The following is a 288,358-nucleotide window of genomic DNA, read 5'->3' as shown; positions in this document are numbered from 1 at the left end:
AAAGTTCTTAGAGGTGGGGGAAGAGCGTTAAATAGTCTCACTACTCTAACAACGAAAGACCCATTCATGAAGGCCTGAACCCTTGGGATTACTAGTTGGTTAGCTCGCACAGAGCGGCAAAACACAAAAGAATTAACGATAAAAGTCGGAATACGACTGCGGAATATCTTGTAAAATAATATTATAAGCCGAAAATCTATAAAGTCAGAAAAATTACAGTTGAGAAAACGTTTTACATCTGAACTTACATGATCAAATAATCTGCGAGAATATACATACCTAACTACTCTATTTAGTCAAAATTTTATTTCTATAGATAATTTTGTCAATTTTTTTCTATGGAAAATTTTGTCAAAATTTCATTTTTTATAGAAAATTTTATTTCTATAGAAAATTTTGTCAAAATTTTATTTCTATAGAAAATTTTGTCAAAATTTTATTTCTGTTGAAAATGTTATCAACATTTTATTTCTATAGAAAATTTTGTCAAAATTTTATTTCTATAGAAAATTTTATCAAAATTTTATTTCTATTGAAAATTTTATCAAAATTTTATTTCTAAGATAATTTTATCAAAATGTTATTTTTATAGAACATATTGTCAAAATTTTATTTTTATAGAAAATTTTATCAAAGATGTATTTTTTAGAAAATTTTGTCAAAATTTTATTTCTATAGAATATGTTGTTGCTCTTAGAACATGTTTGGGATGATCGTATTCCTTCTCTGTGTGCAGATTCTTAGGTAGGAATGGGGATAAACTTAGCGGTCCTTTGAAAGTCTTTGAAACTGAATAATTTTACTTTTTCGGAAAATATTTATATCCTTGACTTCTTTCATTTCCAACGGATTATCTCCTCGAGATCAGAATATTCAAGGGTTCTTAAAGCTACTTTAGGACTACATTATTTTGGATCCTGATAATTTTCAAGTGTTAAATAGTAGTTGAGATTGGTTATTATTTTTATTATATTTAAGTTATTTACCAGCTTTACTGAATCTGTTATTAGTTAGGTTATATTGCATTTCACCTTCCAATATGTGATTTGTAAGAGTTTAGTCTTACGTCCATGAATATCTGTAAGTGAATGAAAATCTGTTTGTCCCTTCCAGAGGACAGTTTTGTTTTGTTGACAAAGAATGTTCTCTGCTTGTCCTCAATGTTGTTAAGGTTATAGATGTTGTAAGCTATTTTTCCAATAATTTAAAGGTGATGTTTAACGAAGAAATAAATTCTGTTTGGAATACGAAATTACAATCGTTGCTTACTTTTCGCAACAAAGTATCATGAAATTATGTCAAGTGTTTGTGTTTGTTTATGCGAACAGAGTGTGGGATCTGTAATGAGAAATTAATCACAGTTTTTAATTCAGTAGAAATAATGAATTTTTAATCAAATCCATTTCCGGTCAGAATGATATGTTGACAATGCACTAAGGTAGGAGTTTACTTTCGCTTTAAAATTAAAGTTGAACAGTACGCAGGTGTAAGGTATAAAATACATTGATGTCATTGAGTTATCCATAAGGTTAAATTCGATCATGTTTGAATGATACAACAATATTTAAATTCTTTCTGATATCTTTTTTCAAACTATATATCATTTGCCCTTCTATCAAAAACATTCCCTCTGAAAATGAGCGCAATGTTTAATTTTTTTATGATTTTTTAAAAATTAATATCATTTCTCCTAAACACAAAAACATATAACCAAAATTTTTTCAATTACATTTTTAATTGAATTCTAAAAAAAAACCCAATTAAAAATTGATTTTTTTTAATTATAAATTAAGGTTTTAAATGGATCAAATATTTTTTTGTGATTGAAGAACTTCAAAATTAATTGCATCAGTTAATTTCGTGATTGAAGACAAAATATATTTTTCTGTAAAAAGTATTTTCTTTTGTGAGGAATGAAAATATATATGGAAATATAGACAAAATTTTCATTTGGCGCTAACAAATTTTCTTTAAGAGGAAACAAAAAGTTTACACACTGAATAAACAGTGAACCCTCCAAGAAAAAAACTTGTGGTTAATTTTAGAAAATTTTAACACTACAGTATTACAAACGCTGACATCACGCCAATGTCACAAAAATACGTAAATTTTTTTCGACAAATTGAAGAAAATTTATTAGATATAATTAATTTTTTTGCATTTGTTAAAGAAAATTTTGTATTTTGAAGGAAAAACTTGAAGTTCAAAATTGCAAGAATGTCTTTAGTGTTATACGAAATTCACGAAGGACTCATTTGTAGTAAAATTTACAAATTTAAAAAAATAAATAATGAAATATTTTGTGAGAATTACGAATTTAGTAGATATTTATGTTTCATTTGTGCAATGTTTTTTTCCCCGTTTTTTAGTTCATTTAAGTAACGTACGCAAAAAATTATTAGAATAAAGAAAACGTTCTCCAAACATAATAATTCCAGGAACTAAAATAAAGTTAAGTTGGCTTTAGTGAAATAGAGGGTTCAATTTTTTTTGAGTGCAGCAATCGTTGTATCATTATTATCAAAAAATCCAGTTCATTGTTTTTAAGGAAAATACTTTGTAATAAAGAGGAATTCGGTTTGTCTGAACCTAACGGGATATTGTTATTGAGCTTAACATGGAATCGGGCAGCACTCAGTGATAAGAGAGAAGTTCACCACTGTGGTATCACAATGGACTGAATAGTCTAAGTGAGCCTGATACATCGGGCTGCCACATAACCTAACCTAACCTAACGGGATATGGATCAACCACAGGAACTAGTCCCTGGTGTTTATGGACCAGTCCTAGTTTTGGTCAAGACGTATGGAAGGGACCGGTCACATTTAACATGGGTTTCTCATTGATAGGGTAAATTTACACTTTAAGACGCGTCTTGGACTTATTCCAAAGACAATTTAATAGTAGACCCCATAGACAGGTCCTCATTAACCAGGCTCGGACAAACTCTTAGGAATCGGTCTTATTTTGTTTATCCGAATCGCACCAGGAATGAAAATTTTTTGAAGTATGTTGAACAATAGGTTATTCTGGTAATTCTATTTCGTTAATTTTGTAGATCAAATAAGATTTTTATATCAAGAATGGAAATCAATAAATTATGACTATTTACAAACGGTGACAAACTGGATCACCGGTACCAATCTTGTGATAGGTCCGTGATGGTGGCAATTTGCACCAATTTCTCGTAGGGAAATTTCCTTCCGGAGGTAAGTAGTTTATTGGGTCCAAAGATTTTGACCTTCACTTACGGATTTTGGTATTGATTCGAGCCAAGATGCAGCATCTTTAAAATAAAGGAATTTTTTAGCGACCTATCTGGCTTTAATTTAATTATAAACAATAAAATTAAAATTAAGATACAGATACAGATCTCATTTATAAAATTTTCATTCTCTTTTCGCGGTTTATTAATAAAGGTACTCACGTACAAACAAATGCCAGTTTAAAAATCCAAATTATAACAGATACTTCAAAGTAAACGAATCTTATGTACCCTCCACCATGGATTGCGTAGAAATTTCTACGAAAGACTGTCATCCACAATCGAATTAATTGGGTTGTGGTATCTTAACACTTCTTAACATAGTTTTCTAAATTGTTAGTTAGCCCATTCGCGGTATATATTAGACAAAAAAGGTATGTATAGGTAAGTCTACAAATAATTACGAATCGATATGGACTTTTGCACGGTACGTAGAAAGCCAGAATTGAAATATGGGGGTCGCTTATATGTGGGCTATATACAATTATGAAATTGATATGGACCAATTTTTGTGTGATTGGGGATCGATTTATCTGAGGGCTATATATAACTATAGACCGATATGGACCTAGTTAGGCCTGATTGTTAGCGGCCATATACTAGCACAATGTACCAAATTTCAACTGACTCGGATGAAATTTACTCCTCCAAGTGGCTCCAAAACCAACTCTCGGGATCGGTTTATATGGGGGCTACATATGATTATGGCCTGATATGGACCAGTTCTGGCATGGTTATTAAATATCATATACTACCACCACGTACCAAATTTAAACCAGATCGGATGCATTTTGCTTCTCCGAAAGGCACCCGGGTCAAATCTGGGGATCGGTTTATATGGTGGCTATAAATAATTATGGACCGATTTCGACCAATTTTTGCATTGGTGTTTGAGGCCATATATTAACACCACGTACCACATTGCTGTGAAAACACTTAGAGAAGCTTTTAAACCCTCAGAAATGTCACCAGCATTACTGAGGTGGGATAATCCACGGCTGAAAAATTTTTTGTTGTACGGTCGAAGCAGGAATGGACCGATGTGGACCAATTTTTGCATGGTTGTTAGGGACCATATACCAACACCATGTACTAAATTTCAGCCGGATCGAATGAAAGTTGCTTCTCTTAGAAGCTTCGCAAGCCAACTCGGGGGATCGGTTTATATGGGGGCTATATATATTTATAGGTTGGGTTAGGTTGCAGCACAATGTATCATGCTCACATTGACTATTCAGTCCATTGTGATACCACATTGGTGAACTTCTCTCTTATCACTGAGTGCTGCCCGATTCCATGTTAAGCTCAATGACAAGGAACCTCCTTTTTAGAGCCGAGTCCGAACGGCGTTCCACATTGCAGTGAAACCACTTAGAGAAGCTTTGAAACACTCAGAAATGTCACCAGCATTACTGAGGTGGGATAATCCACCGCTGAAAAACTTTTTGGTGTTCGGTCGAAGCAGGAATCGAACCCACGACCTTGTGTATGCACGGCGGGCATACTAACCATTGCACCACGGTGGCTCCCTATATAATTATGGACGGATGGGTACCAATTTTTGCATGGTTGTTAAATACCATATACCAACAACATGTACCAAATTTCAGCAGGATCGTATAAAATTTGCTTCTCTTTGAGGCTCCGCAAGCCAAATCTGAGGGTCCGTTTATATGGGGGCTATACGTAAAAGTGGACCGATATGGCCCATTTGCAATACCATCCCATCTACATCAATAACAACTACTTGTGCCAAGTTTCAAGTCGATAGCTTGTTTTGTTCGGAAGTTAGAGTGATTTCATCAGATGGACGGACGGACATGTAAATTTCGCATCCTAAAATTTAGTTTGAGTAATCTTTAATATCACGTAAATATTTTTTCATTGTATGTTTTCTTTGGGTTTAGTACCAAAAAACCTTGACATGATGTTCTAAGATATAGAAATGAAGCATATATATTTTCAGTTACATATTTCTTGCTTTGTAAATCGGTCCTTGACATTACAAATGACGCAGTTTCTCTATAACACTGCATGTGGTGCAAAATAGTTTTATGGCAAATTCGGTTGCATGATTTCAAACTGGACAATTGAATGGTTTCTTTATGTTGGGAATATCGTTTTTATTCAAGATTGTTTACGGTCTTTGTTTTGCTGGCAATCATCATTTGTAATCATTGCGGCAAAAGCAATTAAATTTTGAACGATGTAACCCAGTTGGGGGCCAGGAAACTTTCATTGGCAATCTATACTGCTTGTGTATGCTTATAAAAATAGTGCGCATTATAAAATGTTTAAATCAAACGGATTTGGCGATAGAGATTGAGTCTAGACTGTGTTGCGATACTTGAAGTAAGTGGAATTAAGATATTACACCTGCTTGGAGATATTGCCGCCAAAGGACGAAATTTTTGAACCTTTTGATACCAAAATTTAAGCAAATTCAAAATAATATCATGCGCCACACTGTGGAACAGGGTATTATAATTTAGTGCATTTGCCACACCCAGAAAGAGTCGATATAGACACAGGGTGTTTTTGACAATAATGCGCAGGATGGGCCCCTGAGTCGATCTAGCCATGTCCGTCTGTTTGTGAGCTCATTTTTGTGATCACAGTCTAGGTCGCAGTTTTAGTCCAATCAACTTAAAATTTTGTACAAGTACGTATTTTAGGTCAGAGTAGAATCCTTATAAAAAAATCGGTTCAGATTTAGATATAGCTACCGTATATATCTTTTGCCCGATTTACAGTCATATGACCACATGGTCAATAGTTTCACTCCGATTTATCTGAATTTTTTTCACAGAGAGTAAAATTAACATTCTTACTACGTTGAAATCGGTTCAGGTTTAGATATAGCTCCAATATATATCTTTCGCCCGATATGCACTTATATGGTCCAAGAAGCCAGTGTTTTACTTCGATGTACATACGTGAAATTATCCACAGGATGCCAAATGTGGTTGAAATGAGTTCAGATTTAGATATAGCTTCCGTAGCTGCCGTGAGTGTAGGTCGGGCGAAAGCCACCGTAGTTTAAAATTTCACTACCATTTACTGGAAAATTTGCACAGAGAATACAATTGGAATTTTAGCAATGTGTGCAAATTTTGTCAAAATCGGCTCAAATTTAGCCATATTTATAATTTTTCGATTTGGTTCAAAATGGCCAAAATACATAGATTTTCCTCGTAAAATCGCCACTGCTAAATCGAAAACTTATAAAAATGACTCAAATTGTTCAAAAACTCCAATATATATATATATATATATATATATATATATATATATATATATATATATATATATATATATATATATATATATATATATATATATATATATATATATATATATATATATATATATATATATATATATATATATATATATATATATATATATATATATATATATATATATCTACACCCAAAGAAAAAATACTTTCCTCCGGAACGAAATTTTACACAAACGAAATTCCCTTTTCGTATAAAGTATTTTCGTCTAGAGCAAATTAATTAATTTATTATAAGCGATTCAACAATTGTCTCTAAAATTTTTAATTTAGTTTGAAAGAAATTTTTTAGAAAACTTTATTTGTCTAAAATTTCATTCCTCAGAAAAGAAAACTCTTCTTTCAGTGTATTGACCGATAAAACATAAATGTACTTTTGCAATTTTTTTTTGTGCTCCACCCCAAGACATAAGAAATAAACATAAGATTTAAATTGTAAGTCTAGATATTTTCTAGAAGTCTAACAAAAAAACAATGAAGATCTACAAAATGGTGCAGGGTATAATATAGTCGGTCCCGCCCAACTTAAGACTTTCCTTACTTGTTAATTTAATATTAGAGTGTCCTCGGGAAAGTGGTACGAATTACCACTGATGGACCAATCTCAGGGCTTGTACCGGTGCCCCAGATAGCACCAGATTCGAGTGCTCAAAATGAAACAGATTCCTAATAGTTTGTCTCAGACTCGCTTTAGATCTCAGACAAGTACCCTCCTATGGGTGGTCCTACTAAATTGTCCTTTGAATTGAGTACAATCCATGTCCTAAAGTGAACAATTACCCCGTAAATGGCAAACCTGTGTTAAAGAGAACGGTCTATACGCACCAGGGACTAGTCCCGTCCTGGTCCTGGGATTGATCCACTTCCCATTAGGGTTTTATAAGGGAGCCACCGTGGTGCAATGGTTAGCATGCTCGCCTTGCATACACAAGGTCGTGGGTTCGATTCCTGCTTCGACCGAACACCAAAAAGTTTTTCTGCGGTGGTTTATCCCACCTCAGTAATGCTGGCGACATTTCTGAGGGTTTCAAAGCCTCTCTAAGTGGTTTCACTGCAATGTGGAACGCCGTTCGGACTCGGCTATAAAAAGCAGGTCCCTTGTCATTGAGCTTAACTTGGAATCGGGCAGCACTCAGTGATAAGAGAGAAGTTCACCAATATGGTATCACAATGGACTGAATAGTCTAAGTGAGCCTGATACATCGGGCTGCCACCTAACCTAACCTAACCTAACATAGGGTTTTATAAAGATTTCTGAGTAATATACGTAAGTTGTCCGATAAGTAATTTTTCTAAAGTAAAGTAAAAAACGACGATTTATTTCTTCATATAGTCTCGTAACATGTGACCTAGTAGTGCTCTAAATTTTTTGGAATTCCATTTCAAAAATTCGCCATCTGCAAAATAGGGGTAGCGACTTCCCCCGATTTTAATGTTCAACGAGTAAAGTAAGTTCTCAAGCAAAGAGAAGTGGGGATACATTATTAAGATACATTAGATGGACCAACATTTCGTGTTTCAATCTGATCGTGGGGAGAAATGAGGTGTGAGACCGTGTGTTATCATAGAAAGACATCTTTTTTATTCACAGAGTGGGTCAGAGCAATTTATCATATTAAAACCCAGCGATTGGTTTACCCTTTCCACTTAGTCGATGTGGCTCACAGCATGTACGCAGAGAAGGAATATGATCACCTCAAATATGTTTCAAGAGCAAAATGTTATTTTTGTATAGTGACCATGTAACATGTTTGTCACTAAAATGTTATTTTCTCGTCAAATATAACCTGCTTGCCGAAATCAGATACATGATTTCCGAGAAAATAACATGGTTGCGAAAACCATGTTACATGGTCACCACCCAAAAATAACATTTTGCTCTTGAAACATGTTTGAGGTGATCATATTCCTTCTCTGGGTGTGTGCGTCCCCGAAAATATTGACCACCATCCAGCCGTTCCATCGGCTAGTCTTTGCATTCTTCAGACCACGAATGTTGCACCAACTGACGCTACCCCTTTTTTTCTTCGCACAGTGTATTCTTTGTTCTGGCATTCAACATCGAATTTTCCCAAAACTAAGCCCAGTGGTCGTTATAGTCTCATCCATATATTCGATATAGATCACACTTTGTATAAGCAAGAAAACGGTGCCCATTAGCCATTCGGTGGATGAGACAGTCCTGGCTTCATTCGCAGAACCACGAGAAGTCCATAGTTCAGACAGTTCCTTCCCAGCAAAAAAATTTGGAAGTTCTTCTAAAGGCACAACTTTAAAAGCACTTCCAAAAATGTCCTCCCAAAGAAGTTCTTTATTTTAGCTGCACAGAAAGTTAATTTCAGTAATTTTTTTTATAACATGCATTTTCCATATTTTTAATGGAAAATTTAAAATTTTTTGTTTCAAATAGGTTAAAAATAGATTAAGAATTAATAAAATGTAAAAATTATTTAAATTTTGTCGAAAAAAATGCTAAATCCATTCTAGAAAAATTGCAACTTTTTGAAAATATTTGATGTCGAACGTTCCATACAAGCGCAAGAATTCATTAAAACTCATAATTTTTGTTTAAGCTATTTATTTGTAAAAGTATCACAAAATTTCTTAATTCACACTTAAAACACTGCATTCGCATCACACCTTACGAAGTGATGCATATTCAGTGCCACGGCTGTTTAAATGGTGGATATCCGTCCTATGACAAGTCCATGTAAAATTCATCGCTTCTGCGTCAATTTTGCATCACTTCCGGATCCAAAAAGAACATTTTCACTACTTTTTTGGCGACGCTTATTTTGCTGGGTTGGTCTCCGGTTTGTACCAAACGATCAATCCAGCACAAATATATTTTATGTGCTATGAGACTATTATTTCCAATGTCTTAGAAATCTAGTGAAATGATTAATTTTAGTATAACCCCCATTTACATTCGAATATTTTCTAGACCACCTATAGTGAAAGCAAATTCAAGTGAACAACAAAATCTTGTTGATCTTGAAGTACCCTAATTAAATAAAATTTGCAAATAGAACACAAATATCCATCCTCTCTCAAAGAATAGTGACATTCGTATGACATCGAATAGCCACCTCTGTGACAGGTCCATCCGTCATCCATACACTTTGGACAAGTCCAGTAAAGATGCTTGAAGCAATTAAATTAGTTACGATGACTACGATCATGTCATGTCACATTTTTAGCAGTTTGAGCAGTTATGACTTTCGTGGTTCTCAAGATCGTTTTTGTTTTACAACAATTTCGTTGTTGTTTTGCAAAAGTGATTCTCTTTCAAAAAATAGTATCACATAAATTTATCTTTATGTAGTCCGACTCTGTTGTCTTCTCTTCTACTTAGAGTAGAAGAATTTTATTTTTTTGAAAGCGTAATAAATCAAGCACTTGTCCAAATTATCCATCCAGCTGTCTATCTTTTGCTCTAAACTTATTTAAGTAAATTGTCATGTCCCCACCATCTGCTGATCCCCCGAACTAGGGCTATGGTATCTATGAAAATGTCTTCAAAATTTAGTCTTTCTCTCTCGGGCTTTGTTGGATGCGATGTGATAGTCTTGGAAGTGATTGCATTCCCATAACCTGGATGACATGCTGTTCAGTGGACTTTAGTGAATTTTAGTCATTTTGCTCACGTGTAACCTATTTTTTTATGCTTGTGGGTCACTACAGCAACAATGTCTACGATGGATGGGGTACTCCAATTTAGATGCGGTCAAAGCTAATTAGTTTTTAGGTTCAGTTTATTGCATTTTGTGGAATGTCGTAGAATTTTCATTGTGGATTTTTTTTTTAATTTTTCATTCATGAGAATGGAACTATAAATATATTTTGTTCTCAATTTTAGTGAGAATATATGGGTCAGGGCAGGAGTAGTGTAACATAATGAGTTAGGTATTTTGTCTTCTTGTCGATTTATCGAAAGGTTATGCCAATAGATCAAATCATGCCATAAAAGTAATATTACCACGCCCACCAAAAAATAGCTTCCAAAAAAGTAGTTTGGATTCCCAATCTGTGATCCGGAAGTAGTGCATCATCTCCAATGAATTTTACATGGGATTGTCATAGGACGGAAGTACTCCCTCTTATCTTCTGGAAGTTAATTTGAATGAAGAAATTTAAAAAGCGAAAAAAAATTTTTCAACCAATTTCATTTTTTTTCAACCATATTTTTTATTACACTATTATTTTCCTATTATCTAATTTTTTACAATTTGAAAAACTTTTTCGCTCCGACCAGGGGTTGACCCTGGGTTTGATGTCACCATGACATAAAGCAAATAAAAAACAAGTAAGGAAAGCCTAAAGTCGGGCGGGTGGACTATATTATACCCACTTTGTAGATCCACATTTTCGATACCATATCATATCCGTCCAATATGTTGGATGCTATATATAAAGTTTTTTTCCAAATACATACATTCAAAACTGACTCGATCTGAAAATTTTGTTAGACTTCTACCAAATCTATAGATGTAAAATTTAAGTCGGCTAATGTCCAGGGGTGAAACACTATGTTACTAAAAAATATAGAAAAGATTTAAATATGAAGCAATTTTTAATCTGAACCGATTTCAACCAAATTTTGCATGGATACACTGAAAAAACAGTGAACCCACCAGGAAGAAAACTTTTTGTTAATTTTAGAAAATTTTGAATAACTGTAGAAAATTTTAACTAAACAGTATTGCAAACGTTGGCATCACGCCGATGTCATAAAAATAAGTAAATATTTTTCAACAAATTCAAGAAAATTTATTAGACATAACTAAGTTTTTTTCACTTGTTAAAGAAAATGTTGTAGTTTGAAGGAAAAACTTGGAGTTCAAAATTGCAAGAATGTCATTAGTGACATACGAAGTTCATGATGGACGCATTTTTGGTAAAATTTACAAATTTAAATAAATTCTGAACTATTTTGTGGAAGGCACGAATTTAGTTAATCTTTATGCTTCATTTAAGTATATTTTGTCCTCGGTTTTGGTTAATTTAACTAACTTACACAAAAAATTATTAGAGTAAAGGAAACTTTCTCCAAACATAATAATTCCATGTACTAAAATAAAGTTAATTTTGACTTTTTTGAGTGTAGCTATAATATTAATTCTACTCCCTTTGCAAAATTTCACTTAAATAGAATTACAAATTTGACTTCTGGTTGTAATTCATATGAGTGTAAATCGGACGAAAGATATATATAGGAGCTATATCTAAAACTGAACCGATTTCTTCCAAAATCAATAGGGCTCTAATCTGACCCAAATTGGACTAAAATTGCGACCTAGACTTTGATCACAAAAATGTGTTCAGAGACAGACGGGCCGGCTCTGGGCAAAGTTGCCAAAGACATCCTACGTCTATCTCGTCTTCTTCTGTGTATGGCAAACATATGCACTAGCTCTGTTCCACAGTGTGGTGCAGGGTATGAAAAGAAATAAATTCGAAACAAACATATCTCCAAATAAACCCAGCCAACTGAATTCAAATCGATGATTTGACAGTGATATAGGAAAAGAGATATGTTTGTTTCGAATTTATTTCGGCATAAGCCGGCTATCAATGTAAAACCTTTTTTCGGAGGGTTCAAATGTGTTTTTTGTTGGGTTTAATAAACTGCCTGAATTTATTCTGATAATTGGTTGATAGTTTTGCTGCAAGTAGAGGATGTTGATGAGGAATGTGGTAATTCCGAAACGTGCGTCCATCCAACCATCTTGCAGTCTATAGGGCTTTGCCCAAATAAATTTGACAAACATTCTTTTCCTCTGTTGGTTAAGCTACACTTGTAGTTTAGTCAATGTATGGTTTTAAGCTGCAATAAAAAACAACAACAATGAAATAAAATTTTGACAAAATTTTCTATAGAAATTAAATTTTAACAAAATTTTCTATAGAAATAAAATTTTAACAAAATTTTCTATAGAAATAAAATTTTAACAAAATTTTCTATAGTAATAAAATTTTTACCAAATTTTCTGTAGAAATAAAAATTTGACAGAATTTTCTATAGAAATAAAATTTTGGTAGATTATTTTTGGCTTGAGTGACAACCATGATTATGAACCGATATGGACCAATTTTTGTGTGATTGGGGATCGGCTATATATAACAATGGACTGAATAGTCTAAGTGACATTGAAACTTAATAATGCTGCCACTTTAACCTAACATAACCTAACTATATACCGATGTGGACCAATTTTGGTATGGTTGTTAGCGGCCATATACTAACACCACGTTCCCAATTTGAACCGGATCGGATGACTTTTGCTCCTCCAAGAGGTTCCGCAGGTCAAATCTGGAGAACGGTTTATATGGGGGCTATACATAAAAGTGGACCGATATGGCCCATTTGCAATACCATTCGACCTACATCAATAACAACTACTTGTGCCAAGTTTCAATTCGATAGCTTATTTCGTTCGGAAGTTCGCGTGATTTCAACAGACGGACGGACGGACATCCCAGCAAAAAAAGAGCTTCCAAAAAAGTAGTTTGGATCCCCAATCTGTGATCCGGAAGTAGTGCAAACTTGGATCATCTCCAATGAATTTTACATGGGCTTGTCATAGGACGGAAGTACTCCCTTTTTGGATCCTTTGCATTGCTTTAGAAGTTATGCCCTGGAAGTTAATTTGAATGAAGAAATTTAAAAAGCGAAAAAAATTTTTTTCAACCAATTTCATTTTTTTTTTTCATCCATATGTTTTATTACACAATTATTTTTCTATTATCTAATTTTTACAGTTTGAAAAATTTGGTCGCTCCGACCAGGGGTTGAACCTGGGTTTGCTGGCACCATAACAGAACTCCTTAGCACACTCAGCCACCAACGCCATTGAACATAAAGCGTCGAAAGATCAATTCAAATGTTTGTGATATGATCGTAATACGACACCAAGGAATAACATTATAATTGCTTCTCGAGATGTTCTTTATTAGTATGAACGAAAAAATAAGAAACGCAGGTTCAAATCTCACCAGCGGCAATTTTTTTTATAAAATATTTTTCTACAAAAATATTTTTTTATGTCATGCATCGTTTTTATTTTTTACTAGCGTAACCCGGCCCGCTTCGCTGCGCCTTCCGAAGCATATTTGGAGGAATATTTTGCGTTAACTTAGTCAACTATATCCTTCGTGCTGAAAACAAATTCGAAAAGATTTGAATTCTTTTAAACAAATCGGACTACTTGATTTTTCGTTTATAGGTGCACATACGGCGGGAGAGGGTGTACCTTCTTCTATATTTTTGTGAATTTTAAGTGTGGTTTGTCAAGGAAAGGTATCCTTCTCCTCAACATATCTGAAAATTATGCTCTATATTATAATAACATACAAAGAATTACTGTTTCCCATCCAATAAATCGGAAAAAGCAAAAATAGTAAAAAAATTTACCACATTAACATTTGCTAAAATATTGGAAAATTTTTTGCACCCTCTACGTTGGCTGCCAATTTCATGTAAATTTAAGTTCTTTACTAAAAAGAAGTCTGGCAGAAGCCTGTGCAAAAATCATAAAATTATGTACCGAGTTCCCATTTACGGACAACCCTCTACTTTCAATTTAAGAAAAAAAAACGGACAAAAGGGAACCCTCCCCCCACATTCGCTCCACTCCGACCTGATATCGGACTACCACGTACCCTATATTAATTTCGCAACTACTCAATGGTCCCTATAAATTCTATCGAAGTAAATCGACAAAGTTTATTTCAATTTTCCCCTTCCCCAACCAGATATCGAAAAATCATATACTAATTTAAAAATCATGTATAAATTTAATCACCTCCTCCCACGTTCCCTGTAAATTTCAAGTAGATCGGCGATGTTTAAATTTTGCTCTATTGTTTTAATGGGACGTCACTTTCCCCGATACAATATCGACAAACACCGTAGTGAAGAGCACCCCTAACCTTCCCTGAAAATTCTTGAAACTTTCCTTCAAGTGTGGGGCAAGGAAGGTTGCCTCTTCGTTCATAACCTTCCCCCACTGCCTATGTAAATTTCAAGGAAACTTAAGAATTGTTGTTTTTTTTGCAGTTATAGAGGAGGACCTCCTCCCCGACTAAATATCGAAAAGTGATGTAGCGTATATTTTGTAAACGTCCCAGAAAATGTCAAGCAAATTATAAGCCTAAAGGGGCGGCCTCTCTTCCGTCCAAATATCACAAAATCTGGTATCAACTATTAATATCGTAACCTCTCCCCAGTCCTCTGTAAATTTCAAGTAACTCGGTAAAAGTTTAATTGTTTCTCTGTATGTACTTAAGAGAAGCGGATGTCTCCCTATGCCCTTTTATTTTTATTAACCCATTTTTTCCGTAAAATTTCAGTCGGGGGAGTTTAGTTTTGTTTGTACTTTCAAACAAAAAAAATCGGGCAAAGGGGTGGTCCCCCTCCCCGACCAAATATCGAAAAATAATGTAGCGGATTTTTGTCTAGATGCCAACCCCAACATTCAATGAAAATTTAAAGCAAATCGCATAATTTTGTTCCAAGTTTCAAAAAGTAGGGCAACGGGGAGGTCCCCCTCCCCATCCTCATATGAAATCATCGGGTACCCCATATTAATTCCATAACCTCACCACATGTTCTCTGTAAATGTCTGATAATTTAGAGAATTTTAGTTTTTTCACTGTACTTAAAAAAAAAGTCGAACAAAGGGGAGGCCCCCCTCCGCCAACAAATATCGAAATAAAAAGTAGCGGATCTTTGTCTAGATGCCAACCCCAATCTTCAATGAAAATTTCAAGCAAATCGGCCAACTTTGGTCTAATTTTCAAAAAGTCGGACATAGGGGAGGTTCCTCTCCGCGACCATATGTCAAAAAATTAGGTACCCTATTTTCAGCACATGAGTGCCCCCCACGATCTCTGAAAGTTTCAAGTAAATCGGTTCAGCCGTTTTCGCGCCAACCTGGAACATACAAATAAACAAACAAACAAATAAACAAACATAATTTGAATTTTATATATATAGATTTTCGACATATATTTTCGTATAAATATATTTTTTCCATTAAAAATCAACAAAAAAAATTAAAAATTCTCGTAATTTGCAAAACCTTCTCAAAAGAACTTCCATGGAAGCGAAAAAGTCAAACGGCACAGGTTCAAATCCCAGCGGGGATGAAATTTATTTTTTTTTATTATTGTTTTATTTATTTCTATTTTTTTTAAGTTTTTTCATTAGTTTTCTATTTTTTTTTTTTTGTAAAATTTAATTGTACAAAATCTGCACTTAAAATAACCTGATTGCTATCTTTCTAAAACTTTTCCACAAGGACTGCATCGGAAGTAGAAAAAAATCATTGGGGGATCCCAAGATGTGCTTTAGAAGAAATGTTTGTAAAGTTGTCCAAAAGGACTGCGTCGGAAGTGTAAAAAAATTATTGGGGGATCCCACGATGCGCTTTAGAAGAAATGTTTGTGAAGTTGTCCAAAAGGACTGCATCGGAAGTTGAAAAAACTCGATGGGGGATTCTGGGATGGGCTTTAAAAGAAATATTTGTGGAACAACTTCCAATTTTTTTTTTGCTGGGATGCTTAGATCTACTAAGAATTTCACCACGACCCAGATTATATATACTTTGTGGGGTCTTAGAGCAATATTTCGATGTGTTACAAACGGAATGACAAAGTTAATATACCCCCCATCCTATGGTGGAGGGTATAAAAACTTTAAACAAAAAATTCTAAATCCTCAAAATAAGTCTTAGCATATATTTGAAATGTTTTATATCTTAAATGTAAAGTGTCAATATTTCAGTTAACTTAAGGAAGATTTCTCTAAATCATAAATGGGTGTCTTTACTTTAAGAAAAATTTCCCTTAGTTCAAAGACATACGACTTTTACGGGGGACACAAATTTCCCAAATTTATTTCTTAAATTAAATCAACTTTATATTAATTAAAATTTCATTATTAAAAACAAGTATATACGGCCGTAAGTTCGGCCAGGCCGAAGCTTATGTACCCTCCATCATAGATTGCGTAGAAACTTCATGTAAACACTGCCATTCACAATCGAATTACTTAAGTTGCGGTAACGCTTGCCGATGGCAAGGTATCTTAAAACCTCCTAACACTATCTTCTACATTGTATGTAAGTCCATACGTGGTATATATTAAATCAAAAAAGATCGATCCAATACGTATATAATTCAGTTTGACAAAGTAGACATACAATTTTGACAAAATTTTCTACAGAAATAAAATTTTCTATAGAAATAATGTTTTCACAAAATTTTCTATAGAAATAAAAATTTTGACAACATTTTCTATAGAAAGCAATTTTGACAAAAATTTCTACAGAAATAAAATTTTAACAAAATTTTCTATAGAAATAAACTTTTGACAAAATTTTCTATAGAAATAAAATCTTGGTAGATTATTTTTGGCTCGAGTGGCAACCATGATTATGAACCGAATAAAATTTGAACAAAATTTTCTATAGAAATAAAATTTTGACAAAATTTTCTATAGAAATAAAATTTTGACAAAATTTTCTATAGAAATAAAATTTTGACAATGATGAAAATTTTATTATGAACCGAAGAAAATCTTAACAAAATTTTCTATAGAAATAAAATTTTGACAAAATTTTCTATAGAAATAAAATTTTGACAAAATTTTCTATAGAAATAAAATTTTGGTAGATTATTTTTGGCTCTAGTGGCAACCATGATTATGAACTGATATGGACCCATTTTTGTGTGATTGGACCAATTTTGGTATGGTTGTTAGCGACCATATACTAACACCACGCGCCTAATTTGAACCGGATCGGATAAATTTTGCTCCTCCAAGAGGCTCAGGAGGTCAAATCTGGAGAATGTTTTATATGGGGGCTATATATAATTATGGACCGATATGGACCAATTCTGGCACGGTTGGCACGATGTGGACCAATTTTTGCATGGTTTTTAGAGACCATATACCAATATCATGTACCGAATTTCAGGCGGATCGGATGAAATATGCTTCTATTAGAGGCTCCACAAGCCAAATCTGGGGATCGGTTTATATGGGGTCTATATATAATTATGGACCGATGTTAACCAATTTTTGCATGGTTGTTAGAGACCATATACCAACATCATGTACCAAATTTCAGCCGGATCGGATGAAATTTTTTTCTCTTTGAGGCTCCGCAAGCCAAATCTGGGGATCGGTTTATATGGGGGCTATATATAATTATGGACCGATGTGGACCATTTTTTGCATTGTTGTTAGAGACCATATACCAACACCATATACCAAATTTCAGCCGGATCGGATGAAATATGCTTCTATTAGAGGCTCCACAAGCCAAATCTGGGGATCGGTTTATATGGGGGCTATATATAATTATGGACCGATGTGGACCAATTTTTGCATGGTTTTTAGAGACCATATACCAACACTATATACCAAATTTTAGCCGGATCGGATGAAATATGCTTCTGTTAGAGGGTCTGCAAGCCAAATTTGGGGGGTCCGTTTATATGGGGGCTATACGTAAACGTGGACCGATATGGCCCATTTGCAATACCATCCGACCTACATCAATAAAAACTACTTGTGCCAAGTTTCAACGCGATAGCTTGTTTCATTCGGAAGAAGCGTGATTTCAACAGACGGACGGACGGACGGACATGCTTAGATCGACTCAGAATTTCACCACGACCCAGAATATATATACTTTATTGGGTCTTATTTCGATGTGTTACAAACGGAATGACAAAGTTAATATACCCCCATCCTATGATGGAGGGTATAAAAATGTTTTTAATATTGTGTAAATTGCGTATCCTAAAATTTTGGTTGCGTAATATTTAATATCTCGTAAAGATTTTTTTTCAATGCAGCTGTTCTAACAGAAAACTATAATCGTTCGAGAAATCTTGATATTCACCACTTAATATTGATTTACTTATTTCTCCAGATCTTATTTCGAACCGAATTTCTTTCACATTTAAATTTTCCGTTATGACCCATAGAAGGTTGAACACAAACTTTGTTTTCAATTTAGAAAAACAACGAATTTCTTGTTTTCGATCTTGTAGCTAACCGTTGCAATGTTTTTGTAATTTGAACAAATCTACATTTCTGTATACATTTGCCACCATGATCGTTTCGAAAGCCAACTAAAAATCTATTTTATACAAAAGAAAACAAAACAAAAAACGCCCATACTCTTCATTTGGATGTAACCATCAATGATGGTTGTGTTTTTCCAATAGGTCTGGGGGATTACATTGAAGACCCAAAGAAAAAAAAACTTAAACATCAAATTCGAATGAGGAAACAAACCAAACAGAGAATGAAATTTGGTAGTTAAAATAGCTTCCATTTTCTTACAAAAAAAACACAAAAACAAAACACAATGCCAATGATGCTGATGACAAAAACTACACCTCCCATTTTGTGTTGTGCTGAAGAAAAACTCTTTTTTTTTTAATAGGAAAATTTATACAAAACCAACTACCAAATCCATCCCATCATGGTTTGGCCACACATCATAGTCCTTTGGAAATCTAATGTAGTCAAAGCCAATGGAAGAGGTTAATTGAAGAAACATCAAAAAACCAAAAAGCCTAGGCAGCGAGCGATCAGGGTTCTGTTTTAGGAAACCAGTTAAAAAGTACAACGAAGTGGACGTCATGTTCCAAATGGGAACAAAGTCAAAGGTCACTACCAAACTTCCTGGCTTACAATGAATTAAAACTGACAAAAATTTCATTGAATAGATTTTGTAATTCTGAAGTAAGTAAGAAATGTTTTTTTAGTAGAAGTGAGTTCTTCGAAAAATTGTATTAAAAATATGTGTAGTCTTTTTTTATGGTCTACTTCCTATGGTCAAATTTAACAATCTGGTCGGAAATATAGGCAAGAAGGAGATAAGATCATTCCCTATACTTAAAAGAAAATTTACTCGGATCCAAAGATTTCGACCTTTCAGGAAGGATTTTGGTTTCGACCTTTCAGGAAGGATTTTGGCCAAAGATTTGACTTCCTTAAAATAAAGACATTTTCTAGGCAGCTATCTACACTCAAAAAAAAAGTTTATTTGGATCCAAAGATTTTGACCTTCCCTTAAGGATTGTGGTATTGATTCCGAGTCAAAGATGCGCGTTCTTTAAAATAAAGAAATTTTTTAGCGACCTATCTGGCTTTAAATTTAGGACCAATAAAATTAAAATTTATTAAATATTCATTCGCTTTTCGCGGTTTATTAATAAAGGTACTCACGTATAAGGAAATGCCAGTTTAAAAATCCAAATTATAACGGATACTTCAAAGTAAAAAATGTTTTCTTAAATCCAAAAATACTTTAAACCAAAGACGCTAAATCCTCAAAATAAGTTTTAGCCTATATTTGAAGCGTTTTTATCTTAAATCTAAAGTTTCAATATTTCAGTTAATTTAAGGACAATTTCTTTAAATCAAAAATGTGTTTCTTTACTTTAAGGAAAATTAGCCTTAGTTCAAAAGACATGCGACTTAAACCGAGGGATGCAAATTTACATAATTTGTGTCTTAAATTTAATGGAAACAATTTTTGATGCAAAGATTATAAACTTTATTTTAATTAAAATTTCATTATGTTAAAGAAATTTCTCCTTAATATTTTGTAAACTTCGCATATCACGTAAATATTTTGTTCAGTGTAGCTCTAAATCTACACTCAAAAAAAGGATCCAAAGATTTTGACTTTCCATTAAGGATTTTGGTATTCATTCCGAGGCAAAAATGCTGCTTCTTCAAAATCTAGGATCAATAAAATTAAAATTCGTATATAGATCTAATTGATCAAATTATCATTCTTTTTTCGCGGTATATTAATAAATATATTCTCGTACAAACAAATGTCAGTTTAAAACTCCAAATTATTACGGATATTTCAAATTAAAACATGTTTTCCTGATTCCAAAAAAAAAGCTTTAAACCAAAGATGCAATCCCCCATATTCATAAAATTTAACGTAAACTTTAAACCTACTATTACCATACAAATTCCTTCCATAAATTTTCAATAAATTATTATGTATACAGGCATAAGTCTTAGCCAATATTTTAAGCTCTTTTATCCTAAATCTAATGATTCAATATTTCAGTTAATTTAAGGATAATTTCTTTAAATCGAAAATGTGTTTCTTTACTTTAAGGGAAAGTTGCCTTAAATCTTTGGATCCAAGTAAACTTTTTTTTGAGTGTAACTATAAGAATGCTAAGCAAACTTGGCATTCGTATTTTAAAGACATGAAATCTTTGATGTCACGACAATAATTTTTTCTTTTAGTGTAGTACCAACATTAATCATTTTCCTTTCCATTCAATTTCGCATATATTTTTCACTCCAGTTTCTACTGCATATTAATCGAATGAGGTTCCTTGCCATAGCTGCCAGTATTTCATCAATTAAAAACTATTGAATTTAAGATTGGTTTTCCGCAAGCAATTAAGAAAAACTAACATTTTTTAATGATAAATATTTCGAATATATCCTCCGTATCGTTAAGTGGCATTTGTCCAAAGCATTTTTTACCAGTAAATCTATTAAAGACGTCATTATTTTCGATCGTTGAGAAAACAAGCAAATCGGGCATACATATGCGTGTGGCCGTCATTGATGAAATGATTAGTGGTGATTTAAAGAGGCAATCAAGCAGGAAAAAATGAGAAGATGACTTTTTTTGTTGCAGTTTGTAATCCACGGAAATATCCATCGAAAGAAGAGTTATATGTGAAAAGCTACAAGTTTTCCAAGTTAATTTGACTCTCACTCTTTCTTTCTCTCTCTCTCTTTTACTCCCCGTAGAGGATGAAGTGTATCTAAGTAATTGATACAAATAAAAGGTTTTGTTTTTTATAGAAATAGTCGACTTTCTGATACTCTATATCTGAGGAGTACTCTGTAAAAATTCGCAGACCTTTTAACTACATTTTTTGTGTAATTTCTTTATATGATTATTGGTTTTGAAAATTTGTTTTTTTTTTCTTCTCTATAGATTAATTATTATAGCCTTCTCTATAACCCACATGAATGGTAGGTATGTAGCGCATTTTATTTTTGCTGTTGTTTTTAATATTTGTAAAAGTTTTTGATGGAATTACATGGCTGGTGTACATTCACATCACCATGCTTTTCTTTCATTCAGATTAAATAAAAACCCATTTTTCGTGATCTCCTAGTTTTTGCTCAATTCGACTGCCTGCCTCAATATGCTTTGCTCTCTGCGTCATAAGAAAACACGCAGCATTCATTTAGATGATGCTCCATTTTATGGGGGTAGGTTTATGAATTTGGGAAATTGGTAGCATTGACTCTACACAGAAAAAAATATCACCAACATATTCTCAATTAAAAAGTTGATTGAAGTTGAAATTTTGCAATTCATAAATTAATTGAAACAATTATTTTTTAATCAAGATAGAAACATTAACGTAATTAAGCCAATGATTGAAAATTTTAAAATATTTCACTAAGAAATTAATTGATACAGTTAACTTTTTAATCAAACTCGGAAGACAAAGTCAATTAAAAAATTGTGTTCAATCACCAAATTAATTGATCCAATCAATCAATTTTTAATTGAAATGTTTTCAATCACAGAAATGATAGTATAAATTAAAAAATTAATTGATCCAATTAAAAAATTAATTGATACTATTAGTTATACCCTAAACCACATAGTGGTCAGGGTATAATAAGTTTGATCTGCCCAAAAATGTGCCTACCAGAAATATTGATTTTAGACCCCATAAAATATATACCGATCGACTCAGAATCACCTCCTGAGTCGATCTAGCGCTTGGTGTCCGTCCGTCCGTCTGTCCATGTATTTGTTGTTCACAGGATTCCGGTCGCAATTATTAACCGATTTGGATGAAATTTGGTACAGGGTGTTTTTTTTTGGGCACAAGGACGAACGCTATTGAATTTGGAAGAAATCGGATCAAATTTAGATATAGCTCCCATATATATGTATCGCCCGATTTCGACAAATGGAGTCACGTTGCGCTTTTTTACAAACCGATCGTCATCAAATTTTGCACATCGTAAACTTTTTTATCACTCTTTAAGTCTGCAAAATTTCATCGAAATCGGTTCAGATTTAGATATAGCTCCCATATATATGTATCGTCCGATTTTCCCAAATTTGGCCATAAAAATCTTATTTATTAAGCGATCTTACTCAAACTTGGCTTACTCTAACCTTTTATGGTACTGACAATATGTGTAAAAAATAATCGAAATCGGTTCAGATTTAGATATAGCTCCCATATATATGTATCGCCAGATTTTCCAAATTTGGCCGTAAACCCCTTATTTATCAGCCGATAGTGCTCAAAGTTGACTAAATATAATCTTCTATACCTCTAACTGTATGTGCGAAATTTCATCGAAATCGGTTCAGATTTAAATATAGCTCCCATATATATGTATCGCCCGATTTGGTAAAATTTGGCCGTAAAACCCTTATTTATCAACCGATCGTACTCAAATTTGGCTAAATGCAATCTTTTATAGCTCTAACTGTATGTGCAAAATTTCATCGAAATCGGTTTAGATAGATATAGCTCCCATATAAAATTTTTTTCTGTGTACAAATGTATTTCAAAAAATCATTTTTATGCCCTCCACCAAAAGAATTTGAAATTTTGCAATTCATAAATTAATTGAAACAATTATTTTTTAATCAAGATAGAAACATTAACGTAATTAAGCCAATGATTGAAAATTTTAAAATATTTCACTAAGAAATTAATTGATACAGTTAACTTTTTAATCAAACTCGGAAGACAAAGTCAATTAAAAAATTGTGTTCAATCACCAAATTAATTGATCCAATCAATCAATTTTTAATTGAAATGTTTTCAATCACAGAAATGATAGTATAAATTAAAAAATTAATTGATCCAATTAAAAAATTAATTGATACTATTAGTTATACCCTAAACCACATAGTGGTCAGGGTATAATAAGTTTGATCTGCCCAAAAATGTGCCTACCAGAAATATTGATTTTAGACCCCATAAAATATATACCGATCGACTCAGAATCACCTCCTGAGTCGATCTAGCGCTTGGTGTCCGTCCGTCCGTCTGTCCATGTATTTGTTGTTCACAGGATTCCGGTCGCAATTATTAACCGATTTGGATGAAATTTGGTACAGGGTGTTTTTTTTTGGGCACAAGGACGAACGCTATTGAATTTGGAAGAAATCGGATCAAATTTAGATATAGCTCCCATATATATGTATCGCCCGATTTCGACAAATGGAGTCACGTTGCGCTTTTTTACAAACCGATCGTCATCAAATTTTGCACATCGTAAACTTTTTTATCACTCTTTAAGTCTGCAAAATTTCATCGAAATCGGTTCAGATTTAGATATAGCTCCCATATATATGTATCGTCCGATTTTCCCAAATTTGGCCATAAAAATCTTATTTATTAAGCGATCTTACTCAAACTTGGCTTACTCTAACCTTTTATGGTACTGACAATATGTGTAAAAAATAATCGAAATCGGTTCAGATTTAGATATAGCTCCCATATATATGTATCGCCAGATTTTCCAAATTTGGCCGTAAACCCCTTATTTATCAGCCGATAGTGCTCAAAGTTGACTAAATATAATCTTCTATACCTCTAACTGTATGTGCGAAATTTCATCGAAATCGGTTCAGATTTAAATATAGCTCCCATATATATGTATCGCCCGATTTGGTAAAATTTGGCCGTAAAACCCTTATTTATCAACCGATCGTACTCAAATTTGGCTAAATGCAATCTTTTATAGCTCTAACTGTATGTGCAAAATTTCATCGAAATCGGTTTAGATAGATATAGCTCCCATATAAAATTTTTTTCTGTGTACAAATGTATTTCAAAAAATCATTTTTATGCCCTCCACCAAAAGAATTGAGTATATTAACTTTGCCATTCTGTTTGTAACACATCGAAATATTGCTCTAAGACCCCATAAAGTATATATATATTCTGGGTCGTGGTGAAATTCTGAGTCGATGTCCGTCCGTCCGTCTGTTAAAATCACGCTAACTTCCGAAAGAAACAAGCTATCGACTTGAAACTTGGCACAAATAGTTGCTATTGATGCAGGTCGGATGGTATTGCAAATGGGCCATATCGGTCCACTTTTACGTATAGCCCCCATAGACACGGACCCCAAAATTTGGCTTGCGATTGCTCTAAGAGAAGCAAATTTTATCCGATCCGGCTGAAATTTGGTACATGGTGTTAGTATATGGTCTTTAACAACCATGCAAAAATTAGTCCACATCGGTTCATAATTACATATAGCCCCCATATAAACCGATCCCCCGATTTTGCTTGCGGATCCTCTAAGAGAAGCAAATTTCATTCGATCCGGCTGAAATTTAGTATATGGTCTCTAACAACCGTGCAAAAATTGGTCCACATCGGTCCATAATTATATATAGCCCCTATATAAACCGATCCCCCGATTTTGCTTGCGGAGCCTCTAAGAAAAGCAAATTTCATCCGATCCGGCTGAAATTTGGTATATGGTGTTAGCATAGGGTCTCCACTGACCATGTAAAAATTGGTCCTTATCGGTCCAAAATTATATATAGCCCCCATATATTCCGATCAGCAGATTTGGCCTCCGGAGCTTCTTGGAAGACCAAAATTCATCTGATTCAGTTAATATTTGGTACGTTGTGTTAATATATGGCCTCAAACACCCATGCAAAAATTGGTCTAAATCGGTCAATAATTATATATAGGCCTCATATAAACCGATCCCCAGATTTGACCTCCGAAGCCCCTTGGAAGCACAAAATTCATCCGATACGGTTGAAATTTGGTACGTGATGTTAATATATGGTATCATGGTATCCTCCAACCATGCAGGAATTGGTTCATATCAGTCCATAATTATATACAGCCCCCATATAAACCGATCCCCATGTTTGACCTCCTGTGCCTTTTGGAGAACCAAAATTTATCCGATCTGTTTGAAATTTGGTACGTGGTGGTAGTATATGATATTTAACAACCATGCCCAAAGTGGTCCATATCAGTCCATAATCATATATGGCCCCCATGTAAACCCATCCCGAGATTTGGTTTTGCAGCATCTTGGAGGAGCAAATTTCATCCGAGTTGAAATTTGGTACATTGTGCTAGTATATGGCCGTTAACAACCATGCCTAACTAGGTCCATATCGGTCTATAGTTATATATGTTATAGCCCTCAGATAAATCGATCCCCAATCACACAAAAATTTGTCCATATCAAGTTCATAATTCTATATAGCCCCCATATAAGCGACCCCGTATTTCAATTTCCATATCGATTCGTAATTATTTGTAGACTTACCTATACATAACTTTTTTGTCTAATATATACCACGTATGGACTAACTCACAATTTAGAAAACGATGTTAAGAAGTTTTAAGATACCACAACCCAAGTAATTCGATTGTGGATGACAGTCTTTCGTAGAAGTTTCTACGCAATCCATGGTGGAGGGTACATAAGATTCGACCTGGCCGAACGTACGGCCGTATATACACGCAAAAAAATAATTCTTTCCTCCCAAACGAAATTTTAGACAAACAAAGTTCGTTTCTCATTTGCTTTTCGCTGTAAGGAAGTGTATTTGGAAGAACAGTATATACTTTTTGTGATAAACGTTTATTCTTTTCCAGGATGTAAAAACAATTTCATAAAGACTAATTCAAAAAAAAAAAAACATTGTTTTCTTGCTTTTTCCCTCACATCTTTCTCACATCCACGAGGTTTTTTAGTTCTTAACACCTTTTCCTGTAACACCAACAATGTAGAAGAAATTATACAATTTTATAAATTTTTGAAATTTTTTTTACCTTTCGCCTGGACGGAGAATCGAACCGCGGACCATGCACTTTGTAAGCCAACACACTAACCACTGAGCTATGTACCTGTTATGGTCATTAATAGATAAATAACCATATAAGTTATATTTATATAGCATAGCTTGCGGCGCCCACGAACGGAATAAACAAAGTTTATTTAACAGAAACAAACATGTAGTTTGTCACCGTGGAGCAGTGGTTGCTACGTCCGACTTGCATACCAAGGGTCGTGGGTTCGATCCCTGTTCATCCAAAGTTTTTTTTTATTTTACATATATTCCAGATATGTTCTGATTCCGAATAAATGTTCAACATTACATTGTAAAGTGTGATACGGTCAAAATTTAGTCAATATAAACTTGAAGTATTTCTTTCAATTTTGCATTTAAAAAACACCCTTAATTTTGAAGGTGTGTGTGTGTAGAATGTTGCTCCTATTTTGAGTTTGGAATTCACTCTTCAGTTGTCAAAATGCCGTCCAAGCAAGAAGAGCAGCGTATCATAATTTTGCTCGCGCATCGTGAAAATCCGAGCTACTTGCACGCAAAGCTGGCAAAATCGCTAAAAGTTGCAAAATCAACCGTTACAAATGTAATTAAAGTGTTTGGGGAACGGTTGTCGACAGCCAGGAAGTCTGGATCAGGGGGAAATCGAAAACCGGAAGCCGCTGAGACGACAAAGAGAGTTGCCGGTAGTTTCAAGCGAACCCCTAACTTCTCTCTCCGAGATGCCGCAAATAAGCTTGGTGTATCGTCTACAACCGTGCATCGAGCCAAAAAAACAAGCCGGACTATCGAATTACAAGAAGGTAGTGACTCCAAATCGCGATGATAAACAAAATACGACGGCCAAAGCGCGATCCCGGAGGCTGTACACGACGAAGTTTGACTGCGTGGTAATGGACGCCGAAACCTACGTCAAAGCCGACTACAAGTAGCTTCCGGGACAGGAGTTTTATACGGCAAAAGGAAGGGGAAAGTGGCAGATATTTTCAAGCACATAAAACTGTCAAAGTTCGCAAAGAAATATCTGGTTTGGCAAGCCATATGTACCTGTGGCTTGAAAAGCAGCATTTTCATAGCTTCCGGGACTGTAAACCAAGAAATTTACGTGAAAGAATGTTTGAATAAACGTCTGCTGCCTCTCCTGAAGAAACACGGTTGTTCCGTACTGTTTTGGCCGGATTTGGCATCTTGCCATTACGGTAAAAAGGCCATGGAGTGGTACGCCGCCAACAACGTGCAGGTGGTTCCGAAGGACAAGAACCCTCCCAACACGCCAGAGCTCCGCCCAATTGAGAAATACTGGGCTATTGTCAAGCGGAACCTAAAGAAGACCAAACAAACTGCTAAGGACGAGCTGCAGTTCAAGGCAAACTGGCTTTTTGCGGCGAAGAAGGTGGACAAGGTGGCTGTACAAAATCTGATGGCAGGTGTCAAGCGTGAGGCCCGGCAATTCGGATTTGGAAAAGCGAAAGCCTAACTGAATATTTTTCCTGAATTTTATACTAATTGAACTTAAAAAAGAAATTTAATTTGATTTTTTAAATAAACGATTTCACCGATTTACACGCGTTTTCCCTTGACCAAGTTTTGACCGTATCACCCTTTACTATATTAAATTTTGAACTGTAAAATGTGTCTTATTAAGACCTAAAGTCAGAAAAGAACAGCGTTTGATATAAACGAAATGGACTGTGTTGTTGTTTCAAAAATAACTTTTTTTATTGAAAAAATAAAAATTTTGTAACAAACGAATCTTTTTGGTGATAAAAGTTTAAAATTTTCGAAGCAATTCAAAAAACTGTAACAAAAGAAAAACGTTTTCGGTACACGTTTTCCAAACGTTTTTTTTCTTTGCGTGTACTTGCTTTTTAATTGAAATTTCTTCAATCACAGAAAAAATTAAGTCAATTAAAAAATTAATTGATACTTGTGAATCAATTAGATTTAATTAAGACTTTAATCGGATAAATTTTCGTGAAGTTTTTTTCTGCATATGAAAAAATAATTAAAATAAGAAATCTGTTCTCACATTTGGTAAAATTTAATCAAAATAAACCAATTTTCATGAACCAAAATAAAGTTAAATCGGTTATAAAAAATTCCGTTGACTTTTTTCTGTGTGCTGAAATTTAATGGAATCGATTTACAGTGATACATCTCAAACCTCACAGAAAAAAAATTTCACAAAAAATTTTCCAATTAAAGTCTTGATTGAGTTTCAAAAAATATTCAATTAAAAATTGAATCAAGAAATTTTTTAATTGAAACAAAAATCAATCACAAAAATTAATAGTATGCATTAATTTTTTAATTGACTTTCAAGTAATTTTTTAATTGACATTATCATTTTTGTGATTGAAGACAAAAAATTTTTTGACACTCTGAAAACTGAAGAGCTCCCAAAAGTGAACAATTTACCTAAGACCTTTGTTATATTGACACATCAAAATTAACTTCCCATAATTGGAGACCTCTCAAATGTGGAAAAAATTTAGGCTACCATATGTGTCCACGTCTGGGAGGTTTCACTGTACTTGAGAAATACAGAAATCTGATTAAATGTATTCGAGTGACCACATTTGTGAGGAGAGCGTACGTCCCTTTTTAAGCAATTTCAAATGCTGTTGTTTCTTCAATCAACAATTGATTTATATTTTCTGTGATGGTGGTCCTTGGTAAAAGTATTTGATTTCAAAATGTGACACTTCATTTCTAGATAACTCAATGATGAAGGATTACCAAAACAGTTCCGATTTATTTAAAAAATATTCAGTACTGGGATCATTACTTCTCCTGATGCCCTGCATATATTTTATATGCGACCATTAGAGATGACTAACATTTGCACTACTTACAGATCTCAAGATGGAGACCCAAACTCTTTTTCTGGAAGATCATAATACTGCCTAGAATTGGTTATTTCATTATAGTCTAAAAAATTTTGAATTCTAACAACACGCAATATGTTAAATGCTCCTAATCTGGAATCAAATGGGTTCTTATACCTGACTCCACTCTACCCTCGTTTATACGCACTGTACTACTGCAATTTCATAGATTTAACAACATGGCATGCCACTGATTTTGTCTGCCGATAAACATTTTCGGTTTTAATGAAATCATAAATTATACTCTGGCGGTTTAACTATCCTCATTCTGCTCTTTTTTTTCTATCCATGGTTATATTTTTTTTCTCCGCCGGGATGAGATGTACCGCATCAAAGACGTACTACTTTCAAACATCATTGAACACTCTGGCTGGCTAACTGGTCATAGATTCAACAAAACTAACAACAGCTGAAGAAGATGAAGGTGTATTTTGGATGAAATAAAGAAGCAAAACAAAAAAGCCAACGCAGGAAAATCTTGGATGGATTCGCTATTATAATAGCTACAGTTTTTTTTTTGTTACACTCCTCATTGGACGTGCAACTGAACAAGCGGCGGACAACATGGATTTGGCACTCAATGTCAATGTGCACTATCAGCCACAACAGCATGAGAGCATCATACTTAAAATGTGAAGCTAAAATAATACTCCTGAAGACTGATGTCTTGCTATGCCATCTATCCCGATGGGTTCTATCAGAAAAACGTCAACGGACATTTCAATAGAGCTCAAATGACGTTAAGAGAATAGGCTTGTGTGAGGACATAAAAAGCGAAATGGACTAAGTATATAGAATAAAAATTATAAGATTGGGTACATATTTATCGACATTTTTATTTATGTTACATCTAAGATTTCGTTTCCGTGAAAAATTCTTGCCTTGCTGTTGCACTAGTTTTTCTCTCATGGACCTTTCGCCCAAATGATAGTGTCGTTCTAAAGCTATTGCTAATTCACGATATTGTAATGGATACTAAATTCAAAAAGCTTTTATATTTATACCCTTCACCACTACTGTGGTACAGGGTATAATAAGTTTGTGCATTTGTATGTAACGCAAAGAAGGAAAAGTCTGAGACCCATCGTTTAGTATACCGATCGTCTTAGAATTAAATTCTGAGTCGAATTAGCGATTTCCGTCTGTCTGTCTGTCTGTCCGTCCGTCTGTCTGTTCATGTATTTTTGTGCGCAAAGTACAGGTCGCAGTTTAAGTCCGATCGTCCTCAAAGCGGGCACAGGGTCGTTTTGGGGAACAAAGACGATCGCTATTGATTTTGGAAAAAAACGGTTCAGATTTAGATATAGCTGTCATATATATTTATCCCCGATCTGGTTATAATTGGCGTGTTTATCACCCGATGTTCTTCAAATTCCGTGCATCCGAATATTTTATGAGTCTCGAAAAACGTGCAAAATATTATCCAAATCGGTTCAGATTTAGATATAGTTCCCATATATATCTTTCGTCCGATTTGGACTTATATGGCCACAAAAGCCAGAGTTTTGCCCTGAATTGCTTAAAATTTTGCACAAGGAGTACGTTTAATAGTATCGGTAAATGTGCCAAATTTGGTTGAAATCGGTTCATATTTAGATATAGCTCCCATATATATCTTTCGTCCGATATGGACATATATGGCCTCAAAAGCCATAGTTTTGCCCTGAATTGCTTCAAATTTTGAACAAGGAGTACGTTTAATAGTATCGGTAAATGTGCCAAATTTGGTTGAAATCGGTTCAGATTTAGATATAGCTTCCATATATAGCTTTCGCCCGATTTACACTCAAATGACCACAGAGGCCAATTGTTTACTCCGATTTAATTGAAATTTTGCACAGGGAGTAGAATTGGCATTGTAGCTATGCGTGCCAAATTTGGTTGAAATCGGTTCAGATTAAGATATATCTCCCATATATAGCTTTCACCCGATTTACACTCATATGACCACAGAGGCCAATTTTTAACTCCGATTTAGTTGAAATTTTGCACAGAGAGTAGAATTAGCATTGTTGTTATGCGTGCCAAATTTGGTTGAAATCGGTTCAAATTTAGATATAGCTCCCATATATATGTTTTTCTGATTTCGACAAAAATGGTCAAAATACCAACAATTTCCTTGTAAAATCGCCACTGCTTAGTCGCAAAGTTGTAAAAATGACTCTAATTTTCCTAAACTTCTAATACATATATCGAGCGATAAATCATAAATAAACTTTTGCAAAGTATCCTTAAAATTGCTTCAGATTTAAATGTTTCCCATATTTTTTTACTAATATTTTGTTCCACCCTAGTGCATTAGCCGACTTAAATTTTGAGTCTATAGATTTCTATCAAATTCTATAGAAGTCTATCAAATTCTTCCAGATCGAGTGATATTTAAATGTATGTATTTGGGACAAACCTTTATATATAGCCCCAAACACATTTGACGGATGTGATATGGTATCGAAAATTTAGATCTACAAAGTGGTGCAGGGTATAATATAGTCGGCCCCGCCCGACTTTAGACTTTCCTTACTGGTTTTTTACTAACATTGTGTTCCACCCTAGTGCATTAGACGACTTAAATTTTGAGTCTATAGATTTTGTAGAAGTCTATCAAATCTTTTGTCCAGATCGAGTGCTATTTAAATGTATGTAATTGGGACAAACCTTTATATATAGCCCCCAACACATTGGATGTGCTATTGTATCGAAAATTTAGATCTACAAAGTGGTGCAGGTTATAACATAGTCGGCCCCGCCCGACTTTAGACTTTCCTTACTTGTTTTCAAATAATTTCGGAAATGTTACACTTTTTATTGGGATCGAAGTAGTCAATAAAATAGTCAAAATTACAATCTACAAATAAGTATATACGGCCGTAAGTTCGGCCAGGCCGCAGCTTATGTACCCTTCACCATGGATTGCGTAGAAACTTCTACTAAAGACTGCCATCAACAATCGAATTACTTGGGTTACGGTAACATTTGCCGATGGCAAAGTATCTTGAAACATCATAACACCGTCTACTAAATTGTAAGTTAGTTCATACGTGGTATATATTCAAATTTAAAAAATGGCCGATTAAATACGTATGTGATTAAGTTTGACAAAATTTTCTATAGAAATAAAATTTTGACTAAATTTTCTATAGAATTAAAATTTTGACAAAATTTTCTATAGAAATAAAATTTTGACAAAATTTTCTATAACAATAAAATCGGGACAAAATTTTCTATAGCAATAAAATTTTGACAAAATTTTCTATAGAAATAAAATTTTGACAAAATTTTCTATAGAATAAAATATTGACAAAATTTTCTATAGAAATAAAATTTTGACAAAATTTTCTATAGAAATAAAATTGTGACAAAATTTTCTATAGAAATAAAATTTTGGTAGATTATTTTTGGCTCGAGTGGCAAACATGAATATGAACCGATTTGGACCAATTTTTGTGTGATTGGGGATCGGCTATATATAACTATAGACCGATATGGACCAATTATGCATGATTGTTAGATACCATATACTAATAGCACGTACCAAATATCAACTGAATCGGATGAAATTTGCTCCTCCAAGAGGTTCCGAAGGTCAAATCTGGGGATCGATGTATATGTGGGCTTTATATAATTATCGACCAATTTTTGCATGGTTGTTAGAGACTATATACTAACAACACGTACCAAATTTCAACCGAATCGGTTGAAATTTTCTTCTCTTAGAGGCTCCGCAAGCCAAATCTGGGATCCGTTTATATGAGGGCTATATATAATTATGGACCGATGTCGATCACGTTTGGCACCGTTGGTAGAGACCATATATCAACACATGTACCAAATTTCAATTGGATCGGATGAAATTTGCTTCTCTTTGAGACTCCGCAAGCCAAATCTGGGGATCGGTTTATATGGGGGCTATATATAATTATGAACCGATGTGGACCAATTTTTGCATGGTTGTCAGAGACCAAATGCCAACACTATGTACCAAATTTCAGGCAGATCGGATGAAATATGCTTCTCTTAGAGGGTCCGCAAGGCAAACCTGGGGGTCCGTTTATATGGGGGCTATACATAAAAGTGATCCGCTATGGCCCATTTGCAATGCCATCCGACCTACATCAATAACAACTACTTGTGCCAAGTTTCAAGTCGATAGCTTGTTTCCTTCGGAAGTTATCGTGATTTCAACAGACGGACGGACGGACATGCTTAGATCGACTCAGAATTTCACCATGACACAGAATATATATACTTTATGGGGTCTGAGAGCAATATTTCGATGTTACAAACGGAATGGCAAAGTTAATATTTATATAATATATATAAAAAAGCCTAAGGGTTTCAATCAGCATTCCATACAAGTCAACCATGAGTTAATTGTTTTATAGTTTTCCCTCTTATGTGACTTGTGTTCTTTTCCATTTTACTTATTTCTCTTCTTGTTTTATACATTAATCACTCAGTATTTGTATTAGTTTTTGGGCCACTTTTTGCTTGACTAAGAATATTTTATAAATTTTCCTTTTTTTGTCTACAGTATTTGGTGTGGTTTTCATTAGGATTTTCACAGATGGTTTTCTTGATGCAACTGTCAGAGTAGAGTGAACGACTAATGTGAAAATAGATATAAATAACATACAAGTTCTTACACGTCAGTTTAAATTTTAAAAATATAAGATGCTTTCAAGAACCAAGAGAATCAAATCTGACGATCGGGTTTAAATTAAGAAATAATTCCATATCAAATACTGGATTTAGAGTACAAACGATTCTCTAACATATGTCCCAATCATATTTTCCAGGAAGCATATATATTTTTGGATATTGCCGAAATATTGTGATGTTTGTTTTATGTGAACATATAATATGTTTGGAAGTACATAGACCCAAAGAAATACTATATGTTTGATATGATTGCTATGGAAAATTGTTTTAGCGTGAGCTGGGTTTTTAATCTAAATTGACACCACTGCTCAGAATTTGTTGAATTTGATCAGTCACTAGCCGTATTCTTTCAAGTGTTGCTTTTTAAAATCGCCATGACCTTTGGCAACACTACCAGTATCATTATAACGATTTGTGATGCTACACCCAGAAAAAAGTGCCTTCGAAACTAAAGGAAAAAATGTTTATCAATTTAGTTTAGCAATTTTATTTCCATTAAATTAAATGTTTGTGTGAAATAATAAAAATTACTTGTTTCAGTAAAAAAAAATCCTAAACTGAAAGCAGTTAGGAATAGTTCATTAACTAGAATTTTACTAATACTGTTTTCTTCGCTCGGTATAAGAATTTACTACTGAACAAGAAAATTTTATTCACTGATAACAAAGCATTCGTAAAAATAAACAAAAACCGAACTAAAACCCATATTCCTCAAATTTAGTAAAATTTCTTATAAAACGTTAACACTGAATTCCTTTATTGTAGGAAGCTTATCATACATACGAATAACACTTGGCATAGAGAAATACTTTAGTTCATTCGTACTCAGAAGTATTCAATCCTTTCAAAACTTAAGGAAACACACTTGTTAGAATATAGGAAATTTTCCTATATTTCTGTTAAATACCTGTAATTGATACCTGTCATCGATGTAATCGATATGTTTGCGCATGGGTTGTTTGTTTAGTTGGATTCGTGTTGTTAGAGATAGTTAAACAAGTATATACGGCCGTAAGTTCGGCCAGACCGAATCTTATGTACCCTCCACCATGGATTGCGTAGAAACTTCTACGAAAGAATGTCATCCACAATCGAATTACTTGGGTTGTGGTATTTTAAAACTTCTTAACATCGTTTTCTAAATTGTGAGTTAGGCCATATGATTATGGACTGATATGGACCACTATTGGCATGGTTCTTAAATATTATATACTACCACCACGTACAAAATTTCAACCAGATCGGATGAATGTTGCTTCTCCAAAAGGCACCGGAGGTCAAATCTGGGGATCGGTTTATATGGGGCTATACATAATTATGGACTGATATGAACCAATTCCTGCATGGTTGTTGGATACCATAAACTAACATCACGTACCAAATTTCAAGCGAATAGGATTAATTTTGCTCTTCCAAGGGCTATGGACCGATTTCGACCTATTTTTGCATGGGTGTTTGAGGCCATATATTAACACCACGTTCCAAATTTCAACTGAATCAGATGAATTTTGGTCTTCCAAGAGGCTCCGGAGGTCAAATCTGGTGATCGGTTTGTATGCACGCTCACAAAAAATCGCTTCTGTAACATATACTCCCAAACATATTTTGCTTCAAGCATATACATTTTTGGGTATTGCCCAAACATTTATATGTTTGATCTCTTCCAATATATAATATGTTTGAAAGCATATTGGTCTAAACAATATATGTTTGGGTAGTCGAAGTTCCAAACATTTTGTATTTTTGCATCCAAATTCAATAATGTTGTCTTCCAAAAAACAATATGTTATTATGTGAACATATAATATGTTTGGAAGCATTTTGCACCCAAAAATATTATATGCTTAGAAAAAATTCTCCCAAACAATATTGTGCTCAAAATTTTATTTATTTATTTATATATTTACAATCATAATGAATTATGAAAATAAACAGGTAATATAGGTGCTAACAACATAGGTTTTCGACCTGAATGCTCAAAATTTTGTTTCTGCCCAATTGTATATTCCCCCACATCTTTCTCACTTCCACGAGATTTTTTAGTTCTTAGCACCTTTTTCTGTAATACAAACATTGTAGAAGAAATTATTCAATTGTATGATTTTTTTATTTATTTTAATTTTACCTTTTGCCGGACGGGGATTCGAAAAGCGGACCACACAGTTTGTAAGGATCAAAGAAGTAGCTGATCAATTGCCCAAGGAAAAATAAAATGTTAATTTTGTAATAACAAGAAACAACCACCAACTTAATTCAATATCGCTCCCTGTTAAATAGCGCTCCAAGCTACTAAACACATATATGTTTATAGGCTATTTCTAAATTAATATATGTTTGCATCCAAGCATATTATATTTACAAACATTTTATGTCCCAAACATAATATGTTCTAACATATTAACATATATGTCCCAAACATGTTATGCTAGTTTATGAACATTATATGCTTGCACTCAAAAATATTGTGTTTAAAAATTTGTGTTCCAAACATATAATGTTTATAGCCAAACATATGAAAAACAGTCTTTTTCATCCGTGTGGGTGCTATATATAATTATGGACTGATGTTGATTTTTGCATTGTCATTAGAGACCATATACTAACACCATGTACCAAATTTCAGCCGGATCGGATGAAATTTGCTTCTCTTAGAGGCTCTGCACGCCAAATAGGGGGATGGATTTATATGGGGACTATATATAATTATGGACCGTTGTGGGCCAATTTTTGCATTGTTGTTAGAGATCATATGCTGACACCATGTAACAAATTTCAGCCGGATCGGATGAAATTTGTGCTTAAAATAAAAAAAACTTTGGGCTTTCTTGACTCGATCTAATTCTGTATTTTTCATTATCAACTTTTAGGTCAATTGTCATAAGACTTGAAATTTTAGCATAGTTAGTTTTTGTATATCATGGATGATCGTCTGAGATTAACATGTAGCCCCAAAATATATATCTTTCTTCCAATATAAACTCGGTTGAAGTTGTTTTAGATTTTTAGCTAAATCTAACAAACTTACGAACGAATTTCACATACCTACATTTGCGGTTTTGAAACATTCCTTCTCGATATGGGCTTGTAAAGGGACAGATTACATCACGACACTATAATATAAGACATATTTTATAGCTAAAAAAAATTCTCATTTACAAATTATCCAATCAGATGCTTCATTAGTTCTTCAAATGTATTGCAATGTGTATTTACATAGGGGAAACTTATGATGGCCATAAATGGCCCAACCAAAAAAAAAGGAATCTCAGGAAACATTGTTTCCATTGATGAGGCATTACTAAAAAGCACGTGCAGACAATGTCTATACAACTCCTCGTCTGTTTTGTGACGTGGTGTGAATTCTTAAATTGTTTTTCAATATTTTTTGTGTAAATATTGATCTAAATCTTGGGTGATTGCTTATTCCCAACCTCAATTTCTTTGTTTGGTTCCATTTCTGTTTTGAGGGGGGTCTGTGTCTTTATGCGGCTTTTGTGGAGCTTTTTTACTTTGTTTCAATTGCTGTGTGTTGGCATCTTCATCTGGCAAACACTAACCGTCCATCCATGAAACCAACATAAATGAGTTTTGTTTAGCAGTTGTGCGTTAAAAGAGTGTTTACACTTCGCAAACAACTGCAACACTAAAAATCCCAACTAAACATCCAACGTGTGAGAATGTGATTGAATAGGGACAGCAAAAAAAAAGAGCTTTTAATATCATATTCCAATATTTATTTGTTGGCTAGAAGCTAATAGAATCATAGGAAAAATAAGTAAAAGGCTCACAAAATAACAAAAGAGCCCATAATGACCTGAACCACCCTAATGAATTATGAAGAACGTATGAGTTTACCATTGATTATAGATTTTAATCACTGGACTCTGTGTCGAAAATTTTCAATAATAGGAAAATCGGATTATACACATTTCCTCACCGTATGATCTCTCTAAGAAATGTTCCCAATTGGCCACCGGGATTTTGTGTTTTAATTTTTCCCTTGGGCCAGAATTTTATTCAATCAGAATCTCCTGTTGACGAACTCTTATAGCCTTACGTTTACGAAAGCGTTTAAATGAATACGAATTTCACAAGTCCTTTATGTATGACTTTCGCGGTTCGTTAGTGTCCGTGGTAGCCACCGTAGTGCAATGGTTAGCATGCCCGTCTTGAATGCACAAGGTCGTGGGTTCGATTCCTGCTTCGAACAAACACCAACCCACCTCAGTAATGCTCGTGACATTTCTGAGGGTTTCAAAGCTTCTCTAAGTGGTTTTACTGCAATGTAGAACGCCGTTCGGACTCGGTTATAAAGAGCAGGTCCCTTATCATTGAGCTTAACATGGAATCGGGCAGCACTCAGAGAAGTTCACCAATGTTGTATCACAATGGACTGAATAGTCCAATTGAGCCTGATACATCGGGCTACCACCTAACCTAACCTACACGGACGAAAAATACTATTTTTCATATGTTTGGATGTAAAAATTATGGAACTCAAATTTTTTAACACAACATTTTTAAGTGCACGTATACACGCTCACAAAAAATCGCTTCTGTAACATATACTCCCAAGCATATTTTGCTTGAAGCATATATATTTTTGGGTATTGCCCAAACATTTATATGTTTGATCTCTTCCAATATATAATATGTTTGAAAGCATATTGGTCTAAACAATATATGTTTGGGTAGTCTAAGTTCCAAACATTTTGTATTTTTGCATCCAAATTCAATAATGTTGTTTTCCAAAAAACAATATGTTATTATGTGAACATATAATATGTTTGGAAGCATTTTGCACCCAAAAATATTATATGCTTAAAACAAATTCTCCCAAACAATATTGTTCTCAAAATTTTATTTATTTATTTATATATTTACAATCATAATGAATTATGAAAATAAACAGGTAATATAGGTGCTAAAAACATAGGTTTTCGACCTGAATGCTCAAAATTTTGTTTCTGCCCAATTGTATATTCCCCCACATCTTTCTCACTTCCACGAGATTTTTTAGTTCTTAGCACCTTTTTCTGTAATACAAACATTGTAGAAGAAATTATTCAATTGTATGATTTTTTTTATTTTAATTTTACCTTTTGCCGGACGGGGATTCGAACAGCGGACTACACAGTTTTTAAGGATCATAGAAGTAGCTGATCAATTGCCCAAGGAAAAATAAAATGTTAATTTTGTAATAACAAGCAACAACCACCAACTTAATTCAATATCGCTCCCTGTTAAATAGCGCTCCAAGCTACTAAACACATGTATGTTTATAGGCTATTTCTAAATTAATATATGTTTGCATCCAAGCATATTATATTTACAAACATTTTATGTCCCAAACATAATATGTTCTAACATATTAACATATATGTCCCAAACATGTTATGCTAGTTTATGAACATTATATGCTTGCACTCAAAAATATTGTGTTTAAAAATTTGTGTTCCAAACATATAATGTTTATAGCCAAACATATGAAAAACAGTCTTTTTCATCCGTGTATAATGTTCATAAAGTAGCATAACATGTTTGGGACATATATGTTAATATGTAAGAACATATTATGGTTGGGACATACACTGTTTGTAAATATAATATGCTTAAATGCAAACATATATTAATTTAGAAATAGCCTATAAACGTATATGTGTTTGGAAAGAGAGACCTAGACAATATCCTGCAAGTAAAATAATGGAAGTAACCAATTGGCGCCTTAAAAATATATCGAAAGAAAATTTCATTAAAATTTTTTTCTTCCAGTGTATGCCCTAAGATGAAGCATAATACGTTTGAACAATACAACCAATATTTTGTTTTGACCAATCCTGAAAATATATATGCTTGAAGCAAAATATATTTGGGGCATATGTTACAGAAGCGATTTTTTTTTTGTAGTGTCCGTGAATACAATTTGTTTGGGGTTCTATGTTAATACGAATCATTCAGTTTCTAGCAAATCAAAATTGGATCAGTCGATTAAGAATACAAAAATCGGACTTCATCTTTCCAACATTAGGAAGAATTAGAATCTTTAAACTAAAACTGGATAAATTTTTTTTTGGATTTTACTCTAAAAAAACAGTGAACCCAGCAAGAAAAATTTTGCTTAATTTTAGAAAATTGAGATAACTTTTCGAAAACTTTACCAAAAAATAATTAAATTTATCACAAAATAAGTAAATATTTTTCGACAAATTCTAAGAAATTTATTACACATAATGAAGTTTTTTCACTTGTAGCTTGAAGGAAAAAAATTGTACTTCAAAATTGCAAGAATGTCTTTAGTGCCATACGAAGTTCAACATGGGAGCATTTTTAATAAAATTTACAAATTTAAAGAAATAATAAACTAGTTTGTAAGAAGTACGAATTTAGTAAACCATTTGTGTATAATTTTTTTCACTTCACTTTTTAATGTAGAATTAAGAAAAAAATCGTTTGTCTATTATTTTCGAAGAAAATTTAACTATTCTCTCAATCTATAAACTTGATATTTCAGACAAATATTACAGCTTCTAGCGACCCATTTTCCATTGGACCTACTATACAAAACATGTTTCAATTGAAATGTATTGTAAATAGCTATTATATTACGGACAAAGGAGAATTGGACGGACAGATCAAGGCACAGTAACTTAAAATTTCATTTGGATCTTAGACCAATATTTGCATACAAACCGAAAGACAAAACTATGCCTTCTTGTTGTGGTTACGTAAAAAAATTAAAATTTTAATAAAATAAATTAATAGAATTAGAATACCTTAAATTTGCATGTGCAGATTTCCTAAAATGAGTACCACACCTTCCAAGATTACATTCACTTGTGGTTTTGTTTCTTCATTTTTTGTCAGTTCGGTAATAATGCAAACATCTCTAACATAGTTTTTTTTCGAAATTATTAATCGTTATCGTTTTTTTTTTTTTTTGCTAACATACTTAAACTAGTTTAATATTTTAAAATCGGCACAAAAAAGTGCTTTGGCATTTTGTTGGCGTGTGAATATTTCAAAATAGCTTTGATTTGGAGGTGAGTTGGTCAACAGAGTTATTTTTAACAGACATGCAATGTCTAATCTAATAAGAGAAACGTAAATAAATGAGCAAATAACAAGATAATCAAAAATTGGAAATTATCGCAATATTTATCCAATCCCAGCAAAAAAAGAGCTTCCAAAAACATTGTAAGGATCCCGAATTTGTGATCTGGAAGTAGTGCAAACTTGGATCATCTCCAATGAATTTTGCATGGGCTTGTCATAGGACGGAAGCACTCCATTTTTGGATCTTTTGCATTGCTTTAGAAGTTATGCCTTGGAAGTTCATTTGTTTGAAATTTCTTCAAAAAACACAAAAATGGTTTCCAATTTCACTTTTTATTTTTATCAGTATTTATACCCTTCACTACTACTGTGGTACAGGGTATAATAAATTTGTGAATTTGTATGTAACGCCAAGAAGGAAAAGTCTGAGACCCATCGTTTAGTAGAATTAAATTCTGAGTCGATTTAGCGATGTTCATCTGTCTGTATGTCCGTCTGTCTGTATATGTAATTTTGTGTGCAAAGTACAGGTCGCAGTTTAAGTCCGATCGTCCTCAAATTTGGCACAGAGTTGTACTTTGGCTCAAAGACAATCGCTATTGATTTTGAAAAAATCGGTTCAGATTTAGACATAGCCATATATATTTATCACCGATCTGGTCATAATTGACGTATTTATGAAAGTGTCTTTTAACATTTCTTACAGCCAAATGGTTTGCGACTCTCGTAAAATATGCAAAATATAAGCCAAATCGGTTCCGATTTAGATATAGCTCCCATATTTATCTTTCGTCCGATTTGCACTTATATATATATATATATATATATATATATATATATATATATATATATATATATATATATATATATATATATATATATATATATATGGGAGCTATATCTAAATCTGAACTGATTTCAACTAAATTTGCACAATTAACTATACTATTAAACGTACTCCTTATTCAAAATTTGAAACAATTCCAAGTGCAACATTTCAAGCAAATTAGTGTAAAACTCTGGCTCCTGGGGCCATATAAGTCCATATCGGGGGAAATATATATATATATATATATATATATATATATATATATATATATATATATATATATATATATATATATATATATATATATATATATATATATATATATATATATATATATATATATATATATATATATATTTATATATATATATATTTATATATATATATATATATATATATATATATAATATATATATATATAATATATATATATATATATATATATATATATATATATATGTATATATATATATATATATATATATATATATATATATATATATATATATATATATATATATATATATATATATATATATATATATATATATATATATATATATATATATATATATATTTCCCCCGATATGGACTTATATGGCCCCAGGAGCCAGAGTTTTACACTAATTTGCTTGAAATGTTGCACTTGGAATACAATTAGTAGTGTAGTCAAGTGTGGTAAATTTTATTGAAATCGGTTCAGATATCATTCGGCCGATTTGGACTAATATGACCACAGAGGCAAAAGTTTTACTCTGATTTACGTGAAATTTTGCAGACGGAGTAGAATTAACATTCTAACTGTGCTTGCTACATTTTGTTTAAATCGGTTCAGATTTAGATATAGCTCCCAAATATATCTTTCGACCGATTTAAACTCATATACCCACAGATATCTTTCACCCGATTTTCCGTCATAACATATGACCACAGAGGTCAAAGTTGTAATCCGATTTATGTAAAATTCTGCACAGGGAGAAGAATTAACATAGCAACTATGCATTTAATTGAAATCGGTTCAGATTTCGATATAGCTTCCATATATATGTTTTTCCGATTTAAACCAAAATGGCCAAAATACCCATATTTTCCTTATCAAATCGCCACTGCTAAGTCGAAAACTTGTAAAAATGACACAAATTTTCGTATTACTCTAATACACATACATCTACCGATAAATCATAAATACGCTTTTGCGAAGTTGCCTCAAAATTGGTTCAGATTTAAATGTTTCCCATATTTTTTAGTAACATTGTGCTTCATCCCAGGGCATCAGCCGATTTAAATTTTAGTTCTAGAGATTTTGCAGAAGTACGAAAAATTGTTCCCAAATCGGTTATGATATAAATACTTGTATATGGTAATATAAACCTTCATGAAGTAGTTGAGATGGTAACACAAATATATTCGACCCCGTCCGACTTTATACTTTACTTACTTGTTTTTATACCCTCCACCATGGGATGGGGGTATATTAACTTTGTCATTCCGTTTGCAACACAACGAAATATTGCTCTAAGACCCCATAAAGTATATATATTGTGGGTCGTGGTGAAATTCAGAGTCGATCTGAGCATATCCGTCCGTCCGTCTGTTGAAACCATGCTAACTTCCGAACGACTTGAATCTTGGCACAAGTAGTTGTTATTGATGTAGGTCGGATGGTATTGCAAATGGGTCATATCGGTCCACTTTTACGTATAGCCCCCATATAAACGGACCCCCAAATTTGGCTTGCCGATCCTCTAAGAGAAGCAAATTTCATCCGATCCGGCTGAAATTTTGTACATGGTGATATTATATCTCTCTAACAACCATGCAAAAATTGGTCCACATCGGTCTATAATTATATATAGACCCCATATAAACCGATCCCCAGATTTGGCTTGAGGAGCCTATAAGAGAAGCAAATTTCATCCGATCCGGTTGAAATTAGATACGTGGTGTCAGCATATGATCTCTAACAACCATGCAAAAATTGGTCCACATCGGTCCATAATTATATATAGCCCCCATATAAACCGATCCCCCGATTTGGCATGCGGAGCTTCTAAGAGGAGCAAATTTCATTCGATCCTGCTGAAATTTGGTACATGGTGTTGGTATATGGTCCCTAACAACTATGCAAAAATTGATCCACATCGGTCAATAATTATATATAGCCCCCATATAAACCGATCACCAGATTTGACCTCCGGAGCCTCTTGGAAGACCAAAATTCATCTGATTCAGTTGAAATTTGATACGTGGTGATAATGTATAGCCTCAAACACCAATGCAAAAATTGGTCGAAATCGGTTCATAATTATATATAGCCCCCATATAAACCAATCCCCAGATTTGACCTCCGGAGCCCCTTGGTAGAGCAAAATTCAAAAAATTTGGTACGTGATGTTAGTATATGTTATCCAACAACCACGCAGGAATTGGTTCATATCAGTCCTTAATTATATATAGCCCCCCATATAAACCGATCCCCAGATTTGACCCCCGGTGCCTTTCGGAGAAGCAAAATTCATCCGATCTGGTTGAAATTTGGTACGTGGTGGTAGTATATGATATTTAACAATCATGCCAAAAGTGGTCCATATCAGTCCATAGTCATATATAGCCCTCATATAAAGCGATCCCGAGATTTGGTTTTGGAGCCACTTGGAGGAGCAAATTTCATCCGAGTCAGTTGAAATTTGGTACATTGTGCTAGTATATGGCCGTTAACAACCATGCCTAACTAGGTCCATATCGGTCTATAGCTATCACACAAAAATTGGATAATTGAATAATGGGGGGCTACATATTTCAATTCTGACTCTCTACGTACCGCGCAGAAGTCCATATCGATTCGTAATTATTTGTAGACTTACTTAAACATACCTTTTTTGTACAGTATGGACCAACTCACAATTTAGAAAACGATGTTAAGAAGTTTTAAGATACCACAACCCAATTAATTCGATTATGGATGACAGTCTTTCGAAGAAGTTTCTACGCAATCCATGGTGGAAGGTACATAAGATTCGGCCTGGCCGTATATACTTGTTTTTATTATGTTTTACTTTTTTATTGATTTTCAATATTTTTTTTTGTGAAATTTAATTGTCCGAAACTTGAATTTTCACTTAAAATAGCATAATTGTGTACTTTCAATATTTGTCCAAAAGGACTGCATCGGAAATAGAAAAAATCGATGGAGAATCCTGGGATGCGCTTTAAAAGAAATTTTTGTGGACTTCTCCAAAAGGACTCCATCGGAAGTGGAAAAATAGATGGGGATTCTGGGATGCGCTTAAAAGAAATGTTTGTGGAAAAACTTCAAATTTTTTTGCTGTGATAATTTATACTGGAACACGAGTTTGAATTTGGATATTTCAGTTGTGGTTAAACAGTGAAACCTCTGAAAATTGGATACTCACTCACTGTCTAAATTTGGTTTACATTTGGGAGGTATCCACAAATGAAAGTTCAATTCTAATTTGATGAAATTGCAAATGTCTAAAGAAAATTGTCCTCTTTTGGGACTGGGTGTCTAGTTGTTAGAGTGTTCAAGTTTGAGAGATTTCACTATAAATTTAAATTTTATTTTCAGTATCAAGTGAGCAAAACTAACATTTAAAATAATGTGCATGCTTAGTGAAATTATCCGGTTCAATACCAAAATCATTAGTGTAAATACAAAAATCATTGGAATTGAAAATGTTTGGCTTTTTAGTATTTTCTTGTGCCTGGAATCCATGATCCATATTTAAATTAATTAATTCTCACAAACAACTCAAACATCTAGAGTTTTAGCTTGGATTAATAGTACTCACCCACGCATAGTATCTTTTCTACTGAGTACTCATCTATTGAGTCCCTTCTACCATTCAGATTCGATTTGTCACTGTGATATTCTCGAATTTAGCTTTTCCTGTTGGAAATGCGTTTCACTTGATCTACATAGCAGCCAAGATATGAATACACTCTATGGTTATTCAAAGCTTTTTATTTTTTTTTTTTTTTTTTGGAAAAAAAATTTGAAGGCACCACTTTGCGTGTGCCTTTTAAACATCTCAAATTGAATAAAAAACCGACTGCAACTACAGCTTCTTTTGTTATCCTCTAACATTTCTCCAATGCCCCTTTTATGCACGGCTGTCTTTTGTTGGTTTTTAATGTGATCATGAAAATGCTCCTGCTGCTACAGGTATTTTTTATTTCTATGGGAGTTTGATTTGGTTGCATGCATGTTTATTTTTTTTTTTTTTGGCATATCATATGCAACATGGTGTGGCATAGTATGTTGCATTGCATGTCTCTAGAAATGTGTTGGCAGATTTTATTTTGCCGTTTGTTTGTTCCTATCGCCGCTTTAGTTCACTTTAATCTATGGCCCATATTGTCTGGATCAAAGGTTAAAGTGAATGGTTTATTTAGAAAGTGGAAACTCATTTCTCTCGCATCGCATTATTGGATTTCAATCGAATTTTAAAGGATCACCCGTTGATGCAGAAGCTGTGATATGGAAATTATGACGGTACAAGAATTTAAGAGGTTTTGTTTTCTGTGTTTGTATAGATATTGAGAATTATATGGAAAATATTTCTTCTTCTTAACTTCCGTGCACTTTTTAAGTGGTGCTTTAAAAACCATGTTGTATTTCACCATAGTATGAAATTTTGATTTTGAAAAATATTCCAACCACGCTTGTTGCTTAAGTCTTTTGTTTGTGTGTCTTATGTGAATATTTGAGTTTAAATATTATCTCATTGAGTCATCTGCTTTCGAACCAAAATATTTATCTGATTCATCGCTTTTGAGTGTTAGCTATTGAAAAGAAGTTATTTTAGGCAGTTATTAAGCCAGAGTTTATTTTATAGAAAATAAAAAAACCATTTGGGCGGTGTTGTACTTAAAAAACCGATTATTTTTCACTGGATATTTTCTATTTCACAGAAACATTTACGCCACTCCAATATTTTAAATGTTTATTTTGATTATTGTAGGCATGCTATTTCCTACCGAAACAGGGTATCAGCCCAGCAAAAATATTTTGTAGTTGTTCTAAAGGAACAACATTAAACGCACTTCCAAAAACGTCTTCCCAAAGGTGTTCTTTACTTTAACTACACAGGAGGACTTTATAATTAAATTTTTTATTACTCGCTTTTTTCATATTTTTACAGTATAATTTTAATTTTTTTTTGTTTAATTATTAACAAAAATTAATAATGTGGAATTTTTTTTTTTTTAAATGTTGCCGAAAAAAATTCTAATTCCATTCTAAAAACAAGTAAGGAAAGTATAAAGTCGGGCAGGGCCGACTATATTATACCCTGCGCCACTTGTAGATCCACATTTTCGATAACGTATCAAATCCGTCAAATGTGTAGGGTGCTATATATAAACTTTATGTTCCCATATACATACATTTAAATCTGACTCGATCTGGACAACATTGGTTAGACTTATATATACATAAAATTTAAGTCGGGGTGGAACAAAATGGATATAGGAAAATTGGAGCATTTTTACAAGTTTTCGACTGAGCAGTGTTGTTTTTACAAGGAAAATGTGGGTATTTTGGCTAATTTTGCCGAAATCACAAAAAAGCATATATATGGGAGTTATATCTTAATCTGAACCGATTTCTCCCAAAATCAATAGGGTTCTATTCTGATCCAAAATACATACTTGTGGCAAATTTGAAGTCAATTGGACTTAAATTGCGACCTAGACTTTGATTACAAAAATGTGTTCACGGACAGACGGACATGGCTAGATCGACTCAGGGGCCGACCCTGAACAATATTGCCAAAGACACCACATGTCTATCTCGTATCCTTCTGGATGTTGCAAACATATGCACTAACTTATAATACCCTGTTCCACAGTGTGGCGCAGACCATATACTACCACCACGTTCCACATTTGAACCGGATCGGATGAATTTTGCTCCTCCAAGAGGCTCCCGAGGTCAAATCTGGAGAACGGTTTATATGGGGGCTATATATAATTATGGACCGATATGGACCAATTCTGGCACGGTTGTTAGAGACCGTATACTAACACCATGTTCCACGTTTCAACCGGATCGGATGAAATATGCTTCTCTTAGAGGGTCCACAAGCCAAATCTGGAGAACGATTTATATGGGGGCTATATATAATTATGGACCGATGTAGACCAATTTTTGCATGATTGTTAGAGAACATATACTAAAACCACATACGAAATTTCAAACGGATCGGATGAAATGTTCTGCTCTTAGAGGATCCGCAAGCCAACCGGACCGATGTGAAGCAATTTTAGCATGGTTTTTAGAGACCATATACCAATACCATGTAGCAAATTTCAGCCGGATCGGATGAAATTTGCTTCCCTTTGAGGCTCCGCAAGCCAAATTTGGGGATCGGTTTATATGGGGGCTATATATAATTATGGACCGATGTGGACCAATTTTTGCATGATTATTATAGACCATATACTAACACCATGTACCAAATTTCAGCCGGATCGAATGAAATTTGCTTCTCTTTGAGGCTCCGTAAGCCAAATCTGGGGATCGGTGTATATGGGGGCTATATATAATTATGGACCGATGTAGACCAATTTTGGCATGGTGGTAAGAGACCATATAACAACTCCATGTATCAAATTTCAGTCGGATCAGATGTAATATGCTTCTGTTAGAGGCTCCGCAAGCCAAATCTTAGGGTCCGTCTATATAGGGGCTATACGTAAAAGTGGACCGATATGGCCCATTTACAATACCATCCGACCTACATCAATAACAACTACTTGTGCCAAGTTTCAAGTCGATAGCTTGTTTCGTTCGGAAGTTAGCGTGATTTCAACAGACGGACGGACGGACATGCTTAGATCGACTCAGAATTTCACCACGACCCAGAATATATACTTTATGGGGTCTTAGAGCAATATCTCGATGTATTACAAATGGAATGACAAAGTTAATATACCCCGCATCCTATGGTGGAGGGTATACAAATAACATAAATTAATTTAATACATTTTATTTAGTTTTTCAAGTGTTTCAATTGTTTGTAATTGACGTAATTTGCAATTTCAATTAAAAAATAAGTAGATCAATAAAAAAAAATAATTGTTTTATGTCAGTTCCTATTGGATCATTCTTCTGGGGATACAGAATGTAGGAATGGTGAAGAACCGCATAAAAACGATTCCGTTCGTTTTCCCATTTTTTCTATTTTAAAGCATTTTTTGAAAAATTCTATATCGCCCATGATATGATTTCATCTGAACAACACGCCAAGGTAACATATGAAATACAAATCCAAGATTTAAGCTTAAAACCGATGACTAAAATTGACTCACTTATGTTATCGACTAAACTTTTAGTTCCATACGCACATGTAAACACGGATGGCCAAAAGAATGCGTATGGCTGTGTGAGTTTAAAGACCTTAAGGAATTTTAATTAGAAACCAAACATTGAAAATGTGAATTTGGACCAAGAATCAAAAGCGATTTTTATAAAAAAAAAAACAATGAGCAACAGAACAGCAACGAGAAGCTAATCAAAGTGAATTGCAATTCCCGTAGAAACCCTTTTCAGCAAATATTTCACAACAAAAACCAAACAAGAAACCCGGCAAAAAGGAAACACCGACATCAGAGGGAACATCACAGATACTTAAGCCGCTAGAGTTCTCTCGCGTATCACACCACACTACTCCAACACACTCTCGTTACCACTAGGCTTCCAAAGACAACCAGCCAAGTGGTGACCAGCCAGCGATTCAATGCAGCGTTAATAAATTGAAAATTCCTTTGATTTATTTTCTGAATTCGATTGGGGAAAGATATTTTTGTTTAATTAGGAAACAAAACTGAACAGAAAACATCCAAAATAACTTCAAAAGCAAAAATGTTGATTAGTTAAGAAAGAAACACATCATCGGCTACAGCCATCATGGTCATAGCCAACCTCGGCATACGCCCTTTGTTCCCCGTTCTGTTTTATTGCTTTATCATGCTTCCAGATAACCAGTGGCCATGGGAGCAACATGACATATACGCACACACACACACACATACACAGCATTGGCAGGTTAATTGGGGAATCGTTTTGGGAAAAACGTATATTTTCCTTCAATATCTCAAGTATTTTCCACAGAACTTCGTTGGTGATCCTGTTTGATTTGTGTTAATGTCATCGTTGCTGGTAGCCGCCCAAGAATTAAAACCTTAATAAATTTAATTATAGAAGAGATTTTGAGATTTTAAATGATTTCATTAAAATATCATTGATGACAATTTTAATCTTTCTTTAAATTTAATTAGCTACTGTTAATAACAACAGAAAGCGGTTCAAAATTAAATTTAATATGAGGTAATTTTCTACATATTTTATTTTTAATAACTCATTATTTTGAAAATTCCTCGTACTCGATAGTTTAAATATAATTTATCATTTTAATCATTTTTGCTCTAAGCTAGAGCAATCAGCTGTGCATAGTAAAAATGTGCAAATGAATAAAAATTTACTTTTGGTTGAAAAATTCTAATCGCGAAGGAATTCCTTCCTTACCCTTACATCAGCCCACAAACCAAATTGCTAGAATTTCTGGTGTTTTGGTAGATTCTGCAAAATCTTCCTCTCAACTCAGAGGTATTTCAATTCTCTATATAAAGAAATGAAATTTACCGAAATTCTCTCTAGATATAAAAATTTGACAAAATTTTCTACAGAAATTCGATTTTGACAAAATTTTATATGGAAATAACATTTTGACAACATTTTCTATTAAAACAAAATATTAACAAAATTTTCCATAGAAATAAAATTTTGACAAAATTTTCTATAGAAATAAAATTTTGACAAAATTTTCTATAGAAATAAAATTTTGACAAAATTTTCTATCGACATAAAATTTTGACAAATTTTTCTACAGACATAAAATTTTGACAAAATTTTCTACAGACATAAAATTTTGACAAAATTCTCTATAGATATAAATTTTGACAAAATGTTCTTTAACAAAATTTTGACAAAATTTTGTATAAAAATAAAATTTTGACAAAATTTTCTATAGAAATAAAATATTGACAAAATTTTCTATAGAAATAAAATTTTGACAAACCTTTTTGTAAAAATAAAATTTTGACAAAATTAAATTTTAACAAAGTTTTTTTGGCAATAAAGTTTTGACAAAATTTTCTATAGAAATACATTTTAAACAAAATTTTCTATAGAAATATAATTTTGACAACATTTTCTATAGAAATAAAATTTTAACAAAATTTTCCATAGAAATAAAATTTTGACAAAATTTTCTATAGAAATAAAATTTTAACAAAATTTTCTATAGAAATAAAATGTTGACCAAATATACTATAGAATTAAAATTTTGACAAAATTTTCTATAAATTTAAAATTTTGACAAAATTTTCTATAAATTTAAAATTTTGACAAAATTTTCTACAGACATAACATTTTAACAAAATTTTCTATAGAAATAAAATTTTGACCAAATTCTGTATAGATATAAATTTTGACAAAATGTTCTTTTACAAAATTTTGACAAAAATTTTTATAAAAATAAAACGTTGACAAAATTTTCTATAGAAATAAAATGTTGACAAACTTTTTTATAAATTTAAAATTTTGACAAAATTTCCTATAGACATAAAATTTTCTACAGACATAAAATTTCGAAAAAACTTTCTACAGACATAAAATTTTGACAAAATGTTCTATAACAAAATTTTGACAAAATTTTCCATAGAAATAAAATTTTGACAAAATTCTGTATAGATATAAATTTTGACAAAATGTTCTTTAACAAAATTTTGAGAAAATTTTTTATAAAAATAAAATGTTGACAAAATTTTCTATAGAAATAAAATGTTGACAAAATTTTCTATACATTTAAAATTTTGATAACATTTCCTATAGACATAAAATTGTGACAAAATTTTTCTACAGACATAAAATTTTGACAAAATTTTCTACAGGCATAAATTTTCGACAAAACTTTTTACAGACATAAAATTTCGACAAAATTTTCTATAGATATAAATTTTGGCAAAATGTTCTATAACAAAATTTTGACAAAATTTTTTATAAAAATAAAATTTTGACAAAATTCTCTATTGATTTTGATTTTGACAAAATTTTTTATAAAAATAAAATGTTGACACAATTCTCAATAGATATAAATTTTGACAAAATGTTCTATAACAAAATTTTGACAAATTTTTTTTATAAAAATAATATATTGACAAAATTCTCTATAGATATAAATTTTGACAAAATGTTCTATAACAAAATTTTGACAAATTTTTTTATAAAAATAAAATGTTGACAAAATTTTCTATAGAAATCAAATGTTGAAAAAATTTACTATAGGAATACAATTTTGACAAAATTTTCTATGGAAATAAAATTTTGACAAAATTTTCTATAGAAATAAAATATTGATGAAATTCTCTATAGATATAAATTTTGGAAAAATTTTCTATAACAAAATTTTTTTATAGAAATGAACTTTTGACAAAACTTTTTATAGAAATAAAATTTTGATAAAATTTTTTATAAAAATAAAATTTTGACAAAATTTTCCACAGATATAAACTGTTGACAAAATTTTCTATAGAAATGAAATATTGATAAAATTCTCTATAGATATAAATTTTCACAGATATAAAGCCACCGTGGTGCAATGGTTAGCATGCCCGACTTGCATACACAAGGTCGTGGGTTCGATTCCTGCTTCGACCGAACACCAAAAATTTTTCAGCGGTGGATTATCCCACCTCAGTAATACTGGTGACATTTCTGAGGGTTTCAAAGCTTCTCTAAGTGGTTTCACTGTAATGTGGAACGCCGTTCGGACTCGGCTATAAAATGGAGGTCCCTTGTCATTGAGCTTAACATGGAATCGGGCAGCACTCAGTGATAAGAGAGAAGTTCACCAATGTGGTATCACAATGGACTGAATAATCTAAGTGAGCCTCATACATCGGGCTGCCACCTAACCTAACCCAACCTGACAAATATAAAAATAACAAACTTTTTTATAGAAACTAAATTTTGACAAAATTTTTTATAAAAAAAAATTTTTGACAAAATTTTCTATAGAAATAAAATTTTGACAAAATTTTCTATTGAAATAAAATTTTCTATAGAAATATTTGACACAATTTTCTATAGACATAAAATGTTGACAAAATTTTCTATAGAAATAAAATTTTGACAAAATTTTCTAAAGAAATAAAATTTTGAAAAAACTTGTGGTTATTGAAACTTATACCCATGTTCAGTTCAAACAATTTTTGAGAACAAAAAATTTTCAAATTCAATTACTAATTAATGATTAATTGGTCAAATTAAATTTTTAATTAAAAGTCTTCAATTACGAAAATGAAAGTATCAATCACAGTTTTAATTGGGCGTAAAAAATATATTTGATTAAGAAAATTAATTGATTTGATTTAAAAATGTTAAAAAAATTAAGTGTTTCAATTAAAAATATAATTGATTTTTATTCATGAATCAATCAATTTTCTAATTGATTAATTTTTAATTGATTTGATCAAAAATTTTATTGATGTCAATTGGAAAACTTAATCAGTTTTTTAATAGATCAAATTAATTATTTATTTAAACTGTTTAATCATTTTAATAACTAATTGAGTTTTACAATCGACATCGATTAAATTTGTTAATTAAACTTTTAGTTGGAACAATTTATTGTTTAATAAAACTGCGAAAATGTTCATTCATTTTGTTATCTAACTGTGTGTTCTTAGTTTGATTAAAAAATTATTGTATCAATTATAAATTTTTAAATAAAGACGAAGAATCGACTTTTGATATCTAGTCGATTCAAATCGTCTATTCGACTTTTAAAGAAAAATTTAAAACTTCTACTATATAAATTTAAACGCTGTTAAAAAATTTTAGAATTTTAGAAAATCTGAAAGTTGATTTTTTCAATATTTGAATGAAAATTTAAATTTTCCAAATTTTAATAAAGCAAAAAAAAAATCGAAATTATAAACATTTATAAAATTATCTGATAAGAAAATTTTATTTTTTATTAAACTTCTAAGATTGAGAAATATGTACAGAATGAATATTTTATTTTTTGTTGTCACAATTATTATTTCGAAGCCTCGATTTAAAACAAGTAGTATGTGGGTGCCCTACACATTTATTTATTTATCGAAAGTCCAAAACTCGGAAACCTTGAAATCGACTTTGCAATTGCAATCTTAACCTTCAACTAAATATAGGAAAAAAATCATGACATATTAAATATTGCTCCACTCTTCTTAATTTCAGCTAAAATTCTTTAAATTTGTTTACAGATATTTTCCAATTTGTATTTTCTCCAATGCCAAAAATTCCTTTTACTGTTTTACATAGACAATCGCAGACAATGCAGTATGAAGTGTAGAGAAATGGTTTATTTTCCATTGAACGACAACCAATGAATAAACAAACAAATATCACTTTATTAAAAGAGGATCATCAGATCATTCCCATTATAAAAGAGAATTGTGGTTGTTGCGTTGTTGTAATGCATTGTAATCGTATTTTTTCTAGTTTTTACTCGCAATGTGTTACACTTAGAGAAAATAATATAGCGAAAGCTGATCTTTTATAAGACAGCTTCATATTTCCGGTTTCACCAAACAACCAACTTTCTTTTAGTGTAAAAATCGAATTCAAACCTCTGTTGTTATGTCGGAGATTCTGAGAGTACCCGCGCACATGCGCAAATTTAAATTTCAATAGTTAGCTTATGTTTCAGTTGCTCTTGTCCCAATCGCTGGAGTACTCTGGAACTAGGAATTGTCTTTGTTGTTATGGCGACAGCGGCAACAGCTAGCTGTTGTCGCCGTATCTTGAAGGTTGTCATAAGTTAAGAAATATGATGCTTTTGTTAAACTATTCCATGGTTTTCAAAAAAAAAATATCGTTTTTTGGTCGTTGCGGCTCTTCTCATTTCGAATTTAGTTAAGTTGTAGGAGTTTAGAGGTTTTTTCCTTCTAACCTTTTTTGTGCTGGTTGCAACTGGCAATACAAATTGTTAATGTTAGACTATATAAGTGGGTCGTTTATTCTTCAAAAAAAAGGGATTTTCCAAAAGTAGATTTTTTGTTTGTGATTATCGTTCATATGTGGACAGGTTGCCATGTAAGCTTGTTCATTGTTTGGAATAAAAATCATGTTTTTTTCCCAAAGGAAGTACATCATTAATTCTCTTAAAACGAAATAAATATATTGATATTTTTAACACTTAATTGGTTGCCAATGCAAATATCGTATCATTTTATATGGCGGCAAAAAGCAAATGCCATAATGGTAAATCCGTTATAGGCTTTGTAAAAAATAAGACATTCTATAACATTTTACTGGGAATATTAAAAACCATTCACATCAAACAATTGTGGTGAAACTATAGTCCCTGAAGAAAGTTTTCATTGTTTATTCAATTAAAGTTTCAATTGAACTAAACAAAAATCACTAACAAACTTAACTGATTCAATTAATTTGTTAATCAAAAGAAATTTCAATCACAGAAATTACTTGAATCTATTAAATATTAAATTTGATAAATAATAATTTGATTGAAGCAACTTTATTAAAGTTAATTGGGTATTGAGTTATTATTTTTAGTAAATTTTTTAGTAAATTTTTAGTAAATTTGAAAAACAAACTTATATGTAATAGGTTTTATGTTTTATATATCCACGGTTTTTGCACCAAGGCAATGCCGATTTTTGGCCTAAGTAAATGGACCGGCCATGAGCAAACTTCTCCTCGCGTCGGTTGGAGGGTCCATTTTCTGAATCATCCAATCATCCGCGCTGAAAAGAAAGCATGCCCGATTACAAAGATTTTGTCTTTACTTTAACAATTTTGGTATTGATTCCGACCCAAAGAAACTGAGAATTCAGGTAAGGACATTCATAAGACACAATTCTCTTTAAAATTTGGGTTTTGTGGACTTGGAAGCAAATTCTAATTTTTCGATTTTTAAATTTTTTTTTATACCCTCCACCATAGGATGGGGGTATATTAACGTTATCATTCCGTTTGTAACACATCGAAATATTGCTCTAAGACCCCATAAAGTATATATATACATATATATATATTCTGGGTCGTGGTAAAATTCTGTGTCGATCTGAGCATGTCCGTCCGTTCGTCCGTCTGTTGAAAGCACGCTAACTTCCGAACGAAACAAGCTATCGACTTGAAACTTGGCACAAGTAGTTGTTATTAATGTAGGTCGGATGGTATTGAAAATGGGTCATATCGGTCCACTTTTACGTATAGCCCCGATATAAACGTACCACCTAATTTGGCTTGCAGGCCCTCTAAGAGAAGCAAATTTCGTCCGATCTGGCTGAAATTTGGTACATGGTGTTACTATATGGTCTCTAACAACTATGCAAAAATTGGTCTACATCGGTCAATAATTATACATAGCCCCCATATAAACCGATCCCCCGATTTGGCTTGCGGAGCCTCTAAGAGATGCAAATTTCATCTGATCCAGCTGAAATTTGGTACATAGTGTTAGTATAAGTTCTCTAATGACCATGCAAAAATTGGTCGAAATCGTTCCATAATTATATATAGCCCTCATATAAACCGATCCCCAGATTTGACCTCAGGAGCCCCTTGGAAGAGCAAAATTCATCCGATTCGGTTGAAATTTGGTACGTGGTGTTAATATATGGCCTCAAACACCCATGCAAAAATTGGTCGAAATCGGTCCATTATTATATATAGCCCCCATATAAACCGATCCCCAGATTTGAACTTCGGAGCCCCTTGGAAGAGCAAAATTCATCTGATTCGGTTGAAATTTGGTACGTGATGTTAGTATATGGTATCCAACAACCATGCATGAATTGGTTCATACCAGTCCATAATTATATATAGCCCCCATTTAAACCGATCCCCAGAGTTGACCTCCGGTGCCTTTTGGAAAAGCAAAATTCATCCGATCTGATTGAAATTTGGTACGTGGTTTACTATACGATATTTAACAACTATTCCAAAAGTGGTTTTGAAACCTCTTGGAGTAGCAAATTTCATCCGTGTCAGTTGAAATTTGGTACATTGTGCTAGTATATGGGCATTAACAACCGTGCCTAACTAGGTCCATATCGGTCTATAGTTATATATAGCCCTCAGATAAATCGATCCCCAATCACACAAAAATTGGTCCATATCAAATTCATAATTGAATATAGTCCCCATATAAGCGACCCCCATATTTCAATTCTGGCTCCCTACGTACCGTGTAAAAGTCCATATCGATTTGTAATTATTTGTAGACTTACCTATACATGCCTTTTTTGTCTAATATATACCACATGTGGACTAACTAACAATAAGAGAAAACATTGTTAAGAAGTTTTAAGATACCACAACCCAATTAATTCGATTGTGGATGATAGTCTTTCGTAGAAGTTTCTACACAATCCATGGTGGAGGGTACATAAGATTCGGCCTGGACGAACTTACGGCCATATACGCTTGTTTCTTCATATCCTATTCAAGGTCCATTTTCAGAATCAACCCATCATCTGTGGGGTAATTCCTTCTATTTTGCGCTTTTAGCATCACGAGTAAGCGATCTTGGGGCAGGATGTGGGGCGTAATGAAGACCTGCACGGGGAGCCACCGTGGGGCAATGTTTAGCATGCCCGCCTTGCATACACAATATTGTGGGTTAGATTGCTGCTTCGACCTAACACCAAAGCGGTGGATTATCCCACCTCAGTAATGCTGGTGACATTTCTGAGTGTTTCGAAGCTTCTCTAAGTGGTTTCACTGCAATGAGGAACGCCGTTCGGACTCGGCTGTAAAAAGTAGGTCCCTTGTCATTGAGCTTAACATGAAATCGAGCAGCACTCAGTGATAAGAGAGAAATTCACCAATGTGGTTTCACAATGGACTGAATAGTCTAAGTGAGCCTGATACATCGGGCTGCCACCTAACCTAACCGAAGACCCGCACTCTGGGCTGCCTCTTAACCTCCCCTTTAGGAACAACCATCAATGTGGCTCCTTCCCATAGTTCTAGGCCCTCTAAGGTGTTTCTGCTGAGTTAAAATGCACAATATTGTGTCCCTGCTTAGGCTGAATGTTCACAAAGGGTGCATCATCTGCCTCCTGTCGTATCTGTTCCGAGACCACGAACAGTAATCATAAGCGTAGTGAGGCCTCTGGGGTGAGGGCTTAGCCCCCTCTAGAAAAAAAATTAGCCCCCCCTAGAATGTGAAAACCTATATATGATTTTCCATTATAAATTGTTACTGTAGTATATATAAAGGGGGCTATAGCCCCTCCAGTTAAAAATGTCTAGATACGGCAATGACAGTAATCTACTCTCGAGTATTTTCCAATTTTCTTCGCTTATTCTTTTATCCGCACTTGAGTCGTCCACAATAGCCACCTTTATCCATCCCTCGTTGTATAGGTTTTTGCACTGATCGTTTCGGGGCTTCTTTACCATAAATACTTCAGTAGAAATGGTATCTTTTGTCATATTCCTCTTGTGGCGTCCATATTCCTCGGAATCAGGGCTAAGCGACACATCATCTGCCGGAATTTTTGCACCACTTGACTGCTCGGCGGGATTTTGTGCTAGGCTTCTTTACCACAGTTACTTCAATAGAAGTGGTTTCTTTTGTTTTATTCCTCTTGTGGCGTCCATATTCTTCAGAATCAAGCTTAGGTGACACATTATCTGCGCAGTGTTTGCACTACTTGACTGCTCGGCATGATTTTGAGCTAGGCTCGGCATTCCTTTCGAAATCGATAGTGGACTGGACGCACACAATATCTCCATGCTGCCCATATTTCCCCTGACCTAGGAGTGAGAAGGCGTCCCGCCCATATTGCAGCCATCTTCAGCTATAGCTAAATCAGCGCAAAAGGTAGGGCGAAAGGAGCCACCGTGGTGCAATGGTTAGCATGTCCGCCTTGCATACACAAGGTCGTGGGTTCGATTCGTGCTTCGACCAAACAACAAAAAGTTTTTCAGCGGTGGATTATCCCACCTCAGTAATGCTGGTGACATTTTCTGAGGGTTTCAAGCTTCTCTAAGTGGTTTCACTGCAATGTGGAACGCCGTTCGGACTCGGCTATAAAAAGGAGGTCCCTTGTCATTGAGCTTAACATGGAATCGGGCAGCACTCAGTGATAAGAGAGAAGTTCACCAATGTGGTATCACAATGGCCTGAATAGACTAAGTGAGCCTGGTACATCGGGCTGCCACCTAACCTAACCTAACCTAACCTAGGGCTAAAGTTCAATTTCAAATAGCTATCCACTTTAGAAATTACATTACCTTCCAGAATTTCCTTGTTTATGACTACCCATTTTTTTTTATGGTCTCCTTCGCCTTGAATAAACGTCTTCTGTCATCTTAACACATATCCATCTTCCCCTCTAGCTTCTGCCTCACCCTAAAAGAATTGTTGGCCCTTAGGAAAAAGAAGGATTCAGTGGAAGATATACCATCTGATTGGTCCTCGGATACTGCTACTTCCCGCATGGCTTTCACAAGCAATCCATTGTCGCTGGTCGGTACTATAGAGATCCCTTTGCGTCTCTCGTGTTCATCTGCCAACCACCTAGCGTTAATAAGGCGCAAAGTCTCCGTGTCGGAGAGTTTGTCTGTTTTCGTCAACCTGCGAATGCATACCATAATCTTGCAATATTCCTTTGATGATGTCGATGAGGATGCATCATCACCCAGGTGTGTCTGATTATGATCTAACTTTACAAAGTTTCCCTTAGAAAAAACTGTTAAAGAAAAAAAAGCAAGCCGTAAGTTCGGCCAGGCCGAATTTTATGTATCCTTCACCATGGATTGCTTAGAAACTTCTACTAAAGCCAGTCATCCAAAATCGAATTATTTGCGTTGTGGTAATACTTACCGATGGCAAGGTATCTTAAAACTTCTTAACATCGTTTTCTAAATTGTGAGTTAGTCCATACGTGGTATATATTAGACAAACAAGTTATGTATAGTTAAGTCTAGAAATAATTACAACCAGATCAGATGAATTTTGCTTCTTCAAGAGTCTCCAAAACCAAATCTCGGGAGGGGTTTATATGGGGCTATATATAATTATGGACTGATATGAACCAATTCCTGCATGGTTGTTGGATACCATATACTAACATCACGTACCAAATTTCAACAGAATCGGATGAATTTTGCTCTTCCAAGGGGCTCCGGAGGTCAAATCTGGGGATCGGTTTATATTGGGGCTATACATAATTATGGACAGATTTCGAACAATTTTTGCATGGGTGTTTGAGGTCATATATTAACACCACGCACCAAATATCAACTGAATCAGATGAATTTTGGTCTTCCAAGAGGCTCCGGAGGTCAAATCTGGGGTTCGGTTTATATGGGGGCTATATATAATTATGGATCTATGTGGACCAATTTTTGCATGATTGTTAGAGATCATATGCTAACACCATGTACCAAATTTCAGCCGAATCTGATGAAATTTGCTTCTCTTAGAGGCTCCGCAAGCCAAATCTGGGGATCGGCTTATCTGGGGGCTATATATAATTATGGACCGATGTGGACCAATTTTTGTATAGTTGTTAGAGACCATGTACCAAATTTCAGCCGGATCGGAAAAAATTTGCTTCTCTTAGAGGCTCCGCAAGCCAAATCTGGGGATCGGTTTATATGGGGCTATATATAATTGTGGACCGGTGTGAACCAATTTTTGTATGATTGTTAGAGATCATATGCTAACACCATGTACCAAGTTTCAGCCGGATCGGATGGAATTTGCTTCTCTTAGAGGCTCCGTAAGCCAAATTGGGGTATCGGTTTATATGGGGGCTATATATAATTATGGACCCGTTTGGACCAATGTTTGTATAGTTTTTAGAGACCATACACTTACACCATGTAGCAAATTTCAGCCGGATCGGATGAAATTTGCTTCTCTTAGAGGCTCCGCAAGCCAAATTGGGGTATCGGGTTATATGGGGGCTATATATAATTATGGACCGGTTTGGACCAATTTTTGTATAGTTGTTAGAGACCATATACTTACACCATGTACCAAATTTCAGCCGGATCGGATGAAATTTGCTTCTCTTAGAGGCTCCGCAAGCCAAATCTGGGGATCGGTTTATATGGGGGTTATATATAATTATGAACCGGTCTTAACCAATTTTTGCATGATTGTTACCATGTACCAAGTTTCAGCCGAATCGGATGAAATTTGCTTCTCTTAGAGGCTCCGCAAGCAAAATTGGGGGTCTGCTTATATGGGGCTATACGTAAAAGTGGACCGAAATGGCCCATTTGCAATCCCATCTGACCTACATCAATAACAACTACTTGTGCCAAGTTTCAAGTCGATAGCTTGTTTCGTTCGGAAGTTAGCGTGATTTCAACATACGGACGGACATGCTCAGATTGACTCAGAATTTCACCACGACCCAGAATATATATACTTTATGGGGTCTTAGAGCAATATTTCGATGTGTTACAAACGGAATGACAAAGTTATGGTGGAGGGTATAAAAACAATCATAAGATATTGTTTTTGATATAAGGATTTTATTGTAGGGACCAGAATTCTTGTGCTTAGGACAACATTTATTTCAGTGTAAATTAAATCAATATAACACTTATGTGTATTTTCAAATCAAATCGTATTTTAAATAAATTATCATTGGTGATCAATCTATAATTTCAACCCCTTAGTACATCATAGTTCTCTAGCTGTATGTTGTTGATAATATCATACATAAGTCAGCCTAAGCATCTATCTCTTTGGATATTTTTAGGGGTTGGTTTTGATACCCATACAATAAATTAAACAATTTGAACAAATTAAGCGTATCCATAATGAAAATGTGCAAGATTCTACAGATAATATGCAATTATTGTATGGTATGTAACCTTAGTGATAAATGTAGAAGGCGGGGTTGCGTTCTGATTGTTAATATGTTATGAATATAATTCGATACATATTGATTATTGGTAATACTTAACAGTGGACGTATATTTGAGAAACGTATTTAAAAAACTGGACCGATCTCTTCCATTCCGGAACTTGAACTGTCTAGATATCAATTTAAAAAAAATAAAATCTTCCTTATGTTCTCGAAAATTTAAATTCTTTTTATCAAGTAATCATTCAAAATTTGTAGTATTTCTTTCCATTATTTCACCTCAATTTGAGAATATTCCACCAAATTTAACCAGTCACCGTGTAATTCGATAGAGGAGATTTTAACTATAATTATTCTTATGTTTGATAAAAATAAATGAAAATACTAACTAGCTTTGAAGCCATAAATCTAATGGCCGCAATCTTCAACCAAACATGACTAAAGTTAAACTTCAGACAGGCTGATCCTACTACTGCCACGAATTACTGTCTGTATTTTGGTTTTTATTGATCTTTTATTCGTGATGTAATTTAATGAAATGAAATCTGATGCCATCGATGATACCTATTTCTCATGTTTTTTTTTTCTTCTTTTGAACTTTGCTAGTGAATGTTGTAGCCAAAATTATCCAGCACAACAACAGCAACAAAAACAAACAACATACTAATTGGTTACTAATAATACAGCAAACTTGTAATGTCAGGAAAGGTCTATGTGGAGTGTCTAGATGAAAAGGTTTTGCTGAAGTTTCTTTGTTATGATAATGACTTAAGAAATTGTATAGCAAAAAAAAAAGAGTAGAATTTTGTAGGAAAAAAAATGAATAACTGATTTTTTTGAAAAGTCAAGAATGAGCTACAAGTATTAGATGGAATGAAATTGAAGCTCAAAAATGTATGAGAGAAAAACTTTGATTTCGCCTCAACTCCGTATTAGTTAGATCAAAAAATTGATTTTATTTTGCGAGGAAGTTTATCTTTATCTTTGTCTTTTTTTTTTTTTTTTAAGTAAGAAATAAAAAATCGAATTCGGGAAATAATTTTAAAAATGTTTACATTAAAATTAAAGCATTAAAATTTTTCAAAAATTCCAAATTGGAAATCGGTTGGTACCCAAGGTCTACTAAATTTACATCAACCATAATGTACATTAAATGTGCCCAAATGTACTTACTTAGTATCACCTTCTGATGCAAGGCAGTCACAAGAACAATTTACTGTCAATCTGACAACCATAAAATGACACCATGCGTTATTAAAACAACAAACAACATGTGTGGTCTGAAAACGTAATGGTACGAATTTATTTAAAAAATTGTATTCTCCTTAGCACATTGTACCACCGACGGAGTTGCCATAAGAACGACTAACGAATATTTCAAAGCTTTTCATGGCCATAGAAAAACGAAAGCCGTTCATGCAATCGGGGACAAAACCGTTTGATTTTTTGTTTCGATTTTTCGTGAACGTTTCCGTTTCATTTTGTTACCGACCGTTCACAATTTTGAAACGTAATTTTCCTATTAATGTATATAGCCACCATATAAACCGCAGATTTATATTGAAATTTGGTACGCGATGTCAGTATATGATTTGAACTAATCGTATATAGGTTGGTCCATATCGGTTCATAACCACTTATAGAAACTGAGAAATGACGCCAACATTACTGAGAGGGGATAATCTATCACTGAAAAACTTATTGGTGCTCGGTAGAAACTGGGATTGAACTTACGACCATTTGTATGCAAGGCGTGCATGCTAACCAATGCACCACTCTTGCACCCATTCCTCCATATAAATCGATCAAGAGTTCATTTGTCGGAGAAGAAGAAAACTCAAATTGATCGAATTGAACTATAAACTGCTGCCCTATACACCTAACTCTCCTTGGGACTTCTTTGTCGCCAAAAACCAATCGGAAACAAACATCATAATGAAGACGAAGCACCTAGCGTTTTTTCTCTCCCTCCCATCATGCGCAAGTGGAATATTATTCTAGAGCAGTGTTTGATGCTATTTAAAGCAATTAAAGGGTGTTTCTGAGTAGTGTCGTGAAAGTCGATGAAAGGGGACAAATAGCAACGGACGATCACGCTCCCCGATTTCACATCGACTACTTGATGCAGCAAAAGTGATTTTGCACTAGCTCTTAGTGAAGGTCTGGCCATATTCAAACTGATCTTCTTGATCTTCTGGCGCCCAATACAGTGCTTTTCCACCATTGGCGCTGTGCTACTTGTTTTTGTTTCCAAATTAGAAAAAGGTGAACAAGGGAACATAAATATCAGTCGAACGAGCAAATTAATACTGCCGTGGTGGCGTACTTTGCAGGCCTTAAGAAAACGTTTTTTTGCAGACGGGATAAAAATTTCGAACAATGTAAGGGCGTATTGCAAAATAAATCTCTATTTATTCAAAAAGTTGTCTAGGACTACGAACCCATCACACAACTTTAAAAGCACTTCAACAAATTTCCTCCCAAAGATGTTCTTTACAGGAAATTCTTTTAATTCAATTTTTTACAACTGTCTTTTTTCATATTTTTAATGGGTAATTTTAACTTTTTTTTTTTTTGTTTCAAATAGGTTTAACACATGGTGGTGCAATGGTTTTTCAGCGGTGGATTATCTCACCTCAGTAATGCCGAAATTATCCAGCACATAAAATGTGATCCGAATTCAGTGTTTTGGATGTGAATTAAAAAATTTTGTATTAAATATTTTTTCAAATAAATAACATTTAAATTTAATGCATTCTAGCGTTTGCCTAAAATGTTTGACTACAAATGCTTTCAAAAATTCACAATTTTTTTAGAATGGATTTAGGTTAGGTTAGGTTAGGTGGCAGCCCGATGTATCAGGTTCACTTAGACTATTCAGTCCATTGTGATACCACATTGGTGAACTTCTCTCTTATCACTGAGTGCTGCCCGATTCCATGTTAAGCTCAATGACAAGGGACCTCCTTTTTATAGCCGAGTCCGAACGGCATTCCACATTGCAGTGAAACCACTTAGAGAAGGTTTGAAACTCTCAGAAATGTCACCAACATTACTGAGGTGGGATAATCCACCGCTGAAAAATTTTTGGTGTTCGGTCGAAGCAGGAATCGAACCCACCACCTTATGCAAGGTGGGCATGCTAACCATTGCACCACGGTGGCTCCCAAAAAAAAAAAAATCATCTAAATTGGAGCAAAAAATTGGCCTCTGTCGTCATATGACTGTAAATCGGGCGAATGCTATACATGTGAGCTATATCTAAATCTGAACCGATTTCAATAAAATTTGGCACACTTGACTACACTGCTAATTGTACTCCTACACACAAAAAAATTTTTTTCTGATTCAATCACGAAATTAATTGATCCAATTAATTTTTTAATTGAAATGTCTTCAATCACAGAATTGATAGTATCAATTAAAAAATTTATTGACAGTCAATTAAAAAATTAATTGATCCAATTAAATATTTAATTGATACTATTAATTTGTGTGATTCATTTTTATTTCAATTAAAAATTTGTTGAATCAATTAAATTTTTAATTGAATATTTTTTAAAACTCAATTAAGATTTTAATTGGAAAAATTTTCGTGAAATTTTTTTCTGTGTAGTGCAAAATTACAACTAAATTGGGGTAAAACTCTGGCTTCTGGGACCGTATTAGTTCATATCGGGCGAAAGATATATATGGTAGCTATATCTTAATCTGAACCCATTTCAATAAAATTTGGTACACTTGACTATAGTACTAATTGTTCTTCTTGTGCAAAATTTTAGCAAATTAGGGTAAAACTCTGGCTTCTGGGGCCATATAAGTGCATATCGGGCGAAATATATATATATATATATATATATATATATATATATATATATATATATATATATATATATATATATATATATATATATATATATATATATATATATATATTTCGCCCGATATGCACTTATATATATATATATATATATATATATATATATATATATATTTCGCCCGATATGCACTTATATATATATATATATATATATATATATATATATATATATATATATATATATATATATATATATATATATATATATATATATATATATATATATATATATATATATATATATATATATATATATATATATATATATATATATATATATATATATATATATATATATATATATATATATATATATATATATATATATATATATATATATATATATATATATATATATATATATATATATATATATGGGAGCTATATATAAATCTGAACCGATTTCTTCCAAAATCAATAGGATTCTATTCTGAGCCAAAACACATACTTGTGCCAAAATTGAAGTCAATTGGACTAAAACTGCGACCTAGACTTTGATTACAAAAATGTGTTCACGGACAGACGGACAGATGGGCATGGCAATATCAACACAGGAGCCCACCCTGAGCATTTTTGCCAAAGACACCATGTGTCTATCTCGTCTCCTTCTGGGTATTGCAAACATATGCACTTACTTATAATACCCTGTTCCACAGTGTGGCGCAATTTTCAATTTCAATTTCACAAAAATGGAAAATCCTTTATGTGTTCAAATTAACTCAGTTCATTGGATTTTATTTTTATCAATTCTCATTGATCTCAAAGGATATTATTAAGAGGTAAATTTTAAATGAAATTTCACAAGTGTCATTGAATGTGACTCGCTTACAATCCTATGCCTCGTATCTATAAACAATCATATGAAGCTATTGCCACCACTCCAATCCAAAACAAAAACATAAATCACAAAATCTCAAATCACAAATCACAAAAAAACATAAAAAAGCGAGCAGCAGTAGCCAATACAAAATCGAAAACGAGAAAAATAGAATTCCAAATTCCGACTGAAAAAACCAGTATTAATCCTTAGGCTACTCCATGGACACGACAAATGAACGACCACATGAAGTGCAGATTGCAAATTATGAGCACATAATTTTAAATTGGCTAAATACTTGATGCCAGAGATTATGTCAATAAAATTTACGCCAGATTTATTTAATCTAATTGCTGTAAATGTAGGAACACCAAACCAAATCAATACAATTCAAGTCCTTATTCTCTACTACCCTCCCATCCCAGGCCAGTCTAATCAACATCTAACGAGGCAATTTTCAAACCAAGAGATAGATCTAGAACCAGAAATGAAAGCCAATCTAAAGATTGAAAATGCTTCGCGCAAAATAAAGCCACCACGTATGGCCACAATGGTGAATGGCGAAAATAAATCCTTGAGTAATTGACATCTGGACAAGTGTGTGCCCATAGATTCGTTCAATTCGTACACATTGCGTGAACAAGAAAATCCTTAATGCACGCACTGACTTGCTAAGAGAGTGCAACATATGCGTGCTAGGAACATGTACCACACCACAAACACGGTTGCATTGTACAACCATATCTGATGATTTATACTCTTCTCATAAAGATGTGGTAGAATAAGTTCAACATCTAGTTTGTCATACATGGAAATATTGGTTTAATATTCGGTAAAGTTTACCGAACCTTGATGATTTCAACCAAATCAAGGTTCGGTAATATTTGGTTGAAATCATAAAATTGAGCCTTAAAGACTTAAAAGACATAGCATTTTAATGCAGGAACGGGTACAATGTTTAACATACCCGTCTTGCATACAAAGGACCTTGGGTTCAATCCCACTTTCAACGTATCAACAAAAAATGTTGAGCGATGAGAAATTTCTGAGTGTTTCAAAGCTTCTCTTAGAGTCCGTTTTGACTCGGCTATGAAAAGAAGTTCCCTTGTCATTGAGATACCCAGCATCAAAAGAGCTTCCAAAAAAGTAGTTCGGATCTCCATTTGCCAAAAAAGTAATGAAAATGTTCTTTTTGGATCCGGAAGTGATGCGATGAATTTAACATGGGTTTGTCACAGGACGGAAGTCCTCCATTTCAACAGTTGCACTCAATTTGCATACAAAGGACCTTGGGTTCAAGCCCACTTTCAACGTATCAACAAAAAATGTTGAGCGATGAGAAATTTCTGAGTGTTTCAAAGCTTCTCTTAGAGTCCGTTTTGACTCGGCTATGAAAAGAAGTTCCCTTGTCATTGAGATACCCAGCATCAAAAGAGCTTCCAAAAAAGTAGTTCGGATCTCCATTTGCCAAAAAAGTAATGAAAATGTTCTTTTTGGATCCGGAAGTGATGCGATGAATTTAACATGGGTTTGTCACAAATGTAAAAAATTCTGTGATATTTTGTCAAATAAATAATTTTTATAATTTTTTATAATTTTTAATGGATTCTAACGCTTGTTGGAAACGTTTGACCTCAAATATTTGTAAAAATTCACAATTTTTTCAGATTGGATTTAGCTTTTTTTCGACAAAATTTAAATGATTTGTACCATTTTATGAATTCTTACTCTGTTTTTAACCTATTTGAAACAAAAAAAGTTACAATTACCCATTAAAAGTATGAAAAAACCAAGTTATACAAAATGTAATTAAAAGAACTACATGGGTACTTAAAATAAAGAACATCATTTAGAGTACATCTTCTGGAAGTGCTTTTAAGGTTGTGCCTTTGGAAGAACTCCCAAAGTTTTTTGCTGGGCGTTTATCGAACCTTGGCTTGTTGACACCATAACAGAACGCCTTAGCCCACTCAACCATAAAAATCATTGAATATTAGGTAAGGTTAGTTGGTAGCCCGATGTATCAAGCTCACTTAGGCTATTCAGTCCATTGTGATACCACATTGGTGAACTTCTCTCTTATCACTGAGTGCTGCCCCATTCCATGTTAAGCTCAATGACAAGGGACCTCCTTTTTATAGCCGAGTCCGAACGGCGTTCCAAATTGGAGTGAAACCACTTAGAGAAGTTTTGAAACCCTCAGAAATGTTACCAGCATTACTGAGGTGGGATAATCCACCGCTGAAAAACTTTTTGGTCTTCGGTCGAAGCAGGAATCGAACCCACGACCTTGTGTATGCAAGGTGAGCATGCTAACCATTGCCCACTGTGGCTCCCATTGAATATGAAGCATCAAAACGTCCATTAAAATGTTTGCGATAAAATCGTAATATGACACCAAAGCATAAGATTCTACCTACTCTCGAGATGTTCTTAATTAGTATGATTGAAAAAATAAAAACAAAGCAGGTTCAAGTCTCATCAACAATAAATTTTCAATTTTTTATTTTATTATTTCGACAAATACGAGTATGTATGTGTTTTTTGATTTTTTATTCTATCTTTTTCTTTCCAATAAATGTCAACAGTTTTTTAAACTTCAGATCTTTGTACAAATATATTTTTTTCCATTTAAAATCAACAAAATAATTTTTCGTAAGTTGCAAAAATTTTCTCAAAGAACTTCTATGGAAGCGAAAAAAATCAATTGTCACAAAATTAAAGGGTGATACGGTCAAAATTTGGTCAAGGGAAAACGCGTGTAAATCGGTGAAATCGTTTATTTAAAAAATCAAATTAAATTTCTTGTTCAAGTTCAATTAGTATAAAATTCAGGAAAAATACTCAGTTAGGCTTTCGCTTTTCCAAATCCGAATTGCCGGGCTTCACGCTTGACACCTGCCATCAGATTTTGTACAGCTACCTTGTCCACCTTCTTCGCCGCAGAAAGCCAGTTTGCCTTGAACTGCTGCTCGTCTTTACCATTTTTTTGGTCTTCTTTAGGTTCCGCTTGACAATAGCCCAGTATTTCTCAATTGGGCGGAGCTCTGGCGTTTTGGGAGGGTTCTTGTCCTTGGGAACCACCTGCAGACGTTTATTCAAACACTCTTTCACGTAAATTTCTTGGTTGACAGTCCCGGAAGCTATGAAAATGCTGCTTTTCAAGCCACAGGTACAGATGGCTTGCCAAACCACACATTTCTTTGCGAACTTTGACAGTTGTATGTGCTTGAAATATCTGCTACCTTTCCCCTTCCTTTTGCCGTATAAAACTCTTGTCCCGGAAGCTGCTTGTAGTCGGCTTTGACGTAGGTTTCGTCGTCCATTACCACGCAGTCAAACTTCGTCAGCATCGTCGTGTACAGCCTCCGGGATCGCGCGTTGGCCGTCGTATTTTGTTTATCATCGCGATTGGGAGTCACTACCTTCTTGTAAGTCGATAGTCCGGCTCGTTTTTTGGCTCGATGCACGGTTGTAGACGATACACCCAGCTTATTTGCGGCGTCTCGGAGAGAGAGGTTAGGGTTTCGCTTGAAACTACTGGCAACTCTCTTTGTTGTCTCAGCGGCTTCCGGTTTTCGATTTCCCCCCGATCCAGACTTCCTGGCTGTCGACAAACGTTCCCCAAACACTTTAATTACATTTGTAACGGTTGATTTGGCAACTTATAGCGATTTTGCCAGCTTTGCGTGCGAGTAGCTCGGATTTTCACGATGCGCGAGCAAAATTATGATACGCTGCTCTTCTTGCTTGGACGGCATTTTGACAACTGAAGAGTGAATTCCAAAATCAAAAAAAGCAACATTCTACACACACACACCTTCAAAATGAGGGGTGTTCAGGTTTTTTAAGTTCAAAATTGAAAGAAATACGTCAAGTTTATATTGACCAAATGTTGACCGTATCACCCTTTAAATCACCGCAGTGTTGAAATCTTTTTTTATTGTTGGTTAAATTTTTCTCCATGTTCTATTCCTTTTTGCAACATTTAATTGTCCAAAATTTAAAATTTCAATATAAACGGCCAAATAGCATATTTTCTAAGACTTGTCCAAAAGAATAACATCAGATGTGAAAAAATTGTTGGAGGATCTCGCGATGCGCTTAAAACGAATTGTTTGTGGATTAACTTCCAATTGTTTTGCTGGGTAAACATAAAGTCAGACAGTGTCCATTGATAAGAGAGATAAGTGAGCCTAAAATAGCGGGCTACCACTATACCTAAACTAACATAACGAATGAAGGAATTTCTTTTTTTTTTCTTACTTAACCCTTTCGACCCTAAAGTGGCTTGTTGGCAACTTTTTGTGTTTTGAGACTCACTGTCAGCGTTGTTTTTTTTCATAAAACTGTAACGGTATCGAAAGCTACAAGTGTTTTATTCAAGTTGAATGAAAAGTCAGCTAATTTGGTTATCAATTAACAAAAATTTTTTTCATTAATACGCACGTACCTCAAGAAAAAAATATTTGAGAATTCAAAAAGAGGTTTTTATACATGGGACTTTTTTAAAAAATTGCAACTAAAATGTTGAAAGTTTTTATTAAATCTATTGTAGTACATGTCAAATAAAATATTTGTGGAAGTCAAATCTTAGAATTGCAAAAAAACAACAGATGGGAAATTTTTAAAATTGAAAAGTTGCCTGTGGGCAACTTTGGGCAATTGTGGTAGTAAAATTACATATTTTTGAACATAACACCTGGAGAAAAAAGGTTTGAAAAACAATGATTTTGAAAAAATTTTGAACTTCAATTGGGATGTCCCAGTGACGAGAAATGCGGCGATGATGTGGAAAACATATCTGCAGTGCAGTGGGGAATTTGGAAGGAATCTTAAAAAGGGAGGAATCCACTTCTTGGCGACATGCTAGTGGATTAGCACAAATATTGACGCTTTATAATACTTTGGTTTTTTACACCGCCAGTTAAATTGACATGGGTTAAAAAAAAAAAAACAAAACATTTTCGTGAGTCACGCGTGATTCACGTGAAGCCGTGAATGAAATTTAAACGAAATCTCGTGAATGAAATTTAAACGAAACCTCGTGAATGTGCGTGAACGGGATTTAACAAAATGTGTGGCGCGTGAGCGTGAGTAAAAATCAAATTGTGTTCGTGATTGTGAGTGAGTAAACTTTCTCCGAAATCACGCTCCCGATAAAAGTTTACTTTCACGATCCAACCCACGCTCACGATCCAACTCACGCTCAAGATAAAATTCACGTTAACAATAAAATTCATATTCACGATAAAATTCGCACTCACGGTAAAACAGACACAAAAAGTCACAATCACGAACAAATCCACGTTCACGATTACATTCAAGCTCACCGATTTTAATCACCTTTACATATTTAATCACGCTTAAGATTTCAATAGCGTGAGTCACGAGAAATTTCGTTAATTACCAGAATTTTTTTTTATTCGTGACTTACGAGATTTGTCGTGAATTACGAAAATTGTCGTGAATCGTGCGAAAGCGTGAGACATAAACATTGTTCATGTGTGAGCGTGTGCGAGTATGACTTTTCATTTCGTGAATTCCTACCCACATGGCATGCGTGAGTACAAATATTTCTTCGTGAATGTGTTTGAGCGTGATCGAAATTCCACTCCCGCGCTCATCTAAGTATATATTTACTGTAAAATAACAAAAAACTTAACAAAAATCCAATAAAACGTAATACGTTTATCATTACAAAACAAAATAGTTTGTAGTCATAATTGCCCAAAGTTGCCCACAGGCAACATTCTCTACCGCCTAAACGAATGGGCGTGGCGACCCGAAATTTTGGCGAGACGCTTCTTAAATGACTTCAACATGATTAAAAGTAAAAAAAAATTTTAGCGATACCTATAAAAATTCGGGGTCGAAAGGGTTAATGAAAAAATCATGTGTACTGAAAAAAGAGATTTCATTTCTCAGGAACGAAATTTTAGACAAACAAAGTTTTCTTTTGCCACAAAACATATTTTTTATATACAACAGAGTAGAGACAATCATTAGATTATTTAAAAAAATATTAGTTTATAACAAATAGAAATATCGTATATTCCTACTCAGTCTTTGCGTCATATTCCCTTCGAACTTATCCAAATTTAAGTTTAGTTGCAGCCACACTATTAATTATATCATGTAAAGCTGTTTCTTATTAGAGAGTTTCATCCGATGTTACGTGGTATTTTCTTTATTATGTAGTGGCACCTAATATTCGTCATGACCAAACTTTCGCCTGTAAATACTTGTTTTCTGGCTCTCCTTGTCTTTTCTTGATAATCTTTGAAAAATCTTTTACAAGTCTTCGAATCAACTCAAGGTTGTTAAATTTACTTAACACTTTACTCCGTCAACCCCCAAACTAAGTCGAATTGAAGGAAGCTACAAAGCAAAGCAGTTATTATTATCTTTAAATCAAACATATTGAGTAATCAAATTGAACACATAAAACCAACATTCGCATCGCCAAATCTAATCTGACAAGGACGTTTTCCCAAACAAGGAATGTTCAAACCATGGCCTTCGAGTCTCTCTAAAGGCTGTTTGTAGTGACTAAAAGCCAAAAAAGGTTAAGGCGTGTGGTCATAATACTAATGTCAACAGGGGTGAGTATTCATTGTGAGTGGGGAGAATGGACAGATCATTTGTTTTACTTTGTAAACCTTAAATCAACCACCAAATGGTTAACACAAAATTGTTACACACATTTTTCAAACAAAATCATAAATTATGATCCTTTTCACTTGTCCGTCTATGACTACTGCATAAAATTGAGGGTTGATTTATCCATCACAAGTCTTATGAAATTGTCCGTGTCATTTGTATGGTGTAAAGAGATGAATATTGAATGAAAAACAAATATTTCATTTTTGGCAGAGGAATTTATGATTGAAGAACATGGACTTACAAAAACCGTTACATTTTCATGTAGACAGAAAGCATTGGCTTTTAAGTGGTACACCCTCAAAAAAATTGCATGCCAAAGACATTCTGCAAGCATATATATTTTGAATATTTAGAATTGTTGTTTTTCTTTTGTGTCGTGTAATCATAATATGGTTCACCCTTACCATGTATATTCTTAAAACCCAAAATAGTTACATATAGCTTCCAAACATTCGTTTACATGCAACAATGTCTTAACTACAATTGTATTGGACTGCAAAAATTTTAATTTATTTAAAGACAAGTATATACAGTAGTAAGTTCGGCCATCCCGAATCTTAAATACCCACCACCATGAATCAAATATAATAGTTTCCTTTGAAAATTTCAAGGGGGTTTGATGACAGATATTTTCCCAAGCAGATCAGTTCAATCAGTACACTTCCCACAGATAAATGTAAAGATTTTACCTATGAAGACTAGATCAGATTCTGAATTTATAGGAACCATTTTTTGTTTGAGTTTTAGAGGAATCATAACAATTTTTTGTAAGTAAATTTCTAGAAGCCCAAGAAGTAACATAAATCATGAGATCGATCTATATGGGGGTTGTATCGAAAAATGGTCCGATAAGCACCATTTTCGGCACATCTCTTTATTTTCCTAGAATACCTCTAGGTTTTCGATTTGAGGCAGATTGGGTAAAAATTACGGATTCTAGAAGACTAAAAGTAAAATCGGGAGATCGGTCTATATGGTGGCTATATAAAAACATGGACCGGTACTCACCATTTTCGGCGCACTTCTTTAGGGTCCTATAGTACCTATAGATTTCAAATTTCAGGTAAATCGGATTAAAACTACGGGTTCTAGAAGCCCCAGAAATAAAATCTGGAGATCGGTCTATATCGGGGGCTATATCGAAACATGGTCCGATAATCACCATTTTCGGCACATCTCTTTATTTTCCTAAAATACCTCTACATTTTCAATTTCAGGCAAATTGGATAAAAACTACAGTTTTCATAAGCCCAAGACCCCAAATCGGGAGGTCGGTTTATATGGGGACTATATCAAAACTTGGACCGATATAGCCCATCTTCGAACTTGACCTGTCTGAAAAAAACAGACGAATCTGTGCCAAATTTCAGGACACTAGCGCCATTATTGAAGGCTGTAGCGTGATTACAACAGACAGACAGACGGACATGCTTATATCGTCTTAGAATATCTGATCAAGAATATATATATAGTCGGAAATCGATATTTCGATGTGTTACAAACGTAATGACAAACTTATTATGCCCCCGTCACCATTCTATGGTGGTGGGTATAAAAAATGTAAATACAGTGAAACCTCTGATAGGTGGACACTAGAGGTGTGCACCTGACACGAAATTGTCGTGACTCACGCGTGAGTCGTGAGTCACGCTGATAGAAATGGCTTGAGTGTACGTGATTAACAAACCAAATGTCCTGCGTTAGTCATGACACTTATTCGCATCGAAAATGTGGACGAAGAAAAAACGTTAACAACACTAGAACTAAAGTGAAGGCCAGATTTTATCGAAATCCACGCCCCAGTAGTAGAAAACTTGCTCTTGAATTGAACATATAGCAAGAACGGATGCAATACATACTGAAACACAATATATGGCCGTAAGTTCGGCCAGGCCGAATCTTATGTACCCTCCACCATGGATTGCATAGAAACTTGTACTAAAGCCTGTCATCCACAAACGAATTACTTGGGTTGCGGTAACACTTGCAAGGTATCCTACAACTTCTTAACACCGTCTTCTCAACTGTAAGTTAGTCCACACGGGGTATATATTAAACAAAACAAAAAGGCGAATTAAATACGTAAATAATTCAGTTTGACAAAATTTACTATAGAAATAAAATTTTGACAAAATTTTCTATAGTAAAAAAATTTTGACAAAATTTTCTATAGTAATAAAATTTTGACAAAATTTTCTAAAATAAAAAATTTGACAAAATTTTCTATAGAAATAAAATTTTGGTAGATTATTGTTGGGGATCGGCTATATATAACTATAGACCGATATGGACCAATTTTGGTATGGTTGTTAGCGGACATATACTAGCGCAATGTACCAAATTTCACCACGTACCAAATATCAACCGGGTCGGATGAATTTTGCTCCTCCAATAACTCCGGAGGTCAAATCTGACGATCAGTTTAAATGGGGGTTATATTTAATTAAGACCGGTATGGACCAATTTTTGCATGGTTATTAGAGACCATATACTAACACCACGTACCAAATTTCAGTCGGATCGGGTGAATTTTGCTCTTCAAAGGGGCTCTGGAGGTCAAATCTAGGGATCGGTTTATATGGAGGCTATATATAATTATGGACCGATGTGAACCAATTTCTAAATGGTTGTTAGCGACCATATACTAAGACCATGTACACAATTTCAGCCGGATCGGATAAAATTTGCTTCTCTTAGAGGCTCCGCAAGCCAAATCTGGGGATCGGTTTAATTGGGGGCTATATATAATTATGGATCGATTTTTTTTTGTTTATTTTGAATCAGTGAATATTATTACATCTACAAATAAACAAAATAGATTTTTCATATATATTTATCATTATTATATACATAGTCCCTTCTACGTGCTCTCAGTACATTAATCTATCATCACATTGTTATACATCTTTTCAGAATATTATATTTTAAGAATATATATGCAAATTGCGTAGAGGTTATCCTTGATAATGAAAACTTTTTGAAAAACATTATCTTTAATATTGTTAATAATTATGGACCGATGTGAACCAATTTTGCATGGTTATTAGAGACCATATATCAACACCATGTACCAAATTTCAACCGGATGGGATGAATATTGCTCCTCTAAGAGGCTCCGCAAGCCAAATCTGAACGTCGGTTTATATGAGGCTATACGTAAAAGTGGACCGATATGGCCCATTTTCAATACAATCTTACCTACATTAATAACAACTACTTGTGCCAAGTTTTTATTTTTTTCATGCATTGACTAAACTACAAGTGTAGCTTAACCAACAGAAGAAAAGGAAGTTTGTCAAATTTATTTGGGCAAAGCCCTATAGACTGCAAGATGGTTGGATGGACGCACGTTTCGGAATTACCACATTCCTCATCAGCATCCTCTACTTGCAGCAAAACTATCAACCAATTATCAGAATAAATTCAGGCAGTTCATTAAACCCAACAATGAACCACACATGAACCTTCCGAAGTTTCAAGTCGATTGCTTGTTTCGTTCGGAAGCTAGCGTGATTTCAACAGACGGACGGACATGCTTAGATCGGCTCAGAATATCACGACCCAGAATATATAGACTTTATGGGGTCTTAAAGCAATATTTTGATGTGTTACAAACGGAGTGACAAAGTTAATATACCCCCCATCCTATGGTGGAGGGTATAAAAATTGAATTAAAAGAACTTCCTGTGTACGAGTAGTTAAAATAAAGAGCATCTTTGGGAGGGCATTTTTGGAAATGCTTTTAAAATTGTGCCTTTGGAACAACTTCCAAACTTTTTTCTGGGAATTTAGTTAAACTTCAATCCTATTTTCAATTAACTTTTAATTAAATCAGTTAAACAATTAATTGAGTTTTGCAATCGACAACGTTTAAATTGTTTAATTAAATTTTTAATTGGAACATTTAATAAAAACCGCGAAAAATGGTTGTATCAGTCAATTTGTTAATTAAAGAAGTAACTCTTTTCAATTACTTTCTTTCTTTGTGCTTGTATTAAATATATTTTTTTTTGTTATTAAAAATTAAATTTTTTAACTGAGTTTGATTAAAATGTTATTGTATTTATTAATTAAAAATTTAAAAATTTCGAATCATTGACCTAATTTACTTAATGTTTTTAGTTTGATTAAAAAGTTTTTTGTATCAATTAATTGAAAAAGTTTTCAGATTCAATTCACTTGTTCTCAAGATAGAAAATAGAAAAATATAAAATAAAAAAAGGCGATTTCATAAATGTTAAAGAATTCTTCATAACTATTAAATTCAAGTTATTAGTGTAAGGATAACATTTTTGGAATCGGTCATGCTTTTTTCCAGTGTAGTTCTGAAAAAAAAACATAACTTGCAATGACTACTTTTAATTCGGTAGTCAAAGGGTTAGCATATATGTCTAAAACATTTTACACCGAAAATTTATGATATGTTTCTAAGATTGAATATCATTTGAGGTTGAATCTAATTTGACTTCCATTACAATGACAATATTATAGATCACTTTTTTAAACTGCATTCAAAACATTTGTCTCCCTAATTTGTGACTTCTCACAATATTACCTTTAGTTTAGTCTATCTATATCACCAAATCATTTCGATTTTTCACCTGCCCCGAAGTTTAGTTTATGTTTGGACTCCATTCAGCAAAAGTGTTTACAGTCGACATTTCGTTTCTTTCATTCAAAGAAAATTGATGAGTTTTTGAATTTCATTGTTCACAGCTTGTGTTGTGGAGATTTTATATTTCGTGTTGACAGTTTTGAAAGATGATTGTTTGGGGCGCAACCAAGTTCCTATCTTGATGGATTGAGTTTTTGTTTTTTTCAAAGAGGTATGTTGAGGATTTGCATAATTGTATTTTTACAAGTTGTCAATTTGTTATTAATAGAGTTCAGACAAATCTTTACAGATTTCCTACTTTGTCTCTGCCGCCAACGACGACGATGATGGTGATGTTGAAAATAAAAATGAAGAATCTCTTCAGCAATTGTATTGGAGGTGGCATGTAAATGAAAATTGAAATGGCACGTACGTGTCTTAAGTCTTTCGTTTTAAGAAAACTATCCCTAACAGATGATTTATCAATGTCTTTAATAAAGAGTTAAGGATCTATTTTTTCATACATATATACAGGGAAATACTAAAACTAAAACGTCTCAAAGGGTTACTCATTCCAATGTATTGTATCATTCGTCTTCCATAGAGCCTTTGGTATGAGTAAAATTTATGGTAAAACTAAAAGCCAAGTAATTAAAGTTTTTGTTTTTTTTTTTTTGTTTTTTTTTGCAAACTTTAATTTCACACTTTGAATGTATTTTGGTATAAAGCGTGCAAGTAGTATTAAATTACAGCAACTGCAAAGCGGCTACTTTAAACAAAAATGGACTACACGCTCATTTCTTGCATTGGCGTGAACAAGCATCCAAGGCTGCCTAAAAATGGCTAAATCTAATTTAATTATAATTGCTTCTCTTGCCCAATGCCAGTGTGGAAATATTTTCACACTTCAGCAACTGTTTTGGCAGGAAGGCCGGTATTTGGTCATATCAGGGGGTGGGAAAGGGGGTTTCCACAACATAGGCAACACCAGCATGACCATCTCCAGCTGCCACCTAAGGTGGCTAATTAAATTGGTAAATGTTGCAGTCGTGAATTTAGATTGACTATGACTCTCACTGTACGTGCTGATGATGATTACCCACACCGCCTTTCCGCCCCCCTGGTCTAACCTCAAACATGGAAACTCTCATATGTTGGTAAACTATTTTTGCCACCTTTCCTTCATATGGGATAGCGGTGATCCATACCAAGAATGACCAACTTTACACAAAGGTGCAAACGTGACCGTTAATGTTGAGGATTTTTCATAAACGCCATTATCGAGCCTTTTTAAGATGAACAATCCGACAGACAATCACCTCATTTAGAAAATAATATCAATTGCAGCCACGAAACAAGTTTCTCAATATTCCATTGACATTTTGTTGGTCTGAGGATGTCATCATATCACCATAGAAAAGAATTCCCAAGACAATCGGAAACAGATGTAGAGCAACACTAACTGGCCAATTTATGGATGTGGATTGTGTTGATTTCTTGTTTGTTTTGTTGTTTTTATTTCTTTTGGAATTGGTGTGCCTCATTTAACACATGGTGATGGGCTTGGTTTGGAATAAAAGTATCATATTTGGTTTGATTGAGGTTTTTCGTTACATGTCCATTCATCCGTGATTGTATTTGGTGTTTTACTTATCACATCTACATCACGCAAATGCTATTTAGGATAATAAATGATTAGAGAAGTAAGCGGTTAATGACATATTTGGGAAAAAGTTTATAAATGAATAAGTAACCAGCCGGAAGAAAAGACTGAGCACTGCTCGATTCCATGTTTAGCTCTGTGGCTAGGGGCCTTTTTTTAGCTATGTCCGAAAGACGTTTCCCATTGCGGTGAACTTACTTAAAGAAGTTTTGCAGTACTCAGAAATGTCAACTTGGAGCATGGAGCAAGAGAAAAGTTCAACACTGTGGTAACACAATGGACTGAATCCGTGGATCAATGGATATTTTTTATACCCACCACCATAAAATGGTGACGGGGGTATAATAAGTTTGTCATTCCGTTTGTAACACATCGAAATATCGATTTCCGACTATATAAAGTATATATATTCTTGATCAGGGAGAAATTCTAAGGCGATATAGGCATGTCCGTCTGTCTGTCTGTTTGTCTGTTGTAATCACGCTACAGCCTTCAATAATGGCGCTATCGTCCCGAAATTTGGCACAGATTAGTTTTTTGTTTGCAGGCAGGTCAAGTTCGAAGATGGGCTATATCGGTCCAAGTTTTGACATAGTCCCCATACAAACCGACCTCCCGATTTGGGGTCTTGGGCCTATAAAAACCGTAGTTTTTACCAGATTTGCCTGAAATTGGAAATCTAGTGGTATTTTGGGATCATAAAGAGGTGTGTCGAAAATGGTCCGTATCGGTCCATGTTTTAGTATAGCCCCCATATAGACCGATCTCCCGATTTTGCTTCTTAGGCGTCTAGAAACAGTATTTTCTATCCGATTTGTCTGAAATTGAAAATCTAGAGGTATTTTAGGACCATAAGGAGGTGTGTCGAAAATCGTTCGTATCGGTCCATGTTTTGATTAGCCCCATATAGACCGATCTCCCGATTTTGCTTCTTGGGCGTCTAGAAACTATATTCACCATCCGATTTGCCTGAAATTGGAAATCTAGAGGTATTGTGGGACTATAAAGGGGTGTGTCGAAAATGGTCCATATCGGTCCATGTTTTGGTATAGCCCCCATATAGAACGATCTCCCGATTTTGCTTCTTACGCGTCTAGAAACAGTATTTTCTATCCGATTTGTATGAAATTGAAAATCTAAAGGTATTTTGGGACCATAAAGAGGTGTGTCGAAAATGGTCCGCATAGGTCCATGTTTTGATATAGCCCCCATATAAACCAACCTCCCGATTTGGAGTCTTGGGCCTATAAAAATCGTAGTTTTAATCCAATTTGCCAGAAATTGGAAATATAGAGGTATTTGAGGACCATAAAAAGGTGTGCCGAAAATGGTTCTCATCGGTTCATGTTTTTGTATAGCCCCCATATAGACCGATATCCCGATTTTGCTTTTAGGGCTTCTAGAAACTATATTTACCATCCGATTTGCCTGAAATTGGAAATCTAAAGGTATTTGAGGACCATAAAAAGGTGTGCCGAAAATGGTGCTCATCGGTCCATGTTTTGATATAGCCCCCATAGAGACTGATTTCCCGATTTTGCTTCTTGGGCTTCTAGAAACTATATTTTCTATCCGATTTTCCTGAAATTGAAAATGTAGAGTTCTTTTGGGACCATAAAAAGGTGTGCCGAAAATGGTGCCCATCGGTCCATTTTTTGGTATAGCCCCCATATAGACCGATCTCCCATTTTGCTTCTTGGGCTTCTAGAAACTATATTTAACATCCGCTTTGCCTGAAATTCTTGAGCTACAATAAACTGTATGTATTGCATGATTTGCCTGAAATTCGAAACCTAGAGGGATTTTTAGACCACAAATAAGAGTGCCGAAATTGAGGTATATCGGCCCATTTTTTGGTATAACCCCCATATAAACTGATCTCTCGATTTTTACTTCTTCTTACATATAGACTGATCTCTCGATTTCTACTTTTTCGATTTTTACTTTACTTCTAGAGACTATATTTTCTGGCCGATTTGTTTGAAATTGAAAATCTGGAGGTATTTTAAGATCACAAATATGTGAGTAGCAAATGGTGCCTATCGGTCCATGTTTTGGTATAGCCCCCATAAACACCGATCTCCCGGGAGCTGGCTCGTTTGGGAGGAGATTTGTCATCAAACCCCCTACAATTCTATATATTATCAAGTAACCCACTACGACGAAGAGTTTTCATAGTAAACTATTATACTTGATTCATGGTGGTGGGTATTTAAAATTCGGCCCGGCCGAATTTACTTCTGTATATACTTGTTATACCCACCACCATAGAATGGTGACGGGGGTATAATAAGTTTGTCATTCCGTTTGTAACACATCGAAATATCGATTTCCGACTATATAAAGTATATATATTCTTGATCAGGGAGAAATTCTAAGACGATATAATGATGTCCGTCTGTCCGTCTGTCTGTTGTAATCACGCTACAGTCTTCAATAATGAAGCAATCGTGCTGAAGTTTTGCACAAACTCGTCTTTTGTCTGCAGGCAGGTCAAGTTCGAAGATGGGCTATATCGGTCCAGGTTTTGATATAGTCCCCATATAAACCGACCTCCCGATTTGGGGTCTTGGGCTTATAGAAATCGTAGTTTTTATCCAATTTGCCTGAAATTTGAAATCTAGAGGTATTTTATGACCATAAAGAGGTATCGGTCCATATTTTGGTATAGCCCCCATATAGACCGATCTCCCGATTTTACTTCTTGGGCTTATAGAAACCGCAGTTTTTATTCAATTTACCTGAAATTGGAAATCTAGAGGTATTTTAGGACCATAAAGAGGTGTGCCGAAAATGATGAGTATCTGTCCATATTTTAGTATAGCCCCCATAAAGACCGATTTCCCGATTTTACTTCTTGGGCTTCTAGAATCCGAAGTTTTTATCCTATTTGCTTGAAATTGGAAATCTAGAGATATTTTCGGGTCATAAAGAGGTGTGCCGAAAACGGTGAGTATGGGTCCATATTTTAGTATAGCCCCCATAAAACGATCTCCCGATTTAACTCCTTGGGTTTTTAGAAACCGTAGTTTTTATCTGATTTGCCTGAAATTGTAAATATTGTGGTATTTTAGGCTCACAAAAACGTGTATCGGATTAAGTTTTTATCGGTCCATTTGGTAATGCCTTCATAGAGACCGATTTCACTTCTTGAGGGTGTAGAAGGCGCACTGATCATGAAAATTGCTTGAAACTCAATGTAAAATTTCCAGATTTTGCTTCTACAGATTTAAGATTTCAAATCAAGACGTTATTTTATAATTTTCTTGCACACTTACAAGAGATGTTAATGATTCCTTTAAAACTCAAACAAAAATGGTTCTTATAAATCCAGAATCTGATATAGTCCTCATGGATGAAATCTTTAAATTTATCTTCGGGAAGTGTCCTCAAGTCCTCAAGCCCTCCTGAAATTTCAAAGGAAACCCTAATATTTGGTTCATGGTGGTGGGTATTTAAGATTCGGCCCGGCCGAACTTAGTGCTGTATATACTTGTTTTTTTCTACTTTGGGGATCTAGGGATTTGACGAGGGATAAAGCCGTGGTTTTGGTATTTTTCTGGGGATATTTTACCATCAATCAGATGGTATTAAATTTGTAATAGAACGTGTACAAGCGAAGTACAATAGGACTTATACGTCACTCTTTACAAATTCATTAAGGTTGGGCGAAACCGCGTTCCTGTTTACCATCACATCTTCATATTTATGTAACAAATATGAAAAGTGTCCCACTTCCCTTATTATTTGTGATTATATATCTGTCCCGTTGTCTTTACAACAGGCATTTTAAGAACCACGATAGTGTTCTTCACTCCAAAACAAGTGAACAAGTGAAACTGAAAAAAATATTTATTATATTAAAATATTTATTTTAGGATGCGAAATTTACAAAATATTAAGGACAAATATCTTTAAAATAATGAAATTTCAATTAAAATAAAGTTTATAATTTTTGCTTCAAAAATTTTGTTAATTAAATTTAGGACACAAATTTTGTAAATTTTCGTCCCTATGTTAAAGTCACATGTCTTTGAACTAAGGCTAATTTTTCTTAATGTAAAGAAACACATTTTTGATTTAAAGAAATTGTCCTTAAATTAACTAAAATATTGAAACTTTAGATTTAAGGCAAAAACACTTCAAATATAAGCTAAGACTTATTTTGAAGATTTAGCGTCTTTGGTTTAATGTTTTATTTGGAATTACGAAAACATTTTTTACTTTGAAGTATCCGTTATAATTTGGATTTTTAAACTGGCATTTGTTTGTACGTGAGTACCTTTATTAATAAACCGCGAAAAGAGAATGCAAATTTGATGAATGAGATCTGTATCCTAATTTTAATTTTATTGGTCCTAGATTTAAAGCTAGATAGGTCGCTAAAAAAATTTCTTTGTTTTAAAGAAGCCGCATCTTTGACTCGGAATCAATACCAAAATCATTAAGGGAAGGTCAAAATCTAAGTAAACTTTTTTTAGTGTATATGACACTAATGCCAAGTTAATATCTCATTCAGATTAGCCTCGAAATCTATTAAAAGGTGATTTGAAATCCCTTATTTATAAGGCAAATGACAGTTGAAATCTACACTGAAAAAAAAGCATACTCGATTCGAAAGATTTTGTCTTTACTTTAAAAAATTTGGTATTGATTCCGAGCCAAAGAAGCGGAGAATACAAGTAAGGATACTTTTAAGACACAATTCTCTTTTAAATTTAGGTTTTGTGTACTTGCTTCTAGGAAGCAAATTTTAATTTTTTGCTTTCTCAGCTTTTTTTCTTCATATGCTATCAAAGTCCTTTAAAAACGAGTTAACGGCAACTTTATTTTCCAAATTACGACTGGACTTCCAGTAGAAATTATACTATGTTTGAAGTAAAAAACTTCTTTAAAATAAAGTTTTGAAAAGCATGTCCTATATTTGAAGGATTTTTTGTAGTCAAGATGCGAAAAGACAACAAATTTAAAGACAATTTCATTAATTTTAAAGATTTTTTCTGAATTATTTAAGTCAAGTTGACCTTAGCCCAAACCTTTTTTCTTTAATGTTATGATACCCCTTTTTAAGTCAAATCACTTCATTATAAGGACAATACGACTTCATTGAAAAGTTTATCGACTTTTGGACAAGGAAAATAACTTTATTTTAGAGAAATGCGTCTTCTATGCTAAGCAAAATTTGTATACGTATTTTAAAGACATGAAATCTTTGACCTCAGGACAATATTTTTTTCAGTGTAGTTAAAGTGGATTTTGGAAGTGTAATGTGAATGAGGTATAATTATATTATAACATAGTTCATGAAAATGTTATGTTTGTTTGTTTGTTTTTTATTTTATCATGCACAACAAGATTTAGATTTTATAAATTAAAGAACATGAATGAAAAATTAGCCTAGACCTGTATATTATAAAGGGTGATTCTTTTGAGGTTAGGATTTTCATGCATTAGTATTTGACAGATCACGTGGGATTTCAGACATGGTGTCAAAGAGAAAGATGCTCAGTATGCTTTGACATTTCATCATGAATAGACTTACTAACGAGCCACAACGTCGAATTTTCAGTGAATGGGCCCTAGAAAAGTTGGCAGAAAATCCGCTTTTTTATCGACAAATTTTGTTCAGCGATGAGGCTCATTTCTGGTTGAATGGCTACGTAAATAAGCAAAATTGCCGCATTTGGAGTGAAGAGCAACCAGAAGCCGTTCAAGAACTGCCCATGCATCCCGAAAAATGCACTGTTTGGTGTGGTTTGTACGCTGGTGGAATCATTGGACCGTATTTTTTCAAAGATGCTGTTGGACGCAACGTTACGGTGAATGGCGATCGCTATCGTTCGATGCTAACAAACTTTTTGTTGCCAAAAATGGAAGAACTGAACTTGGTTGACATGTGGTTTCAACAAGATGGCGCTACATGCCACACAGCTTGCGATTCTATGGCCATTTTGAGGGAAAACTTCGGAGAACAATTCATCTCAAGAAATGGACCGGTAAGTTGGCCACCAAGATCATGCGATTTGACGCCTTTAGACTATTTTTTGTGGGGCTACGTCAAGTCTAAAGTCTACAGAAATAAGCCAGCAACTATTCCAGCTTTGGAAGACAACATTTCCGAAGAAATTCGGGCTATTCCGGCCGAAATGCTCGAAAAAGTTGCCCAAAATTGGACTTTCCGAATGGACCACCTAAGACGCAGCCGCGGTCAACATTTAAATGAAATTATCTTCAAAAAGTAAATGTCATGGACAAATCTAACGTTTCAAATAAAGAACCGATGAGATTTTGCAAATTTTATGCGTTTTTTTTTTTAAAAAAGTTATCAAGCTCTTAACAAATCACCCTTTATTAGATCTGGTTAAGATAAGTAATAAGTTTTTCCTTAAAAACATTTGCGTTGCTGTTAAGCTGTAGACTATGTGGAAGAACATTCCAGAGTCGCACTGCATTTATAAAGAAGTGCCATTCCGAAAACATGGATCGATACCGAAATGGAGTCAATGTCTTGCCCCGATTGGATCTCGCAAACTGAAGTCTCTCGTAGAGATAAGGAGGTTTCCGAGAAGGTTTTGGGAAATTTTTCTTGACTTTAATAATTGTTTGTGTACGTGAGTTATATGAACTAAAAAAGGGGGAAGAAACACAAATGAAGTAAAGGGTGATTTGTTAATAGCTTGATAACTTTTTTTTTCAAAAAAACGCATAAAATTTGCAAAATCTCATCGGTTCTTTATTTGAAACGTTAGATTGGTCCATGACATTTACTTTTTGAAGATAATTTCATATAAATGTTGACCGCGGCTGCGTCTTAGGTGGTCCATTCGGAAAGTCCAATTTTGGGCAACTTTTTCGAGCATTTCGGCCGGAATAGCCCGAATTTCTTCGGAAATGTTGTCTTCCAAAGCTGGAATAGTTGCTGGCTTATTTCTGTAGACTTTAGACTTGACGTAGCCCCACAAAAAATAGTCTAAAGGCGTCAAATCGCATGATCTTGGTGGCCAACTTACCGGTCCATTTCTTGAGATGAATTGTTCTCCGAAGTTTTCCCTCAAAATGGCCATAGAATCGCGAGCTGTGTGGCATGTAGCGCCATCTTGTTGAAACCACATGTCAACCAAGTTCAGTTCTTCCATTTTTGGCAACAAAAAGTTTGTTAGCATCGAACGATAGCGATCGCCATTCACCGTAACGTTGCGTCCAACAGCATCTTTGAAAAAATACGGTCCAATGATTCCACCAGCGTACAAACCACACCAAACAGTGCATTTTTCGGGATGCATGGGCAGTTCTTGAACGGCTTCTGGTTACTCTTCACTCCAAATGCGGCAATTTTGCTTATTTACGTAGCCATTCAACCAGAAATGAGCCTCATCGCTGAACAAAATTTGTCGATAAACACATTTCGAACCGAACACTGATTTTGGTAATAAAATTCAATGATTTGCAAGCGTTGCTCGTTAGTAAGTCTATTCATGATGAAATGTCAAAGCATACTGAGCATCTTTCTCTTTGACACCATGTCTGAAATCCCACGTGATCTGTCAAATACTAATGCATGAAAATCCTAACCTCAAAAGAATAACCCTTTATAAATATTTACAAAATTTTTGTCTCCCACAAAATAGTACAGGATTTCTAAAAATTTGTAATTTTTACCAACACTGAAAAAAAAGCATGCTCGGTGCCAAAAATTTTGTCTTTACACTATTTATTTTGGTATTGATTCCGAGAAGCGGAGAGTTAAACTACGGACAAATTTACGACACAATTTTCTTCTAAATTTAAGCTATGCGTACTTGATTCTAGGAAACAAAATTTAATTCATTTGTTTTTTTTTTCAATTTTTTTCTTCATGCGCTATCAGTGTTCTTTAAAATCATATTAACGGTAACTTAAATTTGCAAATTCGGACTTATAGAAAATTTGTTTCAAGAAAAAAAAAGTCTCGTGTTGATAAAAATTTCCTAAATTTTAATGTTTTTTTGCTTTGTAAAGATGCAAAATGTAAAAAAAATTTAAAGACGATTTCATTAATTTTGAAGAATTTTTCGGAATTATTAAAGCCTTCACTTCATTGAAAAGTTTATCGACTTTTGGACAAGGAAAAAACTTCATATCAGTGAAATGCGTATTCTATTATAAGAAAAATTCACATTCATATTTTAAAAACAAAAGTTTCACAAAAATATTTATTTTCAGTGTATAAAATATGCCGATAATAAAAAAAAACAACGACTACCTCTCCTACAAGGTCATATGATGTTCATGAGTATCAAATCTTTTCGACAAATCCTCTCAAAGATCAGTCAAAAATCAATTTCTCATATAGGTATGACTCTAACATACTCACTAATAATGCCAGCAAAATGCTGTTCTCCATACTCTCTCTCTCTCACTCTTTCTTTATAACCAAATAAAATTCTTCCACAATTTTGCGCACTTGTTCATTTCATACCATAGTAAATTCCATTCCTTCTCATTTGTAAATTGGGTAAAATAAAACCCTACATCCCTACATGATTACCCATTCTAGCCCGAAGGGTTATGCTACTGTGCTACTATTTGTCTGTACTACCTACCCTACAATTTCCAATTGCCTTCGTGTTTCCAACTTTATTATGAAAATGGGATTTTGCCCTCTTGTGTCTTTTTTTTCATACACTTTTGTGATGTCTGCAACGCATTTGGACACCAGTTTTTATATCACTCTTCTCTTGTGTGTCCATTAATATTTTTTGGTTGAGTGTGCGTGCGTGTGTTTGTGGTCTCTTTTGTTGAAAACGCTTCTAGAGCTATAATTAAAATTAATCATTCTATTTAGAGCGCCTTAAATAAGGTGTAAACAGCATTTTAATAACATTAATTTTTATTAATAGTTATAAAATATGCCATTGTGTTAAAAAAGGCGTTTTTTTGATCTCCTCCTATTGGGAATGGCCTATTATATAATTTAAACCACAAAGATCTTGTTGCACAAAATGAATACGAAAAAGATTATACGAGTATGGGTCGGTACATAAGTACATAGATTGAAATGAGGATAAATCTCCTTATCACTGAGCCAGGTTTCGGATTGTTGTCTGCTCACAGCGTCCTTTTCATCGTACCCCTATCCTATTTTGGCAACTGCGTACCCTAAATGAACTTCTCAATTCATTTCCAGTTATATTCCTAAGCTGAACCAGTTTCAGAATCACCTCTCCCCATGCGGTAGGATCGAAATGCGTGCTGCATTTCTCTACACAGAAATGTCTTCACGGCCTTCCTTAATCCCATCCTAATGCCTGCTATTGCCCTACGGCTATAATTGAACCCTTATACCATTCAACAGGATTCAGCAGTGATATGGCTTTTCAAATAGAATCCCGGTGCGTGGATCCAACGTAATGGCGTCCAGTCCCATCCTCTCACCCAACACAATCACTCGTTTTATATAATAACTACTTCTCTGCCAAATAGGCGACAATGACGTCCATATAAGAGCGATATTTGTGCCGGTGAATGACTCCCTTATTATTAGCAACAAATCGATGGCCAGACAGAAGTTTCAAGGGATAAATTTGCGATGGTTCGGTTCTTTTAATTCGGAAATGTACAGTCAAGCCATGATTTCACCCTTGTCCAAGAAGTGAATGTGAATCATACTTTGCTAAGCCCACAAAATATTGGCATAGTTTCCTCCTTCTTCGGAACTCATTCACCGGGTGCCACTTATATTTTTCCTCGACTCGTGAAACAATGCAGAAACTCGAATTGTGTTTACACTGAAAAAAATATTGTCGTGAAACTGAAAATAATAGTGTGTTCTTAAAATACGAATGGGAATTTTTGCTTTGCATAGAAGACGCATTTCTCTGAAGTAAAGTCTTTTTTCTTTGTCCAAAAGTCGATAAACTTCTTAATCGTCGTTTTATCCTTATATTTAAGTGATTCGAGTTAAAAATGGGAATCTTCACATAAAGGAAATATTCGTTTGACTGAGGCCAACTTCGATTTAATAAATTTTGAAACTTTTGGAATTCTTTAGAAATAAGATTGCTGACATTTTGTATCTTCACTACACTGAAAAAAATATTTTCGTACTATTAGAGTTTATGCAACCTAAATTTTAGAATGTGTAATTTACACAATATTAAGAACAAATTTATTTAAAATAATAAAATATTTATTTTTTATATAAGCTTATTATCTATACTTCAAATTTTTTTTTATTAAATTTAGTACTTCCGTGGAAGTTTTATGTTTTTGATCTAAGGTACATTTACCTTGAAGTAAAGAAATACATTTTTGATTTATACACCCTCAAAAAAAAATCGCTTTTCTAACATATGTTCCAAACATATTTTGCAGGAATCACATATATTATTGGATACTGCCGAAACATTAATATGTTTGTTTTATGTGAACATATTATATGTTTGGAAGCATTTTGAGCCCAAAAATATTATATGCTTGGAAGAATTTGAACCAAAGAAGATTGTGCTCATTCCCTCACATAATTTTCAATTCCACGAAATTTTTTAGTTCTTGTGTAATACAATAATGTTGAAGAAATTATTCAATTTTTTAAATTTTACCTTTCGCCTGGACGGAGAATCGAACCGAGGACCATACAGTTTGTAAGCCGACACACTACCCACTGGGCTGCGTAACTGTTATAGTCACCTGTAGACAATTATCGTTATAAGTTACATTTATATAGCATAGTTTGCAGCGCCCACCAGCCCATGCAAACATAACATTATTTAACAGAAACATACATTTGTTGGCCACGTGGAGCAGTGGTTAGCATGTCTGCCTTAAATGCAAAGGGTCGTGGGTTCAATCCCTGCTCCGACCGAACACCATTTTATTTTTAATTTACACATTTGTACATAATTTCATTTTTACCTTTAAGGCCGGTATTAAGTTGGCATTATCACTCTAAAATGGAATTGTTTTGCCTTTTGCTTTTCTTTAATAATACATTTTAAAGAAAATAATATTTTTCAATTGTTTTAGCTGCAAAACTCGAACTTAATGTCCGCTTTTCTACTTGAAGGTGTCCGTCAACTCCTCTTGGTCTATTCTCTTGGTTCCGAATGTCTATTCTCTTTACTCCGAATACTCATTCTAATATTCAAATTAAATAATATTTAGACTTAAGCATATTAAATTTTTGGCCTTATCATAAAACAGTTTTCCGAAACAACATACAAGCGGTTTCACAGAAATTGCTCCCTTTTGATTCTCTCGCTTTGTTATGTTGATATCTTTCGTCAACCCTCCCGGTTTCCATCTCTATAATCTCTCTCTCTGTCGCTCTCTGAATAAAATATCACAACATATATATGTCTACTCGAAATTTGTAAATTTATATATGTTTACATTCACACATATTATTTTTATGAAACATTCATGCCCCAAACATAATATATTCTAACATATTAACATATGGTTCCCAAATATTTAGTGTTAGTTTAGGAACATTAAATGCTTGCACTTAAATATATTGTGTTTAAAAATTGTGCCCGAAACATATTTTGTTTATATCGGAACATATGAAAAACATATATTTCTTACAGTGTTGAAACCATATTTAAACCACTACCGCCTTCTGTCCTCATTTAAGGACATCTGATTAAAGTCAAACAATTTTGAGCTTCCCGTTTTTTTTTTTTGGAATATTAAATACACGTATGACAGATTTACACTGCATACACTGAAAAAAGGGCATGTCCGGTTTCAAAGATTTTGTCTTTATTTAAAAAAATTTGGTATTGATTCCAAGCCAAAGAAGCGGAGAATACAAGTAAGGAGCATGCTAACCATTGCACCACCGTGGTGCAATGGTTAGCATGCCCGCCTTGCATACACAAGGTCGTGGGTTCGATTCCTGCTTCGACCGAACACGAAAAAGTTTTTCAGCGGTGGATTATCCCACCTCAGCAATGCTGGTGACATTTCTGAGGGTCTTAAAAACTTCTCTAAGTGGTTTCACTGCAATGTGGGACGCCGTTCGGACTCGGCTATAAAAAGGAGGTCCTTTGTCATTGAGCATAACATGGAATCGGGCAGCACTCAGTGATAAGAGAGAAGTTCACCAATGTGGTATCACAATGGACTGAATAGTCTAAGTGAGCATGATACATCGGGCTGCCACCTAACCTAACCTAACCTAAGTAGGGATACTTTTAAGACACAATTCTCTTTTAAATTTGGGTTTTGTGTATTTGCTTCTAGGAAGCAAATTTTAATTTTTCGCTTTCTCATCTTTTTTCTTCATATTAACGACAACTTTATTTTCCAAATTAAGACTCGACTTCCAGTAGAAATTATGCTATGTTTCATGTAAAAAACTTCTTTAAAATAAAGTTTTGAAAAACATGTCCTATATTTTAACGAGTTTTTGCTTTGTAGTGAAGATGCATAAAGACAAGAAATTTGAAGACAATTTCATTAAATTTAAAGAATTTTTCTGAATTATTACAGTCAAGTTGACCTTAGCCCAAACATTTTTTCTTTCATGTTATCAGACCCATTTTTAAGTCAAATTACTTAATTATAAGGACAATACGAATTCATTGAAAAGTTTATCGACTTTTGGACAAGGAAAAAAACTTAATATTAGAGAAATGCGGCTTCTATGCTAAGCAAAATGTGCATTCGTATTTTAAGGACATAAAATCTTTGACCTCACGACAATATTTTTTTCAGTGTATGATTTATAAGCAGAGACACTGAATGTGATATTTGTTTATAAAATGCGATTATAAACAAGTGTCATATTCAGTGCGTTATATTCTTATCATTGTTTTATGTGTACCAAGTGATCTAAACTCTATAATTCTTCGCATATAATATCCAGATCGTGTGAAGATAAAACTGTTAAGTTTATTGTAAAAAAAGTTTAAAATTGTAATGGAGATTTTTTAAGAATTTCATACCTAATTTGCTCAATGTCCCCACATGGGGAGTTTTTTTTTCCAAAAAGTGTATGTGTTTTTATTTAAATCATTTTATTTAGTAGTTACTGAGTTAATAAAAACCCATACAATCAATTTTTGTCTGGTAGTTTCATTTTTGGCGTTAATGGGTTAAATTAACTGAAATATTTAATCTTAAAATTTAGGATAAAAACGCTTCAAATGTGGGTTAATACTAATTGTAAGGAGTTTGTTTAATTAGATTTTTTTATACCCACCATCATACAATGGTGACGGGGGTATAATAAGTTTGTCATTCCGTTTGTAACACATCGAAAAAAAAAAAAAAAAAAAAATATATATATATATATATATATATATATATATATATATATATATATATATATATATATATATATATATATATATATATATATATATATATATATATATATATATATATATATATATATATATATATATATATATATATAAAGGGTGATTCTTTTGAGGTTAGGATTTTCATGCATTAGTATTTGACAGATCACGTGGGATTTCAGACATGGTGTCAAAGAGAAAGATGCTCAGTATGCTTTGACATTTCACCATGAATAGCCGAACGATCTGCCACACCGTCGAATTTTCAGTGAATGGGCCCTAGAAAAGTTGGCAGAAAATCCGCTTTTTTATCAACAAATTTTGTTCAGCGATGAGGCTCATTTCTGGTTGAATGGCTACGTAAATAAGCAAAATTGCCGCATTTGGAGTGAAGAGCAACCAGAAGCCGTTCAAGAACTGCCCATGCATCCCGAAAAATGCACTGTTTGGTGTGGTTTGTACGCTGGTGGAATCATTGGACCGTATTTTTTCAAAGATGCTGTTGGACGCAACGTTACGGTGAATGGCGATCGCTATCGTTCGATGCTAACAAACTTTTTGTTGCCAAAAATGGAAGAACTGAACTTGGTTGACATGTGGTTTCAACAAGATGGCGCTACATGCCACACAGCTCGCGATTCTATGGCCATTTTGAGGGAAAACTTCGGAGAACAATTCATCTCAAGAAATGGACCGGTAAGTTGGCCACCAAGATCATGCGATTTGACGCCTTTAGACTATTTTTTGTGGGGCTACGTCAAGTCTAAAGTCTACAGAAATAAGCCAGCAACTATTCCAGCTTTGGAAGACAACATTTCCGAAGAAATTCGGGCTATTCCGGCCGAAATGCTCGAAAAAGTTGCCCAAAATTGGACTTTCCGAATGGACCACCTAAGACGCAGCCGCGGTCAACATTTAAATGAAATTATCTTCAAAAAGTAAATGTCATGGACCAATCTAACGTTTCAAATAAAGAACCGATGAGATTTTGCAAATTTTATGCGTTTTTAAAAAAAAAAAGTTATCAAGCTCTTAACAAATCACCCTTTATATATATATATATATATATATATATATATATATATATATATATATATATATATATATATATATATATATATATATATATATATATATATATATATATATATATAAAGGGTGATTTGTTAAGAGCTTGATATATATATATATATATATATATATATATATATATATATATATATATATATATATATATATATATATATATATATATATATATATATATATATATATATATATATATATATATATATATATATATATATACGTCTGTTGCAATCACGCTACAGTCTTCAATAATGAAGCAATCGTGCTGAAATTTTGCACAAACTCGTCTTTTGTCTTTGGCAGGTCGAGTTCGAAGATGGGCTATATCGGTCCAGGTTTTGATATAGTCCCCATATAAACCGACATCCCGATTTGGGGTCTTCGGATTATAGAAATCGTAGTTTTTATTCAATTTGCCTGATATTTTAAATCTAGAGGTATTTTATGACCATAAAGATGTGTGCCAAAAATGGTGAGTATCGGTCCATGTTTTGATATAGCCCCCATATAGACCGATCTCCCGATTTTACTTCTTGGGCTTATAGAAACCGCAGTTTTTATTCAATTTACCTGAAATTGGAAATTTAGAGGTATTGTAGGACCATAAATAAAGAGTTGTGCCGAAAATGGGCTATATCGGTCCAGGTTTTGATATAGTCCCCATATGAACCAACCTCCCGATTTGGGGTCTTGAGCTTATAGAAATCGTAGTGTTTATCCAATTTGCCTGAAATTTGAAATCTATAAGTATTTTATGACCATAAAGAGGTGTGCCAAAAATGGTGAGTATTGGTCCATGTTTTGGTATAGCCCCCATATAGACCGATCTCCCGATTTTACTTCTTGGGCTTATAGGAACCGTAGTTTTTATCCAATTTGTCTGAAACTGGAAATCTAGAGGTATTGTAGGACCACAAATACGTGTGCCAAAAATTGTGAGTAGCGGTCCATATTTTGGTATAGCCCCCATATAGACCGATTTCCCGATTTTATTTCTTGGGCTTCTAGAATCCGAAGTTTTTATCATATTTGCCTGAAATTGGAAATCTAGAGGTATTTTCGGGTCATAAAGAAATGTGCTAAAAACGGTTAGTATCGGTCCATATTTTAGTATAGCCCCCATAGGAACGATCTCCCGATTTAACTCCTTGGGTTTCTAGAAACCGTAGTTATTATCTGATTTGCCTGAAATTGTAAATATTCTGGTATTTTAGGCTCAGAAAAACGTGTATCGGATTAAGTTTTTATCGGTCCATTTGGTAATGCCTCCATATAGACCGTCTTCACTTCTTGAGGGTGTAGAAGGCGCACTGGTCGTGAAAATTGCTTGAAACTCAATGTAAAATTTCCAGATTTAACTTCTACAGATTTAAGATTTCAAAACAAGACATTATTTTATAATTTTCTTGCACACTTACAAGAGATGTTAATGATTCCTCTAAAACTCAAACAAAAATGGTTCTTATAAATCCAGAATCTGGTATGGTCCTCATAGGTGAAATCTTTAAATTTATTTTCGGGAAGTGTCCTCAAGTCCTCCTGAAATTTCAAAGAAAACCCTAATATTTGGTTCATGGTGGTGGGTATTTAATATTCGGCCCGGCCGAACTTAGTGCTGTATATACTTGTTTTTTTTTTTTTTTTGGAATTAAGAAAAATTTTTTGCTTTGAAGTATCTGCTATAATTTGAGTTTTTATAATGATATTTTTTTTTTTTTTGTACGTTAATAGTTTTATTAATATATCGCAAAAAGAGAATGAAAAATCCATGAATAGGATCGGTATCCTAATTTTAATTTTATTGATCCTAGGTTTAAAGGTACATAGGTCCCTAAAAAATGTCTTTATTTAAAAAAAAAAAACCGCATCTTTGGCTCGGAATCAATGCCTAAGGAAAGGTCAAAAAGACTTTTTTACTTGAAACATAGCATAAATTCTATTTGAAGTCGAGTCTGAATTTGGAAAATTAAGTTGTCGATAACACGTTATTAAAAGACATAGCACATGAAGAAAAAAAATTGAAAAAACGAATAAATTACATTTTTTCCTAGAATCAAGTACGCAAAATTCAAATTGTCTTAAAAGTATCCTTACTTCAATTCTCAGCTTCTTTGGCTCGGAAACAATGCCAAAATCATTAGACAAAATCTTTGGAATCGCACATGCTTTTATTTTTTTACTGTATGTAACATCAAAAACGAAATTGTCTCAAGATTCCACTTGCAATTTGAGCAACATATGTCCACGTGAACTACCTACCACCACTTTCGTACATTCAATCGGCGATGCAAAATAGTGGATTTTTATCACATTATCCACCTCTACGTTTACAAGACAAAACTTAGATCGTTCGATCATATAAGGTAGTTGAAATATTGTAGTTATTAATGCTATTCGAGAAATACCGTATGTTAAATATTCATGGTTCCAAAATTTTTGCCAATAAAATCTCATCCATCTAATTAGAAAACATATTTATTCTGTCAAACTTGATTTACATCAACACGAAGAATATGTACGCATTTACAACCTTACAACAATAGCCTGATCAGTGGTTGATGATTATTGTTTATGACCGAATATTAATTAGTTCAACCAGTATAGTCAGACAGTTGGTCTAACACAAGTGGCAAATCTTCAGTTCTCCTCCACATGTTACAAACCACAGAATGACAACCCAAAAACATAAAACCATAACCACCCCCACTGAATCTTACTGGCTTACAAAACAAATTTGAACTACATATGAACATGGCCATTGAACAAACACAAGTTCGAAACAGTTAGCTGATATGCGAGAGAAGAAACCGCAGTAATCTATATAGGGTTCTTAAGAGTAATCAAAGCGATTACTCTCTAACCCATAAAGCATGCGCTCTTTAATGTCGATGCTCTTGTTTTTCTTATTTGCTTATTAGAGTTAAAGAATAACATTTCTCACCACCCATGATGGTCACCCCAATAACCTATACATCCATATGGTAGGGTTTTCTTAGCTAACACATACATGGACTCACATCACATTGCAGAGTAACAACACCAATTCCAATTAACAGTTTAAAGAGAATTCCACACCGAATAAAAGAACGAATCCAATACGAATGACAATTCAACAAAGTGGTGAGTTTTACTAAGATGTCCAAGTGGTGGTGGTATGTGTGAGCGGTTATACTCTTGCCGCAAGGTTTTGTTAGCCGCAGGACTTATCCACTTCAGTTGAGTATCAAACGTGGAGCTGTAAGCAACAACGGTCGGAAACTGTTTAACGTTGTGTTAATTATTGCTTTTGCTTCAGTAGATGGATTTACAACAGCAGTGTATTGGATATTTACCGGTTTTGTGTGTGTGTGTGTGCGCGATTGTCGGTTCTTACGAACTCGTTCAAATTAGAAAACAAAGAGTATTAGACTACTCTTGCTCCCAGCCAAGTACACACATTGAAGACTGTGCATGTTAATAGCTTAGGGATCGTTGCTCTAACGGAAAATTTAAATCAAAACGAATATCGATCGGAAAAAGTTTCGCTAGTTCGACGAAAACTACAACAATTATAACGAATAAAAGTTTATACTGTGTACATGGGAAAACTGTGTAATAGTGAGTTAAAAATACAAGAAACAAGAAGAGAAGACGAAATCTTAAACGCTTGATCGTACGTACAATTGTTGTTTATATGTAAAACTTGAAGTGATTGTGAATGTACTACACCATATTTTAGTCGATCTAATAACTGGATAAGAAGTTCAATTTCAGTAGCGACGGTGTAAACAGTTTAGAGCAAAGTCTTTTGTGAGAAATGTATGCCAAAACTAATATAAATTTAATTAGATAAATAACAATTTATAAAAATATTATTTTATTCGGCTCGGTGGATGAAATGTGTGTAAAATGAATTGCAATAAAAATTTGAATATTTTATAAACTCTTTTTTAAGAAAAATAATATGAAAACTTAACTAAAAAGTATTTGATTTACAGAAACATGGAAATTTAAAACTGATCAACCATGTTTAGTATAAATTTTTATAAATTTTACAATATTTTATAAAATTTACAATATATTTTTTTAATTTAAATTTAAATTGTTTTTAAAAATGTATGCAAATTCAAAATAAATATAAATTCAATACGATAAATAAATATGTACAAAAAAATATTTTTTTACTGGCTCGGTGGAAATGTGTGTGAAAATTCTGTATTAAAAAATTAAATATTTTATAAACTCTTTTTAAGAAAAATAATTTGAAAACTCAATTAAAAAATATTTGATTCACAGAAACATGGAAATTAAAAACTGATGAACCAAGTTTTGTTTATTTTTTTTTTTTTTTTTTGTAATTTACAATATTTGTTTTTTTTTATTTAAATTGTTTTCAATACAATGAATAAACAATAAAAAATTGTGTAAAAAATAATATTTACAAAATTATAATTTCCAATTACTTGCTTATAAAACGGGTCAAAGTATTAATAACTGAAACTTAAAGGAACCGAAAACAAATAAACATACAAGTGACTTAATAAAATAAAATAAATTTTATTAGTCAATTAAGATAAAAACTTTTGAGATACATAACAAAGGAGCTAAAAAGTATATTTTGGATATATGAAGGTTTTTAAAGCCAATGCTCGGTGAGTTGATTTAATGGCCGTTCGTGTAAAACTCAAAATCGACACAATACGATCCGATCCGACAATCTAGAATGTAACTAAAATAACTTAAGGCATATTGCTACAAAATCTCAAACTTTGATCTGATCTCATTCTTTATAAATTACTAATGAACGGAAGCAATTGTGACTCTAGTCGTCGATAAAACAATGACAACTTGTACGATAATTTCACCAATAGACAGTGAAGGTTAGGTTAGGTTAGGTGGCAGCCCAATGTATCAGGCTCACTTAGACTATTCAGTCCATTGTGATACCACATTGGTGAACTTCTTTCTTATCACTGAATGCTGTCCGATTCCATGTTAAGCTCAATGACAAGGGACCTCCTTTTTAAAGCCAAGTCCGAACGGCGTTCCACATTGCAGTGAAACCACTTTGAAACCCTCAGAAATGTCACCAGCATTACTGAGGTGGGATAATCCACCGCTGAAAAACTTTTGGTGTTCGGTCGAAGCAGGAATCGAACCCACGACCTTGTGTATGCAAGGCGGGCAGTGAAACATCAAAGTAAAATTAGCTATGCATTAAAAAAAATTCATTAGAATTAAGTCAATTAAATTTTTAACTAAAATAATGGCTATTTTCATTAGGGCAATGTACATTTTCATAAATGTCATGAAATGTGTCCTTACAATAACGAACTGCTTCATAGTATTTATGAAACATTTTCACTGGCCCACAAACCAAATCATAAATATAATGCATTGCTTCACACATTACCCTAAGTTTATTTAAACTTCGGTTTAAATTCATCTACGGGGACAGAAACAAGTCGACTAATAGATCATGAATTGATCCAAAGTAACAATTCATAAATACAAAGTAATTGTTATAAATTGAATGAACCTATTTAATATAGAGTCTTCAAATTATGAGTCCTATCAAAGGTATTGAGTTTTTTCTAAAGGTGACTTACTTGAAAAAATCTTAATTTGATGTTTTGTGAGGAGCATTGAGGAAAATATTTTGACTTTTAAAGATGGTGTTCATTTTTAAATACCATTTTCTTAAATTCGGGTTTTATCAATATGTAAAAAAAAAATTGGCTATTACTTTTTAAATTAATACATTTCCAAATCCATTTAAAAATTTAATAGAAAAATTATTGCTCTAGTGATATATTTTTCTGTATACATAATTTAAAATTATTGATATACTGATATAGTTGTCTATATACATAATTTAATTAAATCATTAACATGTTGATAAATTAATTGTTTAATTCACTTCGTTGGAATCATGGAATATGTGATTGAATAAATTTCAAGTAAAAATTATTTTTATCGAATAAATTCATGATTGAAACCAACAAATATTTTTTTCTTTGTTATAAAAAAAATAAATACATCCGTTATTTGCGCTAGGTCACATGTATCAAATTTTCAATGATACCATTTCTCACATTTAAAGAATGATTTGCTTATTTGCTACAGTAGCATTTACAAAATTGCTTGTCATCATACAAAGAGCAACAATATAAAATGAGAGAATTGCTTAATCTTTCTTTATCATTTTCCTCTATTCTTCTTTTCATATCATATGTTTTATTGAATTTAATGTTTTAATACTTTCATTAAATTTATAACATTCTTTTATATGCTTTTCTTTGATTTGTTTTTTTTTTTCTCTTGTATCAGCGAATACCACTACAACCTTTTATAATTTTATGATTTTTAAAGAAGCAGGATACCTTTGATTTCCTCATGGATGGTATAACTCCCCTTGTGAGTTGTATAAGATCAATGCCGATATTAGTAGACTCATGGGAAATGAGATGGAAGCAATTTTATTACTACTTGTCCGGTGGATTTCATTGTATTACAATAGGAAAATTTTTGTAGGTTTTGGAGATTTTTATTTTTCCATTTCCCAGAATTAAGGCTTTCTTTCAATTTAATGATTTTGTTTTATGCTTTGAAGAATGATTTAGATATTTTCTTATAAGTTTTCGAGATTTAGATAATCGAATGTTTTATTATTGTTAAACAGCATCTTTGGAGATACAAGTTGAATAGAGAGAAAATAAGGAAATTGATGGAGTAATACGAACAAGTAACTAAAGCCCACATAGAATGGGGCAGCTCCCATTGATAGGGGAGGAGTATACCATCTATGGTATCAAAGATTCTAACTAAGCCTAAAATAACGGACTACTTTTTATATCCTGCGCCATACTGTGGAACAGGGTATTATAAGTTAGTGCATATGTTTGTAACACCCAGAAGGAGACGAGATAGACACATGGTGTCTTTGGAAATAATGCTCAGGGTGGGTCCCTGAGTTGATATAACCATGTCCGTCTGTCCGTCCGTCTGTCTGTGAACACATTTTTGTGATCAAAGTCTAGGTCGCAATTTAAGTCCAATCGCCTTCAAATTAGGCACATGTTCCTAATTTGGGTCAGAATATAACCCTATTGATTTTTGAAGAAATCGATTCAGATTTAGATATAGCTCCCATATATATCTTTCGCCCGATATGCACTAATATGGGCCCAGCAGCCAGAGTTTTATACCGATTTGCTTAAAATTTTGTACAAACATAACACTTAGTCGTATAGTCAAGTGTGCAAAATTGGATTGAAATCGGTTCAGATTTAAATATATCTCCCATATATATCTTTCGCCCGATATGGACTAATATGGTCCTAAAAGCCAGAGTTTTGGCCCAATTTGGTTGAAATTTTGCACAGGGAGTATATTTAGCATTAAAGCTATGCGTGCTAAATTTGGTTGAAATCGATTCAGATTTAGATATAGCTCCCATATCTAAATCTGAATCTTTCGCCCGATATGCGCTTATATAGACCCAGAAGCCAGAGTTTTATCCCGATTAGCTTGAAATTTTGCACAAGGAGTACAATTGGTAGTATAGTCATGTTTGCCAAATTTGATTGAAATCGGTTCTGATTTAGATATAGCTCCCATATATATGTTTTTTCTGATTTCGACAAAAATGGTAAAATACCAACATTTTCCTTGTAAAATCGCCACTGCTTAGTCGAAAAGTTGTAAAAATGACTCTAATTTTCCTAAACTTCTAATGCATATATATCGAGCGATAAATCATAAATAAACTTTTGCGAAGTTTCCTTAAAATTGCTTCGGTATTAAATGTTTCCCATATTTATACCCTTCACCACTACTGTGGTACAGGGTATAATAAGTTTGTGCATTTGTATGTAACGCCAAGAAGGAAAAGTCTGAGACCCATCGTTTAGTATACTGATCGTCTTAGAATTAAATTCTGAGTCGATTTAGCGATGTCCGTCTGTCTGTCTGTCCCGTCTGTCTGTCTGTTGATGTATTTTTGTGTGCAAAGTACAGCTCGCAGTTTTAGTCCGATTGTCCTAAAATTTGGTATAGGGTCCTGTTTCGACTCAAAGACGATCCCTATTGATTTTGGAAAAAATCGGTTCAGATTTAGATATAGCTGCCATATATATTTTTCACCGATCTGGTCATAATTGGCGTGTATATCAACCGATCTTCCTAAAATTCCGTACATCCGAATATTTTATGAGTCTCGAAAAACTTGCAAAATATCAGCCAAATATCAGAGAAGTTCACCACTGTGGTATCACAATGGACTGAATAGTCTAAGTGAGCTTGATACATCGGGCTTGATACATCGGGCTGCACAGGGAGTAGAATTAGCACTGTAGCAATGCGTGTCAAATTTGGTTGAAATCGGTTCAGATTTAGATATAGCTCCCATATATAGCTTTCGCCCGATTTACACTCATATGACCACAGAGGCCAATTTTTAACTCCGATTTAGTTGAAATTTTGCACAGGGAGTAGAATTAGCATTGTAGCTATGCGTGCCAAATTTGGTTGACATCGGTTCAGATTTAGATTTAGCTCCCACATATATGTTTTTCTGATTTCGACCAACATTTTCCTTGTAAAATCGCCACTGCTTAGTCGAAAAGTTGCAAAAATTACTCTAATTTTCCTAAACTTCTAATACATATATATCGAGCGATAAATCATAAATAAACTTTTGCGAAGTTTCCTTAAAATTGCTTCAGATTTAAATGTTTCCCATATTTTTTTTCTAAAATTGTGTTCCACCCTAGTGCATTATCCAACTTAAATTTGAGTCTATAGATTTTGTAGAAGTCTATCAAATTCTGTCCAGATCGAGTGATATTTAAATGTGTGTATTTGGGACAAACCTTTATATATAGCCCCCTACACATTTGACGGATGTGATATGGTATCGAAAATTTAGATCTACAAAGTGGTGCAGGGTATAATATAGTCGGCCCCGCCCGACTTTAGACTTTCCTTACTTGTTTTTTAATAAAATTGTGTTCCACCCTAGTGATATGGTATCGAAAATTTAGATCTACAAAGTGGTGCAGGGTATAATATAGTCGGCCCCACCCGACTTTAGACTTTCCTTACTTGTTTTTGCTGTTTCTTGGTCTACTGTGTTCGAAGGCTCTTACGAAACGAAGAAGAAACTCTGACCAGCGATGGATCCATGGTTCATAATAGGAGCATTTAAGGGATTTCGTTTAAACAGCGTGAAATAGTCTCCTATTTGCGCTTATTGTCCGAAGTATGCCTATATGCAGCCTTCATAGAACTAAAAACTTTGCCATGCCCAAAATTTTGTAAAGTATGTGACCCACATGATCTATTGGAATTGTTCCCTTAAAAGCAATAATTGAGTCAATAAATTTCTGCTAGCGATTTTTCCTTAATTAACAATTTAATTATTTTATTCGATTGGAAATTTTTAAATTATATTTTTCCATTAATTAACAATTTAATTAATTATTCAATTGGAAATTTTTTTAATTATATGTCTACTTATCACATACTTTGAATAATTGATTGACGTAATGACAATATGAATATCGCTTTATTTATTTATTGTTTATTTTTGTATTTATTTAACATTAACCCATCTTATGCTATCCATATATTATTAAATGCTCCAATTATGAACCATGGACCCATCGCAAGTCATCTCCCCACAGCAACAACATGGATATATAACCACACAAATATGCAATCTAACTTCCGGTCACTGTAAAAAAGCAAATAATCGCACATTCATTCCTACATAGGCTCTCTCAATGAACTCTCATTTCAAACATACAAAAGAAAAAAAAATGCACACGCTCATGCTGTCGTCACCAATGTTGCTCATCCAAGTCATTTGCGGATGGAGATTGCATATTGTCGGCAAACATCGTGGCAGACCCAATCACTTGCAATGAAAACATACACATACATACGCATTATCTATAAGCATGAATATCTCATCCCATTGGACTGAAGTCAACGACTTCCGTTTTATAAGGAGGGGGAAAAAAACAAAACCACTAAAAATAACGTGGCAACCAAAGTGAGAGTTAAAAAATCACTCTCATTTATGACTGTCTCATAATGCGAATGACTGTCGCATATCGCACAAGCATGATACATGCCTTCATAGCAAATAACTATAATTATGTATACAACTTGTGGGTTATTTATTCTCTTCATTGTTGTTATTGTTCATGTAATGCAAATTAATTAGCGCATAAAACGAACAATTAACACCATATTAAGATAGCCATCCTCTAAGAAAGAAACGAGAGTAGGGGAAAAAATCAAATGGAGTTTATTTAGAATGCCATTGAATTTGTACAAATTCCAGGAAACTCTCAATAGTGGATGCAACATTTTTTTTTTATTAAAGTAATGACAATATGACCACACTAGCCAGCGATTAGTAACTCAAAAACAATTAGCAAAAAATACTTCAACCAGCTGGTCGTTGTCGTCATTTACATGTAGCATGTTTTTCTCACAGCCTTAGACTTCACATTTGCATTCCATGATTTGGGTCTGCAACATGTTGATAGGCAAACACGAGAGAGGGACTGATAAACATTTATTTTCTTTTTGTTTGTGTTTATTTTCTTGGTTGTTTACTCATCGATCTTTTTTATGCAAATGTTGTTTTTTGCTGTTTTTTTTTTTTTTGCTGGCTCCATACACCAGGGATATAATTGGCTTTTTTGTGGGTTGCACCGTACACCCATTATAAGTGTTAGGGAGACATGTTAGATTTCAAAGTTGGTCATAACATTGTTTTAATCGATTAAAGTTATAATAATAATAATTTACTTTATATATAAACAATTTTTATATTAATAAAAAAATTAATAATTTTAATTAAATCTTAGTTAGTTTATATTGATATTTGTTGCAAAATATTTAGCTGATGCAAGAAACTATGTATTGAACAATCTCAACTTTTATTTTTTAAACATTTTGGTGTTTTTTATAATTCAAAAATTCACGAAAAATAAGAAAATCCCAAACTGTACAGCCTTGTGGATACTTTGGAAACATTTCTAATTTTTCATGACAACATATTAATACCAGCCTTGGGAATTTAATAAATTTACTTGGGTTTGTACTCTTTCGATCTAATCGATTTAATTCTACTCATCAACTTTTAAGGATGGTAAAAAAACGATAAGTTATATTTCAATATCGCTACGTATACCTCAGCAAAAGTCAATAATCATGGTTTTCAATAACAGAAGACATGAAACAGAATACATTTCTACAAAAAACATAAGTAAGATAACTTAAGTTAGATATGAGCTCTGTTAGGAGAAAGTCCATTACTTTGTGAAATGTAAATATATAATTATTGTTATATTTTTGTTAACAACCATTGTGAAAGTTAATATTGTTAAATGTTTAAATTATGATATTTTATAGATAATAGCTCGCTGAAGATGATCACCGAAGGTATATCGAAATATCCCAATTTCAATCGAAATATCTTATATTTCAATAATAAAGCAATGAAAAGCAATTACACTAGCATTTTTCATTTATTCATGACCTCGAGCCAAACGAAAAATCCCAATAATTGTCAAAAAATTTCAATGTATTTATGTTAGTAAAATGAATCGATAAAATTGATTGTTATACAATTTTTTAAAAATCAAACAACCAACCGAATTTTATGGATAATAACTCAATGTTTCAAAGAGGTCAGTTTATCGGAAGATCAGGTTTAAATTCCGAGCAAAAAAAAAAAAACAAAATGGAAGTTCTTCTTAAGGCACAACTTTAAAAGCACTTCCAAAAACGCCCTCCCAAAGATGTTCTTTCTTTTAACTGCACAGGAAGTTTATTTGAGTTAACTTTTTTATAACTCGCCTTTTTCACATTTTTAATGCAAAATTTAAAATTTTTTTTGTTCAAATAGGCTAAAAACAGATTAAGAGTTAATAAAATGATACAAATTATTTAAATTTTGCCGAAAAAAATCCTAAATCCTTTCTAGAAAAATTGTGAATTTTTGAAAATACTTGAAGTCAAACGTTCCAGAGAAGCGTTATAATGCATTAAAAATCATAAAAAAAAAATTAAAAATGTTTATTTGTCAAAATATCGCAAAATTTCTTAATTCACATACAAAACACTGAATTCGTATCACACTTTAAGAAGTGATGCAACTCAGTGCAACAGCTGTTGAAACGGTGGACATTCGTCCTATGACAAGCCCATGTTAAATTCATCGCTTCTGCGTCAATTTGGCACCACTTCGGATCCAAAAAGAACATTTTCACTACTTTTTTTTGCTGGGTTCATTTCTCACTAGCTATATAAATATTACAGCTCTTCAAAGTCGACTATTGCCAATTTCACAATTTAGCAAGCACTGTCACGATATCCAATGAATCGTTGTATGTATACAGCTTCAAAGCAATAAAACTATAAAAAAAAACATTGTTGAATTTTAAATTAATATAAATTGAATTGCATTTGCATTTTGTGGGCTCATACATCATCACACACTTTTCTTGTGTATACTATTAGCAAATTTTTTTTTTTTTTTGAATACTGCAAACAAACTTTCATTTTCATTTCCTTTTCTCACACATTTCGCCGGGTGGATGTGGATTTATAAATACTCAAAATAATAAATGAATAAAAGAAAATCAAATGCCTAGGAGGTATTGACATGAATTAAAAATATTGCTATAAAAGCTTAATAGTTTACCAATATTGAATGACTATTCAAACAGTAAAACAATGACCATTTGTAATCCTTAAAAAAAAGACAGATTTCGCAAAGAAACAATATAAGAAAATGTTCATTCGAATTTAACACATATAATGATTCTATATAAATAAATAAAAAACTTATTTTCTTATCGTTTATTAGAAAACATAGTTGCTTAACAAAACCTTCGAAACAAAAACATGAATTAAAAAATCGAAAACGATTGGTCAAAATAAATTGTTCTTATATCAAAACCAAACGAGACAAATCGAACATAAGTTTAAAAATTACAAACAAATACTCCCCGATAATTTGTGAAAAGCAACAAAAATTTGTGGAAAAAATGAAAAACATTTACGACTACATTCCCTTATAATAATTGATATAAATTGTGATTTATTTTAAAATATTTAACATTGGATAATCCAGCATTAGTAAGAGAAAAAAACAACACAATTCGGTATAAATGTCGTTAAAAACACAATCTATGCTGCCATCATCTTCATCACCTGTACCAATTTGCAATAGAATGTTTACTAAACATTTTCGTCGAAAATTTCATCGAAGGCAAACCGGTAATCATTCTTCAATATCCTGCAGCAGATTTTATAAACTTGGATCTACAACAATGTCTACATTAGTAGTTTTTGTAATTTTAAGCTCATTAGTAAATAAGGTAAGTGTAAATACTAAATCATATATACTAGAAGTATATGATAAACAATTTCATTAAACTTTTAATTAATAATCATAAATAATAAAATTAAAAATAAACCAAAATGATCATCTCTTGATCTTGAAAATTCTTTAAAGGAAACTATATGTTTTTCCATTGTTAAGGTTTAAGGTTTATAAGACACTGCAAATAATGTGATAATTCTTTTGTATATTTATATTTATTTTATTATTTTATTTATATAAAAATCTATTACATAGAACTTCTGAGTCTTTTTGGTGTGGTAATAATTCATACGTAAATATCGCTCATTTTCAATTCTTAGATAAAGACACACTTGTACATTACATAAGGTAAGGTTAGGTATAATGGCACCCACGGTTGCCACTCGAGCCCAAAATAAAACCAGAAAATTCTTAGTGTGCAAAATTTTTTTCCATTGAAAATTTTGTCAAAATTGTATTCCTATATATATATATACATTTTATTTCTATAGAAAATTTGGAAATGTTTATTTCTATAGAAAATTTTGTCAAAATTTATTTCTATAAAAAATTTTGTCAAAATTGTATTCCTATATATATATATATACATTTTATTTCTATAGAAAATTTGGAAATGTTTATTTCTATAGAAAATTTTGTCAAAATTTATTTCTATAGAAAATGTTGTCAAAATGTTATTTCACATAAAAAAAAAATTTTTTAAATTTTATTTTTTGTCAAAATTTTATTTCTATAGAAAATTTTGTCAAAATTTTATTTCTATAGAAAATTTTGTCAAAATTTTATTTCTATAGAAAATTTTATTTCTATAAAAAAATTTGTCAAAATTTTATTTCTATAGAGGATTTTGTCAAAATTTTATTTCTATAGAAAATATTGTCAAAATTGTATTTCTATAGAATATATTGTCAAAATTTTATTTCTATAGAAAACTTTGTCAACAGTTTATTTCTATAGAAAATTTTGTCAACATTTTATTTGTATAGAAAATTTTTTCAAAATTTTATTTCTATATAAAATTTTGTCAAAATTTCATTTCCATAGAAAATTTTGTCAAAATTTTATTTCCATAGAAAATTTTGTCAAAATTTTATTTCTATAGAAAATTTTATCAACATTTTATTTCTATAGAAAATTTATCAAAATTTTATTTCCATAGAAAACTTTGTCAACATTTTATTTCCATAGAAAATTGTGTCAAAATTTTATTTCTATAGAAAATTATGTCAACATTTTATTTCTATAGAAAATTTTGTCAAAATTTTATTTCTATAGAAAATTTTGTCAAAATTTTATTTCTATAGAAAATTTTGTCAAAATTTTATTTCTATAGAAAATTTTCTCAAAATTTTATTTCTATCAAAATTTTTCTCAAAATTTTATTTCTATAGAAAATTTTGTCAAAAATTTTTTTCGTTATTATTGTTTTTGATCTCAGCTTAAAGCCATGCATTGACTAAACTACAAGTGTAGCTTAACCAACAGAGGAAAACTATGCTTGTCAAATTTATTTGGGCAAAGCCCTATAGACTGCAAGATGATTGGATGTACAGCTGTTTCGGAATTACCACATTCCGCATCAGCATCCTCTACTTGCAGCAAAACTATCAACCAATTATCAGAATAAATTCGGGTAATTCACTCAACCCAATGTGAACTACACTTGAACCTCCCGAAAAAGGGTTTGATAGTCGGCTACTGCCTAAACAAATTTTGTAGAAAATTTTGTTAAAATTTTATTTCTGTAGAAAATTTTGTCAAAATTTTATTTTTATCATAGTTGGAGAGGAATAACTTGCAAAATTTCAAGAATTCTAGCAATATACCAAATAGTAAAAAGATTACCATTTGTTTCGACCAACTGTGCAAACCGTGGTGGCAGCCCAATATTTCAGGCTCATTTAGACTATTTAGTGCATTGGGATACCACAATGGTATACTTCTCTCTTATCACTGAGTGCAGCCCGATCCTATGTTTAGCTCAAGGCCAAACATTGAATCGAGCTTGTTAGAGCCCAGACCAGACGGCGTTTCTAATAAAATAAACGAGAGATGCAATTATAGTATCCAATATTTTTTATTTGCTCTAAAAATTATTCTAAAATTTCGATTATCAGAAAACAAATTTTTTCTTTCAGTGTACCATCAGTATTTGGTGTTTAATTAACTACAAAATCGAATTTAGGTTGATAATCATTTGCATTTAATGAAACAATTTTTTATCCCTTTTGTTTTTCTTTTAACAAATACAAGTGGGTACATCGATTGCCTAAAATGTCATTTCAGTGAAAGGAAACTATTTTCGAAAAGAATTTTTAAATACAAGAATATTTATGTCAGTAAACATTTTGCCATATTCAAAGTCTTATCATAATGTCTATATTACATTTAAATAAAAGTTATAATAATCTTTTAAATACCTTCAAATTCACAAAATCTCCTTCTCCTAAACATTCTTATATTGTAATTTGTTATGACGACTAATATTACAAATAAACACCCAAAATTGAACAAAAAAAATCCAAAACAATGGCCCCTTAAAAGACTGATCAAACATTAACCTGTCAAAAAAACATCATTAAAGTGAACAGATTAAAGCCCAATGAAAAGAAATCAAACTCAATCTGTCGAAATGTCTACATAAGCAATGTTCCAATTAAGCAAAAAAAAAAAAACAAAAAAAAATCTCAACATACCACGAGCTCATCAGCCGAATTAAACTCACAGACACACAATCGAAAAACACTTCAGGAGAATGGAAATCAAAAGTGACTTCAAAAAATCAAGCACTTAAAATTCTAAGCGCACAAATGAAATGAAACAACCAAGCAGGGGGCTAAATATGAACACATGCACACACACACACATATACCCTTACTCATTCACCAGACCGAAATCAAAGAACTTAAGACACAAGCTCGCCAAAGAGTAAGAAAGCAACACTTCATTCAAACACAGTAGACACACCAGTTTTGTTTCTCACACAGATTTCGGATTTTTTTCTTCGCTTGTTTTTTGATTATTTCTAACCAAAAGATTGGTATCGACCATAAAATTCTTTATGGAAGCTTTTGTCTGCAGTTATTACCCGGTGTTTGATACTAAACTTCAAAATATTGAACAAAAGTTGAATGATCACAACCAAATAATTTCCAATAGACTTAAAGAGAAAAAACCTAAAATGATGCCAAACAAAAAGGTTGAGAATTATTAATGTCTTAACACGCCGACGACGATGAGGATGATGAAGATGATTATGAAGAGAAGATCAATGAGACTACCACAGTAGTGAGCATGGGTCAATCTAAACATCGTCAAAGAGTCGGAGAAGCAAGATTAAACTAATGATGATAATTTATTACAAGATTCCGTTTAATTAAATCCAGATAAGACATGCAACATCCATCCAAATAGGGGCATCCTATAAAGAGAACAAAAAAAAAATAAAGAAAGGAAGCAATAGCAACTGGACTAAATCAGGCAAAATTCTTAGGTTTATGGGAAATTGTTTAGGATCCTTTGAAGCCGACATTGTACAGGTAGTTGAAAACATTTATGGCGGTAAGAGTTCATGTTAATGTTTTTCAATCCTTTTGGTCTCACCAAAATTCATTGACCTGTAAGTATTAAATTTATTTTCTTGCTAAACTCATGGATATCAAAGTTGGAGTATTTTTTTTAGCAGGGCCGGAAAAAATATTTATTCATAAAATATTTACTACTTTCATTGTCGAGTGGTCTGATATGTACTCAGCCTCAAGTTCCAACGCAAAAATGTTACAAGAACAATTTATTATCATTTACACACAAGATTTTTTCTGATTCAATCACGAAATTAATTGATCCAATTAATTTTTTGATTGAAATGTCTTCAATCACGAAAATTATAGTATCAATTAAGAGTTTAATTGGACATAGAAAATATTTGATTAGAAAATTAATAGATTTGATTTCAAAATTGCAATTAATTTTTGAATCGATTCATTTAATTATTTAATTGATTTTGATTGAATCAATTAATTTTTTAATTGATTCAATCAAAAATATAATTGATGTTGATCCTTTAATTGATTCAATTAATTACTTAGTTAATCTTTTTTATTAACCCCCATTTTCATAAAGCTTCGTTAGTGTTCCGTTAACTAACCAACTTTTAAATCGTATTATAGACGAAGCTGCCATCTTGCCTTTATATTCCATATGCCAGTTAGGAACTTAACTGACGAAAATTTTTCAGTTAAAGTTAACCGGAGAGAAGATATTTGCAATTTAATTATCAGTTAAACAATTAATTGAGTTTTGCAATCGACATCGATAAATTGTTTAAATTAAATTGTTAATTGGAAGAATTATTTTTTTAATAAAAATGGCGAAATTTTTCACTAATTTTCATAACTAACCCCCATATATATCGTTCGCCCGATTTACACTCATATAACCACAGTGGCCAATCTTTTACTCCGATTTAATTGAAATTTTGCACAGGGAGTAGACTTAGCATCCGATTCGGCTGAAATTTGGTGCATGGTGTTAGTATGTAGTCTCTAACAACCATGCAAAAATTGGTCCACATCCGTCCATAATTATATATAGCCCCCATATAAACCGATCCCCCGATTTGACCTCCGGAGCATCTAAGAGAAGCAAATTTCGCCCGATCCTGCTGAAATTTGGTACATGGTGTTAGTATATGGTCTCTAATGATCATGTATAAATTGGTTCATATCGGTCCATAATTATATATAGCCCCCATATAAACCGATCCCCAGATTTGACATCCGGAGGCTCTTGGAAGACCAAAATTCATCTGATTCAGTTGAAATTTGGTATGTGGTGTTATTATATGTGTTCTAATACCCATGCAAAAATTGGTCGAAATCGGTCAATAATTATATATAGGCCCCATATAAACCGATCCCCAGATTTGACCTCCGGAACCCCTTGCAAGAGCAAAATTCATCCGATTCGGTTGAAATTGATGTGATGTTAGTATATGGTATCCAACAACCATGCAGGAATTGGTTCATATCAGTCCATAATTATATATAGCCCCCATATAAACCGATCTCCAGATTTGACCTCCGGTGCCTTTTGCAGAAGCAAAATTCATCCCATCTGGTTGAAATTTGGTACGTGGTGGTAGTATATGATATTTAACAACCATGCCAAAAGTGGTCCATATCAGTCCATAATCATATATAGCCCCCATATAAACCGATCCCGAGATTTGGTTTTGGAGACTCTTGGAGGAGCAAATTTCATCCGAGTCAGTTGAAATTTGGTATTTACATTGTGCTAGTATATGGCCGTTAACAACCATGCCTAACTAGGTCCATATGGGTCTATAGTTATATATAGCCCTCATATAAATCGATCCCCAATCACACAAAAATTGGTCCACATCAAGTTCATAATTGTATATAGCCCCCATATAAGCGACCCCCATATTTCAATTCTGACTCTCTACGTATCGTGCAAAAAGTCCATATCGATTCGTAATTATTTGTGGACTTACCTATACATAACTTTTTTGTCTAATAAAGGGTGATTTGTTAAGAGCTTGATAACTTTTTTTTTTTTAAAAACGCATAAAATTTGCAAAATCTCATCGGTTCTTTATTTGAAACGTTAGATTGGTCCATGACATTTACTTTTTGAAGATAATTTCATTTAAATGTTGACCGCGGCTGCGTCTTAGGTGGTCCATTCGGAAAGTCCAATTTTGGGCAACTTTTTCGAGCATTTCGGCCGGAATAGCCCGAATTTCTTCGGAAATGTTGTCTTCCAAAGCTGGAATAGTTGCTGGCTTATTTCTGTAGACTTTAGACTTGACGTAGCCCCACATAAAATAGTCTAAAGGCGTCAAATCGCATGATCTTGGTGGCCAACTTACCGGTCCATTTCTTGAGATGAATTGTTCTCCGAAGTTTTCCCTCAAAATGGCCATAGAATCGCGAGCTGTGTGGCATGTAGCGCCATCTTGTTGAAACCACATGTCAACCAAGTTCAGTTCTTCCATTTTTGGCAACAAAAAGTTTGTTAGCATCGAACGATAGCGATCGCCATTCACCGTAACGTTGCGTCCAACAGCATCTTTGAAAAAATACGGTCCAATGATTCCACCAGCGTACAAACCACACCAAACAGTGCATTTTTCGGGATGCATGGGCAGTTCTTGAACGGATTCTGGTTGCTCTTCACTCCAAATGCGGCAATTTTGCTTATTTACGTAGCCATTCAACCAGAAATGAGCCTCATCGCTGAACAAAATTTGTCGATAAAAAAGCGGATTTTCTGCCACTGATTTTGGTAATAAAATTCAATGATTTGCAAGCGTTGCTCGTTAGTAAGCCTATTCATGATGAAATGTCAAAGCATACTGAGCATCTTTCTCTTTGACACCATGTCTGAAATCCCACGTGATCTGTCAAATACTAATGCATGAAAATCCTAACCTCAAAAGAATCACCCTTTATATACCACGTATTGACTAACTCCCAATTTAGTAAACGATGTTAATAAGTTTTAAGATACCACAGCCCAAGTAATTCGATTATGGATGACAGTCTTTCGTAGAAGTTGCTACACAATCCATGGTGGAGGGTTTATAAGATTCGGCTTGGCCGAAATTACGGCCGTATATTCTTGTTTTTTTACCTTCCCTTCATTTTTACTTTTATGAGAGGGAAGTATGTACCAAACAGTAGTTAAAATCGAAAAATGTCAGTAAAGTATCGTTATTTTAACACTAACGTATTGTACGAAGAAGTATTGTGGTTATTTGTTACTGTAACTTCTGGTATATTGCAATTTTTCACGTGACTATTCAGTTAGCTTACAAAAATTCTTTAACACTATGGTAAAATCCATTTCGAAATGTGAACACATTGATGGACACTTGTTACTCTACCTACCACTGCCAGAATACACAGTCTCCACGAATAATCAATTAGATCCCACAACCGAAAAGGTGCTCATAAACATGTAACAAAGCAGGAATTTTATCTTCCATCAAATTAAATAGGAATAACATCAACAATAACTGCCATACAATAAAATTGTCCAATTCAAGATGGAGTTGAGTGCTAAACATCTAACACTGCACACAAACACATTTGGGGTAGAATGAGAATTCATTTAAAAAGGCAATAAAAAATGATATCCGATTTAATTAATTATAAGTAGTAAAACGTGTAGGCCTGTTCGTTTTTGTTTTTTTTTTTTTTTGACTCCCCACCCCCTCCTTAGACAACATCTTAGCTGATGGCATCAAGCATCAAAATGTCAGGTGATAGTATAACTGTATGAACATTATATATTCTATGTGGATTTATAGAGATTTTTGACAAGAATAATGAGAAAAAAAAACAAAAAGAATAAAAGTGAATTCTTTCTTTATTTGATCTATGTTGATTAATTGCTAAAGATTAGTTTTGAATGGTTTCTTAAAAGATTTGTTCTTCGAGAAATTATTGATGTATTTTCTATTAAGAAGAGAATAAAATTGAATTTATTTATGACCACATTACAAAATGAATGAGTTTCCCATAAGATACAAATCCAGTATTGAAGGATATTGGACAAAATGTTGTAGATACATAATGGGAATAAAGTTTTAAGGGAGTATAGTATCCATAGAAATCGGAAAACCCACACTGAAAAAAAGCATGCCCGGTTCCAAAGATTTTGTCTTTACTTTAAAAATTTTGGTATTGATTCCGAGCCAAAGAAGCGGAGAATACAAGTAAGGATACTTTTAAGACACAATTCTCTTTTAAATTTGGGTTTTGTGTACTTGCTTCTAGGAAGCAAATTTTAATTTTTCGCTTTTTCAGCTTTTTTTCCTTTATATGCTATCAAAGCCCTTTAAAAATAAGTTAACGACAACTTTTTTTTCCAAATTAAGACACGACTTCCAGTTGAAATTATGCTATGTTTCAAGTAAAAAACGTCTTTAAAATAAAGTGTTGAAAAACATGTCCTATATTTGAACGAGTTTTTGCTTTGTAGTCAAGATGCAAAAAGACAACAAATTTAAAGACAATTTCATTAATTTTAAAGATTTTTTCTGAATTATTAAAGTCAAGTTGACCTTAGTCCAAATATTTTTTCTTTCATGTTATGATACCCATTTTTAAGTGAAATCACTTAATTATAAGGACAATACGACTTCATTGAAAAGTTTATCGACTTTTGGACAAGGAAAAAAACTTTATATTAGAGAAATGTGTCTTCTATGCTAAGCAAATTTTGCATTCGTATTTTAAAGACATGAAATCTTTGACCCCACGACAATATTTTTTTCAGTGCATGGTTAAGCAACTCTTTTATCTATTTATTCAAAAAAAAAAACATGGACTTTCGATTTTCGTTGAGACCAACATTCTGACTATCTTATATCACAATCCTTTCCTCAACTACCAGTTATTGTACACTGAACAAATATTGACTTAATATGAAAGATTATGCGCAACTTACAAAATATTAAGGACATATTTACATTCCCAGCAAAAAATAATTTGGAAGTTCTTCCAAAGGCACAACTATAAAAGCACTTCCAGAAGATGCATTCCCAAGGTATTTTGCACACCAAGGTATTTTGCACACTCACCAAAGGGAATTTCAATACCCCCATAAGAAAATGGGTCTAACCGTTGGAGTTTTGCGATCTTTGCAGTATATGACTAGTTCTGTCTTTGCAGGATTTACCCCAAGACCATTATCTTTCGCCCATTTCTCAGTCATCCGGAGGGCTCTCTGTATAATATTTCTGATTGTGGATGGGAATTTTTCCCTGACTGCTAGCGCCACATCATCTGCGTATGCCACCACTTTTATCCTTTCTTTTTCTAGGGAAACCAGAGGGTTGTTTATAGCAACATTCCAAAGAAGAGGTGATAAAACTCTTCCTTGGGGAGTGCCTCTGTTCACATACCTTCTTATGTTTGCTTGTCCTAGTGTGGCTGAAATACGTCTCTTCGTTAGATGTTCGTCTAACAGCCTAAGTATACCTGGATCAACATTCCGAGTTGTCAGTCCATTTAATATCGAGATAGGATGGATGTTATTGAACACCCCTTCGATGTCTAGAAACGCCAAGATTGTGTATTCTTTGACAGAGAGTGAGTTTTCAATAAAGCCGACTAGTTCATGTAATGCGGTCTCAGTAGACCTGCCCTTCGAGTAGAGGTGTGCAGGTGAGTAATAGTTTACTAACGCTCACGCAGACTCACGACTGAAAAATCATACTTACGCACGATATTTTTTGGTAGGACTCACGCACACTCACGAAAAGAAAATTTGTACTCACGCACGAAAACGTCGTGACTCACGAAAAATACCATGACTCACGAAAAATATCGTGACTCACGAATAATTTTATGATTAATTTACCTAACTGAAATGTATGAAAACATGAACATTATTAAAATCGTGAGTGTTATTAAACTCTTAACATCCCAGGTGTCACTAAAATTGTAAATGAATTTAACTCTTAAGCGTTTTATGTTGGTGAGCAGGAATATTTTCGTGATTGTAATTCGTTAATCACGCACACTCACGAAGATATTATTTTCGTGACTCACGCTCACGCACGACGTTTTGGTTTGTTAGTCACGCTCACGCACACTCACGTTGTTGTCATGAACGTGACTCACGACTCACGCACGAATCACGAAAATTTTCGACAATTTCGTGTCACGTACACACCTGCATGCTGTCGTTTCGAGAGCAAACTTGAATCGACGCTAGTTCTAAGATAAATATCTATCATCCTCTCCAGAGTCTTAAGTAGGAATGAGGAGAAGCTGATTGGTCGGAAATCCTTCGCACTCGAGTGAGAGGCCTTGCCCACTTTAAGTTTGAAAACGACTTTTGTTTCCCTCCACTTTCTTGGGATATATGTTAAGTTGATACATTCTATATATATCGCCGACAACCAAGGGATGATTCTGTCAGTCACTGCTTGTACCTTCGCCGGAGTAATTCCCTCAGGTCGGGCCCAAAGCTATTTAACGCCCATTTTATTTTAGACTTTTTCTTCCCTCCACTTTCCTGGGATATATGCTAAGTTGATACATCCTATATATATCGCCGATAACAAAGGGATGATTCTGTCAGTCACTGCTTTTAACTTGGCCGGAGTAATTCCATCAGGTCGGGGGGGATTTCAATGGCCCAAAGCTATTTAACGCCCATTTTATTCTAGATTCCGATACAATTTCCTCGATAGGAAACGACCGCTAAGACCCTGTGGCACCGTCAGAACATGTACTGTCTGATTTCCAGGAAAACGTGTGTCCAATAATACCTCCAGCGTCTCCTCACTGGATGTTGTTCAATTGCCCTCTGATGTTTTAATGAAACCTGGAGCGGAGTTCGTGGATGCTAGTACCTTCCGTAGTCTAGAAGCCTCGGACGTATTCTCAATACTCCTGCAGTGATCATTCCAAGAGTTATGCTGAGCCTTTCTCAGTTCTCGCTTGTATCCTCTCAGATTCTTCTTGTAAGCGTCCCAATTCTTAGGAGCTCTGGTGGACTTTGCTTTGAGCTTCCTGCAGGATTTCCTCATATTACTTAAACCCGTAGACCATGGTGGTCGATTTTCCCCCCTTGGATGCCCCCAAAGGCATGCAGCTTTCAGTGAGATGTTGAAGGTCTTAGTGATCCGCTTCACTGCGTGTTCGATATCTTGCACAGTGCTCATAGTTGTCTCTAATATTTCCGGTATCGTCATATTGAACGATTCCCTATACCTATTCCAATCAGCTTTCCTAACATTTGGCGGAAATATGGTCTTGGTGGTATGAACATCAAATTTGACAATGATGTAGCGATGATCTGAGAAGCTATGTTCACTTAAAACCTGCCAATCGGATATCATTTCATTCTGTTCTTGCGAGGCCAAGGTGACGTCCAAAACCTCTTGCCTATTTTTAGTGACAAAGGTTGGGGCATGCCCGCCTTGCATACATTCCAAAAATGTTCGGAATATTCCAAAAAAAAAATGTTCGACATTACATATTAAATTTTTACTATGAAACTTCAAAATGTCAAAAGTCAGAAAAGAACAGGGCTTGATATAAACGAAACGCACTGTGCTTTTGGATCAAAAATTATTTTTTTGTTTATTGCAAAAATAAAAATTTTTTAACAAAAAAATGTACAAAAGTTTGAAATTTTCGAAGAAATTCAAAAAATCGTCTTCAGTACACGTTTTTTGTCCTTTGCATTCAAATCTTTAGTCTAAAGATAAAGTCTTTGAAACTGAGTATTCTTTTTTTCAGTACATTTGCGAGTTTATGAAGGTGGACTTTTTAAACTTTGAACAATAGAATTTTATAGATCACATCTTTAAAACTTGACAATTAATAGTTAATTAGTCGAATTTGAAGTTACAATAATTATATGTTCAAATTATGGGCACAATATTTTGGAGTTTCCCCAATGTTCTTCACCAGAACATCATGCACTAGGATATGTGGAATGAAAGCTGAAGAGAAAGTATAAAAATTAAAATTCTTGTTTCTTAAGTTCAAATACACTGAAGAAGTTTCTAATATAAATTCATAAGATCTTAACTATCTTAAGACTAAAAAGTATTAAAATGTATATTAAACATAAGCCCGTGATGATGATGACGAGGATGCAGAAACACACTGATTCCAATCACAGGTGGGGATCTCTAAAGCCATACATACCATTTACAAAACTCATAATGCTAAAGCTTCAATACTCATAATGATGACGATCATGATTCCTACAATGATTGTTCCACATGCACATGCATATTCATATTAACAAACCGAAAAAAAAAATACAAAATAAAAATAAGATCAACAATAAACACCATAATGTAAATAGTGTAATAAACCAAAACAAAAAAAAACAACAGAAATAAAAGATGAAAGATAACGAAGACGATGTAAAGAAATAACCAACAAGAAGGAGATCAAAAAGAATGGACATGGAACACAGCAACATCAATGGAACGCAGAAACCCATCTACACATTAACCACAAACATCAAATGGCATTGATCAATCGTCGTCATATGTACCTACATTGCATACTAGGTAAGACAGACCCCTAAAGGCGATTATGTGGCATGACTCTACACAATAACATTGTGCTTCAATCTAAGGTAGCCCTCAATCCATTGAATGTAGTAGTGGCAATTGTTGTTGTCATCGTCATAGTCCAATATCAAAATTGATGTTAAATATTCCTCCCCATATACTATGAATGTAATGCTGAATGGCCGATGATGCTGATGACAATGTTTGTGAAGTGATGACGATGCTTTTGTGTTTTTCTTTTTCCAGAGTGATGATATGGTTTTTGCCAGATCGAAACAAAAGATATGTCATTTCTATGATTTTTTGAACTAAAGTTTGAAAAGAGAGAAAAAAGCTCAAGAAATACCGATGCTAGATAGATAGTTTCACAATAATAGAAAGAATTTTATAGAAAGAATGCCCTGAAATATATTTTAGTCTACTCAACGGTACTATATATGATTTCAGTGCCTATGTCATGGGGAATTGGAATAATAAGATATGTGATGTGAAACAACTTAGCGAAGACATCAAGCACTAGAAAATATCGTCGATATTTCGAAAACAACTTTTTAGATTTTTATCGAAAAATGGAGAATTATCCATATACGCCAAATGTGTATAAAATGAGTTCTTGCTATGTAGAACAGTGACTGCTACCGTGGTCCCGATATGTACCTAAATGGGACAAATATATTGGAGAAGAGCTGAATTAGTCTTCTCCTAACTCGACACATCTTAAAACTATATATTTTTGGAGGTATCCTAAGGGAGGTCAGGTGCCATTGATTTTTTTTATGTTTAGAACCTAAATAATGAGATGCTCCAACTTGAAAAATACATATTCGCGAAGGCTCCCACCGTTGGGTACCTGCCACTGATGAAAGTATGGAAGTGCTGACGGCTTAAATAAGTAGATATGGCAGCAGTTCCTAATCCAATTTGACCAAGATGAGGTACGAAGTGTATGCTGATGTGGTTTCATTATGAGAAAGCATTCTTTTCTGGGTCAGGTGAGGACGTTTTTCCTGACTTCGGGGTTAAATTAGGCCACAAGTTTGACAATCACAACATGAAAACGGTGGCTATCCCCTTTCCGGCCAATCGGAAAGCAATTGCCTTTTTGGACCACTTTCGCTGAGTATGGAGCCACCATGGTGCAATAACAGCAATACGCATTGATATGAGAGAAGGCCACCACATGTGTTATCACTATAGACGGATTTGTCTAAGGAAGCCTCCTTCGGAATGTCCATTAATATTTCAGGCAAAATTTTCATGCAGGACTGCCCAAAGTTCACTCGGGTGTGTGCAAATACTACACACGGTTGGCACACTTGGTAGAATTCTACAAAAACTGATAGATTCTTTACTGTTTGGTAGATTGGTAGAATTGTTTATGAAGATATTGCAAAATATTCCAAATTGACAAATTTTCTATAGAAATAAAATGTTGACAAAATTTTCTATAGAAATTAAATTTTGACAAAATTTTCTATTGAAATATATTTTAACAAAATTTTCAAAATACAATTTTGATACATTATTTTCAATAGAAGTAAAATTTTGACAAAATTTTCTATAGTAATAAAATGTTGACAAAATTTTCTACCGAAATAAAATTTTTACAAAATTTTCTATAGAAATAAAATTTTGTTTGCTGTTTTTTATTTCAGCTTAAAACCACAAGTGTAGATTAACCAACAGAGGAAAATAATGTTTTTCAAATTTATTTGGGCAAAGCCCTATAGACTGCAATATGGTTGGATGGACGCACGTTTCGGAATTACCATATTCCTCATCAGCATCCTTTACTTGCAGCAAAACTATCAACCAATTATCAGAATAAATTCAGGCAGTTCATTAAACCCAACAATGAACCACACTTAAACTTTCCGACAAAAGGTTTTACATGATAGCCGGCTTATGCTGAAATAAATTCGTACAAATATATCACTTTTCCTTTGCCACCGTCAAATCATTGATTTGAGTGCAGTTGGCTGGGTTTATTTTGATATTAAGCTGAAATCAAAAACAACAACAATGATTAAAGAACAAAACCAACAATAACAAAACAAAACGAATGAAATAAAATTTTGACAAAATCTTCTATACAAATAAAATTTTGAAAAAATTGTCTATAGAAATAAAAGTTTGGCAAAATATTTGTATAGAAATAAAATGTTGAAAAAATTTTCTATAGAAAAAAAAATTTGACAAATTTTTTTGTAGAAATAATATTTTGACAAAATTTTTTGTAGAAATAATATGTTGACAAAATTTTCTAGAGAAAAAAACAATTTTTGACAAAATTTTTTGTAGAAATAATATTTTGACAAAATTTTCTAGGGAAATAAAATTTTGACAAAATTTTCTATAAAATACAATTTTGACAAAATTTTCTAAAGAAATACAATTTTGATAAAATTTCCTATAGAAATAAAATTTTGACAAAATTTTCTATAGAAATAAAATTGCGACAAAATTTTCTATAGAAATAAAATTTTGACAAAATTTTCTATAGAAATAAAATATTGACAATATTTTCTATAGAAATAAAAATTTTACAAAATTTTCTATAGAAATAAAATATTGACAATATTTTGTATAGAAATAAAAATTTGACAAAATTCTCTATAGAAATAAAATTTTTACAAAATTTTCTGTAGAAATAAATTTTTTACAAAATTTTCTATAGAAATAAAATTTTGACAAAATTTTCAATAGAAATAAAATTTTGACAAAATTTTCAATAGAAATAAAATTTTGACAAAATTTTCTATAGAAATAAAATTTTGACAAAATTTTCTATAGAAATAAAATTTTGACAAAATTTTCTATAGAATTAGGTTAGGTTAGGTTATGTGGCAGCCCGATGTATCAGGCTCACTTAGACTATTCAGTCCATTGTGATACCACAGTGGTGAACTTCTATATAGAATTAAAATTTTGACAAAATTTTTTACAGAAATAAAATTTTTACAAAATTGTCTATAGAAATAAAATTTTGACAAAATATTCTATAGAAATAAAAAAATGGCAAAATTTTCTATAGAAATAAAATTTTGACAAAATTTTTGGGAAATAAAATATGGTGCTGAAAAATAAATTTAGATTTAAGCTATTTACAAAAATGTACTACATTATGGAATTTCACCAGACGGTAATGTTAATTACCTTTCTAGACCACCCTCTCCCTTGAAAACTTTCGTGGAAAAACTTTCTTAACATTTTCCCAAATTTTATGAAGAACCATTATTCTATGTATTTAAGAGATATTCTTGCTTGATTTTTTTTTATAATATGTAGCCTACCAAATTTTTAATATTTCCAAAAGACCTTATAATTCCCATATAAATTCCCCTTTCAGATGATTATCACTTTTTTATTTTATTCAATTGTTCTTTATCTTTAACCATTTTTTCTAATTAAACTGTATGATGGGGCGCAAGGAAACCAAAATCAATTTTTTTAATTAAAACTCTGCAGGCTACCGTTTAATATAACATAGCCTAAACTCTTCTAACATGCTCTATTCACCTGGCATTCATACAAATTTTATTTTCTTGTTTCTTACCATTGAAAAAAAAGCATAGATTTATAATTTGCTTAAGCTTTAAAGAAAAAAGATTTAGCCATTTTTATGATTTCATTAAAAGAAAGTCTTTGTTTTGAGACTCTATAGAGCCGATGAGTTACTAATGAATAATACTAAGATGTGAGAATAGAGGCGGTAAATGATGTTTATGAATCAATGATTTTATGGTTCTTTTTTCGCTTTAAAATTTTAGTCTACTGTGGGAATATTTTGGTTGGTTCAATTCATCATAGAAGTTCACATTCATAAATTTAGATTTTGTATACATAATCATCGAAAATCAATTGAGTAGCAAAATCTATCAAAATACAAATGATTTAAAGAGTTGATGATTAATGAACAAAACTATACTATAATGTTTAGAATAAGACTATGGAAATGTTGAATCTTGAATTTTAAATATTATTTCTTAATGTTTATTCTTCATTGGGGGATATTCAAATTATAATTCATTAGAACTTCAAGATGGAAGGGAGAAATGACCTTCATGTTTTTCAGTGAATCACTGTCAGTACACTAAAAAAACTGTGAACCCACCAGTAAGGAAAATTTTAGTTAATTTTAGAAAATTTTACTAAACTGCATTACAAACGCAGATATCACTCCGATTTCACAAAAATAGTTTCCCACAAATTCAAGAATATTTTTTGTTCATTTTTTAAGGACCATTTCGTAGTATGAAAGGAAAAAAATGGAGTTCAAAATAGCAAGCATGTCTTTCGTACCACACGAAATTTTTGTCAACATTTTATTTCTATAGAAAATTTTGTCAAAATTTTTATTTGTATAGAAAATTTTGTCAAATCTTATCAAAATGTTATTTCTATAGAAAACTTTCTTAATTTTTTTTCTATAGAAAATCTTCTTAAATTTTTTTCTATAGAAAATTTTCTTAAAATCTTATTTTGTCAAATTTTATTTCTATAGAAAAATTTTGTCAAAATTTTTATTTGTATAGAAAATTTTGTCAAATTTTATGTCTATAGAAAATTTTGTCAAATTTTATGTCTATAGAAAATTTTGTCAAAATTTTATTTCTATAGAAAATCGGGTCAAATTTTGTAAAAATTTTATAGAAAATGTTCTTTCTATAGAAAAGTTTGCCAAAATTTTATTTATTAGAATTTTTTTTTAATTTTATTTCTATAGAAAATCTGTTCAAATTTTACCACAATTTTATTTATATAGAAAATCTTGCCAAAATTTTATTTCTATAGAAAATCTTGCCAAAATTTTATTTCTATAGAAAATTTTGTCAAAATTTTATATCTGTAGAAAATTTTGTCAAAGCTTTATTTCTATAGAAAATTTTGCCAAAATTTTATTTCAATAGAAAATTTTGTCAAAACTTTACTTCTATATAAAATTTTGTCAAAACTTTATTTCTATAGAAAATTTTGCCAAAATTTTATTCCAATAGAAAATTTTGTCAAATTTTATTTCTATAGAAAATTTTGTCAAAATTTTATTTCTATAGAAAAATTTTGTCAAAATTTTTATTTGTATAGAAAATTTTGTCAAAATTTTATTTCTATAGATTTTTTTTTAATTTTATTTCTATAGAAAATCTGTTCAGATTTTACCACAATTTTATTTATATAGAAAATCTTGCCAAAATTTTATTTCTATAGAAAATCTTTCCAAAATTTTAATTCTATAGAAAATTTTGTCAAAATTTTATATCTGTAGAAAATTTTGTCAAAATTTTATTTCAATAGAAAATTTTGTCAAAGCTTTATTTCTATAGAAAATTTTGCCAACATTTTATTTCAATAGAAAATTTTGTCAAAACTTTATTTCTATATAAAATTTTGTCAAAACTTTATTTCTATAGAAAATTTTGCCAAAATTTTATTCCAATAGAAAATTTTGTCAAATTTTATTTCAATAGAATATTTTGTCAAAATTTTATGTCAATAGAAAATTTTGTCAAAACTTTATTTCTATATAAAATTTTGTCAAATTTTATTTCTGTAGAAAATTTTGTCAAAATTTTATTTCTATAGAAAATTTTGTCACAATTTTATTTCTATAGAAAATTTTGTCAAAAATTTATTCCATAGAAAATCTTGCCAAAATTTTATTTTAACAGAAAATTTTGTCAAATTTTATTTCTATATAAAATTTTTTAAAAATTTTATTTCTATGGAAAGTTTTGTTAAAATTTTATTTCTATAGAAAATTTTGTCAACATTTTATATCTGCAGAAAATTTTGCCAAAATTTTATTCTATGGAAAATTTTGTAAAAATTTTATATCGGTAGAAAATTTTGCCAAAATTTTATTTCTATGAGAATTTTGTCAACATTTCATTTCTATAGAAAAATTTGTCAAAACTTTATTTCTATAGAAATTTTTGCCAAATTTTATTTCTATAGAAATTTTTGCCAAATTTTATTTCAATAGAAATTTTTGTCAAATTTTATTTCAATAGAAAATTTTGCCAAAATTTTATTTCTATAGAAAATTTTGTCAAAATTTTATTTCTATAGAAAATTTTGCCAAAATTTTTTTCTATAGAAAAATTTTTCCAAATTTTATTTCTAAAAAAAATTTTGCCAAAATTTCATTGTTGTAGAAAATTTTTTTCAAAATGTTATTTCTGTAAAAAATCTGGTAAAATTTTGTCAAAATTTTATTTATATAGAAAATTTTCTTAAAATTTTGTTTCTATAGAAAATTTTCTTAAAATTTTATTTCTATAGATATTTTTGTCAAAATTTTATTTCTATAACAAATTTTGTCAAAATTTTATTTCTGTAGAAAAATTTGTCAAAATTTTATTTCAATAGGAAATTTTTTCAAATTTTATTTCTATAGAAAATTTTGTCAATATTTTATTTCTACAGAAAATTTTGCCAAAATTTTATTTCTATTGGAAATACTTTATCAAAATTGTATTTTATAGAAAATGTAGTTAATTTTTTTTCTATAACAAATTTTGTTACGAATTTATTTTTATAGAAAATTTTGTCAAAATATTATTTCTGTAGAAAATTTTGTCAAAATTTTATTTCTATAGAAAATTTTGTCAAAATTTTATTTCTATAGAAAATTTTGTCAAAATTTTATTTCTATAGAAAATTTTGTCAAAATTTTTTTTTCTATAGAAAATTTTTAAAATTTTTTTCTATCGAAAATAGCCTAATAGAAATTAAAAACTAAACTGAAAAATATATAGAATTTTTTTATGTATTTATTGTATTTATTGTATTTTTTATAATCATACAGTAAATGTATGATAAATAGAGAATGAAGCATTGACTGCTAAGGCCATCAGCTATATGTAGAATTGTTTTATAGATTTTTAAGATAAAATCTGCAACTACCTAATATTAGTCTTATCCCTTTATACTGTACTTCCCCATCTTCTATAGCATCTTGAATGAATGTCACTTGTATTCTGTAACAACTCACATAATTCAGCATACCTTATTGGCTGACGGCAACACTAGTTTCTATATTAAAATATATTCCTGCTTTAAGAAACAGAAAAAAACACATTTCACAATTCTAAAAAAAAAAAAAAAACTAAACATTGAATATGATTTATTATCATAGCCAGACAGCAGATGAATGAATCAAAAAGGATTGTCGTAAAAATTAACAGACATTAAAATGTATTGGCAGAGACAATGTATGTTTAGTACCCCCTTTATAGGCAGACAACTGCAGCTATCAATCTCTTAAGACCATCCATATGGCTTGCAATAAAGCTGGAAACAAAATGGGAGTGAAACTGGTTCAGACTAAGCGCCTTCTAATTTTTTTTCTCTCTTGATTGCGAATAAAACAAAAACTCATTCGCTTCTTTTTATAGAATCTTATGGCACAACATTGTTTGAACTTTTATGGACATTCTACTGAGACAGTGAAGATTAATGTCTATTTTGACTTTTTGATATGAATTTTGAGCGATTTATGATTTTTTGAAAACTATAATTATTATATTTAGAATTTTTACGTTAAGTTTAAGTTTTTGTATAAAAGATAAAATTAACATGAGTAGAATTAAAAAAACAAATTATATATGAATTTGATACAACTCTTAATTAAATAAATTTACATTTAATTGCTTTAAAAGGAAATTATGTATTACTGTGGGAATCCAATTATTACGCAAATTATTATTTTTATTTATATTAGCTATGGAAATCGTTATATTCTTTTAATATTCTTGTTAGAAAATTATTGTTTCTTTATTTTAATAATATAATACTCTTTAGTTCCATATATCTACTAAACATTTTTAATATTATTGATTATTTATCATTATTTCTGTGTGTGTGTGTGTTTTTTTTTTGCAGATATCCGCCATTGGTAATTTTGAATTAGAAATATTAGAAATTTCAAATACCAACAACCATCTATTATCGGGTTATTGTTGTGGAGTTCCTTTAGAAATAAGAAGTACAAAAACAACAGGTAAGTTAAAATTATAAAATGTTTTAATTTTTTATTTCAAACTCCTTCCAACTCGATGAATATATTCCCGTTTATTTTGAATACGAATATAACAATTCTTCACTTTCTCCTTCAGGTTGTCCGCCTTGTTCAACAGCATTTCGTTTGTGCCTTAAGGAATATTCAGCTGCTGACCAGGGAATTCCTAGTATATCGACGGGATGTTCATTTGGCCAGAATACAACGGGGATATTAGGTGGTTCAAGTTTTGTATTAAGTGATCCTGCCCGAGGTGCCATAGTATTGCCATTCACATTTCGATGGACGGTAAGTGAAATTTCTTTTTATGAATCTCAATTTATTTTTAGTTCACAATTCTCACCTAATTAAACAAAAAAAAGGTATTGTAAATTTGAAATTGATTTGATTGTGAAATACATTGATAGTACTTTTCTCTATAATTTTGCCCAGAAAATGTTACACCATTTTTCTCTGCAATTATAACCAATGAATTCCACATTACCACCCGCAAATATATCTAATGTTTGTCTATTAATGAATAATGTTATCAAGATCAAATCAATTGAATACTAATGATAAATGTATTCTCTTCAAGCATTGATAACAATTGTTACATTCAAATGTTGAACCAAAAAAATATATAGCGTTCATTTTTCACTTTTCTATGACTAATTAGATTTCTTCTTTTAAAACTACGGGCTTTAAAATCAAACTCACAAAATAGTCTACTGTAAAAAAATATGTCCTGCCGAGAAGACATTCCATTGAAATAATCACAAATGTGTTTAACTCTTAAATAGATTCACCAATAAATGTGAAATGTTGTACATAATTAACGTAGGCTCAGTGTGCGCCTGCGCAAACGTAAGACCACAAAATTGTTATATCCAACAAGCCTCTAATACCAAAAAACACATCAATTCTAAGTGATTAAATGAATGAAATATTTTCGGATGATGTTTGAGTTTGTTAGTAAGATATTTATCATTTTGTGTTTGTTTGAAGATTTAAATTGGTATTTCACATACATCGATTGTTTATCAACTATTGGACCTTCATATTTTTTTTTTTTTCAAATCAATTCGGCTTTACTATGTTATTCCATATATGTTTAGAAATTATAGCAATGGGTTTAAGTTGGTTGGTATATTTTAGGTTAAATTGGTATTGGTTTTCATTTTGCTTGTACCGATAGATAATAGTGTAACATAAAGTGAATTGAAAAATATAACCAAACATTAATTTTAAATTTTGTCAAAATTTTATTTCTATAAAAAATTTTGTCAAAATTGTATTTCTATAGAAAATTTTGTCCAAAATTTTATTTCTATAGACTATTTTCCAAAACTTTATTTCCCTGGAAATTTTGTCAACATTTTTTTCTATAGAAAATTTTGTCCACAATTTTATTTCTATAGAAAATTTATTTCAAAATTTTATTTCTATAGAAAATTGTATTTCTATAGAAAATTTTGTCCAAAATTTTATTTCTATAGATAATTTTGTCTTAAATTTTATTTCTATAGAAAATTTTGTTAAAATTTTATTTCTATAGAAAGTTTTTTCCAAAATGTTATTTCTATAGAAAAAAATTGTGTCCAAAATTTTATTTCTATAGAAAATTTTGTCCAAAATTTTATTTCTAAAGAATAATTTGTCAAAAATTTTATTTCTAAAGACAATTTTGTCCGAAATTTTAATTCAATAGAAAATGTTGTCCAAAATTTTATTTCTATAGAAAATTTTATTCAAAATTTTATTTAGAAATAAAATTTTGACAAAATTATTTCTATAGAAAATTTTGTCCAAAATTTTATATCTGTAGAAAATTTTGTCCAAAATTTTATTTCTATAGAAAATTTTGTCCAAAATTTTATTTCTATAGAAAATTTTATCAAAATTTTATTTCTGTAGAAAATGTTATCAAAATTTTATTTCGATTATTAATTTTGTTGACAACATTTTCTTTAGAAATAAAATTTTGTACAAAATTTTCTTTAGAAATAAAATTTTGGACAAAATTTTTCTATAGAAATAAAATTTAAAAAAATTAAAATTAAATTTTGACAAAATTTTCTATAAACTATATTGTCAAAATTTTATTTCTAAATAATATTTTGGACAACATTTTTTATAGAAATACAATTTTGACAAAATTTTCTTTAGAAATAAAATTTTGGACAAAATTTTCTTTAGAAATAAAATTTTTGAACAAATTTTCTATAGAAATACAATTTTGGACAAAATTTTCTATAAAAATTAAATTTTGACAAAATTTTCTATAGAAATAAAATTTTGACAAAATTTTGTATAGAACTATATTGTCAAAATTTTATTTCTAAAAAAATTTTGTCAAAATTTTATTTCTATAAAAAATTTTGTCAAAATTTAATTTTTATAGAAAAATTTTGTCCAAAATTTTATTTCTATAGAAAATTTTGTTAAAAATTTTATTTCTATAGAAAATTTTGTCCAAAATTTTATTTCTAAAGAAAATTTTATCAAAATTTTATTTCTATAGAAAATTTTGTCCGAAATTTTATTTCTATAGAAAATTTTATCAAAATTTTATTTCTGTAGAAAATGTTATCAAAATTTTATTTCGATTATTAATTTTGTTCGGCTTGAGGTCGTAGAAACAATCGATTATTGATGCGTTTTAATATTTATTTCCAATATTTCGGTTAGTGCCACTAACCATCTTTTGGGATTTTGTATTTGAGTTCGTGTGCTGCTGTTCGTTTCGCAAGTCACCCTACGAACAGCAGCACACGAACTCAAATACAAAATCCCACAAGATGGTTAGTGGCACTAAGCGAAATATTGGAAATAAATATTAAAACGCATCAATAATCGATTGTTTCTATGACCTTAAGCCGAACAAAATTAATAATCAGCATAATCATAAAATAGGTCAACAATACTCAAAAATACGTAAAAAAAATGTCTGTAGAAAATTTTGTCAAAATTTTATTTCTAAGAAAATGTTTTCCAAAATTTTATTTTTATAGAAAATTTTGTCCAAAATTTTACTTCTATAGAAAATTTTGTCCAAAGTTTTTTATAAACTTGTTTTTATTGTATTCGACCTGTATTTGATTTTTCCAATTAATGAATTGTTGATTGAAACGAGCTCGAGGTCTGTATTTTTTAATTTATTTTTTTATTCAATATTTCGTCTTTTCATTGAAAGACTTCATCGGGAAAATTATTCTGAGTGTACAAAAAGAAAAGAAAATATATACAAAAGCATTGAAACATTTTGTACGTATTTCAATGTTTTTGTATATATTTTCTTTTCTTTTTGTACATTCAGAATAATTTTCCCGATGAAGTCTTTCAATTAAAAGGCGAAATATTGAATAAAAAAATAAATTAAAAAATACAGACCTCGAGCTCGTTTCAATCAACAATTCATCAATTGGAAAAAAGTTTTTTTCTATAGAAAATTTTGTCCAAAATTTTATTTCTAAAGAAAATTTTGTCAAAAATTTTATTTCAAAAGAAAATGTTGTCCAAAATTTTATTTCTATAGAAAATTTTGTCAAAAATTTTATTTCTATAGAGAATTTTGTCCAAAATATTATTTAGAAATACAATTTTTACAAAATTTTATTTCTATAGAAACTTTTGTCCAAAAGTTTATTTCTATAGAAAATTTTATCCAAAATTTTATTTTAAAATAAAATTTTGACAAAATTATTTCTATAGATAATTTTTTTCAAATTTTATTTCTATAGAAAATTTTGTGCACAATTTTATTTCTATAAAAAATTTATTTCAAAATTTTTTTCTATAGAAAATTTTGTCCAAAATTGTATTTCTATAGAAAATTTTGTGAAAATTTTATTTCTATAGAAAATTTTGTCAAAATTTTATTTTGATAGAAAATTTTGTCAAAATTTTATTTCTATAGAAAATTTTGTCAAAATTTTATTTCTATAGAAAATTTTGTCAAAATTTTTTTTCTATAGAAAATTTTGTCCAAAATTTTATTTCTATAGAAAATTTTGTCCAAAATTTTATTTCTAAAGAACTTTTTTTCAAAAATTTTATTTCTAAATAACATTTTGTCAAAATTATATTTCTATAGCTAATTTTGTCAAAATTTTTGTTTCTATAGAGAATATAGTCAAAATTTGATTTCTATAAAAAATTTTGTCCACAATTTTATTTCTGTAGAAAATTTTGTCCAAAAAATTTTTTTATAGAAAATTTTGTCCAAAATTTTATTTTTATAGAAAATGTTCTTCAAAATTTTATTTTTATAGAAAATTTTGTCCAAAATTTTATTTCTATAGACAATTTTGTCAAAATTTTATTTTTATAGAAAATGTTGTCAAAATATTATTTCTATAGAAAATTTCCAATAAATATACTCCGATGGTTCAAGTCCCACATCTCAAAGGGAATTCCTTTTTCATCCACCCTGCTATCAGCTTTCTATTGTAGCCACGCTTTTGATAGTTACATCATAGGTTTAAAGTCCAAAGCTCAATGAACGAGTTCCAAAATCCTAATGTTACTATTCAGCTATAAGCCTATACAGTGATCTCGATAGAGCACTTGTAATTCTTTCTATTCCAGTTTACTCCTACACACAAAAAAAATTTTCTGATTCAATCACGAAATTAGTTGATCCAATTAATTTTTAATTGAAATGTCTTCAATCACAGAAATGATAGTATCAATTAAAAAATTAATTGAAGGTCAATTAAAAAATTAATTGATCCAATTAAAAAAATAATTGATACTATTATTTTTGTGATTGATTTTTGTTTCAATTAAAAAATTTGTTGAATCAATTAAATTTTTAATTGAATATTTTTTAAAACTCAATTAAAATTTTAATTGGAAAATTTTTCGTGAAATTTTTGTGTGTGTAAGTACTAAATATTATTAAAAAAAATCGTCTGAATAATACACGGGTTCAAATCCCCCTTTGGTCAGAATACCTATATAGTCCCGGTCGCCTATTGCTATTCTAAGGTAATCTTGGATAGTCCGTAATAAAAACTTCACAAGGCTCTATAATCAGATATAAACTCCATTAAACCAGCCTTCCATTATGCCACCATAGAAAGTCCTGTAGCAGTATGACCCAAAAGCCAATTTTGACAGTCATTTCAGTACAATATTATCTCAGAGTGAGATTACACCAAAAACTCCAATTTCATGGTATCACCTAATTTGTTACCATGACTCACATATTTTTTATGAATATTAATTTATTCAAAAAACGTGCATGCCTACTAAATTTAGTTTAAATGTTCTCCTCAACAAAAAAAAAATTATAATAAACTGAAAATAGGGTATCGCCCCTATTTTTGGTCTTGTAGTACATGACTTAAAATTTCTGATCTTTCTTATTCATATTTTTTTGGTGTTTTTTTTTTTCATTTAACTGATGACTGTGTTACGCTTAAATTGTATGGCTTTTTTACATTTTAACCTTTTAATCTGCCTGCAGACAATGAAAACAAAGGCAATTAAAAATTATAAAATTTATTTAGTAGCATTGCATGGCAATGTATTATTTTTTTTCGGTATTCATCGTTACCTTCTTCTATGGATTGACCACACACGGTTATACCTAAAGCACATACATTTCCTGGGTTAACCAAAAAATGTTAAAATCTTATGGTGTTTAACAAGATCACCTTTAGGTTAGCATATTCAAGTTGTATAGCTTAAGAATCCATGTTTTTTGGTTTAATCTTCGTCTCTTTTTGGGGAATATTTTATTTAACCATCATTTTTGGTGTTTATGATGACCGTTTCTTGTAGATTTACTTTGTGCTGTAGTCCAATGGCCCTACTTGCCACACTTGGTTGCCCTGTGTGGTGGTGATGTTGCTTCCTTTTTGTTTCGCTGTATTTAGGTTTATTTGGCGTGAAAAAGAAATACCTAAAAGAATTATGTTCAAAGAAATAGAGGAGTTTTTTTGTAGTTTTCCTTTAAATTAATGATTATTTTTGTTAAGCTACGGGTTGTCAAAATGAAAGCCATGGCATAAGTGAATGCTCTTCAAAATCCCAAAAAAAAAAATTAAAATGAAAAATTTGAATTTTATGGATATTTGCATGTAATACTAGTTTTTTGTGGGTAAATATGAGATTGAAGTAAATATTTGTCTAAGGTAAAATTTTTCAATAATGCCCGGGAATAAGTGATTATAGCCTTTATTGGTTATTGACATTTTCCATATGTAAGATTCAACCAACAATCTATTTAACAATCTAATTATTTCATTACAATTTCGTAGTACTTGGCATTCTCCTAATAAATTTCTAAATTTCTACCTCAATCATAATACTACAAAATCCCGATTTTATGCTCCATGTACATTTTCCTCACTTTGGTGGTTTCTTTATCCTGTAAGATCTACAACTACTTCCTCATTGTGTATTTTTGAAAGATCCACAAATTCAAGTCCCAGATCTCATTCTGTTGCCTGCAAGTTTGTGCCTTAAGTCTTTCGTTTTGTTATTACCAATTTATATATAATTTGTGTGAGTGTGTGTGGTGTTTTCTTTCGTTCCTGCCAAACTTAATGAGCTTTGCACTTGTTGCACGTTGTGCTTGTTATGAGGCCAACTGTTTTTAAACGTTTTCTTATAGTTTTTAAATTGCTTTGGCAGCTGTTTTCCACTGGCGGGAGTTCACATGTTGGAGATCGTGTTTAAATTGCGCTCTAAAAATTAGACACTAATTAAATGAAAAGTGTCTAAAAAGATGAACATAAAAAGCAAACACAACGATAAAAAAATTGCCAATATTAAATATACCTTTCATATTTCTTGCCAAATAGAAAATCAAATATCAAGAAAGAAGGAATCATTTCATTAAAAATATTTTCTATTAAATGTTCTAATCCAACATATTTTGGTTTTATTTTATAATTGATATCATGATTATTATTATGTTTTTGTGTTTTTTTTCAATCAAGTTTCTTTTCATTATCATTACATTCTGAAGAAAAATAGCAATTCTGAAAAAAGTTGCAAAAATTCAAAATGTTTGAGTCAAATGCAGTTTATCCACGTTCAATGCTTTTAGGAAAACGTTTTAAGACCAAACAGATACATAGAGAACTCAAAGGCAATAGCGGGCTTTTCTCTGACCGGTGTGGCAAGAAATTACAACAACAAAAAAACAACGTATTTCAACCACAAAAAAATAGCAATGCTTTACTCACTGACACTGTGCGAACAAGGAGTGGAGGGTCTCTTATCACGGTGGCTTTTGTGGAGTGGAGCATTTCGATGCAGTTTTCGATTGCTATAGCTGTGGCAATGCAATAAAACCAACACAACAGCAACAGTAGCCTATACACATACACACACAAGTCCACATTGTTAGCTGGACAGACATTCTTTTGGACAGTCGTTCGTCAGTCATTGAGTTTTGCTGTTAAACAGCGGCAGCAGCAACAGCAACGGCAACCTGTTTCGTGGGAACATTGCCTTCTTCTTGTCGAATAAACTTCATTTGGCCAAGAGACTTAAGCACCACCACTAACATTAAGAGATATAACAAAGTGGACTATACAGAGGCGAATGACTGAAATGAAAGAAAAGCAACACTTTAAAGGCCTTTGAACATATTAAGATAGTACACAAATAGGAATAGAGAAATTTACTAAATAGAACGACGATGAATTTACCCGGACCAAAGGTAATAGAGTTTCCACTATGGATTTCATATTTTTGGGTCTCAAAGAAAACGTCATATTGCTAATTTTATGGAAATATGATAGAAATTACGACCTTCATAGGAAAAATTAATTTTTTTAAGAGAAAAATTAAAATTAAATTTGTCCTTACTTCAATTCTCCACTCCATTGGCTGGGAATCAATACCAAAATCGTTGGTGTAAAGACAAAATCTTTGGAAACGGACATGCCTTTTTTCTCAGTGTACGTTTGAGTTCATGGTCACAAATACCGTCACATTAAGCTAAGGTGTTCCCATGTATATTTCTAAAAGCACTGACCAAATTGTCTTTTACACATACCCACAAACCAAAATCATATTGTATTTTACAAATTTGAAGTTAAGACTTCAAATATGTAACGCTGCAGTATTAAATATACGGGTATTGGCGTTCGTGCCATCACCTTATATTAGGCAATTTGGAATATGAGAGTGGCTTGTACTTTTCGAGTGTTCTATTTAAAATAAACTGAAATCAAACGGATAACAGCAGAAGTAAAATAAAAATTTTTTCTCAAAAATTAATGATTTTTCAATACAAACCAATTTTTTCATAATTTTTGGGATGTGTTGAAACCTCCTAAATATCGTCAAATAACCTTTATGGTTCTTCAACGATATTAAAAAATGGTATGACTTTCAATTTCTTTATTAGACATTTACAATGTCACAGATTTACGGAATTTATTTGCAGCATGCACGTGTGTCGTCCTCACCCAACGTATTTGTATCAATTATATGTAGCATCGTTTAGATGTTGTTTTTTAAACGAAACCTGTTAAAAGAATGAAAAAGAATTTTATTTCTACTTGAACATAGCGTTCATGTTCAATGAGCACTATTTTTTTAATATTGTGGTCTTATTTCTTGGGAGTGTTCATTTAACGAGAGTCGTTGCGAAATTGTTGTCATGTTGAATAATTCGGTAGAGAGACTTTAGTAGAATTTCGTACGAAATTCATAGGGGAGGGTATATAAGATTCGTTTTGCACAGAAAAAAATTTCACGAAAATTTTTCCAATTAAAATTTTAATTGAGTTTTAAAAAATATTCAATAAAAAATTTAATTGATTCAATAAATTTTTTAATTGAAACAAAAATCAATCACAAAAATTAATAGTAATCAATTAATTTTTTAATTGGATCAATTAATTTAACTGACCTGCAATTAATTTGTTAATTGACTTTCAATTAATTTTTTAATTGATACTATCCTCTCTGTGATTGAAAACATTTCAATTAAGAAATTCATAGGGGCGGGTATATAAGATTCGTTTTGCACAGAAAAAAATTTCACGAAAATTTTTCCAATTAAAATTTTAATTGAGTTTTAAAAAATATTCAATAAAAAATTTAATTGATTCAATAAATTTTTTAATTGAAACAAAAATCAATCACAAAAATTAATAGTAATCAATTAATTTTTTAATTGGATCAATTAATTTAACTGACCTGCAATTAATTTGTTAATTGACTTTCAATTAATTTTTTAATTGATACTATCCTCTCTGTGATTGAAAACATTTCAATTAAGAAATTTTTTTGTGTGTGTGTTCTCTTTTTATACCCTCCACCATAGGATGGGGGGTATATTAACTTTGTCATTCCGTTTGTAACACATCGAAATATTGCTCTAAGACCCCATAATTCTATTCTGGGTCGTGGTGAAATTCTGAGTTGATCTAAGCATGTCCGTCCGTCCGTCTGTTGAAATCACCCTAACTTCTGAACGAAACAAGCTATCGACTTGAAACTTGGCACAAGTAGTTGTTAATGATGTAGGTCGGATGGTATATAAACGGGACCCGAAATTTGGCTTGCGGAGCCTCTAAGAGAAGCATATTTATCCGATCTGGCTGAAATTTGTTACATGATGTTGGTATATGGCCTCTAATAACCATGCAAAATTGGTCCACATCGGTCCATAATTATATAGCGCCCATATAAACCGATCCCCAGTTTTGGCTTGCGGAGCCTCTAAAAGAAGCACATTTCATCCGATCCGGCTGAAATTTGAAACATGGTGTTGGTATATAGTCTATAACAACCATGCAAAAATTGGTCCACATCGATTCATAATTATATATAGCCCCCATATAAACCGATCCCCGGATTTGGCTTGCAGAGCCCCTAAGAGAAGCAAATTTCATCCGCTCCGGCTGAAATTTGGTACATGGTGTTGGTATATGGTCTCTAACATCCATGCAAAAATTGGTCCACATCGGTCCATAATTATATATAGCGCCCATATAAACCCATCCCCAGATTTGGCTTGCGGAGCCTCAAAAAGAAGCAAATTTCATCCGATCCAATTGAAATTTGGTACGTGGTGTTAGTATATGGGAGAATTGGTTAATATCGGTCCATAATAATATATAGCCCTTATATAAACCGATGATACTATCCTCTCTGTGATTGAAAACATTTCAATTAAAAAATTAATTGGAACAATTAATTTCGTGATTGAATCAGATTTTTTTTTGTGTGTGTGTTTTCTTCTTATACCCTCCACCATAGGATGGGGTGTATATTAACTTTGTCAATCCGTTTGTAACATATCGAAATATTGCTCTAAGACCCCATAAAGAATACATTATGGGTCGTGGTGAAATTCTGAGTCGATCTAAGCATGTCCGTCCGTCCGTCTGTTGAAACCACCCTAACTTCCGAACGAAACAAGCTATCGACTTGAAACTTGGCACAAGTAGTTGTTATTGATGTAGGTCGTATGGTATTGTAAATGGGCCATATCGGTCCACTTTTACGTATAGCCCCCATATAAAGGGACCCTCAGATTTGGCTTGTGGAGCCTCTAACAGAAGCATATTTCTTCCGATCCGGCTGAAATTTGGTATATGGTGTTGGTATATGGTATCTAACAACCATGCAAAAATTGGTTCACATCGGTCCATAATTATATATAGCCCCCATATAAACCGATCCCCAGATTTGGCTTGCGGAGCCTCAAAGAGAAGAAAATTTCATCCGATCCGCCAGAAATTTGGTACATGATGTTGGTATATGGTCTCTAACAACCATGCAAAAATTGGTCCATATCGGTTCTTAATTATATATAGCCCCCATATAAACCGATCCCCAGATTTGGCTTGTGGAGCCTCTAAGAGAAGCATATTTCATCCGATCTGGCTGAAATTTGGTATATGGTGTTGGTATATGGTATCTAACAACCATGCAAAAATTGGTTCACATCGGTTCATAATTATATACAGCCCCCATATAAACCGATCTCCGGATTTGGCTTGCAGAGCCCCTAAGAGAAGCAAATTTCATCCGATCCGGCAGAAATTTGGTACATGGTGTTGGTATGTGGTATCTTACATCCATGCAAAAATTGGTCCACATCGGTCCATAATTATATATAGCCCCCATATAAACCGATCTCCGGATTTGGCTTGCAGAGCCCCTAAGAGAAGCAAATTTCATCCGATCCGGCAGAAATTTGGTACATGGTGTTGGTATGTGGTATCTTACATCCATGCAAAAATTGGTCCACATCGGTCCATAATTATATATGGCGCCCATATAAACCGATCCCCAGATTTGGCTTGCGGAGCCTCTCATAGAAGCAAATTTCATCCGATCCGGCTGAAATTTGGTACATGGTGTTAGTATATGGTCTCTAACAACCATGCAAAAGTTGGTCCACATCGCTTCATAATTATAAACAGCCCCCATATAAACCGATCCCCAGATTTGGCTGGCGGAGCCTCTAAAAGAAGCAAATTTCATCCGATCCTGCTGAAATTTGAAACATGGTGTTGGTATATGGTCTCTAACAACCATGCAAAAATTGGTCCACATCGGTTCATAATTATATACAGCCCCCATATAAACCGATCCCAAGATTTGGCTTGCGAAGCCTCTAAGAAAAGCAAATTTCATCCGATCCAGTTGAAATTTGGTACGTGGTGTTAGTGTATGGTCTCTAACAGCCATGCGAGAATTGGTTCATTTCGGTCCATAATTATATATATATCCCTTATATAAACCGATCCTCATATTTGATCTCCGTTGCCTCTTGAAGAAGCAACACTCATCCGATCCGGTTGAAATTTTGTACATTTCGCTAGTGTATCGCCGATACCAACCATGATAAAATTGGTCCGTATCGATCTATATTATATATAGCCTCCAAATAAACCGATTCCCTATCACAGAAAAATCACGATTGCCGCTCGAACCAAATATATTCTATCAAAATTTTATTGCCATAGAAAATGTTGTCAAAATATTATATTTCTATAGAAAATTTTGTCAAAATTTTATTTCTATAGAAAATTTTGTCAAAATTTTATTTCTATAGAAAATTTTGTCAACATTTTATGTCTTTACGAAATTTTGTCAAAATATAACTTGTATAGAAAATTTTGTCGAAATTTTATTTCTATACAAAATTTTGTCCAAAATTTTATTTCTATAGAAAATTTTGTGCAAAATTTTTTTCTATAGAAAATTTTGTGCAAAATTTTTTTCTATAGAAAATTTTGTCAACATTTTATGCCTTTACGAAATTTTGTCAAAACATAACTTCTATAGAAAATGTTGTCAAAATTTTATTTCTATACAAAATTTTGTCAAAATTTTATTTCTATTGAAAATTTTGTCAGAATTTTATTTCTGTAGAAAATTTTGTCAAAATGTTGTTTCTATAGAAAATTTATAAAGCAACTCGTAGTTGGAGAGGTGCAAAATCCTCCAAAACATCAAGAATTCTAACAATCTGTTTGGTAGATTTTTGGTACAAAATCTGCCATTTTTGATAGACTCATGTTGATAATTGTACATAGCACCCATATAAACCGACCCCCATATTTCAATTCTGGCTCTATAATTACCGCACAAAAGTTTATATCGGTTCGTAATTATTTCTTCCCTATATATACCGGTCAAGATCTGAATATATACGTATTTAATCGACCTTTCTTTTGTCTACTATATATCCCGCATGGACTAACTTACAATTTAGCAGATGACGTTAAGAAGTTTTAAGATACCTTGCCATCGGCCGCAACTCAAGTAATTTAATTGTGGATGACCGTATTTATTAGAAGTTTCTATGCAATCCATGGTGGAAGGTACATAAGATTCGGCCTGGCCGAACTTTCGGCTGTATATACTTGTTTAAATTATTATTTAGTTTACAAATATTTATATTTTAAAATCACAATAACAAAAAAACTTTTCATTTCGCACTCGTTTCTTCAAAATCTTTTTTTATTATTTCAGTATTTCGGGAGATACTTAAAGTTTATATTTTTGTTATTTATTCTTGCTGGTGTTCCATTTGTACGGTTTAATTTCTTGTGACGAAATACTTGAAACAAAAACTCCAGTATGTACTCATTTTCCTCTCGTATTCACTGAATATTTTCGATTGACGTTCTGGTTTTTTGATATTTTTTACCAAGTTTTCGTTTTTCTTTGCCTGTCAGATTTGTTTGCTTACAGTGGTCACTTTCTGGGTAACTTGTTGTTAAACTCTCAAGTGTGTGTGCTTGTTTTTTTTTTATTTTGATCATTAACTGAAATTCTTTTTTGTATGGATTTTTTGTGTCTTTTTTGTCGGACCGCCATACCACACAAAAACTTCAATGCTCAACCGGTAGGTGTTACCAATAAAATGACTTTGTAAAAATTTAACTTGATTCTGTTTTCTGCTTTTTTTTACAGTAGGCCACAAACGTTTGTGTTCTTTTGCTTTCGTTTGGTGGGTACATGCGTCTCGTCTGAAGTGCATCATGGTATTCTTTAGGAATATTTTTGTAATTTCTGTTTATGCCGCCGTACATAGATAGCATAGCGTCCTTTAAAGAAGCGTAAGGGGAAAAATCAGAATTGGCATGGTGGTATTTTAATCAAGATCGAACCAAAAGATTAACTTTGGCTTAAATGCAATTATGTTCAAGTTTTGTTGTTGTACAAAGACTCTCGAAAAAATTGTCCATACAAAGGATTATGTTTATATCTTCTCTCTTTATGGGAGAATGTGCTTTAAAGATGCCCCGTTCCCCCCAAAATAAACAATAGTTATCGGAACCTTGTGTTTTTTTCACTTTGCTCTTTTCATGTAATGTGTCATTGCTTTCAAAAAAATTCTTGAAATTAAGTTTTAAAAATTCCACATACAATCTATGGGAAAATTTTAACTCTTAGTTCTAACGCCTACATGCCTTGAGTTTTCAGATTTACTCATTAGCATTTCATTGGTGTGGTTCTATGATGTGGTTCATTACAAATGTGGTCATATTATGTTTATGTCTCCAAGCTATTCTTTGTTTTTTTTACTTACATTTTTGAGTTATTGTATGGTCGCTTTGAATTGTGTAAAACATTTCATATTATTGCCTTAACAAAGTTTGCCTGATTGTCTGGCCTTTTCTATTAGAATCATGGCAGTTATGCAAATTCAATTTTTTTTCTATTGGTACACACCTTGTAATGAGTCTGTTCTCAGTCATATACAGTTAAGTAGAACATTTCATTAGATTTGTACGCTCAAATAAATTATATTTGCTTTAAGTTGCATAATAAAAACAAATATATAGTAGATGTCTAAATGATAGAAAAAAAGTGATTGTAGCAATTTATTTTTTATTTTAGTATATCAATATACAAGATATAGTTTTGACAGAGTCTAAATAGCCAAAGTAATTGTAGCAAAATTTTATTTTCACACACACATACATACAAAGAAAATTTCATTAAAATTTAGCCAAGCTGGCATTTGTACGTGAATTATAAGATATACTTCAAAGTAAACATGTTTTCTTTATTCTTTATTCTTTATAAAATGCATTAAAAATCATAAAAAATACAAAAACTATTTATTAATTCACATCGAATCACACCTTACGAAGTGATTCAAATTTAGTGCAACGGCTGTTGGTAACGCTTTCTTTGCTGGGTTACTGCTTCACAAGCACAATTTTTAATTATCAATAATTTGTAAGTCTTAAACCACTCAAACTCTTTATAGCTTTTCAGTGTAGGAAAATATTTTAAAGAATTTTATTTTTAAAATACAATACAAGCAATATATAAAAACACAGTTTAAGTGGTTTATGGTCATTGACATGAGGACACTTGCAAAATGTAAGCGGTAACTTCTTCAATAGTTTGATAGAAGTGAAGTGACGATGTGAATTATTTATGATTTTTTTTTCGACATTAAATTGTGTTGAACCACAAAACATAAAGCAAACAATAAAAAAAATGAAAGGGACATCAATAATTTAAGCCAAAAGGTTTTTTTTTATCATAAATATGTGATTTTCCGTAAAAAATTACAGGTTATGACATACATTAAATTTGAAAGTATTGCTGGAAAATATTCGTCTGAAAAATAAAATAATTCTATAAAAACGTCTACTTCAAATACCTTCTATAAAAATCACATTCAAATTTGCATTATTTTCTTTAGCAGATTTTTTGTACCTTCTTTAATTGGTAGCTAGCTATTTTCAAATTCACACAAAATTTTGAAAATTAATTTATATAAATTAATCAATGATTTCATCGTTAGCCAAATGACAAAATTCCCATAAAATTCCTCTTAATGCAGTCAAAATAAAAACTTAAGTTGACAAATTTCAAAGATTACCTCAGATGATTATATCAAACATGAGAACTCAACAAAGTTGTTGATAATATCGACATTTGCTAAACAGCCAATCAAAAACTATTTTTACTGATTCACCATTTTTTGGGGGGGAGATTTAAGTGATTTATGATTTTCTAAAGAGCCATGTTTTATGTTAATTTTCTTAGCGTCTCATTATCATTGGTTTAAGCTAATCACACACATTATTTTATGATTGTGTGATCGCTGATTCGATATAAGCTAGGAGTTATGGCTCTAAATTAGCATTAATGTCTATTCATTCACATATATTTATGAACATTTGAAATTTTTTACTCTATTAATCGAAGAAGCCCGAATCATCAAAGATAAATCCGCCATACGCAATCATTTGAGTATGGAAATCCAATTTAAAAAATGTTAATAGACCATCACAAAGTAAAGAGGGGTGGTGATGACAGTTGTTTATTGAATGTTAGATTCAACAATCTTATTAATTACTTAAAAGTTATTAAAATTTCATGGTAAAACCAGTAAGATTTTATCAAAAAATTGTTGCCTCTTTTGCATTTTATTGCTATTAAAATATTTTGTTTTATAAATTTATGAATGACATTTTTATGAGACATTGCATTTATTTTTTTCTCATAGTCGACAACTGTATAAATAAGTTTCATTTTCTATCGGCTACAGACGTATGTTGATACACTTATTAATTAACATGTAATTTTAATTGGAAATTTATGATTGAGTTATTTAATGACAGTCTCGCTGTTGACATGGGTGTAAATTAAAGGCCAAATGGTTATATTAATTAATTACAAAAAGTGTGAACCAAACCGAAATATTCAACATGTAATTTATATTGTACTAGGAAAAGCTTGTTTTATTAGATAGAGTACTTTCGATTTATTTTATTGATTAATTTCTATAAATATGTGTTTATCACAACTATCGTCATTACACCCATAGATGGATATATATCATATGTGCCAATATTGATCCGATCACAAATATAACTGGCGATTTTCTATACAAATCAAATTTTGACAAATTTTTCTATAAAACGAAAATTGTTCTAAAAAAAAAATCTATAGAAATAAAATTTTGACAATTTTTTCTATAGAAATAAAATGTTGACAAATTTTTCTATAAAAAGAAAATTTTGACTAAATGTTCTATAAAAAGAAAATTTTGACGAAATTTTCTATAAAAAGAAATTTTTTTCAAAATTTTCTATAAAAATAAAATTTTTATTAAAAGTTCTACAAAAATAAAATTTTGGCATAATTTTCTATAAAAATTAAATGTTGAAAATTTAAAAATAAAATTTTGACAAAATATTCTATAAAAATAATACTTTGAAATTTTCTATAAATATAAAATTTTTACAAAAATTTCTAAAAATATAGAATGTTGAAAAAATTTCTATAAAAACTTTTTTTTTTTGAAAAAATTTTTGAATTTTGAAAAAAATTTCTATAAAAATAACATTTTGAAAAAATTTTCTATAAAAATAACAAAAAAAGAATTTTTTTTGACAACATTTTCTATAAAATAAAATGTTGACAAATTTTTCACCAGAAAGTAAAATTTGTCAAAGTTTTCTATAACAAAATTTTCTACAGAACTAACGATTTGACAAAATTTTATATAAAAATAAAATTTTGACGACATTTTTTATAAAAATAAAATTTTGATAAACTTTTCTGTAAAAATAAAATATTAACTAAATTTTCTAAAAATACAAAAAGTTGACAACATTTGCTATAAAAATAAAATTATGACAATTTTCTAAAAAATAAATTTTTGATAAAATTTTCTGCAAAAATAAAATTTAAAAAAAAATTTCACTACAAATAAAATTTTGATAAAATTTTCTATAAAATAAAATTTTGAAAAATTTTTTTATAGAAATAAAATGTCCATAAAATTTCAATTTTGACAAAATTTTCTATAGAAATAACGATTTGATAAAATTTTCTACAGAAATAACGATTTGACAAAAATTTATATAAAAATTAAATTTTGATAAAATTTCCTAGAAAAAAAATATTGATAAAATTTTCTATAGAAATAAAATTTTGACAAAATTTTCTAAAAATACAAAAAGTTGACAACATTTTCTATAAAACTAAAATTTCGACAATTGTCTATAAAAATAAATGTTTGATAAAAATTTCTATAAAAATATATTTTTGATAAAATTTTCTATAAAAATAAAATTAAAAAAAATCATTAAAAATAAAATTTTGACAAAATTTTCTATAAAATAAAATATTGACAAAAATTTTTATAGAAATAAAATGTCAAAAAAAATTTCAACAGAAGGTAAATTTTGAAAAAAATTTCTATTGAAATAACGATTTGACAAAAACTAAATTTTTGACAAAATTTTCTATAAAAATAAAATTTTGACAAAATTTTCTGTAAATATAAAATTTTTATAAAATTTTCTAAAAATATAAAATGTTGACAACATTTTCTATAATAATAAAATTTTGAAAAATGTTCTATAAAAAAAAAATTTTGATAAAATATTCAAAAAACTAAAATTTTGACAAATTTTTTAATAGAAAATGTCGACAAAATTTTCTAAAAATACAAAAAGTTGACAACATTTTCTATAAAACTAAAATTTCGACAATTGTCTATAAAAATAAATGTTTGATAAAAATTTCTATAAAAATATATTTTTGATAAAATTTTCTATAAAAATAAAATTTTGACAAAATTTTCTAAAAAAATTACATTTTGCATTGCATTTTCTATAAAAATAACATTTTGATAACATTTGCAAAAAAAATTTTTTGACAAAATTTTTTATAAAATAAATTTTGACAAATTTTTCACCAGAAAGTAAAATTTGACAAAGTTTTCTATATAAATAACGATTTGACAATATTTTCTACAGAATTTGACAATTTTGACAATTTTCTAAAAAATAAACTTTTGATAAAATTCTCTATAAAAATAAAATTTTAAAAAATTTTTTACTACAAATAAAATTTTGATAAATTTTTCAAACAAAAATTGATAAAATTTTCTATAAAATAAAATTTTGAAAAATTTTTTTATAGAAATAAAATGTCGATAAAATTTTCAACAGAAAGTAAATTTTGACAAAGTTTTCTATAGAAAAACCGATTTAATTTCACAAAATTTTCTATAAAAATAAAATTTTGACAAAATTTTATATAAAAATAAAATTTCCTAGAAAAATAAAATTTTGATGAAATTTCGTATAGAAAGAACATTTTGACAAATTTTTCTATAGAAGTAACGCATTGATAAAATTTTATATAAAAATAAAAGTAAATTTTTACAAAATTTTCTATAGAAATAAAGATTTGACAAAATTTTCTACAGAAATATAGTTATTTCAAAATTTTGATAAAATTTCCATAAAAATAACATTTTGATAACATTATATTACATGTTAGCCTGATACCGAAACAGGCAATTGACGTCCAAATGCATTATATCTAATTATACAATTATTATTCGAGCTTTATGGACAGATATAGATTAAGGAACATGGTTAATAGAGCCATTGAAAAGAAAACGCCAGATACAAATCTATACACGCCTGGACTGTACATGTTTCGGTTCGGGCGAATGAACCTTTCCACAGCCTTTAGTATAGATCTGGCTGGGAGAGATAACTTAATTTTGGGCCCTTTATGCTAACTCCTTATGGAGAAAACATTTGGGAAATTTCCTCTTACAAATTGAATCATCTTTTCTCCCACTGTACATCATCTTTTCATATAACTTACAAGTCCCTTAATCTTATTTTTATTTCGTTTTGTTACATAGTAATGCAACAACACGAAATTTATTTTTAGAAAGCTAATTTGTTAGAATTCACCTAAGTGGTGAACAGTCGAACAATGCTTATTGTTTCTACAGTCAACTACAACATATGACAATTAACAGAAACTGGTTTCCAGGATACAACAACAATTCTAACGCGTACATTAGTCGTGTTTTTCCTAGTTTTACGACGGGCTCATCGTTGCTTATTATATTACATGTTAGCCTGATACCGAAACAGGCAATTGACGTCCAAATGCATTATATCTAATTATACAATTATTATTCGAGCTTTATGGACAGATATAGATTAAGGAACATGGTTAATAGAGCCATTGAAAAGAAAACGCCAGATACAAATCTATACACGCCTGGACTGTACATGTTTCGGTTCGGGCGAATGAACCTTTCCACAGCCTTTAGTATAGATCTGGCTGGGAGAGATAACTCAATTTTGGGCCCTTTATGCTAACTCCTTATGGAGAAAACATTTGGGAAATTTCCTCTTACAAATTGAATCATCTTTTCTCCCACTGTACATCATCTTTTCATATAACTTACAAGTCCCTTAATCTTATTTTTATTTCGTTTTGTTACATAGTAATGCAACAACACGAAATTTATTTTTAGAAAGCTAATTTGTTAGAATTCACCTAAGTGGTGAACAGTCGAACAATAAAATAAAATTTTGACACAATTTTCTATAAAAATAAAATTTTGACAAAATTTTCTATAAAAAAATTTACACAATTTTCTATAAAAAAATGTACACAATTTTCTATAAAATAAAATTTTTACAAAATTTTCTATAGAAATAAAATTTTGACAAAATAAAATTTTTTTATTTGGTAGTTTTTTTTTTAATATTATATGGAGAATAACGATGTACACTTTTGTATGAAATACATTTTTTGAAATATTTATTCTCCTATTTCTAACTTATATTCACTCTACTCACTTGGCTTCCTACACTTCTTTTTGCCATGGGAATTTCTATTGTTATGCTGTTTTGTCCATCTTCAAGCACTTGGACATATGTCTTAAAGAGATACCATTCAAACAGCCATTGTTTATGTCATTAATAGTCATAAAATGTAGTTCAAATGTGTAGGTTTTGAAGTGTTTATGATTGTTTGAACGATTTTTTGAAATGAAAAAATATTTTTTCGTATCTTGGTGGGTTTATCGTAATGTGGTACATTAATAGTTAAGATTTCTTTCGATTGATTGAATGGATGGGAAATAAGGTAACGGAATATTCTTTGAAGTACTTTGAATGATTTGCAAAAATAAACGAAACGATATTGCAAATATTGAAAACATTTATGACCAAATATAATAAATTAAATAGATGGATAGATAGAGATATACAAAGAGTATCTATAAAAGTTATGAGAAGCTTAGTTTATTTATCATTAACAAAGCTAAAGAACTGATTCTTACACTCTCTTTTGTCAACCTTAAATCTTCTTATACACTGTTGGTGCTAGTAACCTTCCTTCTTCTTTGTTTTCCGGCATTCCATTACAAAATGTCTCAAGTGACGAATAGGATTAGCCTCATTTAATATCCATAAAATTAAAATTACTTCAAAAATTCGTTTGTGAAACCATTTCAAATTTAACCAATTAAAATGTTCTTTGGAGAACACACAAAACCAAATTGTCGTGAGACAAAAATCAAGTAATGCAATATGTATAGCACTCTAACAACAATCCACACAAGTCTGATAATTTTAAATGAGTTTTAATTTAAATGTCAGTTTATTGCAATTTTATGCTTTATCAATTTTCATTTAACATGGTCTTAGGTATGGTGAAAACTACAATAGAAACGAATCCGAATAGCAACAACTAATGAAGATTTTCTCCATGGGTTTTGGAGGGTGTTTGGGAAAAACTAAAGAGAAAGGAAACTTTCCTCCCAAAACAAAAAGAACATTTTTACTTTTCGCCTTTTTATGGTGAGTGCTTAAATCCAATTAAATTTTCCTGTAAAGAATCTAATCTAATCTGGGGAAACATCCGTATCCACAAGCCATGCAAACAGACAGAATGTTAGATATGGATGCAGACAAAGTAATTTGAGTTAATAATATAGGACAGGGAAATATATATTATACCCTACACGATTATTTTATTGAAGGGAGTTATTAGTGAGAATAGACGAAAAATTATAATCGATGTTGTCATGTGTGGGAAATATCGAATTTTCTGCCTACTTTGTATTCTCCTAAAATTCATGCTCAGTTCAACAATGAAATTCAATAATTTAAATATTTTTTGTTTTTTATTTCAAATAAAATCAATTGATTTCTTCGTAATGTAGGGTATTAAGTTAGACAACTATTTTTACTGTATCATATATGAATTTTTTATATTTCGATCATTTAAAGTTCCTTTCCTGCGATGAGATTTTCTTTCAGTCCGTTTTTTCGAATCTGTCTTTTTTCCCCCTCAATCAGCTAAGTTGTACAATATACCAGCCATCTATCCACCGATAGACAATAGATTTATGACCATTCGTGGTGTGGAAACATGATTCAACCAACACTGTATGATAAATCGTAGATTTTTTTTCCACGCTTTTGGCTGCCGTAACACATTGGTTGCTTGAGTTATAAGGTCCTCTTTGCTGTTTGACTTTTAAATAGTTTCAATCTTTTTTTGTACCCTAACCTTTTTTTTTTCTTCTTCTTCTCTGCTCTTTTTTCCATCACTATAGCTGTAAACATATCTCGTGCCTGGTAATCACTGTAGGTACTAACAAAAGCCTTTAAAGCAATTATAGTTTGAAAGACGTTAGCCCAGCTGGAAGCCAGGAAACTTACACATAACTACTAGTGGATCGGTGTTTCTGTTTTTTTTTTTTGCCTAGATTTCAATCTATGGGATTTTCATCGTTTTTTGGTATTGAGTTCGGATTTTTCCTAGGGATTTTTTTTAAGCGCCAAGTTGAGCTCATAAAATTGCTTTTTGCCTTTCGGATAGTTTATGTCATCGTACATGTTACATATGTCGGCAGCATTTTAACAGATTTTGGGAAAAGAGAAGAACGCCCCATTTAGATGATTTAAATATGATATAAGGATGCTTGCATTGAAGTGAGGGGAGTTGGTAAGATAGAGATAGAGACCCTTTAAAGTTAAATGGCTAGTAATAAAATAAACTCATTAAACTTTTTTTATTATAGCAATTTATGTAATATCTTACAAGTAGCATGGCTAATAAATACTAATGATGATATTTCAAACACAAATATCTATAAATTCATATGGCGAAATAAATTTTATTACCTCACAGATGGTACACAGAAAAAAAAGTAAACTGTTTTATAGCAAGAATGAATTACTTTGTGTGAAAAATGAACTAAATTGTACTCCACGTATTGAACTAAATTGTACTCCAGCGTATTTGAAACCAGTAAAATTTAATGTCCTAGTGTACTTTTTTTAAATGCAATTAACTCGCATAGAAGAAAAAAATAACTACAATTAAGAAAAAAATCAGTAAGACACAGCTTTCTTTTAAATTTAAGTTTTGCGTACTTGATTCATTTTTCAGCTGTTTTCTTCATATGCTATTGGAGTTCTTTGAAATCATTTTAACGACAACTTAAATTTCCAAATTCGAACTCGACTACAAGTAGAAATTATACTTTATTTCAAGTAAAAATGTCTTTAAAATAAAATGTTGAAAAAAGTCTACTATTCTTAAAAGCATGTGTGCTTTGTAGTTAAGATGCAAAAGATCAAACAAATTTAAAGATGATTTCATTCTTTGGCTTCAAGACAATATTTTTTTTTTCAGTGTAAAATTAAGAAAAGTACATGAACTCTTTATTTGAATAGATAGTACAGTAGTTCTATTAGTTTGGGCCCGGAAATGGTGCGAAATTGTCTCCGAAGCAATCCGCTGCACTGGTTTCGTATTAGTTCTTCGGATGTGATGCTATTTCAGTATATCAGATTTCCTTATAAAGAAATAAGATAAAACTTAAAAAATTAAAATTTTCTCAACTTTTTCGAAAAACCCACGTTTGCCAAATTTCAACTAATTTTTGCAAATATCCAAAAAACTTTGAAAAGTGGATATTCGACCAACGGGATTTTAATAATAAAAATCAAAAATTTGCATGCGCTGTTCGTTTGTGAAGATATTTTACAGTGAAACAAAACGTGCGTCAGCTTTTTTAACCATTGTTTTCAAAAAGAAAAAATCACCCTATATTAATAACCCAGCAAACAAAGCATCGCCAAAAAAGCAGTGAAAATGTTATTTTTGAATCCGGAAGTGGTGCGAAATTGGCGCAGAAGCGATGAATTTAACACGGGTTTGTCATAGAATGAATGTCCACAATTTCAACTGCCGTTGCACTGAATTTACATCACTTCTAAAGGTGTGATCCGAATTCAGTGTTTTGGATGTTAAAAATATGTGTCATATTTTGCTAAACAAAAAATTTTTATGATATTTTATGCATTCTAACGCTTGTCTTAAATGATTGACTCCAAAGAATTTAAAAAAAATTCGCACTTTTTCCAGATAAGGTATATATATTCTGGGTCGTGGTGAAATTCTGAGTCGATCTGAGCATGTCCGTTCGTCCGTCCTTCCGACCGTCTGTTGAAATCACGCTAACTTCCGAACGAAACAACCTATCGCCTTGAAACTTGGCACAACTAATTGTTATTGATGTAGGTCGGATGGTATTGCAAATGGGGCCATATCGGTCCACTTTTACGTATAGCCCCCATATAAACGAACCCCAAATTTGGCTTGCGATTGCTCTAAGAGAAGCAAATTTCATCCGATCCGGCTAAAAATTGGTTCATGGTGTTAGTATATGGTCTCTAACAACCATGCAAAAATTGGTCCCCATCGGCCCATAATTATATATAGCCCCCATATAAACCGATCCCCAGATTTGACCTCCGGAGCCTCTTAGAGGAGCAAAAGTTATACGATCCGATTGAAATTTTGGTAAGTGGTGTAAGTATATTGTCTCTAACAACCATGCCAAAATTGGTCCACATCGGCCCATAGTTATATATAGCCCCCATATAAATCGATCCCCAGATTTGACCTCCGGAGCTTCTAAGAGGAGCAAAATTCATCCGATCTAGTTGAAATTTGGTACGTGGTGTTAGTATATGGTCTCTAACAACCACGCAAGAATTGGTCCATATCGGTCCATAATTATATATAGCCCCCATATAAATCGATCCCCAGATTTGTCCTCCGGAGCCTCTTGGAGGAGCAAAATTCATCAGATCCGGTTGAAATTTGGAACATATTGTTAGAATGTGGTCTCTAAGAAACACGCAAGAAACACCCCATATAAACCGTTCCCCAGATTTGATCTCCGGAGCCTCTTGGAGGAGCAAAATTCATTCGATCCGGTTTAAATTTGCAACGTGGTGTTAGTATAAGGCCGCTAATAACCATGCCAAAATTGGTCCGTAGCGGACTATAGTTATATATAGCCGATCCCCAATCACACAACAAATAGTCCATATCGGTTCATAATCATGGTTGCCACTCGATCCAAAAATAATCTACCAAAATTTTATTTTTATAGAAAACATTGTAAAAATGTTATTTTTATAGAAAACATTGTCAAAATGTTATTTCTATAGAAAATTTTGTCAAGATTTTTTTCTATAGAAAATATTGTCAAAATTTTATTTCTATAGAATTTTTTTTTTTCACAAATTTTATTTCTATAGAAAATTTTGTCAAAATTTTATTTCTATAGAAAATTTTGTCAAAATTTTATTCCTATAGAAAATTTTTTCCAAATTTTATTTCTATAGAAAATTTTTTCCATATTTTACTTCTATAGAAAATGTTGTCAAAATGTTATTTCTATAGAAACTTTAAACTTAATTATATACGTATTTCATCTGCCTTTTTAGTTAAATATATACCACGTATGGACTATGTGGTATATATTTCGGTGTTAGGAAGTTTTAAGATACCTTGCCATCGGCAAGTGTTATCGCAACCCAAGTAATTCGATTGTGGATGACAGTCTTCAGTAGAAGTTTCTACGCAATCCATGGTGGAGGGTACATAAGTTTCGGCCTGGCCGAACTTACGGCCGTATATACTTGTTCTATCTATTTGAAACGAAAAAAAGTTAAAATTACCACTTAAAAATATAAAAAAGCGAGTTTAAAAAAATTGAATCAAAAGTACTTCCTCTGTAGTTAAACTAAAGAACATCTCTGGGAGGAAGTTCTTTTAAAATTATGCCTTTAGAAAACTTCCTAATTTTTTTGCTGGGAAACCTATCAGTCTAAAAATCCACAGAATGAAATTTTAAAACAAAAATTAAAAAAAAAATGTGATACCTTGTCATTAAGTTAAACATAAAATCGAGCAGCTTTAATTGATAACCGAGAAGTTCACCAAGATTGCCACAATGAACCGAATAGTCTAAGTGAGCCTAAAATATCGGGCTGCCAGTATACCTAACCTAACCTTCACCCAATGAAACAAGTCTCAGTTAATTAAAAAAAAAATTCTATCTTTATATCAAAAATGCTTTAGTTTAATAAAATTTGTCTTATTAATATTATAAACTTAGTTTACTTATTTATTTATTTTTTTTTTTATTATTTAAAGAAATTTGTCCTTCTGAGTTTATTTTATCTATGATAGGCGTTTAAAACGCTATTTTACATACCTTTACTGTATATACGTATTTATTAGCATATCTTTAATGGTTTAGTTTCTATGGTGTTACGACAAAAATAAGAATGTAGGCCAAACTAAAGGGAATACTGCTATTTCGAAATGTCACAACCTCATTTTCAGATATAAAAATTTGTACAACTTATGATTGTAGAATTTTCGACTTCTACATTGACTTACTCCTTCCTACAGTTTCAAAGTTCATATGTCTAAGAATTCATTGAAATGTAATTTGTAAAGAGTTTATGTTTCATTTCCAAAAGAATAGAAAACAATTACCATCATCATCACCATTCGCTATTACACCAATTGCACGAACAAAAGAACTTAACGGCAACCTATGTAACTTTCAATACAATTAGACTCCCTGTCTTTAGTGTTTTCTTGGCTTTCGAAGGATATTGTATGTTGTTATTTTAGTTAACCTTTAGTTCTCCTCCTACATTTATGTATTCACCATGTTTCAATTGCAATCTTTGTGAGGATGGCTAATTTTCCAAATAGCTGAAGGAAAATGTGTCCATTAACAGCAAAAAAAAAAAAAAAACAAAACAAACAATCAACATTACAAGCTACTGTTGAAATGCTTCAAACCATGTAAATGTCTTCAAAATGCCTTTTGTCAAGCGAGAAGAGAGAAAAATAAAAAGGCAACTTTAAACAAATTGACAAAATAATTTAACCTTAAAGTAACCTTGTTTGGAAAGGCTTCAGGCTGGCCTTTTTTTTTGTTTTGAAGAACTGTTAAGTTAACCCACCTTTTTCTTCGTTTGTTTAGTTCATTTACATACAATACTAATGTGTTCACTATTTTTGTTTCTTTGCAGAAATCATTTACATTAATTCTACAGGCGTTAGATATGTATAATGTCTCGTATCCAGGTAAGATGAAAACTACACATTTTATTGAAAAATTAAGAAAAAAAATATTTGGGCGACTATTGGAAAATTTATTGCAATTAGAAATAGGAGGGGTCCGAAATAAATATTCCTAACCAATTATTGAGATTTTCAATACAATACTGTTAAAGGACACCATAATCTTATTTGTCCGACTCTCGCTAAATTATTAGAAAAAAATTAAATGAACATCTCATGGAGAATCAAGAATCAATTCAATTCTTCATTACAATAATAATTAATAATTTTCATATAACCACCATTATACAGTTATTGGCACTACAAGAGAGTAATCATTTCCAAATATCATGCTGTTCATATCCTGTCGGAATTTTAGTCATGAAATAGTTGTCGGCGTTGTTCCTTACTCTGGAGAACAAGTACAACCGTGAGACTAATTCAGAGTATTGCTTGCTGCTATTTGAACACACCCTCAAGGAATTTCTTCTTCATGTCAATTGAAGAAACGTGAATTCACTGGTATACACATGAGAATAAGGAGTAGATAAAATAGGTGATTGCTCCCAGGGAACTTGCTCCGAAGTTGGTGAAGACAGGACCATCGAACATTAAGGCTAACGTTTTCTGGAATTCGATTCCTTTGGATCGCTTTAACCTTCTCCAAATAGGTTAAATAATCCAAAGGATGTACTATGCCGCATTATCAGGCCGTTTCGCTATGACTTGTAGAAAAACTGAACCAGTTGGCGAAGAAAAGGTTCCATTTTACCACAATAACGCAGCAGTTCATAACTCTAACCTTCACATGCTTAAATTGGGCATATTGTGCTACAAGCTATTTCCTCCTTTTATCATATTCTCCTGGTTTGAACCACGCTAATTTTTCGTTTCGACAGTCAATGGGCACATATTCAGTCAAACTACGACGTCATATCCCCAACGGGACTTTATTTTGAAGACCCCAAGAAAGATATATTTTTCCGACGGAACTTGAAGACTATGTTGAAAAATACATGTTGTCTTTTCCGCAACGTAGTTTCCATTTTATGGCCAAGAACTTATCCAATTTTATGGCAGTATGAAAATGGTCCCCAGGGAAATTAGCCCCAAAAACCCAAATGAAACAGAGCCATAAAATTATGAATTTTAATACAAAAAATTAGTTATGTATTACCCCAGGAAAGTGAGCCACAAAAACCCAAATGAAACAAATGTGGGGCGATGCTTTATAATAAATATGAGCGCCGTGAAAATGAGTCCCACCCAAATGTAACTGAAGCATGAAAATCGATCCCAAAATAAAATTAGGGCTCATTTTCAATTTTGAATTAAAGCACCGTGTGGAAATGAACCCTAACTGATGATAGAAATATTAAAATTTAAGAGGAAATTAAATACGTATTACTGAGTACGAATACTTTGGGAATCGCGTTAACCCACATGGGACTCTATCCATAGGAGGAACTCCTAATCTACGCAAAAAACAATTCCGAGGAGATACAATGCTATTTGGAACAAAATTGTCTATATTTACCACCACTGTCAAAACCCAGAAGGGGAAAAAAGATCCGATTTAAAAACGAAACACAATCCAAAAACGAAATCGGGGTTAATTTTCATTTCAAATATTGGGGTTTGTTTTCATAAAGCAAAGGGATCCAAGACTAAAATCAAGATGCTCCCCATATTCATGAAGACAAATTTTATATTAATCGACATTGCAGATTTTACAGTTGTAGTCTAGAAATTTGGAAAAGTTTGTTTTTTAGATTTTAATACAGTAGTAGAATTTTGACAAAATTTTCTATAGAAATAAAATTTTGACAAAATTTTCTATAGAAATATAATTTTGACAAAATTTTTTATACAAATAAAATTTTGAAATCATTTTATATAGCACTAAAATTTTAACAAAATTTTCTATAGGATTTAATTTTTAACAAAATTTTCTATAGCACTAAAATTTTGACAAACTTTTCTGTAGAAAAAAATTCTATTGGAACAAAAGTATTAGCAAATTTTGCTATATATATATATATATATATATATATATATATATATATATATATATATATATATATATATATATATATATATATATATATTTTTTTTTTTTTTAATAATACTATCAAAGACTCCATTTTTTGTAGAAGTTGTAACTTTCTCTTGTTGGTGCAAATTAAAAATATATAAAACTTCGACTCATTTACAATTCAAGGAATATTTCGACACTCAAATAAATTGTCGCGTATATATATATATATATATATATATATATATATATATATATATATATATATATATATATATATATATATATATATATATATATATATATATATATATATATATATATATATATATATATATATATATATATATTTTTTTTTTTTTTTTTTAATAATACTATCAAAGACTCCATTTTTTGTAGAAGTTGTAACTTTCTCTTGTTGGTGCAAATTAAAAATATATAAAACTTCGACTCATTTACAATTCAAGGAATATTTCGACACTCAAATAAATTGTCGCGCTATTTGTAGTGATAAAATAATAATAAACAAAATTCTAAAATAAAAAAATAAAATATTATATTATATAGAAATAAAATTTTGACAACATTTTTTATACAAATAAAATGCTGACAAATTTTTCTATAGAAATAAAATTTTGAAAAAATTTTCTACAGAAATAAAATGTTGACAAAAATTTCCATAGAATTAAAATTTGACAAAATTTTCTACAGAAATAAAATTTTGACAAAATTTTCTGTAGAAAAAAATTTATATTGGAACAAAATTTTGGCAAAATTTACTATAAATTTTTTTGAATAATACTATCAAAGTCTCCCTTTTTGTAGAAGTTGCAACTTTCTCTTGTTGGTGCAAATTAAAAATATATAAAAATTCGACTCATTTACAATTCAAGGAATATTTCGACACTCAAATAAATTGTCGCGCTAATTGTAGTGATAAAATAATAATAAACAAAATTCTAAAATAAAATAATAAAATATTATATTATATAGAAATCAAAATTTTGACAAAATTTTTTTATAGAAATAAAATGCTGACAAAATTTTCTACAGAAATAAAATGTTGACAAAATTTTCCATAGAAATAAAATTTTGACAAAATTTTCTATAGAAATAAAATTTTGATACAATTTTCTACAGAAAAAAATTTATATTGGAACAAAATTTTGGCAAAATTTACTTAAAATTTTTTTGGATAATACTATCAAAGTCTCATTTTTTGTAGAAGTTGCAACTTTCTCTTGTTGGTGGAAATTAAAAATATTTAAAACTTCGACTCATTTATAATTCAAGGGATATTTATGCACTCAATAATAAATTATCGCGCTACTAGTAGTGATAAAAAACGAATAAACTTCTAACATAAAATAATAAAATATTGCTTATGAAGAAACAGTTTTTTTTTTTCATAATAACCACAAAAATTAGATCACACACTGCAAGTAAATTTTATTATTTGGTAGTTTTTTGGTAAAATTTTATTGAAATTTTGTTAGATTTTTTTTGTGGCTCGAGTGGCAAAGGTGGGATTTTATTTTATGTTTTGAATGAATACGAATAAGGAAGCATCTGACAGTCAAAACAAATGTTTCTCCTTTGATGTATATGGGAAAACTCCTAAAGTTATTAGTTTTATCTCATACCCTTTTCATATCATATCATTCAGCATCAATGCTGTAGATGACACATCCTTCAAATATTTTTTGGGAGAGCCGCCCCATGGGCATGATCTCCAAAGCTCCTTCACAACCTTTTAAGTGAACATGTTTTCGACATTTTAGCTGGATAGCGTTACTTTTACAGTTAGGACTTCCACGTTTATTTAATGTTGTCATAGCATAAAAACACAGTTCCTCACTTGACGCTGGAGTTGAAGTTTATTCCAAAACAAATCTACATTTAAGCTAACAATTGCCACCGTGATGGTTTTCCTAACTACATTTATTTAAATTTATCTACAACAAAACAAAACTTCTCAATGATTCCGAACAACGCCTTGTTCACAACAACCATGCTAACTAGGCAATGTTGTCAACTAAAGAAATTCATTTCATGATGTTCACCAGAAGCATCAACATCACTACTCCAAAATGGGGAGGTCCATGAATGCTACAGAAAAACATAAAACAATTTCCATTTTTACGAAAACTAACAACAACATCCACCACCCATTTGCTGTTGCAGAGACTTTTTTTGTTTTTGCTGTTAAACAAAATAGAAAACAAGAAAGCAAATCAACAAAACCATCCCATCATCTTAGAGCAAAACATCAACGAAGTGGGTATCCCCACCAAAATAAAAACTAACAATAGCAACTACTCGCAAACCATCATCTAAAACTTCATCAGGAAAAACATGGATTCTAAAACTTTTTTGTCGTTTTGCTTGTTTCTTTACAGACTCCGAAAGGTTAATTGAAGAAACATCATTTGCCAGTGTGATTCTACCCTCACCCGAATGGAAGACATTGGATCATATTGGGCGTAATGCTCGTATTACATATCGGGTTAGGGTTCAATGTGCAGCTACCTATTACAATACCACCTGTACAACATTCTGTCGCCCACGTAATGATCACTTTGGCCATTACAATTGTGGATCGGAGGGCCAAAAAATTTGTCTCACAGGCTGGATGGGTGATAATTGTGAAAAGGCTATTTGCAAGCCAGGCTGTGATCCAGTTCGTGGAAGTTGTGAGAAACCAGGAGAATGTGTGTAAGTAAAATATAAAAAAAGAAGTTTGTGTCTTAAATCTTTTATATAATTACAATTTTATTAATTGTTATGCTAATAGCTTAAAAAAATTGTCAATTATAATAGCTAAGAAATGAACTAAAATAATACAATGTAAAAAATGTTTAATATTTCACCAATTTCGGGAAATGTATGGTCTGCCCTGACATTTTCTATATTCTATTCCCCGATTTTCTCTTGTTCTATGTCACGTGGGAAATATTTCTATCCGAAAAAGCTGAGTCGAGTTATTTGAATCTTCTCCCTATTTATGAATGTAATGCAGGAGTTCTGCCAATAGTTTCAGGCAACGTAAGTACATCTTGGGAATTGTCATATAAGAATAAGTTTGTCTCTTAAGTCTTTTGTTGTTGAATGTAGTGCAGGATTTCCGTCAATATTTTCAGGCAACTAAACTCCATCTTGGGGATTGTCAAATGAGAAAAAGTTTGTCTCTTAAGTCTTTTGTTTTCTGGCAATATTTTCAGGCAACTAAAGTCCATCTTGGGGAGTGTCGAATGAGAAAAAGTTTGTCTCTTAAGTCTTTTGTTTAACTCAGAATGTAATGCACATGTAATACCCAAAGTCCCCGTCCAAAAAATAATATCCCCAATTTGGAGGAAAACCCGCAATACTGGCAACACTGGTTTCTGTTTAGAACCAGTTGATCTATTTCTCCTCGACACTGATGAAATAACACAGAAAATCCTTTGAAAAGCAAAGCCAATCTCTGATGTGAAATTGTCTCACGGTTGCGTTTTTTGTCTGAAATGAGTGACCGCAACATTCAACAGCTTTCTCGTGCCCAAAATTTCGTGCAGAATATAATCCACGGAATTTTGTGCGCTTTAAAACGTTAGTTTGCCCATACGATGTATCGATTTCTGCCATCCTTTTTAGACATGACTCGATAAAAAAAACAAATTGTCGAATCTAGTCATTAAAGAAAAATGTCCCTAAATCGCGTAGAAACTTCCGCTTTCATACAAATAATCCGATCTGGTCCATAATTTACATAATAGAGAATGTACTACACAATAGTTATGCTCTTGTGTTAATCTTAGATCAAACTGTGAGGCAAAATATTTGTCGGACCATTATCATATTGAACTCGCCATTTATTAAAGTTTGCGTCTTTCATCTTTCGTTTATTTTTAAATAAGTTTTCAAAGACGAACTGTATTGAACAATAAATCTGAACAAATCATAATTTTTTTTTAGATAAAATTCAATTTTTCTGTTATTTGACACTTTCTGAATTTCTTTGTTATTTAATCTTTCATGGTCCATTCCATATATGTTTTTAGACAATCCCTGGTAAAGCCTTTCGTTTAATAAAGTCCATAACGAACTTGACCAATTTCTTTAGTCGTTTTTTACAATTTTTTGTGTTTTTTAAATTTTTTAATTGTAGCGAAAGTCATGATCAGGGCTGTGGAGTCGAGCCAATTTTGCTCGACTCCGACTCCGACTCCGACTCCAGCATTTTTCATCAGCTCGACTCCGACTCCGACTCCGGAGTCGACTCCGGGTAATATAACTAAATCTCATTTTAGTACCACTAATTTGTAGTTCTATTGAGGGGATATATATGGGGTATATATATGGATCGATATAAAGTATCGTATTTATTTATGTGTGCAACAAAGGTCTTAATTTCGCATTTATACCAATTAAACTCTTTATTTCAAATTTAGGGCAATGTTTAATAAATAAAATAATGATATAAATACCCATCATAATATGAGAAGATACCGACAGTATATGTATTTGTGGACGAAAATTATTATAAAGGGTTATATTCCCATATGCATGAATTTGAATCTGAATCGATTTAGACAAAATTGTATATACTTCTAGAAAATCTCTGTACCTAAAATTTAAATCTAACGTTATGGGACGTAACACAATTATAGCAAAAAATAAAAATGCAAAGAAAGTCTAAAGTCGGGCGGGCCGATTGTAACATACTCTGCACAACTTTGTATTTAGATCAACATTTTGATAAAATCTGAAATCAGACTTCTACAAAATCTCGTGCAATATTTGGGAAACATTCATAATTTTTTATATAGCAAAATTTGAGTCACTTTTACCAGTTTTCGACTTAGCAGTGAGTATCAGTAAGAAAAAAATTTGAGAAAATTTGCTACATAAATAAAATTTTGACAAATAGTTTTATAGAAATAAAATTTTGAAAAAAAATATAAATAGAAATTTTGGAAAAATTTTTGTGTAGTAAATAAAAGTTTGCAAAATTTTCTATAGAAACAAAATTTGAACTAAATTCTCTATATATATAAATGTTTGAGAAAATTTTCTATATAAATAAATTCTTACCAAATTTTCTATAAAAAGACTATAGTAAACAAATTTTGACAAAATTTTCTATAGAAATAAAATTTTGAAAAAAATATCAATAGAAATTTTTGGAAAATTTTTTGTGTAGTAAATAAAATTTTGCAAAATTTTCTAAAGAAATAAAATGCTGCAAAATTTTCTATAGAAAGAAAATTTAGACTACATTTTCTATAAAAATAAAATGTTGACTAAATTTTCTATCGACATAAAATGTTGTATACATTTTGTATAAAAAAAATCTATAGTAACAAAATTTTGGCACAATTTTCTATGGAAAAAAATTTGAAAAAATTATTAATAGAAATTTTGGAAAATTTTTTGTGTAAATAAAAATTTGCACAATTTTCTATAGAAGCAAATTTTGGCTAAATTTTCTATAGAAATAAATTTTTGACAAAATTTTTTACATAAAAATATTTTTATACCCACCACCATAGAATGGTGACAGGGGTATAATAAGTTTGTCATGTCGAAGATGAGCTAGATCGGTCCAGGTTTTGATATAGCTCCCATATCAACCGATCGCCCGATTTGGGGTCTTGGGCTTATAAAAACCGTAGTTTTTACCTAATTTGCCAGAAATTGGAAACCTAGAGGTATTCTAGGGCTGTAAGGAGGAGTGCTGAAAATGGTGATTATCGGACCATGTTTTAATATAGCTCCCATATAGACAGAACTCCCGATTTTATTTCTTGAGCTTCTAGAATCCGTAGTTTTTATCCAATTTGTCTGAAGTTGGAAATCTAGAGGTATTATAGGACCATTACAAGGCGTGCCGAAGATGGTCGCTATCGGACGAAGTTTTGATATAGCCCCCTTTTAGACCGATGTTACGAGTTTACTTCTTGGACTTCTACAATCCGTAGTTTTTATCCAATTTGCCTGAAATTTGAAATCTGGAGGTATTCTAGGACCATTAAGAGGTGTGCCGAATATATTGTGTATCGGTCTAGTTTTTGATATAGTCCCCTTATAAACCGGCCCTCCGTTTTGGGGTCTATATTCTAGAACTACAATAGATGTGCTGAATACTGTACGTATCCTTCCATGTTTTTGGCGTAGCCCCATTAGTCCGATTGACCAAAATAGACCCAAAAAATTATTGAAGTTGGTCCGATGGTCAGACCAAATGGAATTTTTCTGCAGAAATAACATTTGGACAAAAATTTCTATAGAAATAAAATTTTAACAAAATTTTCATAGAAATAAAATTTTAACAAATTTTTCATAGAACTAAAATTTTAACAAAATTTTGGATATAAATAAGCTTCTTAAAAAATTTTGGGATACAATATTATGCAAAAATTTTGTACAAATTTCTGCTAAATATGTAATAGAAATAAAATTTTGGCTAAATTTTTTACAGAAATTAAATTTTGGCTAAATTTTCAATAGAATTAAACTTTGGCTACATTTTCTATAGAAATTAAATTTTGGCTAAATTGAAATTTTGGCTAAAATGAAATCTATTGAAATAAAATTTGGACCAAATTTTCTATAGAAATAAAACATGGACAAAATTTTCGATAGAAATAGAATGAGGTCAACATTTTATATAGAAATAAAATTTTGAAAAAATTTTCTTTCGAAGAAAATTTTTAGAAAAATTGTAACTTTTAAATTATTTTAATTTAAATTAGAAAACTGGTCCCTGGTACGAATTTTGGAAAAATTTGGTCCAAAATAAAAATTCGTTGTTGCAACGCTGGTAAGGACTCCATATAGACCGATTTCAGATATTGAGGGTACAGAAGGTGCATTTACCATAAATGTAAATTTGCTAGATATTACTTCTCGTAATCATAAAACAGTTGGTGTACTATAGATTTTAGATTTCAAATCAAGGTATTTTTTCTTAATTTTCTTGCACATTTACAGTATATGTTTATGATTCCTTTAAAACTCAAACAAAAATAGTTCTTATAAATCCGGAATCTGATAGGTAAAATCTTTGCATTTATTTTCGGGATGCGAACTGGTTAAACTGATCTGTCATCAAACCCCCATGAAATTTTCTAAGGAAATTAGTATATTTGATTCATGGTGGTGGGTATTTATGATTTGGCCCGGACGAACATACTGCTCTATATACTTGTTTTATTTTGTATTTTCTATAGAAATAAATGTTGACTTAATTTTCTATAGGAAAAAAATTTTCTATAGTAATAATATTTCGAATAATTTTTTTATAGAAATTAAATTTTGACAAAACATTCCATATAAATACAATAGTGACAAAATTTTCTATAAAAAACAGCTTTGACAATTTTTTCTGTCATATGTGTGTAGGTATATAGCCTTAAAATAAAATTAAAAACAATAAATTCGAATTATTGTTCGAATTATTTCAAATAAATTGATATGGGGATTAAAATGGATCGATCCAGCCCATTTGCTAGTCTAACATTCTAGGAAACATAAAATGATAGCCGTAATTGGAAGTTGATTTTTATTTCCAATCGTGGTGTACATTGATCGAATGCATAACGCATTGGAAACTAATTTGCGTAAAAACTTTTTTAGTTACAAAAATGTGAAGTGTTTTAAAAAATTTGGTTTAGCCGGAGTCGGAGTCGAGCAAAATTTTTACGACTCCGACTCCGACTCCAGCCAAATCTTCAGACTCCGACTCCAAGACTCCGACTCCGACTCCGACTCCACAGCCCTGGTCATGATTCCATAAATTTTCAAACGCTTCGGAAAAGTTTGAACCGAGTTTCTTGTAAGGAAAAAAATCCTTTATGTATATTATTAATTTATTTTATTAATATTATTGTCATTGAAATTGGGTTTCGATGAAATCCGATTATTAAACAATCAATAATCAGTAATAAATGAAATATCCACTACTATATGTTGTTAGTTTTTGATTAAGTTTTTATTAAATATGTATTTAGATGATATTATGCTATTAAAAGAATCATATATATCCTTCTTGATTTCACCAAGATACAAACTCCTTCCTCCTATCATTATTGTCTGAGTTTTTTCCCACACTTTTAGTTGACTTAGTAATATACTATTCAATATTGCTCTATTCCTAAATGTGGTTCAATTTTCAGTTATTATTTATGTTATTGTTTTTTTATGATTTTTGTGGGTGGAGCTAAAAACTCCATTAAAATTAAGAAATAGCATAAAAATCGAACAGAAACTGTAGTGAACAATTTTTTTCCTTTTTTTCTAACTAACTTCCTTACAGCATACAAATTGTTCAACAAAAATTGAAACAAGAGAGCAACAGTATCAGTATCTTTTTCTTATTTCAACTAAAATTGGCAATAACCATGTTATGGAGTCATCAGCAGCTATTATTACCTCTAATAATGGTTTAACGTTTGCTAAGGAAGAAAATTATGATTTATACACTTTTCGAAATAATTTATATTTATAGTGTAATATAAGATTTCAGCAGATCCTTCTAATTTAAATATAAAAAAACTAAGATACAGTCAAACATACCGAAATTTGTACCTGCGATATTATATCATTCCATAGAAAACATTACTAAATAGAAAAGCTAATATTTTGAAATAAATTCTTTGAATAGTAACTCACTATATCGAAGTTCGATTGTGTTTTTTTTTGTACCACAAAGAGTAGAAATTATCCATCCCACCTGGACATTAACAAGTTATACATCCGCTTCCTAGGACATAATTTCTCTTTTTCAAAATGAGATTCACTACATTCGCCTTAGGAACTCCACCTCCATTTTCTCCGAGTCAGTTATGCTGATTTGTAAATAAGCTTTCATAGAACCCCTTTCCTATAAGGATTTCTAAGGATGTGATCTTTCTTTACTACGGCACAAAAATGTCAAGAATGAGGGTGTTCAAATTAGTTCAGTTAGTCTCAGATCTTGAAAAAGACTAATGTCGATAATGAACTCTTGTTTTTTTTTTTATTGCACCTTCAAGCGGGAGTGCTTCGTATATAGAAAAAGAGACAAATCAATGATTCTATTCTGGCTTTTGGAGTTCGAATCATCCTTGTTAATCTAATAGTGTTTAGACGTTATATGAGGTAACTCTTTCACCATGATAACACATAGGGTCACAACCTAGCCGCGATCAAATCGGTTGAATTTGGATACGAAATACAGATCCACTTTAATTTTCTCCACTGCTACTTTTTCTGTTTATCCACACAAAAAGAAACACGCTGGTGACAAATATCAATCGAATTAGAAGACCATTATATACAGGAGGGTTAAAGAAAGTTGGAGCAGTGACCCAAGGACCAAACTATTTGTTTCTATCGTACCATCCTCGCTTACACGGTTAAACAGCTTTTTGAGTATATATTCTATAGAAATAAAATTGTTGAAGCCATGTTCAACAGCTGCTAAAGTCCCCATGACTCATTTTATGTTTAATTTTGAATTCCTTTTGTTTTGTTTCTTTTACTGAATTTTTAGTACAAACTTTCTCTTATAATTTCATTTTCATCTCATTAAACTTAACGTATATATTTATCTATGTACATATATGCTAGGAGCATTCTTTATTTTAAGCGTCATTATAATTTTTAGTCTTTAAGGAGAACTCAATAAAGCAAGAAGCTTTGTCCGGGAATTCCAAAGAATTCTTGATTTGTTTCATTTCTTTGGGAAACACACCATTTATCAGAAATCTGAAGAGCAGATTTCTTCAAAAATTTTGACAAAATTTTCTGAGAAATACAATTTTAATAAAATTTTCTTAGAAATAAAATTTTGACAAACTTTTCTATAGAAATAAAATTTTGAAAAATTTTCTATAGAAATAAAATTTTGACAAAATTTTCTATAGAAATAAAATTTTGACAAAAATTTCTATAGGAATAAAATTTTGACAAAATTTTTATATAAATAAAATGTTGACAAAATTTTCTATAGAAATAAAATGTTGACAAAATTTTCTATAGAAATAAAATTTTGACAAAATTTTCTATAGAAATAAAATTTTGACAAAATTTTCTATAGAAATAAAATTTTGACAAAAGTTTCTATAGAAATAAAATTTTGACAAAATTTTCTGTTGAAATAAAATTTTGGCAAAAATTTTCCATTGAAATAAAATTTTGACAAAATTTTCTATAAAAATAAAATGTTGACAAAATTTTCTATAGAAATAAAATTTTGACAAAATTTTCTATTGAAATAAAATTTTGACAAAATTTTCTATAAAAATAAAATGTTGACAAAATTTTCTATAGAAATAAAATTTTGACAAAATTTTCTATAGAAATAATATTTTGACAAAATTTTCTATAGAAATAAAATTTTGACAAAATTTTCTATGGAAATAAAATCTTGACAAAATTTTCTATGGAAATAAAATCTTGACAAAATTTTCTATAGAATTACATAGAATTACAATTTTGACAAAATTTTCTCTGGAAATAAAATTTTGACAAAATTTTCTATAGAATTACAATTTTGACAAAATTTTCTATAGAAATAAAATTTTGACAAAATTTTCTATAGAAATAAAATTTTGACAAAATTTTCTATAGAAATAAAATTTTGAAAAAAATTTTTATAGAAATAAAATTTTGACAAAATTTTCAATAAATTTTTCTCTTCAAATATAAGTAGATAGTAAGGAAGCTTGTAGATTCATGTATGTTCTAAAATTCTTTGAATTTGTATCAAAAAAGTTAAACTTTTCAACAAAATTATTTTGTCTTGTGTATAACTTCCTCATGATCATTATCATCTTTAGTATTCAACTCAAAACAAGACAAATACATCGTTCGATCGATGTTTGAATCTGGTCTTATTTTAAGTTTTCATAGATTTTTGTCTTGTTATGCTTATAGCATTGCATCATTGTTAATATTTTTGTTGCTTATATTTTCCAACTATTTTACGTTGTTGTTGTTGTTGAAAATTTTCGTTACTTTTGTTTTGTTCATTTTTTGTACAAAAGAGGAGGGGCTGATGTTTTTGTTATGTTTTCCATTTGTTGTTACTATTTTTAAAGTCTTTTCTTTCAGTTTTAGTAGCACGAATCAACATTTATGGGATATCTTGTCTCTCTTGTTCACTCGACAAGATGTTGAACGTTGAAAATGGTGTAACACAGAATACGTGAGTTTTGTGTGCAAAAAGGAGGCACAGAAAAACAATGATGGTCCCAGTGACCATCATCAGGAATATGCGCCCTGATGCAGAAGCAGAACAAGCTTAAGCTTCACTATTATCAGTGTGGTTTATGATACTCCTAGACTTTGTTTTCTATAGCCTTCCATATTTTCAATTCTTTAATAATTTATAGTTCAGCAAAAACTTCTAGTCTTTCGAAATTTGTGATTTCATGGAAACTGTATTTAATAATGAATTATGATTATATCGAGGACCATAATTAGATAAAATTTGGCCTAGAATTGTTGACCGAAATACAGATTTTTCTCAACAAAACCAAAAAGTTTGTGTGTGAAAATTTTCTCACAGGCGAGAAATATAAAAGGGAAAACAACCGCACAGCATCCTCTCTTTAGATTACCATCAGTTTCTTGTTATACCATTTTTTAGATCTCCTAAAAAATCGTCGAACCTTTTCAATGTGCTGAAAATCCAAAATGAATGGTTCCTTCTTCTCTCAATCATATCTAATATTTTATCCGAATCTTGCTACTTACTAAGTTCTTTCTATGACATGACAATTGATGTTGTTACTGTTATTACCAATGTAGGTGTCAAAAGTTAAACAACCTCTTTGTCCAAATCTTTGAAATCTTTGTTTCCTATCTTCCCGTTCGTCTTTCTTTTTTTCTTCTTCTATGTAGCCTTGGTGTGATAAATCTACAATAATTTCATGGTATTCTCAAATTTAACATGATTTGTGCTCTTAACTAATTCACTACAAAATATGATTAGCTTGGCCCTTTTGTAGTATACAAAGATTTATAGGTTGCAGTCATGCTATAACTAATTTACTAAATGAAATTGGGGTCAACTTATTTGGTTTCTTTCCACAATTTATAGAAAAATTGTTACTGACAACTCAGTTATTAAAATGAAAAATATGAGAAATTGGTTTTTCCTAAAACATAGATGGCTTACATTTTAAGAACAATTTTTGTTTTAGGTTTGTGTCTTAAGTCTTTCGTTAAGAGCATAATAGAATAATTGGCCAAAATTAAATTTTTTGTAAATTTCGTATAAATGAAATTCTCTTGAATGTATAGCAAATATAGCTAAAATCATTGCAAGTATTGATATTCTAAAGAAAGTCATTATATTAGGTTAGGTTAGGTGGCAGCCCGATGTATCAGGCTCACTTAGACTATTCAGTCCATTGTGATACCACATTGGTGAACTTCTCTCTTATCACTGAGTGCTACCCGCTTCCACGTTAAGTTCAATGACAAGGGACCTCCTTTTTATAGCCGAGTCCGAACGGCGTTCCAAATTGCACTGAAACCACTTAGAGAAGCCTTGAAACCCACAGAAATGTCACCAGCATTACTGAGGTGGGATAATCCACCGCTGAAAATCTTTTTGGTGTTCGGTCGAAGCAGGAATCGAGCCCACGACCTTGTGTAAGCAGGGCGGGCATGCTAACCATTGCACCACGGTGGCTCACTATATTAAAATGGACCAAAATCACGGTTGCCACTCGAGTCAAAAATAATCTACCAAAATTTGGAGAATATTTTTTTTCTATAGAAAATTTTGTAAAAATTTTATTTTCATAGAAATTTTGTCAATATTTTATTTCTATAGAAAATTTTGTCAAAATTTTATTTCTATACAAAATTCTATCAACATTTTATTTCTATATATAAATATTGTCAAATTTTATTTCTATAGCAAATTTTGTCAAAATTTTATTTCTATAGAAAATGTTGTCAATATTTTATTTTAATAGAACATTTTGTCACACCTTTATTTCTATTTAAAAATTTTGTCAAATTTTATTTCAATAGAAAATGTTGCCAAAATATTATTTCTATAGAAAATAATGTCAAAATTTTATTTCTATAGTAAATTTTGTCAAAATTTTATTTATATAGAAATTTTTGTCAAAATTTTGTTTCTATCGAAAATTTTTGTCAACATTTTATTTCTATAGAAAATTTTGTCAAAATTTTATTTCTATTTAAAAATGTTGTTAAATTGTATTTCTATTGAAAACTCTGTCAAAATTTTCTTTCTATACATAAATTTTGTCAAATTTTATTTCTATAGAAAATTTTGTCATAATTTTATTTCTATAGAAAATTTTGTAAAAATTTTATTTCTATTTAAAAATTTTGTCAAATTGTATTTCTATAGAAATTTTTGTAAAAATTTTACTTTTATAGAAAATTTTTTAAAAATTTTGCCAAAATTGTATCTCTATAGAAAATTTTGTCAAAATTTTATTTCTATAGGAAATGTTGTCAAAATTTTATTTCTATAGAAAATTTTGTCAACATTTTATTCCAATAGGAAATTTTTTCAATATTTTATTTGTATAAAAAATTTTCTCAAAATTTTATTTCAATAGGAAATTTTGTCAAAATTTTATTTCAATAGGAAATTTTGTCAAAATTTTATTTAAAAAAAAATTTTATCAAAATTTTATTTAAAAAAAAAATGTCTACATTTTATTTCTATGGAAAATTTTGTCAAAATTTTATTTCTATGGAAAATTTTGTCAAAATTTTGTTTCTAAAGAAAGTTTTGTCGATATTTTACTTCGATAAAAAAATTTTGTCAAAATTTTATTTCTATTTAAAAATGTTTTCAAAATTTTATTTATAGTTTTTAACTTTTGTCAACATTTTATTTCTATAGAAAATTGTGTCAAAATGTTATTTCTATACATAAATTTTGTCAAATTTTTATATCTATATATTTTGGAAAATCTAGCAAAACGTCAAAAATTCTACCAATCTACCAAACAAAAAAAAAACTACCATTCTTGGTAGAATTCTACCAACTGTGGCAACCGTGGTTGAAATACCGGCAGACTAAATACATTCAGCTTTGATCTTGAAAACAACAAATACTTGGATAGACCGACTAAAATGTTAGATTTGACATCATCATGGTGTAGAATATAAAAATAGTCGAAAGGCTAAATTCCTTTAAAATTGAAAATTTTGAAAATGTTTTCAAAAGTACAAAACGCTTTTAGTCTTTGAAAGTCTTAGTACATTAAAACAAGTGCTCCGTGGAAGCAGCAAGTAATTTTCATTAAAAAAAAAACCAAAACGTGTATCATAAACTTTTAGTGTGATGTTCTGTCTATACTAAAAACCTAACGGAAGTCTTCAAAAACCATCACAAAAAACGATAAAGTTTAAAGGCGAAAATTTGTCATTTGTTTTGGCTCATTAGTCACTTTAGACAACCAGACATGGTTAACACGACAATTTAAACGACTTGCAAACAAGTCATGCCAACTAAATTGAAAACTACTCAAATTTATTTCCAAAAAAAAGACAACAAAAAATCTTGTAAAGAAAGTCCATCATGAGAGTTTTATTCTCAGCTTAGTTTGTCCTTAAAGTGTAAACATTAGACTAGGATTTGGTTAATGATAAGGCTTGGTGTAACCCTAAGATCATGTCATCATTTGCACCATCATTCAACACCATTAGCAACGTTTTTTCCGAACAAAAAACTTCTTAAGCATCAGCGACATTTTATATGTTTTTTTTTACTATTTTTGTTTTCAGTTTAAGATTTATTTGTTTTTTGTTTTACTTTAAATTTAAAAGTGACACAGAGTCATATACTATATACTCGTATGTGAACGCTTTCCGTTTGTTTAATTACGTACCGCCCGTTGTTAAACATGGCTCCGTGACATGTTATGCACTCCTAGTTTTATATGGTTTTTGTGAATTTTATTCTGAAACCTAGACAAACAGTCACTTGTAAGGTACACTGCAAATATTTTAGAAAATGTTAACAAAGATATTTTACTAATTGCAAATAAGTTTACGATTTTTCTCAAATTTAAGAAAATTTATTACAAATAATAATTTGTTTTCTGTTGTTTAAGAAAATTTCATATTTTAAAGGGAAAAAATTGGAATTAAAAATTGTTAAAAACTCTTTAGCGCTATATGAAGTTCCAGACAGACACAATTTAAAGAAAATTTATTTAGAAACGTATGAAAGCGATTTAAGTAAAGTTCGCCCATTTTAGGAAAATATGAACTATTTTGAAATTTAATAAAATATTTTTGTAAACAACTGTTTTTCTCATATTTAGTTCACGGCATTAAAGTAAGCGAACAATAATTAATACCTGGAACATTTTCTTTCATTTGGCAAATTTTAACTAAAACTAAATAATTTTCATTAACTAAAATAAATTTTCATTGGTTTTAAAAAAAAATCGTTTATTTTTTTCTGAGTTTGTAAAAAAGAATTTTGGGCCCTAGCCTATAATATCTAATTCATAAACTACATATTTGGAGTAAGAGTAAGAACAATTTTGATAAGAATGAATGAAAATTAAACGGTTATAAAAAATAGTAAATAGTTCAACCAGTACGCTTCGCGAAGATAAATGTAAAGACTATATCAGATTCTTAATTTATAAGAGCTGATTTTTGTGTGAGTTTTAGAGGAGTCATAAACATCTCTTGTGAGTGTGCAAGAAAATGATGTAATAATGATGATGTAAAATGATGTGACTTGAAATCTAAAATCTGTAGATTTTTACCTCAATTATTTAAATGATTACGAGAAGTAAAATCTGGAAATTTTACATTCAGCTTCAAGCAATGTTCATGATCAGTGCGCCTTTTATACCCTCAAGAAGTGAAAGCGGTCTGTAGGGAGGACCGACAAAACTAAATCATATACACCTTGTTATGGGTCTAATCTGCCAGTATATTTTTAATTTGTGGCAAATCGGATAAAAACTACAATTTCTAGAAACCCTCGGAGTTAAGTCGGGAGTTCGGTGTAATGGGGGCTATCCCAAAACTTGGAAAACAGTATTCAGCACATCTAATTGTTGTTCTAGAATCTAGACCCCAAATCGGAGGCCCGGTTTATAAGGGGGCTAAATCAAAAACTGTACCGATACACAATTTATTGGGCACATCTCTTTATTTTCCTAGAATACCTCTAGATTTCCGATTTGAGCAAATTGGGTAAAAATGACGGATTCTAAAGAAGTAAAATCGGGAGATCGGTCTATATGGTGGCTATGTCAAAACATGGACCAGTACTCACCATTTTCGGAACACGTCTTTATTTTCCTAGAATACCTCGAGATTTCCAATTTCAGGCAAATTGGGTAAAAACTACGGATTCTAGAAGCCCAAGAAGTAAAATCGTGAGATCGGTCTATATGGGGGCTATATCAAAACATTGACCGGTAAACCCCATTTTCGGCACATCTCTTTATTTTCCTGGAATACCTCTACATTTCCAATGTCAGGCAATTTGGATAAAAACTACGGATTCTAGAAGCCCAAGAAGTAAAATCGGGAGATCGGTTTATATGAGGGCTATATCAAAACATGGTCCCATAATCACCATTTTCAGCACATCTTTTAATTTTCCTAGAATACCTCTAGATTTCCAATTTCAGGCAAATTGGGTAAAAACTACGGATTCTAGAAGCCCAAGAAGTAAAATCGGGAGATGGATCTATGTGGGGGCTATACAAAAACATAGACCGATATCCCCCATTTTCGACACACCAATTTTTGGTCTTAAAATACCTCTAGATTTTCAATTTCAGGCAAATCGGATAGAAAATACACATTCTAGACGCCCAAGAAGCAAAATCGGGAGATCGGTCCATATGGGGGCTATACCAAAACATGGACCGATAGGCACCATTTTCGGTAAAGTACCTCTAGATTTCCAAATTCAGGCAAATTGGATAAAAACTACTGTTTTTATAAGCCCAAGACCCCAAATCGGGAGGACGGCTATATCAAAACTTGGACCGATATAGCCTATCTTCGAACTTGACCTGCCTGCAAACAAAAGACGAATCTGTGCCAAAATTCAGGACGACAGCGCCATTATTGAAGGCTGTAGCGTGATTACAACAGACAGATAGACGGACATGCTTATATCGTCTTAGAATTTCTCCCTGATCAAAAATATATATACTTTATATAATCGGAAATCGATATTGCGATGTGCTACAAACGGAATGACAAACTTATTATTATGCCCATATGCACCATTCTATGGAGGTGGGTATACAAATTTAAATTACCCATCAAAAATGTGGAAAAAATGAGTTATTAAAAACTTAATTAAAAGAACTTCCTGCGTTATTAAAATAAAACACATCTTTGGGAAGTTTGTTTTGGAAGTGCTGTTAAAGTTATGCCTTTAGAACAACTTCCAAAATTTTAACTTCACAGGAAGTTCATTTGAGACAATTTTTTTTATAACCCGCGTTTTTCATATTTTTAACGGGAAATTTATATTTTTACTGTTTCAAATAGGTTAAAAACATATTAAGAATTAATAAACTGGTACAAATTATTTAATTTTAGCCGAAAATAATGTTAAATCCTTCCTAGAAAAATTGTGAATTTTTGAAAATATTTGATGACGAATATTCCAGACAAGCGTTATAATGCATTAAAAATCATAAAAAAAAATTAAAAATTATTTATTTGTCAAAATATCACAAAAATTCTTAATTCACATCCAAAACACTGAATTCACCTCACACCTTAAGAAGTGATGCAAATTGAGTACAGCGACTGTTGAAATGTTGAACATCCGTCCTATGACAAGTCAATATTAAACTCATCGCTTCTGCGTCAAGTTGGCACCACTTCCGGATCCAAAAAGAACATTTTCACTACTTTTTTGGCAACGCTTGTTTTTGCTGGGAACTAATAAACAAATACTCTTTTCTCATTTTTTTAAAGTAATTTACTTATATTCAAATATAAGCGAATTTATTTATGGAATATATACAATTTGGTTTTGACCAATTGTTTCCTTGCATTTTTTGTCTGAGTGTATTTTCGATATTCTCGCCATGAAACCACAAAAATAAATGTAACGTAGCATTGAAACAATACATAGTCGTGAGATTTGTTTGTATTTTCTTTTCTAGCTTTTTAATCAAATTACTTAGGGACAAAACTTCAATACTTGGGCTGAAAAGAAAAAAGGGAATTGTAATAAAAAAACAAAACAAAACCAACTCATAGCTAGAACATGCAACATGTTTCATTTTAAACATTAAGTCCTTTGTGATCTAGAACAAAGGTGAATGCTTAAAGCAACCATAAGCATTGGATTCTATTGTAGAAATTTACATAGCATCCTTCAGCTAAAAGAAAAGGGAAACAATGGGAACCCATCAACTACAACAAATCATGGCTTGTATTTGAAGCCATACTATGTTGTTTCAACAACTTAACAAAAGCATACAAATAAAAGGAAAAACTTAAAAAAAATATTCCTCCATTTCAAGTCAGTAAGTTATATATCGAGCGTGTTGAAAAGCTTAATTGAAAATAGTATTGAAGTTCTTTTGTTTGTATTTTCATTTCATTTGAATTGTTTTTTTTTTTGTGGTGGTTTGGTGTGGTGTATCAGTGTTAAACGATCTACTTTTTCCCAGTACTTCCCTCTTCATTTGATGCCATGAATTTGTCTTCATGATGAATTCGAACAGTTTCATGGTCTGTGTTTTTTGCACTCTTTCTGTTTTGTGTTACTATTGTCAGCGATGGCGTTGAAATATTGTAAATTGTAAAAAAATCAAAGTGACACAGTTTAATTTCATTAAAAACCAATACTCATCGATAGAGTTGAGCGACGAAACGAGAAGACCAAAATCCGAAAACAAAAGCCGTTTTAAAGTTCATTTCTCACGAAATTGAAAATGATTTGTAAACATGGATTTATCGGTGGATTTAAGGGGAAAATCTAAATCCTTGAGTATAAAACAAAAAATACGAGAAAAGAGGAATGTTAGAAATATTAAATTTACTTTGTAACCCAGCAAAAAAAGCGTCGCCAAAACAGTAGTGAATATGTTCTTTTTGGTTCCGGAAATGGTGACAAATTGATGCAAACGCGATTAATTTAAAATGGGCTTGTCATAGGACGGATGCCCACCATTTCAACAGCCGCTGCAATGAATTTGCAACACTTCTTAAGGTGTGAGGCGAATTCAGTGTTTTCGATGTGAATTAAGAAATATTTTGATATTTTGCCAAATAAATATTTTCTAATTTTTTTTATGATTTTTAATGCATTTAATGTCTGGAACGCTTGTCATCAAATATTTTCAATAATTCGCAATTTTTCTAGAAAGGATATAGCATTTTTTTCGGCTAAATTTAAATAATATGTACCATTTTATTAATTCTTAATCTGTTTTTAGCCTATTTGAAACAAAGAAAAAAATTAAATTTTCATTAAAAATATAAAAAAAGTTATAACAAATTGACTCAAATTAACTTCCTGGACAATTAAAATAAAGAACATCTTTGGGAGGGTAGTTTTGGAAGTTCTTTTAAAGTTGTGGGATGCGCAATATTAAGAACCTATTTCTCAAAAATAATTTTAATAAATTTCAATTAGAAAAAAATTTAAAATCTTAGCTTGAAAAATAATGTGCGAATCTTCGTTAAAGTCTACAGAAATAAAATTTTGACAAAATTTTCAATAGAAATCAAATTTTGACAAAATTCTCTATAGAAATAAAATTTTGACAAAATTTTCTATAGAAATAAAATTTTGACAAAATTTTCTATAGAAATAACAATTTGACAAAATTTTGACAAATTTTTCTATAGTAATAAAATTTTCTATAGAAATAAAATTTTGACAAATTTTTCTATAGAAATAAAATTTTGACAAATTTTTCTATAAAAATAAAATTTTGACAAAATTTTCTTTAAAAATAAAATTTTGACAAAATTTTCTATAAAAATAATATGTTCACAAAATTTTTTACAGAAATAAAAATTTGATAAAATTTTGCCAAAATTTTGTACAGAAATTTTTGTATATAAACAACATTATTCAGAAATTTTGTACACGAAGGAAATTTTGTAAAAATTTCATACAGAAATAAAATGTTGACAAAATTTTCTATAGAAATACAATTTTGACAAAATTTTCTATAGATATAAAATTTTGACAAAATTTTCTATAGAAATAAAATTTTGAAAAAATTTTATAAAAAAATAAAATTTTGACAAAATTTTCTATAAAAATAATATTTTAACAAAATTTTCTACAGAAATAAATAGAAATAAAAATTTGATACAATTTCTATAGAAATAAAATTTTGACAAAATTTTCTACAGAAATAAAATGTTGTCAAAATTTTCTATAGAAGTAAAATTTTAACAACATTTTCTATGGAAATAAAATTTTGACAAAATTTTCTATAGAAATAAAATTTTGACAAAATTTTCTATAGAAATAAAATTTTGACAAAATTTTCTATAAAAATAATATTTTGGCAAAATTTTCTACAGAAATAAATAGAAATAAAAATTTGATACAATTTTCTATAGAAATAAAATTTTGACAAAATTTTCTACAGAAATAAAATTTTGTCAAAATTTTCTATAGAAGTAAAATTTTAACAACATTTTCTATAGAAATAAAATTTTGACAAAATTTTTTATAGAAATAAAATTTTGACAAAATTTTCTATAGAAATGAAATAAAAATTTGATAATATTTTCTATCGAAGTAAAATTTTGGAAAAATTTAAGTACTAAATTATATTAATTTAGTATGGAAAAATGATCCGTTGGTACAAAGTAAAATATCATTGTGGCAATGCTGCTTGCGAATAATGATTTACAATCACGAGACACTTCCATTCATGATAAATCTCATTTTCATTAGTACACTGAAACAAATATTGCCGTAAAACCAAAAATTTCATGTCCTTCAAATACGAATGCGAATTTTGCTTAGCTTAGAAGACATACTCCTCTGATATAAAGTTCATTTCCTTGTACAATATCGATAAACTTTTCAATGAAGTCGTGTAAACCTTATATTTAAGTTATTCGACTTAAAAATTATTATCTCAATATAAAAAAAAAAATTTCGTTTGACTTAAATCAACTTGGCCTTAAAAATGCTGAAATTTTTTTAATTTAATGAAATCGTCTTTAAGTTGGTTAACTTTTTGTTTCTTAACTACAAAGCAAAAAAGCGTTAAAAAATATGCGACTTTTTTTCAACGCTTTATTCCAGAGACATTTTTTTACATAACATAATTTCTATATGAATTCGAGTCTGAATTTGGAAATTGAAGTTATCGTTAACATAAGCTGAAAAAACGAATAAATTAAAATTTGTTTCTTAAAATAAAGTACGGAAAACTCAAATTTACAAGAGAATTGTGTATTAAATATATCCTTAATTCAATTCCCCGGTACTTTTTATATATGTATTCCAATCGTTTTGAATCCTATAAAAGGCACACTTTTGTTAAGGTATTGGTGTGCGAAAATAATCCAAATATTATTAGAGAACTAACATTTTAAAGATATAATTCTTTAGTGAAAAAATCATCGATTTGACTAAATTTGTTTATAATTATAAATGAAATATTATTTAACACACAAAATTATGTATTTGTTTTCTTTTTTTAATAAATAAAATATTATAAGAAATATTTCTATATTCTTTCAGTTGTCGTCCTGGTTGGCAAGGACCCCTTTGCAATGAATGTGTCGTGTATCCAGGCTGTAAACATGGTTCGTGTTATGGTGAAGCTTGGAAATGTAAATGTGATACAAATTGGGGTGGCATTTTATGTGATCAAGGTAAGTCGTAACGCCTTGACTATCATTAAAAAGAAAAACATATTTGCAAATGGGCAATCAAAACGCCATTAAATCTTTAATAATAAAGCACATAAAACCAAAGCAAAGAGAAACCCGCAAATCTTAAATGATCCAAATACAAAACAAAAACATTCATAGGCAACGGAAATTGCAGTTTGTGTTGTTGTTTTTCTTTTTTTTTTTTCAACAAAACTTGTCTTGTACCGTTTTCCTTCTTCCATTTCAATGTCTTGATAATTTCATATTTGTTTTTTGTAGCCTTGTTCTAAATTCGATTTTCCCCCTTTTTTTCTTTTCGCGTATTTTTATACAGATTTAAATTACTGTGGAACCCATGAACCCTGTAAACATGGTGGTACTTGTGAAAATACTGCACCTGATAGATTTCGTTGCACATGTGCAGAAGGTTTATCTGGTGAACGCTGTGAGATCATAGAACATCCATGTGCAACGCAACCTTGCAAGAATGGAGGTTCATGTACGGTTAGGGTAAGTTGATTGATTGTATGGATCATATACGATCAAAAGGGAATTGCTATAATATTTGTATGGGACATTAAGATAACCTTGAATATTATATACATATCAACAAAACAAAATGTAGAATTTGATGGGAATAGAGTTTATTTGCTTTACATATCTATCTCTCCATTCCAAAGTACGCTTAGTCTAAAAAGTGAATTTTACATGAAACAAGTTCAAAGATTTTTTTGGAATTTCTCAAAAACCGAATAAGATATTCATTTGTTTTCGGTCTTAAAATCGTGTTTATTGTAGATTTTTTTAGTATGTACGAATTCACAATAGTGATAATAGAACATAGCAAAAAATGACATAGACCACTTTAGATCGAACAAAGCTTTTTGCCCTTTTTGGATTGGAAATTTTTATAACTTTAGTCACAGGCTACGTACAATATTAACCACAACTTTTGATAGAAGTGTCCAATAAATTCGAACTTTTGATGCAATTCACATCAATCCGAATAAAAAACAACGAACTCCATCAAAAAATGCTAAGTCGACTTAGCGTACTCTGGAATGAGAACATCGATATGTAGAACAGTTTTTATTTTCTTATTTATTCAAAAAACTACTCATAGATGTATTCAAATTTTGAATTTTATTTAATTTAATTTAAGTTTTAATTTTACTTACGTTATATGCGCTTTTATAAGGCTATTAAACTTAGGACTCTACTGTTATTATTTAAAATTATTTTTTTTTCCTGTATTAAGTCATTTTAGAATATCATACACATATCACCAACAAAAAGTATAAGGATTGGGAATGATGGGAATAAAGTTTATTTTCTTCCCAATTGTAGAACAGATTTACAATAATTTTCAATCTTTATTTTATTTTCATATCTATCCAAAAAACAAATAATTCATGGATGTATCACGATATTAATTTTTTATTTAATTTAAGTTTCAGTTAAGTTTATTCGCTCTTATTAAGATATTAAATCCTATTATTAATCCTTATCCTATTATTAATAGTTAGAATTACATTTTTTATTTTGTTTTATTTATTTTACGCCTTTTTTAGGAATCATTTATGCGCCAAAATACCACAATACCAACCTATCGTGTTATGCGTGGCATGAGTTCATCAATGGGGAAGCCTGTTAATCGTCGTAATTTACCCTTGCTAGCTATGAATGTATCCTCTATTGCCAGCAATTTATATAGTCAACAACAATTGCCACCCGTCTCGGAATTTACTTGCTCTTGTGCACTCGGATGGACGGGGCCAACATGTGAAATAAGTAAGTTGTAGCTTTGATTTGTACTAAAATATATAAATTTATTTTTAAAGCAATATATGGTATAGGTAGGCAGTGGTGAAAACAAAAGACTTAAGTGACAAACGTTATTCATAGTTAAAATTTAAGACCTTCATGATGTGTGTAGTATAATGAAAAGCATAAAAATTAATAATTTTGAACAATTCTACAAAATTAATGAAATCCAGACAAAGACAAATACCCTGTTTATGTATGTCGAACGACAACCCAGTCGACTGAAAAGCAGTCACTCGAATTCGAATCAATTTGGGTTTCTCCATTTTTGAAAGTTCAAATCGTTGATTATCAAAAATGAGTATGAAGGGTTTTAGACGATGCAATAATTGCACGCAATTCTTGTTTGTAGGCAAACGGGGTAGAGAAGCAAAGGGGGTAGAAAAAATTTCATGTTTTCCGTTCCTCTTGCAATTTTTTGACATTTCTGAAACTTGAAATTTCAAGCGATTGCATGAAAAATTTCAACGTATAAATGCTGAAGTTTTTAAGAAGCAACTTTAAAAGAGAATACAAAAAATTGCACGCAACCAATTGCATCGTCTAAAACCCCTCTATATTCAAATTTTTGGCTTGAGAATTGATTCAAATTCCAAAACTGATTTTACTTTTTTTGTTGACACTTATTGTATATGTTCGTTTGTTACTCGACATCTAAATATGAAGTGACTTGCCTGTCATTTTAAATACTCTTGTTCGACATACAGAAACAGGGTAAAAGTCTTTAGACTTTTGTTGTTTTTTTATGGAGCTACAATGGAGGATAAAACGACAAAAATCCAAAACTACGAAATACAACGTGAGAATACACCGAAAAAAAGTAAACTGTTTATACGTCGCGCAAAAATTGAACTAAATTGTACTCCACATTTTGAGATTTCCACGAAGCGTTGTTAAATTTAGGAAAATTTAATGCCCTGTTGTACTTTTTAACTGCAGTTCATGAAATTACATCCTTTCATAGAAGAAAACATGAACCAAAAGTAAAGAATAAAATCATTGGCGCCCAATCAAGGCCAATTTAACCATACATTAGTTAATTTTTACTATATTTGAGAATCGTAGGTTAGGTTAGGTGGCAGGCTCAGGCTCACTTATACTATTCAGTCCATTGTGATACCACATTGGTGAACTTCTATCTTATCACTGAGTGCTGCCCGATTCCATGTTAAGCTCAATGACAAATAACCTCCTTTTTATAGCCGAGTCCGAACGGCGTTCCACATTGCATTGAAATGTCACCAGCATTACTGGGGTGGGATAACCCACCGCTGAAAAACATTTTGGTGTTCGTTCGAAGCAGGAATCGAACCGACGACCTTGCGTTATCAAGGCAGGCAAACCATTGCGCCACGGTAGGAATCGTATGAAAATGTTCTTTTGCTTTAGTTCATATTGAACTTATGTGTACGGCCATTGAACTTTATACCCACCTTTAGTTCATGAAATTTTTAAGACATACTTAAAAAAAGGAAAATTTCATTAGGCCGTGGAAAAGTGATAAAATTTAAATTTTCTTTTCAATAAAAATAAGTTGAATTTAGCGTTGCAATTAGTAAAACATTTTAGTTAAAAATTTCTAAAATGAACCTACATTTTATTCAATTGTTTCTTTCTTATTTTCTGGGTGTTCTTGCTTTTAAAAACCCAAATATGCTAGAGCTATCGCTGGTTTAGTGTTTACAATCAGTGCTGCCGCTACTACTTCAATAGAAGTATTTTGCTTCATTTTCACAAAATTTACTTCGTCACTCTTTCTTCCAAAAATCTGCTTCACTTTTTGTTCTGCTTCAAATTTTTAAAATGTTCCCCATATTACCCAATTGTTTTCCCTATTCCTTTAATTACGATGAACATAGTTGTTAGAGACCATATTCTTACACCATGTACCAAATTTCAGCCGGATCGGATGAAATTTGATTCTCTTAGAGGCTCCGCAAAGCAAATCGGGGGATTAGTTTATATGGGGGCTATATATAATTATGCACCGATGTGGACCAATTTTTGCATGGTTGTTAGAGACCATATACTAACACCACGTACCAAATTTCAACCGGATCGTATGAATTTCGCTTCTCCACGAGGCTCTACAAGCCAAATTTTGGGGTCCGTTTATATGGGGGCTATATGTAAAAGTGGACCGATATGGCCCATTTGCAATACCATCCGACCTACATCAATAACAACTACTTGTGCCAAGTTTCAAGTCGATAGCTTCTTTAGTTCGAAAGTTAGCGTGATTTCAACAGACGGACGGACGGATGGACATGCTCAGATCGACTCAGAATTTCATAAATAAATTCTATTGTTTTGTTTTCAAAAATGTATGCTACTTCAATTTTATTCAATCTACTCCACTTTTTTCCAAAATCCACTTCACTCAATTTTTCACTAGCGGCAGCACTGTTTCCAATTCACAAATATACTCATTCATAATACTAGTTTACAAAAAAAAATCATGTACACTTGATGAGAGGCAACTTTTCTTATGTATTTTGATCAGCTGAATTCGAAAAAAAAATTTAAAATTTAAAAAAAAATATAAATTTTTTTTATGGAACATTCTTTGAGATATCCCGTTTTTTGCTCTTTTTTCACTAAAAAATTATATTTCGAGTTAGAAATGTTGCTTCTTCTTAAATGAAAAGTATTAAGTTGACGAATAATCGTGTATAATTGGATTTGTGATGAGTTAAATTTTTTTTTTTTGAATTCAGCAGATCAAAATACATAAGAAAAATCGACTCTCATCAAGTGTAAATTTTCAGTGTAATCATTTCTTTAAAATTAAAAGATTATTGCCATTGATGATCTTGCTTTTAAAACCCCTAAAAATACTACAGCTATCCCTGGTTTAATTCTAAAATATACTCATTTATTATTAATTCTTTAAAATTAAAATCTTATTCCCATGAGTATTTTGGCCAATCTATATCATAGTAATGTATCACAATATTGGTCAAACAATCCCATAGAGTGTGTAACTCTTATCCTATGACACAGGAAACGACATTATTCTAAAACAAAATCACTAGTCATGCAATATGAAACTCCAAACTACTACCATACATACTACCAATGTTGTGATAACTGTAATACACAGAGCAAAACAATATCGGATCTGTGTAGAAAATGGTAGGCACTAAATTAAACAACACTTCAAAGGAGTGTACCATAGCTAAGGTAGGATTGAAAATTAAAGTCGTTAAGCAGCTATCCACATAAAACTGTGGACCGATGCACACAGATTCCGACCAGCACACATATGTTTACGATGACAATAACGTCTTAGTAGTCTTCATCTTTGGGTATTGTTTTGCAATTCGTAACAAATTGTAAAACAAAGCGAATCTTTGAATAATTATCTCAAAGTAAATGTGAAAAAAAAACGAAAAATCCCAATTCAGGATGTTTAATGTTTTCCCCCTTTATTTCGATTCGTGGTAATAAAGCAAAGAGCTTTAATAGCCAGTGAAAAAAAAGACTCATAAAGAAAAACCAAAGTATTCGAAGATTTTTAAATGAGTCTTTAAATGCGACTGGCAGTTACGGTTGCCATCACCGATTTAATTTTTCGTTTTTTTCCTTATGAGAAAAACCAAAAAACCTCTTAAAAATCAGACTGTATGTTGAAATCGTCAAAACAAGATTAAAAGTAGACAAACATACAATATTGGTATGGATGCAAGCCTGTCTGATAGTTTATTATTTTTACAGGTACCTACATATAAAGTTGTTCGGAAAACTATTTTTGTGAAAGCCTGTAATCAACGCAGCGGGATTTCCACAAGTCACAAACATAGTTTAGACAATTATAAACTTTTTCTTTTTCTTGTTTGTTTCTCGTCTCTTCCAAATCATAAATGTAAAATTTGATATTTGAATTAAGTTTGTTCGATTATGTTTAACAATTATATGGATTAATGTACACAAAAAAATTGCAATTTCATGTAGGAGTAGATATTATGACAAGCTAAACTAAAAGGGGAAATTTACTTAAAGTCTTATGACCTGTACAGAAAACTTTTAAATGTTTCTATGATACCATAATAAAATAATATCAATATCAACAATAATTCATATTTTCCCCCAATAAACAAAATTAATAGTCACTTTCATATTTGATACCTTGAATTATCAATAGCAGTTTAACTTTTTAAATTAAACTCTCATATCTTTAAGATAGATAAATAAACTTTCAATTTTACTCACTCACACTTCAAGTTTTATCCATTTCACAATCTGTAAATAATAAAATGATATGCATAATATGCCACGAAATAATTAGATTTTTGTATTTTTGCGGTATTATATGGGCGTAATAATTGCACATTGTGTGTGTTTGTATGTTTGTTTCTTAAGTCTTTTGATTGCAAACACTTGTACACTTTGCATGCATTTGCAACTTTTAATTTGATTCCTTTGTTTATTTTGTTATTAGCACTTCTATTTACAAACTTCAATTCGATTGCATGTATAAAAGAATGTAGGTTGAATAATCAACCAACCAACATCCAAGAGTTATCCAGTTATTGAAGTGGCAAAACTATAAACATTTTTGCATAATACTTTTTTTTTAACATGTGAAAATAATAAACTTAAAATAAAAATAATTTTTTCCTATCACGATTTAGTAGAGCAAATTGTTTGTAACAAAAAAAAATATTTAGAAATTTGTATCAAATCCTTGGAGGTAAATAAAAGTCTAAATTTTGGAAGTTTTAATTTTTGACATATTTATTGGAATGTTTCTGGAAATAAATAACAAAAAAAGTCACACCATACCAACGACCAATGGACTACCAGTCAACTTGGTAATTAGGACAGTACCCAGAAAATTTGTTTCTTACGCAATCAGTAAATTGATTGATCCAATGAATTATTTAACTGATATTGTATACAAGAGCTATCCAAGCTATGGCAAAACTAAAAATATTTTTGCATAATACTTTTTTCAACATCTATACTAAGCGCACTGAATTATTTGGTTTTGCTATACAATATATTTAACGAACTAATGAACACCTGCCAATTTGGGAGTAGGGATAGTACACAAAAAAAAATACTTTCTAAGTCAGTTTAGAAATAAATTGATCCAATTAATTTTTTTAATTAAAATTGCTTCAATTGCAAAAATGATAGTAAACATATAATTAATTGAAAATAAAACAAATACTTGATAAGAATTAAAATTGATTTCTTCGACATTTTCAATTGATTGAGCCAATAAAAAATTAATTAATTTTGGTCGTAAAATTCAATTAATTTTTTAATTGAAGCAATCTATTTTTATTTTGTTATTATTTGTTTATAATTATTTGAATAAATTTTCTGCTAATATTTAAGGAGTTTCTATCTTTTTATGAAATTTTCTATTATAACTATAGTATGTTTATAGAATCTAATTATTCCAGAACAAATTCATTTATATTCCAATTGGATATATTTTTTTATTTTTAATTAAAAAAATTAATTAGGATAATTTAATTTCATTTGATTAAAAGTTTAATTGTTCAATTGATTACGATTTCAACTTAAATATTTTTTTTAATTTTAAATTAATATTGATATTTTTTCTTTGTAATAAGAATGAAAAAAGACTTGGGTACCGAGTTTTTATTTTTTTAAAAATAATTCAATATAACAAGGCTACATCACATTTGGAGCAACCGTGGTTCAACGGTGAGCAAGTCCGCTGAGAATAAAGGACACAAGGATTTAATACCACTAGTATAGACTTTTTCCCTCTAGACCTTGCATTTTTATACCCACCACCATGGCATGGTGACGGGGGTATAATAAGTTTGTCATTCCGTTTGTAACACATCGAAATATCGATTTCCGACTATAAAATATAAAGTATATATATATATATATATATATATATATATATATATATATATATATATATATATATATATATATATATATATATATATATATATATATATATATATATATATATATATATATATATATATATATATATATATATATATATATATATATATATATATATATATATATATATATATATATATATATATATATATATATATATATATATATATATGTAGTTTTTATCCAATTTGCCTGAAATTGGAAATCTAGAGGTATTTTAGGACCATCAAAAAGTGTACCGAAAATGGTGCTTATTGGTCCATGTTTTGGGTTAGCCCCATATAGGCGGATCTCCCGATTTTACTTCTTGAGCTTCTATAATCCGTAGTTTTAATCGAATTTACCTGAAATTTGAAATCTAGGGGTACTCTAGGACCCTAAAGACGTGTACCGAAACTGGTGAGTAGACCGATTTCCCGATTTTACTTCTTGGGCTTCTAGAATCCGTAGTTTTTACCCAATTTGCCTGAAATTGGAAATCTAGAGGTATTCTAGGAAAATAAAGAGATGTGCCGAAAATGGTGACTATCGGTCCATATTTTTATATAGCCCACATATAGACCGATCTCCCGATTTTACTTCTTGGGCTTCTAGAATCCGTAGTTTTTACCATGAAAATTGCTTGAAACTGAAAATTTCCAGATTTTACTTCTCGTAATCATTTAAATAATTGAATGAAAATTTACAGATTTTAGATTTCAAATCAAAGCTTTATTTCATCATTTTCTTGCACACTTACAAGAGATGTTTATGATTCCTCTAAAACTTAAAAAAAAATGTTTCTTATAACTACAGAATCTGATCTAGTCTTCATAGGTAAAATCTTTACATTTATCTGTGGGAAGCGTACTGGTTGAACTTATCAGCTGGAAAGATATCTGTCATCAAACTCCCCTGAAATTTTCAAAGGAAACTAGTATATTTTATTCAAGGTGGTGGGTATTTAAGATTCGGGCCGGCCGAACTTACTGCTTTATATACTTGTTATATATCACCTCAAAATTCTAGGATGCTCATTAAAAGTAATGACTTGAAAATAACTTCCAATTTTTTTGTTTTTGCTACACTGAAAAAAAAAATATTGTCCTGAGGTCAAAGATTTCATGTCTTTAAAATACGAATGCAAATTTTGCTTAGCATAGAAGACTCATTTCTCCAATATAAAGTTTTTTCCCTTGTCCAAAAGTCGATAAATTTTCAATGAAGTCTTATTGTCCATATAATTAAGTGATTTGACTTCCAAATGGGTATAATAAGCAAGTAAACAAAACCCAAATTTAAGAGAGAATTGTGTCTTAAAAGTATCCTTACTTGTATTCTCCACGTCTATGGATCGGAATCAATACCAACATTTTTAAAGTAAAGACAAAATCATTGGAACCGGGCATGCTTTTTTTCAGTGTAGACAGTTTTGGTTGAACATCAAAAAATATTTCAGCGATGGTTTATTCCCTGCTGGTGAGGTTATGGGGTTTCACCATAACGTGAAATGCCATTTAGACTCGGCTATAAAAATAGGTCCCTTATCTTTGAGCTAAACATAGAATCGGGCAGTTGCTTTTTGCACTATAAAAAGCAAAATCGAAAGCCATATACCAGAAGGCGATTTTCAAAAAATCAAACCAGAAGACAGACAGACACATAATTCTTAGATTTCCTCTGAATTTTAACTTCATCACGAATATATTTCCATGCGTAACAAACGTAATGACTAATATCTTATATCGCTTATAATAATTCGCTCACTTCCATATTGAATCATTATACAAAAAAAAAATAGTAAATTACATACACCTGATTCATCCTTTCCTTTTAATCCTATATCAGAAAACAAAATGTATGTTGATGGAACGACCACAAGTATTTCCAAAAGCATGACAAGGAAATAAGACAAAGAATCATTTGAGATTTCCATAGAGCTGATAAATGTGTCAGCACCCTTGAAAAGAAAACATCACTCAATCACATCAGTTGGTAGATAGACACTTGAAGCCACCTAGAAAAGAATAAAAAAAAAACAAAAAAATTTTCCAGATAAAGATAGAAATAAAACGAAAAATTATGCATCTTCTACAAATAGAGTTTTTCCATTCGGATTAACATGAATGTTTCGGTTTATTTCCTTGTTTAGTTCTTTTTTACGTAACTTTTGAACATGGTTTTTTATCTTGTTGTTCTTTGTGGTTTTGTTCATTTTTCTTTACAGATATCGATGAATGTGCCGGTGGCCCTTGCGAACATGGTGGCACTTGTATTGATCTAATCGGTGGTTTCCGTTGCGAATGTCCACCTCAGTGGACAGGCGATGTATGTCAAATGGATGTGAATGAATGCGAAATCTCGTATTCATCGTCTAAACCTCATCAACAAAATCCAATGATGTCAACGACAACAGCCGCCGTTACGGCTGCTATTGCCCATTCGGGTTCACCATCATTAGCTTTGATAGCTGCCTTAAATGCAGCCTCTTCATCGTTGGCGGCAGCTGCAAATGCCTCCACCACGCCGACCACCATGGGTGCTTGTGTGAATGCCAAACAATGCATTAATCTGCCAGGTTCATTTCAATGCGTTTGTCTTGATGGTTGGGGTGGACCAACGTGTGCGAAAAATTTCGATGATTGCGTGGGCCAATGTCAGAATGGTGCAACTTGTATGGATTTGGTGAATGACTATCATTGTGCATGTGCCACGGGTTTTGAAGGTATGTAGAAGGAATGCGTTTTAAACATAAATTTAATTAAAGCAAAAAAAAAAGAAGAGCATTAATTTGTGGGTCCATACCGAAACTTATGTGCCCTATATCACATATGGCTTTTTTATCAAAGTAATCGAACCTCCCAATTATAAAGAATATGTTCTCAATATTGCAGCTTTGCAAAATTCATTTAAAAGAGTCACCTTACCCCATACAGTCACAATGGACTGAATAGTCTAAGTGAGCCTGAATCTTAATCGGGCTGCCACTTTAACCTTAACCTACCCCATACAGTACCTTTGATATTTATTTATAATATTTATAACCATAATAAATTATGAATATAAATAATGACAGAAGTTAGGGTAATAAATAACAGTACCCTTTATATAATATATGCAAATATTTAAAAATAAATTGAATCTAAATATTTTTTTTTATAATCTCTTATTTTTCTGTGTTCTTTTTGTTTCCTATCTCCAAACAGGTCGCCACTGTGAAATTGATATCAATGAATGTGCCAATTCACCATGTCTCAATGGTGGCGAATGTGTGGATATGATTGGTAAATTTAATTGCATTTGTCCATTGGGATATTCCGGACCATTGTGTGAGGTAAGATTTAGACAAAATAAAAACAACTGAAATAACCACATATTTTTACTAAAAGCATAATTTTTGTTAAATACACTTGTTAAGTTAGTTTTTCTTAATAATTTTCCCCATTAAAAGAAAAAAAAAACTAAAGCAAACAATTCCATTAAACTTAATACATTGGTGATTTCATGTCATTTGGGAGAGACCAAAACAAAAGACTTAAGACACAAGCATAGTGTTAACAATTGTTACACTTTTTTTGTTGTTGTTTTAACTCTCTTGTTGCTGTTTATTTCGTTTACTTATAAATAATTACATCACATTGTTTTACAAAAAGTTAAGAAAAAAAAATAAATAAATTGCTCATTAATATGTTAACAACAATTAAGTGTAACAGCCAGTTTGCCATCACTGGGGTTTATGAAATCTCTAGAGATTTGATCAATTAATTTCTTGAGGCTAGAGTCCAGTTTATATTGTTATACTTACAGCTTCGTGCTAAATGGGAGCTTGTGTACCTCATTTCATTTCATTAAAGTTGTGTTATAATTAATATCTCTTGCTCGTTTATTGATATTTTTTTTTTTTTTTGTTGTAATGAGGTTTTCTGTTTTTTTTTTGTATTTGCTCAATATGAATAATGGAAAAGTCCATTGATTACAATTAAGGTGGGTTTTACAGCCAACACTACCCAGTTACATTTTAATTAATAGGCCTTTCTGATGAATTAATTATGACGATACTTTGTTTCTGCTCTAGAGCAAAAGAAAATTATTGTATATATAATTTTCTTAATTATGTAAAAAAAATTTAGAAATATTTTTGCCATTGCAAAATAATTTTATAATAATTTTTCTTTTTGTGTTTTTTTTTTTTTGCCCACTTCATTTCTTCCAGAAGGCCAACGACTATTGCTCTCCTTCACCATGTTTAGAAGGTCACTGTATTAATACTGCAGGCAGCTATTATTGTCATTGCTCACCAGGTCGAACGGGCAAACATTGTGAGCAGATGCTTCAACCGAACAATCAATCTCAATGTAATGGTAAGTTTTATTCGATAATAACAAAAAAAAATATTAAACAAATATTTTTACAAAAACAAAATTGTTAAATTGGGAAGTAAAATTCCATACACAAAAAGAGATATAAAGATTTTGAAAATTATAAGTGCCCGTGTAAAAATTGGGGAATCTAATTAGATATGATTAGATCTCAAAATTGGCCCCTTTAGATCTAAGCAGATTTACCCAGATATGATAAGACAAAATAAGATATAATTATATATAATTCCATATATTTATGACGAGATATTACATCAGATCCAACTATATGCAGGCATAGATATAATTATATCTAAGACATTAGATCCAGGCCAATATTGAGATCTGATCAGATCTAATTCCATAGTAATTAGATATGATTAGATCTTACCATTTTTCGGATCTAGTCATATCTAATCGTATCAAATTAGATCTCTCGATTTTTACTCGGATGTGGAATTGTCTGTGTAGTATCGATATCCCGCTTTTAGACGAACAACAATATACGGAAAATATCTGTCGGACCATTATTTGAGATATGCCCCATATTGATATTAATAATATTATGATATTAATTTTGGAGCATAGATATTTATTAATTTATTCAAAAATCCATTACTAAATACATATCCCAATAATATTTTATATTTTTTAAAATTTTTATATTTTTCATATTTTTTTATAAAATATTATTATGATATGTAGTAATGGATTTTTAAATAAATTAATAAATATTTATGCTCCAAAATTAATATAATCTTGAATATCAAAATTTTAAATGTCTAAAACAATTTTAAATTATTTAAATTTTTCAAGCTTTACGATAGAGCTATTACATTGCAACACTAGAATTGCTCAATCCCGCCAAATAAAAGGCAACCTTCGTAAATTGTATTAAATCAACTATATTTATTCGATATTTAGATGCCTTCAAAATTTTCTTGCATTAATTTTTATTTTTTATTAATATTGTTGTTTTTTTTTTTTTTTTGCTTAGTGCAATAACACACATTTGTACAAATCTTTAAAACTTTTTCTTATAATCTCTTTCGATTTTGTATATACTTTCAGGTAAACATTGTTCACCAGAACCTACTTCAAGTAACTGCTTTCCCGGTCAATGTCAAAATGGTGGTAGTTGTGTTGCAACGAGTCCATCTGTAAAAGGTTCAACTTCGCAATGTCGTTGTGTAGCCGGATGGACAGGCCCTTTTTGTAATGAACCCGAAGATCAATGCCATGGTCAACCGTGTCATAATGGAGCCACATGTGAATCTGGATCTGGATGGTTTCGTTGTGTGTGTGCAAAGGGTTTCTCTGGACCAGATTGTCGCATAAATGTCAATGAATGTTCTCCGCAACCATGTGAGGGTGGTGGTACATGTATCGATGGTATTGGTGCTTTTACATGTGTTTGTCCACCCGATCGCCATGGAGCAAAATGTGAATTATGTAAGTAGGAAATCATAATGAAAAAAAAAACACACTGACATGGGGAAAATTTAGAAATAGTTAATTTATTTTTCACTTGTTAAAGAAAATTTTGTAGTTTGAAGGATAAAATTGAACTTCAAAATTGCATTTATAGTAAAATTTATAAATTTAAAGAAATAATAATCTATTTGGTAAGAAGTATGAAATAAGTAAATTTCTATGCTTCATTTGTGTATAATTTTGTCCCATTTTTTAGTTCATTTAACGGAACGGAACGGAAAAATTTAACTTTTCCAAACATAATAATTCCATGAACTGAAATATAGTTAAATTGGCTTTAGTGAAATAGAGTGCCCATTTCGGTTTTGAGTGTAACATTAAAGAAAAAGTTAAAAAGTCGAATATTAATTGATGAATTCAGTGTTGCCAGTATTGGAAATTTTCCCCCAAATCGGAGATATCTTTTCGTGGATGGGGTCGACATTTATGAGTTGAGGAATGGGGGGTTTGGTGGAGAAAATCCAGAAATTTTGGATATTTTTGTGGGGATTTTTCAAAATAAATGAGGTTTACAGCGACAGTTTATATCAAATTATAGTTTTTAAAAATTGAAAAGGTCGAAAAAAATACTTTTGGAAAATTACGAACGCCAAAACGTTTAAATTTTTGACACGTTTAAATTTTTTAAATATCGAATAGTCGACCTTTTCACTTTATGATTCTATTTTTGAATTTTTTAATAGTTTAATTTTTTTGTTAAAAGTATACTCATGAAAAAAAGTCTGCAAAACAGCTTTCAGTGTCCGATATTATATTTTTATAATTTGTGGACTGGTGGACAAAAATTTCTGAATCTTAATCGGGCTGCCACTTTATCCTAGGTTTTCAGGTGTTACCCAAAGAATTTTCAAGGACAAACAACGATTTTTGTATAGTCCTCACGACTGCCACACGTGCCAAAACTAATGAACCAGAAAAATTTTGCAAAAATCTACCAAATTAAACAAATGCAGTTTTTAATAAAATGTTCATCAAATTTTTATTTTTATAAAAAATTTTGTCAAAATTTGGTTTCTATAGAAAATTTTATCAACATTTTATTTCTATAGAAAAATTTTGTCAACATTTTATTTCTATAGAAAAATTGTGTCAAAATTTTATTTCTATAGAAAATTATGCCAAAATTTTATTTCTATAGAAAAATTTTGTTTCTATAGCAAATTTTTTCAAATTTTTATTTCTCTAGAAAGTTTTATTTCTATAGACAAATTTTGTCAAAATTTTATTTCTATAGAATATTTGTTAAAATTTTATTTCCATAGAAAATCTTGTCAAAATTTTATTTTTTTTAGAAAATATTTTCAAAATTTTATTTTTTAGAAAATTTTGTCAAAATCTCTTTCTAAAAAATGTTGTCAAAAATTTGTTTCTATAGAAAATTTTGTCAACATTTTATTTCTATAGAAAATTTTGAAAAAAAAATAGTTTCTAAAAAATGTTGTCAAAAATTTGTTCTATATAAAATGTTGTCAAAACAAATATTTCTATAGAAATATTTGTCAAAATTTTATTTCTATAAAAAATTTGGTCAAAATTTTATTTCTATAAAAAAGTTGGTCAAAATTTTATATGTATAGAAAATTTGCTCACAATTTTATTTCTATAGAAAGTTTTGTCAAAATCTCATTTCTATAGAAAATTTTGAAAAAAAAATTGTTTCTAAAAAATTTTGTCAAAATTTTATATCTATAATTTTTTTAGAAAATTTTGTCAAAATTTTATTCTATAGAAAATTTTGCCAAAGTTTTATTTCTGTAGAAAATTTGTTCAAACATTTATTTCTATAGAAAATTTTGTCAAAATTTTATTTCTGTAGACAATTTTGTCAAAATTTTATTTCTATAGAAAATTTTGTCAAAATTTTATTTCTATAGAAAATTTTGTCAAAATTTTATTTCTATAGAAAATTTTGTCAAAATTTTATTTCTATAGAAAATTTTGCAAAAAAATAGTTTCTAAAAAATGATGTCAAAAATTTGTTCTATATAAAACGTTGCCAAAACAAATATTTCTATAGAAATATTTGTCAAAAATTTATTTCTATAAAAAATTTGGTCAAAATTTTATTTCTATAAAAAAAGTTGGTCAAAATTTTAAATTTATAGAAAATTTGCTCACAATTTTATTTCTATAGAAAGTTTTGTCAAAATCTCATTTCTATAGAAAATTTTGAAAAAAAAATTGTTTCTAAAAATGTTGTCAAAATTTTATATCTATATTTTTTTTATTTTTTGAAAATTTTGTCAAAATTTTATTTCTATAGAAAATTTTGTCAAAATTTTATTTCTATAGAAAATTTTGTCTAAATTTTATGTCTATTGAAAATTTTGTCTAAATTTTATTTCTATTGAAAATTTTGAAAAAAAATGTATTTCTATGGAAAGTTTTGTCAAAATTTCATTTCTATTGAAAATTTTGAAAAAAAATTTGTTTCTAAAATATGTTGTTAAAATTTTAGTTCTATAAACAACAATTTTAAAAAATTTTATTTTTTTTTTTTAGAAAATTTTATCAACATTTTATATCTATAGAAAATTTTGTCAAAATTGTATTTCTATAGTAAATTTTATAAAAATTGTATTTCTATAGAAATTTTTGTTTAAAATTTGTCAAAATTTTATTTCTTTAGAAAATTTCTATGGAAAATTTTGTCAAAATTTTATTTCTATAGAAAATTTTGTCAAAAGTTTATTTCTATAGAAAAATTTGTCAAAATTTCACTTCTATAGAAAATTTTTAAAAAAATTTGTTTCTAAAATATGTCAAAATTTTAGTTCTATAAAAAATAATTTTAAAAATTTGTTGGTTTTTTTTGTAGAAATTTTTATCAAAATTTTATTTCTATAGAAAAATTTGCCAACATTTTATTTTTATACAAAATTTTGTCAACATTTTATATCTATAGAAAATTTTGTCAAAATTTTATTTCTATAGAAAATTTTATTTCTATAGAAAATTTTGTCAAAATTTTATTTCTATAGAAAATTTTGTCTAAATTTTATTTCTATAGAAAATTTTGTCAAAATTTTATTTCTATAGAAAATTTTATTTCTATAGAAAATTTTGTCAAAATTTTATTTCTATAGAAAATTTTGTCTAAATTTTATTTCTATAGAAAATTTTATCTAAATTTTATTTCTATAGAAAATTTTGTCTAAATTTTATTTCTATAGAAAAATTTGTCTAAATTTTATTTCTATAGAAAATTTTCTCAAAATTTCATTCCTATAGAAAATTAAAAAAAAAATTGTTTCTAAAATATGTTGTTAAAATTTTAGTTCTATAAACAACAATTTAAAAAATTTTTATTTTTTTAGAAAATTTTATCAAAATTTTATATCTATAGAAAAATTTGTCAACATTTTATTTCTATAGAAAATTTTGACAAAATTTTATTTCTATAAAAAAAATAAAAATTTTATTTTTTTTAGAAAATTTTGTCAAAATCTCATTTCTATAGAAAATTTTGAAAAAATTTTATTTCTATAGAAAATTTTATTTCTATAGAAAACTTTGTCAAAATTTTATTTCTATAGAAAGTTTTGTCAAAATTTTATTTCTATAGAAAAATTTGTCAAAATTTCACTTCTATAGAAAATTTTGAAAAAAATTTGTTTCTAAAATATGTCAAAATTTTAGTTCTATAAAAAATAATTAAATTTTTTTTTTTGTAAAAATTTTTATCAAAAATTTATTTCTACAGAAAAATTTGTCAACATTTTATTTTTATAGAAAATTTTGTCAAAATTTTATTTCTCTAAAAAATGTTTAAATTTTTTTTTATTTCTATAAGAGTTTTTGCTAAATTGTATTTCTAAAAACAAAAAACTTAAAATCTGCCAAAACTTCAGGGATGCTACGAATCCACCAAACAGTACAAAATCTACCATTTTTGGGAGAATTCTACCAATTGAGACAACCGTGATAGTCCTACCCTCTAATATGCTTTGAGAGCCACTGTGATGTAACAGTTAACACGTCATGGTTTCAATCCCAGTTTCGGAAAACATCAAAAATCTTTTCAGCGGTGGATTATCCTCTCTCAGTAATGCTGGCGACATTTCTGAGTGTTTCAAAACTTCTCTAAGTGGTTTTACCACAAAGTGAACTCGACTATAAAAGAAGTCCCTTGACGTTGAGCTAAACATAGAATTGGGCAGCGCTCATAGAGAAAAGAGAAGTTCACCAACTGTGCTACCACAACAGACTGAATAGTCTAAGTGAGTCTGAAATATTGGGCTGCCACAATCAGCAAAAGTTCTGTTTGCTGATTTGCAAACAGTTACTTCCTTTTCAGCAGACTTTTTACTGCTTTAGCAGTCTTTTCTGCTTTTTTTACTAACAGTTTTCTTTGGGTATATATTGAAAAGTCAATTTTGGACAACATAAAAATTTGAGTTGATTCCATTCCATTGACTTTATTTGCGATTTTAAAAAGAGACTTCGAAATTTTTGAAAAAAAAATAGTCCAAAGTAGGTTTTACATATTTGTATTTCATTTCAATAAAATTAAGCCAACAAAAAATGTTTTTCATATAATGAATAGTGTTCATTAAGACAATGAAAATGTTCATTAAAGGAAATTATCGAAAACGAAAAGTATCACTGATGCTATAAAATGAAAATATTCATTAATATTATGAAATGAAAAATCGTTATATTGATCGTTATATTTTGTTAATCTTACACAGCTCTTTCTACCAGTGTATCATAAGCCAACATTAGGTTTTCTTTATTCCAATCAATTTCATTTATTTTAAAGTTATTTTTTTTTTTTATAAATTCTACAAAATATTAATTTTTCTTTCATTCTTCTCCTTCCAGTGCATACCGACTCAAAATCTGCCATAATCGAAGTTAAAGTTGAGACTGGTAGTAAAAACTATCTCCTAATAGCCATTCTATGCGGAATATTCATTGTTCTTGTAATATTGGCCATATTCCTAAGTTTGTTTTGGCGTCAACGTATTGTTGCCACATCCACTTCGGGTATTAATCTATCACCCTCGATGGATTCATCGCGACATGATCCTGAAAAATCCAATAATTTACAAAATGAAGAAAATCTCAGACGTTATATGAATCCCTTGAAAAGTAGTTCCTCCTCATTGGATCGGGTTAATGAGAAAAATCTAAATTTAAATCCAGATCCTGAAATAATTACAATTAGTAATTTAGCCACAGCTTCGTCATCAACATCGGGTATCCATCGATCTCAACCCTTGTATACGGAATCAAATTTTGATTATTCCCTTGATGAGACGGCGAAATCGAAACAAGATATTTCCCCATCAAAACGTAGTTCACAAATATTGCTGCATAAAATGGAAAATTCTGATATGAAAAGAAATACCGTATACAGATAGTCCATGGTGATCTATGTTTAGTTTGAAACTAGACCCAATCGTAACAAAACAGATCAGAAAAAAGGTATCTCAAAAAGCTTGAACACCCAAGGTGATAAAAGCACTAAACAAAAGCCTTCGGCTGTGTAACTGCTCTAAAGATAGAATATATCTTGAACTGGAGGTCTCTCGAAGACGGTCACCGATCGATATAATCAATTTAAGGCTCAATCGTCATCATTGTCATCCGGCAGCAGTGAAATACTCAGGGGAAAGATCATCGCCAAATCGTTTAATTTTTTTTTTTTTTTTTTGTACAGCATCATCAGCTTCATTCCAAGACTGAGACAATTTAGATGAATTGTTATTATTATTATTAGTAATGATAGAAATATAAATTTAGGATTTTGTTAATAGCAATTGTATGTATTTATATATATTTTTTATAGTTGATCTAGGTGTATACTATTATTAATGGTTCTCCAGAATTAAGCAAATTAGCTTTAGACTATGTACTTAATATGTGGATATAAGTAGGAAATCTGTAAATAAATTTTGAAATATAATTATTTTATGAAAAAAAAACAAAAATAATTTTATTTATGGAAAAAACAGAATTAAAAATGTAAGTATGAATAAAGATGTCTTCTGACTTCGGGATCTAGTTCCAGATATTTCGTACTTTTACCTACACAGTTCCATTTTCATTGTATTACAAAGCTCTAGCAACAATTTTGTGAGCCATGCGGCTCGTTTTTGTTGGTAAAAACTTTCTCTACATTCTCCTTCACTCCTTTTTGCGCGTTGAACAATCATTTATTACGTCGATATTTGTAATCTTCAAAATCATCTACTAAAGTTTTGATTTTTTGAAAATCAAGTAAAATCGATTTATAATGAAATAATATACAGACAAATTTGAATTGAATGGGAAAAATGCATTAAATATGTTTACGCTCACAAAGCCGAAAGTCATTTATAAGAAAAATCAAAAGAAATCCTTTTTAGAATTATCACGACGTATTGTATCAAAAGTCTCAGAAGAAAATGAGCGGGATTGAGATTGGGAAAAAAATTGTAAAAAAAATAACTGGGAAAAGGAGCAACTGAGGCCATCAGCTAGGCAAATTTGCAAATTAAAGTTGTGGCTTACAGGTTTCTAAAGGACTTTTATAGAATATGAGTACGCAAAATCCAAATTTAAAAGAGAATCGTGTCTTCTTCTTTGGCTCGGAATCAATACCACAAAAATTTGAAAAAGACGAAATCTTTCGAACCGGGCATGCTATTTTTCAGTGTAGTCTTAGAAATCGATATTTTGATGAGTTACAAACGGAATGGTAAACTTATTATACCCCCATAAGTATTCTATGGCGGTGGGTATAACAAAAAACTAGTAAGAAGTTTGACATTTGCCAAATATCACTTTATGAAATCTTACACGCGAAAAAATTATTCTTCCCTCCCAAACGAAATTTTAGACAAACAAAGTTCGTTTCTCATTTGCTTTTCGCTGTAAGGAAGTTTATTTGGAAGAAAAGTATATTCTTTTTGTGATAAACGTTTATTCTTTTCCAGGATGTAAAAACAATTTCATAAAGACTAACTCAAAAAAAACAAAACAAGTAAGGAAAGTCTAAAGTCGGGCGGGGCCGACTATATAATACCCTGCACCTCTTTGTAGATCTAAATTTTCGATACCATATCACATACGTCAAATGTGTTGGGTGCTATATATAAAGGTTTGTCCCAAATACATACATTTAAATATCACTCGATCTGGAAGAATTTGATAGACTTTTACAAAATCTATAGACTCAAAATTTAAGTTGGCTAATGCACTAGGGTGGAACACAATTTTAGTAAAAACCAGTAAGGAAAGTCTAAAGTCGGGCGGGGCCGACTATATTATACCCTGCACCACTTTGTAGATCTAAATTTTCGATACCATATCACATCCGTCAAATGTGTTGGGGGCTATTTATAAAGGTCTGTCCCAAATACATACATTTAAATATCACTCGATCTGGAAGAATTTGATAGACTTCTACAAAATCTATAGACTCAAAATTTAAGTCGGCTAATGCACTAGGGTGGAACACAATTTTAGTAAAAAAATATGGGAAACATTTAAGTCTGAAGCAATTTTAAGGAAACTTCGCAAAAGTTTATTTATGATTTATCGCTCGATATATATATATTAGAAGTTTAGGAAAATTAGAGTCATTTTTACAACTTTTCGACTAAACAGTGGCGATTTAACAAGGAAAATGTTGGTATTTTGACCATTTTTGTCTAAACCAGAAAAACATATATATGGGAGCTATATCTAAATCTGAACCGATTTCAACCAAATTTGGCACGCATAGCAACAATGCTTATTCTACTCCCTGTGCAAAATTTCAACTAAATCGGAGTTAAAAATTGGCCTCTTTGGTCATATGAGTGTAAATCGGGCGAAAGCTATATATGGGAGATATATCTAAATCTGAACCGATTTCAACCAAATTTGGCACGCATAGCTACAATGGTAATTCTACTCCCTGTGCAAAATTTCAACCAAATTGGGGTAAAACTCTGGCTTCTGGGACCGTATTAGTCCATATCGGGCGAAAGATATATATGGGAGCTATATCTAAATCTGAACCGATTTCAAAAAAATTTTGCACACTTGACTATAGTACTAATTGTTCTTCTTGTGCAAAATTTTAAGTAAATTGGGGTAAAACTCTGGCTTCTGGGGCCATATAAGTCCATATCGGGCGAAATATATATATGGGAGCTATATCTAAATCTGAACCGATTTGTTCCAAAATCAATAGGGATCTATTCTGAGCTAAAACACATACTTGTGCCAAATTTGAAGTCGATTGGACTAAAACTGCGACCTAGACTTTGATTACAAAAATGTGTTCACGGACAGACGGACAGACGGCAGACGGACAGACGGACATGGCTATATCGACTCAGGAGCCCGCCCTGAGCATTTTTGCCAAAGACACCATGTGTCTATCTCGTCTCCTTCTGGGTGTTGCAAACATATGCACTAACTTATAATACCCTGTTCCACAGTGTGGAGCAGGGTATAAAACCCATAAACCGCACCAAACAGTCACTCTTTGTGGGTGCATTGGTTTTTCGACTATCACTCTTGGATTCTCATTCGCCCAAATACGGCAATTCTGTTTATTGGCGAATCCACAGAGGTGAAAATGTGCCTCATCACTGAAGATGATTTTCTTCGAAAATTGATCATCCACTGTTGCCATTTCTTGGAACCATTCTGCCCATTCACGACGTCTATGGTTCAAATTGAGTAAGTCTGAAATAGAGAAATGTCAAATAAAATTCGAAAAAAAAACTTGGCGTTTAGGTGTGTTTCACATTCAACATCGGCCCTTACAATTTAACCACCCTTTATTTTTGTGATAAACTTTTATTCTTTTCCAGGATGTAGAAACAATTTCATAAATACTAACTCCAAAAAAATACAATATTTTTTGACTAATTGAATTTCCCCCCACATCTTTCTCACTTCTACAAAGAAATTATTCGATATTATAAACTTTTTAAATTTTACCCTCCGTCTGGACGGAGAATCGAACCGCGGACCATGCAATTTGTAAGCAACACACTATCCTCTGAGCTATGTTGCTGTTATTGTCATCAATAGACAATTATCTATATAAGTTATATTTATATAGCATAGCTTGCGGCGCCCACGAGCCGATTAAACAAACTTTATTTAACAGAAACATACATTTAGTTGGGCACGATGAAGCAGTGGTAGCTACGTCCGCCTTGCATGCCAAGGGTCGTGGGTTCGATCTCTGCTTCGACCGAACACTAAAATGTTTTTTTTTGTTTTTTTTTACATATATTCCAGATATGTTCAGAAGATTCCGAAAATATGTTCAACATTATATACTACTATATTAAATTTTTACTATGAACTGTAAAATGTGTCTTATTAAAGACTTAAAGTTAGAAAAGAACAGTGCTTGATATAAACGAAATGGACTGTGTTGTTGGTTCAAAAATATTTTTTTTATTGAAAAAATAAAAATTTTGTAACAAACTAATTTTTTTGGTGATAAAAGTTTAAAATTTTTGAAGCACCCGTGTAAAAATTGGGGTATCTGATTTGATATGGTTAGATCTGAGCCAAGACAACAAAATTAGCACGCTTGACTATACTATTAACTGTACTTCTTGTACAAAATTTCAAGCAAATCAGGATGAAACTTTGAATTCTGCGGCCATATAAGCCCATATCGGGTGAAAGATATATATGGGAGCTATATCTAAATCTGAACCGATTTCTTCCAAAATCAATAGGGTTCTATTCTGACCCAAAACATAAACTTGTGCCAAATTTGAAGTCAAATGGTCTAAAACTGCGATTACCAAAATGTGTTCACAGACAGACGAACGGACGGACATGGCTACATCGACTCAGGGACCAATTTTGAGCAATATTGCCAAAGACACCATGTGTCTATCTCGTTTCCTTCTGGGTATTGCAAACATATGCACTAGCTTATAATACCCTGTTCCACAGTGTGTTGCAAGGTATAAATATGTGAGACAATAATTGCATTTCATATTACATATTAAATGTATCATTCAAGAGAAATAGTTGAATTGGACTACACCCTCAAAAAAAATCGCTTCTTTAACATATGTTCCAAACATATTTTGCAGGAAGCACATATATTATTGGATACTGCCGAAACATTAATATGTTTGTTTTATGTGAACATATTATATGTTTGGAAGCATTTTGAGCCCAAAAATATTATATGCTTGGAAAAATTTTTCCCAAAGACGATTGTGCTCATTGCCTAACATACTCGTAATTTTCACTTCCACGAAATATTTTAGTTCTTGGCACCTTTTTCTGTAATACAAATAATGTTGAAGAAATTATTCACTTTTATAATTTTTTAAATTTTACCTTTCGCCTGCACGGAGAATCGAACCGAGTACCATACACACACACTATCCACTGGGCTACGTAGCTGTTATAGTGACCAGTAGATAATTATCGTTATAAGTTACATTTATATAGCATTGTTTGCAGCGCCCACGAGCCCATGCAAACATAACATTATTTAACAGAAACATACATTTGTTTGCCACGTGGAGCAGTGGTTAGCATGTCTGCCTTGCATGCAAAGGGTCGTGCATTCAATCCCTGCTCCGACCGAACACTTTTTTTTTTTTAATTTACACATTTATATTTATACTATATTAAATTTTTATAATGAAACTTTGAAATGTGGGTTATTAAAGATTTATAGTCAGTAACAGTGCTTGATATAAACGTAATTGACTGATTTTTGGATAAAATATTATTTTTTATTGCAAAAATAACAATTTTGTAACAAAAACTGTTTTTGGTACAAAACTTTAAAATTTGGAAAGAATTCAAAAACTAACAAAAGAAGAACGTGGAGTCGAGTATAAACATACATAAATAATTTTATAATATAAACATAAATTTATTTAGGCGTGAACAGTTTTTTACTAGCATTGAACACCATCGCTCTAAAATGCCTCTTATTTTTCGTTAATAATTTATTTTAAAGAAAATAAACTTTTTCAATTGTTTTAGCTGCAAAACTCGAACTTAATGCCCGCTTTTATATTTGAAGGTGTCCGTCAACTCCTCGTGGACTACTTATTAATAAAGAGGAACTAAACTTTGTTTTTATACATTTTACTGTGTAATTTTTCACTATTTCCTCCTTATTTCATTTTACTGTCCCAACTCTAAAAAGAGTATAGTACCCTTTCGTTATTTTTATGAAGACCCCTGATTTCTTTTAACGAACCAAGAAAAAAAATTGTGCCCATAATGCCAAAATGATAAACAAAACACATGTCCACACATACATAAAATGCTGCTCTCAGGCGAAAACATATGCTGGTTGGTTTTCAAATGTCTATTCTCTTGGTTCCGAATGTCTATTCTCTTTATTCAAATTAAATAATATTTAGACTTAAGCATATCAAATTTTTGGCCTTATCAAAAAACAGTTTTCCGAAATAACATACAAGCGGTTTCACAGAAATTTTTCTCTTTTGATTCTTTCGCTTTGTAATGTTGATATCTTTCGTCAACTCTCTCGGTTTCCATCTCTATTTCTTTCTCTATACTCTCTCTATCGCTTTGAATAAAATATCACAACATATGTATGTTTAGTCGAAATTTGTAAATTTATATATGTTTGCATTCACACATATGATTTTTATGAACATTCATGCCCCAAACATAATTTATTCTAACATATTAACATAGATGTCCCAAACATTTAGTGTTAGTTTAGGAACATCACATGTTTGCACTTAAATATATTGTGTTTTAAAATTTTGCCCGAAACACATTTTGTTTATATCGGAACATATGAAAAACATATTTTTCTAACAGTGTATGAACTGCAGGACACACGACTTCTATTTATTTTCAGAGCTATATTGACCTTTACTACCTTTATTTGTACAAATAAACTTTTTTCTTAATCGTTATATATAGATGTCTTTCAAAGCTTTTCTAAGTGGTTTCACCCCAATGCGAGAAGCCGTTTGAACCCGGCTATAAAAAAGAGGTTCCTTGTCATTGAACTAAACATAGAATCGGACAACACTCAGTGATATGAGAGAAGTTCACCACTGTGGTATCTTAATGGACTGAATAGTCTAAGTGAGCCTGAAATATCTTGATGCCATTACACCTACACAGAAACAATTTTCACAAAATTTTTTCCAATTAAAGCTTTAATTGAGTTTTAAAAAATATACAATTAAAAATTCAATTGATTCAAAAAGTTTTTTAAATTGAAACAAAAATCTATTACAAAATTAATCAAATAATTTTGGCGAGGGTAAAATAAGTATGTCATTCCGTTTGTAACGCATCGACATTCGATTTCTGACTATATATATATATATATATATATATATATATATATATATATATATATATATATATATATATATATATATATATATATATATATATATATATATATATATATATATATATATATATATATATATATATATATATATATATATATATATATATATATAGTCAGAAATCGAATGTCGATGCGTTACAAACGGAATGACATACTTATTATTATGTGCACGTCAGTAATAGTTTACTCACGACTGAAAACTTATACACACTCACTCACGACATTTTTGGGTAGGCTTACGCACACTCACGAAAAGAAAATTTGTACTCACGCACGAAAACGTCGTGACTCACGGAAAATACCGTGACTCAAGAAAAATAACGTGACTCTCGAAAAATATCGTGACTCACGAATAATTTTATGATTTTTTTACCGAAAACATGAGCATTATTAAAATCGATAGTGGTATGAAACTCTTAACAGGTGTCACTAAAATTGTAATTGAATTTAACTCTTAAGCGTTTTATGTTGGTGAGCAGGAATATTTTCGTGGGTGTCATTCGTTACTCACGCACACTCACGAAGATATTATTTCCGTGACTCACACTCACGCACGAATTTTTGGTTTGTTAATCCCGCTCACGCACACTCACGCTGTTGTCATGAGCTTGACTCACGCACGAATCACGAAAATTTTCGTGAGTCACGACAATTTCGTGTCACGTGCACACCTCTAATAAGCATGTCCGTCTGTCCGTCTTTTGTTGTAATCACGCTACAACCTTCAATAATGGCGCTATCGTCCTGAAATTTGGCACGGATTCGTCTTTTGTTTGCAGGCAGGTCAAGTTCGAAGTTGGGCTATATCGGTCCAGGTTTTGATATAGTCCCCATATAAACCGACCTCCCGATTTGGGGTCTTGGGCTTATAAAAACCGTAGATTTTATCCAATTTGTCTGAAATTGGAAATCTAGAGGTATTTTAGGACCATAAAGAGGTGTGCTGAAAATGGCGAATATCGGACCATGTTTCGATATAGTCCCCATATAGACCGATCTCCCGATTTTACTTCTTGTGCTTCTAGAATCCGTAGTTTTTATCCAATTTGCTTGAAATTGGAAATCTAGAGGTATTCTAGGACCATAAAGAGGTCTGCCGAATATATTGTATATCGGTACAGTTTTTGATATAGCTCCCTTATAAACTGGGCCTTCGATTTGGGGTCTAGATTTTAGAACTACAATTAGATGTGCTGAATACTGTGTGTATCCTTGCATGTTTTGGTATAGCCCCCATTACACCAAACTTCCGATTTAACTCCTAGGGTTTTTAGAAATTATAGTTTTTATCCGATTTGCCACAAATTGAAAATATACTGGCATTTTAGACCCATAACAAAGTGTATATGATTTAGTTTTATCGGTCCATTTGGTTAGGCCTCCCTATAGACCGATTTCACTTATTGAAACTTAATGCAAAATTTCCAGATTTTACTTCTCGTAATCATTTGAATAATTGGATGAAATTTTACAGATTTTAGATTTCAAATCAAAGCTTTATTTCATAATTTTCTTACACACTTACAAGAGATGTTTATGATTCCTCTAAAACTCAAACAAAAAAATGGATCATACAAATTCAGAATCTGATCTAGTCTTCATAGGTAAAATCTTTACATTTATCTGTGGGTAGCGTACTGGTTGAACTGTACTGCTTGGGAAAATATCTGTTATCAAACCCCCTTGAATTTTTCAAAGGAAACTAATATATTTGATTCATGGTGGTGGGTATTTAAGATTCGGCCCGGCCGAGCTTACTACTGTATATACTTGTTAATTGATACTATCATTTCTGTGATTGAAGACATTTCAATTAAAAAATTAATTGGATCAATTAATTTCGTGATTGAATCAGAAAAAAAAATTTGTGTGTGTAAGCTAGACTTTATCGATTTGGGGCTTTTTTTTAATTTTTTAAACTGACCTGCCGTATATATTGACCTTTAAATCAATATTTGATTGTATTGCATAATTATAAATGACGAACGTATGTAGCATTAATAAAGGGTGATTCTTTTGAGGTTAGGATTTTCATGCATTAGTATTTGACAGATCACGTGGGATTTCAGACATGGTGTCAAAGAGAAAGATGCTCAGTATGCTTTGACATTTCGTCATGAATAGACTTACTAACGAGCAACGCTTGCAAATCATTGAATTTTATTACCAAAATCAGTGTTCGGTTCGAAATGTGTTTCGCGCTTTACGTCCGATTTATGGTCTACATAATCGACCAAGTGAGCAAACAATTAATGCGATTGTGACCAAGTTTCGCACTCAGTTTACTTTATTGGACATTAAACCAACCACACGAATGCGTACAGTGCGTACAGAAGAGAATATTGCGTCTGTTTCTGAGAGTGTTGCTGAAGACCGTGAAATGTCGATTCGTCGCCGTTCGCAGCAATTGGGTTTGTGTTATTCGACCACATGGAAGATTTTACGCAAAGATCTTGGTGTAAAACCGTATAAAATACAGCTCGTGCAAGAACTGAAGCCGAACGATCTGCCACAACGTCGAATTTTCAGTGAATGGGCCCTAGAAAAGTTGGCAGAAAATCCGCTTTTTTATCGACAAATTTTGTTCAGCGATGAGGCTCATTTCTGGTTGAATGGCTACGTAAATAAGCAAAATTGCCGCATTTGGAGTGAAGAGCAACCAGAAGCCGTTCAAGAACTGCCCATGCATCCCGAAAAATGCACTGTTTGGTGTGGTTTGTACGCTGGTGGAATCATTGGACCGTATTTTTTCAAAGATGCTGTTGGACGCAACGTTACGGTGAATGGCGATCGCTATCGTTCGATGCTAACAAACTTTTTGTTGCCAAAAATGGAAGAACTGAACTTGGTTGACATGTGGTTTCAACAAGATGGCGCTACATGCCACACAGCTCGCGATTCTATGGCCATTTTGAGGGAAAACTTCGGAGAACAATTCATCTCAAGAAATGGACCGGTAAGTTGGCCACCAAGATCATGCGATTTGACGCCTTTAGACTATTTTTTGTGGGGCTACGTCAAGTCTAAAGTCTACAGAAATAAGCCAGCAACTATTCCAGCTTTGGAAGACAACATTTCCGAAGAAATTCGGGCTATTCCGGCCGAAATGCTCGAAAAAGTTGCCCAAAATTGGACTTTCCGAATGGACCACCTAAGACGCAGCCGCGGTCAACATTTAAATGAAATTATCTTCAAAAAGTAAATGTCATGGACCAATCTAACGTTTCAAATAAAGAACCGATGAGATTTTGCAAATTTTATGCGTTTTTTTTTTTAAAAAAGTTATCAAGCTCTTAACAAATCACCCTTTATTTCCCTGCACTTCGATATTTTTCTATATCCCAACCCATATAATGATGTAGCATATAAAACCATTACAAAGAGTTCTATATCTCACTATAGTTGATATAACAAAAATAATATAGTTCAAAGACTTATGTTATTCTCATTTCAAATGAATAGAATCTAAGGTATTTACAACAGCCAATAAATCGTGAATAATAACAACATATCTTCATAAAATATATGCAATAGAGAGAAATTTCATTCCAGGAATGACGAGATTACCATCCAGAAGATAAATATATTAGCATTCGTTGCCCCATTCCACCATCATGTGGTAGCAATATTTATTGTCGTAACAACATCTCACATCTTCAGCAGCAGCAGCAGTAGTGATTGGTGCAATCAAATAAAATTAAATACAATCAATTGCAGAACACGCCAATTTATTTTAATACTTTGCAAAATAAGAGGTGCATTAAACGATTACAGTGTTTTAAGGCTAAACAGGAAACAAAATATTTTTTGTCTTTAAACAAAGTCAATTAAAAAATTATTGATCAAATTAAACAAATTAATTGATGCAATTAATTTTTGTGTTTAATGTTTGTTTTAATCAAAAAATTTGCTCTTGTTAATTATATTAATAAAATTTAATATTTTTATACCCACCACCAAGGGTGACGGGGGTATAATAAGTTTGTCATTCCGTTTGTAACACATCGAAATATCGATTTCCGACTATATAAAGTATATATATTCTTGATCAGGGAGAAATTCTAAGACGATATAACGATGTCCGTCTGTCTGTCTGTCTGTTGTAATCACGCTACAGTCTTCAATAATGAAGCAATCGTGCTGAAATTTTGCACAAGCTCGTCTTTTGTCTGCAGGCAGCCCAAGTTCGAAGATGGGCTATGTCGGTCCAGGTTTTGATATAGTCCCTATATAAACCGACCTCCCGATTTGGGGTCTTGGGCTTATAGAAATCGTAGTTTTTATTCAATTTGCTTGAAATTCGAAATCTAGAGGTATTTTATGACCATAAAGAGGTGTGCCAAAAATGGTGAGTATCGGTCCATGTTTTGGTATAGCCCCCATATAGACCGATATCCCGATTTTACTTCTTGGGCTTATAGAACCGCAGTTTTTATTCAATTTACCTGAAATTGGAAATCTAAAGGTATTGTAGGACCACAAATACGTGTGCCAAAAATTGTGAGTATCGGTCCATATTTTGGTATAGCCCCCATATAGACCGATCTCCCCATTTTACTTCTTGGGCTTATAGAAACCGCAGTTTTTATTCAATTTACCTGAAATTGGAAATCTAGAGGTATTGTAGGACCACAAGTACGTGTGCCGAAAATGGTGAGTATCGGTCCATATTTTGGTATAGCCCCCATATAGACCGATCTCCCGATTTTACTTCTTGGGCTTATAGAAACCGCAGTTTTTATTCAATTTATCTAAAATTGGAAATCTAGAGGTATTGTTGGACCACAAATACGTGTGCCAAAAATTGTGAGTATCGGTCCATGTTTTGGTATGGTCCCCATATAAAACGACCTCCCGATTTGGGGTCTTGGGCTTATAGAAACCGTAGTTTTTATCCAATTTGTCTGAAATTGGAAGTCTAGAGGTATTTTAGGACCATAAAGAGGTGTGCCGAAAATGGTGAGTATCGGTCCATATTTTGGTATAGCCCCCATATAGACAGATTTCCCGATTTTACTTCTTGGGCTTCTAGAATCCGAAGTTTTTATCCTATTTGCCTGAAATTGGAAATCTAGAGGTATATTCGGGTCATAAAGAGGTGTGCTGAAAACGGTGAGTATCGGTCCATATTTTAGTATAGCCCCCATAAGAACGATCTCCCGATTTAACTCCTTGGGTTTATATAAACCGTAGTTTTTATCTGATTTGCCTGAAATTGTAAATATTCTGGTATTTTAAGCTCACAAAAACGTGTATCGGATTATGTTTTTATCGGTCCATTTGGTAATGCCTCCATATAGACCGACTTCACTTCTTGAGGGTGTAGAAGGCGCACTGATCATGAAAATTGCTTGAAACTCAATGTAAAATTTCCAGATTTTACTTCTACAGATTTAAGATTTCAAATCAAGACGTTATTATATAATTATACAAGAGGTGTTAATGATTCCTCTAAAACAAAAATGGTTCTTATAAATCCGGAATCTGATATAGTCCTCATAGGTGAAATCTTTAAATTTATCTTCGGGAAGTGTCCTCAAGTCCTCAAGCCCTCCTGAAATTTCAAAGGAAACCCTAATATTTGGTTCATGGTGGTGGGTATTTAAGATTCGGCCCGGCCGAACTTAGTGCTGTATATACTTGTTTTAAGAATAAATTGAAATTTTAATAGGAATTTTTCTGTTTATGTTTTTTTTCTGTGCAAATTTCCAAATTTTTCTGTACAAAATTCCAATAAATTGAAAATTCAAAATGCCTTTAAACTATTCGATTCAGTTTAAGCTATTGCTCCCTCAAGGTCTCCCCCTACTTTCCCCCATAAATCAAAATATTTTATTTTAATAACACCTGTACATTATAACAATATCCAATCCCCTTTTTCCCCAAACTGATCACACCATCCTTCGATCACCCATCCATCCAAACATATCAACGAGAGAACAATTTGCTAACATCATTGGATGGCATCATCATCTTGATTCAAATGCTTGTACGCTCGACATCCGCAAGACAAGTACAACACCAAACAAACAGGACACAGAAGGCTAAAGTTGAAATCGTTACACAAACAGAATTTCCAGCTATTTGCAAGTCTATGTGGCTAATTGGTTTTGAATTTATGGAGCTGTGTTCCAATATTTATGTATGTCGTTTAAGCCATTCACCAAAAGCCTCAAGAGCAAATAACGACTGTTGTAATGTAGAAAATTGCTGCAATTCAGCAAACATAAATGGCTCAGATACTCCTCAGCCGTTTATGCACTCACACACACACACACTCACATACATACATCAAAGCAGGATATAACTTTAAGATACATTCCTGGGGTGTGAGACAGATTTTATTTTGGCAGTTTGGAGAGGACATATTAGCTTCCATAAAATGTTTAACAACTATTTTTACTGAAATCTAGCCATTTTATTGTCGTTAAAAATTGGAATTTATTATTTTTAAAATTTCAATTGAAGTAGTTACTCTCTGATAATATGACCTTGGAATGAGACTGCCAACAGGATGGTTATAAAGTCTTGGCAAGCTATTGACTGACAAATTTTATGGCGAAAAATACTAGGAAAACTTATCGAAAAGGATTTATCACAACGCACACAAAAACGGAAAATTCTAAAGGAAGTGTTAAGAAAAAATAATGTTGGGAAGAAAATACTAATGTAATATAGAAGTAATGTAATCTAGCAGCAACTATCAAATTTTTAAAATTTTTAATTTTTTTTTTTTAATTTAAGCTTTTGCTCGTACGGAGAATCAAACATGGAATCATAACTTTGCAAGCCATTTGCAAGCCAAGTAACACATACATCCAAGCGTGTCTATTTATAGACCATTGAGTAATTCACACACACGTGCATTTAAAGCACCTACGTTAAAAGAATAAACAACAACTTTTGAGTAGAACAAAAACGGAAATAATGTAATATTTTGTACAATTTTGGAAAGGTAAATCTACGATGTCTGATATTGTAATGTAACACATAACATTTGTGTCACTAAACATCAAGATGTGTCTTTCGTTTTTCAAAGCAAGAAGCAGCGCTCGTTACAAAATAAATCAAATGAAATAAGTGTATACAGCACTAAATTCCGCCGAGCCGAATCTTAAATACCCACCACCATGAACCAAATATTAGGGTTTCCTTTGAAATTTCAGGAGAGCTTGAGGACACTTCCCGAAGATAAATTTAAAGATTTCACCTATGAGGACTATATCACATTCTGGATTTATAAGAACCATTTTTGTTTGAGTTTTAGAGGAATCATTAATATCTCTTGTGAGTGTGCAAGAACATTATAAAATAACGTCTTGATTTGAAATCTTAAATCTGTAGAATAAAATCTGGAAATTTTACATTGAGTTTCAAGCAATTTTCAAGCTATACCAAACTATGGACCGATACTAACAATTTTTGGCACATATATTTGTGGTCCTACAATACCTCTAGATTTCCAATTTCAGGTAAATTGAATAAAAACTGCGGTTTCTATAATCGCAAGAAGCAAAATCGGGAGATCGGTCTATATGGGAGCTATACCAAAACATGGACCGATACTCGCCATTTTTGACACACCTCTTTATGGTCATAAAATACCTCTAGATTTCAAATTTCAGGCAAATTGGATAAAAACTACGATTTCTAAAAGCCCAAGACCCCAAATCGGGAGGTGGGTTTCTATGGGGACTATATCAAAACCTGGACCGATATAGCCCATCTTCGAACTTCGCCTGCCTGCAACAAAAGACGAGTTTGTGCCAAATTTCAGCACGATTGCTTCATTATTGAAGACTGTAGCGTGATTACAATAGACAGACAGACAGACGGACATCGTTATATAGTCTTAGAATTTCTCCCTGATCAAGAATATATATACTTTATATAGTCGGAAATCGATATTTCGATGTGTTACAAACGGAATGACAAACTTATTATACCCCCGTCACCATTCTATGGTGGTGGGTATAAAAATGTAACATGCATCATTTGAGACAACCGTCTTGCAAACGATACTTAATTCCGTAATGTATAAACCGATGACTCACTGATACCTTCTGTGCCAATCTAACCCTTCGGTCTCTCCGTCTGTGAGTCGATTTTTTGTTGATAAGATGAAAATTTTTAACGAATCTTTAGGAAATTCAATAATGAGTTTTTTTTTCTATTGAATAAAAAAAACACTAGAGTCACAATCACGAGAATTTTGTCAAAATGTTATTTCTATAGAAAAATTTTTTTTTTCAAAATTTAACTTCTACAGAAAATTTTGTCAAAATGTTATTTCTATAGAATTTTGTCAAAATTTTATTTCTACAGAACATTTTGTCAAAATTTAACTTCTACACAAAATTTTGTCAAAATGTTATTTCTATAGAAAATTTTCTGATGAGGAATGTGGTGCGAAAACGTGCGTCCATCTTGCATATTGCATCTTGCAGTCAATGAATGGTATTAAGCAGAAATCAAAAATAACAAAATAAAAAAATACATTTTTCAAAATTTTAGCTCTATAAAGAATTTATTTCTAAAGATCATTCTGCCAAAATTATATTTCTATAGAAAATTTTGTAAAAAATTTATTTTTATACAAAATTTATTTAAATTTTTTCCCATTACAAATTTTGCCAAAATTGTATTGTATTTTTTTCCATAGAATATTTTGTCAGCATTTTATTTCCATAGAATATAGAAATATAACAAATATAGAAATTTTTGTGAAAATTTTATTTCTATAGAAAATTTTGCGAAAATTTTATTTCTATAGAAAATTTTGTGAAAATTTTATTTCTATAGAAAATTTTGTGAAAATTTTATTTCTATAGAAAATTTTGTGAAAATTTTATTTCTATAGAAAATTTTGTCAATATTTTATTTCTATAGAAAAATTTTTCAAAATTGTATTTCTATAGAAAATTTTCTCAAAATTTTATTTCTATTGAAAATTTTGACAAAATTTTATTTCTATAGAAAATTTTGACAAAATTTTATTTCTATAGAAAATTTTGTCAAAATTTTATTTCTATAGAATATGGAAATATTAAAAATATAGAAAGTTTTGTCAAAATTTTATTTCTATAGAAAGTCGTCAACATTTTATTTCTATAGAAATTTTGTCGAAATTTTATTTCTATAAAACATTTGGTCAATATTTTATTTCTATAGAAAATTTTGTCATCATTTTATTTCTATAGAAAAGTTTGTCAAAATTTTGTTTCTATAGTAAATTTTGTCAAAATTTTATTTCTATAAAATTTTTTTTTCAAAATTGTATTTCTATAGAAATTTTTGCCAAAATTGTATTTCTTTAGAAAAATTTGCACTATTTTATTTCTATAGAAAATTTGTCAAAATTGTATTTCTATAGAAAATGTTGTAAAAAAAAAATCTGTAGAATATTTTTCAAAATTTTATTTCTATAGAATAAAGAAATATAAAAAATATAGAAAGTTTTGTCAAAATTTTATATATATAGAAAATTTTGTCAAAATTTTTATTTTTATAGAAAATTTCGTCAAAAATTTATTTCTATAGAAAATTTTGTCAAAATTTTATTTCTATAGAAAATTTTCTCAAAATTTTATTTCTATAAGAAATTTTGTTAAAATATTATGTATATAGAAAATTTTGTCAAAATTTTATTTCTATAGAAAATTTCGTCAAAAATTTATATCTATAGAAAATTTTGTCCAAATTTTATTTCTATAGAAAATTTTGTCAAAATTTTATTTCTATAGGAAATTTTGTTAACATTTTATTTATATAGAAAAATTACCAAAATTTTATTCTATAGAAAATTTTGTCAAAATTGTATTTCTATAGAAAATGTTGTAAAAAAAATATTTTCCCGTATTTTATTTCTATAAAATAGAGAAATATAAAAAATATAGAAATTTTGTTTCTATAGAAAATTTTGTCAAACTTTTATTTCTATAGAAAATTTTGTCAACATTTTATTCCTATAGAAAATTTTGTCAATATTTTATTTCTATAGAAAATTATGTCAACAATTTATTTCTCTAGAAAATTTTGTCAAAATTTTATTTCTATAGAAAATTTTATTTTTATAGAAAAATGTTGTCAACATTTAATTTCTATAGAAAATTTTGTAAAAATTCATTTCTATAGAAAATTTAGTCAAAATTTAATTTATATATTTTGTCAAAATTTTATTTCTATTTTCTCAAAATTTTATTTCTATTGAAAATTTTCTATAGAAATTTTGTCAAAATTTTATTTCTATAGAAAATTTTGTAAAAATTTTATTTCTGTAGAAAATTTTGTCAAAATTTCATTTCTATAGAAAATGTTATCAAAATGTTATTTCTATAGAATATAGAACGGGACAAACTTTAAGCAAGATGAGATGTGCAAGGATATCCTCTCTCGAGAAATGTTAATTGAATAAGAAATCGCATAGCAAGATCTCGAAAAGAAATTCCTTATCATCGTAAATGTACTTCAAGAGCATTTTATAATTTTTGGACAGGGAACGTGGAACCCCGAAATCAGATATATAATTGTCGACAAAATCCCATCCAATAATAACAGTTTGCTCCTGAAGCATGTTTCATGTGATTATATTCCTTCTCTGTGTCATCAAGCAGCGTTTGAATGCTTAATACAGTCACTCTTTTCCTTCTATCGCTAACGTCACAATTAGGATTTAAGGCTTTCAATGTGGTTGCATCACCAGAAAACCGTTATCGAGGAGGATAAAGTGGCAAAAATCCTATATTGATCCTATATTGTCAGCTCAGTCGACTGAAGGTCAGCAAGACTCCGAAAAACAAGCGCATGTTTTATATCATTTCACAGCTGTCATCGAAACGATGACCTAACCATTGACCCGAAATGTAATGGCCACCGTTTCATTGGCGTCGCATGGCGTGATCCACGACAACTTGTTAGAAAAAGATAAATTGATCAAACGGCTGGACTATTCAGAATATCTTCGCCGAATCCTTGGGACTCTCTGTAAAAAATGTTTTCTTAATGCCAAAAGAAAATTAAACCAAATATACTAAATCCTCAAAATAAGTCTTAGCCTATATTTGAAGCGTTTTTATCTTAACTCTAAAGATTCAAAATTTCAGTTATTTTAAGGATGATTATTTTAAATCGTTCTTTACTTTAAGAAAATTTGTGTTAGTTCAAAGTCATACAACTTAGAGGGACGCCGATTTCCAAAAATTGTGACCATCATAAAAATCTTTAGTATCACCTAAATATTTTTGTCGGTGCATGGTTAATTCATTGATTCTCACATATAATAATTTTCCATTGTATCACCACTGACAACCCATTTGTAATAGATTTTAGTACTTTCAAACAGGATATTAAAGGGATTATTATAAAAAACATCTCATTATAGAATGTCATTAACGTCACAATATATGTATAAAGAAATGTCATTGATTTATCAATATTTTCATTTCCTTTCCATTTTCTATTCTCCTCTTAGTTCAAAAATATATCAATATTAACACAATGCATCCGATTTTCCATAGGTTATAATCAATTATTTTCGAAATATGTTGCATCATCTTTAAAACGGTGCAACAACTTCCCACTTCCATTGACACCTAACAAATGGTAGTGAAAAAGCAGAAGCTATAATCAGAACAAAGGCTCAAGTAATCAATAGGCATGAATAATAAGCAAATATTGCCGCATCATATCCCATTATAACACATATAAGGCGATATGCATCAATGGGAATATGATGGTGCAAGAAATATTGTCTTGTTCGAATTAATTTTTATGTTGAGTCATGTTTGTGTCCTAAATCTTTCGTTTCCTGCTTGGCTGAAAAGAAAAATATTCATGATTTGGAGAGTTGAGGGAAAATGGCAAAAATTTATAAAAAGAATATATTTTAGGATTTCTTGTATAGAAGTAATGGTAATATAAAATTTGTAACTTAACAGAAAAAACCCGATTCCACGCTTCAGAGTAAAACTTATATACGGCCGTAAGTTCGGCCAGGCCGAATCTTATGTACCCTCCACCATGGATTGCATAGAAACTTGTACTAAAGACTGTCATCCCCAATCGACTTACTTGGGATGCGGTAACACTTGCCGATGGCAAGGTATCTTAAAACTTCTTTACACCGTCTTTTCAATTGTAAGCTAGACCATACGGGGTATATATCAAACAAAAATAAAAAAGGTCGATTAAATACGTATATAATTCAGTTTGACAAAATTTTCTATAGAAATACAATTTGGACAAAATTTTCTATAGCAATAAAATTTTGACGAAATTTTCTATATAAATAAAATCTTGACAAAATTTTGTGTATAAATAAAATTTGGACAAGATTTTCTATAGAAATAAAATTTGGACAAAATTTTCTATAGAAATAAAATTTGTACAAAATTTTCTATAGAAATAAAATTTTGACAAAATTTTCTATAGAAATAAAATTTTGACAACATTTTCTATAAAAATAAAATCTTGACAAAATTTTGTGTAGTAATAAAATTTTGACAAAATTTTCTATAGAAATAAAATTTTGACAACATTTTCTATAAAAATAAAATTTTGACAAAACTTTTTATAGCAATAAAATTTTGACAAAATTTTCCATAGAAATAAAATTTTGACAACATTTTCTATAGAAATAAAATTTGTACAAAATTTTCTATAGAAATAAAATTTTAACAAAATTTTCTATAGAAATAAAATTTTGACAAAATTTTCCATAGAAATAAAATTTTGACAACATTTTCTATAGAAATAAAATTTTTACAAAACTTTCTATAGCAATAAAATTTTGACAAAATTTTCTATAGGAATAAAATTTTGACAAAATTTTGTATAGTAATAAAATTTAGACAAAATTTTCCATAGAAATATAATTTTTACAAAATTTTCTATAGAAATAACATTTTGACAAATTTTCTATAGAAATAAAATTTTGACAAAATTTTTTATAGAAATAAAATTTTTACAAAATATTCTATCGAAATAAAATTTTGGTAGATTATTATAGACCGATACGGATTTCACCACGTATCACATTTCAAACGGATCGGATTAATTTTGCTCCTCCATGAACTCCGAAGGTCAAATCTGGGAACGGTTTATATGAGGGCTACATATAATTATGGACTGATATGGACCAATTCCTGCATGGTTGTTAGAGACCATATACTAACACCACGTACCAAATTTCAACCAAATCGGATGAATTTTGATTCTCTTAGAGGCTCCGTAATCCAAATCTGGGGATCCGTTTATATGGGGGCTATATATAATTATGGACCGATGTGGACCAATTTTTGCGTTTTTCGTTAGAGACCATATTCCAACACCATCTACCAAATTTCAGCCGGATCGGATGAAATTTGCTTCTCTTAGAGGCTCCGCAAGCCAAATCCGGGGATCGGTTTATATGGGAGCTATATATAATTATGGACCGATATGGACCAATTTTTGCATGGTCGTTAGAGACCATATATGTTACCAATACCATGCACCAAATTTCAACCGGATCGGGTGAATTTTGCTCATCCATGAGTCTCCGGAGGTCAAATCTGGGGATCGGTTTATATGGGGGCTACATATAATTATGGACAGATATGGACCAATTCCTGCATGGTTGTTAGAGACCATATACTAACACCACGTACCAAATTTCAACCAAATCGGATGAATTTTGCTTCTTTTAGAGGCTCCGCAAGCCAAATCCGGGGATCGGTTTATATGGGGGCTATATATAATTATGGACCGATGTTGACCACTTTTTGCGTTTTTGTTAGAGACCATATTCTAAAACCATGTACCAAATTTCAGCCGGATCGGATGAAATTTTCTTCTCTTAGAGACTCCGCTACCCAAGTCCGGGGATCGGTTTATATGGGGGCTATATATAATTATCGACCGATATGGACCAATTTTTGCATGGTTGTTAGAGACCATATACTAACACCATGCACCAAATTTCAATTGGATGTGGTGAATTTTGCTCCTCCAAGAGGCACCGCAAGCCAAATCTGAGCGTCGGTTTATATGAGGGCTATACATACGTAAAAGTGGTCCGATATGGCAATACCATGCAATACCAGGGCTGTGGAGCCGGAGTCAGAGTCGTGGAGTCGGAGATTTTGCTGGAGTCGGAGTCGTAAAAATTTTGCTCGACTCCGACTCCGGCTAAACCAAATTTTTTAAAATACTTCACATTTTTGTAACTAAGCAAGTTTCTACGCAAATTAGTTTCCATTGCGTTATTCATTCGATCAATGTACAGCATGATTGTAAATGAAAATCAACTTCCAATTACGGCTATCTTTTTATGTTTCCTAGAATGTTAGACTAGCAGATGGGCTGGATCGATCCATTTTAATGCCCATATCAATTTATGTTATTTGAAATATTTCGAACGATCGAAATTATTTTTTTTTTTTAAATTTTATTTTAAGGCCATATACATATGTGGAATATTGACAGAAATTTTTTCAAAGTTGTTTTTATACAAAATTTTGTCAAAATGTTATTTCTATAAAAAGTTTTGCCAAAATTTTATTTCTATAGCAAATTTTGTCAAAATTTTATTTCTATAAAAAATTTATTCAAAATTTTATTACTATAGAAATATTTTTTTTCTATAGAAAATTGAGTCAAAATTTTGTTTCTATGGAATATTTTGCAACATTTTGTTTCTATAGAATATTTTGCAAAATTTTATTTCTATAGGAAATTTTGCAAAATTTGGTTTGTTACACAAAAAGTTTTTCAAAATTTTGTTTCTATTGATAACTTTATTTCTATAAAAATTTAAGTCAAAATTTTATTTCTATAGAAAATTTTGCCAAAATTTTATAGTAATAGATTTTTTTATTAGAAAATTTGGTCAAAATTTTGTTTCTACAGAATATTTTGCAAAATTTTATTTCTATAGAAAATTTTGCAAAATTTTGTTTGTTACACAAAATTTTTTTTCAAAATTTTATTTCTATAAAAATTTAAGTCAAAAGTTTATTTCTATAGAAAGTGTTGCCAAAATTTTATAGTAAAAAATTTTTTTTATTAGAAAATTTGGTCAAAATTTTATTTCTATAGAAAATTTTGTCAAAATTTTATTTCTTTAGAAAATTTAGTCAAAATTTTATTTTTATAGAAAATTTAGTCGAAATTTTGTTTCTGTAGAATATTTTGCAGAATTTTATTTACTACACAAAAATTTTTCTAAAATTGTATTTTTATTGATAATTTTTTCAAAATTTTATTTCTATAAGAAAAAATTGTCAAATTTTATTTCTATAGCAAATTTTCTCAAAATTTTTTTTCTTATTGATGCTCACTGATACTCACTGCTATAAAAAATGTATTCAAAATTTTATTACTATAGAAATATTTTATTCTATATAAAATTTAGTCAACATTTTATTTCTATAGAAAATTTAGTCAAAATTTTGTTTCTGTAGGATATTTTGCAAAATTTTATTTCTATAGAAAATTTTGCAAAATTTTGTTTGCTACACAATTTTTATTTAAATAGTATTTCTATGATAATTTTTTCAAACTTTTATTTCTATAAAAAATTTTGCCAAATTTTATTTCTATAAAAATTTTATTCAAAATTTTATTTCTATATATTTGGTCAAAATTTTATTTCTATAGAAAATTTAGTCAAAATTTTGTTTCTGTAGAAAATTTTGCAAATTTTTTTTTTTTTTACTAGACAAAAATTTTTCCAAAATTGTATGCTCAATGATACTCACTGCTTAGTCGAAAACTTGTAGAAATGACTCAAATATTCAAATTTTTCAGTGAATGAATCATAAATGCATTTTTGCGAAATTGTCTAAACAATTATAAATATTTCCCAAATATTGCCCGAGATTCTGTAGAAAATTTGAGATTTTATCAAAATGTAGATCTAAATACAAAGTTGTGCAGAGTATATTATAATCGGCCCGCCCGACTTTAGACTTTCCTTGCATTTTTATTTTTTGTTAAAATTGTTTTACGTTCCATAACGTTAGATTTAAATTTTAAGTACATAGATTTTGTAGAAGTATATACAATTTTGTCTAAATCGATTCACATTCAAATTCATTCATATGGGAATATAAACCTTTATATAGCTCGCAACAAATCTAAAGGATTTGATATAGTATCAATAATTTTGGTCCACAAATACATATACTGTTGGTATCTTCTCATGTTATGATGGGTATTTATATCATTATTTTATTTATTAAACATTGCCCTAAATTTGAAATATAGAGTTCAATTGGCATCTAATGTGAAATTAAGACCTTTCTTTGCACACATAAATAAATACGATACTTTATATCGATCCACTTATGGTACCCCCACAATAGAACTACAAATTAATGATATTAAAATGAGATTTAGTTATATTACCCGGAGTCGACTCCGGAGTCGGAGTCGAGCTGATGAAAAATGCTGGAGTCGGAGACGGAGTCGAGCAAAATTGGCTCGACTCCACAGCCCTGTGCAATACCATCCGACCTACATCATAAAAACTACTTGAGTCAATTTTCTAGTCGATAGCTTGTTTCGTTCGGAAGTTAGCGTGATTTCAACAAGCGAACGGACGGACGGACGGACATGCTTAGATCGACTCAGAATTTCACCACGACCCAGAATATATATATACACCTTATGGGCTCTTAGAGCAATATTTCGATGTGTTATAAATGGAATGACAAAGTTAACATACTATACCCCAATCCTATGGTGGAGGGTATAAAAAACGGTTCAACTTAACAAAGAAAAACGAACTCGCACTTATATAAAATATGGAGCTTCCAGCTTAAATTAAATTATCAATACTAAGAAAATTTCTATATGTTTCTTTTTTATTGTCCATCGTAATATACCCCACAATATAAATGTTCGTTTTAAAATCCACAATTTTCATAAAAACTACTATTAATATTATGGATTTTCTTAATAAAATATTGTACATTTTAACTCAAGTATATCTATAACACTATTTTTTAGATGTATAATTAATTCAGTTCGATTGTGTTGTACGAAGTATAACGACTGTATTGAGGATTATGGAAATGCCAACATACGCATCTGTCTTAAGTCTTTCGTTTAAATTGAGATATCATTCACCTGCAATAACCATCCCCCATTCATAGTTTTCTTGGGAAAATTTGCAGGCCATTTTTAAAAAAATTAACTTTTCATTTCCAATATACTTAAGAAATAAATCTTCACTTTTAACAAATTTACCCAAGTCATTCCATCTGCTTAATCCTTTTCAAACTACTTAACTTTTGCAATATATATTTTTTAATGATTTTTTTTCCAACTCAAATTTTTTCGCACATTTTTCAATTTTTTTTTTTGTACTCATTTTCAACATATTCACATGCTGATTGGATTTCTTCACACGGAATTTTTTTCTTATGCATTAGGATCTTCTGTGTGCGTGTATTGACATGGACACTAAAGATATCTACTTTACCATGCGGCAGCATCTTCAGCAGCACTTGCCCATGATATGATGTGGGATTTTGTTTTGAGCCACAATGGTATTCAATACCTTTTTAGCCTTTCATAGGAATTTTGCTTATTTCCACTATTGTGAAGAGGCAAGAGCAAAGGCATCAAACATTCAAACGAAATGAAAGATATTTGATCTTTTGCTTCATTAGCAGTAAAATGCAATATGTACATTTGTTGATTTGCTACTTTTTTTTGTTTGTTTGTATGCTCGCGAAAAGAGGAAACAAATTTGGATAGAATTTTGATTTTGTGTTCTTTCGTTTGTAAATTATTTCTTAAGATTTCCGTTTCATTGTGTGATTTGGCCGCCTTTAGTATGACTACAGTGGTTTATTATGAAAGATGTTTTATTAGAATTTAAGATTATTTTTCAACTATAATTCTTCATATTTGGTTGGGAGCCACCGTGGTGCAATGGTTAGCATGCCTACCTTGCATACACAAGGTCGTGGGTTCGATTCCTGCTTCGACCGAACACCAAAAATTTTTCAGCGGTGGATTATCCCACCTCAGTAATGCTGGTAACATTTCTGAGGGTTTCAAAGCTTCTCTAAGTGGTTTCACTGCAATGTGGAACGCCGTTCGGACTCGGCTATAAAAAGGAGGCCCCATGTCATTGGGCTTAACATGGAATCGGGCAGCCATCAGTGATAAGAGAGAAGTTCACCACTGTGGTATCACAATGGACTGAATAGTCTAGTGAGCCTGATACATCGGGCTGTCACCTAACCTAACCTAACCTTCATGTTTGGTATCGGGTGAATACTCATATTATGCAGAGCCCTTCAAATGGTAGAGAAATGGGGGAAGAAAAACCTGCACTGACTTTGAAAAATTCCCAACAAACAAAACTTGGAGTAATTTTACAAATATCACCTGTTACACTGAAAAAAATATTGTCGTGAGGCCAAAGATTTCATGTCATTAAAATACGAATGCGAATTCTGCTTAGCATAGAAGACGCATTTCTCTGATATAAAGTTTTTTCCCTCTCCAAAAGTCGATAAACTTTTCAATGAAGTCGTTTTGTCCTTATAATTAAGTGATTCGATCTAAAAATGGGTATCATAACATGAAAGAAAACGTATTTGCACTAAGGTCAACTTGACTTCAATAATTCAGAAAAATTCTTTAAAATTAATGAAATTGTCTTTAAATTTCTTGACTTTTTGCATATTGACTACAAACCAAAAAAGTGTTCAAAAATAGGACATGTTTTTCAACACTTTATTTTAAAGACTTTTTTACTTGAAAAATAAAATAATTTCTACTGGAATTTGAAAATGTGTTAACGAAATCATAATATGAAGAAAACAACTTGAAAAAATGAAAGTTTGCTTCCTAGAATCAAGTACGCAAAACCTAAAATTAAAAGAGAATTGCATCTTAAAAGTATCCTTACTTGAATTCTCCGCTTCTTTGGCTCGGAATCAATACCAAAATGTAAATACAAAATCTTTGGAACCGGGCATGCTTTTTTTCAGTGTAAGAACTCCCACTATTTTTAAAATTCACGTTTTAAGCAAAAGTTTTAATATTACACAACTAAATATCATGAAAAAACTTAGACAAAAAATCCTAAAAACAAAAATAAAAATTTAATTTAAATTTTCACCGCAACTGGGATTTGAAGTTCTCAAATTATAAAAAATTCATTAATTTAATAATTAATAAGTAAGGAAAGTCTAAAGTCGGGCGGGGCCGACTATATTATACCCTGCACCACTTTGTAGATCCACATTTTCGGTACCATATGAAATCCGTCAAATGTGTTGGCTGCTATTTATAAAGCTCTTTGTCCCAAATACATTTCAGTCTGACTTAATCTGGACAAAATTTTTTAGACTTCTACAAAATCTATAGTCTTAAAATCTAAGTCGGCTAATGCCCTGGGTTGGAAAGCTATATTAGTAAAAACAAGTGTATACGGCCGTAAGTTCGGCTAGGCCGAATCTTATGTACCCTCTACCATGGATTGCGTAGAAACTTCTACTAAAGACTGCCATCCACAATCGAATTACTTGGGTTGCGGTAACCCTTGCCGATGGCAAGGTATCTTAAAAAATCCTTAATACCGTCTTCTAAATTGTAAGTTAGTCCACACGGGGGATATATTAAACAAAAAAGGCCGATTTAAGACAAATATAATTCACTTCGACAAAATTTTCTATAGAAATAAAATGTTGACTAAATTTTCTATAGAAATAAAATTTTGACTAAATTTTCTATAGAAATAAAATTTTAACAAAATTTTCTTTAGAAATAAAATTTTAACAAATTTTTCTTTAGAAATAAAATTTTGACAAAATTTTCTATAGAAATAAAATTTTGACAAAATTATCTACAGAAATAAAATTTTGACAAAACTTTCTACAGAAATAAAATTGCGACAAAACTTTCTATAGTAATAAAATTTTGACAAAACTTTCTATAGTAATACAATTTTGACAAAATTTTCTATAGAAATAAAATTTTGGTAGATTATTTTTAGCGATATGGACCAATTTTTTGTGTGATTGGCCATTGGCTATATATAACTATAGACCGATATGGACGAATTTTTGCATGGCTGTTAGCGTACCAAATTTCAACCGAATCGGATGAATTTTGCTCCTCTAAGAGGCTCCGGAGGTCAAATCTGGGGATCGGTTTATATGGGGGATATATATAATTATGGACTGATATGGACCAATTTTTTCTTGGTTGTTAGAGACCATATACTGACACCACGTACTAAATTCCAGCAGCATCGTATGAAATTTGCTTCTCTTAGAGGCTCCGGAGGTCAAATCTGGGAATCGGTTTATATGGGGGCTATATATAATTATGGACCGATATGGACCAATTTTTGCATGGTTGTTATAGACAATATACTAACACAACATACCAAATTTCAAGTGAATCGGATGAATTTTGCTCCTCCAAGAGGCTCTGCAAGCCTAATCTGGGGGGTCGGTTTATATGGGGGCTATACGTAAAAGTGGTCCGATATAACCCATTTGCAATACCATCCAACCTACATCAATAACAACTACTTATGCCAAGTTTCAAGTCGATAGCTTGTTTCGTTCGGAAGTTAGCGTGATTTCAACAGACGGACGGACGGACATGCTCAAATTGACTCAGAATTTCACCACGACCCAGAATATAGTTAATATACCCCATCCTATTGTGGAGGGTATAAAAACTATAGGAAACATTTAAATCTGAATCAATTTTTAGGCAATATTTCAAAGTGTATTTATGTTTTACCGGTCGATATATATGCATTTGAAATATAGGAAAATTTAAGTCATTTTTTAAAAGTTTTCGACTTAGCAGTGGCGATTTTATAAGGAAAATATTGGTATTTTGGCCATTTTTGCCGAAAATGTGAAAATCTGAACCGATTTCAAACAAATTTGGCCTGCATAGTTACAATGTTATTTCTACTCCTTGTGCAAAATGCATCACGTAAATCGGATAACACCTCTTACCTCTGTGGTGAAATGAGTGAAAATCGGGTAAAGATATATATGGAAGCTATATCTAAATCTGAACCGATTCAACAAAATTTGGCATGTATATCGAGAACGTTAATTCTACTGCCTATGCAAAGTTTAAATCAGAATAAGACTGTGGCCTCTGTGGTTATATGCGTGTAAATCGGACGAAGGATATATATATATAGGAGCTATATCTAAATATGAACCGATTTAAACCAAAATTGGAATGCCTATACAGAACGTTAATTCTACTCCCGGTAGAAAATTTAAAACAAACTATGACAAATCTCTGGCTTTTGGGTCTATATAAGTGCATATCGGGCGAAAGATATATATGGGGCTATATCTAAATCTGAACTGATTTCAACGAAATTCGGTGCACTTTACGACACTGTCAATTGCACTCCTTGTGCAAAATTTAAAGCAAATCAGGCTGATATTATGGCTTCTGAGGCCATATTAGTAGATATCGGGCGATAGATATATATGGGAGCTGTATCTAAAACTGAATCGATTTCTTCCAAAATTAATAGGGTTCTATTCAGACCCAAATTTGAAGTCGATTGGACTTAAATTGTACCTAGACTTTGATCACAAAATGTGTTCACAGACAGACGGACATGGCTAGATCGACTCAGGAACCAGCCCTGAGTAATATTGCCACTAACTTATGATACGCTGTTCCACAGTGTGGCGCAGGATATAATTAACGACTAGGAAGCAAATGTGGAATATTTCGTACCAAAAATAAGACCCAAATTTCCACGACTTCGCTGGTTACAAATAGCAATTGTTACTAGAACCATTGAATGGCAAACTCTATCGGCAAATTTTATAGATTTTAAAACGAGATTGCAGTGTGAAAAATATATAAGTTTAATATGAAATACCGTAAATTCTGAATTCAAAAGTAAAACCTAAAATTGATCGTATTCTCGGTTTGCAAGACCACTTTCTATATGGGCATCTAAAAATGCTCGTTTAAACAGAAGAAGACGAATCGTTTTATATGTTATATGGAACATTGAGGATTACTCATCTACATGGGCCACTTGTATACCCTTCAGTGTTTTGTGACGAAAAGTGCTGAGAAATACTAGGCCTATACTTGCCGAAATATTTAACTAATCGATAGTGAGTTTGCGAATACATTTTTTAGAGCACCATAAATCCCCCCGAATTTTACCTCTTATTTAATCTATAAAAATTCTCCCGTGCGACTAATATAACAATATCGAACGTATTTTAGACACACGCACAAAGCGCCCATCACCACATCCCAAAACTTGGCTGACCACTCGCTATTTCACCACAAATAAATGGAAAAATTCCTTTCATTTTATTTCAAGAATTGAATTTGAGTAAAATATTTCTTCTTAATGAGCATCGAAAAACAACATTAAATAGCTTTAGTGGCAAATATTTGTTTTTTCTTAATTCAACACAACAGAAGAATTATCAATAATAAACGTACACTCAAAAAAAAATGAACCCTCTATTTCACTAAAGCCAATTTAATTTTATTTTAGTTCATGGAATTGCAATGTTTGGAGAAAGTTTCATTTACTCTAATACTTTTTTTGCGTACGTTAGTTAAATTAACTAAAAAATGGGAAAAAATTATACACATATGAAGTTCAAAGATTTACTAAATGCGTACTTCTCACAACATAGTTCATTTCATTCTTTAAATTTGCAAATTTTACTACAAATGCGCCCATCGTGAACTTCGTATGGCACTAAAGACATTCTTGCAATTTAGAACTCCATTTTTATACCTTCCACCATAGGATTGTAACACATCGAAATATTGCTCTAAGACCCCATAAAGTATATATCTTCTGGATCGTGGTGAAATTCTGAGTCTATCTAAGCATGTCCGTCCGTCCGTCTGTTGAAATCACGCTAACTTCCGAACGAAACAAGCTATCGACTTGAAACATGGAACAAGTAGTTGTTATTGATGTAGGTCGGAAGGTATTGCAAATGTGCCATATCGGTTCAATTTTACGTATAGCCCTCATATAAACGGACCCCCAGATTTAGTTTGCGGAGCCTCTAAGAGAAGCATATTTCATCCGATCCGGCTGAAATTTGGTACATGGTGTTGGTATATGGTCTCTAATAACCATGCAAAAATTGGTCCACATCGGTTCATAATCATATAAACCGATCCCCAGATTTGGCTTGCGAAGCCTCAAGGAGAAGCAAATTTCATCCGGTCCGGCTGAAATTTGGTAAATGGTGTTGGTATATGGTGTCTAACAACCATGCAAAAATTGGTCCATATCGGTTCATAATCATATAAACCGATCCCCAGATTTGGCTTGCGAAGCCTCAAGGAGAAGTAAATTTCATCCGATCCGGATGAAATTTGGTACATGGTGTTGGTATACGGTCTCTAACAACCATGCAAAAATTTCTCCACATCGGTTGAAAATTATATATAGCCCCCATATAAACCAATCCCCAGATTTAGCTTGCGGAGCCTCTAAGAGAAGCAAATTTCATCCGATCCGGCTGAAATTTGAAACATGGTGTTGGTATATAGTCTCTAACAACCATGCCAGAATTGGTCCATACCGTTTCATAATTATATATTGCTCCCAAATGAACCGATCCCCAGATTTGACCTCCGGAGTCTCTTGGAGAACCAAAATTCATCCGATCCGGTTGAAACTTAGTACGTGGTGTTAGTAACAGGTTGGCTGATAAGTCCCCGGGCTAACAAAGAAAAACATTATTTTGTCAAAATTCGTTTTTAATCTTCAACATAGTTCCCTTCAAGAGCGATACAACGATTATAACGACCTTCCAATTTTTTGATACCATTTTGGTAGTACTCCTTCGGTTTTGCCTCAAAATAGGCCTCAGTTTCGGCGATCACCTTTTCAAGCCAAATTTTTTCCCTGCGAGCATCCTTTTGAGGTCTGAGAACAAGAAAAAGTCGCTGGGGGCCAGATCTGGAGAATACGGTTGGTGGGGAAGCAATTCGAAGCCCAATTCTTGAATTTTTGCCATCGTTCTCAATGACTTGTGGCACGGTGCGTTGTCTTGGTGGAGCAACACTTTTTTCTTCTTCATATGGGGCCGTTTTGCCGCGATTTCGACCTTCAAACGCTCCAATAACGCCATATAATAGTCACTGTTGATGGTTTTTCCCTTCTCAAGATAATCGATACAAATTATACCATGTGCATCCCAAAAAACAGAGGCCATTACTTTGCCAGCTGACTTTTGAGTCTTTCCACGCTTCGGAGACGGTTCACCGGTCGCTGTCCACTCAGCCGACTGTCGATTGGACTCAGGAGTGTAGTGATGGAGCCATGTTTCATCCATTGTCACATATCGACGGAAAAACTCGGTGGTTTACGAGTTAACAGCTGCAAACACCGCTCTGAATCATCAACACGTTGTTGATTTTGGTTAAATGTGAGCTCGCGCGGTACCCATTTTGCACAGAGCTTCCGCATATCCAAATATTGACGAATGATATGACCAACACGTTCCTTTGATATCTTTAAGACCTCTGCTATCTCGATCAACTTCATTTACGGTCATTCAAAATCATTTTATGGATTTTTTTGATGTTTTCGTCGGTAACCACCTCTTTCGTGCGTCCACTGCGTTCACCGTCCTCCGTGCTCATTTCACCACGCTTGAATTTTGCATACCAATCAATTATTGTTGATTTTCCTGGGACAGAGTCCGGAAACTCATTATCAAGCCAAGTTTTTGCTTCCACCGTGTTTTTCCCCTTCAGAAAAGAGAATTTTATCAAAACACGAAATTCCTTTTTTCCATTTTTTTCACAATAACAAAAGTTGCTTCACAAAAGACGCTCTATCTTACAAACTAATTGACTTACAGACGTCAAATTTTGACACGAATCATTTGAAGGTTGGTACTATATAATATGCATTTAATACTAGCGACGCCATCTATGTGTCAGACTGGGGACTTATCAACCAACCTGTTATATGGTCTCTAAGAAATTATCTTTAAGAAATTTTGTCAACAATTTATTTCTATAAACAATTTTGTCAGATTTTTTTCTGTAGAAAATTTTGTCAAAATATTATTTCTATAGAAAATTTATGAAGCTTTTTACAGTTGGAGGGGAATATATTGCAAAATCTTCCAAAACATCAATAATTCTACCAATCTACCAAATCTGCCATTTTTGGAAGACTCGTGTTCATAATTGTATATAGCCGGTCAAGAACTGAATATATACGTATTTAATCGACCTTTCTTTTGTTTACTATATATCCCGCATGGACTAAATTACAATTTAGAAGATGACGTTAAGAAGTTCTAAGATGCCTTGTCATCGGCCGCAACCCAAGTAATTTAATTGTGGATGACCGTCTTTAGTAGAAGTTTCTACGCAATCCATGGTGGAGGGTACATAAGATTCGGCCTGGCCGAACTTACGGCCGTATATACTTGCTTTCCTTCAAACTACATAATTTTCTTTAAAAAATGATAAAAAATAATTAACTCTAATAAATGTTGTTGAATTTGTCGACAAATGTTTACTTATTTTTATGATATCGGCCTGATGTCAGCGATTGTAATACTGTTTGTTTTATATCATGTCTTTAAAATACGAATGCACATTTTTCTTAGCATAGAAAACGCATTTCTCTAATATAAAGTTTGTTTCCTTGTCCAAAAGTCGATAAACTTTTCAATGAAGTCGTATTGTCCTTATAAATAAGTGATTTGACTTAAAAATGGGTATCATAACATGAAAGAAAAAATGTTTGGGCTAAGGTCAATTTGACTTTAATAATTCAGAAAAATTTTTTAAATTTAATGAAATTGTCTTTAAATTTGTTTATTTTAAAGAAGTTTTTACTCGAAAGATAGCATAATTTCTACTGGAAGTCGAGTCTTAATTTAGAAAATAAAATTGTCGTTAACTCGTTTTTAAAGGACTTTGAGAGCATATGAAGAAAAAAAGCAGAGAAAGTGAAAACTTAAAATTTGATTCCTAGAAGCAAGTACACAAAACCCAAATTTGTGTCTTAAAAGTATACTTACTTGTATTCTCCGCATCTTTGGCTAAAAATCAATACCAAATTTTTTTAAAGTAAAGACAAAATATTTTTTTTTGTGTAACTAAAATTTTTCTTCCTGGCGGGCTCACTGTATTTTCAGTGTATAAAGGGTGATACGGTCAAAATTTGGTCAATATAAACTTGACGTATTTCTTTCAATTTTGCATTTAGAAAACCTGAACACCCCTCATTTTGAAGGTGTGTGTGTGTAGAATGTTGCTCCTATTTTGATTTTGGAATTCACTCTTCAGTTGTCAAAATGCCGTCCAAGCAAGAAGAGCAGCGTATCAAAATTTTGCTCGCGCATCGCGAAAGTCCGAGCTACTCGCAATCAAAGCTGGCAAAATCGCTAAAAGTTGCCAAATCAAGCGTTACGAATGTAATTAAAATGTTTGGGGAACGTTTGTCGACAGCCAGGAAGTCTGGATCGGGGGGAAATCCAAAACCGGAAGCCGCTGAGACGACAAAGAGAGTTGCCGGTAGTTTCAAGCGAAACCCTAACCTCTCACTCCGAGATGGCGCAAATAAGCTAAGTGTATCGTCTACAACCATGCATCGAGCCAAAAAACGAGCCGGACTATCGACTGACAAGAAGGTAGTGACTCCAAATCGCGATGATAAACAAAATACGACAACCAAAGCCCGATCCCGGAGGCTGTACACGACGCTGCTGACGAAGGTTGACTGCGTGGTAATGGACGACGAAACCTACGTCAAAGCCGACTACAAGCAGCTTCCGGGACAGGAGTTTTATACGGCAAAAGGAAGGGGAAAGGTAGCAGATATTTTCAAGCACATAAAACGGTCAAAGTTCGCAAAGAAATATCTGGTTTGGCAAGCCATCTGTACCTGTGGCTTGAAAAGCAGCATTTTCATAGCTTCCGGGACTGTCAACCAAGAAATTTACGTGAAAGAGTGTTTGAATAAACGTCTGCTGCCTTTCCTGAAGAAACACGGTTGTTCCGTACTGTTTTGGCCGGATTTGGCATCTTGCCATTACGGTAAAAAGGCCATGGAGTGGTATGCCGCCAACAACGTGCAGGTGGTTCCCAAGGACAAGAACCCTCCCAATACGCCAGAGCTCCGCCCTATTGAGAAATACTGGGCTATTGTCAAGCGGAACCTAAAGAAGACCAAAAACTGCTAAGGACGAGCAGCGGTTCAAGGCAAACTGGCTTTCTGCGGCGAAGAATGTGGACAAGGTGACTGTACAAAATCTGATGGCAGGTGTCAAGCGTGAGGCCCGGCAATTCGGATTTGGAAAAGCGAAAGCCCAACTGAATATTTTTCCTGAATTTTATACTAATTGAGCTTGAAAAAGAAATTTAATTTGATTTTTTAAATAAACGATTTCACCGATTTACACGCGTTTTCCCTTGACCAAATTTTGACCGTATCACCCTTTAGGAAAAACATTCTATACAAATTGTGTCATTGGGTATATTCAGTAATTTAATTTGAATATTCCCAATAATATTCCCAACGTCCAGTTGATTATAAAACTACTCGTATAAAAGCATTCGTCCTTAGGATTTCGCATCCTAAAATGTAAGTTATATATTTTTTTATTTATAAAGCAATATTTTCTTCAGTGTATACATTCGGCAAATACACCATATTTTGTCATTTGTTAGGCTATTTAACGAGACTCAAAAAGAAGCCTAGAAAAAACAAACCATATACATTCATTCTCTTGAACTTGAAATACAAATCTTTCAAGAATAAAATATTTTCAGTTAATTTATTAGCATGTAAATTGAAATAGTTAAACGATTTTCTAGTCCTCATCCCTTGACATACAATTTTGAATCCATGTTCTTGTGTATTCCCTGAACTTCGTTGGTGATCCTCCACCACCAGGCCGCCACACAATTCAATTCAATTGGTGTTTGGTAGTATTGTTGCTTGTTCGATCCATCGATCGAATGACGGCATTTATCCCCCTTTAGAAGTTTTCCTATATTTTTTTTTCGTTTACAGAGCCTTAAAAATCCACCACAAAACATTTAATAAATTGTGGTTGTAGTGATTCGAGATGATGTTGTTGTCGTTGCTTTTGTATTTTTATAGCCCCATTTTGTTGTTTGATTGAGTTGATCGCATTTGTCTGAGGGGATTCTCTGCGACTCACCGCAACATGATTAAATCTTAATGAGGCTTAATGATCTTTTAAATCCTCAACCTGAACGAAATGAAGTGATTAGTGGTCCCAGAGTAGTGTGATTGTTTTTGGCTTGACGCTACAATGCTGCAAGAGCAGAAGATCTGGTGGCCTTATAATATTTGTTCAATGTTGTTTGTTGTGTATTGTTCATTTATTTTTTATCGCGATATAAATGAGATAATTTTTTTTCTCTCACTCTTCTCCTTCTTTTTCTTTGGTTGGTCCATTTCAAGAATTACTTTTTTTTCGAAATTTGTGTTTCAATTTTTTTTTTTGGTTTTCCTTTTTTACCTTTGTCAAAGCGTGGTGTTTTCTTGTGGGTAAGAATAAAATGTCGGATTAAATTTGTTACCATTTTGTAAGATTTTTTTTTTAATTTCTTCATATTTTCAATTAATTTTGTTTAATAATGGCGGATTATAAATACAATCTCGGGTATTAAGAACTATGAAATGAGAGCATGAATGGAGGTTTTGAAGATAAGAAAGGTGTCGCATTGTTTCTACCTTTTATATGCTTTAAATATATGAATTCATTCATCCATCAATTATACGTATTTTATAATGAATCGGAAGTACGGTTTATTGACCTGCAGGCTTGCAATCACTGTTGCTAGATACTTTTGACAAAACATAAGCAAAAAAATTACCCTAAAACTGTCATTTAAATTTTGTCGATAAAAATGCTAAATGCATTCCAGAAAAATTAAGACGTTTTAGACAAGCGTTAGAAAGAATTATAAATCATAAAAAAAAATTAAACAAATTTTTTATCCGGTAAAATATCACAAAATCTTTTCATTTACATCCAAAACACCGAATTCGGATCACACCTTAAAAAGTGATGCAACGGCTGTTGAAATGTTGGACATCCGCCCTATGACAAGCCTGCTTCTGCGCCAATTTTGCACCACCTCCGTATCGAAAAGGAACATTTTCTCTACTTTTTTGGCGACACTTTTTCTGCTGGGATGATGATGGGGATCATGAAAATTGCTGGAGGCTGAATGTGAAATTTCCAGATCTTACTTCTCGTAATCATTTAAATAATTGGGATAAAAATCTACAGATTTTGGATTTCGAATCAAGGCGTTATTTTTTAATTTTCTTGCACTATTACAAGAGATGTTTATGATTCCTCTAAAACTCAAAAAAATGGTTCTTATAAATCGAGAATCTGATCTAGTCTTCATAGGTAAAAGCTTTACATTTATCTTCGGGAAGCATACTGGTTGAACTGATCTACTTGGGAAAATATATGTCATTAAAACCCCCTGAAATTTTCAAAGGAAACTATTATATTTGATTCATGGTGGTGGGTATTTAAGATTCGGCCCAGCCAAACTTACTACTGTATATATTTGTTTTAACTGACTTAATCTTCCTTTTAATAAAATAAAAAAAAATTTTAAATGAACGGAAATTTGTTCATTGACTTAATTGACTTCAATGTTTCTAGGTTCATTAAAAAGTTAATTGTATCAATTAATTTTTTTAATTGAAATAGTTTTCATATTCAATTAACTTTTTAATTGAAAATATTTTGTTGATATTTTTCGCTGTGTAAGGACAAAACTACTTAATTCAAAAGTTTGCCGAATTTAAGACAAGAAAAAAGCTTTATACCACAGAAATGCGTCTTCTACAAGCACAGAAAAAAACATGTTTGGACATGGTTGCCGCATCCATTTAATATTTATCTAGAGCATGTAATTGTCGCGAAAACCATGTATTTTGTATCTGTAAAAATAATTTTCGAGCAGAGAAAAATGTATGCTGGCAATAAGCTTTTAAATGGTTCTCAAATGCCGCAAACATATTCTATTATTTGAATGATAGAATTTGAGACCATTACATGATCAGGAAAATCATGTACTTGACCATTAAATTGTTCACCTTTTTTGCAAGGAAAAAAGTATTTTTATAGGTTAGATATAGACATGTTTAGAACCATAACATAGCCATAAAGACCATGTACATTTTTTCGTGATCATTTAATTTTTTAACTTTTTTGCAGCGAAAAGAATTTTATAAAAACATTGAGTAGGTAACATACACACGATTTTCATATTGCGCGTCAGTCGCGTGTTGGTTTTTGCATGGAATGGACAGAGAATACGGAATTAATGTGTTTTGTGTTAATTTAATTATACAAAAGAGGCACGTGGTTGTGAATACAAAAAAGGAAAGTGTACTTGAAAAAAATTTACCTGGTTTTTGTTCTGCATTTTGCTTATGGTATAATTTATTTTTATACCCTCCACCATAGGATGGGGGTATATTAACTTTGTCATTCCGTTTGTAACACATCGAAATATTGCTCTAAGACCCCATAAAGTATATATATTCTGGGTCGTGGTGAAATTCTGAGTCGATCTAAGCATGTCCGTCCGTCTGTCCGTCTGTCCGGCTGTCCGTCCGTCTGTGGAAATCACGCTAACTTCCGAACGAAACAAGCTATCGACTTGAAACTTAGCACAAGTAGTTGTTATTGATGTAGGTCGGATGGTATTGAAAACCGGCCATATCGGACCACGTTTACGTATAGCCCCCATACAAACCGATCCCCAAATTTGGCTTGAGGAGCCTCCCGGAGCAGCAAAATTCATCCGATCCGGTTGAAATTTGGTACCTGATGTTAGTATACGGCCTCTAACATCCATGCAAAAATTGGTCCATATCGGTCCATATTTATATATAGCTCCCATATAAACCGATCCCCAGATTTGACCTCCGGAGCCTCTTGGAGGAGCAAAATTCATCCGATCCGGTTGAAATTTAGTACGTGGTCTTAGTATACGGTCTCTAACATTCATGCAAAAATTGGTCCATGTCGGTCCATAATTATATATAGCCCCCATATAAACCGATCCCCAGATTTGACCTCCGGAGCCTCTTGGAGGGGAAAAATTCATCCGATCCGGTTGAAATGTGGTACATGATGTTATTATACGGTCTCTAACAACCATGCAAAAATTGGTCCATATCGGTTCATAATTATATATATAGCTCCCATATAAACCGATCCCCAGATTTGAACTCCGGAGCCTCTTGGAGGAAATGTGGTACATGATGTTATTATACCGTCTCTAACAACCATGCAAAAATTGGTCCATATCGGTTCATAATTATATATAGCTCCCATATAAACCGATCCCCAGATTTGAACTCCGGAGCCTCTTGGAGGAGCAAAATTCATCCGATCCAATTGAAATTTAGTACGTGGTGTTAGTATATAGTCTCTAACAACCATGCAAAAATTGGTCCATATCGGTTCATAATTATATATAGCTCCCATATAAACCGATCCCCAGATTTGACCTCAGGAGCCTCTTGGAGGAGCGAAATTCATCCGATCCTGTTGAAATTTGGTACATGGTGTTAGTATATGGTATCTAACAACCATGCAAAAATTGGTCCATATCGGTCCATAATTATATATAGCAAAAGTCATCCGATGCGGTTGAAATTTGGTACATTTTGTCAATATATGGCCTCTAACAGCCATGTAAAAATTGGTCAATATCGGTCTTTAGTTATATATAGCCGATGACTTATTACGCAAAAATTGGTCCATATCGCCAAAAATAATCTACCAAAACTTTATTTCCATAGAAAATTTTGTCAAACGTTTATTTCTATAGAAATGTTTGTCAAAATTTTATTTCCATAGAAAGTTTTGTCAAAATTTTATTTTTATAGAAAATTTTGTAAAAAATTTATTTCAGTAGAAAATTTTGTCAACATTTTATTTCTATACAAAATTTTGTCAACTTCCATAGAAAATTTTGTCAACATTTTATTTCTATAGAAAATTTTTTCAAGTTTTTATTTCTATAGAAAATTTTGTCAAAATATTATTTCTATAGAAAATTTTGACAAGTTTTCATTTCTATAGAAAATTTTGTCAAGTTTTCATTTATATAGAAAATTTTGTCAAACTATATTATATACGTATTTAATCGGCCTTTTTTTGTTTAATATATACCCCGTATGGGCTAACTTACAATTTAGAAGACAGCGTTAAAAAGTTTTACGATACCTTGCCATCGGCAAGTGTTATCGCAACCCAAGTAATTCGATTGTGGATGACAGCCTTTAGTAGAAGTTCCTACGCAATCCATGGTGGAGGGTACATAAGATTCGGCCTGGCCGAACTTACGGCCGTATATACTTGTTATTTGTAGTTACGAGTACATGATGCCTGCGTTTGGATATTTGATGGGCACGACGTAAATATGGAATGATTACATGTTGTTGAAATTGAACCACAATACAGTGTGTAAAATTATGTGTTGCACGACATTATAAATACAAACAAACAATGAATTAGTTTAGAAATAAACAAAAATAAATAAATAAAGTTAATTGTGTGTTTTCTTTTCTCAAGTAGCGTCCTTTCCCGACGACGAAAAAAGTTTTTTCATAAAGATCAAAACATTTTAGGTTGTGACCATGTTCTTTAAAATTAAATTGGAAGAAAAACATTTTTGACTAATACCATAACATTTTAAATCGTGACCATTGTCTTTTGATTAAAACTAAATTATTTTTATCAATATAATAACACTTTAGATGAGGACAATGTTATTTTTCTTAGAACCATGTTCAAAAGCAAACATGGTTGCAGGTGAAAATGTTACATGGTCGCCGCAAAAATAGTTCTTATCATATTATTTTGCTCTTCGAATATGATTGTGACAATCATGTTTCTTCTGTACGATAAGCAAACTCCGCATTCGTATTTTAAGGGCAGGTGAAATCTTTAGCCTCAGGACACTATTTTTTATACCCTGCGCCACACTGTGGAACAGGGTATTATAAGTTAGTGCATATGTTTGTAACACCCAGAAGAAGACGAGATAGACACATGGTGTCTTTGGCAATAATGCTCAGGGTGGGTCCCTGAGTCGATATAACCATGTCCGTCTCTCCGTCCGTCCGTCCGTCTGTCTGTCTGTGAACACATTTTTGTGATCAAAGTCTAGGTCGCAATTTAAGTCCAATCGCCTTCAAATTTGGTACATGTTCCTAATTTGGGTCAGAATAGAACCCTATTGATTTTGGAAGAAATCGGTTCAGATTTAGATATAGCTCCCATATATATCTTTCGCCCGATATGCACTAATATGGACCCAGGTTAGGTTAGGTTACGTTAGGTGGCAGCCCGATGTATCAGGCTCACTTAGACTATTCAGTCCATTGTGATACCACGTTGGTGAACTTCTCTCTTATCACTGAGTGCTGCCCGATTCCATGTTAAGGTCAATGACAAGGGACCTCCTTTTTATAGCCGAGTCCGAACGGCGTTCCACATTGCAGTGAAACCACTTAGAGAAGCTTTGAAACCCTCAGAAATGTCACCAGCATTACTGAGGTGGGATAATCCACCGCTGAAAAACTTTTTGGTGTTCGGTCGAAGCAGGAATCGAACCCACGACCTTGTGTATGCAAGGCGGGCATGCTAACCATTGCACCACGGTGGCTCCCAATGGACCCATATGGACCCAGCAGCCAGAGTTTTATACCGATTTGCTTGAAATTTTGTACAAACATAACACTTAGTCGTATAGTCAAGTATGCAAAATTTGATTGAAATCGGTTCAGATTTCGATATAGCTCCCATATATATCTTTCGCCCGATATGTACTTATATGGCCCCAGAAGCCAGATTTTTGGCCGAATTTGGTTGAAATTTTGCACTAGGAGTACAAGTATAGTCAAGTGTGCAAAATTTGATTGAAATCGGTTCAGATTTAGATATAGCTCCCATATATATGTTTTTCTGATTTCGACAAAAATGGTCAAAATAACAACATTTTCCTTGTTAAATCGCCACTGCTTAGTCGAAAAGTTGTAAAAATGTCTCTAATTTTCCTAAACTTCTAATACATATATATCGAGCGATAAATCCTAAATAAACTTTTGCGAAGTTTCCGTAAAATTGCTTCAGATTTAAATGTTTCCATATTTTTTTTACTAACATTGTGTTCCACCCTAGTGCATTAGCCAACATAAATTTTGAGTTTATAGATTTTGTAAGTCTATCAAATTCTGTCCAAATCGAGTGATATTTAAATGTATGTATTTGGGACAAACCTTTATATATAGCACCCAACACATTTGACGGATGTGATATGGTATCGAAAATTTGGATCTACAAAGTGGTGCAGGGTATAATATAGTCGGCCCCGCCCGACTTTAGACTTTCCTTACTTGTTTTTTACTAAAATTGTGTTTCACCGTAGTACATTAGCCAACTTAAATTTTGAGTCTATAGATTTTGTAAAAGTCTATCAAATTCTGTCCGAATCGAGTGATATTTAAATGTATGTATTTGGGACAAACCTTTATATATAGCACCCAACACATTTGACGGATGTGATATGGTATCGAAAATTTAAATCTACAAAGTGGTGCAGGGTATAATATAGTCGGCCCCGCCCGACTTTAGACTTTCCTTACTTGTTTTTATACCCTCCATCATAGGATGGGGGTATATTAACTTTGTCATTCCGTTTGTAACACATCGAAATATTGCTCTAAGACCCCATAAAGTATATATATTCTGGGTCGTGGTGAAATTCTGAGTCGATCTAAGCATGTCCGTCCGTCCGTCCGTCCGTCTGTTGAAATCACGCTAACTTCCGAACGAAACAAGCTATCGACTTGAAACTTGGCACAAGTAGTTGTTATCGATGTAGGTCGGATGGTATTGAAAATGGGCCATATCGGTCCACTTTTACGTATAGCCCCCATATAAAGGGACCCTCAGATTTGGCTTGTGGAGCCTCTAACAGAAGCATATTCATCCGATCCGGCTGAAATTTGGTACATGGTGTTGGTATATGGTCTCTAACAACCATGCAAAAATTGGTCCACATCGGTCCATAATTATATATAGCCCCATATAAACCGATCCCCAGATTTGGTTTGCGGAGCCTAAAAGAGAAGTAAATTTCATCCGATCCGGCTGAAATTTGGTACATGGTGTTAGTATATGGTCTCTAACAACCGTGCCAAAATTGGTCAACATCGGTCCATAATTATATATAGCCCCCATATAAACCGATCCCCAGATTTGGCTTGCGGAGCCTCAAAGAGAAGAAAATTTCATCCGATCCGGCTGAAATTTGGTACATTATGTTGGTATATGGTCTCTAACAACCATGCAAAAATTGGTCCATATCGGTCCTTAATTATATATAGCCCCCATTATAAACCGATCCCCAGATTTGGCTTGTGGAGCCTCTAAGAGAAGCATATTTCATCCGATCCGGCTGAAATTTGGTACATGGTGTTGGTATATGGTCTCTAACAATCATGCCAAAATTGTTCCACATCGGTCCATAATTATATATAGCCCCCATATAAACCGATCCCCAGATTTGGCTTGCGGAGCCTCAAAGAGAAGCAAATTTCATCCGATCCGCCTGAAATTCGGTACATGATGTTGGTATATGGTATCTAACAACCATGCAAAAATTGGTCCACATCGGTCCATAATTATATATAGACCCCATATAAACCGATCTCCAGATTTGGCTTGCGAAGCCTCAAAGAGAAGCAAATTGCATCCGATCCGGCTGAGATTTGGTACATGGTGTTGGTATATGGTCTCTAACAACCGTGCAAAAATTGGTCCACATCGGTCCATAATTATATATAGCGCCCATATAAACCGATCCCCAGATTTGGGTTCCGGAGCCTCAAAGAGGAGCAAATTTCATCCGATCCGCCTGAAATTTGGTACATGATATTGGTATATGGTCTCTAACAACCATGCAAAAATTGGTCCACATCGGTTCATAATTATATATAGCTACCATATAAACCGATCCCCAGATTTGGCTTGCGAAGTCTCCAAGAGAAGCAATTTTCATCCAATCCGGTTGTAATTTGGAACATGGTGTTAGTATATGATCTTTAACAAGCGTGCCAGAATTGGTTCATATCGGTCCATAATTATATATAGCCCCCATATAAAACGTTCTCCAGATTTGACCTCCGGAGCCTCTTGGAGGAGCAAAATTCATCCGATCCGGTTCAAATTAGGAACGTGGTGTTAGTATATGGTCGCTAACAACCATACCAAAATTGGTCCAATCACACAAAAATTGGTCCATATCGGTTCATAATCATGGTTGCCACTAGAGCTAAAAATAGTCTACCAAAATTTTATTTCTATAGAAAATTTTGTCAAAATTTTATTTCTATAGAAAATTTTGTCAAAATTTTATTTCTAGAGAAAATTTTGTTAAAATTTTATTCGGTTCATAATAAAATTTTCATCATTGTCAAAATTGTATTTCTATAGAAAATTTTATTCAAATTTTATTCGGTTCATAATCATGGTTGCCACTCGAGCCAAAAATAATCTACCAAAAGTTTATTTCTATAGAAAATTTTGTGAAAATTTTATTTCTATAGAAAATTTTGTTAAAATTTTATTTCTGTAGAAAATTTTGTCAAAATTTTATGTCTAATTTGTCAAACTGAATTATATACGTATTGGATCGTTTTTTTTTTTTTTGATTTAATATATACCACGTATGGACTTACATACATTTTAGAAGATGGTGTTAGGAGGTTTTAAGATACCTTGCCATCGGCAAGCGTTACCGCAACTTAAGTAATTCGATTGTGGATGGCAGTGTTTAGAAGAAGTTTCTACGCAATCCATGATGGAGGGTACATAAGCTTCGGCCTGGCCGAACTTACGGCCGTATATACTTGTTTTTTTTTTTTTTTTTTGGTATAAGGTTTAATTTTCACCGAATCAGGATGACAATCGGAATGTGATCTAGTAACTTCAAAAATGGACCTTGTATCAAACACACAACAATCAGTTAATATTTAAATTCCAGGCATATGTAAGCGCTATATCTGAGTAAGTAATATATAATTAAATATAGAAGAGATAGGGACTGTACCAAATGTCAGAATAAAAGCTCCGTTTTTGCACATTTTCTCATGAAATATTAACTAAATTTCATATAAACATGAATATGCCATGTTTTACTGATACAAACTAGTAGAACCTTAAACCTGTGAGTGGACCGCACGAATAGCGCTTAGAAGAATTTATTAATATTAAGAATAGAATATTAAGCAAAAACAAGTATAAACGGCCGTAATTTCGGCCAGGCCGAACCTTATGTACCCTCCACCATAGATTGCGTAGAAACTTCTACGAAAGACTGTTATACACAATCGAATTACTTGGGTTGTGGTATCTTAAATCGTTTTCTTAATTGGGAGTTAGTCCACACGTGGTATATATTAGACAAAAAAGTTATGTATAGTTAAGTCTACAAATAATTACGAATCGATATGGACTTTTGCACGGTACGTAGGGAGCCAGAATTGAAATATGGGGGTCGCTTATATGGGGCTATATACAATTATGAAATTGATATGGACCAATTTTTTGTGATTGGGGATCGATTTATCTGAGGGCCATATATAACTATAGACCGATATGGACCTATGTAGTTAGGCATGGTTGTTAACGGCCATATACTAGCACAATGTACCAAATTTCAACTGACTCGGAGGAAATTTACTCCTCCAAGAGGCTCCAAAACCAAATCTCGGGATCGGTTTATATGGGGGCTATATATGATTATGGACTGATATGGACCACTTTTGGCATGGTTGTTAAATATCATATTCTACCACCACGTACCAAATTTCACCCAGATCGGATGAATTTTGCTTCTCCACAAGGCACCGGAGGTCAAATCTGGGATCGGTTTATATGGGGGCTATATATAATTATGGACTGATATGAACCAATTCATGCATGGTTGTTGGATACCATATACTTACATCACGTACCAAATTGCAACCGAATCGGATGAACTTTTCTTCTCTTAGAGGCTCCGCAAGCCAAATCTGGGGATCGGTTTATATGAGGGCTATATATAATTATGGACCGATGTGGACCAATTTTTGCATGGTTATTAGAGTCCATATACTAACACCATGTACCAAATTTCAGCTGGATCGGATGAAATTTGCTTCTCTTAGAGGCTCTGAAAGCCAAATTGGGGGACCGGTTTATATGGGGGCTATATATAATTATGGACCGATGTGGACCAATTTTTTCATAGTTGTTAGAGACCATATACTAACACAATGTACCAAATTTGCTTCTCTTAGAGGATCTGAAAGCCAAATTGGGGGACCGGTTTATACGGAGGCTATATATAATTTTGGACCGATGTGGACCAATTTTTGCATGGTTGTTAAAGACCATATACTAACGCAATGTACCAAATTTCAGCCGGATCGGATGAAATTTGCTTCTCTTAGAGGCTCCGAAAGCCAAATCGGGGGATCGGTTTATATGGGGGCTATAATAATTATGGACCGATGTGGACCAATTTTTGCATGGCTATTAGAGACCATATACTAACACCATGTACCAAATTTCAGCCGGATCGGATGAAATTTGCTTTTCTTAGAGGCCTCGCAAGCCAAATCGGGGGATCGGTTTATATGGGGGCTATATATAATTATGGACAGAAGTGGACCAATTTTTGCATGGTTGTAAGAGACCATATACTAACACCATGTACCAAATTTCAGCCGATCGGATGAAATTTGCTTCTCTTAGAGGCCTCCCAAGCCAAATTTGGGGGTCCGTTTATATGGGGGCTATACGTGAAAGTGGACCGATATGGCCCATTTGCAATACCATCCGGCCTACATCAATAACAACTACTTGTGCCAAGTTTCAAGTCGATAGCTTGTTTCGTTCGGAAGTTAGACTCAGAATTTCACCACGACCCAGAATATATATACTTTATTGGGTCTTAAAGGGTGATACGGTCAAAATTTGGTCAATATAAACTTGACGTATTTCTTTCAATTTTGCATTTTAAAAACCTGAACACCTCTCATTTTGAAGGTGTGTGTGTAGAATGTTGCTCCTATTTTGATTTTGGAATTCACTCTTCAGTTGTCAAAATGCCGTCCAAGCAAGAAGAGCAGCGTATCAAAATTTTGCTCGCGCATCGCGAAAATCCGAGCTACTCGCACGCAAAGCTGGCAAAATCGCTAAAAGTTGCCAAATCAACCGTTACAAATGTAATTAAAGTGTTTGGGGAACGTTTGTCGACAGCCAGGAAGTCTGGATCGGGGGGAAATCGAAAACCGGAAGCCGCTAAGACGACAAAGAGAGTTGCCGATAGTTTCAAGCGAAACCCTAACCTCTCTCTCCGAGATGCCGCAAATAAGCTGGGTGTATCGTCTACAACCGTGCATCGAGCCAAAAAACGAGCCGGACTATCGACTTACAAAAAGGTAGTGACTCCAAATCGCGATGATAAACAAAATACGACGGCCAAAGCGCGATCCCGGAGGCTGTACACGACGATGCTGACGAAGTTTGACTGCGTGGTAATGGACGACGAAACCTACGTTAAAGCCGACTACAAGCAGCTTCCGGGACAGGAGTTTTATACGGAAAAGGAAGGGGAAAGGTAGCAGATATTTTCAAGCACATAAAACTGTCAAAGTTCGCAAAGAAATATCTGGTTTGGCAAGCCAACTGTACCTTGGCTTGAAATGCAGCATTTTCATAGCTTCCGGGACTGTCAACCAAGAAATTTACGTGAAAGAGAGTTTGAATAAACGTCTGCTGCCTTGCCTGAAGAAACACGGTTGTTCCGTACTGTTTTGGCCGGATTTGGCATCTTGCCATTACGGTAAAAAGGCCATGGAGTGGTATGCCGCCAACAACGTGCAGGTGGTTCCCAAGGACAAGAACCCTCCCAACACGCCAGAGCTCCGCCCAATTGAGAAATACTGGGCTATTGTCAAGCGGAACCTAAAGAAGACCAAAAAAACTGCTAAGGACGAGCAGCAGTTCAAGGCAAACTGGCTTTCTGCGGCGAAGAAGGTGGACAAGGTGGCTGTACAAAATCTGATGGCAGGTGTCAAGCGTGAGGCCCGGCAATTCGTATTTGGAATAGCGAAAGCCCAATTGAATATTTTTCCTGAATTTTATACTAATTGAACTTGAAAAAGAAATTTAATTTGATTTTTTAAATAAACGATTTCACCGATTTACAGCGTTTTCCTTTGACCAAATTTTGACCGTATCACCCTTTATGTGTATTTTGAGTGAAATGTGTAATGCCTATTACAAATATTTTAGCTAAATGAGCTTTTTGTATTTTTCTCTTTAAATAGCACAATAATGATGTCTGGAATGGAATATATATAATTTTACTAATTATGAAAACAGTTTGATTTGAAAAATTAATTTCTAGATATACCAATTTCAGCATACTATATAAATTAATTTTTTTTTTCAAAAATTGCACTTCCTATCAGATCATCTGGAGTCATAGAAATATATAAGAAAGTTGGTCCCCACATAAAACGTTCTCCTATGTATATATCTTGAGCAGCGAAAGTAAGAATTTTGTATTTAACTGTACCTTCATATTTTAAACCAATATGCTTGTCCAACAAATTCCAACTAAGCGACATTCCTCAGTTTATAAATACGACATGGCTTAAATAACAATAATTTGTGAACGAGTTCATTACTTTTTTTATCTTGTGGCAATAGCTAATCTGACACAAATCCTGAATGACAATGACAAGTGAATTTGTTTTTTTTTTTCACTAAAATCAAAATCATTTTATTCACCTCAAAAACCATTCCTACATTATGATGATCTAGCCAGTTGGTTTTCATGATGTTAACCACAAATCTACTCGGTGTTGTCATAAAAGATTAGCTCAACTTTAATAAAGTTTTAGCTTGCATTACAGTGTAGTGACCTTTTCAAATATCAAAGAAGGGGGTGGTTGTGTTAGGCGAAGAGAGGTAAGCAAGCAGCAAAGGGCTTCTGTATCAATGACACTTTTTTATGGCCACTTTTCACAAAGTGAAAACTGTTATTTTAGCAGATGTTTTCAAGTACACATCCTTCATCGTGGCAAGTTCATCATTATGGTCCATTTTTTTTTGTACTCCATCTAACAAGTGTTACATTTTCGTTTTTGTTTTGTCCAATGTTAATCGAAATTTAATTTTTCAAACTGGTTTTGGATAATTTTCCATTCGCATTTTATTTATTAATCATTTTTAAGGGGTGGGTTTTTCATACTTCATGTTGTCTATACTGCGAATATTGCGGTGGCAAATATAGAGGCTGTGTGTGAATGCGGTTAACCCTTATTTGTTGGGTAGTGTTATGATGAAACCGCATAATTATTATGATGTTCAGAGTTTTTTTGGCTTTAGAAATCTGACAGATGTTAGTGATTTATTGCCACAAGATAACACCTTCGCTTGTTGTTTAAAAAATCAACAAATCTTATGATATGATATTGACATTATATGGGTTTGGTTTAGGCTATATGTTATGCATGTTCCAATTAACATGCACACTCATTAAAGGAGTTGTTTGAAGACTCACAGAGTATACGAAAAATATGAAAATGAAAAATATGATTGGTCGATTTTGTGCTATTTGGTGTTCATTGAATCTCATTGCTCAAAATTATTTTTATATATTGGCCAAAACTAAATTAAACAATTTACATAAACGAAAAAGACTGTTTTTCTAATGTGTGGGTTTAAAAATGATATGTTTGGAACTGACATTTTGAGCAAATTATTTTTAAGTGCAAGCATAAATTAACATATTATAACATGTTTGGGACATATATTTTAATACTAGCGTAACCCGGCCCGCTTCGCTGCGCCTTCCGAAGCGTATCTGGAGGAACATTTTGCATTAACTTAGTCAACTATATCCTTCGTGCTGAAAACAAATTCGAAAAGATTTCAATTCTTTTAAACAAATCGGACTACTTGATTTTTCGTTTATAGGTACAAATACGGCGGGAGAGGGTATACCCTTTCCTCCATTTTTTTTTAATAATGTTCTGTACTCAAGTAGTTGGACAATCTTCTATATTTCTTGTGAATTTTAAGTGGAGTTTGTCAAGGAAAGGTATCCTTCTCCTCAACATATCTGAAAATTAAGCACTATATTATAATAACATACAAAGAATTACTGTTTCCCATCCAATAAATCGGAAAAAGCAAAAGAAGTAAAAAAATTTACCACATTAACATTTGCAAAAATGTTGGAAAATGATGCACCCTCTACGTTGGCTGCCAATTTCATGTAAATTTAAGTTCTTTACTAAAAAGAAGTCTGGCAGAAGCCTATACAAAAATCATAAAATTATGTACCGAGTTCCCATTTACGGACAACCCTCTACTTTCAACTTAAGAAAAAAAAAACGGCCAAAAGGGAACCTTCTCTTTGCTAAAGTGAAGACTAAAAAGAAGTCTGGCAGAAGCCTGTACAAATTTCAAGTAGATCGGAGATGTTTAAATTTTGCTCTATTGTTTTAAAGGGACGTCACTTTCCCCGATACAATATCGACACCCCTAACCTTCCCTGAAAATTATTGAAACTTTCCTTCAAGTGTGGGGCAAGGAAGGTTGCCTCTTCGTTCATAACCTTCCCCAACTGCTTTTGTAAATTTCAAGAAAACTTAAATTTTTTTTGTAGTTTTAGAGGAGGACCTCCTCCCCGACCAAATGTCGAAAAGCGTATCTTTTGTAAACGTCCCAGAAAATGTCAAGCAAATTATAAGCCTAAAGGGGCGGCCTCTCTTCCGTCCAAATATCACAAAATCAGGTATCAACTATTACGGTTGACGGAGGTTACGATCTCTCCCCAGTCCTCTGTAAATTTCAAGTAACTCGGTAAAGTTTAATTGTTTCTCTGTATGTACTTAAGAGAAGCGGATGTCTCCGTATGCCCTTTTATTTTTATTAAAAAATCAGGAACCTGATATAAATTTCGTAACCCATTTTTTCTGTAAAATTTCAGTCGGGGGAGTTTAGTTTTGTTTGAACTTTAAAAAAAAAACAAAATTTTGGCAAAGGGGTGGTCCCCCTCCCTGACCAAATATCGGAAAATAATGTAGCGGATTTGTGTCTACATGCCAACCCCAACATTCAATGAAAATTTCAAGCAAATCGCATAATTCTGTTCCAAGTTTCAAAAGTAGGGCAAGGGGGAGGTCCCCCTCCCCATCCACATATGAAATCATCGGGTACCCCATATTAATTCCATAACCTCACCACATGTTCTCTGTAAATATCAGATAATTTAGAGAATTTTAGTTTTTTCACTGTACTTTAAAAAAAAGTCGAACAAAGGAGAGGCCCCCCTCCGCCACCAAATATCGAAATAAAAAGTAGCGGATCTTTGTCTAGATGCCAACCCCAATCTTCAACGAAAATTTCAACCAAATCGGTCAACTTTGGTCCAATTTTCAAAAAGTCCGACAAAGAGGAGGTCCCCCTCCGCGACCAGGTGTCAAAAAATGAGTTACCCTATTTTCACCACATGAACGCCCCCTACGATCTCTGAAAGTTTCAAGTAAATCGGCTCAGCCGTTTCGGAGCCAACTCGGTACATACAAACAAACAAACAAACAAACAAATAAACAAACATAAATTGAATTTTATATATATAGATAGATGATAGATGATAGAACATATTATGTTCGGGACATACCATTTTCTTAAATATAATGTCTCTGGATTGAAACATATATTAATTTAGTAATTTCGTATAAACATATATATGTTTAGAAACGTCAGAGAGAGAATATAGGAAAAGATAACAGGTTGGCTGATAAGTCCCCGATCTAACAAAGAAAAACACATTTGTTTGTCAAAATTCGTTTTATATTATTCAACATATTTCCCTTCAAGAGCGATACAACGATTACAACGACCTTCCAATTTGTTGATACCATTTTGGTAGTACTCCTTCGGTTTTGCCTCAAAATAGGCCTCAGTTTCGGCGATCATCCCTTCATTGCAGCCAAATTTTTCCCTGCGAGCATCCTTTTGAGGTGTGAGAACAAGTTGCTGGGGGCCAGATCTGGAGAATACGGTGGGTGGGGAAGCAATTCGAAGCCCAATTCATGACTTGTGTCACGGTGCGTTGTCTTGGTGGAACAACACTTTTTTCTTCTTCATATGGGACCGTTTTGCTGCGATTTCGACCTTCACACGCTCCAATAACGCAAGGTGGCACGGTGCGTTGTCTTGGTGGAACAACACTTTTTTCTTCTTCATATGGGGCCGTTTTGCCGCGATTTCGACCTTCAAACGCTCCAATAACGCCATATAATAGTCACTGTTAATGGTTTTTCCCTTCTCAAGATAATCGATAAAAATTATTCCATGCGCATCCCAAAAAACAGAGGCCATTACTTTGCCAGCGGACTGTTGAGTCTTTCCACGCTTCAGAGACGGTTCACCGGTCGCTGTCCACTCAGCCGACTGTCGATTGGACTCAGGAGTGTAGTAATGGAGCCATGTTTCATCCATTGTCACATATCGACGGAAAAACTCGGGTGTACTACGAGTTAACAGCTGCAAACACCGCTCAGAATCATCAACACGTTGAACAGAGCTTCCGAATATCCAATTATTGATGAATGATATGACCAACACGTTCCTTTGATATATTTAAGGCCTCTGCTATCTCGATCAACTTCATTTTACGGTCATTCAAAATCATTTTGTGGATTTTTTTGATGTTTTCGTCGGTAACCACCTCTTTCGGGCGTCCACCGCATTCACCGTACTCCGTGCTCATTTCACCACGCTTGAATTTTGCATACCAATCAATTATTATTGATTTCCCTGGGTCCGGAAACTCATTATCAAGCCAAGTTTTTGCTTCCACCATATTTTTTCCCTTCAGAAAACAGTATTTTATCAAAACACGAAATTCCTTTTTCCATTTTTTCACAATAACAAAAGTTGCTTTACAAAAGGCGCTCTATCTCACAAACTAATTGACTTACAGACGTCAAATTTTGACACGAATCATTTGAAGGTTGGTACTATATAAAAATAATATGCATTTAATACTAGCGACGTCATATATGTGTCAGACCGGGGACTTATCAGCCAACCGTCAACAGTGACTATTATATGGCGTTATTGGAGCATTTGAAGGTCGAAATCGCGGCAAAACGGCCCCATATGAAAAAAATAAAAAGTATTGTTCCACCAAGACAACGCTCTGTGCCACAAGTCATTGAGAACGATGGCAAAATTCATGAATTGGGCTTCGAATTGCTTCCCCACCAACCGTATTCTCCAGATCTGGCCCCAGCCACTTTTTCTTGTTCTCAGACCTCAAAAGGATGCTCGCAGGGAAAAAATTTGGCTGCAATGAAGAGGTGATCGCCGAAACTGAGGCCTATTTTGAGGCAAAACCGAAGGAGTACTACCAAAATCTATATATATAAAATTCAATCTATGTTTGTTTATTTGTTTGATTGTTTGTTTGTATGTTCCGAGTTGGCTCCGAAACGGCTGAACCGATTTACTTGAAACTTTCAGAGATCGTAGGGGGCGTTCATGTGGTGAAAATAGGGTACCTCATTTTTTAACACCTGGTCGCGGAGGGGGACCTCCCCTTTGTCGGACTTTTTGAAAATTGGACAAAAGTTGACCGATTTGCTTGAAATTTTCATTGAAGGTTGGGGTTGGCATCTAGACAAAGATCCGCTACTTTATATTTCGATATTTGGTGGCGGAGGGGGACCTCCCGTTTGTTCGACTTTTTTTAAAAGTACAATGAAAAAAACTAAAATTCTCTAAATTATCTGAGATTTACAGAGAACATGCGGTGAGGTTATGGAATTAATATAGGGTACCTGATGATTTCATATGTGGACGGGGAGGGCGACCTCCCCCTTGCTCTTTTTTTCGAAATCATGCGATTTGCTTGAAATTTTCATTGAATGTTTGGATTGGCATTTAGACAAAAATCCGCTACATTATTTTTCGATATTTGGTCTAGGACGGGGACCACCCCTTTGCCCGACTTTTTTTAAAGTACAGTGAAAACAAACTAAACTCCCCCTACTGAAATTTTACGGATAAAATGGGTGAGGTTATGAAATTTATATCAGGTTCCTGATTTTTTAATAAAAATAAAAGGGCATAGGGAGACATCCGCTTCTCTTAAGTACATACAGAGAAACAATTAAACTCTACCGAGGTACTTGAAATTTACAGAGGACTGGGGAGAGGTTACGATATTAATAGTTGATACCTGATTTTGTGATATTTGGACGGAAGAGAGGCCGCCCCTTTAGGCTTATAATTTGCTTGATATTTTCTGGGACGTTTACAAAAGATACGCTACATCACTTTTCGATATTTAGTTGGGGAGGAGGTCCTCCTCTAAAACTGCAAAAAAAAAAACAACAATTCTTAAGTTTTTTTTGAAATTTACAAAGGCGGTGGGGGAAGGTTATGAACGAATAGGAAACCTTCCTTGCCCCACACGTGAAGGAAAGTTTCAAGAATTTTCAGGAAAGGTTAGGGGTGCTATTGACTACGGTGTTTGTCGATATTGTATCGGGGAAAGTGACGTCCCTTTAAAACAATAGAGTAAAATTTAAACATCTCCGATCTACTTGAAATTTACAGGGAACGTGGGAGGAGGTGATTACATTTATACATGACTTTTAAATTAGTATATAATTTTTCGATATCTGGTTGGGGAAGGGGAAAATTGAAATAGACTTTGTCGATTCACTTCGATAGAATTTATAGGGACCATTGAGTAGTTGTGAAATTAATACAGGGTACGTGATAGTCCGATATCAGTGGAGCGAAGGTGGTGAGAGTATTCCTTTTTGCCCGTTTTTTTTTTTTTTCTTAAATTGAAAGAAGAGGGTTGTCCGTAAATGGGAACTCGGTACATAATTTTATGATTTTTGCACAAGCTTCTGCCAGACTTCTTTTTAGTAAAGAACTTAAATTTACATGAAATTGGAAGCCAACGTGCATCATTTTTCAACATTTTAGCAAATGATAATGTGCTTTTTTTACTACTTTTACTTCTTCCGATTATTGGATGGGAAACAGTAATTCTTTGAAAGAGTACACCCTCTCCCCGACATTTTTTAAGACGAACCGTTTTACATATGCATATCAGCCGTATTTGTACCTATAAACGAAAAAGCAAGTAGTCCGATTTGTTTGAAAGAATTCAAATTTTTTCGAATTTGTTTTCAGCACGAAGGATATGGTTGACTAAGTTAACGCAAAATGTTCCTAAAAATACGCTTCGGAAGGCGCAGCGAAGCGGGCCGGGTTACGCTAGTGCTATAAAAAAATTGGAATGTCGTTATAATCGTTGTATCGCTCTTGAAGGGAACTATGTTGAATAATAAAAACGAATTTTGACAAAAACAAGTATATACAGCAGTAAATTCGGCCGGGCCGAATTTTAAATGCCCACCACCACTTCGTCGTAGTGGGTACCATTTGCTACTCACGTATTTGTTATCTTAAAATACCTCCAGAATTTCAAACAAATCGGCTAGAAAACGTAGTCTCTAGACGCCCAAGAAGTAAAAATCGAGAGATCTGTTTATATGAGGGTTATACCAAAAAATGGACCGATATACCTAAATTTCGGCACACTTATTTGTGGTCTAAAAATACCTCTAGATTTCGAATTTCAGGCAAATCGGGTAATAAATACAGTTTATAGAAGCTCAAGAAATTCAGGCAAAGCGGATTGTAAATATAGTTTCTAGAAGCCCAAGAAGCAAAATCGGGAGATCGGTCTATATTGGGGCTATACCAAAAAATTGAAAAATTGATTGGAGCGATGGGCACCATTTTCGGCACACCTTTTTATGGTCCTCAAATACCTCTATATTTCCAATTTCAGGCAAATTGGATAAAAACTACGGTTTTTATAGGCCCAAGACTCCAAATCGGAAGGTTTGTTTATATGGGGGCTATATCAAAACATGGACCGATACGGACCATTTTCGACTCACCTCTTTATGGTCCCAAAATACCTCTAGATTTTCAATTTCATACAAATCGGATAGAAAATACTGTTTCTAGACGCGCAAGAAGCAAAATCGGGAGATCGGTCTATATGGGGGCTATACCAAAACATGGACCGATACGGACCATTTTCGACACACCTCTTTATGGTCCCAAAATACCTCTAGATTTCCAATTTGAGGTAAATGGGATGGTAAATATAGTTTCTAGACGCCCAAGAAGCAAAATCGGGAGATCGGTCTATATGGGGGCTATATCAAAACATGGACCGATACGGACCATTTTCGACACACCTTCTTATGGTCCTAAAATACCTCTAGATTTTCAATTTCAGACAAATCGGATAGAAAATACTGTTTCTAGACGCCTAAGAAGCAAAATCGGGAGATCGGTCTATATGGGGGCTATACCAAAACATGGACCGATACGGACCATTTTGGACACACCTCTTTATGGTCCAAAATTACCTCTGGATTTCCAATTTCAGGCAAATCTGATAAAAACTACGGTTTTTATAGGCCCAAGACCCCAAATCGGGAGGTCGGTTTATATGGGGACTATATCAAAACTTGGACCGATATAGCCCATCTTCGAACTTGACCTGCCTGCAAACAAAAAACTAATCTGTGCCAAATTTGGGGACGATAGCGCCATTATTGAAGGCTGTAGCGTGATTACAACAGACAGACAGACAGACAGACAGACAGACAAACAGACAGACGGACAGACGGACATGCTTATATCGTCTTAGAATTTCTCCCTGATCAAGAATATATATACTTTATATAGTCGGAAATCGATATTTCGATGTGTTACAAACGGAATGACAAACTTATTATACCCCCGTCACCATTTTATGGTGGTGGGTATAAAAATGTGTTTTTCTTTGTTATACCGGGGACTTATCAGCCAACCTGTTATATATTTTCAGGATTGGTCCAAACAAAATATTGTTTGTATTGTTCAAACATATTATGTTTCAACTTTGGCATACACTGGTAGAAAAAAAAATTTTATTGAAATTTTCTTTGTGTATATATATTTTTAAGGTGCCAATTCGTAACTTGCATTCTTTTACACAGCATAGGTTTTTCTTTCTAAACACATATATGTTTGTAGACTATTTCTAAATTAATATATGTTTGCATCCAAGCATTTTATATTTACAAACATTTTATATCCCAAACATAATATGTTGTGACATATTAACATACATGTCCCAAACATGTTATGCTAGTTTATGAATATGCTTGCACTAAATAAAAATTTTAAATTTAAAATTTAAATAAAATTTTAAAATCAAGAGAGTATAGAAATCAATAAATTATATGAAAATGTTAAAACTGCGACAAACTGGAGCACTGGTACTAGTCCTGTGATTGGTCCGTTAGTGGCAATATGCATCAAACTTTCTTAGGATCGTTAGTTGGACAGTTGATGAATTTTTCTCTTATAAATGAGTGCTACCCGATACTATATTTAGTCATTGAGCCAAGGAACCTCTTTCTTATAGCTGAAGAGAAATACACATAAATGTCAACATCATTAGTGAGAGGGATAAACGACCGCTGAAAAACTTTTTTGGTGCTCGGTCGAAACGGTAATCTAGCGGTACTTCTATGCCGACACGAGCAGCAGAATAATGGTTTATGTAGGACCTTTTAGGAAGATTTTACTATGAACACTTCCTATGTCTGGCCCATCTTGAAACCGGAGACTGGAAACAAATTAACCAATTGGTCTAAGAAGTTAGAGCTCACAAAAATTTTTAAAGATTATTTAAAAGTAATATTTTTTAAGTGCCTCTGTAGTTTTATTTTGCCAAATGCCTATGAATTTTTACTCATTTGGTAAAAAAAAACTACGATTTTCAATAAAACTTAACATTTAATATTCCCGTTCGATTTAACGAATTTTTCTAAATAGCGAAAGGGCCTGACATATTGTCATCGTTCGTTAAACCGAGCTTCGAAGCAGAATATGTTTGGGAATATATGTCAGAGAGGAGTTTTTTTGAGGATATATCGGATGACTAATAAAGACCCAAGCGAACTGTATTCAGTATTTGATTATAACATACAGACATCGACACAATATTAACAGTTGATCAGGTATGAGAACATTAAAAATTTACAAGGTTACTGTGCCTAAAAGAGTTCTTGTCGATTCTGACATTTTAGTGCCCAAGCCCGCCTTTAGGCGGGCTTCATTTAATAAGGAAGCTTTTAGTAAAACACACCTTAAGACAACAAAAATGGGCAAAATAAAAAGAAAACTTATTTGGGACTATTCAAGAGGCTTTGCAGCATATGCTGAATTTTACGGTATAAATTTTTCTTTCTTAGTTGTCTTGCTTTTGTGTCGTTAACATTGAAAATGTAATCAGCTGGCAAAAAATTGGGGCAATAGAGGGTTAAATTACCAATATTGTCTCAGATTCGACAAAAATATTTTCACCAAGAGTGAATCTCCAAAACAAACCAAATGGTTTGCGGCTTCTATGCTTCTCGTTCGTATATAAACGATAAGACATCTATGCTTTTTTGCTGGGATCCGATAGTTCAGATTTTTCATGACTCTTTGCACCAGTAGGCTTTTGATTGATACAAATAATTTATATACGAGGAAAAAATGCTCAACCAGTGTGCCGGTCGAGTTATCATATTGACGAAGTTGTGACTGGAAAGAAGACAGAGAGAAATTTCAAAAACCTTTGAGCAAACAGTTCCCGAATTCAGATACATTTCGATTCAACAGGTGAACTTGGGGGATATAGTAACTTTGTCATACCGTTTTAAACACATCCAAAATTTGTCCTCAGATCCCATAAAGAATTCTTGGTAAAATTCCAAGTCAACCTAGCGATGTCCATCATTCCGTCTTATGAAATCACGCTACAATGTTTAGAAACTTGAAGCCTTAAAAAATATATGCTTAGGGCGAAACATAACATGTTTGCACAGCACAAACAATTCTTTGTTTGAACAAATTCTGAAAGTATATACTCTTGAAGTTTGAGAGATTTTGTCCTCAGATCCCATAAAGAATTCTTGGTCATCATAAAATTCCAAGTCAACCTAGCGATGTCCATCATTCCGTTTTATGAAATCACGCTACAATGTTTAGGAACTTTAAGCCTTAAAAAAGATAGGTTTAGAGTGAAACATAACATGTTTGCACAGCACAAACAATTCTTTGTTTAAACAAATTCTGAAAGTATATACTCTTGAAATTTGAGAGTTTTTTCTGTTTGAAGATGTTGGGCAACACTTTTTGACATGTGAAATATTCAACAGTACTCGTAGTATCACAATGACCTAGAAGTTAGAGAGTCCCTATCAATAGACCGTTATCTTCCCTAACCTGAACTACAGTAACCTATACAAAAATCTATATGAGCTTAATTCAACTCCTTATAAGGCCCTACTCAAATGTATTAGGCTCATATTCGCATTTAATCATTGTTTTTCATATTCAAAACTTCAAAAGTCTTTTTTTTTTTTTCTTTTGATAAACTAAGAGACGAAGGTGCATCATAAAGGTGTTAGAAATATCGCATGAGAAATCAAATCAAATTGTAGATATTTTTTTTTGAACATCGACACCACCATCGCAAAACCAACATCAGCATGAGGATCAGGAAGAAAATCTCAACAACAATGAAATAGTTCGAGAAAAGCGAATCGTGAGCGATAAGTTTTGTGTAAATCATGTCAAAAATCGAGTGTTGAAAATATTGTTGTTGCTGCTGCTGATGTTGATGCTGCTAAGCTTTGGCTTAGTCCCTGCTGAATGCCGCTCCGATAAAAGCAGTCAGTTAGTCTGTGCTGCTGTGGCGGATGCTCTTGAAATCCATATCACCATCATCATTATCCTCATCGTAGTCGTCGTCGTCTTCATCATCTCGGCCCATGCAAAATATGTAGCCATGGGTCTCACGTGTTGCAAATACCTGTGAGTGCACATTCATATCATCCCTACCATGCTGTTGGTGGACATGTTACTAAAGCTGCAGGAGGACTAACATCAATTCATCGTTGATGCTGCCGTTACTGATTTTCCAACCATGATACCCACATATGCTTGCCCATATGAATATGCATGAATAAGTTGCGTTTTTGTTTTTTTTTTACTGAGCAAAACTAAAAACACTTAAACTTCATGGAAAAATTTTTTTTCAGACCACAAAAAACTGTGACTTTTTCCACGGCAGCAACAGCATTAGCAACATCTTTAGCTAAGACAGTGTGGATGATCGTTCCGCAAAAGGAATTGTGCTAAACCCTTCGGTTATGGATTTATGTACTCTGTGTGTAATTTTCATACGTGAATTCAATATTACAACAACATCAATAATATCGTAGTTGAAGAATAACCTGGCAACAACAACAACAATAATAGCAACAATGGTAGATGTTACTTCTATCTGAACTCATTCAGATCGCAATCATTGAAGTCAGGATATCTGTTCTCTAAGTTCAGTATGGTTCACCGGCTAACTACACCGAAAATAATTCATATCTTTGAACATTGTCTCGATTATCAATATGAATATTCTAAAGTAAATAAACAAAATATTATTTTTTTTATAAGTTCATTATAAGAAGAAGAAATAAGAAAACATCAGTCGGGGACCGGTTTACATATACCCTAGGTTAAAGTGGCAGCCCGGTTAAGATTCAGGCTCACTTAGACTATTCAGTCCATTGTGATATACATATACCCTAAGCGGTGAGTAATTTTATGAAAATATGTACTGCATTCCATACGTTATACTATTAAGAGTAGGGTGTGCCCTAATGAATGATACTCCAGCAAAAAAAAGTGGAAGTTGTTCCACAAACATTTCTTTTTAAGAACATCCCAGGATCATCCATCAATAAAGCAGTCTTAGAATATACTCCATTTGGGGTTTTAACATGAAAATTTAAATGTCGCAAAACTTAATAGAAATCTATCCCCGCTGGGATTTGAATCAGTGCCGAAAATAATAAATTAAACAAGTATATATACAGAACTAAGTTCGGCCGGGCCGAATCTTAAATACCCACCACCATGAACCAAATATTAGGGTTTCCTTTGAAATTTCAGGAGGGCTTGAGGACTTGAGGACACTTCCCGAAGATAAATTTAAAGATTTCACCTATGAGGACTATATCAGATCCTGGATTTATAAAAACCATTTTTGTTTGAGTTTTAGAGGAATCATTAACATCTCTTGTAAGTGTGCAAGAAAATTATAAAATAACGTCTTGATTTGAAATCTTAAATCTGAAGAAGTAAAATCTGGAAATTTTACATTGAGTTTCAAGCAATTTTCATGATCAGTGCGCCTTCTACACCCTCAAGAAGTGAAGTCGGTCTATATGGAGGCATTACCAAATGGACCGATAAAAACTTAATCCGATACACGTTTTTGTGAGCCTAAAATACCAGAATATTTACAATTTTAGGCAAATCATATAAAAACTACGGTTTCTAGAAACCCAAGGAGTTAAATCGGGAGATCGTTCTTATGGAGGCTATACTAAAATATGGACCGATACTCACCGTTTTCAGCACACCTGTTTACGACCTGAAAATACCTCTAGATTTCCAATTTCAGGCAAATAGGATAAAAACTTCGGATTGTAGAAGCCCAAGAAGTAAAATCGCGAAATCAGGAAATCGGTCTATATGGGGGCTATACCAAAATATGGACCGATACTCACCATTTTTGGCACACCTCTTTATGGTCATAAAATACCTCTAGATTTCAATTTTCAGACAAATTGGATAGAAACTACGATATCTATAATCCCAAGACCCCAAATCGGGAGGTCGGTTTATATGGGGACTATATCAAAACCTGGACAGATATAGCTCATCTTCGAATTTGACCTATCTGCAGACAAAAGACGAGTTTGTGCAAAATTTCAGCACGATTGCTTCATTATTGAAGACTGTAGCGTGATTACAACAGACAGAGAGACAGCCAAACAGCCAGACGGACATCGTTATATCGTCTTAGAATTTCTGCCTTATCAAGAATATATATACTTTATATAGTCGGAAATCGATATTTCGGTGTGTTACAAACGGAATGACAAACTTATTATACCACCGTCACCATTCTATGGTGGTGGGTATAAAAATGGAAGTTGTTCCACAAACATTTCTTTTTAAGAACATCCCAGGATTTGTGGAATTGTTTTTCCACTTCCAATGAAGTTCTTTTAAAACAGTCTTAGAAAATACGCTATTAGGGGTTTGAACAGGAAAATTTAAAATTTGGACGATTAAATGTCGCAAAATTTAATAGAAATCAATCCCCGCTGGGTGCCGAAAATAATAAATTAAAAACGATGTAAAACACAAAACCTAATATTTTGAAAAAAAAAACTATTTAATAAAAAAATTACTGCTAAAAAGAGAAGTAGATAGAATGTTATGCCTTGGTGTCATATTACGATCTTATCACAAAAATTTGAATTGGCGTTTCGACGCTTCTTGTTTAATGGCGCTTGTGGCTGAGAGTGCTAGCAGGGTTACAACAGTTCAGACTTTTTACTGTTTTGGTAGTATTTGCAAAACATTCCTGACCAATTACACGCACAATTTTTTATACAAATACTTTTCTATAGAAATAAAATTTTGACAAAATTTTCTATAGACATAAAATTGTGAAAAAATATTCTATAGAAATAAAATTTTGACAAAATTTTCTATACACATAAAATTTTGACAAAATTTTCTATATAAATAAAATTTTTCTATAAAAATAAAATGTTGACAGAATTTTCTAGAGAAATAAAATTTTGACAAAATTTTGTATAGAAATAAAATTTTGACAAAATTTTCTATAGAAACTTGAGACACTTGAACCTTCCGCAAACAGGTTTGATATTCGGCTACTGCCTAAACAAATTTACAAGCATATGTCTTTTCCTTTGCCAAACTCAAATCATCGATTTGAATGTAGTTGGCTGGGTTTGTTTTTGAGCGTGCTTCCTCTATCTTCATTCGTTTTGTTTCTTATACCCTCCACCATAGGATGGGGGTATATTAACTTTGTCATTCCGTTTGTAACACATCGAAATATTGCTCTAAGACCCCATAAAGTATATATATTCTGGTTCGTGGTGAAATTCTGAGCATGTCCGTCCGGCCGTCTGTTGAAATCACGCTAATTTCCCAACGAAACAAGCTATCGACTTGAAACTTGGCACAAGTATTTGTTATTGATGTAGGTCGGATGGTATTGCAAATGGGCCATATCGGTCCGCTTTTACGTATAGCCCCCATATAAACGGACCCCCAAATTTGGCTTGCGGAGCCTCTAAGAGAAGTAAATTTCATCAGATCCGGCTGAAATTTGGTACATGGTGTTACTATATGGTCTCTAACAACTATGTAAAAATTGGTCCACATCGGTCAATAATTATATATAGCGCCCATATAAACCGATCCCCCGATTTGGCTTGCGGAGCCTCTAAGAGAAGTAAATTTCATCCGATCTGGTTGAAATTTGGTACATGGTGTTAGTATATGGTCTCTAATAACTATGCAAAAATTGGTCCACATCGGCCTATAATTATATATAGCCCCTATAAAAACCGATCCCCCGATTTGGCTTACGGAGCCTCTAAGAGAAGTAAATTTCATCCGATCCGGCTGAAATTGGTACATGGTATTAGTATATGGTCTCTAACAACTATGCAAAAATTGGTCCACATCGGTCCATAATTATATATAGCCCCCATACAAAACCGATCACCAGATTTGTCCTCCGGAGCCTCTTGGAAGACCAAAATTCATCTGATTCAGTTGATATTTGGTACGTGGTGTTACTATATGGCATCCAACATCATTGCAGGAATTGGTTCATATCAGTCCATAAACCGATCCCTAGACTTGACCTCTGGTACCTTTTGGAAGAGCAAAATTCATCCGATTCGGTTGAAATTTTGTACGTGGTGGTAGTATATGATATTTAACAACCAGGCCAAAAGTGGTCCATATCAGTCAATAATCATATATAGGCCCCATATAAACCGATCCCGATATATGGTTTTGGAGCCACTTGGAGGAGCAAATTTCATCCGAGTCAGTTGAAATTTGGTACATTGTGCTAGTATATGGCCGTTAGCAACCATGTCTAAGTAAGTCCATATCGGTCTATAGTTATATATAGCCCTCAGATAAATCGATCCCCAATCACAAAAAATTGGTCCATATCAAGTTCATAATTGTATATAGGCCCCATATAAGCGACCCCCATATATCAATTCTGGCTCTCTACGTACCGTGCAAAAGTCCATATCGATTCGTAATTATTTGTAGACTTACCTACACATACCTTTTTTGTCTAATATATACCACGTATGGACTAACTCACAATTTAGAAAACGATGTTAAGAAATTTTAAGATACCACAACCCAAGTAATTCGATTGTGGATGACAGTCTTTCGTAGAAGTTTCTACGCAATCCATGGTGGAGGGTTCGGCCGTATTTACTTGTTATTGTTGGTTTCTCTTCAATCATTATTGTTGTTATTGATCGCAGCTTAAAACCATGCATTGACTAAACTACAAGTGTAGCTTAACCAACAGAGGAAAAGTATGCTTGTCTAATATATTTGGGCAAAGCCCTATAGACTGCAAGATTGTAGGATGTACCATCTATTTCGGAATTACCACATTCCTCATCAGCATCCTCTACTTGCAGCAAATAAATTCGGGTAATTCACTCAACCCAAAGTGAACTACGCTTGAACCTTCCGAAAAAAGGTCTGATAGTCGGCTACTGCCTAAACAAACTCAAATCATCGATTTGAATGTAATTGGCTGGGGTTGTTTTTGAGCGTGCTTCCTCTATCTTCATTCGTTTTGTTTTTTCGGAAGGTTTAAGGGTAGTTCATTTTGGGATGAGTGAATTACCCGAATTTATTCTGATAATTGGTTGATAGTTTTACTGCAAATACCTTTATATTTCACACCAAACAAATTTGAAGGATTTAAGATGGTATCGAAAATATAGACCTACAAAGTGGTGCGGCACCTCCCGACTTTAGACTTTCCTTGTTGTTTATTTAAGATGTACCATTCAGATGAATATTGGATATGGTCATATTCGTGGTATCAGATAGAACAAATTTATCATACATTGATCATATAGTAGTAGTAGAAGTCCCCAATCGATCAAATGTTTAAAGTTCCCTACCAGGTTCTTTAAGTCGAAGGAGATTAACCTTCAAATTGAATATGCAGTGGCAATGTAAACTGCGTTTAATGGTTGCTTCATGATGCCATTAGACTTACACTCCCGTATGTACATACCTCTAGTACTTACACTTCACATCATGCTATTCATGTTGGCTTCTTCGACAACCTACAACAAATACACCACGACGAAACAGGCATTCATGTTTCTTCCAAGGAATATGGTACTCGTATATGTGTAGTACCTAAGGTAAGCACAGCATAATCTTGGGTTGCCATTGTTGCTTGTTATTTGCCACTATTCGCAAAAGGTGATGGCTAGAGAACATGTGTAGTGTTTTGCGAATTTGCCGCTAAAGTATGTGTAAGTGTCATATTGATATGAATTTATGATATCACGTGGCTATGTAATCGACTTTTATGACTATAATGGAATGAAAGGCAGCATGAAGGCAACAAAAGGAAATGCTTGGATGCGTCTGATCATGGTACAAAAGCATATAGGCATCACGATTATATTCGTACATGACAGAGGAGCAACATGTAAAATATGTTCACATATTGGACATTGCTTTACATATTTCCCCCAAATGCATCAGCTTCATCTTCACACCTTGCACTAAAATTGGTATGGGGTAGATGGAGCCTAGATCTTGTAGGATTAGTGAATACTATATTTTTTTGTTTCTTGTTCTTCTTTTAAGAAAAAAGTCTACCATGAAAATAAATATAGTAAGATAATATATAAAATATCGATAATATATCGTCCTAGACATTTTAGAAAATTATTTTTGTTAATAAATTAAAATTATTCCCCAATATACAATAGCATTGCCCTCTGAATTCTGAAGGTTCATTTAAAGGACTAAAGGAATATCATTTGCTGAATGTTTACCCTATCTAAACTAACCATATCGCTTATAGAACTACAACAAGTATATACGGCCGTAAGTTCGGCTAGGCCGAATGTTATGTACCCTCCACCATGGATTGCATAGAAACTTGTACTAAAGACTGTCATCCACAATCGAATTACTTGAGTTGCCGTAACACTTGCCGATGGCAAGGTATCTTAAAACTTCTCAACACCATCTTCTCAGTTGTAAGATAGTCCATACGGGGTATATATAAAACAAAACAAGTATATGCAGTAGTAAGTTCGGCCGGGCCGAATCTTAAATACCCACCACCATGAATCAAATATAATAGTTTCCTTTGAAAATTTCAGGGGGGTTTGATGACAGACATTTTCCCAAGCAGATTAGTTCAACCAGTACGTTTCCCACAGATAAATGTAAAGATTTTACCTATGAAGACTAGATCAGATTCTGAGTTTGTATGAACCATTTTTTGTTTGAGTTTTAGAGGAATCCTAAACATCTCTTGTAAGTGTGCAAGAAAATGACGAAAAAACGCCTCGATTTGAAATCCAAAATCTGTAGATTTTCGTCCCAATTATTTAAGTTATTACGAGAAATAAAATCTGGAAATTTTGAATACAGTGTCAAGAAATTTTCATGATCAATGCGCCTCAATAAGTGAAATCGGTCTATATGGAGGCCTTCCCAAATGGACCGATAAAACTAAATCATATACACTTTGTTATGGGTCTAAAATGCCAGTATATTTTCAATTTGTGGCAAATCGGATAAAAACTACGATTTCTAGAAACCCTAGGAATTAAATCGGGAGTTCGGTGTAATGGGGGCTATACCAAAACATGCAAGGATACACACAGCATTCAGCACATCCAATTGTAATTCTAGAATCTAGACCCTAAATCGGAGGGCCGGTTTATAAGGGGACTATATCAAAAACTGTACCGATACACAATATATTCGGTCCTGGAATACCTCGGTCCTGGAATACCTCTAGATTTCCAATTTCAGGCAAATTGTGTAAAAACTACGGATTCTAGAAGCCCAAGAAGTAAAATCGGGAGATCGGTCTATATGGAGGCTATATCAAAACATGGTCCGATAATCAAGATTTTCCGCGCACATCTTTATGGTCTTAGCATACTTCTAGATTTCCGATTTGAGGCAAATTGGGTAAAAATTACAGATTCTAGAAGACCAAGAAGTAAAATCTGGAGATCGGTTTATATGGGGGCTATATCAAAACATGATCCGATAATCAACATTTTCGGCACATCTCTTTATTTTCCTAGAATACCTCCATATTTCCAATTTCAGGCAAATTGGGTAAAATTACGGATTCTAGAAGTCCAAGAAGTAAAGTCGAGAGATCGGTCTATATGGGGCCTATATCAAAACATGGACCGATACTCACTATTTTCGGCACACATTTTTATGGTCTTAGAATACCTCTAGATTTCCGAATTGAGGCAAATTGGGTAAAAATTACGGATTCTAGAACACCAAAAAGTAAAATCGGGAGATCGGTCCATATGGGGGCTATATCAAAACATGCATCGATAGGCACCATTTTCGGTACACTTTTTGATGGTCCTAATATACCTCTAGATTTCCAATTTCAGGCAAATTGGATAAAAACTGCGGTTTTTATAAGCCCAAGACCCCAAAATCGGGAGATCGGTTTATACGGGGACTACATCAAAACTTGGTCGGATATAACCCATATTCGAACTTGACCTGCCTGCAAACAAAAGACGAATCTATGCCAAATTTCAGGTCGATAACGGCTTTATTGAAGGCTGTAGCGTGGCTACAACAGACAGACAAACGGACATGCTGATATCGTCTTAGAATTTCTCCCTGATCAAGAATATATATACTTTATATAGTTGGAAATCGATATTTCGATGTGTTACAAACGGAGTGACAAACTTATTATACCCCCGTCACCATTCTATGGTGGTGGGTATAAAAAAGGCGATTAAATACGTAAATAATTCAGTTTGACAAAATTTTCAATAGAAATAAAATTTTGACAAAAATTTCTATAGAAATAAAATTTTGAAAAAATTTCGACAAAATTTTGTATAGAAATAAAATTTGGACACAATTTTCTATAGAAATAAAATTTTGAAAAAATTTCTATAGAAATAAAATTTCGACAAAATTTTCTATAGAAATAAAATATATATAAAACAAGTAAGGAATGTCTAAAGTCGGGCGGGGCCGACTATATTATACCCTCCACCACTTTGTAGATCTAGATTTTCGATACAATATCACATCCGTCAAATGTGTTGGGGGCTGTATATAAAGGTTTGTCCCAAATAAATACATTTAAATATCACTCGATCTGAACAGAATTTGATAGACTTCTACAAAATCTGTAGACTCAAAATTTAAGTCGGCTAATGTATTATGGTGGAACACAATGTTAGCAAAAAAATTATGGGAACATTTAAATCTGAAGCAATCTTAAGGAAACTTCGCAAAAGTTTATTTATGATTTATCGCTCGATATATATTTATGTATTAGAAGTTTAGGAAAATTAGAGTAATTTTTACAACTTTTCGACTAAGCAGTGGCGATTTTACAAGGAAAATGTTGGTATTTGACCATTTTTGTCGAAATCAGAAAAACATATATATTGGAGCTATATATAAATCTGAACCGATTTCAATCAAATTTGGCACACATGACTATATTACTAATTGTACTCCTAGTGCAAAATTTCAACCAAATTGTGCCAAAACTCTGGCTTCTGGGGCCATATAAGTCCATATCGGGCGAAAAATATATATGGAAGCTATATCTAAATCTGTACCGATTGCAATCAAATTTGGCACACATGACTATACTACCAATTGTACTCCTTGTTCAAAATTTCAAGCTAATCGGCATAAAACTCTGGCTTCTGGATCCATATAAAAGCATATCGGGCGAAAGATATATATGGGAGCTATATCTAAATCTGAACCGATTTCCATCAAATTTTGCACACTTGACTATATGACTAAGTGTTATGTTCGTACAAAATGTCAAGCAAAGCGGTATAAAACTCTGGCTGCTGGGTCCATATTAGTGCATATCGGGCGAAAGATATATATGGGAGCTATATCTAAATCTGAACCGATTTCTTCCAAAATCAATAGAGTTCTATTCTGACCCACACTAGGAACATGTGCCAAATTTGAAGGCGATTGGACTTAAATTGCGACCTAGACTTTGATCACAAAAATGTGTTCACAGACAGACGGACGGACGGACAGACGTACAGACGGACAGACGGACATTGTTATATCGACTCAGGGACCCACCCTGAGCATTATTGATAAAGACACCATGTGTCTATCTCGTCTCCTTCTGGATGTTACAAACATATGCACTAACTTATAATACCCTGTTCCACAGTGTGGCGCAGGGTATAAATATGGGAAACATTTAAATCTGATGCAATTTTAAGGAAACTTCGCAAAATTTTATTTATGATTTATCGCTCGATATATATGTATTAGAAGTCTAGGAAAATTAGAGTCATTTTTACAACTTTTCGACTAAGCAGTGGCGATTTTACAAGGAAATCAGAAAAACATGTATATGGGAGCTATATCTAAATTTGAACCGATTTCAACCAAATTTGGCACACATGACTATATTGCTAATTGTACTCCTAGTGCAAAATTTCAACCAATTGTACTCCTTGTGCAAAATTTCAAGCTAATCGGGATAAAACTTTGGCTTCTGGGTCCATATAAGTGCATATCGGGCGAAAGATATATATGGGAGCTATATCTAAATCTGAATCGATTTCAACCAAATTTGGCACGCATAGCTACAATGCTAAATCTACTCCCTGTGCAAAATTTCAACCAAATTGGGCCAAAACTCTGGCTTTTAGGACCATATTAGTCCATATCGGCGAAAGATATATATGGGAGCTATATCTAAATCTGAACCGATTTCTTCTAAAATCAATAGGGTTCTATTCTGACCCAAATTAGGAACATGTGCCAAATTTGAAGGCGATTGGACTTAAATTGCGATCTAGACTTTGATCACAAAAATGTGTTCACAGACAGACGGACGGACAGACGGACATGGTTATGTCGCCTCAGGGACCCACCCTTAGCATTATTGCCAAAGACACCATGTGCCTTCTCGTCTCCTTCTGGGTGTTACAAACATATGCACTAACTTATAATACCCTGTTCCACAGTGTGGCGCAGGGTATAAATATGGGAAACATTTAAATCTGAAGCAATTTTAAGGAAACTTCGAAAAAGTTTATTTATGATTTATTGCTCGATATATATGTATTCAAAGTTTAGAAAAATTTGAGTAATTTTTACAACTTTTCGACTAAGCAGTGGCGATTTTACAAGGAAAATGTTGGTATTTTGACAATTTTTGTCGAAATCAGAAAAACATATATATGGGAGCTAAATCTAAATCTGAACCGATTTCAACCAAATTTGGCACGCATAGCTACAATGCTAATTCTACTCCCTGTGCAAAATTTCAACTAAATCGGAGTTAAAAATTGGCCTCTGTGGTCATATGAGTGTAAATCGGGCGAAAGCTATATATGGGAGTTATATCTAAATCTGAACCGATTTCAACCAAATTTGGCACACATAGCTACAATGCTAATTCTACTCCATCTGCAAAATTTCAACTAAATCGGAGCAAAAAGTTGGCATCTGTGTTCATATGAGTGTAAATCGGGCGAAAGCTATATATGGTAGCTATATCTAAATCTGAACCGATTTCAACCAATTTGGCACGCCTATCAACAATGCTAATTCTACTCCCTGTGCAAAATTTCAACTAAATCAGAGCAAAAAATTGGCCTCTGTGGTCATATGAGTGTAAAACGGGCGAAAGCTGTATATGGGAGCTATATCTAAATCTGAACCGATTTCAACCAAATTTGGCACGCATAGCTACAATGCTAATTCTACTGCCCGTGCAAAATTTCAACCAAATTGGGATAAAACTCTGGCTTCTATATCGGGCGAAAGATATATATGGGAGCTATATCTAAATCTGAACCGATTTCATTAAAATTTGGCACACTTGACTATAGTTGTTCTTCTTGTACAAAATTTTAAGCAAATTAGGGTAAAACTCTGGCTTCTGGGGCCATTTAAGTCCATATCGGGCGAAATATATATATGGGAGCTATATCTAAATCTGAACCGATTTCTTCCAAAATCAATAGGGATCTATTCTGAGCCAAAACACATACCTGTGCCAAATTTGAAGTCGATTGGACTAAAACTGCGACCTAGACTTTGATTACAGAAATGTGTTCACGGACAGACGGACATGGATATATCGACTCAGGAGTCCACCCTGAGCATTTTTGCCAAAGACACCATGTGTCTATCTCGTCTCCTTCTGGGTGTTGCAAACAGATGCACTAACTTATAATACCCTGTTCCACAGTGTGGAGCAGGGTTAAAAACTCAATGTAGCAAATTTCACCACGTACCAAATTTCAACCGGATCGGATGAGTTTTGCTCCTCCAATAGCTCCGGAGGTCAAATCTGGGGATCTGTTTAAATGGGGGTTATGTATAATTAAGACCGGTATGGACCAATTTTTGCATGGTTGTTAGAGACCATATACCAACACCATGTACCAAATTTCAGCCGGGTCGGATGAGATTTGCTTCTCTTAGAGGCTCCGCAAGCCAAATCTGGGGATCGGTTTATATGGGGTCTCTATATAATTATGGACCGATGTGGACCAATTTTTGCATGGTTCTGAGAGACCATATTCTAACACCATGTACCAAATTTCAACCGGATCGGATGAATTTTGCTCCTCCAAGAGCCAAATCACACTAACTTTCGGAAGAAACAAGCTGTCGACTTGAAACCTTGTACAAATAGTTGTTATTAATGTACGTCGGATGGTATTGCAAACGGACCATATTGGACCACTTTTAGATACAGCCCCCATATAAATCTAACTCCAGATTTGACTTGAGGTGCCTCTTGGAGAAGTAAATATCATCTGATCGGACTAAATTTTGTTATGTGCAAATGGGTTCATAATTATGTATAGCCTCCAATGTGATGCAATGGTTAGCATGCCCGCTTTGCATACAAAGCCAAAGGGGTTTTCAGCGGTGGATTATCCCCTCTCAGAAATACTGGTGACATTTCTGAGTGTTTCAAAGCTTCTCTAAGTATTGCGAAACGCCGTTTAGACCCGGCTATAAAAAGGAGGTCCCTTGTCATTGAGCTAAAATAAACCGATCCCCAGAGTTGACTTCCGAATCCTCTGGAAGGAATAAATTTCATTCAATCTGGTTGACATTTGGTACGTGATGTTAGTATATGCCCTCTAATAACTATGTAAAAAATTGTTGATATATGTCCATAATTGTATCTAACTCCCATATAAACCGATCCCCGGATTTAACTTCCGGAGCCTTGTGAGGCAGTAAATTTCATCTGCTCCGTCTATAATTTGATACGTGATGTATGGATATATCCATACAAAAATATTTCCAAATCGGTCCATAATTATATATAGATGACCAGAGTTGACTTCCGGATCCTCTGGAAGGTGTAAATTTCATTCGATGCTATTGAAATTCTGTACATGTTTTTTAATTATCATACTAAATGTTGGTCCATTTTTTGGTCCCAAGATTTTTAATTCTGGTGCCTCATGGCGGAACAAATTTCATCTGGTCGCCTTACCATGCGAAAATTGTTTCATATCGGTTCATAGTTATAGACACCTCTATATAAACCGCTCAAGAAATAAAGTGGATTATATAGGTATTTAAGCTATGTTACAATTTAGTAAATAGATAAATTTTAAGAAGGCTTAAGATACCTTGCAATTGGTAACTGTGGGAACAGTAATTCAATTGTGGGTAACAATCTTTAGTGGAACTTTGTTACTTTTTGCAACATAAATCTAACAATAACTTAATCTCTATTTCATCTAAAATCAAATTTCATTGAAATGTGTCACAATATAGCAAAAATATGGCACAAGAGTGTCAAAGATTGAAAAAGGTGGCAAATTTGCAATGAATGTGGAACAACAGTAACACCGGGGCTGAACATAATAAGTAAAAGACTACAGAACTATTGGATGACGACAGTCATAAGCGACGTGGAGGATAGAGTATGTAGGTGTTTTTTAGTAGAAGGAGACCTTGGAACACTACTCTGCCATTGCCTGATGTGGATCACTATGCAGTCGATCCCAGCGAGCCAAGCGTCAATTACCGTTTTTATACCCTTCATCATAGGATGGGGGTATATTAGTTAACTTTGTCATTCCGTTTATAACATATCGAAATATTGCTCTCAGACCCCATAAAGTATATATATTCTGGGTCGTGGTGAAATTCTGAGTCGAGCTAAGCATGTCCGACCATCCGTCCGTCTGTTGAAATCACGCTAACTTCCGAACGAAATTTGATTTATATAGAAAATTTTGTCAAAATTTTATTTCTATAGAAAATTTTGTCACAATTTTATTTCTATAGAAAATTTTGGGAAAATTTTATTTCTATAGAGAATTTTGTGAAAATTTTATTTCTATAGAAAATTTTGTGAAAATTTTATTTCTATTGAAAATGTTGTCAAAATTTTATTTCTATAGAAAATTTTGTTAAAATTTTATTTCTATAGAAAATTTTGTCAAAATTTTATTTCTATAAACAATTTTGTCAAAATTTTATTTCTATAGACAATTTTGTCAAATTGAATTATATACGTATTTAATCGGTCATTTGTTTTAGATTAATATATACCACGTTTGAACTAACTTACAATTTAGAAGACGGTGCTAGGAAGTTTTAAGATACCTTGCCATCGGCAAGTGTTACCGCAACCCAAGTAATTCGATTGTGAATGTGTGAAGTACAAGTTTCTATGCAATCCATGGTGGAGGGTACATAAGATTACCGCAACCCAAGTAATTCGATTGTGAATGTGTGAAGTACAAGTTTCTATGCAATCCATGGTGGAGGGTACATAAGATTCGGCCTGGCCGAACTTACGGCCGTATATAATTGTTTCATTTTCCATTTAAAGATCAGGCTAATGGCTAAAAAGTTCTTATACCCTCCACCATAGGATGGGGGTATATTAACTTTGTCATTCCGTTTGTAACACATCGAAATATTGCTCTAAGACCCCATAAAGTATATATATTCTGGGTCGTGGTGAAATTCTGAGTCGATCTAAGCATGTCCGTCCGTCCGTCCGTCTGTCCGGCTGTCCGTCCGTCTGTGGAAATCACGCTAACTTCCGAACGAAACTAGCTATCGACTTGAAACTTGGCACAAGTAGTTGTTATTGATGTAGGTCGGATGGTATTGAAAATGGGCCATATCGGCCCACGTTTACGTATAGCCCCCATATAAACCGATCCCCAAATTTGGCTTGCGGAGCCTTCCGGAGCAGCAAAATTCCGATCCGGTTGAAATTTGGTACGTGGTCTAAGTATACGGTCTCTAACAACCATGCATAAATTGGTCCATATCGGTCCATAATTATATATAGCCCCCATATAAACCGATTCCCAGATTTGACCTCCGGAGCCTCTTGGAGGGGCAAAATTCATCCGATCCGGTTGAAATTTGGTACCTGATGTTAGTATACAGTCTCTAACAACCATGCAAAAATTGGTCCATATCGGTCCATAAATATATATAGCTCCCATATAAACCGATCCCCAGATTTGACCTCCGGAGCCTCTTGGAGGAGCAAACTTCATCCTACCCGATTGAAATTTGGTACGTGGTGTTAGTATATGGTCTCTAACAACCATGCAAAAACTGGTCCATATCGGTCCATAATTATATATAGCTCCCATATAAACCGATCCCCAGATTTGACCTCCGGAGCCTCTTGGAGGGGCAAAATTCATCCGATCCGTTTGAAATTGGGTACCTGATGTTAGTATACGGTCTCTAACAAGCATGCAAAAATTGGTCCATATCGGTCCATAATTATATATAGCTCCCATATAAACCGATCCCCAGATTTGAACTCGGGAGCCTCTTGGATGAGCAAAACTCATCCGATCCAATTGAAATTTAGTACGCGGTGTTAGTATATGGTCTCTAACAACCATACAAAAATTGGTCCATATCGGTCCATAATTATATATAGCTCCCATATAAACCGATCCCCAGATTTGACCTCCGGAGCCTCTTGGAGGAGCAAAAGTCTTCCGATGCGGTTGAAATTTGGTACATTTCGTTAGTATATGGCCTCTAACAGCCATGTAAAAATTGTCAAATTTTATTACTATAGAAAGTTTTGTCAAAATTTCATTTCTATAGAAAGTTTTGTAAAAAGTTTATTTCTATAGCAGTGTTTGTCAACATTTTATTACCATAGAAAATTTTGTCAAAATTTTATTTCTATAGAAAATTTTGTAAAAAATTTATTTCTGTAGAAAAGTTTGTCAACATTTTATTTCTATAGACAATTTTGTCAACATTTTATTTCTATAGAACATTTTGTCAACATTTTATTTCTATAGAAAATTTTGTCAACATTTTATTTCTATAGAAAATTTTGTCAAAATTTTATTGCTATAGAAAATTTCGTCAACATTTTACTTCCATAGAAAATTTTGTCAACATTTTATTTCTATAGAAAATTTTGTCAAGTTTTTATTTCTATAGAAGATTTTGTCAAAATTTTATTTCTATAGAAAATTTTGTCAAACTGAATTATATACGTACTTAATCGGCCTTTTTTTTGTTTAATATATACACCTTATGGACTAACTTACAATTTAGAAGACAGTGTTAAAATGTTTTACGATACCTTGCCATCGACAAGTGTTATCGCAACCCAAGTAATTCGATTGTGGATGACAGCCTTTAGTAGAAGTTCCTAAGCAATCCATGGTGGAGGGTACATAAGATTCGGCCTGGCCGAACTTACGGCCGTATATACTTGTTATATTTTCCTTTTTTACCCTGGATATGGACATACCTGAGTTTTAAATTTGAGTTTTGCGTACTTAATACTAGGAAATAAATTTAAATTTATTCGTTTTTCAGCTTTATTCTACATGCACTATCAAAATCGTTTCAAGACGCCTTTAAGTTTAAAATTCAGACTTTACTCCAAGTAGAAATTATGCTATATTATTCAAGTAAAATGTGTCTTTCGAATAAAGAGATGTAAAACATATCCTAGTTTTCAACCGCTCTTTGCTGTAGTCAAGAAAAAAAGTCAACAAACTTAAAGACGATATAATTAATTATAAAGAATGTTTTTGAATTATTAAAGCTAAGTTGACCTATTGCACCAAGGTGGCTCCTTAGTCCAAAAAAAATCTTTAATATGAAAATAAGTATTTTGTAAGCAAAATTCATATTAATATTTTAACCCTTAAATGCACACTGTATCTTTTAAGAGACAATGTGCAGAATAAACTCTTACGTCTTAAAATATTCACCGAATTCTATGAAATTAAATCAAAAAACTACAAATTTGACGTTAAATAATTTACCCGAGGGGAAAGTAATGGTGGTAAAAAAATGGTGTGTAGTGTAAACATTCTCTCCATTCTCTACTAAAATCAAATTGTTTATTTATAAATAAAAACTTAGTTTAATTCGCATCGTATTTGAAAAAAAAAAACAATTTTTTTTCTTTATTTACCATTTTGCAGATTATATATATTTTTTTCGGTTATGGTCATGAAATCTTTGGCCTCATGACGGTATTTTCTCCAATGTATTTAAAAAAAATGTTAAAATACAACAAATTGTCCTAAAAACAAGTTTCTAATTAAAAAAGGATGGAGTTTGGTCCAAGCCATAATTTTTATCTCTGATTAAAAAATGAAATGTAATTGCCCAAAACCGTAAACATTAAAACAAAATACATCCCTATTTTTTCTTTAAAAAAAAAAGAATATTCACAGCAAATGTAAATAAAACACAAGTGTCAACAAAAGGAGGTCAACTGCAACCACTTCAACTGGCACGGGTCATAAAATAACATTTTTGAGAACCACACAAAAAATTAGAACAGAACCAAGCCCAAAAAACTGAACAGACTGCTTCCAGCATAATAAAGAAAAATAAAATAGACGAAGCAAATGAATAACCTTGTGCTTCACAAGACAATGCACCTTGTGCATTGTGAAAACACTTGTATGCGGCCAATGTTCAAATTTTCATGCGAAATTGTCACATGTTCACATTTGTCTAAAGATAGAGCCAGCGACAAGACGAGATAGAAAACTTAAAAAACCACAAAACTGGATTCAATACGCCCTCCACCATTACACATCACCACCACCCAAACATGATTCGGTTCTCGATATCAAACAATTATATTCTTATTAGCAGGCCACCAACCAACCCCTAGTATTAAATCTGATATCTGCAACAGCATCAAGGACTTCACGTTTGCGTATGCGTATCATTGTCAAGGACTCTGTTTTGTTTTCACCGAAATCATCCCCTTTATGATTGCGCTTATGCGCAAATCACTTTTGTTTGACTTATGGTTTAATTTTTTATACAAACATTACAATAGGATTAATTAGGAGGGTTGTACTGTGTACTCGGCAAACAAAGGGGTTTGAAGGATCTGGTGATAATGGAATTAACGTATCATTTACATTTGGCTTATGTGCTCATTGTGTGTGGGATGTGAAGGAAACAAGTAGAAAAGAAAAATCTATAGTTTGATAGAAATAAATGCATGTAACAAGTGAAGGACATATGAATTGAAAATGATCATATCATGTGCAATTCAAGGGATAAAACTCATTTGTTTCCATAGACAGTTTGATGGATTTTTATTTAAGCTATGGCTTCATTAAAAGTGTCCTTCTATTATTTGAAAATATTTTAAAAATATCAATGGAGAATGACATTTTCAAAAAGGTTTCAAATAATAGAAGGCCACTTTTAATGAAGTCATAGTTTAAATAAAAATCCATCAATCTACTCGTAGACTGATTTCCCGATTTAATTCCTCGGGCTTATATAAACCGTAGCTTTTATTCGATTTGCCTGAAATTGTAACGGATTTAGTTTTTATCGCTCCATTTGGTAATGCCTCCATACAGATTTCACTTCTTGAGGGTATACACTCAAAAAAAAATTACTTGGATCCAAAGGTTTTGACCTTTCTTTAAGGATTTTGGTATTGATTCCGGGCCAAAGGTGCGGCTTCTTTAAAACAAAGACATTTTTTACGGACCCCCCTGGCTTTAAATCTAGGATCGATAAAATTCAAATTGGATCTCATACATATCTCATTCATCGATTTTTTTCTCTGTTTGCGATATATTAATAAAGGTATTCATGTACAAACAAATTGCAGTTTCAAAATCCAAATTATGCCAAGTACTTCAAAGTAAAAACGGGTTTCTTAATGCTAAAAAAAAAACTTTAAACCAAAAATGCAAATCCTTAAAATAAGTCTTAGCCTATATTTGAAGCGCTTTTATCTTAATTTTAAAAATTCAACATGTCAGTTGAGTTAAAGACGATTTCTTTAAATTAAAAATGTTTTTCTTTATTTTAAGCAACATTTGCCTTACTTCAAAGATCTACAACTTCAACAGAGGGACGCAAAATTTCAAGATTTGTGTCCTAAATTTAATGAAAGAAATGTTTGAAGCAAGGATTATAAACTTTCTTTTAATTAAAATGTCATTATTTTAAAGAATTTTGTCCTTAGCATTGCGTAAATTTCGAGAACTAAAATTTAAGTTGCATAATCTTCCATATTAGGTCAATATTTTTTTCAGTGTAGAAGGCGCTCTGATCATGAAAGTTGCTTCTATACATTACCAAGTAACCTGCTATATATTATAATGTAACACGATACGACCAAGAGTTTTCAACGGTAACTGTTATATTTGATTCATGGTGATGGGTATTTACGGTTCGGTTGATTTTTAGAGGCCAAATACTAACATAACGTACCAAATTTCATCGGATCGGATGAAATTTGCTCCTCCAAGAGGCGCCGCAATTCAAATCTGCGAATCGATTTATATGGGGACTATATATAATTATGAACCGATATGGACCAATTTTTTCTATGTTGTTAGAGGACATACACTAACACCACGTACCAAATTTCAACAGGATCGAATGAAATTTGTTCTTCCAAATGGATACGCAAGCCAAATCTGGGGATCGGTTTATATAGGAGCTATACCTACAATGAAAAAAATATTGTCGTGAGGCCAAAGATTTCATGTCCTTAAAATACGAATGCAAATTTTGCTTAGCATAAAAGAAGTATTTCTCTAACATAAAGTTTTTTCCTTGTCCAAAAGTCAATAAACTTTTCAATGAAGTTGTCCTTATAACTAAGTGAATGCACTTCAGAATGGATATCATAACATGAAAGAAAAAAATTTTTGGGCTAAGGTTACCTTGACTTTAATAAACTAGACAAATTCTTTAAAATTAATGAATTTGACTTTAAATTTGTTGCCTTTTTGCATCTTGACTAGAAAGCTAAACATCGTTCAAAAATAGGACATGTATTTCAGAACTTTATTTTAAAGACGTTCTTCATTTGAAACGTAGCATAATTACTACCGGACATCGAGTCTGAATTTGGAAAATAAATGTATCGTTAACTTGTTTTTAAAGGACTTTGATAGCATATGAAGAAAAAAGCTGAAAAAACGAAAAATTACAATTTGCTTCCTAGAATCAAGTACACTAAACCCAAATTTAAAAGAGAATTGTGTCTTAAAAGTATCCTAACTTCAATTCTCCGCTTCTTTGGCACGGAATCAATACCAAAATTGTTAAAGTAAAGGAAAATCTTTGGAACCGGGCATGCTTTTTTCAGTGTAAATAAGGGTAAATTTCTAAGGAGTTTTAACTATGTCTGTGAGTCCGTATGTATGTTATAATAATGATTTATTTTTCTGAAATTCAGCACAAATTATTTTTCTTTTTTCAAGTCGAATTGATCCATCGCCTAATAAAGACACCATATTGATCTTCTGTTTTTATACCCTCCACCATAGGATGGGGGTATATTAACTTTGTCATTACGATTGTAACATATCGAAATATTGCTCTAAGACCCCATAAAGTATATATATTCTGGGTCGTGGTGAAATTCTGAGTCGATCTGAGCATGTCCGTCCGTCTGTTATAATCACGCTAACTTCTGAACGAAACAAGCTATTGACTTGAAACTTGGCACAAGTAGTTGTTATTGATGTAGGTCGGATGGTATTGCAAATGGGCCATATTCGTCCACTTTTACGTAAAGCCCCCATATAAACGGACCTCCAAATTTGTCTTGCGGATCCTCTATGAGAAGCAAATTTCATTCGATCCGGCTCAAATTTGGTACATGGTGTTAATATATGGTCTCTAACAACCATGCAAAAATTGGTCCACATATATATATAAGCCCCCATATATGCCGATCCCCCGATTTGGTTTGCGGAGCCTCTAAGAGAAGCAAATTTCATCCGATCTGGCTTTTGTACATGGTGTTAGTATATGGTATCTAACAACCATGCAAAAATTGGTCCACATCGGTCCATAATTATATATAGCCCCCATATAAGCCAATCCCCAGATTTGGCTTACGGAGCCTCTAAGAGAAGCAAATTTCATCCGATCCGGCTGAAAGTTAGGACATGGTGTCACCATATGATTTCTAACAACCACGCAAAAATTGGTCCACATGGATCCATAATTATATATAGCCCCCATATAAACCGATCCCCAGATTTGGCTTGCGGAGCCTCTAAGAGAAGCAAATTCCATTCGATCCGGCTGAAATTTGGTACATGCTGTTAATATATGGTCTCTAACAACCATGCAAAAATTTGTCCACATCGGTCCATAATTATATATAGTCCCATAGGTTAGGTTAGGTTAGGTGGCAGCCCGATGTATCAGGCTCACTTAGTCTATTCAGTCCATTGTGATACCACATTGGTGAACTTCTCTCTTATCACTGAGTGCTGCCCGATTCCATGTTAAGCTCAATGACAAGGGACCTCCTTTTTATTGCCGAGTCCGAACGGCGTTCCACATGCAGTGAAACCACTTAGAGAAGCCTTGAAACCCTCAGAAATGTCACCAGCATTACTGAGGTGGGATAATCCACCGCTGAAAAATTTTTGTGGTGTTCGGTCGAAGCAGGAATCGAACCCACGACCTTGTGTATGCAAGGCGGGCATGCTAACCATTGCACCACGGTGGCTCCCTTATATAGCCCCCATATAAACCGATCCCCCGATTTGCCTTGCGGAGCCTCTAAGAGAAGCAAATTTCATCCGATCCGGCTGAAATGTGGTACATGGTGTCACCATATAATCTCTAACACCCATGCAAAAATTGGTCGAAATAGGTCCATAATTATATATAGCCCCCATATAAACCGATTCCCAGATTGACCTCCCCCTTGGAAGAACAAAATTCATCCGATTCGGTTGAAATTTGGTACGTGAGGTTAGGTTAGGTGGCAGCCCCATTTATCAGACTCACTTAGACTATTCAGTCCATTGTGATACCACATTGGTGAACTTCTCTCTTATCACTGAGTGCTGCCCGATTCCATGTTAAGCTCAATGACAAGGGACCTCCTTTTTATAGCCGAGTCCGAAGGGCGTTCCACATTGCAGTGAAACCACTTAGAGAAGCTTTGAAACCCTCAGAAATGTCACCAGCATTACTGAGGTGGGATAATCCACCGCTGAACTTTTTGGTGTTCGGTCGAAGCAGGAATCGAACCCACGGCCTTGTGTATGCAAGGCGGGCATGCTAACCATTGCACCACGATGGCTCACTTCAATAGACTAACGGACATCTCTGGATCGACTCTGAGTTTCACCACTGCCCAAAATATACACAGAGAATACAGATTGATTGTGATAATCGAATTTATTGCCAACCTCATTTTGGAAGTTGCTGCAACTGTCTGTTGGCAGTTGTGTCACCTAACTAATTCGGTCGACACAATCGAATGATGGGAGATGCAACTAATACCACTTCTGGTATTGGTTGTGACAGCCGATGAAATAGGTTATGGGTGACTTCGTTATTCGATTGTACCACCCAACCATATTAATATCCCCAATCGAATTGAAAAGTAGATACATATATTTTATTAAATTACAAATTATAGGTTTATTGTTATTTAAATATTATTTAGAGCAAAATACAGAAGCACAAAAAATGATTATAGACGGCATACCCGGCCCAAGGGTACATATGCCACAAGAGATTGAAATTTGCGAACGAAAATCTTTGACTTTTCATCATTACCCATGACACAAACACCTCCTCAATGAAAAATTTGATGAACAGTTCAACGAATGATATAGCCTTTAAAACGCCTTCAAAATAAAATCCGAATCAACAGACAATGATTGATGATTTCATTGATCCCTGAAATTCGAAATTTTATTTTGTGTCCTTAAGCATAAACAGTTCAGCTACAAACTTTTGTTTTTTATTCGGTTTCAGTCCATTGCAAGCTTTTGAAGATAATACCTTGTATGCGGCCCATGGAGGTTTTACATCTTGGCAGTATTTTCCACCATATGTACTCGTTTTGAGTTGAAATCCATGTTCACATGTTATGGATTTAATAATACAAAATATAATGAATTTAACTATAATGACATTGACATTTGAAAAATTATTCAAATCGAATTCGGCTGTGGTTACCAAATGTGAGTGATGATTACTAAATAACAGTTGAGAAATTTCTTTACGGTAGGTCGTATGTACCGATGTCAGGAAATATTTTTCATAGAAGTGACATTTGGTTGTCACAACTATTTATATTTCAACACACAAGAAAACTTATTGCAATTTTCACCAAATGGTTGTAGGGGACAAATAATATTCAACAATACTGGAAAACTACTGAGACAACTTATATTATATTCTGAGTGTCGAATATTTATTACTGCAAACGTTTTCCAGCCAATCTGTGTTCTGTGTGTATGTATATACTTTCACAGAAAGAAATACCTCCAAAATTTTTCCTTAAAAATTTGATTGAATGTGAAAATTTGTTCAATTAAAATATTAATTCACATAATTAGCTTTTTAATTAAACTAGAAACATTAAGTCAATCAATTCAACGATTGATTTTTGTTTAATGTTTAATTAAAAAATTAATTCATATTAATTAACATTTTAGTCAAACTCGGAAGACTAAGACTGTTGAAAAAAATTATGGATTTTTTTAAATTACTGTTGTTTTTGATCTCAGCGTAAAACCATGCATTGACTAAACTACAAGTGTAGCTTAACCAACAGAGGAAAATTATGCTTGTCAAATTTATTTGGGCAAAGCCCTATAGACTGCAAGATGGTTGGATGTACAGCTGTTTCGGAATTATCAGAATTATCATCAGCATCCTCTACTTGCAGCAAAACTATCAACCAACTATCAGAATAAATTCAGGTAATTCACTCAACCCAAAGTGAACTACACTTGAACCTTAAATTTGTAAATGTTAAATTCTTAAAATTTGTAAATGTTACCACAAAGCCACGATATTTTCTTCAACAAGCGAAAAAAAAATTAATTATGTCGTATAAATTTTATTAAATTTTTCAAAAAAAAAAAATTATAAGAATTTATTTTTGTGGTATCGACGTTTGTAACAAGGTTTAGTTGAAAAATTTATAAAACTCATTTCTGTAGTTTAGGAAAAGTATTTTACGTTGTTTCTTGATGAATCCTTTTATAATAATGTATTACCAAAAACTATAATTGAAAATTTTGTTCGCAAATTATTAGTTTATATATACATAATAGAATTATTAAATATTGGATAAGAAAATTATTTCATCTAAAGGTAACATACTTATTAATAAATAAATAAATAATAGTACAATAAATAATTTATTATTTCATATAATAAATAAATTGACAAAATCAATTCAATTTATAATTGCCCTATCAAAATTACTTGAAAGTGTCGGAAAAATCAATAATTTTTTTAATCAAGAATATTTTTAACTTCCAATTAATTCAGAGATTAATACTACCATTCGTGATTGAAGCAAGTTCAATTAAAAAATAATTAAATCATTAATTTCGTGATTGAATCAGAAAAAAATTCTGTGAATATTAAATAATTTCTTTAATTGTTAATTACTTTCTGTTGTGTGAATTGGTAGGATACGAAACCATTGTTTAATTATAGAAACCAGTTTGAAAGAGTTATTTGTAAAATACTGTAACATAATAATATTTTTCCTCATATGTCCCATAATGGCTCTTCTTCACATACCCCATAATCACTCAATTAAGAGATACAAATTGTGATTATAAACAAATATTATGCCTATAAACGTTAGCTATGCATTTCTATACCACTTGTGGTTATTTCACTTATTTTCTACATCCCGCACCAATTAACTTGGAGTGCATTTGTAGATATCAAGTGAATTTTTACTATAACAGATCGGTATGGTAAGCAATACCATAAGAAACTCTAATAAGTTGCTGTTTTACCATATCCGGAAAATCGTGGAAAAACAAACTTAGTTGGCACACAATGCCACATAGCTGCTAAGCGGACCAGCAGTAATAATCACTACCCAGTGGTGGTGATGGTAAGTGTACGTAGTTGTCTTTGATCTCCTAACAGTTGGAGTCGTGACATCTTGCACATTGTTACAAGTGCCTTGTAAATATGATGCTGAATTGTCTTGTAAACATTTGGTTTTTATTTCATTTTCATTTCAAAATTGGGCTTTTTATTAACTTTTGTATTTAATTAAGTTGCAAAAGATGTCTTTTTCCCTTTTTAGTTTGTTAACTTGATATATTCGTAGTATGTTTTACATGGTGTACATTTTGCCTATAGTTTCATGAAATTTAATATGTCGAGTGTATAGTGTAGGAGTATTGGCATCCCAGAAACAAATGAGATTGCACAAAAGTTAGGGATCTAAGCCCTAACTTGTGATCTTTAAGGTAAAAAAATTTGGATCAACTCCTTTTGATTTACATGGAGTTTTCGCCGGACAGAAGTACTCCTTTTTGGGATCATGGACAATGCTTTAGAGATGAGATGATTCCAGGATGTGCTTAAAAAGAAATGTTTGAGGAAAACTTCAAATTTTTTGATGGTGTAGTAAGGAAATTTCTAGTTTTAATTTTATGATTCAATAAAGAAGTTAATTCATTTTTTAATTGAAATTCCTTTAATAATGAAAATAAATGGATCGATATCACAATTAATTAGAAATAAAAATTATACTTTATTCAAAAATTAATTGACACTTTCAAATAACAACTTAATTGATTTTGGTTGCAAATCTCTGGAGACAATTATTTTTATACCCACTACCATAGAATGATGATGGGGGTATAATAAGTTTGTCATTCCGTGTGTAACACATCGAAATATCGATTTACGACTATATAAAGTACATATATTCTTGATCAAGGAGAAATTCTAAGAAGCATGTCCGTCTATCTGTCTGTCACGCTAACATTCAGCCTTCACCAATGGCGCTATCGTTCCGAAATTTGGCACAGATCAGTTTTTTATTTGCAGGCAGGTCAAGTTCGAAGATGGGCTATGTCGGTACCAGTTTTGATATAGTCCCCATAATCCGATTTCCCGATTTGTGGTCTTGGGCTTATAAAAAAACGTAGTTTTTATCCAATTTGTCTGAAATTGAAAATCTAGAGGTACTTGCGGACCATAAAAAGGTGTGCCGAAAATGGTGCCCATTGGTCCATGTTTTGGTATAGCCCCCATATCGACCGATCTCCCGATTTTGCTTCTTGGGCGTCTAACATAGAAACTGTATTTTCTATCCGATTTGCCTGAAATTGAAAATCTAGAGGTATTTTGGGACCATAAAGTGGTGTGTCGAAAATGGTCCGTATCGGTCCATGTTTTGATATAGCCCCCATATAGACCGATCTCCCGATTTTGCTTCTTGGGCGTCTAGAAACAGTATTTGCTTTCTGATTTGCCTGAAATTGAAAATCTAGAGGTATTTTTGGACCATAAAGAGATGTGTCGAAAATGGTCCGTATTGGTCCATGGTTTGGTATAGCCCCCATATAGACCGATCTCCCGATTTTGCTTCTTGGACGTCCAGAAACTGTATTTACTATCCGATTTGCCTGACATTGAAAATCTAGAGGTATTTTAGGACCATAAAGAGGTGCGTCGGAAATGGTCCGTATTGGTCCATGTTTTGGTATAGTCGCCATATAGACCGATCTCCCAATTTTTATTCTTGGGCTTCTATAAACTCTATTTATTACCCGATTTGCCTGAAATTGGAAATCTAGTGGTATTTTGGGACCAAACATATGTGTGCAAAATTGAGGTGTATCGGTCCATGTTTTGGTATAACCCCCATACAGACCAATCCCTCGATTTTACTTCTTGGGTTCAAGTGTGGTTCACTTTTGGGTTTAGTGAACTGCCTGAATTTATTCTGATAGTTGATAGTTTTGCTGCAAGTAGAGGATGCTGATGAGGAATGTGGTAATTCCGAAAAAGCTGTACATCCAACCATCTTGCAGCCTATAGGGCTTTGGCCAAATAAATTTGACAAACATTCTTTTCCTCTGTTGGTTAAGCAACACTTGTAGTTTAGTCAATGCATGGTTTTAAGCTGAAATCAACAACAATTAAAGAAACAAACCAACAATAACAAAACAAAACGAATTTTATATCTATAGAAAATTTTGTAAAAAAAAAAATTCTATAGAAAATTTTGTCAAAATTTTATTTCTATAGATAATTTTGTCAAATTTTTATTTCTATAGAAAATTTTGTCAAAATTTTATTTCTGTAGAAAATTTTGTCAAAATTTTATTTCTATAGAAAATTTTGTCAAAATTTTATTTCTATAGAAAATTTTGTCAAAATTTTATTTCTTTAGAAAATTTTGTCAAAATTTTATTTCTATAGAAAATTTTGTCAAAAATTTATTTCAATAGAAAATTTTGTCAAAATTTTATTTCTATAGAAAATTTTGTCAAAATTTTATTTCTATAGAAAATTTTGTCAAAATTTTATTTCTATAGAAAATTTTGCCAAAATTGTATTACTATAGAAGATTTTCTCAAAAATTTTATTTCTATAGAAAATATTGTCAAAATTTTATTTCTATAGAAAATTTTGTCAAAATGTTATTTCTATTGAAAATTTTGTCAAAACTTTATTTCTATAGAAAATTCTGCGAAATTTTATTTCTATAAAAATTTTTTATTACAAATTTTCTATAGAAATTTGTCAAAATTATATTTCTATAGAAAATTTTGTCAAAATTTTTTTTCTAAAGACAATTTTGTCAAAATTTTATTTCTATAGAAAATTTGGTCAAAATTTTATTTCTATAGAGAATTTTGTCGAAATTTTATTTCTATAGAAAATTTGGTCAACAAAATTTCTATAGAAAATTTTGTCAAAATTTTTTTTCTATAGAAGATTTTGTCAAAATTTTATTTTTATAGAAAATTTTAAAAAAATATTTTTTTTCTGTAGAAAATTTTTATTTCTATAGAAAATTTTGTCAAAATTTTATTTCTATTGAAAATTTTTTAAAAAGAAAATATTGTAAAAAAAAATTTTATAGAAAATTTTGTCAAAATTTGTATAGAAAATTTGTCAAAATTATATTTCTATAGAAAATTTTGTCAAAATTTCATTTCTGAAGACAGTTTTGTCAAAATTTTATTTCTATAGAAAATTTTGTCAAAATTTTACTTCTATAGAAAATTTTATTTCTATAGAAAATTTTATCAAAATTTTATTTCTATAGAAAATGCTATCAAAATTGTATTTCTACAGAAAATGTTGTCAAAATTTTATTCTGTATATTACCAGAAAATTAGAGAAGTTTTGTTAACGATCAAGAGCAAGATCTCATTCTTACACCAAATTTGTTTAACGAAAATATTATTGCGGTATACTCTACCTTGGATATGTTCGTCAATTTGGAGTACAGAAAAAAAGGTAATTTTATGTCGATTTCATCAAAATAATTCATTGTTGCTTTTTTATTTGTATTTTCTGATAAAATTCTTGGACATAAATTACAATGCATTTTAAATATAATGGCACCATTATTTAATTCATTCACTCAATGTTTATTAACCATATATGGAAGAAAATGACAAAATATACACTTGAGACCCTCTCCAAAAAAAAAAAAACAAAAACCTATAGATACCAGAACAGACAAATCTACAAAGGAAGAAGAAAAAAATTAGTGTTGACTATTAACACCACTTCCAGTCATATATCTTGTTCCATATGTCACAACGAACACATATTCTCACCTAAGTTCAGGTAATCGTCACATGTACATTAATCATTCTCTGTTATTGTGGTTCGGCGGTAAGGGGATTTTGTTGCTTTGTTTCATATACTCTATATGTGTAATGTTGTCCTTCGAAAGGTATCTCCAGACATCCGAATTTTTTCCGTTTTTTTTTTAACACCATCAACCAGCTAGGCAACCAAAGAACAACCATTGTGCAAAATCACTTACAAATATGGGCAATAATAGTACGAATTGAACAATTGTTAAACATGGAAACTATGAAAATTGTTGTCAAACAATGCTGTATAACGAATAAGAATAAAATAAAATTACATTGTGTAAATCACATAATGTATGCGAATAATAGGGTAGATCACATGAGAACACTAAGGGTTCTAATATATCCTATCTAATATACATTCCAAGCCAAAGAAGGGGACAATTGAAGTAAGGATACTTTTAGGACACAATTCTCTTTTAAATTTGAATTTTGTATACTTGATTCCAGGAACGACAAATTCAGAATCGACTTCAAGTTGAAATTAGTAAGCAACGCTTTTAAAATAAAATGTTGAAAGTCATCTCCTATTTTTGAAAGCTTTGTAGTAAAGGCACAAAAGCTAAACGAATTTGAAGACGATTTCATTGATTTTGTAGAATTTTTCAGAATGATTGAAACCAAGTTGATCTTATTGAAAAAACGTTTTATTTCATGTGAAGACACTCAGTCGAATCACTTAACTATAAACACAAACCGACTTTTGGACAACGAAAAAAAAACTTTATATAAGAGAAATACGTCTTCTATGCTAAGAAAAATTTGCATTCGTATTTTAAGGACATGGAATCTTTGGAAATCTTTTTTCAGTATAGTATCTTATAATCATTCATTTTGATCTACTCTTTCTTACCCACACAGGAAAAAATATCGCCAAAATATTTCCAATTAAAAACTTGGTTGTAGTTGAAAAAATTTCAATTAATAAATTAATTAATACAATTAACTCTTTGATCAATATAGAAACGGGAGCCACCATGGTGCAGTGGTTAGCATGCCCGCCTTGCATACACAAGGTCGTGGGTTCGATTCCTGCTTCGACCGAACACCAAAAATTTTTCAGCGGTGGATTATCCCACCTAAGTAATTCTGGTGACATTTCTGAGGGTTTCAAAGCTTCTCTAAGTGGTTTCACTGCAATAAGGAGCGCCGTTCGGACTCGGCTATAAAAAGGAGGTCCCTTGTCATTGAGCTTAATATGGAATCGGGCAGCACTCAGTGATAAGAGAGAAGTTCACCACTGTGGTATCACAATGAACTGAATAGTCTAAGTGAGCCTGATACATCGGGCTGCCATCTAACCTAACCTAACCTAACATAGAAACATTAAGTTAATTAAGTCAATGATTGAAAATTTTTAAATTTAAAAAAAAATTTAAATTTTAAAATTTAATCAAACTCGGAAGACTAAGTCAGTCAACCAAGTGATGGAATTTTTTTTTAATTTTTAAATAAAAATTTATTTCAAACTAAATTTTTTAATCAAATTAAAAACACAAAGTCAGATAAGAAAGTAATTTAAAATAGTTAGGCTTTTAATTCAAAAAATTTAATTTTTTAATTGAATCAAATAAAAACTTCATAGAAATTTGCTAATGAAATCAAGTATTTTTCAAGCCCAATTAAAACAATGTTTGATTTCGTGATGGAATCAATTTTTTTTTTTGTGCACGAGTGCATAATACTTTTTTTCTGTGAAAATTTCTAACATTTCAGTTTTTATACCCACCATCACACGCAGAGAAAGAATATGATCACCACAACCATGTTAAGAGCAAAATTTTACCTTTTCATGGAAAACATGTAGCATGGAAAACATGTAGTGTGCCAAAGATTGTGTATCGGTCCATGATTCAGTAAAGCCCCCATATAACACGAACTTCCAATTTGACTTTATTGGCTTCTATACACCATAATTTTTACAAGATATACCTGAAATTCGTAATTTAAAATTACTTTGTATTGATCTAGGTTCTGGTTTAGCCCGCATATAGCTTGATCTCCCTATTTGACTTCTTGGGCTTTTAGACGACGCACTTTTTATCTGATTTGTTGAGGTATTTTGGATTCATAAACAAGTGTACCGAAGATGGTGTGTATCGCTCAATGTTTAGGAATCGCCCCCATATAGACCGATCTCCCGACATGACTGAGAGCGTCTACATAAAAAAAGTTTTCTTATATTCAAAGAGTTTGACCTTCCCTTAAGGATTTTGGAATTGATTTCGAGCCAAAGATGCAGCTTCTTTAAAATAATGAGATTTTTAGCGACTGATCTTGCTTTAAATCGAGGGATATGAAAACAAATGTTTATTCAAATTAATTTCTAATATGCTATTTTCAAATTCAAAAGGATATATCGTTAGGCAAAGAACATTATTATTTTAAAATCTAAATAAAATTCTTTATTTTGCCAAGCTTGAGATCTAGAAAATAAAGAATAAAGAAAGAATTTATACTGAAAACAAAATAAATCAATTTTAAAATCTCTATATGAAAACTCAAAACAAACTAGACCGATATGCCCTAATACATTGTCTAGAGATGTTACTACGTGAGTATATTTTACGACCATTATATAGCAGTTTAGGACATTAACTGTTTTGTAGAGCATATGAGACCACAGAGACTGTCAATTATTTTGTGAACAATTGAATATAAATCAAAATATTGTTGTAGCCCAATAAACCAAACAAGACAACGACACAAACTATAGTTTTCGCCATTGATAATGTTTGAGTAAATCATTGTTAAATCTGGGAAGATCTTTCAAGGCATTATCAGCTACAAAAAACCGCTACTGGAAAGATTTGAGCTAAGCTATCTATCCGATCGTATTTCTTTCCTACTCACGCATATAACAAATACAATTTTCATGATCATAGTCGAAGGGCACAATTAAATGTTCATGATACATAAATAAGTTAATAGTTTTTGTCAAATTGAAGAAAATTTATTAAAAGTAATAAATTTTTTCTGTTGTTTAATATTTTGGAAGAAACAATTGGAATTAAAAAACCAGTATATACGACCGTAAGTTCGGCCGGGCCGAAGCGTATGTACACGCTCACAAAAAATCGCTTCTGTAACATATACTCCCAAACATATTTTGCTTCAAGCATGTACATTTTTGGGTATTGCCCAAACATTTATATGTTTGATCTCTTCCAATATATAATATGTTTGAAAGCATATTAGTCTAAACAATATATATTTGTGTACTCTAAGTTCCAAACATTTTGTATTTTTGCATCCAAATTCAATAATGTTGTCTTCCAAAAAACAATATGTTATTATGTGAACATATAATATGTTTGGAAGCATTTTGCACCCAAAAATATTATATGCTTAAAAAAATTCTCCCAAACAATATTGTGCTCAAAATTTTATTTATTTATTTATATATTTACAATCATAACGAATTATGAAAATAAACAGGTAATATATGTGCTAACAATATAGGTTTTCGACCTGAATGCTCAAAATTTTGTTTCTGCCCAATTATATATTCCCCCACATCTTTCTCACTTCCACGAGATTTTTTAGTTCTTAGCACCTTTTTCTGTAATACAAACATTGTAGAAGAAATTATTCAATTGTATGATTTTTTTTTTTATTTTAATTTTACCTTTTGCCGGACGGGGATTCGAACAGCGGACCACACAGTTTGTAAGGATTAAAGAAGTAGCTGATCAATTGCCCAAGGAAAAATAAAATGTTAATTTTGTAATAACAAGCAACAACCACCAACTTAATTCAATATCGCTCCCTGTTAAATAGCGCTCCAAGCTACTAAACACATATATGTTTATAGGATATTTCTAAATTAATATATGTTTGCATCCAAGCATATTATATTTACAAACATTTTATGTCCCAAACATAATATGTTCTAACATATTAACATATATGTCCCAAACATGTTATGCTAGTTTATGAACATTATATGCTTGCACTCAAAAATATTGTGTTTAAAAATTTGTGTTCCAAACATATAATGTTTATAGCCAAACATATGAAAAACAGCCTTTTTCATCCGTGTACCCTCCACCATGGATTGCGTAGAAACTTCTTCTAAACACTGCCATCCACAATCGAATTA

General features: G+C 32.2%; 1 protein-coding gene across 2 annotated transcripts; it reads left to right on the top strand.

Moving 5' to 3' along the window:
• The first annotated feature begins 97,047 nt into the window (after nucleotides 1-97,047).
• On the top strand, nucleotides 97,048-197,296 carry LOC142221208 (protein serrate-like). 2 transcript variants are annotated; one of them, XM_075290836.1, is made up of 14 exons: nucleotides 97,048-97,414; nucleotides 106,686-107,199; nucleotides 127,165-127,282; nucleotides 127,398-127,588; nucleotides 153,940-153,994; nucleotides 158,405-158,720; nucleotides 177,700-177,833; nucleotides 178,168-178,343; nucleotides 179,405-179,624; nucleotides 187,765-188,262; nucleotides 188,744-188,871; nucleotides 189,754-189,898; nucleotides 190,967-191,347; nucleotides 196,214-197,296. In XM_075290836.1, the coding sequence occupies exons 2-14, from the start codon at nucleotides 106,990-106,992 to the stop codon at nucleotides 196,753-196,755; spliced, it is 3,114 nt and encodes a 1,037-aa protein (XP_075146951.1). In that variant the 5' UTR covers nucleotides 97,048-97,414; nucleotides 106,686-106,989; the 3' UTR covers nucleotides 196,756-197,296. The 2 variants fall into 2 exon arrangements, with proteins under 2 accessions (XP_075146951.1, XP_075146940.1); XM_075290825.1 differs by having other exon boundaries at nucleotides 189,751-189,898; nucleotides 196,214-197,295.
• Nucleotides 197,297-288,358: the final 91,062 nt, after the last annotated feature.

The sequence above is a fragment of the Haematobia irritans genome, chromosome 1 (genome assembly GCF_050003625.1).
Source record: "Haematobia irritans isolate KBUSLIRL chromosome 1, ASM5000362v1, whole genome shotgun sequence".
NCBI lineage: Eukaryota > Metazoa > Arthropoda > Insecta > Diptera > Muscidae > Haematobia > Haematobia irritans.
Note: the sequence above shows the minus strand (reverse complement) of the source record. Positions and strands in the feature narration are given on the sequence as shown.

Coding starts and splice junctions, on each gene's coding strand:
- LOC142221208 (XM_075290825.1), top strand. CDS start 106,990: ATGTCGTTAAAAACACAATCTATGCTGCCATCATCTTCATCACCTGTA. Junction 107,200..127,164: donor TAAGCTCATTAGTAAATAAG/GTAAGTGTAAAT, acceptor TTTTTTTTGCAG/ATATCCGCCATTGGTAATTT. Junction 158,721..177,699: donor GAGAAACCAGGAGAATGTGT/GTAAGTAAAATA, acceptor ATATTCTTTCAG/TTGTCGTCCTGGTTGGCAAG.